Here is a 283,799-nt window from a genome sequence, read left to right on the forward strand (position 1 = left end):
TGCCCTCGCACTCGGCACGTGGAGACGTGTTGTTTTCCGTGACAGCCTCGCAGCCCCCAGGCCGCTCAGTGCCTTTCTGAGGGGACCCCCTTCCCGTATGCAGACAGGAGAGCTTTTTCCCTGTGACTCCCATGTCGGCCGTCACTCAGCGCGTCCCCTGCCCCGGTTTCCCAGGGCTGCCGAAACAAAGGGCCCCAAACGAGGCGGCTTACGGCACAGAAACTTCCCCACCGTCCTGAGGGCAAGGCCAAGGTCAAGGTGTCCGCGGGCAGCTCCTTCTGAAGGATGCAGGGCAGTTCTGTCCCTCCCTCCGCCCCACCTCCCGGTGTTGCCGGGAGCCCTTGGCTTCCTGTGGTGGCAGCACCCCCATCTCTGTCTGTTGTCACCTGTGTCCTCCCTGATTCTGTGTCTTCACATGGCCGACCCTCTCCAGTGTGACCCCCTCTTCGCTAATCATATCGGCAATGACCCTCGTCCACACAAGGTCACATCGAGAGGCACTGGGACTAGGACTTCACCTCGTCCTCTCTGGGGGCACATGCACCCCGGGCAGCCTTCATCGAGTGCTTTCCCAAAGGACACGTCAACCGTGGCTTCCCTGATTCTCATCTAGTCCCGGAGACAACATCCTTAGAACCTGTGCTTGTTGGGGGGGTTTTGATGTTGTTGTTTTAAATATATTTTCATTGATTTCAGAGAGGAAGGGAGAGGGAGAGGGAGAGAGAGAAACATCCATGATGAGAGAGAATCATTGATTGACTACCTCCTGCTCGCCCCCCACTGGGGGTTGAGCCTGAAACCCGGACATGTGCCCTGACCGGAACCGAACCGTGACCTCCTGGTTCATAGGTCGATGCTCAACCACTCGGCCACACCAGTTGGGCAGGTGTGTTTTTTTGTTTGTTTTTTACTTTCCTAATCTTTTTCTTGGGGGCAAGTTTCCAGTCTCCTGTGCCTTGAAAAATGAAATACGACACCGCACGCCGACATAACGGCCGGCCGGCAGGAAAAGCAGCGATGCCCAGGCACCCACGTCGCTCATTAAATGAAACCCAATCGTTCATTTTTACATGTCGACCGGCTGCCTCTTTAATGGGTCCTGAGGAAACCGGGGGACTTGGACTGCAAGGGATGATGTCTCCCGGGAAACGGTGTAGGGTTTTAATGGCTGTGGTAACTGAGCCCGCAGTTCCCGCTGAATCAAGGGCCCGCTCCATCCCGCTGAATTGCGAATGGCCCCCGAGCATGTAACCGCATCCCCCGCTTTCATGCGCATTCACCTGGCTTGTCCCCAAACCAGGGTTTGTTATGAAAGATGGATTTTTCTTTACTCGTCCAAAACAGAGGGCCAACTTTTAACCTATAAATTGTCGTGCGTATAAGATTTGGGCAAGATCTTTCCCATCCGTTCTCCTGAACGACACGAGTGACCCCAACCACCAGTCAGTGATAAGTTAGTCATGTAGGTGCTCTGTCTCGGCCTCTCTGACAGGGGCTACATGACTAACTTCTCACGGCTCCTCCGTGCCCCGTGTGGATGGCAGAAAGGTCCTCTTCCGTTCAAAACACAGACGCCTGCCCGTCGGGAAAGTAACCCAGGGAAAGTTGCAGAAAGTTTGGGATATGCACGAAGGAAACTTCACTTTCAGAGCCGGAACGCCCACGGGACGGCCCATCCTAAAGGAATAGGAAATGGGTTTCACTTACTCGCAGTTCACACGCACCTGCGTGAGGACAGGGGCTGGGATAGCGCCTCGGGAGTGAGATTCTGGGAGAGAGAGTCGCTTTGTGCGTCATTCAGAACCACAGTGTCGTGTCATGAAACACGGCGTGTACTTAGGAGTGACTGGTTGGAGCCAGTTCATTCCGATAGAGCATGGAAGTAACGTTCTTTCCCCTGTCGGGTGGTTCTGCTCATGTGTCTCCTTTAGGTGAGTCCAAACCTCCCTTGAGGCTACTCGTGGTCCTCAGATTCCCGCGTTTAGAAAAGACCTAATGAGCCATGGAGAGCCCGTCCGGGTGGGGCGGGGAGGGGACGTGTGAGGCCAAGAGTGCTCCGAGCCAGACATGTTCTTAAATTGCTGAACGTCAAAGTGCAGGCAACGCCGTGTTCTTGCAAGGCCCGAGGACCACGTCCCTCTAAGACAGCCCTTCACTGTCCCGATCAACCTCCAGGAAACAGCATTCCGGCTGTCCCCGCACGGACCCACGGCCACGCCGGGATCGGGGGCAGGCGTGGTGTGAGGACCCGGTCCCCAATGGCCCTCAACCCGCTCCCACTGCTAGGCCAAGCTGAAACGAGGTGTGAGTGGCCAAGTCAGCCACGCTTCACCCAGACAGGAGGGCCCGGGGGTTCTTGAAACTTCCAAGGCGCCTGGCTGTGCCCTGTGTCCCCTGGGTGACGTGCCTGCTCCGGCCCGGGTCTGATCCCGCCTTCAGGTGCGGGTGGGAGAGAGCAGGGAGCCATGTGCCCCGAGGAAGGCCCTATCGTAAAAGGGTGAGGGGCCCTGGACAGTAAGAAAGCAGGAGCAGGGCCGGGCAGGCCGCACGCCTGTCCCTGGTCCCGGCCCGGCTGCCCCACGGGCTGCTGCTGAGATGATGCCGGGTTGGGAGGCAGGCGAGCCAGGCAGGGGCTGGAGCTCACCAATGGCGGGGCAGGGGCGGGTTTGGGTTTTAATTCTTGCCTTTGAACAACAGGGGGAGGAGCAAGGCAGAGCTCACAAAGCCGGTGGGTCTGGGCACAGCAGCTGTGGCCATTTCCCCGGCCGCCCCGCAGGTGTTCACGTTACTTTACGGCCTCTTTCGGGGGCAAATCGGAGCATCCTGCCGGCCCTCCTATGGGAGGCCGTTCACCCCCGAAAAGTCAAACTGTCTCTCTTCTTAGCAACCCTCTCACCCTCGCCCCGTTAACCCTCAGTGGGCTTGCGGGGTCAAATCCACTGGCCACGGCGATCCGACTTCAAGTCGTCCTTTGGGGAAGTCGGGGAGGGTGTCTCCGGTCAAATAAGTTCAGAAAATGCCACGCAGGAGGCTTTCCTGGGGGGTTCAGCTGCACAGTCTGGGCGGTGAGACCGGCTTTTCTCCAGACTCCCCCTCCCCCCCCCCCGCCCCCGCCTTCCTGCCCCGCCCCCAGGGCCCCCGCAGGCTCAGCCTCCAGCAGCAGCGGGTGGCAACTCTGCCCAGAACCCCTCAGGCCCCACGCCCCACGCTGCCCACCAGGATCCTGCTTTGGGACCCACCACGTACTCCTGGAAAGTCTGGTCTCCTTACAGCCGCCCACCCTCTCGGAACCTGGTTTCTGGAACCGGGTTTGTCTTGGACCCTCGCCTCTCTAGCCAGGGCTTCCATGAGCACGCGCCCATACACACACACACACACACACACACACACACACACGTGTCTGCAGGCAAAGGGGAGCCCCCAGGAAAAGCCAGACCCCCGACGAGGCCGAGGAGCCAATGTGTGCACTGCCTGCCCCTCCCGCGAGGCCACGCTGGGGCGCCTTCCGCCCAGAGATGAGTTTTATGTGGTTTCCAACTCGATTCATTCATTCGAAGTTGTTTTTCCATCCAATGGCTCCAGAGTGTTTGCTGGGAAGCTGACTCATGACCTGATGCCAGGAGCAGCCGCGGGGAACTCCTGGGGAAGAGGCGGGGACGGGTGGTGGCTGGGAGGGGGCTCATTAACACTCACTTCTTAAATCAGCGAGGCCTTCTAGCTGATTTAGAAACAGCCCCTCCTGGTTCCTGAATAGCAGTCCTCGCCCCCCGTAAATACACAGACTCCCATAACCCGTCCCCTCCCTAGACTCACGGGGTCAAGCAGGCTCCGTGTTGAGGCCGAACCCCTGAGCATCCGTGCACTTAATGAGGTTGACTTTGACAAGCAAGGGCTGCGAGAAGCCGCAGCATGTCCTGGACGGGGGACGGCCTGTGTGGCCATCGGCCAGAGACAACCAGGCGGGTCTCAGAGGCGTCCTGAGGACTCCGCAGCCTCCGGGCTCCCAGGGAACCAGCCGTCCTGACTTGCCTGGGACTGTCCTGCTTTCCGTGCTGCAAGCCCCCTGCCCGGGCCACCTCTCAGGCCCAGCCCCAGAGCGGCTGTCACCTCCCCGCGGAACCCACAGTGGGCCGAGGCCGTCTGAGAAGTTCCCGGGGAGGAGAACACACTGATGACACCTAGACCCCACCCGGCCTCCCCTGACGTCAGGCCTGCTGAGTGGAGGAAAACAGCATCACGGACGGTACTAGCAGGCCGGGCCTAGAATGGCCATCCCTTGCAGCCGGTTTCCCTGTGTAAAACCAACGGCAGCTGCTTCGCTGGGTTGCTGCGGGGAATGAGTGAGCCGGCAGCCGTGCCCGAGCTGGCAGGAGCCAGGCCCTTGAATGGGCACCGTGGGTGTCGGCTCTGTTGGTGCCAGGGCATCAGGCAGGTTGGGCACAGCTCTGCCCGCACATCAGAGCCCCTCCTCTGTGGGTCCCACTCCTCCCCGCTGTGACCGAGGACCGCAGAGGGATTGGGGGGCTCCCAGCCCTGACCCAGCACCCACACGGAGCGCGCCCGCCGAGTGGAGGGAAGACTTCCTAAAGAAAGCAGCCTTACAAGGAGAAGCGTGGGGCCAATCAGCAGACCGTTTGTGTGAGAAAACCGGGTCCTGAGCAAACGGTCATTTACAACGTTAGAAATAGCCGCCTCCTGGTTCCTGAAGTAGCAGTCATCGCTCCCCATTAATACCCAGACTCCCATAAACCAGGCCTCCTCCCTAGACTGGGGGCGGGGGTAGCCCCACCCCCCACCAGACCACAGCCGAGCTCTGGGCACCTCGTCACTTTGTTGTTACCTGGCTTGTTTGTTCGAGCCTCGGTCAGGGCACATGCCCAGGTTGTGGACCCGATCCCCAGTTGGGGGCATGCAAGAGGCAGCCAATCAATAATTCTCTCTCATCATTGATATTTCTATCTCTCTCTCTCCTTTCCTCTCTGAAATCAGTAAAAATGCATTTAAAAAAATCTATCCTATATAATAAATGCATAGTATGCAAATTGTCCCCTCAACCAGGAGTTCATCTGGGAGTTCGACCAGGGGGCAGAGCTGGCCAGGGGAAGAGAGGGAGTACCTGGCCGGGAGCCGCTAGGGACCCTATCAGTGCATGAATTTCGTGCACTGGGCCTCTAGTCCTATATAATAAAAGGCTATTATGCAAATTATCTCCTTGACCGGGAGTTTGACCACAGGGCAGGCCGGCCAGACCCCACCTGTGCACAAATTCCTGCACCGGGCCTCTAGTCTACATATATAAAAGGCTAAGTGACCATCCGATCATCTGACCAGCCAGTACATATGACACACACTGACCACCAGGGGGCAGGAGCTGCCGAGCTGCAGTGACTTGGCAGCGGCGGTTCTCAGGTGACACACCCCGAAACCAGAGAGGAGGGAGCCCAATATTAAAATATTTCTTCTAATTAATTTCCTTCGTGCCCGAATCTGTGCACCGGGCCACTAGTAAATAAATAAAATATATTGTCATGCCAACTGCCTATGGAAACTCAGCTTCCGAGGCAGAAATACATGCACCAAGATGACATTTAACCGTTTCCTCTCTCTCCTACCCTCTGCTCCCTTAGGACCCCTGTGGGCGCGTGAGTGAGCGCAGACCCTGCCCGGCGGGGCCATGGCGAGCATGGCCGTGCAGCTGCTGGGCTTCCTGCTCAGCTTCCTGGGCATGGTGGGCACGCTCATCACCACCATCCTGCCGCACTGGCGCCGGACAGCACACGTGGGCACCAACATCCTGACGGCCGTGTCCTACCTGAAGGGGCTGTGGATGGAGTGCGTGTGGCACAGCACGGGCATCTACCAGTGCCAGGTCTACCGCTCGCTGCTGGCGCTGCCCCAGGACCTGCAGGCGGCCCGCGCGCTCATGGTCATCTCCTGCCTGCTGGCGGGCGCGGCCTGCGCCTGCGCCGTGGTGGGCCTGAAGTGCACGCGCTGCGCCAAGGGCACGCCGACCAAGGCCACGTGCGCCGTGCTGGGCGGCGCGCTCTTCATCCTGGCCGGCCTGCTCTGCATGGTGGCCGTGGCCTGGACCACCCACGACGTGGTGCAGAACTTCTACAACCCGCTGCTGCCCAGCAGCATGAAGTTCGAGATCGGGCAGGCCCTGTACCTCGGCTTCATCTCCTCGTCCCTGGCGCTCATCGGCGGCACCCTGCTCTGCCTGTCCTGCCTGGACGCGGCCCCCTCCAGGCCCTACCCGGCCCCGCCCCGGGCCGCCACCGCCACCGCGCCCTCCTACCGGCCGCCCGCCGCCTACAAGGACAACCGGGCGCCCTCGGTCACCTCGGCCTCGCACAGCGGGTACCGGCTCAACGACTACGTGTGAGACCCCAGGGCCTGCGCCTCCCTGAGCCCAGGGGGCCCGGCACCCAGGACCCGGGCGCTAAGTTCACGTCTGGGCTGTTCCTGTGCCCAAAGGCAGCATGTGGGCGTGATGGGCTGGGAACCAGGGAGGAGGGAAGTGAGAGGAGAAACGCTCTTATACCAAAGACTACAGAGGTCCTTCTGGCTTTGTATTTATTCCATGTATTTATGTGGGTGACGGGAAAGCAGCCGAGGCAAGAGCACCGTGGGGCTTGGTCCGTGGATTTGTCTGCAGGACGGGAATAAACCTGTTGGCTGTGGTTGTTTCTGAAACGCAGTCTCCGCTTCTGTTCGCAGAGGCGCTGGGAGCGGGCGCACTGTGGGGCTCCGCCTCGGAAAGCCCGGGAATCGCCCAGGAGAGGGCAGGGCCACGCCTGGCGGGAGAATCACAGGAGCCCGGGCTCGTCTTCATCCAAAACATGCCCGGCCAGTGTGGCTCAGTGGCTGAGCATCAACCCATGCGCCAAGAGGTCAGGGCACAGGCCCGGGTTCGGGCTCGGTCCCCAGCTGGGGGCATGAGGGAGGTAGCCGATCCATGTTGTTTTTCTCTCATGGATATTTCTCTCTCTCTCTCCCTCTCCCTCTTCTCTCTCTAAAATCAATAGAAAACATTAATTTAAAAAAAAAAATGCTCGAGCAACACTCATCCCAACAGGTGCCGAGTCCTGGCTTAGCCCGTGGCCGCAGGCAGCGCGGGCTTCCTGGGGTAGAGACATGTGCCCTAAGTCACCAAGTAAAGACAGTCCCCTAGCAGCGGGCCCTCCAGGCCAGAGGCAGGTCAGAGGGGGGATGAGCCGTGCAGGTGGCCTGGCCCCCGGGGCTCTGGCGAGGAGCTGTGAAGAGCGCTCGCACTCCCAGGCCCCACAGCGTGTCACGGGCTGCCCGTCAGCGCAGGTACCAGGGCTGCTGACTGTCCCGTTAGCAGGAGGACCCCTGGGAGGGCAGGTCTGGCTGCTTTAAGACCTGAGGTTGCCTGCTGGCCATGACCTAGCTCACGTGTCAGAGCTGTAAATGCTCTCACACACACACACATTCACACACTCTCATGCTCACACACACACACTCCTCTTATGCACACACACACTCACACACACACACACACTCTCTCTCATGCGCGCACACACATGCTCACGTGCCCATGATGTGCCCTGAGGGTGCATGTATGTGCTCTGCAGCTTCACCCAGGAAAGCTCAGCTCCTTCCTGAAGACGGAAGAAACCTGGGCCCGTCACTGATCAGCAGGGCCCCTCCCCTCCTGTGCCTGGTGAACAGCGATCAACCTGGAGAGCTGCTGCTGGGCACAGGCAGTCGGACCACCTGGCTGCCCTGGGGGAAAGGAGTGACAGGTCCCCCAGCAGCTCCCTGTGGCCAGGGGGACCCTGGGCTGGGTGTCAGCCGGGAGCCTCCGCTGTCACTGCGTGGTCAGAGGAGGGCGAGGGCCTGGAGGGGACCTGCTCAACCAAGGCCAAGAGCCAAGGCCAACCACAGCACCTTCTTCTGCAGGGAACACCGATTGTAGACATGTGACCAGAAGTGGCAGTGCTCTGTGCGTGGCGGCCACGGGGGGGGGGGGAGCAAACAGAGGAAGCCCCGGAGGAATGACAAGTAAATCAGCTTTAACTACGATTCTAGGATTTAAAAAAGCTGCCCGTGCCCCACATTTCCTATGGTTTCCTAACCCGTTTCTCACCTTAGAGGAGAACTGAGTGTGTGAGTGTGAGTGTGTATGTATGTGAGTGTGTGTGAATGTGTATGTGTGTGTGTGTGTGTATGTGTGTGTGAGAGAGAGAGAGACTGAAATCTGAGGTCCTATATATTTGAAGCCATTTCTTGATTCAAAAAGCACAAAGCCAATTACTGGGCAACTATCCAAAGGAAAACACAGCCATTTCATTCTAGTAAATGATTTTAAAATACTACCAACTTGCTTTTGCAGGTGTGTGGGGCAGGGGAAGGGCATTAGCAAACAGCCCATTTCCTGCCCAGGGAAAGGCCCGATGAGGTCGCCCCATAAATCTGGAGGGGCCCAGCCCCCGGGGAGATCACCGTGTCCTCCTCACCCCGCTGGCTCTGCATCTTTGCCCCAGGAAAGCTCAGCACAGCACACACTTCCATTCCTTCCTTCCAGCTCCCCCGCTGCCACCCCTGCGGGGTAAATGATTGACAGCTGGAGCTCTCCGCCCACCAGGCAGCCCACCAGTTCCTGCACACACCCCTCCCACCCCACCCCCAGCATCCACTGCTGCCTTTTGTCAGTCATCCCAGGCGTTTGTCCAAAATAAAGCATTTGCCTGCGTTTCCCATCCAGCATAACCAACAGCGAGAAGGCAGGACTCAAGGCCAGGAAAGCAGCAGGGTTTGGGCCGAGTGGCTTGGACAGGTGTCTGGGGAAGCTGGAGCCTGCCTTGGTCGGAGCACACCTGGGACCTTGCTGGGCACGGACAGACAGACAGACAGACGGAGGGGAGGCGGCAGGCAGCCGGCCCCAGGACAGGGAAGAGGTGGTGGGGATGGGAGCGCAGGGCCACACCTGGGATCCTAGAACCCGGACAGGACCTGGTCCCAGCCCTCCCCTCAGATGACCCTCAGAGGGAGGGCTCACCTCCTTTCCATCCCTCGCTCCACAGACTCTTCTGCTAGGAAATTCAACATTCACATCTGAGCTTCTCCGTAACGCCAAGCAGGAGAATGTCGACGGCTTCGTTTCCCTAAAATCAAATCTGGTGCCCTCGCGGTGTTGCTCGGGGGATAGAGCGTCTGGAGGGTTCTGGGTTAGATTCTGGTCAAGGTTACGTACCTTGATTGCAGGCTCCATCCCCAGGCCTGGTGAGGGGGCATACGGGAAGCAACCAATCAATGTGTCTCTCACATCGATGTTTCTCTCTCTCTGTCACTCCGCCTCCCTTCCACTCTCTCTCTCAAAATCAGTGGGAAAATATCCTCAGGTGAAGATTAACCAAAAAATTTAAATAAAATAGAATCTGGTGCTGATTGAAACCACAATGAGATACCGACACGTGTCCACTAAGATGGCTAAAATGTGAAAGACTGACAGTATCAAGTGCTGACAAGGAGGTGAGGCAACTACAACTATTGCTTCCAGGAAGAAGGGTGTGAATTGGTGCCATCATGTTGGTAACGGGGCGGGTGCTGGGGGCGGCTGGGTGCTGGGAAAGTTCCCTCTCTCGACTTGGGTGGTAGTTACACAGCTCTATCCAGTCTATAATCGTTTATCCCGACAGACACTAAGAACTGGGGTATTTGGTGTTTTCCTTATGTCACCCTTTACAAGTGTCTCTTCCCCCCTAGATTGTGAACCTTCCTGTCCTAGTCACTTCATTCCCATGGCCTTGCACTCAGCAGCTCACCCAAGTGGCCTGTGGTTTACAGAAGACACCACCACGAAATCCCTTCAGACATGCAACTCCTCACGTACTGTACATATGACTTAGTTTATGGAGTTTAACCCAGGAGCACACAACTCCCCAGGACCACAGCTGCGTGGAAAAGCCAGGCCTCCTGGCACCCTGGGTCCCCACTATGGGAAACAGGCCGGGCCTTGGCGAAAGCTGAAAGGGAGGCGACAGTGCAGGGCGGGCATTCCGTCCGGTGCAGAGCCCACCCCTGCTCCCGAGTGCAGGTTCACCTCGGTTCACCAGGAAAGTCAGTGACAGAGAGAAACATTCCCCAGGGGCCCACGTGTGGCAGGGTTATGGTCAGTGCTCTCGTTGTCCTTCGCTAGGTGTTGATATGAAGGAGGGGAAGAGAGCAACGGGGAGGCCAGACATGTGGGCACGGCCATCGGGGCAGCTTCACCAGGAAGCTGTACCTTCACTCTCCCAGGAACCACCGTCTGCTCCCTGCAGATCCTTGGGGGGAGGAACCGGACAAAGGGGAAGATGGGTGCACGCGCAGTGAAGTTGGGGTGATGTAGGGAAGGTGCGTCCTGTCCATCTAGCCTGGAACAAAGGTAACTGGCCCGAGGGTGGAGCCAATAACACCCATGGAAATGTGGGAACACATCCTCCCAGACAAAGGGGTTTTCACTCTCTGGTTCCTCTTCCTTGACTCCTGCTTCCTTGCCCCCGCCATGCAGACGCCACACGCAAAGGTCTGCGCTGGGGACACAGCCAAGCCAGCCAGGCGCCGCTCGGACTGCGCACACACGGAGCGGGGGAGACACGGCTGGACTCCTTCCCAGGCGGGCGGAGGGAGAGGGGACCTGGGAAACTCAGGGGCTTAACTCCACAGAAACTTCCCACGACACCTCGTCCTCCTGTGGAGGCATCCAGAAATTCCCACTCCAGTGGCACCGCAAGCCCACTTCCACCTGCAGCAGGTGGGGACACGGAGGACACCCCACCGATGACAAATTCGGGGTCCTCGGGAAGACGCTCTGACCTAGGAACCTGGGCTCCACAGTGTCTGCACCCCCACATAAACGACAGAGTTCAGGAAACCGGGCGATTGGATGCATCTTTCTGCTGCCTTGTTATTTGCACGATTACTTGGCTGCTGCAAAAAATGGCTCATACAGAACCCCTCTGACAAAGCCCTCAGTAGACACTGTTCCATTTTCTTCCTTCATTTACAATTGCTAAGGAGAGCCCTAGCCGGTGTGGCTCAGTGGATAGAGCGTCCGCCTGCGGACCAAAGGGTCCCAGGATTGATTTCGGTCAAAACCACATACTTGGTTGCAGGCTCCTCCCCGGCCGGGGCCCTGGTCAGGGCGCGTGCAAGAAGCAACCGATGGATGTGTTTCTCTTCACATCGATATTTCTCTCCGTCTTTGTCTCTCTCTAAAAAACAATGGGAAAATATCCTTGGGTGGGGATTTAAAAAAATAAATAAAATTGCTAAGGAGAAATCCAATGCTAGACTGATTTTTCTTTAGTAGATATCTTTATTTCTACCATATTCCCATCAACCTTGACTGTCAATCATTTCACTCAGAATTTATTGTTCTTTTTTTTGTCCTAAATAATGAAGGCCTCTTGCCCTGGCCGGGTAGCTCCGTTGGCGAGAGCATCGTCCCAATACCCCAAATGGTGGTTTCTATTCCCAATCAGGGCTCATACAAGAAGCCACCAATGAACGTGTAAGTGGGTGGAACAACAAGTCAATGTAAAAATATTTTTTTAAGTAATTCTAGGTGTGGAAAGAGCAGAGCGCCTGAAGAATGGCTTCTCTGTGTATAACACATCCAACAGCAACTTGGGCTTACTCCTCATGGGTGGCAGAATGCTATGGCCTTCCTGTGACATTACGCCCTATACAAAAAATAAATAAATAATGAAGGACTTTTTTGATGTATACATTTATGTCTTCCTTCATTTTAGGAAATCCTGGGTTTTTGTTATGCCTTTTCATAATTTTTCTATTCAATGTGTTTTATAATATTTTTGTAAGAGAACAAAATTAGGGGTGAACCCGATACTCGGCTGGTCCGTCCTCCCTACTGGTCATTGCTTTTCCTCCGTTGGAAATGCTTGTTATCTCAGTCACAGTGACGCTTTCACAGCTGTGTGCGTGAGTGTGTGCGTGAGTGTGTGTGTGGGGTCTTAACAGTAAGACCCCAACTCCTTCGCTCAGTCCCTATCAAGTCAGACGCGAAAGCAGGAAAGAGATGCAGGATGAGCAAGGCTGACCTCACACATGCACACCTAATGCCGTGTTCTGAACAGAAAGAGAAAACACAGGGCAGGGTCTTTTCAAAAACAAGGAGGACTTGCACAGTTTCATAACATATTAGATCACAAAGCAAACCCCAATAAATCTCAGGAACTGAAATAGAAACCACCTTCTAAAGCTACAATAAAACTAAAAATAATAAAGTCAAAGCAAACAAAAAAATTAATACCCAACCCGTCGGAAATGAAAAAAAGCAACCTCTGTTTTTTCTTGTTTCAAAGAGGAAATCAAACTAGAACAGCAGTGGACCTAGGAAATTACAATAATGAGGATATTATATATCAGACCCTGTGGGGTAGGGTCACAGCTGAAGGCAAAGTAATAGTCATATCCTTAAACGCGGTCGCAAACACGAACCGAGCATCGAAGGGGAAACGTAGAAAAACTAACGCAAAACCTAAAGAAAACAAGGTGGGAGCCCTGGCCGGTTTCTCAGTGGTTAGAGCATCTGGTCAAGGACATGTACCTGCCCCTGAAATCAATAAAAATATATTTAAAATTTTTTTTAAATCCTAGACTAGATGAAATCACCAGGCAAGGAAAGGAAGAAAGTCCAGGGCAGCGACCTGGGTCCGGGAGGGAAGAGCAGAGAGATGCACAGAGCAAGCAGAGGGCAGACAGGAGCCTCGGGGTCCTGGGGCCGAGGGAGAGGGTTCCGGGAGGGAGTGCCGGGCAGGGGCAGGTTCGATCCCCGGGCCCAGCCAGGGCATGTGCAGGAGGCAACCAATAGATGTGTCTCTCTCACATCGATGTGTCTCTCTCTCTACCTCTACCTCTCCCCCTCCCTCCCTTCCATTCTCTCTAAAAAATCAACAGAAACAAATATCCTTGGGTGAAGATTAACAAAAAGCAGGAGGGCGGGTAGGGAGACAGAAGAATTGACAACAAACTCAAGATTTAGTTTGTTTTTGAAAAACAAAGTAGAAAGCCCACAAAATAACTTGATTACTTTTTAAAGAAAAGGGTGAGCACCAATCTGTGAACCGTGAGATCAGTTCGATTCCCGGTCAGGGCACAGGCCCGGATTGCGGGCTCCATCCCCCGTGTGGGCCGTGCAGGAGGCAGCCGGTCCATGATTCTCATCACTGATGTTTCTATCTCTCTCTCCCTCTCCCTTCCTCTCTGAAATCAATAAAAAATATATTTTAAAAAGAAGGAACGGAAGAAAGGAAGGGAAGGGGTGGGAGACCACAAATACATGCGGTCGGGGTTACGGGAAATCATTATAAAGCGATAGGGACTTTTGGGAAAGTCTGTTACCAAAACTGATGGAAGACAAGCTGGAAAGGCTACCTCAGTAATTTGGGTAAAAACCGCCCATGATGTCAATGAACGACCCCCCAGGGAACCTCAGAAAAAAGCAGTGACCCACGTGGGCATCTTGAGGGACCTGGTTAAATAAGGCACTAGATCCATGGACGGCGGCTGCTAAAAGCTCTCACGGGGCCAGAGCACGTACCCTAGGCGGCCAGTTCTAACCCGCTGCTCAGCCTCCTGGCCCCACCTTATTCGCCGGCTCAGCAGCCAGGTCACCTGCCGGGCACTCCCTCCCGGAACCCTCTCCCTCGGCCCCAGGACCCCGAGGCTCCTGTCTGCCTGCTGCTTGCTTTGTGCATCTCTACTCTTCCCTCCCCGACCCAGGTCACTGCCCTGGACTTTCTCCCTTTCCTTGCCTGGTGATTTCATCTAGTCTAGGATTTAAAAATTTTTTTTTAAATGTATTTTTATTGATTTCAGAGAAGGGAGAGGGAGAGATAGAAACATTAATGATGAGAGTAAATCATTGATCAGCTGCCTCCTACACACCCCACCCTGGGGATTGAGCCTGCAAATTGGGCATGTGCCCTGACCAAGAATCGATCCGTGACCTCCTGGTTCATAGGTCAATGATCAGCCACTGAGCCATGCTGGCCGGGCCCGGAAGTAATTCTTGCTTCTCTCTCCTTACAATGATTATTCAGTAAAACACTGGGAAGACGATACTAGCTGTGTGTTTGTTATTCTTTCTACTCTTTTTTCTAACTAGCAGATCTCCAGTTTGTTTAGGGGTAGCAAGGTGTTCAGATATTTCTAGTTCCTAGCCTCTCCTACAGCTAGATTTGAGCCTGGGGGGAGTTGCTAAGGCTTCCAGGAAGTTGTTTTAGCTGATTTTTTTAAATCAATACCTGGAACACAGGTGTAATGCTGGAGGTGCGCAGCCACCTTGTGAACACGAGGCAGCATCCATGAAGTAGCTGACTTTTATGTTTAAACCTTCAACTATCTGGTACTCACGTCAATATACATAGTGAGGTGTCCTCTCTTTGAGCCACAATTGGAAGTTTACTCGATCAGTTATCACTTGTTCAGAAGACCGATATTGGAAGATCAGGTTACTTCCTGCACCCCATGTCTGGCTTCTGCCCCCCAAATAGGAAATTAGCTGTAAACAGACTTATAGATGTGTTCAAAGGTCACCAAGCCGGGGGATCCCCTCCTGGGTCCTTAATCTGCCCGAGCTTGGGTCTGCCAGGGAGTGATTTTGACATGAAAAGGGAAAATCCCTAAATCTAAGAGCTGTTCCAACCCCAGGCTGGAACACGGGAGCCATCACAGACGTGGGCACGAGAAACCGCTGCTGTGACATCATAATGCACACGGCACCTCCTGAGGCCGCTGCGGTTTCACGGCTCAACGTCCTTGTGAACAGGACCCCCGTAACCACCCCCACTGAGCAATCACGCTCTGGGGGGCGGGGAGTGGTAGGGGTCTCCGTCAGCCCTTTGCACTTGTTACCAGGCAACAAACCTTTCAAACAGGCACTGATTGACACGCGCCGGTCGCCGCCTTCGGCTCCTGCATTTCCAGTTACTTCCTCTCGCTGCCCTGCGTTTTATTTCAAAAACACTGTTTCTCCACAGGGACTCAGCAAGGCCATGGAGGCTGAGTGTGTGGCAGGACATGGGACATGCTGGATGGGGAGGAAATGTACTTTCAGGGGGTCGAGCAAGCAACCCTCCTCCGAGGTGCTTTTGAATTTGGGAAACAGCCTGAGCTTTTGGGGCCAGAGGACTAGCATCGAGCAGCCGGGCGCTGAGCCTGGAAGGTGTTGGGGAGCCGCGGAGGCCCCGCAGGGAGAGCCCTGTCCCCTCTCGCTGGGACTCGGACCCTCGAACCCCTGCCCTGAGCCATGGCATCTGCTTGACACGGACTCTCCCGGGATGAACGGAGCGGGTGCCAGTGAAACCCCCGGTGCCTCATCCTTATGTCCAGGCACCGAGAAAATGGCCCATCCGCTCCCGGCTCCGGCACGCGGCCAGCGCCCCCCAGTCTGCGTGAGCTGTGGGGCGGGGAGCCCCCGAAGCAGCGTCTGTGCCCGGGAGGCTCAGCCTCTGCCGGCAGGTCCCGAGTCCCTGGCCGAACCTGCGACAGCAGCTCGTGGCTCAGGGGGACTCAGACACGGGCTCAGATTTCCTCCAAGGAGGGCGCTCAACAGAGCAGCTCTGACTCCCGGCCAACTCTCAACACGGCGGCTCCAACCCCTTTCATTTCATCTGGGGGGCCAGGGGAAGGGGGTGCCGGGAGCAGCTCCACGGGCCCCGTGAGATGCCATCTCTCTGAGGGTGGGAGAGGTTCAAGCCCAGAATCCCCGGGGGTGCGGACAGATCCACCGGCCGATGTTGGGGAGAAGCAGAGCTGCGGCCCCCAAACCTGTGAGGCCCGCAGGGGAACCTCAGACATCTCCTTGTTTTGAATGCGTGTAGCCTCACCTTAGGCTAAGGGGCCCTCAAATGAGAACTGCCCCAGCCTGGTCGGCGGGGCTCAGGGGTTGAGCATCGACCTATGAACCAAGAGGTCACAGTTCCACTCCCGGTCAGGGCTCATGCCAAGGTTGTGGGCTCGATCCCCAGTGTGGGGCGTGCAGGAGGCAGCCAATCAATGATTCTCTCACCATTGGTGTTTCTATTTCTCTCTCCCTCTCCCTTCCTCTCTGAAATCGATAAAAATATATTTTTTAAGAAATGAGAACTTCCCCAAGCCAACTACTGCTCCTGCCTCAACATTAGTGCCAACAGGCACCTGAGCAGCCCCAGGCGCAGGGATGGGTAATGGGCGGGAGGGTGGTGAGGGGTGTGGATGGTGGACGATGGGTAGCTAGTGGTAAGTGGATGGAGCCTGGAGGGGAAGATGGATGACGGGTCAGCAAGCACACGACAGCGACCCAGACAAGCAAAGGCCACGCGGGCGGGTGGCAGAGCATGTGGGTGCCCCGGCCTCACCCCCACACCCCGGCTCATAGTCCATTTCCCCCCAGCGCCGTCTGGGTCTTGCCTTTTGCACAGGCCGCCGGGCTGTTTCTTCGTCTGCGTCATCCCCCAGGAAGCAGGAGCCCCGCGAGGCCGAGGCTCTGGCCTTCAGAGTGAAAATCAGCAGTGACTCACACGCAGCCTGGACAGCCCAGGGCGGGGCTGTGGTCTGGCGACTCACAGGAGGCCCTGCTCTCCCTGCAGCGCGTTCAGCCTGCAAGAGAAAGCCCCGGACGGAGGGGGGGTGGGATCATCTGAAATGCTGGAAAGGGGGTGCAGGCCACGTGGTGTGGCTCAGGGGACACACAGAGCTGGGGTGATGCCACTGCTGGGAGAACTGGCCGCCTCGGTTATGTGGCAATGGAGGAGACATCCCCGCCAAGTGGTGAGCCCGGGTCACTGGAGGAGTTCCAGCGGAGGTGGAGGGAGAGGAAGCAGCGGTGCAAGGTGTCCCTGCATGAGGAGGGGGTGGGTTATAGGGCAGAACTGTGGGTGCAGGGAAGGAACCCGGCCCTGGGGCTGTTTTCCTGGAAGCAAATCCGGCATCTGCCCTTGCACACGAGCGTGGCCCTCGGTCCCCCCTTCTGGGTTACGGGAAATGGGGCAGACATGAGCCACCCGCCGGCCTGGCTGCTTCCTGCTCTGAGGCCCAGATCCGAGGACCCTCCCAACCGTGATGCCAGGTCTCCCACCAAGAGTCCAGCCACCACAGCTGCTACAGCAACGAGTCGGAATCCTGCAGCTGCCGTCTGGTTTCCAGTCTGAGATATAGCTGACATAATGGTGCTCACTCATCGTATGACATACTGATCTGCGGATGTAGATCTGCGGAACAACGCCCACCATCAGTTTAGTAACTGTGTGCGGATGGGTGTTAACTTTGGTTTTGTGATGAGAACTTTTAAGATCTACTCTCTTAGCAACGTTCAAATACACAGCTCAGTAGTTAACCATAGTCACCAAGCTGTACACCACACCCCAGACTTAGCTTAAACTGGACGTTTCTTCCTTCTGACCTCCTTACTGTAGTTGTCATTTTAAATATATATATATTTCAATTGATTTCAGAAAGTGAGAGGGATAGGAACATCAATAAGAATCATGGATCGGCTGCCTCCTGCACACCCCACGCTGGGGATCGAGTCCGCAACCCGGGCATGTGCCCTGAACGGGAATTGAACTGTGACCTGCTTGCTCATAGGTCGATGCTCAACCCCTGAGCCACACCGGCCAGGCTGCATTGTCATCTTAATCTCAAATCACTCACATGTGCCCACCCCTCTCTTCCAGTGCCAGCGTTCTGGCCCAGGCCCACCCTAGCCTCGACTATTGCAGGAGCCCTTCACTGCCATTTCTCCCACAACCCACCCTCCACGCTGCGGCCCAGTGGCCCACATAGGCCAGCCAACCGCTGCATGTCACCCCACTGCACCGTCGTATTGTCATTCAGTCCACCTGCTGGTAGATACTTAGATGATTTGCAGTCTTGTTTTCCATCTCAAAATATTGCAGCAAACCTGAGTGCATGTATCTTTGTATGGTCATGAGGCAGTGGATATATTTGTTGCTAATTAATTTAAAAATTAATAAAGGAGGTTAGCTTCTTCAAACTCATACCTTTGACTACACTGAGCATAGACACCTTTCACTCATAGCTACATGTATGTGATGTTCTCTGGAGTGCTCTGATTCAGAATATGATGTGGATTCATAACTCATCGGGACGACAAAATAGCATTTAATAACTGGAGGGGGTTAATAGGGGGGAAAGGGACATATGTAATACTTTCAACAATAAAAATTCTTTTTAAAAATTTCAAAATAAATAGCATTTAATTATATAGAAAGGAATAAACAGAAAAATGTATTGCAAATAGATAAGATACTTTTGTAACAATGGGGTTTAAAATCCTATCATTAAAAATACATGAACTTGCCGTAACCGGTTTGGCTCAGTGGATAGAGCGTCGGCCTGCGGACTGAGGGGTCCCAGGTTCAATTCCGGTCAAGGGCATGTGCCTTGGTTGCGGGCACATCCCCAGTGGGGGGTGTGCAGGAGGCAGCTGATCGATGTTTCTCTCATCGATGTTTCTAACTATCTCTCTCCCTTCCTCTCTGTAAAAAAATCAATAAAATATATTTTAAAAATAAATAAATAAATAAAAAATACATGAACTTAGTTTTAATAAGTTCGACAGTGGAAGGGTTAGCACTGTCTCCCCCTAGTGGCATGCTCGAGTACTCACTCCACTAGGAACAAATTCATCACTTCCCTGTAACAATGTGGAACCAGCCGTGGGACTGGCTCCCAAAAGACAGCATCGACCCCTTCCTATAACTTCAGGTGGGAGCAGAGTGACAGTGCAGCGGGCGGCAAGGTTTTCTTCAAGATCCTGCCTCTCTTGGGCAGATTACAGATACTTTTCATGAAATTAGTAGACCCAGAGCACAGCCTGTCAGATGCATCCTCCAGATTTGACGTCTCGCCAACCAGTTCAGCGCTGACTGCCCCTGAGTGTCCATTAAGTGCATGGCCTGGCTGGTGTCTCCCTCGCCCATAGCTGGTTACGGGGCCTGGACAGAGCCCAGATGGGAGCTGGGGTTTGTTTGTTTTTTGTAAACCCCCACCGGTGAGGGGTGCTGCGGCTGGGAGGGAAGAGGGGTTGTGGGGGAAGGGCAGGCCTGGAGGCTGACCCAGCGACTTCCCCGCTGAACACGCAGTTCTCAGACCTGCCGAGGGCGGAGGGACCCCACCCCGAGTTATTCCAGACGTGTTACGGCCCGGAAATGCCTTTCCCAGCGCACGTTCTGTGGGAGACAGCGCGTCGTTCTGAGTGTTAAGGGGAGGGTGGGCCCTGGCCTGCACGGGAAGGTCACGGTCCTATTCCTGGTCAGGGCACATGCTGGGCTGTGAAGTGAGTGCTCGCAGCAGCCGGTCGATGTTTCTCTCTCACATTGATGTTTCTCTCCCCGTCGCTTCCTCGCTCTAAAATCAATTTTTAATATTTTAAAAAAAGAAGAGATGATGGTATCGACCCCACATCATTACTGAGCATTTGTTTCCACAGCTCTTAAAGGGACGATACTGCTGCTTCACGGGCCTCTCAGAGCCAAAACTTGGGGGGAAATAGGGCTTTACAGGGGACCCCGTGAGCACCCTCTGCTGCCCATGTCAGTGCTGACGCAGGTAGGACTGCCCTCCAGGTGTGGCCACCAGGGGCTGCGGCCAGCGGCCATGGCCACGGCCATGCTGGCCGAGGCTGACAGGGACACAGACCCCCTCGGAGGAGGAGGTGCTGAGCGGCCTGCAGAGCCTTCAAACCCAGGACGCCCTACTGCTGGGCAGATCCTGTGGGGACAGCGCCATCTAGCGGCCACAAGAGTGCAGAGGCGCGTGTGTACACGTGTGTGCATGTGTGTATATGTGCGTGCGTGTGCACGGAGGGAAGTGGATCTGGCTTACCCACAACCATTTAGCCTCTCTCATCTCTGTCCTGTGAAAGGAGCAAAGTCCAAGTGTTTGGAGCTTAAACGACCTTCAGATGAAGTGATTTGTCCAAGGTCTGTCTGTCTCTAAGACACAGACAGACAGACAGACACACACATGCACCAGGTGAGAGTGAGCAGACCGAAACACAGCAAAGTAACAGAGGGGAGCTGCGGGAGCCCTGGGGGACCCCAGGCTCGAGGGTGGGCGCCATGCTCCCCCGCTTAAAGTTTTCTACCCAAACAGGACCAGCACTGTTTGGGTAGAAAGGGCCCACGCACTGGTCACAGCAGATGTGCTTTCAAGGGGGCGGGGGGGGGGGGGGGGGCCACGAGGGGGGGGCGCCCTGACCTCCGCTGAGGTGCCAGTCCTCGTGGACCCCTGCTGGAGGCCCTTCCTGGTGGCCCAGGCCCGGTCACCCCCTGGGACCCCACCCTGTGGGGGCCGTGTGTACAGCAGCTTCACCCTGGCTGCCCCCAGAGCCCCACGGCTTTCCTCCTTCAGACACAGGCGGGGGGGGGGGGGGGGGGGGGCCGGCCCTGGCCCCCACGTCACACTCCCAGGCTCCAGGGACACAGTTGGGTCCTCCGAGACGTCTGCCCAACCGCACCTGCTCCTGGCCACCTAGCAGCAGGGACTCCACCTGCGGAAGGGCCGCCGGAGACCAGCCACACTGCGCCAGACGACCAACCCCGTCCGGCCAGACCCGCCCTGAGTCCTACCCACGCGGCCCGGAGGGCACGGCGAGGCCGCAGCGGGCCCTGTGCCGAAGGCTCCCAGGGACCAGCGGTGGGGACAGGCGGTGGGGGCGGACACGGTCCCGCCTGGGCTTTGCCTGAGACACAGTCATTCTCGTCCCAGGTGGCCGTGAGCAGCAAGGAGTCCCACCTACAAACAGGTCCATGGCTGCAGGTGCCCCCACCCTCCATTCCTGCTGCAGAGACAGACGTGAGGATCGCATGTGCTCCCCCACGGGGGTGCCCCCGAGAACACGGGACCCACCGTGGGTCCTGTCGGCCCAGGGGCGTCCCTCCAGCCACGGGACCCTGAAAGCAACCTTTCCCCTGAAGACCGGGCAGCACACCCGCCTGTCACCCCTTCAGCCTGGAGCCCGGGACAAGCTCTCCCGTCCCATCCGTCCGAGGAAGCAGAGCAGCAGAAAGCTTTCCGGACAGAGCATCTCCACGGAGGCCTCCCCTCTCCCATCCCCACGGAGGCCTCCCCTCTCCCCATCCCCACGGAGGCCTCCCCTCTCCCCATCCCCACGGAGGCCTCCCCTCTCCCATCCCCACGGAGGCCTCCCCTCTCCCATCCCCACGGAGGCCTCCCCTCTCCCCATCCCCACAGAGGCCTCCCCTCTCCCCATCCCCAGCAGCGGCTGCGCGTCAGTGTCCCGGGAGGGGCTGGGAAGAACCCAGGTATCAACTCTTCGAGGGACCTCAATGTGCAGCTAAGCTTGAGAACCACTGGTCAAAACAGACATGACTAGCCCAGCCGGCGTGGCTCAGATATTTTTTCCATTTATTTTTAGAGAGAGTGGAAGGGAGGAAGGAGGAAGAGAGAGAGGAAGGGCAGGAGGAAGAGAGAGAGAGAGAGAATCATCAATGTGGGAGGCACATCAATTGGTTGCCTCCCGCATGTGCTCGGACCAGAGCTGGGAACTGAGCCTGCGACCCACTGGTCCACGGGCCGGCACTCTAACCCCATCCCCACAAGCCCACCAGCCGGGCCCAATTCTTTTCTTTGCTGCTGCTGACTTGAGTTAAAGAGCCTCTCCTAGTCCTTGTCCAAGACTGGTGGGCAGCTCCTGGCCCCTCACCCACATTCACGCTGCGGTCACCCGAGGAGAAGGCAGCCCTGGGGGCAGCACCCTCATCTGCGTGCCTCGCGTTCATCACGCCAAAGTGACAGGTATCAGGCCCTGCCAGACTTTCCCGGTGACAGCTCTTCTCAGCGCCAGCTCCTCAGCGGGGTGCCACCTGCCAACGCGGGCCGCCGCTGGGCACCCACCCCGTGCCTCCTGCAGCCACAACCCCACTTCACAGTCTTCCCAGCAGAAACAGAGACCTGTCACCCCCATCCCACCCCACCCCTCCCCCTCCCACCCTCACCCTGGACGGAGAAAGCAGAGGCACAGGCGTAAATAACCAAGTTACTTTTTCTTCTTTGAAAAATCAACCTAAAAAGTTAACCTATTTGGATACAAAATTGTATCTCAAGTAAAATCTCACCTCTCTCCTTAAAAAGAATAAAACAGTCTTTATGCCAAAGCAGGGGGTGTGAGGACGAAGCTCCCTACCCCCAACTGCTCTTCCCCTTCACACCGGTTCACTGTTTAGAACGAGCATCATTACCTTTACAATCAGAACGCAAATAGAACAAACAAAAGTTAACCCACTGTGTACAAGGGAAATCTAATAACCATTCGAACACCCGGCATTCACTGGCCCCGTGAGGGTCTCACTCCCGCAGGGTTTCAGGGAGGAGCGACCGGTGTTCACACCGGACAATGTTGGATGGGTCCAGCTCCGGAAACGCGTCAGGGGAGGGCTGGCCCGGTGACATGTCCGAGTCTCAGGGAAACTCACTCGAAGGCAGAAGCAGACCCTTCGCTGGGGGACGCCGGCCGCGTGCAACTTGGTCCAGGAATCGGATTGGGGGCCCGCCAGGCTCCTCTGACGCCCCGGCCTGGGGTCATCGGCCCTTCCCTGAGCGCTGGGAGTCCCCAGCCGTGCAGCCTTCAAGCACAAGCCAGGTCTCCCCCCGGCTCCCGCCCCTGGGCGCCGCCTCTGTCCTCCGCAGGCCTCGGCCGCTTCCGCTCCGGGGGGCTGACCTGCACGTCTCCAGGCGGCTCTGAAACGTTCACCGACAAGGCTGCCAAGTAAGCAAGACTTAAGTTAAGAGCTGATGCTACACAACACATCCTGGCCCTGGCTGTTCTGGCTCAATGGACAGAGCGTCAGCCTGCGGACTGAAGGGTCCCGGGTTCGATTCCGGTCAAGGGCACATGCCCGAGTTGCAGGCTTGGTCCCCAGTGTGGAGCGTGCAGAAGGCAACTGATCGATGCTTCTCTCTCATCATTGATGTTTCTATCTTTCTCTCCCTCTCCCTCCCTCTCTGAAATCAATAAAAATATATATGTTTTAAAATTCTGTGCCCAGACAAGGAGTAAACTGCCTGGCGGGTCCTATGTGCCTAGAATGGAGAGTCTACACCATTGAGTGATTCTCAACCCCAGGGACACTGTGCCTCCCAGGACAGCGGGCGAGCTGGTGACAGGTTAGAACGTCAGGAGTGGGGGATGGGAACATCTGGGGGTGCTAAAGAACGCCCTGCCACACAGGACAGCCCCACCACCAAGCCTGACCTGCCCAGCGTGTGAGCAGCACCGAGGCTGAGAGGCACCCCAACACCCCTGCTGGCAGCACCCAGCCCCCTGTGCTCCCGGGCAAGTGGGCTCCCCCGAGAATAAACAAGCCAGTGAGTCTGCAGGGGGGGCCAGGTCAGGTGCATCCTCGCTTTCACAGAACCGACGTAAAATTAGCGGACTTTCATTTCCAAAAGAACAAAAGGGAAGATATTCTGCCCTCGAGGACATGGAACCAGAACCAGATCCCTCACCTGGCTGGACCTCCGTGGGCGGGGCGGAAACCACACCGCCTGGCGCAGAATTCGGGGCGTCCGTCTTCAAGGGCATCACGGTCACTCTCCTGATGAGAAGGGAAGGGCGCATGGTGAATCCGTGTGGCAGGAACTGTGTCTGACACCACATCCCAAAACCACCCAGAGGAGGCGCCTGAGGTAGCAGCTGCTCATCTCACAAGGCGTTACATGCACCGAGACGCACCCGCGGGCGTCGTGACCAAGGATCACGCTCGGTCACGTGACGTCACCACCGTGCTGACGTCACCACAGCCCTGACGCCAGCTTACCTCTCAGCCGGCCACCAGTGTGGGCCCAGCCCTGCTCAGAAGGCTTCCCCTACAGGCCGTTCTTTCTAAAAGCCACAACCTTAATGTCCAACAACTATTCCTTTTTCAAAATTAACAACTGCAAGAAGCTTGCAAGACACTAAGCAGGGAAAACTTAAATACCCAAAATATTTCACAGACACCTTCCCCTCTGCCCCGGAAACACACAGAAGAGAAACCAAGCATCGCTGGTCTGCAGAGACCCAACTCGGGGCCGGACACCCCCAACTCCCACAGTGGACCCGCCGGCAAGAGTGAGCAGTGCTTCCAGCACCTTCTGTCACCTCCGCCCCCCCGCCCGGCGGCCCCCAGGCAGTCTGTCTGGCCGGGAGGTGGGGCACCGGTGAGCAGGCAGCAGATGAAGCCGGGAGGTAACTTCCCCGACATCCAGGGAAGAAACCGGGCAGCACAGCTGCTGGGGGCTGGAGGCTGGGGGTTAGGGGGTGAGCGAGGTCCTCTCTGCAGCGGCGGCGGGACCTCGGGCACCTCTGCGGCTGCCTGATGGGGCACACACCACTGCGCCACCGGGATGCCCTGCCGGCCGACAGACTCCCAGCTCACCAGGCACCGTTTGCTGGCGGCAAGATGCCTCAAGGCGCCCACCACCGCGCAGTGCCCGCCACTGTGCTGGGCCAGAGGGGCTTACACCTCACAGGGAACAGCAGAAACAAAACCCCGGCCCGAATGTGAGTGTGACAGAGGGAAGGGCTGATGGAGGATGCGAGTGTCCCAGGGAGCAGTGTTGGGGCGTCCGGAGGAAGGTGGGTCAGAGGCCCCAGGCCGAGTGTGCTCTGGGGACCCAGCTTTCCGGGTCGGGCTGGAGAGGAAGGCACCGGGAAGGCGCGGACAGTCCCGGCCTGCGGGTGGAGCCACACCTGTGCAACAGGTAGGAAGTGGGAACCCCGCAGGAGTGTGAGCCAGGAGGCGGCTCGGAGTGAGGTTAAGAAACCTATGGAGCCCTGGCTGGTGTTGCTCAGTGGCTAGAGCATCGGCCCTTGGGCTGAAGGGTCCTGGCACATGCCCAGTCAGGGCACATGCCCAGCTTGTGTGCTCGATCCCCAATAGGGAGTGTGCAGGAGGCAGCCGATCAATGATTCCCTCCCATCACTGATGTTTCTCTCTCTCTCCCTCTCCCTTCCTCTCTGAAACCAATAAAAACATTTTAAAGAAAGAAAACTCTGGAGCAGCAGAGTCGTGCTGATGGGGGAGGGCGGGGCGGGACGACCGTCGGCATCTCCATCCGGTCCTTACCGGGGTGTCTTGCTCCAGGCCTGCAGGGTGTGCAGGGTGACCCTCCGTGGCGGGGGCGCTTTCGGGGTCTGACTGCTGGGCGGGCTCTTCTCCTCCGAGGGCCTGGGCGCCGCGCCCCTGGCGGTGGCAGCCGTGGAGGGCGAGTCCTTGGGCGCTGGGGCTGCGGACGGCTTCCCCGGAGCGGGTGCTGGGCAGGGGCTGCCGGGGTCTGGGATTCTGCTGGCGGGGGTGCCCTCCCCCAGCCTGGGTCCCGGCGAGGACTCCTGTTGGGTCTGATGCTTGGTTTTCTTCGCCGTCTCAGGAGTTCTCGTGCTCAGATCCAGCTTCTCTTTGAAAGGTGCTCCAAGCTCACCCTTCTCAAACGTCACGAAGGAGCAGTAGCCATCGGTGGAGGAAATGGCCAGGAAGGCCCCATCACTGGACCTTTGTCCCCAGAGCAGGAGAAAAGGGTTAATTTTACCAAGTCTGTGGCCCTCGTCCCGCTCTCACTGTAGTTAGAAACGGAGTCAGGCCAGGTCTGCAGGGAACACGCGGCCAAGACCCCGTCTGTGCGCTGCCACGCCCCCTTCCAGGCCCGGCCTGGCCCGGCCGCTCACCAGGAGATGTCGCTCAGGGTGTGGTAGTGGATGTTGGACACGTAGCCGAAAGGGAAGAGCTGCTGAGTGTCGTAGAAGAGCACGGAATCCTCAGAAGCCACAGCGAACACCACGCGGTAGGGCAGGCGCACCAGCGGCCCCTGGGCCGGCCCGTCTGCAGGACACAGGGCAGGAAGGACAGTGACACCAGCACCAGCAAGGCTCCCGCAGGAACCACCAACTCCCGCCACGAGCCCTCTCCCCGGGACATATGGGATGTAATTCCTCTAATGACGTGCAAAGGGATTTAAGTCTTCCTATTATTTTATATATGAACTAGAGGCCCGGTGCACAAACTCGTGCAGGGGTGGTGGAGGAGGGGAGAGGGACCGTGGGAGGTTGGCCGGCTGCTGGCCAAGGGAGGTTGGCTGTGGAAGCGCACTGACCACCAGGGGGCAGCTCCTGCATTGAGTGCCTGCCACCTGGTGGTCAGTGCACGTCATAGCGACCAGTCATTGCAGTCATTCAGCGGTAACGGTCGTTTAGGCTTTTATATATATAGATGCAGGAATGAACGAGAACTATGCGTGAACCAATGACACATGACAGGATCCAAGAATCCCGGGCACCGATGTACAAAAGGAAGAGAATTTCTGATAAGGAAATACAGGGTCACATGGAAACATTGTATCAAGTGATGTTTTCATGCTCTTTCCAGTTCATTATATTCATTCGCATAAGAGTTTAGAGAGTGAAAAACAGCTCCTGCTTCCAGCCTTGGAGCAACAGGGCCCCAATTTAGCCTCTGACTTCTTAAGACACTGACTGCCCAGCAGCAATGAAGGCCAGCAACCCCCGAGCGGTGGGGAGCAAAGGCGTGAAGTGCTGCCGCAGCCTCAGCTCACCGCCTGGTCTCCAGGCCCAGCAGAGGGAAGGGACCCGGCAATGCCCGCACGTGCCCTGAACTGCGGGGCCAGAGCAGGACTCCAGGCTGCAGCAGAGACCTGCGGGGTTGTCGTCTGAGCTGAACACTGGCCAGTGCACGTGGTTAGGGAAGCAACCCGAGGCCCAAGGAAGAACAGGAAATAGATGCCCAGCCACTGGTTGAGCGTCAACCCAGGAACCAAGAGGTCATGGTCAATTCCTAGTCAGGGCACGTGCCTGGGTTGCGGGCTTGATCCCCAATAGGGGGCGTGCAGGAGGCAACCAATCAATCATTCTCTCTCATCATTGATGTTTCTCTCTCCCTCTCTCTGATATCAATACATACATATATATATTTTTTAATTGCTCTAAGCAAAGACAGTGGGATACACAGTTTGGTAACATTAGTCTCTGTTCCAACTCCTCCGAGTAACTAAACTGAGCCAAACCCACATGCCCACGTTTCCCCGAGGTCCCTGAGATAAAATCCAAACCCCACCCACCCTGGTGACGGGCCCGACGGGAGACACCGCTGGGTTCTGATGTACCTGTTTCCGCCTCCGGCCTCAACTCAAAGTAGACAGGGCAGCAGCGGACAGCAAGCGTGGCTTTTCCGGGACACGGGAGATGCGCCACAGGCCTGGAGGTGAATCATGGGTTAGAGAGACCATTGCTCAACAAAAGCAGAGAGAGGGCCAACGTCCCCGACAGTCCTAAAGGCACTCACCTTTTCAGATTCTTCCTGGAGAAGAGGTACGTGGTGTTGGTTACATTTTCGCCAGACTCCACACATCCGGCTGGGAGGCAGGGGAGGCACTGTTATTAAACTGTCCACCAGCAAACCCAAGGCAACCAATTCTGGTTGAAAGTCATTTTCCCGAGATGCACTCCCTGGACAGTGTGTACGATTGGGACAAATACAAACCTTCCACACACCTGGGCTCAGCCTCACACTGGCTCCACCCACCTTCCTCTCACCTGAGGGCACAGCCGCCCGGAGCCACACCCAGGCCAGGGCAGGAAGAACATAAAGCTCTGTGCCTGCATCCCCACCTCCGCTGCCGTCCAGTCCGAGGGCTGACACTGGCCTCTTCCCGTCTGCCTGACGGAGCCAGGAGCTACCAGGAGACAGCCCTCTGCCGAAACCCCAGCCCTGCAGAGCTGACCCGCTCTGGCCGCCCCACTGACGTCTCCACTCCACCCTCCCCAGGCCGCACTTGGCACAGCCAGACCCGGCAAGAGCGACCTGCAGGCACGGCTGCTCTTGGACACGTCTCCTTGTCTTCTCCTGCTGCACGTGCACGCGCACACACACACACACACACACTCACACATTCTCTCACATGTAACCACTGCGCATCCACCAGGAGGGCAGCAGCATCTCGCCCCATCCTTCCATCCCCAGGATCCACTCTGACAAACACCTCGCCAGCCCTGCATTCCCTCCAGGCTCACGTAACCGTGACAACCATATATACACACATGGTGGGCTTTAGTTTACTTTATAAAATGGGGTGTTATTTAGACTTTTCCTTATTTTGCTTTTCTTAGTCAACTACTCATGAAAGAGATCTTGCACAGCAACCAACGCTTTCTTTTTCCCCCTCTCCCACCCTCCTTGGGTTCCCTCCTCTTATATTTTACTCCAATTTTCGCCTTATTCTAACCCACACCTTCTATGTGACACTGGCACTCCCGGAGACGACACGCGGGCCGGCCCTGCATCCGCCCCGCGAGCCCGGCTCCACGCACCTGGGGTGAGCAGCAGGGAGCCGTCGGGAGTGAAGCTCAGTCGCCGGAAGAACGACTTCATGCTGTCGTCGTGAAACATCCGGTAACTTCTGGCCTGAGGCACAAAGTGTCAGCGTCACCCCAGCCTCCCAGAAAGGCTCGCCGTTTCCTCCCGTGCGACCATTTATTATGACGATCATCAATAGAACCGAAACAACATATCACCAATCCAATGCTCCCGTGGGACTGCGAGAGTAATCAGCCACGAACGGATCACCCTTTTGTTCAGGAAAGCTGGTGTGTGCATGTGTGCACAAGGGTGTGTGTGCACATGTGTGTGTGCATGTGTGTGCACATGTGTGTGAGTAACTGGTTTGTGTGGGGATGAGACTGGGAAAAAGCAAGAGGATGACCGAGCCCTCAGCTTGCTGTCCGTGTGTAACTGAGAATTTCCACCTGAATAAATGCTTTTTTAAAAGACTGTAGTGATCATTAAACTGGCTACCAGATCTTTCCGAACCACCCTTCTCGAGCTCCCTGTGGAAGTGCTGCGTGCGCCCCCACTTCAGGAACATCGGGACGTTAGTTCCAGGAACCCGGGGAAGCATTACCCCTCGCTTCCCAAAGCACGTGACCACCCGCACCGCAGGCAACGGCCCACGCGGCCTTCACCTGCCCCCTAGGCCTGGACGGCGCCCGGTCCCCGTTTTGTGCCAATAACCGATTCGCTGGCTATCTTTTGCTGAAGCACCTGCTTCCGCAGCCTCCATTCCTGCAGGACTAGGACCTCTTTTCATTCACCAGTTCTTCCTAAGGTTGAAATCCCTCCTGTTCCTGAGCCGCCCGATGACCGGTCCCTGCTCTCTGCACCCGGATCCTCCATCTTCCTGCCAAGATACCGTCTGCACTGCCTGCTGCCGGGCCAGCCGCCCCGACCCACCTGCCTCCGCACCTCATGCCGGGATCCTCCAACCAGCGTGCCCCACCCACGCCACACCGCGGAATCCACACCGCGGAATCCACACCGCGGAATCCACACCTCGAATCCACACCGCGGAATCCACACCGCGGAATCCACACCTCGAATCCGGAGGCCTGCCCGCCTCTGGCTGGGTTAGCCCAGCTCTGGGGCGGAGGCCAGGCCCCGTGGTTTTTAATGCTTTCCTGGTGACTCCACGGGCAGCCTGGTTGGAAATCACTAGCCCCCATCATCGGCTCCCCTGGCCCCAGACAGGCCAGCCCTCCACGCTAGCTGGGCCCCGACTGCCCGAGGGGAACCCCCACTGGGTTCAGGTGTCGCTGAGACTGATTTAGCTGCAAGGCACGGAGGAGCTCAGACTTGCCTCCGCTCCACTGCATCGCGGCTGCCACGCAAAGCCCGGGCATCTCCTACCTACCTCTCCCTCGGCGCCCGCGCCCGCCAGCATCTTCGAGACATTGAAAGCCACGCGCTTCTTCTGTGTGTTGTACACCCTCAGCGTCCTAAAGGGAAAGGAAAGTCCGGTCTCGCTCTTCTGGCCCATGAACTGTGTCTCACACAGAAACACTGTCACCCACACGGAGGGGGGCCTAGGCAATCTGTGGCCTGCGAAGCCGTTCACGGTGACGTCCCCTTGACCGAGCCCTTGCGAGAGGAGCAGGTGTCAGCAGCCTGACGCTGTCACTGACGCGGTGCAGACAGGGCATCATTTCATTTCTCACGGAAGGTCCCGGCTTCCCCGGGAAGACCTTCCCTCGGCCGGGCCTCGTTTCCCAGGCCTGGCCCCTTGGCCCAGCGTCAACTTGTACGGCCGTGGGGTTTATTTTCCCGGAACAGCCTGGTTCTCAGGGATAGGCAAGAGGAAGAAAAGCACCACGGGCCAATCTGCAGGCTGGTAACTCAGAGGATCCCACTGGCTAACCAGCGCCTCCTGCCGGCCGGAGCCCAGACAGAGCGGGAAACCGGTGACACCTGCAACATAACAGCAGATTCCAGGGAAACACACACCAGCTCCCCACTTACTCTCATTCCCGGCACCTGAAAAGAGACCTGCTACGATGAAAAGTAGTCGGTAAATATTGAAAAGGGCCATTTTGACTGATGAGTAATATGCCTGGCACTCCTGATTTAAAAAAAAAATTCTTTGTTCCAAGGACACAACTCAATGTGATTCACCAGTAAACACGGCAGTAGGTCCTCCTTTCGGAAGGGACAAGAGAGCTTACTTTTATGTTAAACAGTCTCCTTAAAATCACTGCAGTGGCAACAAAAGGAAACCAATATCCAGCCCTACCATTGGTACCTCTGCTAAGTCATCTATAGTCATAAAAGGGTAATATGCTAATTATACCGGACGTCCTTCCCGACAAAGCCACGGTGGTGGGGGCCAAGGCAGAGGCATTTAGGGGCGATCAGCCAGCAGGGAAGAGCAGTTAGGAGCGATCAGGCAGAGGCAGGTGAGCAGTTAGGAGCCAGCGGTCCTGGATTGCAAGAGGGATCCCGGATTGGAGGGGGTGCAGGCCCGGCTGAGGGACCCGTCACCCTGTGCATGAATTTCGTGCACTGGGCCTCTAGTCTACATATATAAAAGCCTAAGCGACCGGCTGACCAGCCGGCAGCTATGACATGCACTGACCACCAGGGGGCAGATGCTCAACACAGGAGCAGAAACCACAGGCATGGAAACATGGAACAGACTGATGAATCTCAGAGGGAAATGGGGAGAGGGTAGGGCAGGAAGAGATTAACCAAAGATCTTATACGCATACTAGAGACCCGGTGCACTGATTTGTGCACTGGTGGGGTCCCTCAGCCTGGCCTGTGGGGATCGGGCCAAAACTGGCTCTTCGACATCCCCCGTGGGGTCCCAGATTGCGAGAGGGTGCAGGCTAGGCTGAGGGACCCCACCTCCAGTAGTTATTATAAAAGACCTTTTCTTTAAAAGTTGCCCATGAAATTCAGATCTAATTCCAAGCTCTTTCTGCATTCATTCACCTAATCCTGGCCGGCGTGGCTCAGTGGTTGAGCGTCGACCTATGACATCTACCCATTCCACAGACTTACTAGGTACTAACTTCGTGTAAGGCACTTGCCCTGATCAGTTTCCAATGTTTCTTATGTCGAAAGAATAACAAAACAAATTCTTTCTATGAAATTGAGACTCAAAGAACCAAAGCTAGAGCCATGGCTTCTATTGGCTAAGTTGTGATAAAATACCTCTGCAGAAATTTTTAAGTAAACAGATATAAAGACAATTCATCCAATACTCACGTACCGATCACAGCTCAGGGTCGCAATATATTGGCCCAAAGGATCCCAGGTAACTCCTTGTACATAACTTTTATGTTCATTAAAAATCGAGATCTTCTGTCCTACGAGAGAAGCACACAACAGCATGACCAAAACCTACTCCCGCACCAGCGTGGACACTGCAGCTTCAGTGTCATTGTCCTGACACTGTTCTGCCTTCAGCAGGCGGCAGGGGGACTGCCCCAAACACTGGGTCAGACTCGGGCCACACAGGTCCTGCACAGCCCCATCCGCAGGCGCTCAGAGCCGGTGGGACCAAGCAGGGCGAAGGGGCCGGTGAAGGGAAAGGAGGTGGTCTAAGCAGACGCACAGGAGAGGGAGCAATGGCAGTAGCTGCGGACTGCCAGGGGGAAGGTAAAGGGCCAAACTGACAAGATGAGGAGGAAGGGGGGTGGGCGACAGGAACCCTGGACAAGGAAAAGGCCCCGGGCACTCACGGTGCGGCTAAGAGGAGCACCAAGAGGGGGTGACCTGGTGGTAAGGATGGAACTGAGGGGGCTTTTTGGCGGTTTGTTTGTTGGTTAATCCTCACCCAAGGATATTTTCCCACTGATTTTTTACAGAGAATGGAAGAGGGGGAGAGACAGACAGAAACACTGATGTGAGAGAGACATCCACCAGTTCCCTCCCACACGTGCCCCCACTGGGGCTGGGGATCGAGCCTGCAACCCAGATACGTGCCCTTGACTGGAATCGAACCCGAGACCCTTCAGTCGGCAGGCCGATGCTCTAACCACTGAGAAACTGGCTAGGGCAAAGCTGAGGTTTTGAAAAGACCATGGGGAGTGCCCCTGGTTAGGAGGTGAGGGTAGACCAGGTGAGAGACGAGGGCCTTAACCTGAGCAGCACTCGCAGGGATGGACAGGGACTGGGGGTGGGAGGGAGAAGGAAAACCAGAAGACGACCTGAATGAAGAGAGAGGAAGTCATGAAGCCTTGGCCATGCTAGGAGCACCAGGACCCAGTTCTCTGAGGCGCCTTCCCTGCTCACTCCCTCCACCTTTCTCACCTCATCCCCCCAGCCCTCTGCCATTCACCCCCCAGCCCTCTGCCATTCACCCCCAGCCCTCTGCCATTCACCCCCCCAGCCCTCTGCCATTCACCCCCCAGCCCTCTGCCATTCCCCCCCAGCCCTCTGCCATTCACCCCCCAGCCCTCTGCCATTCACCCCCCAGCCCTCTGCCATCCACCCAGCCCTCTGCCATGCCCCAGCTGTCATTCACCCAGCCCTCTGCCATCCCCCCAGCCTTCTGCTATTCACCCAGCCCTCTGCCATCCCCCCAGCCCTGTCATTCACCCAGCCCTCTGCCATTCACCCAGCCCCCTGCCATGCCCCCAGCTGTCATTCACCCAGCCCTCTGCCATGCCCCCAGCCCTCTTTGCTGCGGTGTCCCCTCCCCACCACCCACAAAGCTGGCCCCCACAGCTGCCAGCGCCAACCCGTGTAAATGTGCATGCTTCAGGCTAACTCCCCCGCTCCTCCTTCCTTAAACTGTCCAGACAGTCTGCTGAGATGACGGGGGAAGCCGGGGTGACAAAGGGGGAGCAAGGAGACCTGTAGGGTTTGGGGAGAACAGGAGCGGAATCCGACTCCCACGTGGGGCCATGAACACCCCCCCTGAGGCTGGTGAGGATGACTGGGGAGTGGCCCAGTCTGCAGGGTGGCGGGTGTTACACCAGCTGCGCTCGGCCTGGGACTGGGACCTGAGACTGTCACCCCGATCCGGCCTGGGGTCTGTCTAGGTGGGAAGGATGGAAGGAAAGGGCCGAGGGAAGTGAGTGTTGATGAACGGCCCCCGGGGGAGCACGGGGCCGGGGTTACCAGGCCAGGAAACAGGGCTCAGCCCGAGGCTCCGGGAAGAAGAAAAGGTGTTGGGGACTGAAGGAGACGGCTGTGATGGGAGAGTGGGCCCTGGGCTTCGGATGTCAGCGGCAGAGCAGCTAAAAGACTTGCGACTGACGGGATGTGACAGCTGGGACCACGTGCTCTCGGGAAGACAGGACTCAGACTACAGAGGGGCCAAGGCGCTGGGCGGCAGCAGGAATCAGCACATAAGGAATTTCTTAAATAAAAATGCACCGACTTGCGGCCGGCGAGGATCAGTGGGTGAGCTTGACCTGTGAACCAGGAGGTCAACGGTTTGATTCCTGGTCAGGGCACAGGCCCAGGTTGCAGGCTCAATCCCCAGTGTGGGGTGTGCAGGAGGCAGCCGATCAATGATACTCTCTCATATTGATGTTTCAATCTCTCCCTCTCCCTCTCCCTTCCTCTCTGAAATCAATAAAAATAAAATTTTTAAAAATAGTGACTTTAAATAAGTTGCCTATGTTACATATTAAAAAAACACACCTTGCCCTAACTGATTTGGCTCAGTGGATGGAGCGTCAGCCTGCGGACTGAGGTGTCCCAAGTTTGATTCCGGTCAAGGGCATGTACCTTAGTTGTAGGCACATCCCCAGTTGGAGGTGTGCAGGAGGCAGCTGATCGATGTTTCTCTCTCATCAATGTTTCTAACTCTCTATCCCTCTCCCTTCCTCTCTGTAAAAAATCAATAAAATATATTTTTTTAAAAACACACCTTTCTCAAACTGATTGTCAAACTGCAGTGGGAAGGCCAGAGAGAGTTGGGGGGCAGGAGGGAGGGGAGTAAGAGATCAACCGAAGGACTTGTATGCATGCATATAAGCATAACTAATGGACATAAGACACTGGGGGGTAAGGGAGGGTAGGGGTTTGTCAAGGGCGGGGGGGAAAAAAGGACACTTATGTAATACCCTTTGTAATACTTTAAGCGAAAAATTAAAAAAAAAACAAAAAAAAAAAACACACCTTTACCCACACAAGACAGAGGTCTGAGACGTGACCTTGATTCCCACACTTCCTGCTAAGCCTGCTCCCCAGCCCCCCTCAACCCCCACCTCCACGCCTACTCCCGTGGTCCAGCTCAGGAAATGGCTCCAATATTCACCTGGTTGTCAAAAAGCTCGGAGTTACAGCCAATGCATCAAACCCTGTCAGCTCTTTCTACAAAGTATGTCCCAACCCAACCCTGCCACCCCCCTTCCATCACTAGCACCCAGCCTAGCACTGTCACCCCCTGAATCACTCCTGCACCACTGACGGCGTCCCTCGCTCCCACCTGTGTCCTCCTAGGACCGATTTGCCACATGCCACCTGGAGGCGTCTTTTTAAAATCCCCTTATTCTCCTGCTTAAAACCCTTCGGCACCATGGGTCACAGAAGGCTGTGGCCGGGCCCCTCCCTGCTCCATCTTCAGTCCCCCCAGCCCACCCTACCCCACCCCACCCCACCCCCGCCTCCTATACAGTCCATTTCCTCCACACACAGGGCCTCTGCACTTGCTGTTCCCACAGCTGGAATGCTCTTCCCAAAATAACGCACAGCGCTTGCTCCCCAAATTCATTCAAGCCTCTGTTCAAACCCCACGTGCTGAGCCTTCCCGAATGACCTACCCTCCCCGACCCTACAACGCCTCTACTACCTGACACCCCAGTAGGAGGCTGCCACCTTGTTCATGACTCTCCCAGCACTTGCGACAGTGCCCAGGATGCTGGCACGTTCCAGGTCATTACCGGGGCGCTGGCAGGACCGTCCAGGACAAGGGTCAGATTTGGGGATGAGAAGAAGTGACACTTGTCCTCCATTAGAAAGAGCGTGATGGAGACGGGATGATCGAGCGAGGCAAGCTAGAGGATGGGGTAGCTGACAGCACCCAGATAAAAGAGCAGCTGGTGCAGAGGGGATGGAAGGGGACTGTGGCGGCAGGACGCCCCGGGCACCGGGGCTGCGGGAGAATCACCAGCCTGCACGACGGGAAAGGGAGGGAGAGGCTGGGAGAAAACATCACGCCTGAGTGAAGGACTGCAGGGCTAGGTATCAGCCGCTACTGCGCTGTGGGTTTCATTGCTCTTTATATTCCTACTAGAGACCCGGTGCATGAAATTCGTGCATAGGCGGGTGGGGGGATCCTCTCAGCCCGGCCTGCACCCTCTCCAATCCAGGATCCCTCTCGCAATCCGGAACCACTGGCTCCTAACCACTCACCTGCCCGCCTGCCTGATCCCCCTAACCCTCTGCCGGCCTGATGCCCCTAACTGCTCTCCCCTGCCAGCCTGACCCCCCTAACTGCCTAACTGCTCTCTCCTCTTGGCCTGATCCCCCTAACTGCCTAACTGCTCTCCCCTCCTGGCCTGATCCCCCTAACTGCCTAACTGCTCTCCCCTCATGGCCTGATCCCCCTAACTGCCTAACTGCTCTCCCCTCCTGCCTGATCCCCCTAACTGCCTAACTGCTCTCCCCTCCTGCCTGACCCCCCTAACTGCCTAACTGCTCTCCCCTCCTGCCCGATCCCCCTAACTGCCTAACTGCCACCTTCTCCCGCGGCCTCTGCAAAAGGAACCATGGCGCTGGACCAGGCCTTGGCCCTCACAGCCAGCGCAGCCTTGGCCCGATCTAAGTGCCCTCTGCCCTTGCAGCTGCTGTGGCTTTGTCTGGAAGGACGTCCTCCCTAATTAGCGTATTACCCTTTTATTAGTATAAATAACTGCCGGAAGCCAGTTTCAGCAGGTCATAATTGCAAGAGTTTCATCAAAAGGTTGATGGAACTTGGAGACTTAACAAGGGGTGAGTCACATATGTTGTCACCTGTTGGGAATGGCTGAAGGCATTTCCCCAAACCTGAAAAGGATGATTGCTTGGCTGCCAGACAGCTCAGGGCATCTTAATCTACATGTTATTGCCTCCTACTGGCCAAACACCTGAACAGCCGTAGGCTAATTCTTCCATTCTGACAATGGACTCTGTATGAAACCCTGACTCTTTGAGTGTATATCCCTCCTCGCCTCAGGACAAATTGTGTTAATAAAAAGCATGGGGTCCTGAGACAAGAACTTAGATCTTAGTTTCCTTTAAACTAGGCTCCTCTGACCCCCAAATGCCTTTCAAAATTATACTTCGTCTCTGGACTCCTATTTAATCTACGCACAGCCTTCTCCAGATTCCTGAACCCTTCTTGATGCAGGGACAAGAACCCCAGCAGATAACTTCTCACGTGTCTACTGCATCCCCAACTAGAGAACAGGTTCTTTCAAAGCAGTGAGGGCCTGGCTGGCATGGCTCAGTGGTTGAGCATCAACCCTTGCACCAAGTTTGATTCCCGGTCAGGGCACAGGCCCGGGTTGCAGGCTCGATCCCCAGTGTGGGGCGTGCAGGAGGCAGCTGACCAGTGATTCTCTCTCATCATTGATGTTTCTATCTCTCTCTCCCTTCCTCTCTGAAATCAATAAAAACACTTTTTAAAAAAAAAAAAAGGCAGCAAGGTGCCTTCACCTCCTGAAATGGAACCTTGGTCCTGCCTACCAACATGGAGCAGGGAATGCCCCTGAATGGAGACTTCCCCAGATCTAAGCGCCACGAAGGCAGGGGTCAGCCTGTCCCTCCACGGCTGCCTCCCGGGCACGGGGCACCCACCTTGCTCAGCACCAGGGACTCAGGACACCACCCTAAGCCCAGGCTTCCTGCCTGGGACCCTCAAACTGAGCTGGATACACGGCACCTGGGCTAATCCCTAACCTGTTGTACCCAACTCGTTTTCGCTCCTTAAAGAAACAAACGCTTCTGATGCCTTTAAAGATAAAGCAGGTTAGGCTTTGTAGACACGTAGGATGTTCCTCCCCGGATAATTACAAAAGCGTATCAGCTACCTTTACTGACGTCCCAGATGATGGCCGTGTTGTCCACAGAGGCGGAAGCCATCAAATTGCCATCGGTGGCCCAGCAGATATCGTACACATCCTCTAGGTGGCCCCTGGAATCCAGAGGGGGGCGGGGGAAAGGAGAGAAAGAGGACAAGAAGTTTAAAGGCAGACCCAGGCACCACCCGTTAGAATGGGATGTTAGAAACTGCCGCTGGGACTATCTGAGCTACAGCCACGACCGACCACATCCAGGGATATCTGTCTTTAAAACTGATTCGATTTTACTTGTTAGCAGAAACTCAGGAAATCCATTTTAATCATGCCTTTCTCTTTTAAAACCATTCTCTTATTTCTGTCTTGCATACGGAAAAGTTTCAAGGGAGATACAGAAGTCAGAGTGCGTTGTCAGCTGAATGCAGCCCTCGGGGAGGACGAGCCCCGCCCCCGTCACCTCAGCGTCTTCACCACCGTCCAGTTCTCCTTGTTCAGCTCCGCCTCGTCCTCGTCCTGAAAGGCCACCTGCTCGGGCTCCTTGCTGTCGTTCACCTTCCACAGCAGGATGACCGCATCTGGCGGGATTAACGGGGACAAGCCTGCTTTACCGCTCGCCCTTCGCTCCCGGGCTTTAGGCTATTAAATAACAGGTACCTTGTTCAGCTACGGCCACGAGCATTTACTTCTAAGAACGCTGAGGGGAAAACAAGTTTGCCTTCTGAGCTAAAACCCCAAGATCAAACTCATACCAGATCAGAGCTAGACAAGTCGCCTTCAACAGAAGGGTCCCCTGGCGGGACAATCACCACTGCAGAGCGACCAACAAACCAAAAGGCAGAGCCGAGAAACAACCGAGTAAAAAGAAACCCGCGCTGGTGGGATAGCTCCGTTGGTTACGGCGTCCCCCCATATGCAAGGTTGCAGGTCCCATCCCCAGTCAGGCACACACGGGTATGCATCCAACAATAGATCATCAATAAGAGGAACAACAAATGTCTCTCTCTCTCTCTCGTCAATAAATAAAAATTTTAACTAAATTAAAAGGAAAAAACAACAACAACCAACAACGAAGAGCCACCAACACCAGGGATGGCAAATGTTTCCTAGCTGTGCAACCTTCAGCAAGTCACCTGAGGCCTCAATGCCCCACTTGTAAACTGGGGGCAATAGCCCCAGCAGCAACATAACCCACAGCCAAAGGTAGAATTGCACGGCCCCGCGAGGAATCGGGCTCCCTTCTCTCTAGTTTTGGGGTGCGTCACCCAAGAACCACCGCTGCCAAGTCACTGCAGCTTGGCAGCTCCTGTGTTGAGTGTCTGCCCCCTGGTGGTCAGTGCGTGTCATAGCGACTGGTCGACCAGTTCACCATTTGGTCGCTGGGCTTTTATTATATAGGATGGAGTCATTTTAACCAAACTGTTAAAATCATTCACATTATGAAGGTTGAGGCCAGAGGAAAGATTCCATTCTTGTTCTAACTGGCCTGGGAACTTAAACTTTCTGAGCTTCCCGGTCCAGATCCAGGGCCCAGATATGCCCCTGGACAGACACCAGGCCTCCAGATAACCCTGACTGCCCTCTGAAGGACTCCGTATCCAGCACCTGACACCCGTTACCCAGACCACCAGACGGGGTCAAACCCCTGGTGCCCACCCTCAAGCCCACCTGGCATCCATCATCCTCCCCGACACCTGACTGATGACCGTCCTGGACGAATCCCAGAGCTAAGAATGCAGGACTGACAATTCTCAAGAATGTACTTTTGACCATAAGAAAAATTCAACTTTTCTTTCCTTTATGGAGCACTTCTGGGTTTTTGCCTGTGTTCCCAGGGGGTAAACTGTAAGACCCTTGAATAAGTCTCTCTCCTTTTTTACTAGCCAAAGCCTCCAGACTCTTCTTCAGGTCATGTGACAAGTTTTATGCCAAGAAGCACAAGCAGAAAATGTAAATCAACCTACTTCCACGAAACAAACATACATTAGAGGGCCATGTGAACGATACCCCCTAAGCCAGTGGTTCTCAACCTTCCCAATGCCGCGACCCTTTAATACAGTTCCTCATGTTGTGGTGACCCGCAATTTCATTGTTACAAATTGAACATAATTAAAGCATAGTGATGAATCACAAAAACAATAATGTAATTATATATGTGTTTTCCGATGGTCTTGGGCGACCCCTGTGAAAGGGTCGTTTGACCCCCCAAAGGGGCCGCGACCCACAGGTTGAGAACCGCTGCCCTAAGCCAATTAATTAACTAATTATACAGAAACATGGGACAGACTGTGATCACTTATACACTCTACACTAACAGTTAAGCCAGGCCAGCACAGGGCCGGGAGACCCCGTCAGAACGGGAAACACCTCCTACTGTCCCCACGCCAGCCCAGAGGGAGCACGTGGGCAAGGAGGCATTTCCAAGTAGGTCTTCTCAGTTTCCGTTTGCTGCCCCCCATCTGCTCGTGCGCCCCAGAACATAAACGAAAGATGGGCGGGTCCAGCGACCTCTAACATAAACAAGCCTTACTTGGCTCACGCCTCAGGGTTTACCATGAGACACATGGATACGTGGCCTCTGAAGAACCTTGAAGTACTACACTCACCGTCTCCTCCGGATGCTAAAATCTCCCCGTTGGGAGAGAAGCGCACGACATTGACGGCTTTGGTGTGGCGGGCCAGATTGGACAAAAATTCAACGATGGCCTTTCCATCCGGTCCTTTTTCCACCTTCCAGACCTGTGGACACCAAAACACGCGGCCAGAGCAACACAGAGTGAGCACCTGCCCTGCTCCGCGCACTAAAATAACACTCTGCTTATGTTCAGGAAGACGATGTAGCTTTTCTTTTGAAACATAAAAGGAAGGAACTTGTGTCTGAGCCATAAACCCACAGTCCCATTGCTGACTGTCCTCCCTCCGGCCTCGTTCTAGTCCAGACTGTTCCCCGATGGGGACCCAGCTCGGGTTCTAAAAGCACAGGGACCAAGTCCCCTTAATCTGACCCCAGGACAAAGCGGCTTCTTTCGGTTTCACTGTTCCCTCCGGGCCCTGAGAGCGTCCCTCTGGACTAGATGAGGAAGTAGCTGGAGTTGGCCGGCATCAGCTTTCAATGTAAGCCTGGAGGACGCTGCCTCAGCGGGGCTCCCTGTGCTTGCCACTCCCGCCCGACTCACCCTCACGGCGGTGTCCACGCCCGCGGACGCCAGCCTGTGGACCCTGCCGGCCGCGCCGTGCTGGAAGTCCAGGCTGTACACCGGCTCCTTGTTGTGCCAGGCGATCTCGCAAGTGATGACCTTCATCCTCCCGAGTCGTGGGCAGCGTTCCTGTTCCAAAGACAGAGGAAAGCTGAAAACCGGTGGTCATGAACTGAAGAGTAGAGCTGGGAATCGGAGCACTTATTATGAGCCAGGAGTCCGAACCACTGAAAATGCACGCTGGCAGCTCAGGTTGCTGCAGCACCGTCCTGATGCACCAAGGTGGCCCGCGGGGTCACAGGTCAGGGCACATCCAAGACGCAACCAATAATGGTTAAAACAAGTGGAACAAATCATGTTTCTCCCTCGGTCTCTCTCTTCCTCTCAAATCAATCAACACTTTTTTTTTTAATGCACGCTGTACTGGAAAACATGCGAATATGTCCTGACACAACACCTTGCAAGTTGCACCTAAAGTGCTCTGTTGAGCCCTAGCCGGTTTGGCTCAGTGGATAGAGTGTCGGCCTGCGGACGGAAGGGTCCAGGTTCGATTCCAGTCAAGGGCACATGCCTGGGTTGGGGGCTCCATGCCCAGCAAGGGGCGTGCAGGAGGCAGCCGATCCGTGATTCTCTCTCATCACTGATGTTTCTCTCTCTCTTCCTCTTTGAAATCAATAAAAATATATTTTTTAAAATGCTCTGTTGAGCCCTGGCTGTTAGGTTTGTTCCCCTGCTACTTGGAAAAGCAAAATGGAACACGCAGGCAGAGAAAATCAGGAGGCCCGCGGGCTGTGCCCCCGCCCCCGCTTAGTGGCGATGGGGCGCAGAGAGGGAGCCAGAGGGGCCAGCGAGGGAACCCCGCTTCCCAGGAGCCTAGCCGCCTGGTGAAGGGAGCCCCCAGGAGGAGGGGACTATCCGGGAGAGGGGGCTGCAAAAGTTAGGGGCCGGGGCCAAGAGGGAACCCTGCTCCCAGGGACGGGGCCTTCCCGGCCAGGGGACCCCCACCCCAGGCCGCACGCCCGGGTAGCCGAGACCTGGCCCGGAGGGGAGGAGACCGCGCGGGGCCGGGGCCGGGGCCTGGGCGGGAACCGGCCGCCCGAACGCGCGCCGCTCCGGAGGCATCCCTGACCCCGCCGCCGGCCCTCAGCGGGAGCCTCTCGCCCCTGCCCGGCCTGCCCGGCCCGGTTCAGAGACCCCCGGGGACGCGGGAGCCCGCAGCGCGGAGAACTCACCTACAGGGACCCGGTCATCCAGCGGCTCCAGCGCGCGCTCCGCTTCCCGCGCGCCACAGGCCCCGCCCCGTGGGAGGGGCTACAGGGCGCCCCGCCCCCGGGTGCCGAGCGTGGGGGCCCTGCGCTGCGGAGGCGTCCAATCAGGGCCAGCTCCTGCCGGCTCCGCGGAGCGCTCCCGCGGCGGGAGGATGGGTGAGTCGTCATTCATTCGTTCATCACTTCTTCCCGGGTGGGTTCATTCTTCTAGCAACCATCCCAGCACATGGGCCACGCTGGGCCGCATGCTGACGCCGAGGCCTACCCTCGGGAAACGCTCAGGCGGTTAGAGGAGGAAAGAGCGGCCCTGCAGGACCGGACCTCCGAGACCCGCCCAAGACTCCCGTCTTTCCCTGGGGCAGCGGGCTTTTGAGCTGTAACCTGTCTCGGGCCCTGTCTCGGTCTCTAGAATTTCAATCAATAAAAGACTGTCCTCGACCTTCTGTAGTCATGTACGCAAGGAATTATAAAAGGTGAAGTGGCCCTAGCCGGTTTGGTTCAGTGGGTAGAGCGTCGGCCCGCGGACTGAAGGGTCCTGGGTTCGATTCCGGTCCAAGGGCACATGCAGGGGTTTTGGGCTCGACCCCCAGTAGGGGTCGTGCAGGAGGCAGCCCTTCAATGAGTCTCTCTCATTGATGTTTCTATCTCCCTCTGCCTTCCTCTCTGAGATAAATTTAAATAGATAAGTGAACGAAACCACGTGCTCTTACAGTCCCAAGGACAAGGTTATTTCGGATGTGAAGGCTCCAAGGAAGTCTGAAGAGAAGGGGCATTTAAAGGCTTCAGGTGGTAGAGTTTGGGGTAAGCAGCTGGGAAGTGAGGACTCGCGCTAAAGAATATCAGAGGCAACAGAGCAGAGTGGGCGCAGTGGGACCTGTGATGGGAAAGGATGGATGGGCAATGGCCTGGAAGTTTTGCAGGCCAAGGGATTTTGCAAAAGGAATGCTACCCTGTGCAGCCTGGAAGAAAGCCTCCCCCAGGTGACTCTCCCATCCCCACATCCCCTCCTCTTTCTCCCTGGATGTCATGGCACTGATATCAACCAGGTCTCTTTATCCTTTTGCAAACAAATATTGAGGTTTGTTCTTTATATATTGGCTTCTAAAAGATTTGGGACTTACACTCTGGACATACTTGAAAAAGTGTGTGTGGTGTCTATTAATTCCCACAATAACCTTTTTTATAATGTCTTGCAATGGACAAGAAATAAATGAGCGTTAGGAGCATATTTGTTAGAATTTGATACAAATATGTATCTAATGTAAAGATAAAAACTTAAATATAAACTGAACGCATTTATATGTGTGCAACTAATATTTTCTGGAAGGACATACAAAACACAATGGGAGGTGGTGAGGAAGTCTTTCCACTCTACCATTCTGTTCCAGTTCCAACTGTTCCCCCTGCCCCTCCTCACACATCCCAGTGAGAAAGTGGCCACGCTGGTCCTGAGTTTGTTTCAGGAACCACCCGAGTTCAACGTTTGCAAGTGGTCCAGTCAGGTACAAATGAATGGTTCTTGGCTCTGATGGCTTACTGGGAGGCCTTAAAAACTAATACTGATATCCGGTCCAATCCCGAAGTCTCTGACTTAACATGGGGTGCAGCCTGGTCCGGGAGTCTACAGGGTTCCCCAGGTGATTCTAATAGGCCGCTGGGGGTGCGAACCACCAGTATACACCATCTTCATCACTCCTCAGTGACGACTAATGACCTAATGGGCTGTGTGACAGCAAGAATCAAGCATCTGGACCATGTGCCGTCGTCAGCAGCCTCTGCACGTCAGGAACGTGGGGCCCAGGTGATGGACATCTATAGGACATGCCACTCCAGCCTGCTGTGTCAACTCATAGCTTTCACTCATTTTGTCACCTTAGCTGACTAAAGTGGGTCTTTGTTGGCATCGTGGACTATCTTCTCATGCTGTTTTAAATTAGTATAAGCAACACTGCCCTGCTACACTAGCCTTTTACAAATGTAATTTAACAAAAAAGGTAGGTGACTCTACCTAAATGGGACATATGCCATGAGAGTCCGTGTTGCTCTCGGTCAAACTCGTTAGCCTCTTTCTCTTCAATGAGGCAGCCAGGCAGCGTCCCCAACGCAGAGATGCAGATCTTTGTGAAGACCCTGATTGGTGAGGCCACTGTCCTTGAGGTCAAGCCCAGTGACATCACTGAGAATGTGCTCCATGCCAAGGGCATCCCTCTGACCGGGAGCGTCTGATTCTTGTGGGCAAACAGCTGGAGGACGGCCGGACTCTCTGATTACAACACTCACAGAGCCCACCCTGCACTTGGTGCCTCGTCTGCGGGCGCCGGCATCAGAGCCTCCCTCCACTAGCTCGTGCAGAAGTACAACTGCAACAAAACGATCAGCAAGTGTTCCGCCCACCTGAACCCCCTGCTGTCAACCGCCTCCAGAAGTGCGGCCACACCAACCACCTGCACCCCAGAAGGCTGAGTAAGGCCCCTCCACCACCTCCTCAGCCCACAGGCGGCCTTCTGCCTGAATCCTGTGACCCTGAGGCCTCACTAAAGTCGCTCTTTTGTTGATTGATTGGAGCAGTTAAAAAAAAAATCTGTTAGCCATATTTTCAAAAGAACCCTATCTTAGCAGTATTTTCTTAAAAGGTGAAAAATATACCAATACTTCCCCATTAAAAGCCAAATAATATCCATAAAATATATTTTTGCAAGAATATAGCTTACCAAAAGGAAGGAAAAAATAGCAAATTCCAGAAAGAATGGCTACATAAATATTCACAAACTTAGACTGCTGTCATTTAAAGTTTCTCCAGACTGAATGGTTTAGACACAGAAAGCGCTTCTTCTCGAGTGTAACTATAAGCACTCATGCTCACACTCCCTCAACAGGAGCTCAGGCTCAGAGTCTAAGGAAACAGTCCGGGTCTTCTAAATAGAACTGTAGTAAAATGTGCTCAACTTTAGGATCCTTAATGAACACAATTTTAGTTTTCAAAATATAATTTGAATACAGAATTCTTTAAAAGTAATATCTGAAGAGTTAGCCATCATATATATTTTTATTTTATTATAAGAACTTTTTAAGTTTGGGGCAGATACAATTGTGACAGAAAACCAGCTTCATACCAAAAATACACTTTCAATTACTTTATCAAGCAAATAAAACAATCTTAATTTATTTGCTTTTTCTAGAACTTAATGTACAGTAAAAATTTTATATTCTATGTGACAGATATGTAATTAAACATACAAAAAAAGAACATGTATTGAACGTTCAGAAAAAGTAAAAATAAATAGCAATGATAAAACTTTGGAAAAAATAATGCACATTTTAGTTGTGGGAAATTAATTATATATACACAATTAAACTTAATAAAAAGTCATCTCTTTAAAATTGCACAAAACAAGGGACCAAGAAAAGCATTAATTTTAATGGCATGTGATACCATAATCATAGGGCAATTTGTTGCTTAACTCCAGGACATAAAACACTTAGGTTTGTAATACAATGAAAGGTATGCAGTATTGTTTGAGAAAGATTGTCTTCCCCAACTCACTTAACCTGTAGTGATCCTATAAAAAAGGGTGCACAGGAAATTTCATTAAAAGAAATATTAGCAATTATTGTGCCCACTCCATGCTAAGCAGCCAAAAATGGGCTTAAAAGTAAACATGGTCACACAGTTAATATACTTGATAATTTTTTATACTAAAGATTATTTCTTTGTTGTATAAAAACACTTTAACGATGATTGGCAATCTCAGCATGAAAATATCCCGGCAAAGTGGATGGAGACAGTTTCTGCTTACCTTATTTTCATGAAAAAAATATTTCAGGAGATAAGCATTTATAGAAAAGGAAAGTTAATGCTCAATTCACTTACAACTTATCAGGAGTATTAATCCATTTTTTACAAATGCCTATTTAAACTTCTCTGTAAGAAAATGAAAGGTAGCATTTCCATTTGCATTTATGTATGGCACAGCCCTCACTTAGTTCAGATAAAAATACACTTTAGGAAACCAGAAAAGATTGCACAAAGGTTAGGGGCAACCTGAAAACCTCTTGGTGAAAAACACTTATGTCCGTTAGGGCAATAAAAAAATATGTGCAGACTTAATTACAAATATTTACATTTTAAAACAGAAACATGAGTTAGCTATTCAGCTGCTCAATATCAATGATTCACAGGCATTTCAAACGGTGTGATAGTGTGTCCACATGTTTGTGGCCACATTTGAATGCATAGGATAGAGTAAAGATTATGGTTCTTCAGTCTGTCACCTATTATATCTATAAAACAAAATTATTTACATTTTGAAAGCTGTACAACCAAAAGGACTGAGCAAATAGTTTTATTATATCGAATAATATAGACTTTAAGAACTACTGATTTCACTCATTTGTTCGACAACTTGTCCTAAAATTTCATCAACGACATCAACATCATAATTCACTTGCTGAAGATCGAGGTCAGGTACAATCATGGCCAGCAGTTGTCCCACATTAACTCGGAGAGATCGCAGTTTGAAGCTGCAAATACAAATATTACATTTATTTAAAGAAACAATTATTACATTTATTAGATGAACACTGCAATAAAATTTAACAGCTATGTAGGGCTTAATATTTTAGGGGAAATTAATCTGCTAATTTAATCACTCATAACGCAATGTAATAATTACGTATCTATTGGCGGTCAGTAGTGTTTCATAACACTAGCGGCTCTTTGGCTCCAACTTTTACAATTTTGACTTGAGACTGGAGAAAACATGGACTGGTAAAATATATAACTTATCACCTAGAAAACAGTGACATACAGTAAGAATCCTGGTTGGTCTAAGGTAAGAGTGCATCTCTGACTTTCAGCTGCCTTTGAAGAAAGTAGACAGAACTGTTCCCTAACACATGTTCTATGACATTATCATCGCTGTGTAAGAGGACAAAGAAATGATTCTGTGGTCAAAGACACTCATAAAACATTGGGTTAATTAATGTTAAACAAGACTTTTTAAAATGCAAGACTTCATGCTGAAGATCACGGACTAGCATTTTTTAAATGCATTTACAGGAAACCAATGTCTCTCTCACTTCGATGTCTCTCTCTTTCACTCTCCCCCCGTCCCTTCCCTTCCACTCTCTCTACAAGCAATGGAAAAAAATATCCCCAGGTGAGGCTTACAAAATAAATAAATAAAACATCATGAGTCACTCAAAGGTTAGTGTGCCAGAGGCATCTGGGATCCTGCTTCCGTGTGCAGTTTATCACACTGCGCTGCGGCCAACCACCTGCACTTCCACCAGCACCATGGATGCTGCTGGCCTGAGAAACACCAGTGGAGAGTTTTCCCCTGAACCCTTTCCCTCCAATGCTTATGTGCAGCACTCTATTGCTTCTATTTCCATGAACACACTTAGTGAAGTTCTTCAAAAACTTAAGCTAGAAAACAAACTAGTAATATAATTGATGGTCAAGTGAGGGTAGTAGATTCTTTCTCAACGGTACCTTTTAGCTCTGAAGTCCTATCATATTAGCCCTTACTGTCTTATTTATGAATGGTATACCATCACACAGCACCAACACTGGCCCTCTCCCACCCCCCCACCTAGCTTCTCCACTCTCAAAAACAAAACAAATCGAAACGGAAACCCAGTTCCATTTTATACCTGACTGAGATGGGGTGGGGGTAATCATTCATTTGCTGTTTTCTGATTTTCACAGAACTTCTTTCTAATAATCACCTGTGCTATGGCAATTTTTAATAACGGTGGCATTTCCTAAAAGTTAAGATGGGGGAAGGCACATAGTAGTAAAATGAGGATGGCAGACCATAAAGAAATGGTGCCAAATACAAAAGTCAAAGAAATCAAACATTCCAAACCACCCTGACCAATCAGGAGCTAGTCCTTCGGAACTCCTATTTCACTTAAGTTGAACCTAAACTGTTCATCTCTGAAGGGAAGGGTGATAACATGCACTCCTTTCCTCTCTCATCTATCACCATGCTCGGATCACAGCAGTCAATAGCTGCTTAGAGTAGCTGTTAGATGTGTGACAGCAAATTAGTATCTCGCTAACCAGAACTGCAGCGCAGCAAAGTGCCTCAACTGAAATTACCTTTCCCCATCAGCATAATTTACAGACTCCTCAATGTTACTTGAAGTTGAAACATCTGTTCCTCTTTGTTGACTTGCAGATTTTAATTGTTCAATTTCAGTTTTCAGTTCTTCACACTGTGAACGAATTTGTGATTTCTCTATTTGCAGTAATTCAACCTGACAAGAAAATTGAATTTACTATAAAATTTAGAAATACTGGTATCAAAGCACAAATTTAAGCTAAGAAATGTAGAAAACCTGCTTGATGAAAATTACCACCAAAAAAATTAGACAAAACCCCCAACAGCTTTCAGTGTTTCATTTCATTTTTCCACCTTTTTACATTGAAAGGGAACAAAATGTCCATTACAACTTACTAAAAACATATATGCTTCCTAAAAACTCAGAAACCAAGATTAAAATGCCTAGGTGGCCCTAGCCGGTTTGGCTCACTGGATAGAGCGTCGGCCTGCAGACTCAAGGGTCCCAGGTTCGATTCCAGTCAAGGGCATGTACCTTGGTTGCGGGCACATCCCCAGTGGGGAGTGTGCAAGAGGCAGCTGATCGATGTTTCTCTCTCATCGATGTTTCTAACTCTCTATCCCTCTCCCTTCCTCTCTGTAAAAAAATCAATAAAATATATTTAAAAAATAAAAAAATAAAAAAAATGCCTAGGTGATGTTGATGTCACAGAGGCTTCTGTTCGGGCACACTCCCCACTCTAAGTTATAGCACGAAGCTTAGACTGACTTTGATCGATGATGTCATCTAGCTCCTAAACCAGTAACACAAAGACGAAAGTCTGACTGAGCAGTTATGTCAGCAGTATCTCCAGGAACGGGCAGTACTGTTGTTTCCAAACTTTATTTAGCAGAGAAAAACCCTCCTTTCAAACACCACGTAAATATGATACATAAAACAGATTTTCTTTAAAAAGGAGCTACCAAATTTGACCTGGGGGCAGTGCAGAGGCCACTACTTAGCTCCTGATATTAAAATCTCCTTTTCCCTCAGTAAAGAACCCCAAACAGACTGCAGGTCCAAGGCACCCATTAGCCAGGTAACTTACATCCCAACAGATGGAATATACACCTTTCAGCAACAGCCTCCTCCTCTTTCCTTCTGCTTGGAATGTTAGCTACATGATGGCTGGGCCTGAAAAGCCAGCTCAGACCACAACTGCACGCTGTGAAGCAAAGGAACCCAGCAATGTCCTGTGCACTACAGGACATTACCAGACCGGTCACCACCGCTGAGTCCCAGCAGTGCCCATCTATCTCCAGACAGTTTAAGAACCCAAACTACCCCACACATTTCCATATGCCCCAGGCCTAATCCTCAGTGGAGAACCAGGACAGTGACATGCAATGAGTGGAAATTCATACTAAGCGATGTGTTCCAATCCGGCAGCTGGCAGTGGTCTCAGGCCGAGATGGCCCTGGATTCCCATGACCACCAGGAAGCCGATAGAACTCACCTCACTTTTATACTGGTCCCTCTCAACAGTGCATTTGTCCAGCTGTCTAAACACATCATCGAGCTGCATGACCATTTCGTCCATCTCACTTTTACTCTCACTATTGGAACACTGACTGCATTCGTGCTTCACATGCTGCGAAGCACTGCACTGTTTCTTCAGCCTTTCTATTTCATCCAGAGCTTGCCGGTACTGAGATGCCACGTGGTCTAGACTTTCAGATTTGCCATTAATGCTTTCAAGTAAATACACTGCATCGGTTTCGGTAGATTGATGGCAGGTTTCCTTCTTCACGTATTTGTCATTCATTTCCAGTATCCTCTGTTGTAACTGCCTGATTTGGTCAGTAAACATATGACATTGTCTTTTATAATCTTCTTTTTCTTGGGTAACTAGAAGCAGCTCATTTCTCAGTTCATTTACCCGGCACCCAGCATCACCCACAGCTTTATCAAAGGTCTCCTGCATTTCCTGTGGCTTCCCTTCACAGGATGGCAGTGGAGCTGTATCGTTTCTTGTATTGATGTCATCTTCAATCGTTTCTTCCTTTTTAACCACCACACCTGGGACTTCAGTCTGGGTGGCCACAGCAGTTGCCTGATCACACCTGGATGGCAAGGTGCCTGTTGAACTAGTCTGGTCACAAGGTTCACTGTCACCCATAGGCTCGTCCTGAAGCATGTCACCCATACTTTGCTCGATGTGACTCTGTTCTGGTTTCATTTCAACATTCTGATGATCTATTGCAGGCTTGGGAGTACTGTTCTCTTCTAAGATGATGACATCTTCATCATCCTCTCTAGAAGCTGGATTTTCAAATGCTTGATTACTCAATCTCGGAGTCTTTGCATTCAAAATTGAGGAACGAATAGGAAGTCTCCGTTTCATGCTGGAAAAGATTTTACATGCAAATTAAGTTATGAAATATAGATATGAACAAAATAGATGGCTTTGAATTACTCTACCTTAAAATTTGATGAAACACTCATGCTTATTTTTTAAAGCAGTGATATATTATTCCACAGTACTACCCAATGAGTTAATGGAGTACAGAACATGTTCTCCCTCTACACCTGAGAAAACACTGCTGAGATGTCTTTAAAGTATCAGATCTTTATACTGCCAACATCTCTTCACTTGCTGTCCTCTGGGCATTTCAAGGTACCCATGTCCAACTCAGAATGCACCACCCACCACAGATCTGCCCTTTGTATTCTAGAGCTCAGTGAGTGGCACTGCTCTGCCCATCATGACCTGTATCAACACTCAGTGATCAAGTGAGCCACTAAGTAAACCAGTATGCCCTATCCTTTCATATAAAACAATATTCCCTCATTAAAAATTGCCTCATTTTCTTCATTTCCTTAGCTTTCTCTGAATTTATCACCAATTGATTACTTTTTGTGCCACTTAAAGGGATATTTGTACTAGTTTCCTGTTTGAGCCTTCTGTGTCAGACCTCAGGTTTCCTTGATTTAAGAAAGATTTTCTGCCCAGCCAGGTGGCTCAGTTGGTTGGAACATCATCCCATGCACCAAAAGGTTCGATTCCTAGTCAGGGCACGTACCTAGGTGGCAGATACGATCCCGGTAGGGGTGCATACGGGAGGCAAAGGCTCGATGTTTCTTTCTGACATCAATATTTCTATCTCTTCCCCCTCTCCCTCTCTCACAGAAATAAAAAGTAAAGTATCCTAAGAGGATTAAATACAAAGAAAGAACTTCCTTTCTTGGCTTACTCTCTATCCAAGGGGTACAAACTCTAATAAAATCTTGAGAAAGCACACACAGGACATAAAAAATGTAAAATTTTGCATCATGATGATGTATTTACTTCTTGTGTTTACTGGCTTGGTAAACTCAGGTTGGAAGTTACTTTCTCAAAACTTTAGATGCATCACCGATTTCCATCTACCACTCAGTGTGTCTGCCTGTCTCACCCTGCCTTTTCGAACTTTGTTCCTCTTAACAGCAGCTCTGTTCCTACGTGTCTAAAACTCCATGACATGCCCTAGCCGGTCTGGCTCAGTGGATAGAGCGTCGGCCTGCAGAATAAGGAGTCCCAGGTTCGATTTTGGCCAAGGGCACATGCCCGGGTTTATGGGTTCGATCCCCAGTAGGAGGCCTGCAGGAGGCAGCCGATCAATGATTCTCTCTCATCACTGATGATTCTATCTCTCCCTCTCCCTTCCTCTCTGAACTCAATAAAGAAATATATTTAAAAACAAAAAAACTCCATGATGCTACTTGGAATGGTGCTTTCCCAGACATTATGCTGTGTATATAGTGGAATGAAGTCTTTCTTCCATTATTTCCTCCCCTTTGTTTTCAGATTCCCTACTCAGATGTTGACCTTCCCATCTTTTTCTACCTTCCAACTGCTCATCTTTCCATTCTAAGAGGCTTATTTGTCCAACATCTACCCACCTCCCAGTAATGTCACATGGTTTCTTCACTCCCTTCCTTTCAGTTTGTACATGGCAATCCTTGCCCATCTTTCTATTGCAGAGTGAGGGCTGGGCTTGTGATTCAAGAGCACTCAACACTCCGCATCCAGAGCTTTTATCCTGGGAACCCAGCGAGGGGAGGAAGGGAGAGGGAATTCTCACCACTCAGTATTCAAACTTGCGCTTACTCCTGTGTGCAAAACAGTGGCGCACTGACATCTTCAGCAGAAAACACTGCTCCAGAAGGTCACCTTCCCACCTCCTGACACAACGAGAGCAAACAAGCCTCCTGTTCTCGGCCTAGTTTGCACCTTCAGAAGAACCAGTGTTTCCAAGTTCTGAGTCTGTCCAGAGGTCTCCGGAGTTAACCAGTTGATAGGGCATTGCCCCATTATTTTTCTTACTAGGCTTATTCCTAATCTGTCATTGTCAAGACGTACTTTGTCATTGCCACAGACTTTGACTCTATGAATGTGAGGAATATAGACTAAAATTAATGAAAATTTTCTCTCTATTCTTTGCTTCCATTTTAATGATAGTCACTTTTAAAAATAAATTCCATCAATTTTTCTCTGTAAACTACAGATTTTTCTTTTTCTTACTTTGTCTGGAACCATCTTTATGAAGAAAAACCAAGAATACAAAGGAGACTGGTTTTAAAAAATTCACACAAGTTTTTTTTTAATTATATTTTATTGAATTTTTTTACAGAGAGGAAGGGAGAGGGATATAGAGTTAGAAACATCAATGGGAGAGAAACATCAATGGGAGAGAAACATCCATCAGCTGCCTCCTGGACACCCCCTACTGGGGATGTGCCCCCAACCAAGGTACATGCCCTTGACCAGAATCAAACCTGGGACCCTTCAGTCCGCAGGCCGACACTCCATCCACTGAGCCAAACCAGCCAGGGCTTCACACAAGTTTTTAGTTAAGTAGCAGTCCAGCCCCCAAAGAAGTCCCCTAAATGTGGGCTTTAGGGCAAACCGTTTAGAGCATGTCCTCCATGTACATATGCAGAAAGGCAGCTATTTCTACTCTTTCCTAAGGTCACAAATCCCTTGGAGAATTTAATGAAGGTCACAAAACCTCTGGGAAAATCTGGCTTCATTATCTCGGAGAACCTTGTTCCAATGCTTCTCTTTCAACAATAAACATCAGGTCTGATCCACCAGTTCACTCACCTCACCTGATCTTTTCTCACCTGTTCATTCTATCCCCTCTGAATGGGCTCTGTGCACAGTCCTGCTTTCAGGAACCAACCGAAGTGAAGTACAACCTCATCCCGAAGCCTTCCCGGGCCATTCCAGTCAAGAGCTGGAACTAACTGTTCGATCCACTATCACTCATCCCTTTCTTTCCCTTCCTCCTCCAACCACTCATCCAAAATATAGTGTCACGGGCTATGCTAAAAATGTATAGGTCACACTTGACATTATAATATTACTAGAGGCCTGGTGCATGGATTCGTGCACAGGTGGGTTGGGGTCCGGCCGGCCCGCCCAGATCAGGGCTGATGGGGCCATTGCACCTGATGGGGTGGGGAGGGGACGATCGGGGGCGGGGCAGGCCAGGGTAGGAGCTGCAGGCGGTTGGCTGGCCAGCCCCGCCCCCTGGTTGAACTCCAGGTAAAGGGGACAATTTGCATATTAGCCCTCTATTATACTGAATACTGTTAATTATTTTATTTTTTTCCTTTACTTAGATACTGATAATCCTAAAAGCAGAAACCACCCCGGCCAGTGTGGCTCATTTGGTTGGAGCATCGCCCCTTACAACAAAAATTTGCAGGTTCAATTCCCAGTCAGGGCAAGTAAGGGAGGCAACCAATTGATGTTTCTCTCTCACATCAATGTTTCCAACCCCCCTTTCTCTCTCAAAAGAAAAAAAAAAAATCAATAAAAACATCCTCAGGTAAGGAGTAAAAAAAGAAAAAGCAGAAAATTTCATGCTATAGAAAATCTCAAAGAGGTGACAATTTGATCAAATTCCACAATAACCGAAACCGGTTTGGCTCAGTGGATAGAGCACCGGCCTGCGGACTGAAGGGTCCCGGGTTCGATTCCGGTCAAGGGCATATACCTGGGTTGCGGGCACATCCCCAGTAGGAGATGTGCAGGAGGCAGCTGATCAATGTTTCTCTCATCGATGTTTCTAACTCTCTCTCTTTCTTCCTCTCTGTAAAAAATCAATAAAATATATTTTTTAAAAAAAACACATTCCACAATAAATACAATTAATATTTTTAATTGATTTAAATAGGTAGTATAAGCGGGATGGGATAAGTACGTGTAGACACTATAAGCAGTCACTTGTCCTGTAGACTTTTTACATGCACCTAAACTACAATTTCATAGACGTGCCTACAAGTGCCCAGGAAAGGCTCTGTTTAACTGTCTCCCGCAATGGAAAGCACATTTTTGCCACTGACCTGTTGCTCTCAGGCTCGGACTGGGGTGAACCCCTGTTGTTTACAAGTCGTGCTGCGTAAGTGTTTGCTGCTTCTGAAAGATGCCCTCTTGGAACAGTGTCCTTCACGGGAGAAATACTTTGCAAAGGGATTGTTGAAAACAACAGTTCAGTATTAATCTGTTGGAGGGGAAAAAAAATTCTTAAAGGAATTTTTTTAATGTGCAAGGCCCAAAACAATACATTATTTTCCCTTTTCCCTTACTCAGAAGATGCTGAGAACTATCCCACCCTGTAACTTCCTTGTGCTACACGAGGGAGCAAAACACAATAGGCCAATGAGCCCCATCCATCCTGCGAGTGAGCTAAGAATGGTTTTACGTTTTTTAAGGTATGAACAAAACAAATGAAAACTATGCAACAGAGACTATATGTAGTCCACAAAGCCCAAAACATTTACTGTCAGGCCTTTTACAGAGAAGATTTCTTGGCCCTATACTATATATAGAACTTACCGAGATACAATAACTTTTTTCTAAGAGAAATAAGTTAAAAATAGTCATAAAGATACTGCCTTTAAAAACAAGTAAGCCCACTATTCTTACCCCCCCCCCCAGTTCTGTTCTCACCCCCAAATCCTAAGCTTTATACAAGAAAACATTTCAACATAATTATATGCAAACACACACATCTGCAGCAGACCAAAACTTCCCACACAAGTAGGACCCCCTCGTCACATACTCAGAACAGGCTCCTCAGCACCAGTGAGCAATCAGAAAGAAAGAAAGGGGCAGGGAGAGTGGTCAGCAAAGAGGAAGAGAACCCCACAGCTTCGGTCCAGGTTAGCACTGGAACTTAGCTCCTGGGTGTTCCTGCCTACTTCTCCTTGACTGCCTAGCAACAGGGTTCTAAAAAGAATGTCTGCCTTTCCGCAGAAGATGCCCAACTAAATAATAAAACTGAACAGCTCAGCTCAGCCAGTGTGGCTCAGTGGTTGAGCATCAACCCAAGAGGTCGCCAATTCCTGGTCAAGGCACATGCCCGGGTTTCGGGATCAATCCCCAGTAGGAGGCATGCAGGATGCAGTCAAGTGATCGTTCCATCAATGTTTGTCTCTTATTGGTGATGTTTCAATCTCCCTTTCCCTTCCTCTCTTTTAAAAAAAAAAAAAATTTTTTTTGTGGGGGGGAACAGTTTGATGATGTTGGATTAAGAAGTCAGGGTTAGAAAGAGGGCAAGGAGGGGTACAAGAAAAGAGAAATATGTGAACTAAAAGAACAAGATCACTTCCATTTGTATGCAACTCCTAAGCTTTAAAAATATCTGTGCCCCAGCTGGTTTGCCTCAGTGGTTAGAGAGTCAGCCCTCGGACTGAAGGGTCTCGGGTTCGATTCCCTGTCAAGAGCCTGGTTTAAGGTCTGTGAGGCAACCAATTGATGTTTCTATCCCACCTCCCCCGTACCCCTCGGGGAACTACTGTAAAAAAAAAAAATCAATGGGAAAAATATTCTCATGTGAGGATTAACAACAACAACAAAAATTTTTGTTAAATTAATCCCTACCCAATATAAGACACAGCTATAAAATGGGAGGCTTCATTACCTGAGGGAGCCTTTCCAGTTGTCTGATCCTGTATTTGTCCTTGTCTCTTAAAAAAAAAAAAAAAGATGAAAAACGTATTTAAATCTACTTCGCCATTATTGTTCAATTCTGTCTTGCAAAGAGACTTGCCATCTCACTCCCAAGTCCCTGGGATGTGCACACTAGAATCAGTGGTGCGTTAGGCAGGGAATACCTTCCACCCATCAAGCCCCTGGGCCTCAGCTTGCCCTCCCCACTGTTTACAGGCCTCGGAATGGGAATACCACACAGGCCTCCACTGGTCTGTCTACCTCCGTCCTGCTGGATTTAAACAGTGCACCATAAATCAAAACTTCCAGAAAGTTCTTAGTGAACTCTGCCTTCTGTGTGCAGCACATTAGTCTAAGTTCACCAAGGCTGACCGACATCACTCGTTACCTAGCGTCCTAGCCCACCTCCATTTCCACATGCCCCCTCACACATTTCCTCTAGTTAAGTCGACAAATCATTGTGCCCTGTACATTCTCATCCTACCTTCAAGGCCTCTTACAAAAATGTCCTTCAAGAATTTTCCTGATCCATGTTGCCCTCTCCATCCTGGGGCCAGAAGTGATCTTCCTTATGGCCTTCCCAACAGGACTAGATCGTGCCTTGCATGGTACTTGTTATCTTCTAAGTGGTAATATTCACATCTCACCTTCCCTGTTAGACTACAAGCTCATAAAGGGTAGTATGCACTTACAATGCATCTGTGCGTGGCCCCAAAAGACAAACTATTCTGTATGCTATCTTGTACATAGGGCAGCAATAAACAGGAATGATAAAAAGAGCGGGTATCCACAGCATAAACTTTTTTTAAAAAGCACTTGCTGTTATGTACCCCACAACAAAATCATTCCTTGGGTCATAATCAATTAACCCCTGAACAAGGGTCTGAGCTGTGCAGCTACTCCTAAACACGGACTTTTTCTCAATAAACACAGTCAGATCTCTGTATCCCTGGGTGTCGAATCTGCAGATTCAACCAACCACGTGCACAGAGGACCACTTAAGTTGTAGGCAGATTTTTGACAGCAGGAGTAAAGTGCGGGGGGCGGGGGGGGGAGGAGTGTGTTGGTCGGTGCCCCTAACCCCCACTGCTGTTCAAATAAGCAAATACTGCAGACACATCACTGTTGAGTGAAGTTTTGGGCATTAATTCTTTTCCCACTGCAAATCAGTGCCACTCTCACCTCTTTTTGTAGGTTTTTTCATAAGTCGGATGCACCAAATCCTCATCTTCAGGTTCTTCTGGAACATCACAGTTTCTAGTCAGAAAAATCACAGTGAAGAACAGGTCAGCAGTGCCCAGTCATACACCTTGAACAGTATTTCCTCCTTTCCAAAACGGACACTCCCAACTATCTGGTACCTGAACTGTGGGTCAGGGTTATTGGAGCAATACCATTTTTCTGGGAGGTGATCTATCCCATCTGGTAACTTTCGCCACTTTAGACAGGAATCACATTGAACCCATGTCTGATCAGGACGTTTCCTATAATAAAAAAACAAAATATTAGCATGGAAACATGGATGCTAAATACACTTCCATTAGCTTATCTGTATCATTTCCATTATAAAATGCCTCTATTATTTAATTCTATCCCTGAAAATTCATGACATCTATTATTGTGTACACCAAGTTAAACCAAAACAATTTTGATTACCTTCAAAAGGTTAAAAATGACAGGCCAATTTAAGCAAAATGACTTAAATGTATTATTTAATACCATACTATTAAACTTGCTCCATGATAATAAAACTCAAACTCAAAATATTTCAAATATCTTGCTCTGAAATTTATAGCTAGTACCTGCAATGTCAAATCTAGTATATTTATTAGCAAAATAAATCACCAGGTACAGAAAACAGACAAGTTGTATTACTACAGTTTAAGCAATTTTTTATAATTGTATTTCATTTTTATCCTCTATTATAGCACATCTCTGAACAACTTAAAATTTATATATTCTTTCAGTTTATAAAGTACTTCCTTACTTTTATCACTTAAAAATTACACTGATCCTGTAAAAAATTGATATAGACTCATTTAACATATGAAGACTTCACCTTAATGCCTGTAACTTTTTAAATGTAGTTTTAAAAAAATGCATTTACACAGTCATATGAGACTTCAAACAGTCCAGAAGTTTGCGAAGAAAATATAAACCAATTTCAGGGGGTGACATTATTGCATGTTATAGAGACACACACAAAATAAATGGGAAATTAATACACCGAGTTGTATCTTTGTTTTTTTATTATACATCTTGAACATCTTCCCATCGGTACACACAGTACACAGCAGTACTCAATCACAGCATTATTACTATATGCTCAGTGTGTTTCTGAGCGTTTATCAGGCATCTTATCTTTCAACTAGAGGCCTGGTGCACAAAAATTTGTGCACTTGGGGGGGGGGCGTCCCTCAGCCCGGCCTATGCCCTCTCGCAGTCTGGGACTCCTCGGGGGATGTCCACCTGCTGGCTTTAGGCCCGCTCCCTGGGGGGATTGGGCCTAAGCTGGCAGTCAGACATCCTCTGGCAGCCCAGGATCGCTCGGGGGATGTCCACTTGCCAGTGGGGAACAGGCCTAAGCTGCAGTCAGACATCCTTAGCGCTGCTGAGGAGATGGGAGAGGCTCCCGCCACCACTGCTGTGCTGGCAGCCATCAGCCTGGCTTGTGGCTGAGCAGAGCTCTCCCTGTGGGAGTGCACTGACCACTAGGGGGCAGCTCCTGCATTGAGCATCTACCCCCTGGTGGTCACGGTGTGCCACAGTGACTAGTCATTCCCCGTCGTTCTGCTGTTAGGGTCAATTTGCATATTACCCTTTTAATATATAGGATTCTTACAAATTGAAGCTTATAAGAGGCTAAGAAATTCAACGTCACTTGATTACTTAAGCAGCAAAACTAGACTGCAAACTGAAGTCTGGTTTATGAGATGATAACACAACACAAGGGTAAAAACTGTTTCATCCATCTTTTGTGACTACCTATAAATGTATATATTCATTAATTCACTATTCTAAAATGTTTTATTTATTTTTAGAAAGAAAGAGAGGGAGAAAGGGTGGGAGGGAAACATGTCATTGTTCCACTTATTTCTGCATTCACTGGTTGCCCCTTGAATGTGCCCTGACTGGGGAGCGAACCCAAAACCTTGTCATACAGGGACAGAGCTCTAACCAGCTGAGCTTACCTGCCCAGGGCCTATCATCAAGTCATTTTATGGTATGCTCATCTGAATTGAAGAATTTAGTCCTTACTTTGGGTTAGAGTCAACTATAAACACTGTACAATCACTGTACCCTCCAATATCACATCTTGATAGTAGAGAGGGTGAACTTTTTTAATGCACACTTACTGTATATCTTCAACCGGCAAATTTAGAGGATATTCTGCATTTTTCTTCACTTTCATTTCATTCCAATAATCATTCAGTTTATCTCCCAGTGCTAGTATTGTAAGCCTGAAAAGTAAATTATGAAACCAATTTAAGAAAAAAATAATAATTAAGATTAAATCTTTGTCAAACACAGAGAAAGCACAACCTAGCAATGATCAGGTGAACACTGGTGGGGGGGTGGGTAGGGAGTAAGGACGAAGGACTCCTAAAAGTACAGTTAATAAAAAACACTCAACGTAACAGCAATTTTGTAGAAAGAACTTTTTAAAGTTACTAGTGCAGAGCGAGGGTCCTCTAGGAAGGAAGACACACTGTAATACGTTGGGTCTCCTGTTGTGAAAGAATGTGGCCAATCATGGGGAGAACCACTGAATTTCAACTCCAACCGTCCAAGCTTCAATTCAAATCAAACTCACACTTTTGGTGTATGAAAGTATGCAATCATTCCCAGGAAGTCTATTTCAAATAGACTCTGTCCCACAATTAAAGACTTGCACTTCTCCCACAGTAAGATGTCTTTTCTTAATTGAGTTTATTGGTGTGACATTGGTTAATAAAATTACATAGGTTGCAGGTGTACAATTGTATAATACAGTGGTTCTCAACCTGTGGGTCGTGACTCCTGAAAATACATCCTGCATTTCAGATATTTACATTACGATTCATAACAGTAGAAAAATTAGTTATGAAGTAGCAAGCAACGAAAATAATTTTATGGCTGGGGGTCACCACAACATGAGGAACTGTATTAAAGGGTCGCAGCATTAGGAAGGTGGAGAACCACTGGTATAATACATCATGTGTTTATTGCACTGTGTGTTCACCACCCCAAGCCCCTTAATAAGATGTTAAAATCAATGGGACCTACTGAAATAAATAAGACTAAAGGCACAATTCTTCCTCGTCTCTTTTTCTCATCACCTCTACTCCTCAGTCCATGAGACTGCACCCATTTCTGTTGAGAATATACCCAGGAGAGGAACAGCAGGGTCATGGGGTGGGCATTTACTTGACAGCCTATTAGTTTTCAAAAACGATCAACCAACAGTTTTACATCCCGCAGCAATGTTCAATGAGAACTCCAACTGGCCTACAATTGCCAACATTTGCTGCGTTTTCTTCACTGTAAATATTTATCCACTTTTCCCATTATGATGGAAGCTTTTCGTATCTTGTTTAAAAAACCTGCCTAACTAAAGATTATAAAAGTATGCTTGTTTCCATTTTGGTTTTGCCGTTCTCATTTAGGTCTACAATCCATCTAAGAACTGGCCTTCTGCTTCATTTGAGAGGCAGGAGTTAAAGTTCATTTTATCTGTACAGACAGCAAACTGACCTGGTCTCTTTTGGAAAGATGATCATTCTTACTACACTTGAATGCAACCTTTGCCACAGCAGATGACCATATGTATGAGAGTGGGGGTTGTTTTTTGACTTCTCTACTCCATTTCACTGGACTATCTACCCTTTCATTAACACCCGCTTTCTTACCTACTATGGCTTTCTAAGTGTTATTTCTTAGTGTGAGTCTTCTTGCTTTGTTGTTCTTTAATGACTGTCTTAACTGTTTTCAGTCTTCTAATGGTCAACTTAAAGTTTAGATTAAGCCTATCAACATATCAACACCCACACACACCTACTGGTTTTTTTGGTTCTTTTTAAAACTGAAATTGCATTTAATTATTTTGGAGAAAAACTGACATTTCATAATACCCAGTGTTCCAATTCTTGAACGTAGTATACCTACTTATTTAGGTCTTAAATTTCACTCCACAATGTTTTGTGGTTTTCAGTATGTCGAGGTCTTTGTGTATTTGATTTCCTCTAAAGTACCTGTTTTTATGATGATCTTGATTTTTTTTTAAATATCATGTTGTTTATCTGTTGTTGCTAGTACACAATGATTTCTGAATACTTCTTTCCCAGCAACTTTAGAATACATATCACTTGTTCCTTTATTAATTCCAATTACAGATAATTTTGGACTTTCTACATATTATCATCTGCAAAAAAGTTTTATTTATTCTTTCCCAACCCTTCTAACTTTCATTTCTTTTTCTTGCCTTACTGAACGGGTTATTTCCTCCAGAACAATTGTACATAACTGATGTCTTTATCTCACTCTCACTCCGGGGGGGTTGGGGGGGTAGCTATTGATTATTCACCACTAGAAATGGCTGCTCATTCTGTAAATATTGTGTACTATTATTTGTAAATAACTACTGTTACTATGCCCTTTCTGTTAATGGTTTTGTAAATGTTCATTTTTCTAAATCACAAATGGGTGTGGTTTTATCAATTGATTTTTCTGTACCTATGAAAATAGCTATCGGAGTTTTCTTTTTTAGCACCAGTGTGATGAGTAACATTGAATTCTGAATATTAAAAACCACCCATGGCATCTTGCAATACATCCACTTGGGTTAAATGTATCATACTTTTTACGTTTCAGCGGATGGGATTTGTTATTATTTTAAGATTTTTATATCTTGACTAGAGGCCCGGTGCACAAAAATTTGTGCACTGGGGGGTGGGGGGGGAGATCCCCTCAGCCCAGCCTGCGCCCATTCGCAGTCCAGGACCCCTTGGGGGATATCCACCTGTCGACTTAGGACCACTCCCGGGGGGATCAGGCCTAAGCTTGCAGTCAGACATCCTTCTGGCAGCCAGGGAGCTCTCAGGGGATGTCTGACTAAAGGCTTAGGCCCCCAAGGGATCGGGTCTAAACCATTAGTTGGACATTCTTGGTGCTGCCATAGAGGTGGGAGAGGCTTCTGCCACCACTACTGCGCTGGCCAGCCATGAGCCAGCTTCTGGCTGAGTGGCAGTCCCCATATGGAAGTGCACTGACCACCAGGGGGCAGCTTCTGCATTGAACGTCTGCCCCCTGGTGGCCAGTGCGCATCATAGCAACTGGTCATTCTACCGTTCAGTTAATGTGCATATTAGCCTTTTATTATTATTACTAGAGGCCCGGTGCACAAAAATTTGTGCACTCAGGGCGGGGGGAGGGGGTCCCCCAGCCTGGCCTGTGCCCTCTTGCAGTCTGGGACCCCTCAGGAGATAACAACCTGCTGGCTTAGGCCTGCTCCCGGGTGGCAGAGGGCAGGCCCAATCCCTAGGTGCAGCCCCTGGTCAGGCTCAGAGCAGGGCAGATTGGGGAGTTGGGACGCCGCCCCGTCATACACAGAGCAGGGCGGATCGGGAGGTTGCGATGCCACCCTCAGTCACGCTCAGGGTAGGGCCGATTGGGGGGTTGGGGCACCGCCCCCTGTCACACTCAAGGCAGGGTCAATGGGGAGGTATCTGCGCCACCCCCTGTCACGCACAGAGCAGGGTCGATCAGGGGGTTGGGGCGCTGCACCCTGACACACTCAGGGCAGGGCCAATGGGGAGGTTATGGCTCTACCCTGTCACACACAGAGCAAGGCCCGTGGAGGGGGGTTGGGGCGCCACCCTCTATCACCCACAGAGCAGGGCCGATCAGGGGGTTGGGGAGCTCCCCCGTCATGCACAGAGCAGGGCCCATCAGGGGGTTGAGGAGCTCCCCCCTGTCATGCACAGAGCAGGGCCGATCAGGGGGTTGAGGAGCTCCCCCCTGTCACCCACAGAGTAGGGCCGATAGGGGAGTTGGGGCACCACCCCGTCACACACAGAGCAGGGCGGATCAGGGGGTTGAGGCGCTGCACCCTGTCACACTCAGGGAAGGGCCAATGGGGAGGTTATGGCTCTACCCTGTCACACACAGAGCAAGGCCCGTGGAGGGGGGTTGGGGCGCCGCACCGTCACACACAGAGCAGGGCCGATCAGGGGGTTGGTGCGCCGCACCCTGTCAAACACAGAGCCGCGGGGCAATCAGGGGATTGGGGAGCTCCCCCCTATCAGGCACAGAGCAGGGCTGATCAGGGGGTTGGGGCTCCTTCCCCTGTCATGAACAGAGCAGGGAGGATAGGGAGGTTGTGGCCCCGCCCCCATCACACACAGAGCCGCAGGGCGATCAGGGGGTTGGGGAGCTCCCCACTATCAGGCACAGAGCAGGGCTGATCAGGGGGTTGGGGCACCTTCCCCTGTCACACACAGAGCAGGGCAGATAGGGAGGTTCTGGCCCCGCCCCCAGTCACACACAGAGCCACAGGGCGATCAGGGGGCTGGGGAGCTCCCCCGTTACACACAGAGCCACAGGGCGATCAGGGGTTTGGGGAGCTCCCCCATCAGGCACAGAGCAGGGCTGATCAGGGGGTTGGGACGCCTTCCCATCACGAACAGAGCAGGGCAGATAGGGAGGTTGTGGCCCCGCCCCCTGTCACACACAGAGCCGCAGGGCGATCAGGGGGTTTGGGCGCTGCCCCGTCACGCTGATCCCGGTGCCGGGAGGCCTCGCAGCTCCGCTGATCCGGTGCTGGGAGGCATATTAACCTTTTACTATATAGGATAGAGGCCTGGTGCACGGGTGGGGGCAGGCTGGTTTGCCCTGAAGGGTGTCCTGGATCAGGGTGGGGGTCCCCACTGGGGTGCCTGGCCAGTCTGGCTGAGGGGCTGAGGGCCGTTTTCAGGCTGGCGGGTGACTGAAGCTCCCAACAGCTCCTTTTTTTCTTTTTTCTTTTTCTATTCTGGGCCAGCTTTAGCTGAGGCCTTGCTGCTGAAAACATTGATACAATGTTGTGGTCGGGCTGGCTGAAAGCCTGTTTCTGGGATTTTGTTTAGCTTCTATATTTGCAACATAGTTGCTTAGAGTTGCAGCTGAGAGGCCGGCAACTCAGGTGGGGAACGTTGGATTTCGCCATCACTGGAACAAGCAAGCCTCCCTGTTCTCTTCAGTGCATGGCTGCCGGCCGCCATCTTGGCTGACAGTTAATTTGCATAAGGATATGCTGATTAGCCAATGGGAAGGGTAGCAGAGTGACACCAATTTCCATGTTTCTCGTTTATTAGTGTAGATTATATAGAATGTCCCTATTTCCCCCCTTTTGCCCCCTCTACCCAGCTCTTGCCTCCCAATTCTCTCTGACCATCACCATACTGTTGTCTGTATCCATGGTTTGTGCATATATTTTCTTTGGCTAATCCCTTCTTTAAATTCACTCCTTTAAATTTTTATTTTCAGATAAGTGCTTATAACTGCACTTAGAATTAAGATATTTTTTTAATTGAACCCTTGTAAATTTTAGCACAATTTAATAAGTTATCCTAGAAGCAATTAGGAGATTTTTCATGTAAGGCAGATACATTTCAATTAATATGTTATTAATTTTTAATTTTTTAATATTTTAATTTGAAATAACCTCATACATGTAAAAAAAACTATAAAATACTACAGCATATTATACGTACCCCTCACCCAATTTCTTAGCTGTTAATAATTTAAACATAACTATTATACAACTAACAAAATTTGGAATATATTTTTCTTATAATCTCTTTAATATAACTTAATCCATTTACTTTGTTTTTGTTAATCTTCACCCAAGGATATTTTTCCATTGAATTTCAGAGAGAGTGAAGGGAAAGGGAGAGACACATTGATTGGTTGCCTCCTGCATATGCTCTGATAGGGACTGGGGATCAAGCCAGCAACTGAGGTAAATGCCCTTGACTGGAATCGAACCTGGGAACCTTCAGTCCACGGGCTAATGCTCTATCCACTAAGCAAAACAGGCTGCAGCTTAATTCATTTACTTTTAATCTATATGTCTTTATATTTAAAGTAGGTTTTGTTTTTGATTCACCCTCATAATCTGTCTTTTAATTGGTGCATTTATGCCACTGACTTTCAGAATGCTTACTAATAGAGTTACTACCATATCAGGTGGCTTCTGGGGCTTTTGGGGTCACACACAGGGGCCTGGATGGCGGCTCGTGCTGGCGGCTTGCGCTGTCCCGCCCTGCCTGCAGTATGAAAATTAGCCGCCATCTTTGTTGGTGGTTAATTTGCATATCGTGCTGATTAGCCAATGAGAGGTGTAGCGAAGGTACAGTCAATTACCATGTTTGTCTATTATTAGATAGGATAAGGAAAGACTGACATCAATTTCTTCTCTTGTAACATATTCATAAGTTCACTACCAAAGTTATGCAAGTTTATAAAGGACTGGGTGCCCCTTTCCTAAATCTTTGAATTTACTATGTAAAAACTTTTCTAAAAATTGATTTAATTTCACAGGAATATGTTCATATCATCTAAAATGATGGAACATTATGCTATCCCCTTCATAAAGCTGTTTGTGTCTGTAGACCTACAGTATTGTCCTCTATTCCATTTCTGATACTGACAATTGCTGTTTTCTCCTTTACTTCCTTAATCCCTTAATCTTACCAGATACTCACAGACTATTAATCTTATCAAAGAACACACTTTGAGCTTTTTTATTATGTCATTATCAGTTTATGGTCCCTCAGCTCAAAGCCAGTCTTTCCTGCTCAGTTCTATGCCGCCAGAGCTCGGTCCTGTGAGCGTGTGCCCTTTGCCAGCTGGAGCCATGTTACCTGGGCTAGCGGGCAAGGGGCCTGCCAGGTGCAGCAGCTTCCAGAGCTCCAGTGCTCACCTGGCTGGACCCAGCAGCCTCGAGGGAAGCTCCGGTGTGCCCTGACTTCGCTCTGCCCTGGGCAGACCAGACCTAGCAGGCCCGGGTTCCAGCAGAGTCAGATCTTCACAAACCGGCTCCAGCCCACCACAGCCCTGGTGACAGCAGGCCCAGGACAGGCTAGCACTGGTCAAGCAGGCGGCTGGTTGCGATGTTTTTCATGACCTCTACAGAGAGATCAGAACCTCTGGCTTCAGGGGATGGGGGCCTTCTCCTAGTTCCTTGACTGTTTCCTCTTTTTCAACCTAGAGGCTTTCAGCTCCTCTTTTTTATCTTTTACCCCTTATAGAAATCACCTTCTACTGTTCTAGATGTGGACTAAAAAAAGAGGCTACATCCTAAACCTGAGAAGCTCAGGGGAGGCCTGCATGGCAGCCTTATAAAATCACACACCAAAAGTAACCACACAGGAAGGTCTGAAATTAAAAAGGCCCAACTAAAAACTAGTCATGGTGGGTAGTCATGTCCTAGGCCAGTACCTTCCTTGACAAAGGTCAATCTTTACCCTTAATGGAGCCTGTCTAGTCTGTTAGTAAATAGGATAACATACCTTTGGAATGGCAAGTAATTTCCTACTTTCTGGACCCCTCAGGGCACTATCACTGCACCAGAGCAGAGACCACAGAGCCCTCCTTGTTACTGTTATAGTGTTAATTGTTGACTGTTACCTATCCTGCACCCACAAAGGTAAATGAATCAAGTCCATTCCTTCTACCTGTTATCCATCCCAGACATTCCCCGCCTCCCCTGTGCTTTCTCCAGTCTCCTCAGAGTGCAATGTACAAAATAAGGTACAAAACTGCCCTTCTCTGCAGCATTTTCTCAATCCTGAGATTTTGCTTCCTGGTAATTGTCCACAGTTGGCTCAAATAAACTTACCAAAATTCTCTTTAGGTTTGAACTTGTCTTACGTTGACATAGTTAACAATTCCTTGTATTAAGTTATCCCTGTTCACATAACAGGGTTAGCTGTCTCAGGATTGAACTCTGAGTGATATATTTATTTTCTATATTATCTGTGGTTCTTAATTCACTGATTTTACTGTTACCTTTATTATTTCCTTCCATTTTCTGTTTTATTTTTTTTTCTTTATTTGAGGGGAGGGCCAATGGTATTTGTCTTTGCCACAATATTTACATGACATTTGTATTCTACTCCAGAACATATGCTTATGAGGACAGTTTGTGCTGCCCTACTTTACAACTAACATTAATGGCCACATTTTCTGGGACTCTCAGTAATATTTCATTAGTAAAGATGGGAGAATATATTTCTATTTCTAGGACACAATTTCTAGGAAGAAAGACGACGGTTAAATGTGTCTTCTGTGCAACCTTTCACCTTCCCATTTCCTTAATGTCCCACAATGTAAAAACATCCATAGACAAAAAAAATCCTTAGAAAAAGTTATGAAAGCATTTCCAAAATACAATATAAAAAGGCAAAAAGTTAAATAGGTAACACACCTGTACTCATTAGTATAGTCGAAATCTTGCTTATTATGAGTTGGCTTTAGGAAATTACATTCTATAATTCCCACTACTCCAACACCCATGTTGTTTGCCTGGAAAAGAAAATGAAATTGGAGTTTTAAGCATAAGACATGATGGCCAATATAATTACCCTCCATAAAGATTTATAATTTGTACCAAATATTTTCCTATATTTTATCTCATGAAATTTAGCCTGAAAAACATTGTCTGGTAGGTAATTCACTTTTCTGGGAGTTAATTCCTATGTACATTAGAGCCTTCCTCCAAAACCACATCCACTGTTGTCAAGTATTCATTTAGACAAGTATTATCATCCCCAGTTTTATACAAAGGAAAAAAGACCTCCTCTGCTGGGATGCAACTGCTTAGACAGTAGAAACCACAACTAAGTCATTTCTATATCCACAGCCTAAGCAAAGGCTCCGGCACTCAATATTCCATATGTTTATTTAAAGTTAGCATTTTAAAAATTAAAAAGTCATTTATCCAAAATTACACATGCAGTTGATAATGGCAATGGAATGAAAATCTACATCAGTAAAAATTATTTTTTAATTTTTACTCTAACTAAAACACTGAACTCAAAGCACAGGTCATATTCTGATTATCAAGTATATTTTGTTCATGATTGTAGTTTACTTCTTTTTTTAATACATATTTATTGATTTCAGAGAGGGAGGGAGAGAGAAACATCAATGATGAAAGAGAATCATTGATTGGCTGCCTTCTGCATAACCCCCCACTAGGGATCGAGCCCGCAACCCGGGCATGTGTCCTGACAGGGAATTGAACCGTGACCTCCTGGTTCATAGGTCAATGCTCAACCACTGAGCGATGCCAGTCAGGCATGATTGTAGTTTACTTCCAAGTTGACTTACAAAGTGAAAGAAAATATAATTTACAAAATGAAAATTTTCATAAATAAGGGTGGTACAAAAGTAGGTTTATAGTTGTTAGTATGAGAAACAGAATTTTTTATATTATTTATGAATTACTTATGACTTACTGTATTATTTTCCTGATGAACAACTGTACACCTAGTATTACCCCACCCTGTAGATGAAGCCATATAAATCTAAGCATAATCCTACTCCATGAAGAACCATCAGTGGTCCTACTCTCACACACTTGTAAACCACAGTACCCTTCAATCTGCAGTTCATTTCACCTTCGTTCCAGCCTCAATTTCCTCTCTCCCCCATTACTCTATTTCCCACTTATCATCTAATTCAGGCACAGCAAATTACTCCCTTAGTGATGGCATCGTCTCAGAACCTTTTTTTCCTTCCTTTGAAGGTACTTTCTCTGCTTGGAAAGCTGCTGCCAGACTTCCAACACAGGAGTCAACTGAGACTCATGTCAACCACCACTTTTCCAAGAAGCCTTCTCTGATTTCCATGTCTGATCATCTCTCTACGCTGAGATCCAACATGGGAAATCATACTGCTATCTGACACCTACTTAATCATGTTTCCTAAATCCACAGAATGCAAATACTAGGTCCAATCCATCATCTGGTAAAAAAAAAAAAAAAAAAAAAAATTAAAAGTTGGTTGTAGCCCTAACCCAGTGGTTTCTCTTCTGACCCTTTAAATACAGTTCCTCATGTTGTGACCCAACCATAAAATTATTTTCGTTGCTACTTCATAACTGTAATGTTGCTACTGTTATGAATCATAATATAAATATCTGATATGCAGGATGGTCTAAGGCGACCCCTGTGAAAGGGTCATTCGACCCCCAAAGGGGTTTCGACCCACAGGTTGAGAACCGCTGTCTTAACCGGTTTGGCTCAGTGGATAGAGCATCGGCCTGCAGACTGAAGGGTCCCAGGTTCGATTCCGGTCAAGGGCATGTACCTTGGTTCCAGGCACATCCCCAGTAGGGGGTGTGCAGGAGGCAGCTGATCGATGTTTCTCTCTCATCGATGTTTCTAACTCTCTATCCCTCTCTCTAAAAAAAAAAAAAAAAAATCAATAAAATATTTTTTTTTTAAAAAGAAATAAAATAAAAGATGGTTGTAAAGCTTATTTTGTACAGGGTCAAGCATAATCAGAAATTACACATATGCAAATTTAACTGGGTGGGAAAAGGGCTATGTCTCTTAAGTCAAATTCGTAAGTGGTAAATGATAAAAAGAATTTACATTCTGTGGCAAATACAATTATTTCTTTTGAATCCCAAAGCACTTGGTAACTAAGGCCTATTACCAAAAATGCATTTCCAATTACCAGTAAAATTCAGAAACTTGGTAGATATAAAGAGCCGGACATTCATTTACTTTTATAAAAAGTCTGAGCTTGTGCCATGTAAAATATGTAATACAGAGACACACCCGTTGAATAACATTCAAGTTAAACCCTTACTATCATACTATGTAGAGTTCACATAATTTTACAAAGAATTCAGAATGAAATAGGAGAAACTGAAAATGAAAGTCATAGAATTAGAAAATAAAACATGTCTAGGCTTAAAACCTTTAAAAAAAATGATTTTCCGAATTGATCACTGAAGTCACACACACACCAAAAACAACAACACACCTTTCTGTGAAAACAGGTAAAGGATAAACAGAACGACATGGGACAATGTCCATCGCCCTAAACTGAACTCTACAATGGCTACGGCTTAGGAGGAAGGCTCTATTTTATTTAGGAACTAACTCCAAAAAAGTAAATCACCTACCAGATACTGATTTTCAGGCTATTGAGTCAGCACTAGTTAAAAGCAACCAATTTCATTCCAGCAGGAAGTAAGCAGGGATCCAGATCCAAATGCATCAAAAGATCTGCATGGTTAGGTCTAGGGCATGTTACTTAGCCCGTTTCCTCATCTGTAAAACAGAGACATAATATTCTGTCCCCCTCATAACATTACTCAGGATCAAATCAGAAATTAATATCACAGTATTCTAAGTTCAAAAGCCATACCAACACTATTAAAACACTGACATTTAAAAGTCATTAGGCAAAAAGTTTACAATTTCACATCTGACCCAATAACAAGTTATCCTAAGTTTTATGAAAGACATTTCCTGCTTACCTTTAACTGATATCCAACTTTTTCATAAGCTTTGATGAGTCTGTTTTTATGATACATCATTATCCCATAATGTTCTTTATTTTTGCAGTTGAATCCAAAAGTAATTTTCACTGTTTTCGTCTTAAATGTTAAGGAAAATTCTGAATACACCACCTTCCTCCCTTCGAGTCATCCTTTCTATTTCATTAATTATTGAGTCCCAAAGTACAAAAAAAAGGGCACAGTTAGACAAGTTCAGAATCAGTATCAGGAGAAGAGGAGGAAAAGTGGTAGGGGAGTACACAACTAATACAGCTCAATACGACATCATAAAAAGGAAAACAAAGGATACTAGAAATTTTGGTCGATAAACATCATGTTCAATGTAAGCAAGACTCTTCGAAACTAGTTGTGTCTTCACTTTCTGTCCACGTAAGATGATCTGCATTCTTGGCTTTAGATATAATATACTGCAGTAAGCCTGAAAAGACACCAAACACTATGTTTTTTTTGAAATAATTATCTATAGATTTCTTCAACACGACTTACACATGCATTTAAAAAGAAGCTGCCACCTTACTTCCTAAAGGACCATTAACTCTTTAGGTAAAATAATATGCACTATATATACTTTTCACTAAAAATACTCAGTATATTATAGTCGGTAAAAATGATTTGCAGAAAACAATCTATTGACCTATGTTGATATGTTAAGTGAAAAAGTTACAAAACAGGATGTATGGTATGATCTCACATCAATTTTTAAAAATGTATACATGTACATTTTCTGACTCTTCTGTCAACTACATATATGGCTAAAATTTTAAAAACAACAAGTTTTATTTAGACAAAATAAACATAACAGTTCCAAGTTTGAAAAGGAAAAATCCTATATAATAAAAGCCTAATATGCAAATCAACCGCACAACAGAAAGACGATCACTATGATGCACACTGACCACCAGGGGGCAGACGCTCAACTCAGGAGCTGCCGCTAGCCCACAGGCCCCAGGCCAGCCAAGGTGGGTGCCAGCAGGGGGCCCTCCCATCCCCCCACAGATCAGCCCAGATCACCGGCCAGGCAACCTACCCATGCACGAATATCGTGCATTGGGCCTCTAGTTGTAAATAATAAACCAACACACAGAATAGGCAAGCATAGTACTTTTTCGAAAGTGAATTGTAGCCCCAGCTGGTCTGGCTCAGTGGATAGAGTGTCAGCCTGCAGACTGAAGGGTTATGGGTTCAATTCCAGTCAAGGGCACATGCCCAGATTGTGGGCTCAACCCCCAGTAGGGGGCATGCAGGAGGCAGCCAAACAATGATTCTCTCTCATTGATGTTTCTATCTCTCTCTGTCTCTCCCTCCCTCTCCCTGAAATCAATAAAAGTATATTTAAAAAATAAAAATAAAAAATAAAGTGGGCTGTAACAATCAGTAGTCATCTAAATGCGTTCTAAATTCTTAATGCATAAAAGTTTATTTTAGAACCTTGACAAGTTTTGCATCCTAAAAATGTTTAAAATATGCTCTTGTGTGTCTGCCTCCAAGGTACCAGAAATCTCCAAAAGAAATGAAGTCAAGGACAGACCAAAGGTTCAATGTAAAACTAAAATTTGAACTTTTTCTTACTCTTTTTACAATTTGATTTTTAGAGAGGGACAAAGAAAAAGAGAGAGACTTCAATGTGAGAGAGATACACCAATCAGTTGCCTCTCATACTCTCCCCGACTAGGGATCAAACCTGCACCTAGGTATGTGTCCTGACCAGGAATGGGATGGTGAATAGTGCACAGAATGCCACTCCAACTGAGCCACACCAGTCAGGGGTTACTTTTTTCCCGTCTCCTGATTTCAAAATTAGTGGTGTTCTGTCATTTATAAAATTCATTAATGATATTTTAAAACATTGTACTCATGATAGACTAAAACCACACCATCTGCTCTGGCTGCCTCTAGACCAGGGGTGGGCAAACTTTTTGACTCGAGGGCCACAATGGGTTCTTAAACTGGACCGGAGGGCCGGAACAAAAGCATGGATGGAGTGTTTGTGTGAACTAATATAAATTCAAAGGAAACATCATTACATAAAAGGGTATGGTCTTTTTTTTTTTTTTTTAGTTTTATTCATTTCAAACGGGCCGGATCCGTAGTTTGCCCATGGCTGCTCTAGACACTTCACATTTTAGCAAGATTTTCTTAACCAGTAGGAGATACTTCAAGAATACATTGTGGTATATAAAATAATAGTAATAGCTGCACTTTTAATTAACAAAAAGCTATATGGTAAACTTGTAAACGTCTGTGGGGAGCCGATATAGGGTTTCGGCTCCCCACAAACATCCAATGGATCGATCCTTCAGCTTGGAGTTATGGAATCATTGCAGCACAATAAAGGAAACAGTTTGATGTATCTTATTACAGTGACTAAGAAACTTTAACTTATTGTATCAATATACTAGAAGCCCGGTGCACAAAATTTGTGCACGGGTAGGATCCCTAAGACTGGCCAGCAATCAGGGCCAATCTTCGGGGCAAACGATGGGTCGATCAGGGGGTTCCCTCTGGCACCCACCTGGGCTGGCCTGGCGCTGCCCACTCATCAGCTCTCCCCCCCCCCAGACCCCCGCCAGTCACCTCCCTCTGCAGGGCGACCAGTGAGGCGATCAGAGGGCCCCTGCTGGCACCCGCCTTAGCCAGGCTGAGGGCAGCTCCTGCATTGAGCGTCCTGCCCCTGGTGGTCAGTGTGCGTCATAGCGGCCGGTCGTTCCGCCAGTCTGTCAATTTGCATATTAGGCTTTTATTATATAGGATTGTTATACTAAGATATTAATTTCCTCAATTTCAAAAACATAACCATTTCTCAGATCATTTTTCAGATATATTTATCACAAAATTATATTAATGTACATTATCTCTATACATAATTTATTGTTTTGAGATGTGTGTGTAGTCTAGAGTATTTTAAATTTTAAAAAAATGAAACTCTGAATTTTGTATTTTTGATTGATCAATCAATATGGCCATTATAGGATACTAGAGGCCCACTGCACAAAAATTTGTGCACGGGGCGGTCCCCTCAGCCAGGCCTGTGCCCTCTCGCCGTCTGGGACCCCTCGGAGGAAGACCACCTGCTGGCTTAGGCCTGCTCCCTGGGGGGATTGAGCCTAAGCTGGCAATCAGACATCCCTCTGGCAGCCAGGCAGCCCTCGGGGGATGTCCACTTGCCAGCGGGGAGCAGACCTAAGCTGCAGTCTGACATCCTTAGCGCTGCTGAGGAGGCAGGAGAGGCTCCCACCACCACCGCTGTACTGGCAGCTGTCAGCCTGGCTTGTGGCTGAGCAGAGCTCCCCCACGTGGGAGCGCACTGACCACCAGAGGGCAGCTCCTGCATTTAGCGTCTGCCCCCTGGTGGTCAGTGTGTGTCATAGTGACCAGTCATTCCCAGTTGTTCTGCTGTTAGGGTCAGTTTGCATATTACCCTTTTACTATATAGGATAGAGGCCTGGTGCACGGGTGGGGGCCGGCTGGTTTGCCCTGAAGGGTGTCCTGGATCAGGGTGGGGGTCCCACTTGGGTGCCTGGTCAGCCTGGGTGAAGGGCTGATGGCTGTCTGCAGCTGGTCACACCCACTTCAGGGTGGGGGTCCCCACTGAGGTGCCTGGCCAGCCTGGATGAGGGGCTGATGGCTGTTTTCAGGCTGGCCACACCCTCTTTAGGGTGGGAGTCCCCACTGGGGTGCCTGGCCAGTCTGGGTGAGGGGCTGAGGGCCGTTTTCAGGCTGGCCAGTGACTGAAGCTCCCAGCCTTTCCTTTTTTTCTTTTTATTCTGGGGTTTGTTTAGCTTCTATAATTGAAACTATGTTGCCGTCACTGGAGCTAAGAGCCCTCTCCAGCTTCGTGGCCACGGCCGGCTGAAAGCAGGTGTCTGGGGTTTGTTTAGCTTCTATAATTGAAACTTAGTTGCTTTCAGAGCTCAGAGCCGGGCCGCGGCAGGCGGGGAACCTTGGCTTCCTCCATCACTGGAGCAAGCAAGCCTCCTGCTTGCTTCAGCTGCGTGGCTGCCAGCAGCCATCTTGGTTGGCGGTTAATTTGCATATTGCCCTGATTAGCCTATGGGAAGTGTAGCGAAGGGACGGTCAATTACCCTTTTGTCTTTTATTAGATAGGATACTTATTCCATTATATCCAATTTGAATAATTTAACTATATAGTGAGAGACTGACAAACATTGTTAGACCTGATGACTTCACAATTAAAAATTATTTATAAGCAAATAAAACCACCAGTGCTCATGCTGGCACATGTCTCAGATATTGCATTCAGAGATCAATGGTAGCATTTATAACAAGTGCACAACATATCTTCCACTATTTGATGCTTTTCTCACTTCTACAGGGCCTGGATACATACCCTCAGGGAATAGTCGCTTTCTGGGGCAATTTGGTCCATCCTCTCTTGTTTCTTGTACCCTTTCTTTCCTGTTATCTCATCTAAATCTTCTGGAATTCTGATGTCATATTTATCCTTCTCAAAATCAAACTCTGTTGCACTTTTATAGCTGTAAAATTAATTTTTTGAAGGAACAAAATTTTAACTTCATAACAAGATAAGCAAGGAAATACTACTACTTAACAAAACAAAACACCTATATACACAGTAGGCACTATAGTGGTGGGGGGGGGGGGGGGAAGCAAGAAATAAAATGAAAGAAAAGGAATCTAAGAAAATGAAAAAATAAATAAATAAAACCTTTATTCACACACATTGCTAGTGGGAAGGTCAAATGGTGGAACTACTTTGAAAAACATTCTGGCCGTTTCCTAAAAAACTAAACGTGCAACTCCCTATGACCCATCAATTACACACTGCTGGTCATTCACTGTAGAAAACGCAGACTATATTCCCACAAAAATCTGTCCAGGAATGTCTAGAGCAGTGGTTCTCAACCTTCTGGCCCTTTAAATACAGTTCCTCATGTTGTGACCCAACCATAAAATTATTTTCGTTGCTACTTCATAACTGTAAAGTTGCTACTGTTATGAATCTTAATGTAAATATCTGAAATGCAGGATGGTCTTAGGCAACCCCTGTGAAAGGGTCGTTCAACCCCCAAAGGGGTCACGACCCACAGGTTGAGAACCTCTGGTCTAGAGCTTATCTGTAATGGCCAACAACTGTAAACAACCCAGATGGCCTTCAACGGGTGCCTGGTTAGACACCCTGTGCTCCCTCCACACGGGCTACTACTCAGCAAGAAAAAGGAAGCAAACTACTGCCGCACAAGAACCTGCATGAATCTCCAGATTTATGCTGAATGAAAGAAGTCAATGGTTTCACACTATGATTCCTTTTATCAACATGCTTGAAATGACAAAGTGATAGAAATGGAGAATTAGAGGTCATCGAGGATGAAGGAGAGAAAGGCTGTGGACATAACAGGGCAACTTGAGGAACCCCTGTAGTAATAAAAATATCCTGTATAATGCCTGTAACAGTGTCTACAGTTTTGCGAGATGTTCCCATTGGGGGAAACTAGGTAAGTGATGCATGAGATCTGTCATTATTCTTATAATTGAACATGAATTGCAATCATCTTAAAATAAAAGAGTTTAAAATGAAAAAAAAAATGGGGAAGTACAGGGAAGCAAAAATAAGAAAAAAGAAAAGAAAAAGGGAATACAGGAGGTCAGAAAAGCACAAGATTTAATGTATTTTTAGTTCACCATTATTTGTGCTTTATTCCTCTGGTTCAATATGTGTTAGATATCTCAATATTACACATTCATCCTAACTTTTAAAAACTTTTATTTGCAAAGGTTCTTATTCTCATTACAAGGACAAAAAACTACAATTTCAGCAACCCAAGTCTCATCAATATTTTTTCTCACCAGATGCTAAGTCATGCTTAGCTTTAAGTAATGGATCAAATGGACAAAGATTTCTCTTTTAATAGCTGGGTTTCTATTGTCTCATTTATTTGTTTGTTTTGAGGAGAGGGTGAATAACAGTAAGAATGGAGTGCTATAGAGACTAAACCTCAAGGCTAGGAAATTTATTTTTAATATGAAACTATTCCAAATTGAAGCTAAAGTGGCCTCAATAAAACACCCTTGGAAAAGAAATCATGAACTGAACCAAAAAATAAGCCCCTTCCAATGCACTTCTACTCTGTACAATCCAGGGATGAATGTCATACAATCACTCCTGCACACGCTTTACCTCCTCGATGGTTAACAACTTGCAGTGGTCTATACTTACCTCCTAAGGTTCCAAATGATGATCCTCGTCCCCTTCTTCCCTATGATAGCATCCAGTTCTGCTAGTAAACTCTGCTCCGTGGGAAACAGAGAATGCTTCAGAATTGCAGCCAGGCTTGCCTCTGATTCCACTAAATTAATCATCTGTCGTATATCCTAAGTTAAAGACCAATAACATATTTTCCACAAGTACAATATGAAAACCAACTCAAACAACAGAAAAACTACTTCCTAAATTATTTCCTAAGTTTTAAAGTGGCAGTCTAATTTCAAATGAATACCCAGGATGAAGTATGAGCAAGTTTATTACCCCTAACTAATGTAATGGTTCCAATATTTGAAATGTGGTTATACAGAGGATATTTTCTTAAAGATATCTTATTTGTCATGGTAATTAGTGAAATTTTCAAGCCAGACCACAAGTCTCATTAGAGCACAGTAAGACTGAAATAAAGAGGAAGGCTACAGAAGCTCAACATGAAATGCAACTGCCTAACAGCTAAGGACTTCCATAGCAAAATTCCCGCAGAGAACAGAGGGACAACACTGAGCCACAGACATAAGGTAGAGGCAGGAACAGGAATAGGAACTAGAATGGAAGAAAATGGAGGAAGGCAAAAGGATAGAATGGTTCACATTATTTCTTCAGAGTTTCTACATCGCTTCTATTTCAAAATCGAAAGGATATGGTGTTGGTTGAAGGCCACTATTGGAACAACAACATGTTCTGCTTGTATGGCTTCCAAGTAGGTCTGAGACAAGAGGCCCACACTCATGGTTTCTCCATTTTTGGTAAAAACAATTGCATCTTTACCCAAACGCATAGAACCTGACTTGAAACCATTCCCATACAATCCAACTGGGACATGACCATTCACGGTGACTTTGTCACTGAAGCCAAAGCTAAAAAGGAAAGAAAGATTTTAAAAATAAATATGTATAATCTTCATGTTTTTAATTCAAAACTATAATAGGTAAAGAGCCTAGTTTTGTATGCTGGCCTCATCCTTTCTAGATCTATAATCTTGGGCAAGTAACTGCTAATCTGCCTTGGCATGTTTTCCGATCTCTGAAATGAAGGAAACGCAGTCTACATCATAGGGGTGTTTAAGGATCACACAAGCCAAACAGGAGCGTGTGTCCTGGCACATGCTGGCAAATGGCCAAGTTATAATTCGGGTCCCTGGGCCCTTTAAATTGCACCCCCTGAAATCTCTCCTGTAGGTGTGGTTGATTCTCCTGTTCTCACCAAGCCTTGGTAGTATGGTTACTGATGGGGTGGCCTTGACTTTTTGGCAGCATAAGGAGTATTTGAGGAACAGTAAGACCTCTACCACCAAATTCTCCCTCTACCCTGCACCTGTGCTAAGTATTTTCGTTTCCATTTCAGGCACATTTGGCTTCATACTGACATCCAATACTGTGACCCTAGAACCCAAAGTCCATGAGTCTTTTATGCTGCTTCCTCATCCTCTAAAGGATCCCTTTAAAATTACCATCCCCTCCCAAAGTGGTAAGTTTCATTGGAAATACTGGTTAAAACTAATTTACACTAAAGTATAAATAACTGACACCAATGTGCTATAGCTCTATAAATGGTGGAATTCTAGATTAAGTCGGACATGAGGGGAATGATGAGAAGAATGGTAGGGATTGCCTAATAACCTAGCAGTAGAAATGAAGGAAAACTTAGGAGAATAGAGCACACTGCGAGTTCTTAAAAAACAAAAACTATGGGCAAGAATACAATACATGAAACCCTTGAACTAGATAAAAGCAGTAATTTTAAGAAGTGTAACACTTTCACATACCTTAGCATTTTATGTAATTTATCTGAAGTCATACCATTCCCATTATCAGTGAATGTCAAGCATATGTGCTTATTTATCACTGTTTTGTCAATCCATATCTGTTTAGCATTCACATCAGGATCGTATGCATTATCTGATAAACAAAATTTGAGAAATTTTGTGTTTACATTCTTAAAAACACAACTAGTTCAGAACAATCTTTTAACAAGCAACAGAATAACATATTTTAAGGACATTTAAAAAGTTGAAATGTTAAGAACTTGTGAGATTTAAAAACATAAAACTACAACATTGTACCCTGCTATGTATCGCTCATGGCTATTACAGAATTAACTCTTTCTAATGCCCTACATTCAGAGAGCAAGTGGTTATACAATGTGTCACAGTAGGAATCACTTCCCACGGAGATAATCAAGGGAAGGCCTTCTGCCCAAAGACCAGCCTGGCCATATATCACAGGGAAGCTAAGAGCTGGTGTCAGCTAGCACTAGAGCGGATGTGGAAGGGACACATTTTCTGCTAAGCACAGATGAAGGTTTACCTTCTGCCGCGTTCTTCAAATTGTGTCTCTTTTCAATAGTTAAAAAGAAAACCACAGGGCCCAAATGGTGTTCCTTTTGCTAAAAAACTATGATACCAGACCTAGCTGGTTTTGCTCAGTAGTTAGAGCGTCGGCCTATGACTGAAGGGTTTTGGGTTAAATTCCAGACAAGGGCACATATCTCTGTTGCAGGCTTGATCCCCCTCTCTCACATTGAAGTTTCTCTCTCTCTGTCTCTCCCCAACCCTTCCACTCTCTCTAAAAATCACTGGGAAAAATATCCTTCCCAACTATTAAAAACATATTACTTTTTTTTATAGATCTAGTTATTTTAAAATCAGAACAAAAATATTTTCAACATAAATGCTTTATGAACTTAGTGAATTAAAATACTTTCACAATAGTATAGGAAAGTTGAACAGTGATTAATTTGACTAATCTGACATCCATTTGAGTAACTGTCATGCTAGGTAACTTTTACCCATAGTGATATTATTCAAGATACATTTGTTTTTTTTAATAAAGCACACTTATATAATATTTTTCAATGAAAAGTTTTTTTAAAACTTCAATTGCAAGTAATAGGTTACATATGAAAATTTTACATACCTATTAATTCAGCAACTGCACTGAATGGCCAAGTGTGACTAGTAGAATTGGTATGTAAAAACTTCGGGCAGAGCTGGAAAAAACCCATGAGTCATGTAAATTAATTCAGGTCTTACTTTTAGGAACAGAAACTGAGAGAAAAATTCTGAGATTCTAAATAAAATACAGTGAGCAAGAGAGTGAAAGTAACCAGTCAGGACCTGCGGACCAACTCACAACAGACAGCTCGCATTCGAATCAACTTCTACAGTGACCGCCAGACCCCACAGCATTCGAATGCATGACCTTTCAGGACCGTTTCCCACAACCAATCGCAAGTGGTCAGCATCTCTTCCTTACAGCTGTGCACGCCCCGGGGACTGGCCCCACCTTTCCCACCCCACCCTTTTATCTGTAGCCAATGTAAATTCTTTCAAACAACTTGCATCTCTCTTTCCCAAAACATAGCGCCCATCACCTCCAGGACTGTGACATGTCCGCCTTCTCCACCTGGCCTGCTGCTGGTGATTTAGACTTCCTGCCCCAGGACCTGGACCTTTTCTGGCTGGCATTTGGCTCAATAAACCCTTTCTTTCAGAAAAGCTTTCGGCCATGAGAATTTTTTGTTTGTTTAACAAAACCAGTGTAATTTTCTGTCCTTTCATTAAACACTGAGTCCCAGTAAAAATAACTTAGCTGCTTCTTTCAGGATATACCTGAAAAATATTACCTAGAAGATAAGATTCCTGGAAGATAAGTCTGTTAATCATCAAGTTTACTCATCAAGACTTTTCTTCAAAACCCTTGCCCTCTAATATCCACCAATCCAAAGTCATGACATCATAAATTGCCTAATCCCAAAGTTACCAACCTTGCAACTACATAAAACTACAACATTGTACCCTGCTATATATCGCTCATGGCTATTACAGAATTAACTCTTTCTGATGCCCTCCATTCAGAGAGCAAGTGGAATCACTTCCTACAGAGATAATCAAGGGAAGGCCTTCTGCCCAAAGACCAGCCTGGCCATATATCACAGGGAAGCTAAGAGCTGGTGTCAGCTAGCACTCGAGCGGATATGGAATCAAAATCACCCAGCCAAGGCTCCCTAATCTCGCTACTGTGACACAACTAAGGCTGTGTCAACGGGGTGTTTTCTACTTAGGGCCCTTAGGCCTAATAAACTTAGCTTTGCTTTTTAATCAACAGCTTTTCTGGTGGTCTCTTGAAAAGTCATCATAGTACTATGGCAGTAGTGTACCAGGTACAACTATAAACCCTTTAAACAATGTTCAAATGCAACAAACCTTCTTGACTTCCAATGATTTTATGTTTGACTTAATTCACATTAGTAAAGTATGAAAGAATATGCCAATCAACCTCACGAATAGGGATCTCTACATGGCTGAGTAATGTAAATATCAAATGTATAAACACACACAAATGGCTTTAAAAGGCTGAGGCTTGAATACTTCAACATGGAGAGATTTTTCATGCAAGGAGGACTTTATGCATTCATTGTGAACAGATTCTATCATATTTAAGTGAAAAAAGAAGGCACTTTAAGTGTTTCCTATGAAGAGGCCTAGAAATGTGATTCGATTATAAATTAAATCGGCCATAAGGTGTCAGAGAGAGGTCTGCCTTTCTCTGTCCACACTAGGTTTTGGATAATCCCCAAGAACTTGTCCAGCATTAGGTTGAAGTACACATGTGAGAAATGGTATTCCAGCTGGAGGCTATGTAATTTGGATTTGCTGCAGCATGCATCCATGCAATGAGGGATATAAGCAATCAGACTTTCGAAAGCACACATCACAGAGAGCCCTTCATGAAAATCAATGTCCAGACTTTCATCTTGCACAAGAAGCCTCTTCTCCAATTAACCTACCTGAGAATGCGCCAGCACTCATAGTCCCCCGCTTCTTGCTCAATTGTCATTCTACAATTTATTATTTTTCAATGGCATATTGCTCCACCTTTCTACATCTTACTATGGGACATGGCATTAGGGTATAAAACCTTTAGCTTCCAAAGAAGAAACTGATTAATCAACTACCATGAACCCTTAGGGTTTGCCTCTATTTCATGCATTTCTGTCAGGTATGAAATCTGGAGTTAGCAATGTGGTATTTGGGCCCATGTTGCAATACTTTGATTTTATATGTATGGCATAGTGGGGCGGTAGGAATGTCAAATTTCATTTAAGGACTTCATCGTATACACAGGCTCCAAACTGACACAGTACAAATTGTTACTGAGAAGAGTCCCAGGAGAGCAAAGCAAAGAAAGCATCAGTGAGAAACAATGAATGTTAAATACTTGGTTTTGGGTAGTGAAACACAGCAATTGTTTTCAACTATTTTTGATACTAACTGGAAAGAAAACCACTTGAACAGCCAAAGCCGCAGTGTAACACACACACACACACACACACACACACAAGCAGACCATGATGTGGAATGTATTAAGTGTATGATCCTGGACAGTAAACTTAACCTCTGTGCCTCAAGTTGTAAGAATGAGGTTAACAGTACCAGCTTACAAGATTGTTAAGAAGAATTAAATAACTTACTATTTGTAAATGCTTAGAATATATGGAACATAAGCATTATAAGTGTTTTTAAAAATGTATTCCTTTAAGCCCTGACCAGTTTGGCTCAGTGGATAGAGAGTCGGCCCTTGGATTTAAGGGTCCCAGGTTCAATTCCCGGTCAGGGCACATGCCCAGGTTGTGGGCTCGATCCCCAGTAGGAGGCGTGCAGGAGGCACCCGATCCATGATTCTCTCTCATCATGGATGTTTCTCTCTCCCTCTCCCTTCCTCTCTGAAATTAAAAAAAAAAAAAAAAAGTGTTGGAGACCGGGTGTAAGCTGACACGGTCCTTGCACCTGAAGGGGCTAGCAAGGCTGAGACCCTTACCCACACAGTTTTCCCAGACTTGTTTGGATGGCGGTTATCAGTAGAATGAGAGCAACCTTTGTAGAATGAGAACAGCCTTTCAATGGCTTATCAAGAAGTCTGTAACTATTTACTGAGATATGCTGTACCGAGAACTTGTCCTTCTGCTCTATCTCTCCCTTAGAGATTAAGAGGAACAAAGAATACATTCCTCTTGACAGACCTCCTATTCAGTGTTTTGTGTATAAAAGGCATTGCATGGTTAATAAACTTACTGCAGTTCCTCGATTGACCTGCTGTCCTCCCGATCCCGCTCTCCTGTCTTTCTTTCTTTTCTCAATTCCCACCTCCCTACCTCAGCCGGGTTCAACCTATCAGGCTGGCTCTGACAAAAAAGTATTCCTTTAAAGGCACCAATAATTTGTAAAAATAAGGAAAATCCTCAAGGATCTCAAGTAAAGAAGATAAGATTAAGAACAAAACTAAGATTTTAAAATGGGGATGCACTGCAGGTTAGATTGGGGTGCTTAAGGAAACACAGGGTTTCGGTTTTAATGGCAACTCTGGGGTAGATTTGGCAGAAGAGAAGCACACACTGAGCCGACCACCCCCTCAATAAAAGGAGACAGGAAGGAGGGAATCTGCCTAATGCAAAGTTTGTCTGTTTTGGTCTGGACTCCAGGTATTAAAAAAACAAGTATTAACATGAAGATGTGCAAAAAGAGGCAGGCCTTCTTCACCTGCGTGCCTGGTTGTAGAGCAGCCCAGCTTACAAAACCTGCAGAATTACTTTGCAGACATGGCCCCAACCAGGCAGCACAGGATCCCCCAGGTCGTTATTTGGGGAATATTTGGTACAACATCTAAAATAACACTTCAATCCATCAGGAGAAAATGGGACGCCCACCCCTCTAAGTACTAGGTAAAAGACATCACTCTACAACATAGATATCCCTTCAGATCACTAGACATTTAAAAAGTAAATTCCAAAAAAGGCGTGCACACACGCACACATAAATGAGATGCTATGAAGACCACAGATTTCTTTTTAAATCAATAGTCACAAACTATTGAAAGAGAAACATCATTGATCAGCTGACTCCTGCACTCCCCCTATTGGAAGATCAAGCCAGCAACCCGGGCATTCGCCCTGACTGGAAATTGAACCGATGAACTCTTGGTACATGGGGCAATGCTCAACCTCTGAGCAACATCAGCTGGGCTAAATAATTTAAATATAAAACTTTTAAACATAAAAACCTGAACACACAGAGAGTATTTACCTCTTCTCTGTCCTGAATCTGCTCTCTAATGAAGGCGAAAAAAGACATAAACCCAGAAGAACAAAATGAATTAAGAGTAGACAAAAGTCAGTAGTTTGGAAATTAGAAATCTTAACTGACTTAATAACCTGGAAAGAGAAAAATCTGAAGCAGGAGATAAGAAACCCAAAAAGAAGAAGGCCAGGAACCTTGAAAGAACCTTAGGAATTAGACTTTGCTGCCTTCAGAATCAAAGGTACTAGAGCAGCGGTTCTCAACCTGGGTGTCGTGACCCCTATGGGGGTCGATGACCCTTTCACAGGGGTCACCTAAGACCATGGGAAAACACATATTGAATATATAATTACATATTGTTTTTGTGATTGATCACTATGCTTTAATTATGTTCAATTTGTAACAATGAAAATACATCCTCTACAGATTCTGCCCCCACTCGCTTTACTAGGTGTTTGGTGTTTGTATTTTTTGGTTTACCTATGGGTTCTGTGCTGTTTTCTCCATATACATATATACATATATATTTTTTGTTGTTGTTGTTCCTTTTTCTTTTCTCTCCTATCTTTTTTTCTTTTTTTTCCCTCTCTCTCTTAGATATCATTTGTACTCTCTTTTCTCTCCCCTAATTCTCTTTTCCCAGGTAGTCACTTACATAGGGGTTATCGGTGTCATAAGTACATTCATGCTTTGTTCCCCTTGAGTCATGTCTTGTTAAGGTGAATTTCATCCTGTCTGGTTAAAGTGCTAGAGAGCAAGCCAAATAACCAGACACCTGGAGAGGAGGAACAGCAACGCATGCAGCTCACTCCCGTCCAAAGAGCAGCCGCCGTACAAGCAGCACACCGCCACTCGAGGAGCAGCAGACTTGCAATCAACCTGTCCAAGTCCAAGGAGCAGTAGCCCCACAAGCAGCCCACCACATCAGAGGAACAACAGCAGCATGCAGCCAGCCCCCATCCAAGGAACAGCAGCCACGTGAGCAGTCCGCCCCAGTTCAAGGAGTAGCAGCTGCATGTGTAGCCCGCCCCCATCCAAGGAACAGCAGCCTTGTGATCAGCACACCCTCTGTCTGAGGAACAGCAGCTGTGTGAGAAGCCTGCCCCCACCAGCCAAAAGAGCCACCATGGCTGTGAACAGCACCCACCAGAGGAGCTGCTGCCAACTGAGGAGCAACTGCTACCACCACCGCCCGAGGAGCAACCACAGTCCAAGGAGCCACAGCCACCCAAGGAGCAGCCCCTGAACGACTCAACATCTAGATCTGTCGGTGAGATCAAACATGGGTAGACAAAGAAAGCCCAAAGGAAAGAAGAGGAGGACTCACCAGAAAAACAGCTAAGTGAAACAGAAGCATGCAACATGTCAGAAAAAGAATTCAGATTAAGGGTCCTAGAGTGCATAAACCGGATGGAGGAAAAAAATCAACAACTTATGTAAGGGATGAAAAAAATCAATAACTTATGTAAGAACCAAGAAGAAATGAAGATGATATAGCTGCAATAAAAAACACCATTGAAAGTTTCAACAGTAGACTAGGAGGAACGGAGGACCGAATTAGCGAATTAGAAGACAGGGAAATAAAACACACGCAAACTGAACTGCAATTGGAGAAAAAAATTAAAAGATAGGAGGAGAGTCTAAGGGAGCTATGGGACAACATGAAACAAAACAACATACGAATAATAGGGGCGCCAGAACAACAGAATGAGGAACAAGGGTTAGAAAACCTATTGGAAGAAATAATATCAGAAAACTTCCCTGAGGTGGGGAAGAAAAAAGTCACAAAAGCACAGAGAATCCCAAACAAGGTGAATCCAAAAAGACCCACGTCAATACACATCATAATTACCATGGCAAATGTCCAGGAAAGAGAGAATTTTAAAGGCTGCAAGAGAGAGACGGAAAGTTTCATTCAAGGGATCTCCCATTAGATTATCAAATGATTTCTCAACAGAAACACATCAGGCCAGAAAAGAATGGACAGAAATTTACAAAGTGATGCAAAGCAAAGGACTGAATCCAAAAATACTCTATCCAGCAAGGCTATCATTCAAAATTGAAGGGGAAATAAGAAACTTCACAGACAAAAAAAGGTTAAGGGAGTTTATTACCACCAAGCCAGCAATGCAAGAAATGCTAAAGGGACTGGTGTAAAAAGAAAAAATAAAAAGCTAAGAAAGATGCCGAAACCAGTTTGGCTCACTGGATAGAGCGTCGGCCTACGAACTGAAAGGTCCCAGGTTCGATTCCAGTCACAGGCATGTACCTGGGTTGCTGGCACATCCCCGGTGGGAGATGTGCAGGAGGCAACTGATCGATGTTTCTCTCTCATCCATGTTTCTAACTCTCTATCTCTCTCCCTTCCTCTCTGTAAAAAAATCAATAAAATATTTTTTTTTTAAAAAAAAGCTAAGAAAGAAAACAGGCAAAAGAAAAAGAAATGGCTACAAACAAGTACCTTTCAATAATAACTTTAAACGTAAATGGACTAAATGCTCCAATCAAAAGACAATGAGTGCCCGAAACCGGTTTGGCTCAGTGGATAGAGCGTCGGCCTGAGGACTGAAAGGTCCCAGGTTCGATTCTGGTCAAGGGCATGTATCTGGGTTGCGGGCACATCCCCAGTAGGAGATGTGCAGGAGGCAGCTGACCGATGTTTCTCTCTCATCGATGTTTCTAACTCTCTATCTCTCTCCCTTCCTCTCTGTAAAAAAAATCAATAAAATATTTTTAATAAGATATTTGTAGCCGAAACCGGTTTGGCTCAGTGGATAGAGCGTCAGCCTGCGGACTGAGAGGTCCCGGGTTCGATTCCGGTCAAGGGCATGTACCTGGGTTGAGGGCACATCCCCCGTGGAAGATGTGCAGGAGGCAGCTGATCGATGGTTCTCTCTCATCGATGTTTCTAGCTCTCTGTCTCTCTCCCTTCCTCTCTGTGAAAAATCAATAAAATATTTAAAAAAAAAAAAAAAAAGATATTTGTAGTGGGAGGAATCGAAGATGGCGGCATAGGTAAACACCGGAGACTGCCGCCATAAACAACCACTTCAAAAATACAACTAAAAGTTGGAATGTACATCAACCAGAACCACAGGAAGGCTGGCTGAGGAGAGACTCTTCAACTAGAAGCAAAAACAACAGCATTCCGACGCACAGAGGAGGCGCACTGTGGAAAATTTAAAGGTACGGTGGTGCGGTGGTGAGGTGGTACGTGCGCAAAGCGGGCTGGTGGCTGAGGGCGCGGTTGTCGTTTTCACTCAGGAGTGAGTCTCAGACTCTGGGCTACAGATCCGGGCAAGTCTCTAGGGACCCAGACTCAAACGGGAGAAGCGGGACTGTCTGGCTACGGCCCCTCCGAGGTTTGCAGCGGTTGCTGGGAAAGGACTGAGAGCGGCCATAGCTGCTCCCTCCCCCCACCCTGTTGAGCCCGCCCCGCCCAAACCCTGCGCACAGCCAATTGCCAATCGCCTCAGGCAAAGGCTGGACTAGCGCCTCCCCAGAAGACAGACGCTTTCCAAACAGCTGATTCCTACAGCCAGTCGGCCTGGTGGTCAAATCCCTCTAGTGTTAACTACAACAATTAAGGCTTGGCTAGAACAAGACTGCGCACAGAGACCACAAGGGGGTGCACCAAGAAAGCATAAAAGATGCGGAGACAAAAAAACATGACAGAAATGGAGGATATGGAGCTAAGAATCGCAATTTTGAGGGCTTGCCATAAATTTGTGCAGAGCCTCATGAAAACTAATGAGACCCTCGATGCTACGATAAAGAAATTAGAAAGTAAGCATACACGGACTGAAATAAAGAATATTATACCCAATAGCAGACCAGAGGAGCACAAGAATCAAACCAAAGATTCGACAAAAAACACCCAATTGGAAAAGCAAAATGAAAAAAGAATCCGAAAGTGTGAAGATAGTGTAAGGAGCCTCTGGGACAGCTTTAAGCGGACTAATATCAGAATTATTGGAGTGCCAGAAGATGAGAGACAGCAAAATATTGAAAACCTATTTCAAGAAATAATGGCAGAAAACTTCCCCCATCTGGAGAAAGAAATGGACTTACAGGTCCAAGAAGCGCAGAGAACCCCAAACAAAAGGAATCCAAAGAGGACCACACCAAGACACATCATCATTAAAATGCCAAGAGCAAAAGACAAAGAGAAAATCTTAAAAGCAACAAGAGAAAGAGGCTCAATTACCTACAAGGGAATACCCATACGACTGTCAGCTGATTTCTCAACAGAAACTTTGCAGGCCAGAAGGGAATGGCAAGAAATTTTCAAAGTGCTGAATACCAAGAACCTACAACCAAGATTACTTTATCCAGCAAAGCTATCATTCAGAATTGAAGGTCAGATAAAGAGCTTCACAGATAAGGAAAAGCTAAAGGAGTTCATCACCGCCAAACCAGTATTATATGAAATGCTGAAAGGTATCCTTTAAGAAGAGGAAGAAGAAGAAAAAGGTAAAGATACAAATTATGAACAACAAACATGCATCTATCAACAAATGAATCTAAGAATCAAGTGAATAAATAACCTGATGTACAGAATGAACTGGTGATTATAATAGAATCAGGGACATAGAAAGGGAATAGACTGACTATTCTTGGGGGGAAAAGGGGTGTGGGAGATGCGGGAAGTGACTGGACTAAAATCATGCACCTATGGATGAACACAGTGGGTGGGGAGTGAGGGTGGAGGGTGGGGTGGGAGCTGGAAGGAGGGGAGTTATGAGGGGAAAAAAGAGGAACAAATATAATAATCTGAACAATAAAGATTTAAAAAAATAAAAAAAAAAGATATTTGTATATATTTACCTTTCTAATCTTCCTCTTGGAAATTACCAATTTAAAAAAAAAGACATCGAGTGGCTGGATGGATAAAACAACATGACCCATATATTTTGCTGTCTACAAGAGACCCACCTCAGAATAAGGGACTCACACAGACTGAAAGAGAAGGGATGGAAAATATCTTTCAGACAAATGGAAATGAAAAAAAAAGCTGGGGTAGCACTACTTATATCAGACAAAATAGACATCAAAGTGAAGGCCATAACAAGAGATAAGGAAGGCCACTTCATAATACTTAAGGGATCGATACAACAAGAAGATATAACCCTGATAAACATATATGCACCCAATGCAGGAGCACCCAAATACAAAAAAAAACTCCTGGAAGTTATCAAGCGAGAGATCGACAACAATACAATCAGAGTAGGGGACTTTAATACACCACTGACATCACTGGATAAGTCCTCTAGACAAACAATCAGCAAAGAAACAGCAATCCTAAATGACTCACTAGATCAGATGGACTTAATTGACATCTTCAGAACATTTCACCCCAAAGCCACGACATATACATTCTTCTCAAGTGCACATGGGACATTTTCAAAAATAGACCACATATTGGGTCAAAAGCAAAGTCTCCCCAAATTCAAGAAGATTGAAATCATACCAAGCATCTTCTCAGATCACAATGGCATAATATTAGAAATAAACTATAATAAAAACAACCCAAAATACTCAAACACTTGGAAGCTGAACAGCATGTTATTAAATATTGATTGGGTTACCAATGAGATCAAAGAAGAAATTAAAAACATCCTGAAAACTAATGACAATGAAAACACAACAATCCAAAACCTATGGGACACAATGAAAGCAGTCCTGAGAGGGAAGTTTATAGCTCTACAGGCCTATCTCAAAAAACAAGAAAAAATGGTAGTAAATCATCTAACTCTACATCTCAAAGAATTAGAAAGAGAGCAACAAGAAAAGCCCAGAGTGAGCAGAAGGAAGGAGATAATAAAGATCAGAGCAGAAATAAATGACATAGAGACCAGAAGAACAATATATAAAATCAACGAAACCAAGAGCTGGCTCTTTGAAAGGATAAACAAGATTGACGAACCTCTAGCCAGGCTCACCAAGAAGCAAAGAGAGAGGACCCAAATAAACAAAATCAGAAATGATAGAGGTGAAATAACAACAGACCCCACAGAAATACAAATGATTGTTAAAAATACTATGGAAAACTCTACTCCAACAAACTAGACAACCTGGAGGAAATGGACATATTCCTAGAAAAATACAACATTCCAAAACTCAATCAGGAAGAATCTAAAAATCTCAATGGGCCAATAACTATGGAAGAAATTGAAGCAGTCATCAAAAGGCTTTCAGCAAACAAAAGCCCAGGGCCAGGCGGCTTCACAGGGGAGTTTTACCAAACATTCAAGTAAGAACTAAAACCTATCCTCCTCAGACTACTACAAAAAATTCAAGAGGATGGAACACTTCCAAGCTCATTCTATGAAGCCAGCATCACCCTAATACCAAAACCTGGGAAAGACAACAGAATGAAAGAGAATTACAGGCCAATATTCCTCATGAACATAGATGCCAAAATCCTCAACAAAATCTTAGCAAATCGGATCCAGTAGTACATCAGAAAGTTCATACACCATGACCAAGTAGGATTTATCCCAGGGATGCAAGGATGGTACAATATCCGCAAATCAGTAAACATGATACATCACATAAACAAATTGAAAGAAAAAAACCACATGGTCATATCAATTGATGCAGAAAAAGCATTTGACAAAATCCAATACCCATTTCTGATAAAAACTCTCAGCAAGGTGGGAATAGAAGGATCATACCTCAACATAATAAAAGCCATATATGACAAGCCCACAGCCAACATACTCAATGGACAAAAACTAAAACCATTTCCCCTAAGAACAGGAACAAGACAGGGATGCCCACTCTCACCACTCCTGTTCGACATAGTACTGGAAGTATTAGCCATTGCAATTAGACAAGAAGAAATAAAAGGCATCCAAATTGGAAAAGAAGAAGTAAAACTGTCCTTATTCACAGATGACAAGATATTATACATAAAAAACCCTAAAGAATCCATCAAAAAACTATTAGAATTAATAAATGAATTTGGCAATGTAGCAGGATACAAAATTAATGCCAAGAAATCTATGGCATTTCTATACACCAATAGTGAACTTACAGAAAGAGAGACTAAAAAAGCAATCCCATTTACCATCACACCAAAAAAATTAAGCTACCTAGGAATAAACTTAACTAAAGAGGTAAAAGACCTCTACTCAAAAAACTACAGGATGTTGAAAAAAGAGATAGAGGAAGACATAAACAGATAGAAGAACATACCATGTTCTTGGATTGGTAGAATCAACCTCATTAAAATGTCCATACTACCCAAAGCAATATATAAATTCAACGCACTTCCCATTAAAATGCCAATGGCATATTTCACAGATCTAGAACGAACTCTCCAAAAATTCATCTGGAATAAAAAAAGACCTGGAATAGCTGCAGCAATAATGAGAAAGAAGAACAAAGTAGGTAGGATCTCAATACCAGATATCAAGCTGTATTACAAAGCCACTGTTCTCAAAACTGCCTGGTACTGGCACAAGAACAGACATATAGATCAATGGAATAGGATAGAGAGCCCAGAAATCAACCCGAACCAATATGCTCAATTAATATTTGACAAAGGAGGCAAGAACATACAATGGAGTCACGATAGTCTCTTCAATAAATGGTGTTGGGAAAATTTGACAGATACATGCAAAAAAATGAAACTAGACCACCAACTTACACCATACACAAGAATAAACTCAAAATGGATAAAGGACTTAAATGTAAGACGGGAAACCATAAAAATACTAGAGGAATCCAAAGGCAACAAAATCTCAGACATATGCTGAAGCAATTTCTTCACCGATACAGCTCCTAGGGCATTGGAAACTAAAGAGAAGGTAAACAAATGGGACTACATCAAAATAAAAAGCTTCTGCCGAAACCGGTTTGGCTCAGTGGATAGAGCGTCGGCCTGCGGACTGAAAGATCCCAGGTTCGATTCCGGTCAAGGGCATGTACCTTGGTTGCGGGCACATCCCTGGTAGGAGATGTGCAGGAGGCAGCTGATCGATGTTTCTCTCTCATCGATGTTTCTAACTCTCTATCTCTCTCCCTTCCTCTCTGTAAAAAATCAATAAAATATATTTTTTTAAAAAATTTAAAAAAAAAAGCTTCTGTACAGCAAAAGAAACCATCAACAAAATAACAAGAAATCCCACTGCGTGGGAGAACATATTTGCCAATGTTATCACCGATAAGGGTTTAATCTCCAACATTTATAGGGAACTCAAGCAATTTAACAAAAGGAAGATAAATAATCCAATCAAAAAATGGGCAAAGAATCTAAATAGACACTTTTCAAAAGAGGACATTCAGAAAGCCAAGAGACATATGAAAACATGCTCAAAGTCACTAATCATCCGAGCAATGCAAATCAAAACAACAATGAGGTACCATCTCACACCTGTCAGACTGGCTATCATCAACAAATCAACAAACAACAAGTGCTGGAGAGGATGTGGAGAAAAAGGAACACTCGTGCACTGCTGGTGGGAATGCAGACTGGTGCAGCCACTATGGAAGATAGCATGGAGTTTCTTCAAAAAGTTAAAAATGGAACTCCCATTTGACCCAGTAATCCCACTTCTAGGAATATATCCCAAGAAATCAGAAACACCAATCAGAAAGGATGTACGCACCCCTAAGTTCATAGCAGCACAATTCACCATAGCTAAGATCTGGAAACAGTCTAAGTGCCCATCAGTAGATGAATGGATTAGAAAACTGTGGTACATCTACACGATGGAATACTATGCTGCTGTAAAAAAGAAGTAATTCTTGCCCTGACTGGTTTGGCTCAGTGGATAGAGCGTAGGCCTGCGGACTCAAAGGTCCCGGGTTCAATTCCAGTCAAGGGCATGTACCTTGGTTGCAGGCACATCCCCAGTGGGGGTTGTGCAGGAGGCAACTGATCGATGTTTCTAACTCTCTATCCCTTTCCCTTCCTCTCTGTAAAAAATCAATAAAATATATTTTTTTAAATATATTTGCGACAGCATGGATGGAACTGGAGAGCATTATGCTAAGTGAAATAAGCCAGTCAATGAAAGAAAAATACCACATGATCTCACTCATTTATGGATAATTAAGACCATTATAAACTGATGAGCAAAAACAGATACAGAGGCAAAGCAACATCGAACAGACTGTCAAACTACAGGGGGAAGGCTGGGAAGGGGTGGGGGTAGGGGGGAGGGTAAGAGATCAACTGAAGGACTTGTATGCATGCATAGGAGCATAACCAATGGACACAAGTCACTGGGGGACATGGAGGCTATGGGAGGGTCAAGGGGAGAAAAAAAAAGGAGACATATATAATACTCTTGGTAATACTTTAAGCAATAAAACAATAAAAAAGAAAATACATCCTGCATATCAGATATTTACATTATAATTCATAACAGTAACAAAATTAAAGTTATGAAGTAGCGATGAAAATAATTTTATGGTTGGGGTCACCACAACATGAGGAACTGTATTAAAGGGTCATGGCATTAGGAAGGTTGAGAACCACTGTACTAGAGGCTATCTGAAAACAAGATAGGTTGAAAGTCTTCACAAGAATCAGTTAAGATTCCATGAGATCCTTCTTGCACCCTGAGCAGCCCTGCAACTACCCTAGGCAACCCTGTAAAAGACTGGAGTGTGTCCTCTGGAGAAATTGATGATGGCAGGCTCAGGCACAACTCAAAACAGATGTTAAGAGCAAGTCAGCAAAAAGTCCAAAAATAAACCTTCTCATATATATATAGTCAAATGATTTTCCTAAAAATTTTAATGACCATTTCACTGGGGGAGGAAAAAGAAATCTTTTCAACCAATATAGGTGGGAAGCTGAATATCCACACGCAAAAGAATGAAGTTATTCTTACCCTTCCTTACACCAGTGATGGCAAACCTTTTGAGCTCGGAGTGTCAGCATTTTGAAAAACCCTAACTTAACTCTGGTGCCATGTCACATATAGAAATTTTTTTATATTTGCAACCATAGTAAAACAAAGACTTATATTTTTGATATTTAAATGCCATTTAACAAAGAAAAATCAACCAAAAAAATGAGATCGCGTGTCACCTCTGACACGCGTGTCATAGGTTCACCATCACTGCCTTACACCATATACAAAAGTTAACTCAAAATTGATCAAAGACCTAAACATCAGAGTTTAAATTATAAAACTTAGAAGGAACAGGGGGAAAGTTTCATGACAATGGATTTGGCAATGATTTCTTGGATATAACACCAAAGCACAGGAGGCAAGTGGGAAAAATAAATTAGACTGTACTCATGTATGAAACAGGAATTTTAGGGGAATATATGCAGGCTTAGGGTATTTTTAGAATTGGGGTCCATGGAAAAATCATAGGGCTACAGACTGGGCGAAGGTATATTTCCATAACACAAGGAAGCCCGGTGTAGTTAATTTCCATAAGACAAGGAAGCAGCAACAGGTACATCTCCATAACACAAGAAAGCAACAGTTGCATTTACTAGTACATAAGACAAAGAAGCTGGAAGTAGCCTAAAAGGTCTCTATTTACAAAATAAAGAAGGAAGAAAGCCCAGAAAGAAAAGAACAATGAGGGAGGAGGGCATCACTGTCCCAAGTGGTTGACCTTTGGGTTCAGGAGTTGCTATAGTGACCAAACCAAAAAGGGGGATAGGGGCCAATCAGAGGAGATATCAGGACACAGAAACTACAGCCTTTATAAACCATGGAAACAGGAAGTCGGTGAGACCCTTTTCCCCCTCCCCACGTGGGAGTCCATTCTGTGGGACTCTTTCCCTCTCCCCACTTGGGAATCTGTACTTGTTCTTCAGTACTTGTGCAAAGTCTCCACCTTTGCTATACTACTCTCTATCCGTGGATTCATTCTTGGACTCTGGTGAACAGAGAATCTGAGTTCCAGTCCAAAAGTTCCGTTTCATGTATATCAAAGGACAAAATCAACAGTGAAAAAACAACCTAAAGAATGGGATAAAACATCTGGGCTGTTTGCTGACTTGCTCAAGTATCTAATAAGGGATTAAAATCCAGAATACATGAAGAACTACTTCTCAAAAACAAAACTAACAAACTAATTTAAAAAAACAAAGAAAGGACTTGGATGACTACTTCTCCAAAGATGGGATACAAATGGCCACTAACCACATGTGGAAAGATGCTCACAGCACACTAATCACTTGGGAAATGGAAAGTGAAAACACAAAAGTAAAAAACTAAGTACTCTTAACAAACACAACAAAATCAGAAAATAAGTGCTGCAGAGGATGTGGAGAAACAAACTCCTGTGCACTCTTTGAGGGAACATAAAATGGTGCAGCCACTATGGAGGGTCCTCAAAAAATTGAATATAGGATTACCATTTAATCCAGCAATTCCATTTTTGAGAATATATTGAAAAGTACTGAAAGCAGAGTCTTAAAAAGATATTTGTACACCCATGTTCATAGCAGCACTATTCACAATAGCTGAGTTAAATAAGCCCATCACAAAAAGTCAAATACTTATGATTCCATTTATATGAGGTTCCTAAAGTAGTCAAATTCACAGCAAGTAGAATGGTGGTTGTCAGGGGCTGAGGAAAAGGGGAACAGAGAGTCATTTTGTAGCAGATAGAGGTCAATTTTTGCAAGATAGAGAGAATTTTGGAGACTGGTTGCACAATAATGTGAATGTACTTAACACTACTGAACTGTACACTTAAAAATGGTTAAGATGGCAAATTTTGTTATGTGTATTTTACCACAATAGTAAACATATAAAAACCAAGCCAGCAAAATGAACAATGTGGTAGGTACTTCTATCTCTTTTCCCCTGCTTAGCTTCCAGGAAGGCTGGCCGTCAGGAGCAGGAGACTAAATGTAAAGGTCCTCTCCAGAAAACAGAATGACTTCTAAAAGTTCTACTTGCTTCTTTTACAGTTGTGCTTTCTGGATAATATGATTTTGTTATTGTTTTCACTTTTTAAAAATTATTGTAAAAAAATTTTTTTATTTTAAACATACTTATTGTATAGTCTAACATTTCCATTTTGTAGCGTCTATAGATACTGACATAGAGTGCCCCCAACAAAAAATTAGCTCCTTCCTTTCTGATCACCCAACACTGAAGTCCACCAAAGGGCTAGCTCTACTCAGGTATGACCATTTTTCAGTCCCTTTTGTTAGTATCTCACTTAGAAATATAAGCAGAAGGCTAATCACCAGCAGACATTAGAAATATTTTCTTGATGGCAGCTTAGGTAAATGCCGGTACTCACCATCTCCCACAACCACATCAAAAGTACAACTGAAATACAGAACAACCAGCATTCAGAACTGCCTGAAAGCTGGCTAAATGGAAGTCTTACAACTACAGAAGTAAAGAAGAAGGTACAGTGAGGCCTTGACTTACGAGTTTAATTCGTTCCGTGACAGAGCTCGTAACTCAAATTACTCCTATGTCAAATCGCTTAAAGAGAACGAGTGAGACACGTGATGCTGGACTGATGTTGTGGCGTTCACTGTGACATTGGCTGTGCCAACTAGCGGTGGGGTATCTGAAGCTGGCTCGTAACCCGAATTTTAGCTCGCAACTCAAAGCAAAAAATTGGCCGAGAGACGGCTCGTATCTCGAAAAACTTGCTAGTGGGGACACTGTTAAGTCAAGGCCTCACTGTATATCGAGACTGGTAGGAGGGGCAAAGGCATGGAACTGGCTGGTCTGACACCCATGTGTCATTTTTTTAATTGGGAGGGATATCTCTGCTTCGGAGTACCCCCTTTCCCTGCCCATGAAGCACATGGGGTCCCAGCCCCACACCAGTCCCCCAGCCTTCCGAGCTGGGAAAAGAAGTCCCCCTAACTTCGGGCTGTAAAAACTAGTGGTGATTGTGACTGAGTGACAGGGGCTGCTGGAGACCCAGGTGTTCCTCTTAAAGGTCTGATGCATGAACTTACACGAACTCACTACCTCTGAGCTCCAGAATTGGGACAGTGGCTTGAAAGGAATCAGGACATTCAGGGAGGAACTGGATTGTCTAGCATCACGGTAAGAACTCAGGGGCAGCTTTCTTACAGACAGGGATGACTGTTCCTATGCTAAAACCTACTCCTTTGCACAGCTGACCGGCAGCCATACCTGAATCCCCATTAGCCTGGATCACACTATTCACTCTGCTCTAGTGATTCCCTGAGACCCCACCCCATCCAATATGCAGCCCCATCCAAGGCGACTATAGCAGCTTTTCCCTATGAAAGCCCTGTCCTACCTCAGGCTTCAGACTGCTAAAATCTCTCAAACAAACAGCATGCCCCAAACGTATCAATGATAGACTCAAGACCCAGCACTAGCACCAGCCTGCCTTTCCTGGGCACTTAACAAGCCTAATACAAGTAGCAGCCTCTGCAGACCTCTCTGTAGCTCCTGTTGGGTGGCCCCAGGCAGTGGCTGACTTTGCACCTGCCGGGAGGCCCCAAGAGCCAGTGCACCTAATGGACAGCTTCAGACCATAGCAGATTACCACTCTACACATCCACAAGCAACACACTCAAGGGGCAGATTCAGTGAGCACCAAAGACCCACTGAAGCAAGGCCTGCTGCTCCACTTGGTTGTCTCCTGCAGAGCTGCTCTTCCATTGTAGTCCCATCTGGTCCTCATAGCCAATTGGCCAGGAGGTCAATTCCTCCCAAAGAGGCCAACAGCAATCAAGGCTCAGCACACAGCCCACACAGGGGCACACCTCAAGTGCCCAGCTCAAGTGACTGGGGAGGCTGAGCTACTGGGCCCTACAAGACACCTACTACACAAGGCCACTCTACCAACTCAAGAAGACATAGCAGCTCTTCTTAATACATAGAAGCACACATAGGGAAGCAGCCAAAATGTGCAAAGAAACATGTCATAAATGAAAAAAATGGAAACAAGCAAACTACTGGATACAGAATTAAAACAATGGCCAGGTTGCTCAAGGATCTTAATAAGAGCTTCAAGGAACTTAGGAAGACTATCAAGGATCTTAGTGATAATGTCAAAGACATAAAAAAGGACCAGTCAGAAATTAAGCACACACTAACTGAAATAAAGAATAATTTACAAAAAAAAACCAAGATGGCAGCATAGGTAAACACCGGAGATTGCTGCCTTGCACAACCACTTCAAAAATACAACTAAAAGACGGAACGGACATCATCCAGAACCACAGGAAGGCTAGCTGAGTGGAAATTCTACAACTAGAAGGAAAGAGAAAAGCATAGGAGACTCAGAGGAAGTGTGGTGCGAAAGTAAAGTACAGAGGTATGGAGGTGCACGCAGAGAGGGCTGGCGGCTGAGGACACGGTTGTCTTTTTCAATCGGGAGGGAGTCTCAAGCTCTGAGCTCCAGTTCCAGGCGAGTCTCTGGGAACCCAGACTCATACGGGAGAAACTGGACTGTCTGGCATCAGTCGGAACTCAAGGGCAGCTTCCTCTCAGAGGTGTTTGCAGCGATTGCCCGGACACTGAGAAGCAGGGCCTTTGAGGGCAGGACTGAGAGCAGCCATAACTGCTTGCTCCCCCTTGTTGATCCCCTGGGACCCCGCCCAAGCCGTGCAGGGAAGCTTTTGCATATGAAAGGCCTGGTCCTTTGCAATCTGATAATTACCTAACAAACTGCAGCTGGCCCAAGGCCCCAGGGCAACTTGCATTGCATCACAGCTGGCTTCTGCTGGGTAGCCTCAGGCAAAGGCTAGATTAGCACCTCCTTAGAGATCCAGGAGCCAGTGTGCCCGGTGGTCAGAGTGGGACCATCCAGATTACAACTCCTCGGATCCATAAAGGACACACTCAGGGGGCAGACTCAGTGACCACCAAAGCCCCACTGAAGCAAGTCTTGCCCCGGAGGGGTGTCTCCAGCACAGTTCTCCCACTGCAGACACAGCTGATTCTCACAGCCAACTGGCCAGAAGGTCAATCCCTCCCAGTATTACCTACAACAATCAAGGCTTTTTTTTTTTTTTTAAATATATTTTATTGATTTTTTTTACAGACAGGAAGGGAGAGAGAGAGAGATCTAGAAACATCGATGAGAGAGAGAAACATCGATCAGCCGCCTCCTGCACACCCCCCACTGGGGATGTGCCCACAACCCAGGTACATGCCCTTGACCGGAATCGAACCCGGGACCCTTGAGTCCGCAGGCCAACGCTCCATCCACTGAGCCAAACCGGTTTTGGCAACAATCAAGACTTAACTACAACAAGACTGTGCACAAAGCCCACAAGGGGGTGCACCAAGAGTGTCTACCTCAGGTAATTGGGGGGGCTGAGCCACTGGGCCCTATAGGACACCTAGCACAGAAAGCCACTCTATCGACACAGCGAAGTATAAAAAAATGCGGAGACAATTAACAGGACACAAATGACAGAAATGGAGGAAAGCAAACTATTGGATATAGAGTTCAAAACCACACTTTGAAAGGTTTTCCAAGAATTTTCTAGAAACCGCCGATAAACTTAATGAGACCCTCAAGAAATCTAATGATACCCTCAAGGTTGTGATAAAGGACCAACTAGAAATTAAGCATACACTGACTGAAATACAGAATATTATACAGACTCCCAACAGCAGACTAGAGGATCGCAAGAATCAAGTCAAAGATTTGAAATATGAAGAAGCAAAAAACACCCAACCAAAAAAGCAAAATGAAAAAAGAATCCAAAAATATGAAGATAGTGTAAGGAGCCTCTGGGACAGCTTCAAGCGTCCCAACATCCGAATTATAAGGGTGCCAGAAGAAGAAAGAGAGAGCAAGATATTGAAAACCTATTTGAAGAAATAATGACAGAAAACTTCCCCTACCTGGTGAAAGAAATAGACTTACAAGTCCAGGAAGCACAGAGAACCCCAAACAAAAGGAATCCAAAGAGGACCACACCAAGACACAGCCTAATTAAAATGCCAAGAGCAAAAGACAAAGAGAGAATCTTAAAAGCAGCAAGAGAAAAGACAGTCAGTTACCTACAAGGGAGTACCCATACAACTGTCAGCTGATTTCTCAACAGAAACTTTGCAGGCCAGAAGGGAGTGGCAAGAAATATTCAAAGTGATGAATAGCAAGAACTTACAACCAAGAGTACTTTATCCAGCAAAGCTATCATTCAGAATTGAAGGTCAGATAAAGAGCTTCACAGATAAGGAGAAGCTAAAGGAGTTCATCACCACCAAACCAGTATTATATGAAATGCTGAAAGGTATCCTTTAAGAAGAGGAAGAAGAAGAAAAAGGTAAAGATACAAACTATGAATAACAAATACACATCAACAAGTAAATCTAAAAATCAAGTGAATAAATAATCTGATGAACAGAATAAACTGGTGATTATAATAGAATCAGGGGAATAGAAAGGGAGTAGACTTACTATTCTTGGCGGGGGGAGGGGTGTGGAGGATGCAGGAAGAGACTGAACAAAAATCGTGCACCTATGGATGAGGACAGTGGGGCGGGTGAGGGCGAAGGGTGGGGTGGGAACCAGGTGGAGGGAGCTATGGGGGGAAAAGAGGAACAACTGTAATAATCTGAATAAAGATTTAATTTTTTAAAAAAATGAATAATTTACATAGATTCAACAGTAAAGGATTTCGAGAATCAAACCAACAAATATAAGCAAGCAAAAAATAATCCAGCCCTAGCTGGTTTGGCTCAGTGGACAGAGCATCGACCTACGGACTGAAGGGTCCCAGGTTTGATTCCCACCAGGGGCAAGTGCCTGGGTTGCGGGCTAGATCCCCAGTAGGGGGCATGCAGAAGGCAGCCAATCAATGATTCTCTCTCATCACTGATATTTCCATCTCTCTCTCCCTTCCTCTCTAAAACCAATAAAATATATTTTAAAAAGAAAAGAAAAAAGAATCCAAAAATTTGAAGGTATTATAAGGAGCCTCTGTAACAACTTTAAGTGTAACAACATTCATATTATGGGAGTGCCAGAAGGAGAAGAGAAAGATATTGAAGACTTATTTGAAGAAATAATGACAGAAAACTTCCCCTACCTGGTGGAGGAAGAAAAAGAAATATGAACAAAATTACAATAAATACGTATCAACAATTCAATCTAAAAATCAAAATAAATGAAAAAATAAACTGATGAATAAAATAGAACCAGAAGCATGGAAACATGGAACAGATTGATGAATCTTGGAGGGAGGGCAGGGAGAAATTAACCAAAGCACTTATATGCATACTAGAGGCCCGGTGTGCAAATTTGTGCATGGGTGGGGTCCCTTGGGATGGCCTGCTGGGATCGGACCCCCGCTTGCACCCACCTTGGCCTGGCACCACCCACTCACCTGCTCCACCATCCCACCACGGTCCCACTCTCATTGGGGCCCATTGGGGCCAGCAGTGCCTCGACTGCCACCCGCTACCAGCGTCTTGTCACTAATGCCCACCATGCTTTGCAAAGCCTCCCTGGTGGTCAGCACACGTCATAGCAAGCGGTTGAACTCCCAGTCAAATGACCGCCCAAGGCAGTGGTTCCCAAACTTATTTGGCCTACCACCCCCTTTCCAGAAAAAATATTACTCAGCCCCTGGAAATTAATTTTTTTAAAATTTTAATAGCAGTTACTCATCACCCCCAAATGCACCTGTGGCCATCACCGCCCCCCTGGATCGCAGCAGCGCCCACAGGGGGGCGGTAGCGCCCACTTTGGGAATCACTGGCTCAAGGGGACAATTTGCATATTAGGCTTTTATTATACAGAATATGCATTACCTATGGACACAGTCAATAGGGTGGTAAATGCCTGGGGTGGGGCAGGAACAAGGTGGAAGGAAGCAATGAAAGGAATAAAGGGAGACATCTGTAAAATTCTCAACAATAAAGTTGTTTTTTTTAACCTCAAAAACATTTTTTTTTTCTTCCCATGCACTCTGCTCTTAGGAAACTTGTTTTTGGAAGGATGGATTGGCTCCACCACTACCAGTAACAAAATAGCAAATACTGCCCCCTGGTTGGCATGGCTCAGTGGTTGAACATCAACCTATAAACCATGAGTCAAATTCAATACCCAGTCAGGGCACATGCCCAGGTTGCAGGCTCGATCCCCAGTGTGGGGTGTGCAGGAGGGAGCCAATCAATGATTCTCTCTCATCATTGATGTTTCTAGCTCTCTCTCCCTCTCCTTTCCTCTTTAAAAATCAATAAAAAATATGTATTAAAATTTCAAAAAGCAATACTGTCTGAGTACAGCATGCACATGCCCTTTATATACATTTACTCACTTAATTTTCTTTTTTTTTTCTTTTTTTAGAGGGAGAAAAAGAGATAGAAACATGTGGCATTAACATGAATCAGCTGCCTCCTGCACCCGCCCTGCTGGGGATTGAGCCCAAAACCCAGGCATGTGCCCCAACTGGGAACTGAACCTGGGATCTCTTGGTCCAGGGGACAACACTCAACCACTGAGCCACACCGGCCTGGCAGCTCACATAATTTTTAAAATGACACTACGAGGAGGGTAAGATTATTTTTCCCACACTTCAGACTGGAAACTCAAGCACAAAGAGGTTAACTGACGTAACTTGCCCAAGGTCATTTTCCAGTTGTCAGTCAGGATTTGGACTCAGGCAGGTGGCTCCAGAGCCCCTTGCTCTCTGTCACTCAGATACTGTGCTCACCAAGGGAGAAAACCTCAAAAAAGGAATATGGAGGAGGCAGACACAACAAAAAGGGGAAGGAAATTTCTAGAAGAATGGTAAAGGAAAGTCCCCAAATCACAGCTGAACCAATAAAACTGACAAAATATTGGGGTGCTTTGAACACACCTAGAAGAGATTTCCCAGTTCTCTGAAAGTTTGAATGAAAAAGTGATTGATCAATCCATACAGAGAAAACTAAGCAAACAAAATACAAATCAATTATTAACTTCAGGGAAAACAAAAAAGCTGTACAAGCTGTACAACAAAGAAAGCACGACCCTATTTCTGGCTGATTCATTAGTGAATAATAATAAGAGTGATAAATCATACAGTATCTCAACCAAAAAAAGAGACATATGAGCACTGTAAGGATGGGAGATGAAAAGTGTGTCAACTAAATACACAGCAGGATTTCTGGAAAACAAAAAAATGGAATAAGCATTTTACTTAGAAATATGGAAGCAAAAGGCAAATATTTCAGTAAGTTCTTATCACTCCACATTCCATTCCAGGATCTCCTAAATTACTAAGTGATTTTTTTAAAAATCTGAATACATTATGGTTCACCCTTTGTGCCTCAGGGTTTCTGACATGTTCCGAGACCCTCTCCTAATGGAAGCCTTTGAGAGCTAGACATAAATGAATGAAGATGGCTATATGCCAATGAGACTTGCGAATGGAAACTGAAATGTCTATTTCACGCAACTTTTATATAATATGAAATATTCTTTTTTTATTATTTTATTTTTTGGTAACCATTTAAGAATCACTCTTCGCTCTTGGGCCACACAAAAACAGGTGGCAGGCTGGATTTGGCCCATGAGCTGTAGTTTGCCAATTCCTGTCCTAAAGCAACAAGGCGGGTGGAGGCAGTCCAGAAGCTGCAGATGGGAGATTTCCATCAATGAGGCTCCAAACAGCCCATATTACACACAAAAGAGAGATTTAGCACGTGGACAACTGCTTCGCCCAGACAGCCAGCAACAATAGGGGCCTCTGAAGACGGTTTTGACCCGTATCTTTGCTTTCTTCCTTACCTCAATCTTGAAGGGCAGACACAGCTACACGGGAGGGGAGGAGAGAACCCAAGTGCACACACGGGAAAAACCAGCTCGCTCGCTGCTTTCCCCCATCACAGGTTTCTAGGCCTGAATTTGGCTCCATTTGTTAAGAGGGTGGGGTGGGGTGGGACAATTCACTGAGTCACAGATGTTAAACCAGATGAGATCAGACTTTATACACTACCTGAGGCTAACTGCAAAGCAGTCGAATCTGCCCAGATTCACCCAGGTGTGGGATGAACAACTAGCAAATAAAGTTCAAAGCCAATAGGAAGAAAGAATAAAGTTCCTCTCTACATGCGCACTAGTCAGTGCTAGCGCATACGATAAGCCAGTTATGTAACCAAAGGACCTTTATTCAGAACATGTAAAGAATGCTTTGGAATCAATAGATTAACTCTCCCAAAAAATAAAAATAAAAATAAAAAAAGAAAGAAATGAAAAAGGAAACAGGACAACGGGCAAAGGAAAGTTCTTTTTCAAAAGCAACCAAAAAGTGAAACATGAAAACTTTCCACTTCACCAGCAGTCAAGGAAATGCAAAGATGCCGCTTCCCCGGTGGCCGGGCGATGCCAGGGGCCGCTCAGAAGGTGCGGAGAGGGAGGCGCGGGGCCATGGCTGCGGCCGCGCGAGCCCTGCAGGACAGGGGCCGGGGCAGCCATCGTCCGGCCGCCCACCGCCTCTTAGCAGGAGGCCCGGGTCGGCGTAATAAACACCCCCAACTTTTGGGGGGGAGGGGGGGGAATAAGCAGGTAGGAAAGCCACGCCCACATTTTAGGAAGTGAAATTTCAATTCACAGTGAGACCGCTCCCTGCGATCTTGACTCCCAGACGCAGAAAACGCTGCAGGGTTTCAAGAGCCCAAAACAGACCCGCCGCAGGGGCCGGGGCCGGGGCCGGGGCAGGAGGAGGAGGAGGAGCGGCGGGATGACCTAGGGCCTCGGCCCCGGGGCTTCCCAGCAGCGGGGAAGCGAGGAATCCCACCGCGTCGGGAAGACTCGCTCCAGCGCTGACAGGAGGTCAAGGCCGCCGGCGTTTCTGGCCGCAGCCCGCCGTCCCCGTCCCCCACCCCCAGGGCCCGCGGGCCGCCGGCCGGGCAGGGTCGGGGGCCCCGCGATCCCGGGCGGGCGAGTCGGCCGCCGAGGCCTCGCCGTTGGACACAGCGGCCAGCCCGCCAGGGCCGGGCCGGGAGGAGGGGCCGCGGCCGGGCCCGCCCAGAGCCTCGGGCGCAAAACAGAAACCTAACCCGGCGGACGCGGGACGCAGCCCGGGACGCAGCCCGGGACGCGCCCGCCCGGCCCTGCCCGCCGCCGAGCGCTCCGCCGGCGGGACCGAGACGCCGGCCCCGTCCCCCGACCCTGGCGCGGCCCCAGCCGCCGGGCCGACGAGTCGCCACCGCCCACTGCGGCCCCCCCTCGCCCGCCCGCCTGCCCGCCCTCCTGGGACGCGGCCGCTCCACCCCTCGCGCTGCTCACCGCGCTGAGGCGGATCCCGCTGGGACACGGCGCCGCCATCTTGAGCTGCACAGCCTGGGCCGGCCTCCGCCGCAGCGCGACTGGGAGGGAAGCCGCGGAGACGGCGGTGGGCGCGCGGGTCCGCCCACTTCCGGGGCGGGGCGGAGATCGTCCCGCCCACGCACTTCCGCCCGCGGGCACCGGCGCGCTGGGTGCGGGAAAGAGGAACTGGCGGGCAGGGGAAGGCCGGCGGGCGAGGTCCGCGCTCTGGGCTCGGAGCCCGCGGCGGGCGCCGAGGAGTCGCCGCGTTACCCGGACCTGGAGGCTGGAGGGGCCTGAGCTTGAAGCCCGGCGCGATGGGCGCTGGTGGCCCACGGGGATGCACCCAAGACCTTGACCCGCCAGACCCGAATTGCACTGAGAGAGCCATCCGTGCCCACCAGTGTCCACGTAACTTGAAGGCTTAGTAACGAAATGAAGACTTTGCACCTTTTTGGGTTCACCCTGAGAATAACCATCCTTCACCCTGATAAGTCCTTTCCTGCGTGCACGTGTATTTTTTTTAAATATATTTTATTGACTTTTTATGGAGAGGAAGGGAGAGGGATAGAGAGAAACATGATGAGAGAGAAACATCGATCAGCTGCCTCCTGTACACCCTCTACTGAGGATGTGCCCGCAACCAAGGTACATGCCCTTGACGGGAATCGAACCTGGGACCCTTCAGTCCGCAGGCCAACTCTATCCACTGAGCCAAACCGGTTAGGGCCGTGCACGCGTATTGAGTGTGTCACAGGACAGCCCCGTGTGAGGGGTTGTGGTCTCCTCCCCCACTCTAGTCAACCTCATAAGAAAGATTTCAGAGGAGAGACAAACAGAAGCGTAGAAGCAAAGCAAGCAACTTTATTAAAAACTAGAGGCCCGGTGCACGAAATTCGTGTACTGGTAGGGTCCCTAGGGGCTGGACCCACCCCCTGGTGGAACTCCTGGTCCAGGGGACAATTTGCATACCACGCTTTTATTATATAGGGTACACTTGGCATATAGCACAAGCAGGCAACTCAACTACCTGAGCTCACACCTGGTGGAGGTTCAAGGGGTTTCATACCTGTCTCCCTATAGGTTTCAAAGTTTCCCTGCCTGACATCTTGAGTAGCAGACTAGGTTTCAAAGCTCCCTTCTACACTGTTGTGGCTTATCTTGGCATGTTTGTACATACAACTGGTCATCATGTCTGGCAAGTCCTAAGGCAGCTGACATCTCTGCTGAGTGGGTGAGATAAAACTCCCCCTTCGTTCCCCTTTCCCCCCTTTCCTGCCCTAACATCCCCCAAGTGATCTGTCCTTGGGCTTAGCTGGCACAACTGGTACGAATGGGGTCTTCATTCTCTCTTTTCCCAGCCCAGGGTGACTAAGCCATGTGTTCTCTGGTCAGCGAGGAGAGGTATTAACCATTTGCTCTCATGTGTCCTGATTTGGGGAAGGCAAGGTCTTGGGATTCGCAAGCTGGCTGCAAATTGCCCAAACTGTATGGCCTTGTTTAATTTTCTCGTCTCAGTTTCCCCATCCTACTTGCCCAGGAATTTTCCTAACTTCTTACTATCCTGCCTCAAGTGCTTTTACTCAAGCACACTTATTTGGTGTCAACTTTGAGGCTTGTAAGGACTAAAACATTTTTTAATTAATGAATAAACAAATGAATGAGGAAGTGTTAAAAAAACTAAAACACTGTGTCCTGTTGTCACCCTGACCACTGAGATTTGGGTAAATGACATAATGTGAATCATCTAAGTAAGAGTGCTAGTTAATCCTATTTGAAATGCTCTGGATTCAGTACTTTATCGGGTTTCCTCTAGCTTTAAGATTGTGAGCCAGGTCCTGGCCAGTGTGGCGCAGATGGTTGGGCGTCATCCCATGCACTGAAGGGTTGTCAGTTCAATTCCTGTTCAGGGCACCAGATTGTGGGCTTGATTCCCAGTGGGGCGGAGGGGGGGGGGGGGGCGCAGGCAGCCCATTGATGTTTCTCTCTCTCCCTGTCCCCTCCTCTCTGTTTAAAACTCAATTTTAAAATCTTAGAAATTTAAAAAAAAAGGAACTAGGAGGCAGGATAGTAAGAAGCCAGGAAAATCTTTGGTCAGTGGAATGGGGAACTGAGACAGATGGCGGGACAAACTGGCCTCAGCTGCCCCTGGACACACCTGCCTCCTTCCCCACTGAATGAGCACCCCTTTAAGCATTAAGCCCTCGGGACCCTGAGGTTTTTCTAATCAGCATCACATACTCTTAGGAACAAAGATTCAGGTCTGTTGGCCACAGAGACAGAGTTTTGGTCAAACTAGAGATAACATCTAGGCCTCAGTCATGTTTCAGCTCCAGGCCCAGAAAAGCTGCAAAACCAGATGAAAGCAACACCATGGCTGGCATCGGGACCAGATGCAATGACTACTGGCCCCTACCCTGGCACCATGACCCTGAGAGGACACACTTGGAAAGCTGATGAATATTCTATTAAGATCTTCCCCTAGGGCCGAAACCGGTTTGGCTCAGTGGATAGAGCAGCGCTGGCCCGCAGACTGAAGGGTCCAGAGTTTGATTCCGGTCAAGGGCAGGGACCTCGGTTGCAGGCAGTGTCTCTCTCACGTCGATATTTCTGTCTCTCCTTGTCCCTTCCACTCTTTCTAAAAAAGAAAAAAAAATCATGAAAAAACATTGGGTGAGAATTAACAACAACAACAAATTTTTTAAAAGATCCTCCCCTGAGGCCTCCCCTAAAATTCCTGCCTTTAGAAAACATAGAATCCTTAAGACAACGGGACCAGGGCATGCGTGCACTCCCTCTCCCTCTCCCTCCCTCCCTTCCTCCCTTCCTCCCTTCCTCTTCCTCTCCCTCTCTCTTCCTCTCCCTCTCTCCCTCCCTCCCTTCCTCTTTCTCTCCCTCTCTCTTCCTCTCTCTCTCTCTCTCTCTCTCTCTCTCTCCTGCCCCTCCCCCCACCTTCTTTCTCTCCTTAGGCCCTTATCTTTTCTTTCCCCAGGGGCCCTTTTTGAGTTGGTAACTAGTTCCTGAGTCTAGCAGCCCAGTTACCTCCCTTTGCATGGGTGACTTTCTTCCTGAAGGGCCGAGGCAGCCACACCTAGGCTCACTCCCCTTGGTGTGACCTTAAGCCCTTCCTTTGCGTCCCTGTCCCCAGCTTGAGTGAACCCACTCTCAAAATCACCAGGACTAGCCTCGTGAAATCTTTCCTGCACGAAGTCCAGAACCAAGAGCCCACAACACCGCTAACAATTGCACAAGTTCGTGTGAGACTAGTGCCTGTCCTGACTGGCAAGGTCAGGCGCTAAGGGTGCAGTGGTGACTGGAACAGAGAAGTTGCATGACCTCAAGGTTGTGTCTATTAAATAAGTTGTGCCCCACTAGTGAGATGTGAAATTAATTTGGTGAGTCTCAACTAGAACTTTGTAAGAAACAAAACAGAATTTTAATTTAATCGTAGAGTGTAGTGTCTCCCCAGGCCCTAATCCAGCGTCTTCACTAATTAGCTATGTGATGTTCAATAAATTAATTTGCTTTCGACATGAGATGAGATGAGCCTAGATCCGTGGTCGGCAAACTGTGGCGCTCGAGCCACATGCAGCTCTTTGGCCCCTTGAGTGTGGCTCTTCCTAAGCCTTAGGAGTACCCTAATTAAGTTAATAACAATGTACCTACCTATATAGTTTAAGTTTAAAAAATTTGGCTCTCAAAAGAAATTTCAATCGTTGTACTGTCGATATTTGGCTCTGTTGACTAATGAGTTTGCCGACCACTGGCCTAGATCATCCAGGTGGGCTCCAGATGCAAGCACAAGGCTAAGACAGAGGCAGAGAGAACTGGACCCAGAAGACTGTTGACCCCTGAAGGAGAATGCAAATTGAAGACGCTGTGCTGCCAGCTTTGGGAACCGAGAAGGAGCCCTGAGCCAACGATGCAGCTCTAGACACTAGGAAAGGCAAGAACACCTCATCCCAGGGCCTTCGAACTTACAAAGGGAGCGAAACCCTGCAGACACCTGTTTTCAACCAAGTGACTCTCACTTCAGGCATCTGGCCTCCGGTACTAAAGAGAATATATTCCAGTCGTTTTAAGCCTCTATGTGTTTGGTCATTTGTTAGAGGAGCAACAGGAAGAGACAATATTTCATTTGTACACAAGCAAATCCTTACCTATACATACAAACTCTTGCTCCCCACGCCCCTTTTAAAAAAAATTTTTTTTGAGGAAACAGCCCACCTCCAGCTCCCACGCGCACTAGAGTGGTATGATTAAATACTCGTGGGTTGATTGAGTAATCGCGGGGTGCGATTAAGTAATTAAACTGAGGAGCCTCTGGGCCAGGTAACCACCCTTGAGGCTTTGGCAGAAGCAGCTGGGCCAGAGCCTCTGCTCCTGCCCAGGGATGAAGCCGGCAGCCTGGGCTCCTCGCAAGGCCAGGCTCCCCCCCCCCCCCCGCGCCCCCCCCCCCCCGCCTGCCCCCGCCAGGCTGCTGTCGTTGCCATGACAGGGGCACAGCGCCCGCCCTGCCTCACCTGAGCTCAATCCCTGATGGTCGTGACGCCGTTGCCCCATTTTGCCTCCATTAAAAATGTCTGTGTATTTCCAACCCTCAGCCACCGGCTTCCCCCGGCGGAGGCAGCCTGCGCCCTGGGCGAGGTCACCCCAAGGAGACCAGGGGCCTGCGGCTGCGACCAAGGTGGTGGTGAGCACAGGGGCGGAGGTTGGGGCCACACGAAGGCTCCAGGGTCTTCACGGCCGGGCAGGCCGCCCACGGGGCCCGCTCAGAGGAGAGGGACGCCGGCCTGGGCGGGGAGGGGCCGGTGCCGAGACGGCGCCCCTGGGATCGCCCTGGCTCAGCCTGACTCGCTCCGGCTGGCACCGGCCAAGCCCCCTGGGCCGCCGCTCAGCCCCCAAACAGGAGCAGATGAGCCGCCCTCAGCGGGTCTCCCCGTGCTGTGCGCCTCCTCCTCCTCCAGAGGGAACCCCCGAGGCGGATGGAGGGGAGGGCGGTGCGCGATGTGGACTCACTAGGCGCCTCCCAAAGCCGGTGCTGGGTGTTGGACGAGAGGTCCGGCTCGTTCTTCCAAGAGCACACAGTCCAGTGGCTCTTCGTTCCCAACAACAGGAATGCAACTGAGACTAACAGACTCCATTTCTCCCCCACAGATGGGCACACCGTCCGCAGGCCAGCGGCACTGGGCAGGGCCTGGGAGCAGGTGCTGCACCTCGAGGTGGGTGTGGAAGCGGCAGCATCGGGGAGGGATCTGTCTTATCCCCACAGGTAGGGAGACACAGGGACCTGGGCCGCAGCCCCAGCTCCGCAACTGGGTCACACCGGCCACCTGCACAGCGACCTACATATATAGGGTGTCCCAAAATTTTGGGACACCCTATACCAGTGATGGCGAACCTATGACACGCGTGTCAGAGGTGACACGCGAACTCATTTTTTTGGTTGATTTTTCTTTGTTAAATGGCATTTAAATATATAAAATAAATATCAAAAATATAAGTCTTTGTTTTACTATGGTTGCAAATATCAAAAAATTTCTATATGTGACACGGCACCAGAGTTAAGTTAGGGTTTTTCAAAATGCTGACACGCCGAGTTCAAAAGGTTCGCCATCACTGCCCTATACCATGGCTCCTGGGGCAGAGCCCGCAGGGCAGAGGGTGGGAGGGCCTGGGTTATTGTGCCCCGGCTGCTGGGACACCAGGCAGCTCTGAGCGAGAGCAAGAGCGAGAGCGAGCTGCGTGCTGCTGTGAAGGTCTTCAGAGCATGAGGCCAAGTGAGAAGCAAAATACAGACCTGCAGGGGTGGGGGAGGTATGTGTCAGCATGTGCTTTTATTTACATAAACAAACAAAAATGATACAGCTGATGAGGGAATGGGTGTGGCAGACATCTTTAAGATCATGCTGAGCTTTAAACTTCAAGCTATCACCGGCCGGCTGGTGTGGCTCAGTGGATTGAGCATCGATCTGTGAACCAAGAGGTCTGGGGTTTGATTCCCAGTCGGAGCACATGCCTGGGTTGTGGGCTTGATCCCCAGTAGGGGGTGTGCAGGAGGCAGCTGATCAATGAGTCTCATCATTGCTGTTTCTATCTCTCTCTCCCTCTCCTTTCCTCTCTGAAATCAATAATATATATATATATATATGTATATAAAAGAAAATAATAAAAATCAAACACAATGTGAAATTGTTACCAAATTTAAGGGGTTTGCTTGGGGGGATCTATTAAAAAAGGAGACAGGGTTGTGAATAGGTAGTTTTATTTTCTTGTAGGAAGTAAAGGAGACGGAGGATTCACACCCAAAGCTGTGTCTCCCTGAAGGAGGCTTAGCCGTTGCTTCTGTACACTATTTGGTCGCTTCCACAAACCTATCGTTAGTCTTCTCTTACGTTGAACAGTGTATCTCGGAGAGCCTTCCACAAAGAGCTTCCTCACATTGCATTATGTGGATGTCATTTACTTAGTCAATCTCCTCCTGTGGACACAGGGCGCCTCCAACGTTTTCTCTTATCAATAATGCTACGAGGAGTGACTGGTGCATAAGTCATTTTGCACATATGTATGTGTGGGGACCCTGTCTAGAGTGCAAAGGATGTTCAAGGCCACTTCGAGGGTGGGAATCCTAATCAGGAGTGTTCAAGGCTAAGACGCTATCGTCAGGTGCAAGAAGCAAGGACACGCTATCTTACTGCATGCACACTGCGCCCGCGCGCCCTGCTATAACCCACAAGACAGAGGCCACTATTCGGCAAGAAGCCTCTTTTGTCTAAGTTAGTATTAAAGCACTAGAGGCGAGATGCATGAAATGGGTGCAAGGGGCTTGCCGCCCCCCCCCCCCCCGCCCCCGCCTTCACGGCCACTGTCTCTGCCTCGGCCCCTGCCCCCGAGGCTTTGTCCAGGTCAACCAGAAGGATGTCCGGTCTAATTAGCATATTATACTTTTATTATTATAGATAGAGACCCATTGCTCAAATTTGTGCATGGATGGGGTCCCTTGGCCTGGCTGGCGATTGAGGTCCATCTGGGGGGGCCGCCAGCCAAGGGGAGGGACCCCGGGAAGTTGGCCGGCCAGCCCCCCAATCAGGGCCTATGCGGGGGGAGGGGCTGGCTGGCAGGGGGGAGGGACCGTGGAATGTTGGCTGGCCAGTCAGGGGGGCCGGCCAGGCAGGGAGGAAGAGCCATGGGAGATTAGCCGGCTGGGTGGAGGGGCCACGGGAGTTTGGCTGTGGGAAAGCACTGACCACCAGGGGGCAGCTTCTGAGTTGAGCGTCTGCCCCTTGGTAGTCAGTGCGTATCATAGCGACTGGTCAATCAGTCGTTCTGGTCCTTCGGTTGTAATGGTCACTTAAGCTTTTATAGATAGATGATAGATAGATAGATAGATAGATAGATAGATAGATAGATAGATAGATAGATGTTACTGACCAGCAGTCAGCTTGCTCAGAGGTGGCTGCTTAGTGAGGCTGTAGCTCCTATGATGCCCCCGTAGGGCTCCCACGTTGGCGGCTAACTGCTACTTTGCCGGAAAGATGTATTGTTACCCAGCCGGTACCGCTACTGGATGGGGCTTTCCTTTGAAGAACTGCTTTGTCTAATAGCTCCTGTCGCAGCAATGGCTACATGGCCATTGGCTCCTACAATAAAGACTCTCTTATATACCCACAACTTCTCAGGGCTTCTCCGTGGAATACCTGGCATCCCAGGAGATCCAGGCCCTGGCACAGGGGCTCAGACCCGACAGTATGTATATCAGATTAACTCCTGGAAGTAGAATTGTTGGGTCAAAAGATATATCCATTCATAGTTCTGATAGTAATTGCCAAATTTCCTCCACATAGCTGGCACCAATTTATATTCCCTGTAGCAATGTAGGAGGGATCCTGTTTTCTCCTATGACTGATATATGCTGAAATAGTCAGTGGATAATAATAGCTCAGAGCAATTTTATTTTTTTTAATTTTTTAAAAATATATTTTTATTGATTTCAGAGAGGAAGGAAGAGGGAGAGAGAGAGATAGAAACATCCATGGTGAGAGAGAATCATGGATCGGCTGCCTCCTGCAAGTCCCCCACTGGGGATCGAGCCCACAACCCAGGCATGTGCCTTAGACCGGAATCGAACCTGGGACCTTCCAGTTCGCAGGCTGACGCTCTATCCACTGAGCCAAACCGGCTAGGGCACAATTTTAATTTTTATCATCATGTTGTAAGGTTGGGCATCTTTTTACATGTGTACTCCCTGTACATATCTTTTGTCCCTTTCTTTTTCAGTTTTTTTCTTTCGATAGGAGTTAAGTATTGGAGAAACTAGCCCTTGATGATACGAATCTCAAGTATTTTTTCTCAGTTTTCCATTTGTCTTTTACTTTGCTTGTGAATGATTTTTGTTATGCAGAATTTTTAAAAGAACATTTTACATACTCAAAATTATAAAACTTTCTCTTATGGCTTCTGGAATTAATACTTATGTATGAAAGATCGTCATTCTTTGCTTATATAAATATCTTCTCTTGATTCCTTCCAGTATTTTCATAGTGTTTTCATGGTTTTGATCTTAGATCTGTTTGGAATTTATTTTGGTGACAGATGTGAGGTATGACTCTAACTTTTTTCCCTTTCCTTACCCGGTTATCCCAACATTATTTATCGAATAAGCCGCTTCTCTTCCCCCTTTGGGTTGAAAGTGTCCCTCTTACTGCACACTACCTTGCTCTGTCCCTTTATGTCCACGGGTGGACTTTCTGTTTAGCCGCATTGGCCTCCTCTCTGTTCCTGTACCGACACCAATTATTTCAGCTTCATACTATGTTTAAAGATCTGCTCAGGCGACTTCTCTTCGTTACTTTTCTCTTTTAGAAAGTTTCTGGCTACTTTTGCCTATTGTTCCTTGTACACTTTTAAATGAGTTTATGCTGTTCAAAAATTCCAAATGTTATTTCTTGGGGGATTCCCTTAAATTTATAGAGTAACTTAGAATTTACAACGTCTGATACTTAATTGTCCTTTTCCAGATCTAATAAACATTTCCTTTTAGCTACACGGCTTTACTCCTTTGATAGTGTTGTCTTCAAGGATCTTCTTTTTCTTAAATAAATATGTTTTTGTAAAAAAACTGATTTGAGAAAGAGAGGAAGGTAAAGAGAAAGAAAGAGAGAGGGGGAGAAATATCAATGTGCTAGAGAAACATTCATCAGTTGCCTCCTGTACTCGCCCAACCAGGATCAAACCACAGCCTGGGGAGGCGCCCTGGCCTGCCCTGACCGGAATCGAACCGGTGACATGTGATGCCCAGGATGACGCTCAACCAACTGAGCCACTGAATTGCAGAGAGTAGCTGGGAGAAGGCACTGTCTTCCATCAGAGCATGCCATTCCGATGGCACAGAATTCTGTCCGGTCTCCCAGGTCCTTGTTTAAAACTCCATCAACTGAAAAAAGAAAAAAAAGAATAAATGAAAAAAAAAACCTCCATCAACTATTTCCACAAACCTGGTCAAATTCTCCTCCCAATTCAACTGGGCAGAACATGCAGGTCCTGGGAGACAGGGCCTGTCCTCCTCCACAACACGCCCCACACGCCCCCCCTCTTGCTGTGGCCCTCAGCGAGGTGACTGTGCGGGAAGTCAGGAGGGCGGGTCGTCTCCGAAACTGTCCTCCGGGCATTACCCATGGCTGACCTCTCGGGTTTCCTGTCTGACTTCCTCGCACTGGGGCTGAGAACAGGGCTCGGGAGTGAGATGATAGGTTTCAATTCCTGGCTCTGCTGGCTCGGTCCGCACCTCCTGAGGGTGGGGTCGGAAAGAAACCCAGGCACGTGACGCAGCAGCGCAGAGTGGGAACCCTGAGAGCACCCAGTGACAGGCACCCTTCCCACCACACCCGGCTGCACCCCTGCGCCACCTGCAGCTGTTACAACAGCAGTGTCGTCGGCTGGGGCCGCCCGTGGCGATGCCCGTCCTGACGCACTGCGGGCCCTCAGGGCAGCAGCCTTTGGGTTGCTGGGTGGCCATTGGCGCCCACCCCCTGGGAGGAGCCGAGTGGAGCTGTCATCTCCAAGGCGGGTGCGGAGGGCCCTGGGGCGGGGGGGGGGGGGGGGGGGGGGAGGGGCGGGAGGAGGAAGAGGATATAAGAGCTGCAAATTTCGTTTTCCTCATAGCTTCCTCCATTTCCTCTTATGACATACACAATACAGTTTGTCTTCAGGTAAAAATACCAATTTCCTCTTTTATCACATATACAATGTATGTTGGGACTCAGGTAAGTTATCATAACACGTAGGCTTATGGATACTGGGGGTGGGCGCAGGCTTCATTTTTACTGATGGGTGCATGATCAAAACCGTTTGTATAGCCCTGGCCAGTGTGCTCAGGGGTCAGAGCATCGCCCGAGGGTTCGATTCCCGGTCGGGGGCCTGTACCTGGGTTGCAGATTCAATCCCTGACCCCGGTATGGGCATGTTCAGGAGGCAACCAATCAATGTGTCTCTCTCACATCTCTCTCTCTCTTTCTCTCTTCCCCCTTTCACTCTCTCTAAAAAAATCAATGGAAAAATATCCTAAGATTAGGATTAACTACAACGAAAACAAAACAGGTTTATATAGATCACAGGGGTGGCAGAGATGGTGGTTGCTACAACTTGAAGAGGTAGTTTCCATTGATATTCCCACTTTACAGATGAGAAAACAGACACAAAGTATGTTCCCAGACTAGTATGTGGGGAAGCTGAGTGTCAAACCCAGGCCAGTTGGCGTTGGAGCCTATATCCTCAACTACTGTAATACACACTGAGAAAAGAGGAGGTTGAATATACACTGCATTTGTAAGACTTTTTCTTTCATTAAATATATATTTTTATTGATTTCAGAGAGGGGGAAAGAGATACAGACATCACAGATGAGAGAGAATCATTGATCGGCTGCCTCCTGCACACCCCCTACTGGGGATTGAGCCTGCAGCCCCGGCATGTGCCCTTGGCTGGAATCCAACCAGGGACCCTTCAGTCTGCAGGCTGACACTATCCACTGAGCCAAACCGGCCAGGGCTGTAAGACTTTTTTTAAAAAATGTTTTATTGATTTTTTACAGAGAGTAAGGGAGAGGGACAGAAAGTTAGAAACATCGATCAGTTGCCTCCTGCATACCCACTACTGGGGATGTGCCTACAACCAAGGTACATGCCCTTGACCAGAATCGAACCTGGGACCCTTCAGTCTGCAGGCCGACGCTCTATCCACTGAGCCAAACCCGTTAGGGCCGCATGTGATTTTTAACACCTGTTTGTGTAACTATCACTAGAAACCCGGTGCACGAATTCGTGCATGGGTGGGGTCCCTGGGGTGGCCTGTGGGGATAGGACCCAGCTCGAACCCCCAGTCTCAGCCCCAGTCTTGAAGCCCTGGAGCCCTGCCTGGCACCCCATCTTGGCCTGGTGCGGCCTGCTTTCCTGCTCCACCATCCCACCGTGGTCCCGCTTTCCTCAGGGCCCATAGGGGCCGGCAGCAGCTCCACTGCCATCCGCTGCCAGCGCCGCATTGCCAAGGCCCACCATGTTCCACGCCACCCCCTGGTGGTCAGTGCACGTCATAGCGAGCGGTCAAACTCCCTGTCTCCCAGTCGAATTCCTGGTAGAAAGACTGCCCGAGGGGACAATTTGCATATTAGGCTTTTATTATATAGGATGATATCTAGCGGCACCTTTGGGTGCTTATTTCTAGCTCTTATTTGGGGAACCCACGTGGCTCTGGGCTCCCCAGATCCTCTGTTGGGACTAATGACACAAAGTGCTGCCCTGCACACAAACTAGGAAGTAGCGGGATGTTAGGAGAAACTGACCCATCATTCGTCAGGCCCCAGCCCGTCTGCGGAGAGGACGTCTGCAAGCACTGTCAGGACAGGACAGCAGGCGTCACCAGGCCATGGAAGGGACTGCACGCTGCGGCTGAGGCGGGCGCAACACAGGCAGGTCTGGGAGGCCAGCCGCAGTGGAGGGGCGCCCAGCCAGGACTCCACCGGGGGTGGTTGGCAGAAGACCAACCTAAGGGTTAGACAGGCTTGGAGACAGTGGGGTGACATGCTGCCAGGCTGGGGACCCGTGCCTGGGGAGGGATCACTTTAATGAGCAGCGATGTGTGCACAGGGGCAGAGGTCCCGGAAGGAGCGAGGGGGAGGGAAGAGTCCGAGAGGGAGCTTCCCTAGAGCTGTTTGGGGCACCAGAGGCTCCGAGAGCACGCTGATTGGCCTACGTTAACTGGAACATGCTGGCAAGGTCACAGTGGAACATACCTACGGTGACAGCTGTGAGAGCTGAAAACTAGGCATTTCTTACGCAGCTGAACGGTGCAAACACGTGATTTTAATGGGCAGGAGTTAAATACACTCAGATGGCCTCTTCAAGCACCCACTGCTGAATGGGCAATTACTGTTTTCAGAAAATACATTTTAGTTCTAAAATGTGGTACTAAAATAGACACTTTAAAGGAATGTGTGTGAAAGGTTAAAAATAATATTCAACCAGTTAGTTTTTAGAGAAACAGACTAGGCAGACCCATGTGTCTACGTCGACAAAGAGAACGACTCTTCATACTTTACTTCAACTTACAGATTTTGTGCAATCGTTAGATGATATATTAACTTTATTTTCTTTACATAAATTGAGGAAGAAACATATAATTCAATCCACATATATTACAAGGCCTCTGGGGAAGTGTGACTGGTTGCTCAGCAGGAAAGGACCTGAAGTCCATGTCCCAGTGGAACTAGTGTGTGCAAAGCCTGCCTGGCCGCTCCCTGTGCAGAATCCACTTTCGCTGAAGACTCAGTAAAGGGACGAAACCAGCTGTCTCGGAGGCTAACATTCCAGACGCTCCAGAAAATCGCACTCCACACACCCCTCCAGCTGTTTCAAGACCCTCGGGCTGTCCATGACAGGGCCCTCCCCGAGGGGAGGACCTCGGGTGTCCGCGGGCGGCTTGCTTTGGGCTTTAAAAGCACAGTTTAGCGTCTTGAAGAACGGCATCAGCTGCCGCAGGCTGGACACCGAGTGCTGGCGCAGAAGAGGGAATCCACTCTGCATGGTGATCTCATCAGAGCTGCTGATTTCCTGGCAAAAACGAGCACAAAACAAAAAGACCATACAAACGACACGTCTCAGCTAAGGGCTAGAGATCCAAGTGAAGTGCATGCGGGCGGCCAGGCCCAAGAGACGGTTCTTCAGGCACCTCATGTCAGCTCTAAGGACAGCGGCAGAACCGCAAAGGCTAGGTCTTCAAGCGACCTTTCCCACCAGATTTCACCCAAAGCCCATCCCTTGGGAGGCCCCTGCCCTCCTCTGAGCAATAAACTGCGTTGACATGACTGTGTTAGCCAGGGAGCCTTGCCTCTTAGCAGCTGGGATGGGAGAGTGACATATAAATGAAAAACTAAAGATGGGATTTGTAACCATCTCCAAGTTTTAATACTCAGGTAAATTTTGAAAATGATTCCAAGTGACTGAAATCAGGTGGCGTACTGACATACTTCCCTTAGCCTTCTCCCGTCTTCCGTGAGTAGACATTTTGGAAAGGAAAACACCTACCCCATATTTTAACTTTAGAAGTTCTAGAATCCTCACGGTGTGGGGCGTGCATTCCTGCTGACCCTCCTCCAGCTCTGCCGGGAGGGCGGGGCCCTCTGTGTCCACCTCGGGAACAAACGCCCACCGGTACCTGCAGGGAGAATGCGAGGTCAGCACGCTGCTCAGAGCCTCTTCAGTGTTACTGCGCTAAAATCCTCGTACCACACAGTTCACCCGGGCAAAGCGTGCAGCTCAATGGCTTCTAGTATATTGCAGAATTGTACATCCATCCCCATAATCAATCTTAGACTATTTTCATTACCCGAAAAGAATTCCTGCTCATCCCCCTCTCAGTCCCCTGCACCCCCTTCCATCTAGGCAACCACTCATCTAGTTTCTATTCCGCAGTTTCTTATTCTGGGCATTTCCTACCAATGGAATTACAGAACACGGGTCCGTGTGGCTGGCTTCGTTCCCTCACACGTGTTGTGGAGGCCCCTGCATGGTGGCGGGTGCCAGTGCTCCCTTCGTATTTACCACGGAACGACCCCGCTGCACGACAGACCTCATGTTACTCTCCACTCAGCACCTGATGGGCAGCGGGGCCGTCTCCTTTCTTTGCCTGTTAGGAATAATGCTGCTCTGCATATTCATGTACATCAGCACCCACTTTTTAAAAAGTCTTTCTTTTTAAGAACAGTTTTAGGTTCACGGCAAAGCTGAACAGAAAGGACAGAGTTGCCAAGCACCCCCTGCCCCCCAGGCATGGCCTCCCCACTATCACATCCCCCACCGGAGCGGTGCACAGGCATCATCACTACCCTGGGTCATGGTTCACCATGGGCTCCCTCTCGCTGCTGCTAGGCATCCTGTGGGTCTAGAGCAGCGGTTCTCAATCTGTGGGTCGCGACCCCTTTAGGGGTGGAACGACCCTTTCACAGGGGTCGCCTAAGACCATTAGAAAACACATATTTTTGATGGTCTTAGGAACCGAGACACCGCTCTATCCATCTCCAGGCGGGCCCGCCCACATGCAGATACGCCCACATATGAGTACCCGGCGGATTAAAGGGTCGGGGCATTAGGAAGGTTGAGAACCACTGGTAGACTAATACACAGTGACACGTGCCGTTGTTATAGTGAAAGCAGTTTTAGGGGTAAAGTAGGCAGGTTTAGGGAGCTTCAGGAATGAAAAAGGTCCATGGGAAGGAATGAGACTTGAAGGCGCCAGGGTGTTATCTTATTGCACAGAGGACAGAGGAATGCCACAGGCAAACAGAAATACTTCTGGCCTAAGCAACGAAGACACCATAACCCGAGGACAGACAGGGTAACTGGCCTGAGCATTGAAGTGACCATAAGTCAGGCCAAAAGCAGCCCTGACTGAGGAGCGGGGAGGCTGTAAGATTCAGCTTCTCTGCCAGCACAGCTGGGAGAGCTATAAGATCAATCAACAGTGACCCCAACCGACCAGGTAACCACACGAGGAAAAGTGCAGGTGTTCGCGTCGTGGAAGCTGAGCACAGGGCTAAGGTCCCACGATAGAAAAGGGGCTCTCCAGCCTGTTTAATGCCTCAAGAGAGAGCGGCGGTCATCCTTCTCAGGGGCCCCTCTGTCCGTCCAGAGGGACAGAGTCTGAGGCTTAGAATTTACTAATTTATTTATAAATATATTTTTATTGATTTTAGAGAGGAAGGGAGAGGGAGAGAGATAGAAACATCAATGATGAGAGAGCATCATTGATCATCTTCTGCCTCCTGCACACCCCCTACTGGAAATGGAGCCCACAACTGGGCATGTGCCCTTGACCAGAATCAAACCTGGGACCCTTCAATCCGCAGGCTGATGCTCTATCCACTGAGCCAAACCAGCTAGAGCTAGGCTTAGAATTCAGAATTAAGGTTTTTGAGGAAGTATCTGCTTGCAATACAGTTTCTGGACTTTTCACCTATCACCTTTGGTCTGTGGCTTCATTCTTCTAAAGCAATCACTCTGCTCAATAAAACCACCCACTCAATAGCACACTCAGCAGTTTCACTGCCCGAAGAAGCCCGTGCTCTGCCTCCCTCCCCGACCCCGGGCACCTCTGATCTTTCTACTCTCTTCCTGGTTTTGCCTTTTAAGGGATGTTATGCAGTTGGGATCACACAGCATGTAACCTTTTCACATCGGCTTCTTTCATGTGGTAACAAGCATTTAAGGACACACGTTTAACCACAAACGTTCCCACATGATTACCCTCCTTAGTGGAATGGAATGAGAGGAGTGGTGTCTGGCACAAAACTAAATGATGAGCAGCTGTGTGAAGCCCACAGGAAATGTGAGCCAAGAGGGGCAGTGTGAACTGGAGATGTTATGTCCCAATCTATATATACAAATCTCTATATATAAAAGGCTAATATGCTAAGTGTCCCTCCACCTGCCTGACCAGTCACTATGATGCGCACTGAACACCAGGGGGCAGATGCTCAACGCAGCAGCTGCCGTGACACACACAGAGAAATGGCACCACTGACCTGGTGCCCACAAAGCAACACTCGGCTTCCCCAAGTGGGACACAGGCCCCGCCACCACCCCAGAGCGACAGCCCACCAAATCGCAGCCAACACTGCTGAGACCCCATGGCGCAAAATGCGGTCCACAGCCCAGCCCAGCACGAAATGGTTGCTGTGGGCGCCAGGTAATGATGTCACGTAGCAACACCTGGCTTCCTCTCCCTAGCAACTAGTCTCCTTGGAGTTTCTTCAGCCCAGGAACATGACTTGCTTTATAGTCAGGTGCAAACATTTTACACCTTAACCAAATGTCTGTGAAGCATTTTCCCGTGTCTCATCTCATTTGATCCTCACAGAAGTCCCGGAGTAGGTAGATAGGAGACTCAGTGGAATCCTATTTTCTTTTCATTAGCCGGAAAATAGAGATTTAGAAAGCTTAGAAACTTGACCCGACTGAAAAGAAGAAAGAAATGGTGGACCTTGAAAATGACTTCAGGTTTTTTCACTGCACAGAATATAGTCAAACACTGCTGCAGTTAAATATTTTACCCTTTGTTCTTCCTGTGTGATCTACAATAATAATCTGCTTCGTGTTGATATTTACTGCTGTGTTGCTGACAATTACCTGAAAGAGAAGTTGGGGTGCTTCACTGGGCTGGGAAAAGTTTAGCTAAATCAGAAAGCAGGTCTAATTAAGCAAGTTTATTCTATATCTCTAAAAAGCGAAGTTGACTTGCGCATGCACAATACACATAAAGCTCTTGCTGGCGCCAATCACATGCGTGTTTTCATCTGTCATTGTTGATCGTGAATTTGGTTGACACTTCTATTATAGAGAAAGGGCGAATAACGATATTAAAATATTTCTTCTAATTAATTTCCTTTCAATGTGCACGAATCCGTGCACCGGGCCACTAGTTATTTAATGAAAAACAAAGACAACAAACAAATCTACACAAATGCAGTGAGGACCACCAGCGCGTAACTCTTGTTTTATAAGCATTTAGTAGCAAAAAGCACTTAAACACACACACACACACACACACACACACACACACCCATAACACACTACTGTGAGCCAAATTCACAAAACCACTGTGTCAGTAATCTGAACCTCAGTGTGCCGAGTGGGCTCATTGGCCACCAGTAAGTGTACTGTGGCTTCTCACATGCTGTACAGGAAAGGCCCTCCTACTTCTAAGAGGACACGAGGTCTTATAGGACTTACGTCTGAAATAAGGGCATCTGGTCAGGTGGAAAAGAAAGTGCCGTGTCCAGGAATTTGCAAGCTGATAAATAGAAGATGAGTTCGCTCTGGGGCATTTCCCCCATTGAGGGCCCATTTCCGTCAGGAACTGAAACTTTTGTTTTGTTGATTTTATTGCTGTTTCTATAAATGTGCAGAAAAAGAAACTCGTTAGAAGCTCATTCGAATCTGCTGCAGTCCCTTTGTGGATGCAGCTACAACAGTGAAGTGCTGGGCCTCTCTGACTTTATTCAAGCAGCTTTGTTCGCATGGCCTTCAGGCAAATAGCTTTTTGCATACAGACACGGGAATCATTAGAGGAATTCTGCTTGTGGCTTGAGTTTTACAAAAATGGCCCTTACCAGAAACTGCCTCTCCCAGGAGATAAGGAAAGTATGTATTGTTTATCAAAGATCTGCAGGAACTTCTGGTCTATAGACTAAGCACAACCTCTCCCCACCTATGCCTGCAGTTGTCAATCACTTCTGCCCCTCCCACCTGTCCACCGCTTGACATAAAAGAAGCCTGAATTCTGCACTTTCTTAAGATGAATTTGAAGTACAGTGGGGCCTTGACTTACGAGTTTAATTTGTTCCGTGACAGAGCTCGTAACTCAAATTACTCGTATGTCAAATTACTCTGATGTTCGCTGCGCCAACTAGCGGTGGGGTATCTGAAGCTGGCTCATAACCCGAATTTTAGCTCGCAACTCAAAGCAAAAAATCAGCCAAGAGACGGCTCGTATCTCGAAAAACTCATTAGTTGGGACACTCGTAAGTCAAGGCCCCACTGTACCATTAAGTCCCATCTTCTAGGTTGGTGCCTTCTTTTTTTTTTTTTTTTTTTAATTAAATCTTTATTGTTCAGATTATTACATTTGTTCCTCTTTTTTCCCCCCATAACTCCCCTCCTTCCAGCTCCCACCCCACCCTCCACCCTCACTCCCCACCCACTGTGTTCATCCATAGGTGCATGATTTTTGTCCAGTCACTTCCCGCATCTCCCACACCCCTTTTCCCCCCAAGAATAGTCAGTCTATTCCCTTTCTATGTCCCTGATTATATTATAATCACCAGTTCATTCTGTACATCAGGTTATTTATTCACTTGATTCTTAGATTCATTTGTTGATAGATGCATGTTTGTTGTTCATAATTTGTATCTTTACCTTTTTCTTCTTCTTCCTCTTCTTAAAGGATACCTTTCAGCATTTCATATAATACTGGTTTGGCGGTGATGAACTCCTTTAGCTTTTCCTTATCTGTGAAGCTCTTTATCTGACCTTCAATTCTGAATGATAGCTTTGCTGGATAAAGTAATCTTGGTTGTAGGTTCTTGGTATTCAGCACTTTGAATATTTCTTGCCATTCCCTTCTGGCCTGCAAAGTTTCTGTTGAGAAATCAGCTGACAGTCGTATGGGTATTCCCTTGTAGGTAATTGAGCCTCTTTCTCTTGCTGCTTTTAAGATTTTCTCTTTGTCTTTTGCTCTTGGCATTTTAATGATGATGTGTCTTGGTGTGGTCCTCTTTGGATTCCTTTTGTTTGGGGTTCTCTGCGCTTCTTGGACCTGTAAGTCCATTTCTTTCTCCAGGTGGGGGAAGTTTTCTGCCATTATTTCTTGAAATAGGTTTTCAATATCTTGCTGTCTCTCATCTTCTGGCACTCCAATGACTCTGATATTAGACCGCTTAAAGCTGTCCCAGAGGCTCCTTACACTATCTTCACACTTTCGGATTCTTTTTTCATTTTGCTTTTCCAATTGGGTGTTTTTTGTCGAATCTTTGGTTTGATTATTGTACTCCTCTGGTCTGCTATTGGGTATAATATTCTTTATTTCAGTCCGTGTATGCTTACTTTCTAATTTCTTTATCGTAGCATTGAGGGTCTCATTAGTTTTCGTGAGGCTCTGCACAAATTTATGGCAAGCCCTCAAAATTGCGATTCTTAGCTCCATATCCTCCATTTCTGTCATGTTTTTTTGTCTCCGCATCTTTTATGCTTTCTTGGTGCACCCCCTTGTGGTCTCTGTGTGCAGTCTTGTTCTAGCCAAGCCTTAATTGTTGTAGTTAACACTAGAGGGATTTGACCCCCTGGCCGACTGGCTATAGGAATCAGCTGTATGGAAAACGTCTGCCTTCTGGGGAGGCGCTAATCCAGCCTTTGCCTGAGGCGATCGGCAAATGGCTGTGCGCAGAGTTTGGGCGGGGTGGGATCAACAGGGTGGGCGGAGGGAGCAGTTATGGCCACGCTCAGTCCCGTTCCCAGAGGCTCTGCTTCTCAGAACCCCGGCAGCCGCTGCAAACCTCGGAGAGAAAGCTGCCCTCAGGTTCCAACTGATGCCGGATAATCCCGCTTCTCCCGTTTGAGTCTGGGTCCCTAGAGACTCGCCCGGATCTGGAGCCCAGAGTCTGAGACTCACTCCCGACAGAAAACGACAACCGCGCCCTCAGCCACCAGCCCGCTTTGCGCGCGCACCTCAGTACCTTTGTATTTTCCATACTGCGCCGCCTCTGAGCCTCGATTTGCTGTTCTCTTTCCTTCTAGTTGTAGAGTCTCTCTTCAGCCAGCCTTCCTGTGGTTCTGGGTGATGTCCGTTCAGTCTTTTAGTTGTATTTTTGAAATGGTTGTTTGCGGCAGCGGTCTCCGGTGTTTACCTACGCCGCCATCTTCTATAGTCCTCGGTGCCTTCTTGATTAATAATCTTTCCTTACTCCAAACTCTGATGTTTTGAGCTTTGGCCTTACGAACTTAGGACTGGTATCATAATGCCCATAAAAAGGGTTTTTCCTTTTAAGAAATTATCAAAATAGCTGGTCCCTTCTTAAGAACTTCAAGAAAGTGGTACTTAGCATGATGTTAGGTAACCCTACATCACAGAGTGACGTCCACTAACCTTCACGCATGTGCACAGACCCTTCCTTACCTCAATGATTCCTCATCCTCTTTCAGATCGTCCTCGAGCTGTATGAATGCCTGAATCTTGAAAATAAAATGTGAATTCAAGTTACTATTCGAGAGAGATTAAACCTAGTTTAATGTCTAAAATTCGTATGTCCATAAAAAGTAGCAAATAGAGCAACAAAACAAAACAAAACAAAAACAATCAACAAAATGAAAAGATACCGCAGCTGTTAAAGAGAAAACCACAGGACCAAAATGGCATCACTTGTGCTGAAGCCTGTGGCACCGAACTTAGATTTAATACCAGGAGTAGCTGGGGTGGCAACCTCTTCCAAAAACACAATCCTAATCAGCCAGTCTGGAATTTTCTGGTCAACACCAATGAGGTCATCTGTCACAAGGGCCCTCACATTTCCCAAAAGAGCAAGCAATCTGCTTGATAAAGCGCCTCCCACGCTGTGTCCTGGAATCCTTTCTCTTTCCTAAGAGTCTCCTTGCCCCGCCCTGCCCGTATCTTCTGCACTAAGTTTCTAAAGATCGGGTGGTCCAGCTCTTCTGGCTGCAGGAGGAAGGCACCCTGACAGAGATTCCCCTGCGGAGGGGAGCTTCTACTCGGTTTTCAGAGCTTCTCCCATGTCTGCTGTGTCTTAGTGAACAAGCCTAAAATAATACTGATGCCAAAAAGGTACATGTTGGGGTAACAAATTCTGTTCCCCTATAACAACATAATGCCTCCCATTAACACTGCTGTATGGTTTATATGAAAGCTGTTGAGAGAGGAAATTCTAAGAGTTCTCATCACAAGGAAAAACTCTCTCCTTTATGTATCTATATGAGGTAACAAAAGCAACTGAACTTCGGTGGCAATCATTTCTCAACACATATAAATCAGATTACTATGCTGTACACCTTAAACTTATGTACTGCTGTATGCCCCTTATAGCTCAATAAAACTGGAAAACCCAGCATGTTCCCCCTCCCCGAGCATGCCCACACCTTTCTTCCCTCTCAGGATCCATGTCCCAGATTCTAGGGGACCCCGTGAGACTGGCAACCAGGGGAGCAATGGGCGGTGGCAGCTCATTCTGGGCTCAACCCCAAACCTGTCTTCAAGGCCCCCTTTTCTCTGACTTTCCAGTGAGCCAGAGCAGCCCCGCCTCGGCCCTCCTGTTGCTTCTTCTATCCTAGGCCCCTCCTTGTTTTACTGTCCCAGCTTTAATAAACACACCCTCAAAAAAACCAAACAAACCCCCAAACTCTTATGCTGTTTGTACAGTAACGTGCTGCACAGGCTTGTGGCCTAGGAGCAGACCACACCGGACAGCGAGGTGTGCAGCAGGTGTGCCATCTAGGTCTGTAAGAGCCTCTATGTCCACACGACCACGAACTCGCCTAACGACTCACTTCGCAGAACGCATCCCCACTGTCAAGTAGCGCATGACTGTATATGAGAAAGCATTTGTGAAAGCTCCAACTTCTCTTGCAAGGGTAAGAATTTGTACTTACTAATTCAGAGACCATTATTGGCCACAGGGAAGTCAAATGCTGGGGAGATATTCTTAGCAGCAAAACTCTGAAAAAAAGAAACATCTGAGCAGCAACTAGGGGTGTCTGTCCAACTCTGAGATTGTCTGTCAGGCGTTCTAGGGAAAGAAGATTTTCAAGATGTCACACAAATATGCAGTTTGGAGTTTCTCAGCAGACAAAAAAGAGAAATGGAATTGTCAATGCTTCAACATTTCCCAACCACCCAGGTAAGAAGCGGGTGCTGGGGAGATGTCTGTGCCCTGGTCTACCCGGCCTCCTCGTCTTTGGCCTTTGCTGAAGGAAGGGGTTCCCGTGGCTCTCATTCCCCTGCCACAGTGGAGGAGAAAGGCATGAACTTTTGGCTCAAGCCGGAAAGCCACTGGCTGACCAATGACCACCTATATTTTCCCCTAAGAGTATGAAATATGGGGCACAGAAACCAGAGACGGGCCTTGGTGAGGGAGGGACCATAGACCATACAGGCTGGTTGGGAGGTGACACTGTATTTTGGTGGTGAGAAGTAGGAAGTGGAACGAGTGAATAAAATAGATTTGTTCATGACAACGATTTTAATTCCTGCAGGGGAAAAAAGTGCTGTGAGTTCAACTAGCCCCTAATAGTCTTTCCCACTTGTCTACTGGAATAATTGTTGTACAACGTGATTTTCCCCGTAATTTAAGGTTTCTTAGGAACATAAACTGCCACAGCAAACAGCTGAGCTACGGTCCTGCTGGTGCGATTCCTGCAGTGACACCCTTCTCTGTATCTGATCTTGCTCGCTGGTGTTTTTTTGTCGCCTTTGCAAGCACAAAGGATCATGCACAGCTCAGACACCTGCCAAGCACGCTGGCATTTAAACGAGCTTTTCTGCTTCTGGTTCTGGACAAGATGGAATAAGTATATTACGTTCTATTTCTCTAACGGAAATTTTAAAAAACTACCCTTGAACAACATACATAAACCAACCAGCAGAAAACTGAAAGGTGAGGGATAGGGGGCAGGACTGGCTAGGAACCTGGGGACTCAAGGAATGACCTGGAGGAGGTGAGGTCCGTGGGGTTAAACTTTATTTTTTTAAGCTTCATTCCGGCCTGGGCAGATGCCAGTCTCTGAACACGGGCACCCTGATGTGGGCGCAGAGCTGATCCGTGCAGGACCCTGAGGAAGGGATGGGAAGTGCGCCGTGCACCTGGGCAGCCAACTCACACAGCTTAAAGGGAACAGTGTCGCCTCCAGATCTTCCCGGTCCCCAACCAGGGCCTCTGTGGGGGTGGCTTCTTACCTTGTATCAGGGGAAGGTACAGGTGGTACTGGTCGAGTTCGCCACTGAAGACAGCAAAAGCCTGGCGCTTTAGCAGCATGGCTTTCTGCTCAAAACTTGGGAACAGTTTTAAGGAACTGCTCTGCATGCCTAGAATAAACACAGGACGTAAGTCCCATTTAGTGAGAAATGATAGGAAATTCATACTAGTGCAATTCTTAGCTTCCTTGGTGAAAAACCATGATCTTGATTAAGTAAAGGCATGTGGTAATCACTTGCATATTTATTTGTAAAAATACTTATTTCTTTAGGAAAAAACAGGTTTTTATTGATTTCAGAGAGAGGAAGGGAGCGGGAGATAGAAACATCGATGAGAAACAACACATGCCTGGGTTGATGGCATGTGCCCTGACTGGGAATTGAACCAGTGACCTCCTGGCACATGGGCATATGCTCAACCAATTGAGCCACCCTGGCTGGGCCAAAAACTTATGTCTTTAATGAGACTAGTGATAAGGGATTAGAACAGTGGTTCTCAACCTTCTGGCCCTTTAAATACAGTTCCTCATGTTGTGATCCCACCATAAAATTATTTTCGTTGCTACTGCATAACTGTAATGTTGCTACTTTTATAAATCGTAATGTAAATATCTGATATGAAGGATGGTCTTAGGCGACCCCTGTGAAAGGGTCGTTCAACCGCCAAAGGGGTCTCGACCCACAGAACCGCTGGATTAGAAGATACTCTTCTAATAAATTACAGTAAACTTATAATGACTCTGTAATGTATTTCTCCACAATAAAGTTGCAAAAGAGCTTTGCTAAGGAATGTTGCCAACACCGGGAGCTGGGAAGGCTCCCTCGTCTAGTCCTGACGTACTGCACTCATCACACCGCAGTTTGTGGCTCAGGTGGTGCCATGAAGGTGCAAGTGGGGCTCTGATCTACGTGGGCAAAGCTGATGACAGTGGCATTGGTCCCTCAAAGTGTGACTTACATGCAAGTAACAGAGAACTCACTCATTAAATCTTTAAACATTGTTTTCTCATGAGTCAGAAGATGGTCAACAATGGACTTCCAACTGGATATTTAAAAAAAGCAAAATTAGTTAAATATGCAAAGATGACAGTCTGACTAAAAGCATCAAGAAAAGACCATGCCCCTTTAAGATCTATTAAAAACCACATTCTGAAAAGTTAGTGAAAGGAGTAGTTTTTATATGAGGGAGAGCTAAGCAAGAGCTTTTCATTTATAAGCGTGACAGGGAATAACTAACGGGATGAGTAACAGGAGTGGCGAGTAACTCCCAGTTCCCACAACAGAAAACATAAACTGTCAGGTACTCTGGCTTTTCCCAGGTTGCCCTTAAATACGTTCACACTTGTGTTGATGGGAAGAACGGGGAACAGTGAAGACAAATACGTGTCTTCCAGGGGGCTCCCCAAAGGGCAACAGGGTTATAGGGTGCAAGCCACTGCTCTGGTGGTGGCAGGGCAAACTCCCAGGCCACACAAAGAAAGCTGACCAATCTCCGCCCTCCTCCTCCGTTAATAAAGACACGCTCAGCCACGCCAGGAGGACATCACTGAGTGGTTTTGTGACCTCCGAGAAAAAGGCGCGGGAAGTTCACCTCGCAGGTGGATCTCCACGGACCTCAGCTGTCCGCGCAGGGCCGGGCACTGCAAGGTCAGTGAGGACTCGTCAGTGTGAGTGGGGAAGGGCAAGGACGGGCAGTGCCCAATAGTCTGTGATTACAAGACAAAGCAGCCCAGGACCAAGAACCGCTGGGACCCCATAGTAAGGCTTCAGAGTAATACTATCTCTTCACTGAAATTCTTTTAATAAAAAAAGCACCTTCGTATTTTTAAAAAACTTAATTCCTGCCCCAGGAATACCCAGTGAGACGGGTTTGTGACAGATGTCCCAGTATTGGGGCTGATGCTAATTCTGCTGCTGTTTCGGGTGTGGAATGATTTATGAGACGACTTCCCAGGTGGGGACTGAGGACACGGGATAGGACAGCCTTCCTTACTGCGCACAAGACGTGTCCATCTGGAAGAACGCGGGGTCCAGGAACAAGTCCAGCACTTCTTTCTTCCAGGCCCGCTTCGTGTAGGCGTAGCCGCTCAGAGAGCTCAGCAGCTGGGCGCCCGCCCGGAAGCTGGGCATGTTGTAGGCACTAAATGGGGGCGGCAGGGGAGGGGTCAAGGTCAGAGGCTGCCCAGGAAAGCCACCGGCTACATTTCCCATAACCTGCTGTCCTGCACAGATGGAGGGTACAACGCAGGCACGCCACCTGTGGTTGCGCAGGTACGGGAACACGTAGTAGAGCAGGCGGGAGACCAGCGGCACGGCTTTCTCCTTCTCGTCGCTGCGGTAGACCATGTCCAGGAGAGACGCCAGAACCTGCAGCGGGGGTGCGAGACCAGAGAAATCTTCTGAACCAAGGGAGGGAAAGAAGGTAGTCCTCAAGGTGTGAACAGCCTAACACAGTGATGGCGAACCTATGACATGCGTGTCAGAGGTGACACGCGAACTCATTTTTTGGTTGATTTTTCTTTGTTAAATGGCATTTAAATATATAAAATAAATATCAAAAATATAAATCTTTGTTTTACTATGGTTGCAAATATCAAAAAATTTCTATATGTGACACGGCACCAGAGTTAAGTTAGGGTTTTTCAAAATGCTGACATGCCAAGAGCTCAAAAGGTTCGCCATCTCTGGCCTAACAGGAACCTCCCAGTGGAGCTGGAGGCCGAGACCAACGAGCCCACCTGGGATGCGCAGCCCACACACCCTGGCACCTGAGAAGACATCTTCCCAAAGGTTCAGGACGCAATCACTTCCGTAGGGATGACGGTCAGGCATGTGCTTACCTCCGCCAGCAGAGAGAGGGCCTGCACGCTGTACACCGAGGGGGCGGACGCGGACACCATGGCCGAAACAGCGGCAGCAGCATCTGCTAACAAAGGAGCATCTGTGTGTAACCATGATGGATAGGTTGCCACTGAGCACTCATGAACGGGAGTCATGGGCCCCCAGATTTCACACTGATTATGTACAGGGATGTAACGTAGGTATTCTTCTCTGTCAACACGCTCCATTTCAGCACCAAACCATCTGTATATTTTGATCAAATACATTAGCACTGACTGTCTTCCTCCCCATGTCCAGTCTCGGCATCATTCTTGGAACTTCAACCTTCCTTTGGATGATCTACTGAACACCCTGGCCTCTGAGCCCTTGACATTTTCTCTTCTAAAAATCTTTTACTCTGCTCAGCCAGCCACTGTCACTTTTACTCTGCTCAGCCAGCCACCATACCCTTGGCCTCACAATTTCCAAAAACTCCATTTCCAGCATCTTGATAGGACCATTTTGTTTGTTTGTTTGTTTTTGTTAATCCTCACCTGAGGATATTTTTCCCATTGATTTTTTTTAGAGTGGGAGAGAGAGAAACATCGATGTGAGACACATAGACTGACTGCCTCTTGTATGTGCCCTGACTGGGCCAGGGATCGAACCTACAATCCAGGTACATGCCCTTGATTGGAAATCAAACCCACAGCCCTTTGGTGGGAGAGCCGACGCACTCACCACTAAGCCACACAGGCCAGATCGAACTGTGTCTTTATCTTTCCTGCTCACATACTCCTGGAACCCTGCTCTGGCAAATCCTGAATCCGTGTACAGGCCTCCAACCCCTGAGTCTACCACCCTAACTACCCAGCAACTCCTCCAGGTCTTCACTGCTCTACCTCCCCCACTACGCCCCATGGTCTAGCGTCAACCCCGCAAACATCCTTAACTCTCTTGCTTCTCTCCCTCCTAAGTTCCCACCTGGAGAAACGCAGTGCCGGCCAGGTAGCCTAGGTAGTTCTGTGTAGCTAAATGCTCTGAAACGATCCTGCTTTATTTCATGGGCATGAAACTCAAGAGACCCGATGCTACCAGGTAATCCCGCCACATGCTCTGTGACACAATTCTTCCACATGCTCCCCCATAGCCCTCACCACCCTCCCTCCTCAGCTGACAACCTCCCTTCATACATCAGTGAAAAAACACCTATGTTGAGTCAATCTTTGATTATCATCTTCCGCGCCCCACACGAGTGCAGGCCCGCCCACTTTGTTTGCTGTGGTGCCAGTGTCCAGGACACAGCGCGTGGCCATACCAGTCACGTGCCTACACATGAGGACCTGCACGCCCACGGCACGCACAAAATCTTCCAGAGAAAATCACGCCACTTCGAAGCCCCAGTCTGTTTCCTGAGTTACAGGGCTGATGTGTAAACTGGGTTTGCATCCAAGCACTCCGATTTCTGGTACTCTATACTTTGCAGATTAAGTCTTACTGAGAAGCTCCAGGTTCACCTCGAGCTTTAGAAAACTGATTTCTAAAATACATAAATAAAAAAAATCTGGCAATTACTACAGCACTGTCTTGAGGTTAAAGTTCATTATTGCACCAAAGCCAGGCCCAATCCAGCCACTGGACACAGCTGAGTGGTGGAGACGCAGGTCAATCTCTAACCTTACACGCGGCAGAAACCTGAGGACAAATCAGCCAGGGGATGCACGGGCTCTTTTCCTAGAGAAGAGCCACCAGCACCGCCGCGAAGGCACGATTGCTGGTTTACATCAGCCAGTGATGGGATCCTAGGTACAGTATCTCGTGCAAACCACTAAATAGCTGTCAGACGAATATGGCAGGACAGATGGGCGGTGGCATCACTGTGTCCAGCACACGCCCTCCCTCCTCCTGGGAGCAGAACCTGCTTTCGGGCGGGAGCCCAGTTCTCGAGGTGCCGTGCACCAACCCCCCCTCCGCGCCCCGCCCTGTCAGCCTCACAGGACTTGACTAACCTCATCTGGGCACCGTGCCTGCCGTGCCTAAAACAGGTATCAAACCCGGCTTTTCACTTGAGGCAAACAGTTTTGTGTGGTTTTTGGATTTCTGATAAGTATACTTGTCTAGTGGTCTTTAGGGCCTTGGCAATTGACAAGCTGCACTACTGCATTTAATTCAGACTCTTCTAGAATGTCTGGCTGACCGGTGGGCCTGCAGCAGACGATGAGTCTCCCGACCATTTTCCTAGGCGGCTTTAAGTAGTAATAGGCTGGGTGTGCCTAGTCTATGTGACCTCCCTTTTCAAGTCTTCACATGCAGGCAATGATGAGAGGCAAGGGTGTGTAAGCCAGAAATGAAATACACAATGTCAACTGCCTGACAACAGTTTGCTGGTTTACTGTTTCCACAGTCCCTCCCAGGCCCCCCCCCCCCCCCGCCCGCCAAAAAAAAAAACAACCCTCCACATACATTCTCCTATATTTTCTATCCCACAAAGATTTCTATCACTGAGTCTTGGGAAGATCCTTCCTGGACCCCACGCAGACTCAGTGGGGGGTTGACAGTCATCGGGACACTGTTAGTGGCATCTGCTGTTTGTTACACATCCGACTTGTGCTGTGAGGAGTGAAAGCAGAGTTTACTTTTAAGGAAAAACTACACCCGCCAGCGGGCAGCAGGCACCACTTTCTGACCTTCTACACCTACCGCACACATCCTCCTCGGCGTCCGAGTCTTCCAGGGAGACCTGAGGCTGCGCCTTCACCTCCAGGTTTCTGCTCAGCCAGCTGGTTTGTTCTAGGGAAGAGCCAGCAATGTTCGCCACGGCGTCCAGGATTTTTTGAGTGACTTCCTGGGAGGAATCGGGAGACAGAGGAAAGGAAGTTCGTTATGAAAAAGAATCTAAGAGCCCGAAAGAGCATTATCCAATAGAAATACAATGCAGCCACCACTGTGAGCGCGTGGGTAAGATTACATTTTCAGGAGTCAAAAGGGAGTTGAAAGAAACAAGTTGGTAATGCTGAACCCAACATGTCCAAAACCTTACCAACATGTAATCAGTACAGAAATTATTGATGACAGTTTGCATTCTTTTTGGGACTGTCTTTGACAGCGTTGTGATTTTACACTGACAGCACATTCAACTCAGAGGGACCACCTCTCAAGGGCTCAAAAGCCACACGTGGCAGTGACTACTGCACTGGCCGACGGAGCTAAAACAGTGTAAACAGGATGGCGTAGCTGCACAGAGCATCCAGCGGATTGCTTTTCATTAGAACCATGGGTTCTTGCTAGAGATGCACCTTTCAACAATAACACAAGGAACAAGATTAAAGAAGTGGACTCGACGGGGGTGGGAGGAGGAGGCATCCATCCAGGTCAGGAGTACGGTCAGTGAAGCACCTGCTCAGGTAGCTGGGCTAACGGGACAGGACCCTGTCAGGTTTCTCTCTCGGGCCAGCGTCACCGAGCGTCGCCAGTGAAGTGCGGCTGTGGGTCCTTGATACCTGAGGACTGCACAGCCCTGACGCCACTGTGAGCCCGGCAGTTGTGTTTGCATGAAGGGAGAGCACGCCTGCCTGCCTGCCTGCCAGGGGGGCGAGGAGGGTGCACGAGGCCAAAGCTCTGAAGGGGGAGGGTCAGGGGCCTCCACACTCATGATGATGCTTCTCCACAGGTGGAAGCCAGAGCCACCTGGGCCTCCTACCGATGCTTTACTGCACCTTAGACGGCAGCGGTTCAGAACTCGGGCCTGGAGAAACCTTTCACACATGCCTGGGATCCGAACCATCAGCAAGAACAGCACCAAAGCCGGAAACATACATCCCAGCTGCCCTGGCCGGGGAGCTCAGTTGGTTAGAGTGTCCTCAGGGATGCCAAGGTTGTGGGGTGCATCCCCAGTCAGGGCACGTACAAGAATCAACCAATGAATCCATCAATAACTGGAACAACAAACTAGTGCTTCTGTTTCTTTTTCTTTTTCTCTCTCAAATCAATAGATAAAAATTAAAAGACCAAAAAAACAAACAAAACCCACATATACCCTAGCTTACATCAAAGCCTTTGACTAAAAAAGCCTTTTTTTTTTTTGGAATAGTATTTTTTAATATATTTTATTGATTTTTTACAGAGAGGAAGGGAGAGGGATAGAGAGTTAGAAACATCGATGAGAGAGAACCATCGATCAGCTGCCTCCTGCACATCTCCTACTGGGGATGTGCCCGCAACCAAGGTACATGCCCTTGACCGGAATCGAACCTGGGACCTTCCAGTCCACAGGCCGACACTCTATCCACTGAGCCAAACCGGTTTCGGCATAAAAAAGCCTTTTAAAAGTATACTGGCACTAGCTGGGTTGACTCAGTGGCTAGAGTGCCGGCCTACAAACTGAAGGGTCCCGGGTTCGATTCTGGTCAAGGGCACGTACCTCAGTTGCAGGCTCCTGGCCATAGCTGGGGGCATGTGGGAGGCAACCAATCGATGTCTCTCACATTGGTGTTTCTCTGTCTCTCCCTCTCCCATCCACTCTCTCTAAAAATCAATGGAAAAAATATCCTCAAGTGAGGATTAACAGTCCCTATACTGGCTGAAAAATAGCGATTTTCTAACTCCATCATTATGTCTGTTTATAGTTGCATTGAACTCTAAAGAGATTTTCCTTCTCCTCTGGGTGAGTTTTACCTTTAATTTTCAGCATTTTGAAATTCCCTGTGATTATGTATAGCTTTAACTGGGTTTGGGGGTTGGAGGAGAGAAAGTGTTTAAGGAAGAAAATCCATGCAGAGATAGACTTTTTATTGCAATCATGCCTCAGGCGAGTTCCACTTGCACCTGCGCAGTGAGAGAGGGCAGCTCGTCAAACTGATTGTCGGACTGCAGTGGGAAGGCCAGGGAGGGTTGGGGGACAGGAGGGAGGGGAGTAAGAGATCAACCAAAGGACTTGTATGCACCCATATAACCATAACTAATGGACATAAGACACTGGGGGGTAAGGGAGGGCAGGGGCTTGTCAAGGGCGGGGGGGAAAAAAGGACACTTATGTAATACCCTTTGTAATACTTTAAGCGAAAAATAAAAAAATAAAAAAAATAAAAAAATAAAAAAAAAGAGAGAGGGCAGCTTGCACTGTCCCCGGCAGGTGCTCACGCTGAACCCGGAACCTCCACAGGGAGGTCAAGCCCTCTGAAGGCAAAAGGAGGAAGTGAGGCCTGAGCAGAGGTGCAGATCCAGGTCGGATTCTGCCCAGTGCTGATTATCTACAACACAACCCTCAGAAGAGGCACAGCCCTTGGGGAAGGTAGCAACCCGCCACTTTCCACACAGACCTGCAGGTCCCTCTGATCCTTCTTGCTCTCCAGGCTGGGCGTGCGCGTCACAAAGTCGTTGAGCATGCTGTGGGGAGACAGTCAGCGTCAGGCCGGGAATGTGCGGGCATCACCCTCCCAGCAGAACCCGCGGGGATGTGAAGGCTGGACACGCACCTGAGGAGCAGGAAGTACCCCGGGGGGGCCAGGTTCAGCTGCGCGGACTCCCTCAGCACACCCAGCAGCGAGGGGAAGTTCTCCTGCAAGGCTGTCGCTGGGAGCCTACGTCCAAACAGGAAAGAAACCAGCCATGAGCAAGTCAAAACCAAACGCTCTCACAGCAGACTTTCGGTCCAGACGGTCGGAAAGCGGGGGGAAGGAAGCATAGCTGACTGATCTGTTCATTCTTTTTTCGGTTACAACAGACACATGCGCCAGGCCTCACCTAAGGCTTTGCTGGCAGCGTGTTCAGCACACAGCACACGGGTTTTATAATGTCAGCTGAGATCTTGCAGGAGGAAGAGGAGGGCCCAGGGCACTCCCATGCCTCGGGAAGGAGTCAGGACCCCACCGAGGCATTTCCTGCGCTAAGTAAGGCTCCGGGTCGTGAAGCCGAGAGGCGCAGGTGTTATCTGCAAGCTCTGCAGGAGGAGAAGGGGGTTGTGGGGCTGCACTACCTTTGGATGAAAACATAGCAGAACTGCAGCACAGGGACGTCCACGAGCGGCGACTTCTGAAAAGTAAAGCAAAACCCGTTACCCAAGTCGGTGGGAAGGGAATTCAAACAGAGAAGTGGACTCTGCGTCCTAAGGAAGAAGGGGTGAGCCAGAGTCTTTAAATAGAGTAACAGCTGTGAAAGCATCCCCCACGTGCAACACAAATAAAGGCATCCCACGAGGCCCTAACCACCAGTGCCGCTAGCACACTTGCAGGGAGTCCCTCTCTGTGACCTGCTTTCTGTTCAGCTCTTACCAAGCACGGGGGAAAGTGGACATTACCACTGACCCTCCCCAAACAGAGAGCTGGGGGCCAGGGCCGACCCTTCTGAAAACCTGGGACTAGCGACCGACAAGGGAAATGAAAACTTCTCATTCTCAGCTCCAGGAACCCCCTCAGAGTCAGCCCAGGCAACTTTCCCAAATCTCAAGTGGCTGGAGTCACTCAGGCAGTGGTTTCCTCCGGGCTTGGGAAGAGCTCTGTGTAGAAATTATAGAGTTGAGCTAATTAACCGACTAACCACAAAACGGTAAGTTTGTCATTTGAGCAGCCAAAAACCAGCCAGGCAGTTACAATCTAGTGCTGTTGTTTTTTTAGCCTGGAGGCAGAAGTTGCAAAAACTTGCAGAAATTCAAGTAACGCGAGGGCAGCACACCTACGCATGCCTACTCCGTCTGTACACAGGCTGTCGCGGAGCCCACAGGGCAGCCCACCTGTGACGCCGTCCATAGGACGGCCCGCCAGCGCGGAAGGTCTACTCCAGATGCCGAGACCCGCTCAGTCACCATGCAAATCCAGCAGGAACCCATGGCCCTCCACCACTGCACTCCTCCAGGCCAAGTTACTCCACATTTATGAGCCACAGGGAAAGGGAACAAGACGCCAGACACTCATGGGAGCCCGCCGACCGCCGACAGACGAGCGCCGTGGAGTCCCCACGGCCAGCACTTGCTCACCATCCCGAGTGATGACCTTAATATCTAAAGGCAATATTCCTTGCTCTAACCGGTTTGGCTCAGTGGATAGAGCATTGGCCTGTGGACTCAAGGGTCCCGGGTTCGATTCTGGTCAGGGGCATGTACCTTGGTTGCGGGCACATCCCCAGTGGGGAGTGTGCACGAGGCAGCTGATTGATGTTTCTCTCTCATCGATGTTTTTAACTCTCTATCTCTCTCCCTTCCTCTGTAAAAAATCAATAAAATATATTAAAAAAGGAAAAACCAAAATGGCGGCATAGGTAAACACCGGAGATTGCTGCCTCGCACAACCACTTCAAGAATACAACTAATGCCGAACCGGTTTGGCTCAGTGGATAGAGTGTCGGCTTGAGGACTGAAAGGTCCCAGGTTCGATTCCGGTCAAGGGCATGTACCTGGGTTTCGGGCACATCCCCAGTAGGAGATGTGCAGGAGGCAGCTAATCGATGTTTCTAGCTCTCTATCTCTCTCCCTTCCTCTCTGTAAAAAATCAATAAAATATATTTTTAAAAAAACCAAAAAACAAGAATACAACTAAAAGATGGAACGGATGCCGAAACTGGTTTGGCTCAGTGGATAGAGCGTCAGCCTGCGGACTGAAGGGTCCCAGGTTCGATACCGGTCAGGGGCATGTACCTTGGTTGTGGGCACATCCCCAGTAGGAGATGTGCAGGAGGCAGCTGATTGATGTTTCTCTCTCATTGATGTTTCTAACTCTCTATCTCTCTCCCTTCCTCTCTGTAAAAAATCAATATAATATATTAAAAAAAAAAAAAAGACGGAACGGACATCATCCAGAACCACAGGAAGGCTGGCTGAGTGGAAATTCTACAACTAGAAGGAAAGAGAAAAGTATACCGAGACTCAGAGGAGGCGCAGTGCAGAAGTACAGAGGTACGGAGGCGCATACGGAGAGGGCTGGCGGCTGAGGACACAGTTGTCTTTTTCAATCGGGAGGGAGTCTCAAGCTCTGAGCTCCAGTTCTGGGCGAGTCTCTAGGGACCCAGACTCATACGGGAGAAACTGGACTGTCTGGCATCGGTGGGCTTTCTCTCAGAGGTGTTTGCAGCGATTGCCGGGACACTGAGAAGCGGGGCCTCTGAGGGCAGCCATAGCTGCTTGCTCAGCTCTGTTGATCCCCTGGAACCCTGCCCCGCCCAAGCCGCAAGTCACGCATGGAGGCTTTTGCATATGAAAGGTCTGGCCCTTTGCAATCTGAAAATTACCTAACAAATTGCAGCTGGCCCAAGGCCCCTGGCATTGCTTCACACCTGGCTCCTGCTGGATAGCCTCAGGCAAAGGCTAGATTAGCACCTCCTTAGAGATCCAGGAGCCAGTGTGCCCGGTGGTCAGAGTGGGACCATCCAGATTGCAGCTCCTCGGATCCATAAAGGACACACTCAGGGGGCAGACTCAGTGAGCACCAAAGCCCCACTGAAGCAAGTCTTGCCCCGGAGGGGTGTCTCCTGCACAGAAGTTCTCCCACTACAGACACAGCTGATTCTCACAGCCAATTGGCCTGGAGGTCAATTCCTCCCAGTGATACCTACAACAATCAAGGCTTAACTACAACAAGACTGTGCACAAAGCCCACAAGGGGGTGCACCAAGAGTGTCCACCTCAGGTAATTGGGGAGGCTGAGCCACTGGGCCCTATAAGACACCTAGCACAGAAAGCCACTCTATCAACACAGGGAAGCAGCCAAAATGCAGAGACAAAGAAACAGGACACAAATGACAGAAATGGAGGAAAGCAAACTATTGGATATAGAGTTCAAAACCACACTTTTAAGGTTTTTCAAGAACTTTCTAGAAACCGCCGACAAATTTAGTAAGACCCTCAAAAAGACAGGTGAGACCGCCGATAAATGTAGTGAGATCCTCAAGAAATCTAGTGAGACCATCGAGGGTATGAAAAAGGACCAACTAGAAATTAAGCATACACTGACTGAAATAAAGGATATTATGCAGAGTTCCTACAGCAGACTAGAGGATCGCAAGAATCAAGTCAAAGATTTGAAATACGAAGAAGCAAAAAACACACAACCAGGAAAGCAAAACGAAAAAAGAATCCAAAAATATGAAGATAGTGTAAGGAGCCTCTGGGACAGCTTCAAGCGTACCAACATCCGAATTATAGGGGTGCCAGAAGAAGAGAGAGAGCAAGATATTGAAAACCTATTTGAAGAAATAATGACAGAAAACTTCCCCTACCTGGTGAAAGAAATAGACTTACAAGTCCAGGAAGCGCAGAGAACCCCAAACAAAAGGAATCCAAAGAGGACCACACCAAGACACATCATAATTAAAATGCCAAGAGCAAAAGACAAAGAGAGAATCTTAAAAGCAGCAAGAGAAAAGACAGTCAGTTACCTACAAGGGAGTACCCATATGACTGTCAGCTGATTTCTCAACAGAAACTTTGCAGGCCAGAAGGGAGTGACAAGAAATATTCAAAGTGATGAATGCCAAGAACCTATAACCAAGAGTACTTTATCCAGCAAAGCTATCATTCAGAATTGAAGGTCAGATAAAGAGCTTCACAGATAAGGAGAAGCTAAAGGAGTTCATCACCACCAAACCAGTATTATATGAAATGCTGAAAGGTATCCTTTAAGAGGAAGAAGAAGAAAAAGGTAAATATACAAATTATGAACAACAAATACACATCTATCAACAAGTAAATCTAAAAATCAAGTGAATAAATAATCTGATGAACAGAATAAACTGGTGATTGTAATAGAATCAGGGGCATAGAAAGGGAGTGGACTAACTATTCTTGGGGGGAAAGGGGTGGGGGGATGTGGGAAGAGACTGGACAAAAATCGTGCACCTATGGATGAGGACAGTGGGGGGGGGGGGGGCGGTGAGGGCAGAGGGTGGGGTGGGAACCGGGTGGAGGGGAGCTATGGGGGGAAAAAAGAGAAACAACTGTAATAATCTGAACAATAAAGATTTAATTATTTTTTAAAAAAGGAAAAAAATATATTAAAAAAAATAAAGGCAATATTCCTTTTTTTTCTTATAAAAATGTCTATTGTGGTAAATATACATAAAATTTACCATCTTTGCTATATTTTTTTTTTTTTGCTTTTTAAAAAAAATATATATTTTATTGATTTTTTTACAGAGAGGAAGGGAGAGGGATAGAGAGTTAGAAACATCAATCAGCTGCCTCCTGCACACCCCCCTACTGGGGATGTGCCCACAACCAAGTTACATGCCCTTGACTGGAATCGAACCTGGGACCCTTCAGTCCTCAGGTTGACATTCTATCCACTGAGCCAAACCGTTAGGGCTATCTTTGCCATAAGTGTACACACAGTTCAGTGGTTTCAGTATGTACACATTTTGGGGCAACCATCACCACCATCTATCCGGAACTATTTCATCTTCCCGAAATGGAACAACAACCAGGTTACCTTTGCACAAATCAGAACTGAGTTCAGCTCTCTCACCTATCACTGTGGTTACTGAATAAAATCGGTCTTCACCACCTTTAACTAGTGTCTGGCTTTATCTGTGATGCGCTTCAGGCTGCAAATTCCTTGAAGCAGGTGCCACTGCCTCTTAGGAAAGGTGTCCTTTTGTACGCAGGTGCCTGCCTGGAACCAGGCCTGGGCAGGCGCCTGCAGCAGGGAGCAAGGACGGGAGATGGTCCCTGGCCGTGTTCCGTCTCCCACCTTCACACAGCACACCGAAGCCTACGGGGCACAGCTCATCCATCTCCCCAAAGCCCAGTGAGAGCACCTCCATTTTACACCCCCAATTCCTAGCTGCTCTTGCGACCTGTTTTCCTCCCAAATACATTTATAAGACACGGCATTAGGAGAATGGCCCGAGTTCATGGGGAGGCCCCCCAGGTTCCTGACCTGGTCCCCCCGGATCTGTGGCCTCCTCACCACCTCCTTCACCAGGTGCAGCACCGTGTCTGTCTGCAGGGTGCTGAGTGCACACATCAGGTCGACGAGGGTGAGCTGGAACGCGCTTGCCACAGGGACTATCTGGCAAGAAAAAAACAGAGGAGACAAAAGTAAGAGTGATGCACTAAGTATTCTATAAGAGTTGGCCTGGAGAAAGAGATTTCTTTTAATCTTTTAAGTATTTAAAGGAAAACTGGGTAAGGACTATTGGTGGGAATAAAGAGAGAGTTAAGCATTTAATCACAACGTAACCAGTATCTGATACAAATTAGGACCAAAAGGTGAATTTGATGACAGGGGAGTGAGACTGGTACGTTCAAGCTTAGAAAGCATTTTAGAACAGAAACACATAATGTGAAGGAAACAGGCTAGCATAACGCCCCAGACAGCCCGGCCGGTGTTGTTCAGTGGTTGAGTCGATCCAGGCAGCAAGAGGTCACCTGATTGATTCCCAGTCAAGGCACATGCCCGGGTTGCAGGCTCCATCCCCAGCAGGGGGTGTGAAGGAGTTGGCCAATAGATGTTGATGTTTCTCTCTCATCGATGTTTCTATCTCTCTCCCTCTCCTTCCTTTCTCTCTAAAAATCAATTTTAAAAAACATATATTTTTTAAAAAAAGACATGGCCCTCTAGATCCAAAGGCAGGAAGAAAACCCGATAAATCAGGTTCCACTGTTGGCCTTGGCAGGAAGCCCTGATGTGGGAAGTGCATGATGATGCTAGAAGTCTGCACTCCATGGTCATGTGCACTTGGAAGTGTCAGGTTAATCACCAGGGAAGGACCACACAGGTGCAAAGCTGTGTGCCTGTGCTGGGCCGCCAGCCACTCTCGCCTCCCCAGGGAGCAGGAGCCCATGCTGGGCACTGAGAGAATGTCCGGGATGGGAAGACCCTCTGAGGGAGGGACAAGGTAGGACCCTGGATGGTGAAGAGCTGGAGAGAAGGAAGAGGGCTGCTGGTTTCGCAGAGACAAGTAAACCGAGCCCTGGAGGATCTCCGATGGACCAGTCAGCAGGTAAAGAATGGATGACATGCAAACTCCAGTTTGGGCCCAGGAATGTGATGATGTAGATCTTGCTTACCACCACGGACAAGTATCATTTCCATAAACTAAAAAGCCTGACATTAGGTATGGACTCGGGCAGGAAGGACGTGTCACTGGGGAATGCTGACAGTGGGGAGGCCGCCTATGGGAGGGGAGTATATGGGAACTCTCTGTACCTTCCTCTCATTTTGTTGTGAATCTAAAACTGCCCTAAAATAAAATCTTTAAAAAAGTGATTTAGTCCTGGCTGAATAGTTCAGTTGGTCAGAGTGTTGCCCCAATAGGTCACGATTGCAGGTTTGATCTCTGGTCAAGGCACATACAAGAATCAACCAATGAATGCATGAATAAGTAGAAAAACAAATTGATGTTTCTCTCTCTCAAAATCAATCAATTAAAAAATTTTTTTTAGTGATTTGACAAAAAAGCTGTAAGATGCTATCACAACCAGGCAAGGGCGGCAGGGGTCTTCACAGTAGGACGCTGGCCCTTCCTTAGCCAGGTGGTGGGCTCATGGCAGGTGCTTATTCTCTGAAATGTACGTCACGGACACTGCTCCATGCATGCTGGTAGGTACTGAATTGAAACGGTGAAACAGCAGTCCTACACACTCACTACAGAGAGAGCAGGGCAAGCTGGGAGGGCCCCGCCCCAGCCGCCCAGCACACAGCTGTACTGAGACTCCGCTGCACTGTCTCTTGCATTTAAAAGGGTGAAACTGCTTCAGGATTTTCCCATGTCGGCCTCTGATGTCATCTTGGATGACACACGACTTGGTATTTGTCAGGGGAGCTCAGCGAAGGCTTTGACTTGTCAGCTCACCTTCACCTTACTGTGCCGCTTCACTCTCCTCCTGCTCCACACCGCCGCCACGGCGGCCGTCAGCTGCACCCCGAGGTGGGCCGTCAAGGGGTTCAAGAAGTCTAAAATCTTTTGGCGGATGATCTGAAAAATGGGAAAATAAAAAACCCGTCATGGCAGAGTGGTGTCAGGGCCCTGTTGTTCCTGATACTTGACCAGCACGGCCGTAAACCCTGGAGCAGGGCCGTGCTGGTGGGGTCAGCGCCCCCAGCACCGTGGGGACAGGAATCCGAGCTCTTGGGGGGCCTGGATGTGCAGTGGCTGCAGATGTGGGTGGGCAGACAGAGGCCTGGCTGAGCGGAGCAGGGAGAGACTAGGAGGCGAGGACCGCCACCCACAGCCATGAGCAGGGCGGGGGCTGGAAGGAAGCCACCCCGTGCTTTGCAGAGAGTGACAAAGGGGAGACCAGGCAGTGGAGGGAGCCCTGTCCCCATCCGAACCCCCAGCCTCTGCCCATCTTACATCCATGAGGAAAGATATTTTCATTTTCTAGAAACAGGTACCCCTGAAATAATTTTATTACTTAATCAACTTAAAATAAGCTCGCGGCAGGGCCCTGGACATCACTCACCCCTCTCCTTTCATGACATGGATTTTTGGGGGTGTGCGGGAGGCAACCAAATGATGTGTCTCTCTCTCATATCGATATTTCTCTCTCTCTCCCTCTCTCTCTCTCTCTCAAAATCAATGGAAAAATACCCTCGGGTGAGGATTAACAAAACAAAAAGAAAAATTACTCAAAACAAACAAACTGGAGATTTCTACTCCCAACTTCCTTTTAACGTGGGTTTCACGGAGCACGTATGTTTGATTATTTGTGTATGTATCCCATGTGTCTTTATTTTTGTGGGGACAACAAAGACGGAGCAAATAACAAAACGGCGGAGGAAGCTCTCACCTTGGTGGTTCTGAAGTAAACGGAAGAGGACCCCTTCGTGGCTCCCAGGAGGTCCACGGGCCTCTTCTGTGCCTCCTCCCTCCTGAGCACGTCCCAGAGCAGGGCCATGGTGTTCACGACGCGAGGCAGCTCCTCCAGAATGGCGTTCTTGGCGTTTTTCAGGCTGGTGGGGTCACTCACAGCCGCGGCCTGAAAGTGGAAATGAGCGCGGGAGGCTTGGCTGCACTGGAGCAGCGCTCCCTCTCCGCGGGGCCGGGCCGGGGCCGGGGGTCCCAGGGCAGCAGCCGCTTCCGAGCAGGTCCCCGGTGCGCTGGTCTGGAAGGACGCTCCCCGGTGCCTCTGACCCAGGGCCTCCTTTGGAAGGGGCGTGCATCTGAGAGGCACGTTACAGACGCTCTCCATCATTCAACCCCAGCCCTGGCTGCATTCTCAAACTCAATGCCCGACAGGGCAGAGTAGTAACAGCTCAGCTGTGTCCCAACACAGATTTCATGAACACCACAGGGCGAGTAAAAGGCTCGTGGAAAAAAGTGAATATAAGCCTAAAACGGAGCAAGTGGCTTTACATTTTATCTCGACTGACTTTCCGGATGAAACAATGGGCCAGGATGGAAGGAGTGGCCAGAACAAAACCACAAACACACACGTGCACACACGCTTGCATTATTGACATAGATTTGCATACACATTTGCATTACTTGCATACAAACGTTTCTTATTGGAAACAGCCATAACCCAGACAAAACAATATTATGAAAATTGCCTCCAACTCAGAAAAAACAACAACTTACCTTTTTATTTTGGTTGGGTTGTTCCAAAAGACAGAAATGACTGATGGTTGTCAGACCTTCCAGAAGAGTGAGTGGGTAATCTGGAGCGATGTTTTCCCTCTTGGCGGTGATGCTTTGGTGGAGAAACGAGAAGGTGGTTTTGAGGATTTTTAAGAATGAGGCTCTAAAGATGTTTAATCCTACACACAAACATAGGAACCAGAGAGCTATCGCTCTCTTAAACAAACTTGGACTCGAGTAATGAAATATTGTTACAATATTGGTAGCATCTTTTGTGCTATTTTAGACTCATGCAGTCACTTTGAAAAATGTTTTTAGATGTTTCAGAATTTCTTTGAAGGTGATTCCATTTTTATTTGTTTTGCAAAACTAACAGAGTGTGACTGACTTGTCCTGCAACACCGAGCCCGCCTGGGTAGCCGGGTGGAATTAAAAACAGAGGATCTGGCCTGGACAGTGTTGCTCAGTGGTTGAGCATTGACCTACGCACCAGGAGGTCACCAGTTTGATACGTGGTCAGGGCACATGCCTAGGTTGTAGGCTCGAACCCCAGTGGGGGGGGGGGGGGTGCAGGAGGCAGCCTATCAATGCTGATGCATCGATGTTTCTATCTCTCTCCCTCTTCCTTCCTCTAAAAAAATCAACAAAAAGATATTTTTAAAAAATAGCTGAACTGGACATTTAGTTCCTTGTCACCCTCCTGACAATGCTAAACAGGCTTCTGATTCAAAGCACCCTCCAGATGGCTTCTCCGACAAATCAGCCACTCATTGCAAACCTGTCACTAATGCGGTTACAATCCATCCAGGGGTCGCCATACCTGACAGAGAGCTTCACTGATTCGCTTTCATACTGTTTGACCAGCTCGTCCAAGTTTTTGCAAATCTGGACAATGAAGGGTGTCACTGTCCAGCCCAGGGACTTTCCGAAGTACGGCAAGGACTGCGTGACCAAGCTCACCCAGGCCGGGTGCATGCCGTAGCCGTAGGCCGGCTGCAGGCCCCTCACCACGGCAGACACCAGCAGCCCCTGGGAGGTGAGGGGGTGTGGCTGCACGTACTGCATGGCGCTGATGGCCTGCTGGAAGTCCAGGGCCCGCCGCCACTCCCGCGACAGGTCTGGCTGGTGCTCAGCCTCCTCGTGGACCTGGCCCAGGTGATGCTCCAAGACGACCAGCACCTGCAGGAGCTTCAGCAGCTCGATCTGCAGGGGGTGCTCACTCCAGATCTGGTCCTGGCCCAAGTTGATGAGCTGCTCCTCGAAGAGGCAGTCTTCCCGCGGGGCCCGGCCTCGCTCCGCGGTGGCCAGGCTGTAGCGCTTCTGGCTCGTGTACATGGAGGCCGACAGGGACAGCAGGACGAACTCCTGCACCTTGCACCTCTGCAGCAGGCTGCGGATGAACTCCACGCTCTTCCCTTCCGCGCACTTGGCCACAGCGACCAGCTGCGTCATGATCCTAATCAAAACCTCCACGCTTTTGACCTGGACGTCCCGGTTGCCAAGCAGGTCTCGGTGGGAGATCTTTAGGTAACAAGGGTAGTAGCTGCGCAGGAAACTCAGGCACAGGTAGGTGAGGAGCTCGATCAGCAGGGAGTGGGGGCACACGTTGGGGGACTGGGTCTGGAGTTTGCCATAGAAGCTTTGGCCCACGAGGGCCTCCTGGTGGCGTGCCAGGAGGTTGGAGATGAGGTTGAGGTGCGCGGTGGAGCTGGTGTCCATGCTGGTCCTGGACACGGCCTCGATGAACTCCTTGGGGTTGGTTTTGAGCACGGCCTCCAACACGGAGAAGGCGTAGAGGACTCGCCGGGAGTCGTAGGGCTGCAGGTAGAGCAGGATGTGCTTGAACAAGGCCTCGATCATCTCCTGCCGCTCCCGCTGCTGCTTCAGCAGCCGGGACGCGGTGAGGGCCTGGAGCTCCGCGTCGGCCTCCTCGTCACTGGAGAAGGACTCCGAGGCCTGGGTCCTGTCCGAGTCCACACGCGCCAAGCTTAGCCTGGCACTGGACTTGAAACTCTCCGCCAGGAAGGCTGTGGGCCGGGGGTAAGCCCTGCCGCCCGTGGAGATGGGCGCACAGCAGCCCTCTTCGTTGCTCAGCTCCTGCGGGTCGTGGGAGGGGGAAGACAAGGAGGACGTGTTCTCGCTGTCCGTGTGGGCGGAGCTCGTGTCTGCGGACTCAGTGTGCTCGCTACTGTCGGGAGCCTCTCGGGCCGTTCTGTCCAGAAGGTCCGTGTAGTAGGGAAGATCTTCCTCGCTCAGCTGGCTTCCCGGTGAGCACTTCTCTGGCTCCTTCTCCACCTCGGCCCAGATGGCCTCGCGGTCCACGGTGGTGAACTGGTTCAGAGGCACGCCTTCCTCCGAGCTGCCCTCGGGCACGCCACATGCCTCTTTGGAAGAGGTTTTCTTCCTGTTAAACCAACGATGCAAGTCTTCTGAAAATCACAAGATGACAAGCAACTTCAGAACAGAAGAGTGAGCTATGATATGTTCATTCTAGAGCTGTGGTTCTCAACCTTCCTAATGCCGAGACCCTTTAACACAGTTCCTCATGTTGTGGTGACCCCCAATTTCATTGTTACAAATTGAACATAATTAAAGCATAGTGATTAATCACAAAAACAATATGTAATTATATATGTGTTTTCCGATGGTCTTAGGAGACCCCTGTGAAAGGGTCGTTCGACCACCAAAGGGGTCGCGACCCACAGGTTGAGAACCGCTGTTCTAGAGTGATCTTTGTCTTAAAGCCAGACAGGTTACTATTAATAAAATTGCCCCCCCAAAATAAATTAAATAAAAAATAAAATTCCCCCATGAAACTAAAGCACCAGAGTCTAGATTACATGATGGACAAAAGGCAGACAAGTAAAGTGAACAGGTCTTTTAAACTGTTCAAGCAATGAGCCTGGCTGGTGTGGCTCAGTAGTTGAGCATCAACATATGAACCAGGAGGATCCATTCCCCGTCAGGGCACATGCCTGGGTTGCAGGCCTGATCCCCACACGTTTACAAAGTACCTTCACACCGTCTGAATCTGACAAAATCACAAAGTGGGTCTAAGTGCCTTAACTGTCACGGCAGCAGGATCCATCGCCCTTCCCACCCTCCCTGGCCCGGGCACCCTGGGGACACAGAGCTGGCCCGGCTGCCCGGCATGGGGAGCTCACCCGCCGAGTTCTCCTGCTTGAGGCAGTGAATGGAAGTCCGCTGGGTTTTGGGCTGGAGCAGCAGCAGTAGCAAGGGCTCGAGGATGCGTGCCACGTCCCCGAGAGATAGTGCCCGCACCAGCCAGCCCTGGGCCGCCGCACCGATGGCACCGTCCGTGCAGGTCAGGCTGTCCAGCACCACGAACAGGGACCTGCGGGTGGAAGTGCATCATGAGGTCAGCGTGCAGCACCATGGGCGGGACACCCCCAGGGAGCTCACCCACGCTGGGCTGTGGGCCCCAGCAAACGAGGACCTGGGATTTAAACCCTGGATTCATGCTAGAATCAGGATGGGAGCTTTTAAAGTCCAGATCCCCAGGCCTGGCCAGTGTGGCTCAGTGGTTAAGCATTGACCTAGGAACCAGGAGGTCACAGTTCAACTCCCAGTCAGGGCACATGCCCAGGTTTCGGGCTCGATCCCCAGTAGGGGAGTGCAGGGGGCAGCCAATCAATGACTCTCTCTCATCACTGATGTTTCTATCTTTCTCTCCTTCTCCCTTCCTCTCAGAAATCAATAAAAATATATTAAAAATAAACAAACAAATAAACGAAGTCCTGATCTCCAGGCCTTGGCCCAATCGGTTAAATCAGACCAGGGGATGGGCCCAGGCAGTGCAATGAGCTGTCAGTAAGGCTGTATCTGACCCCACACCTAGAGTTTTGGAAACAGGGAGGGGTTTTTAGAAAACAATGTGGATTATAATGTACCTGCAATCAATTCACATCTTAAGCCAGTTGATGACTTTACAAGTATATACACCCAGTGTGGCCACCACTCCAATCGAGAACTAGACCTTCTCCATTTCCCTACTCCTCCCCCATGGGGCACGCTCTGACAGCCCCCACAGTGACTCGAGGCACCGGAGTCTCCTTCCTCCTCAACCACAGCTGGGAAATCCCCACCACGTATCTATTCACGTGTGTCCAGCCTGAAGCCACTTAGGGGATCCTGAGAGCGGCTGCTGTGCATCAGGAATGTGAGGTCCGGTGGTCCGAGTCACGCATCCCTTCCCCAGCCCAGCACGCTGACCGGGAACCCTGCAAAGTGCCTTCTGCCTGCGGTCAATGATAAGGAAGACAGCCTCACCTGTCGAAGGAGCGGTTGTGCGACGTCACTCGGCTGCCCTGGATCTCCCGCGTCAGGTGCCAGAGGACGGAAAATCTGAACAGAGCCTCCAATCTGGTTCCCTTGATTAGGAAATAAACGGACATGAGGAGCCTGGTTTCCTAGCAGGACACTGTTCTTAGTCTCATGAAACCCAATTGAGAAGCAAAGGACAGCTCAGGAGCAGGACGGCAGTGCCGCAGGGGCAGGAAGTCCCTGCCTGGTGCCCGCCCTGCGCCTCTCCTCGCTCCCTGTAACACGACGCGCTGTCAGTAAAGCACACAGTCCAGCGCGGCACTCGCCTCTGCCCAGGGCCACAGGGAGGCTGTGGTGGCAGGGAAACAGGAGAGTGGGGCTCATGCCCTTCCCTGGGAAGTGACAGGCCCATGGCTCAGAGCACAGGACACCACTGCACTGCGAGGACAGCCAGGGCTGCGGGGCCGACGCCTCCTCTCGACAGCCTCCTGTGCCAGCACTTCCAGCAGCGCAGGCACCTACAGGCCCACAGGCACCTACATGTCCGCAAACACCAAGGCAGTCTGGGCAGATTTCCCTGGGGAGCCCTGAGGTGGACACAACCATGTTTTGGGGACTCCAAAGGCGACAGCTCGTGCGGAGGGAGGCCTTCTAGTCCCGACATCCCTAGCACTTCTGCTCACTAACCAGTATGCCCACCGGCCCCAGAATGACCCCTGCTGGATCCATGCAGTCTGCCCTGGGCCCGTGAGTGACAGGCTGCCCAGCAGTGGGACCCTCGCAGGATGGAGGCTGGGGCTGCAGACTCGCCTTGTCGGGGTCCAGGAGGGCGTGGCAGATGATGTCCTCGCAGATGCTGGCCGTCGGGGCCAGGCAGTGCAGCCGGTAGAACAGCTCCACGCAGGTGACGTGGTGCTCCCGGGTCTCCTGGTTCAGCTGGTTCCACAGCACACGAGCCACCCTCTGGGACAAAGGGGACATGGGGTGAAACAGGTGTGAACAAGTCCAGTCCTGGTACCAAGGTCCTGGCTTCTACCTACATTTGCTATGTGAGAATCCTTAACAGCAAAGAAACATCGTCAATGAACAAAACAAATCCAACCAGGAAGCCCAGCAGAAGGCATCCTGCACAGGCCACGATGCAGGCCACACGTGGAGCTTGCCACCAGCTGAGACCCTCAGCTTCCGAGAGGGGTCAGCCGGAGGCATGCACCTACAGGTCAATGAGCACAAACCAAGCCTGCCCGGCGCCGGCGCTGGGGCTCCAGAGACACGCCCTCGGCCACCGCTGTGAGGGCCACCCAGCACCCCCCACCCAGGGTGCGCTCTGATCGGCTTTCGGCTTCACTGCCACAAACCTGCCTGTTCCCACTGCTGCGGACAGAGCCGCGGCTGATGCCTGGCTCACTGCCAGGACCCAAATTGCATCCCACGTGAGTCCTCCGTCTCCCAGCCCTGACCTCAGCTCCGTACACAAGCGGGGCCAGGGGCCAGCTGCAGCTCCTCCCCGAGTCCAGGGAGCACCCGCCCCAATGGGGTGCGGCTCCAAAGCAGGTGGGTCCCCACTTCCGGGAGGAGGCTATCTGAAGGCATTCTTCCAGGTCATGGAGAGGACGTCTCCTAGATTATGGTGTTTTAGGGACAACTCAGAGAAAAGAACGTTTTTGGTCCATCTGTTTCCAAGTGACAAAGCCATCTTCTCTGCACAGAGCACACTGGCCACTGCCCCGCTCAGTGCCTTGCCCAGGACTTATTTCTGACCTACGGGAGTGTGGTTTCCCATGATCAAGTTACAGCTAAACTGCTGGTACTGGAAACTCACTCCAGGGCCAGACCCTGTGCCAGGAGCCCACGGCGGGCACAGTCCTAATCTGGTGTCACCAGAGCGGCCACAGCCCTGGGGACAGCTTTCTGCACATGGTCCGAGAGGAGGACCCAGGACCGCCCACCGCTCTCTGGCGGGAAATACCTGATAGAAGTCCGTTTTCTCGGCGATGACCTTCAGGATTCCTGGCGCGATGGGAGGCACCGTCACCATCTGCAGCTTGCCGAAAAACGGGCTGTACCCAGAGCTTTTATAGCGCCTCATCTTGTCCTCGATGACAAGAGCGAGGGACTGGGAGTGGTTTATCACTTCCAGCAGCGTGGAGATGGCCACGTTCTGGAGGTAGCAGTCGGTCCCACAGCAGCAAATGGTCATGAGGGATCTCAGCCACGCGGGAAAACTGGACTCGCCGGCCCCTGGAAGGAAGCCAACCACAGGGTGGGAACAAGCAAAAGCACCCGAGAACGGTGCTCGGACGCACAGCCTCTAACACCCTGCGATCGGGAGGCCTCCTGGCCTCCGGTGGTGACCTGGCTGCAAGCAGCACTCAGGCCAGAGGGTGAGAGACCGCGCCTGCTTTCACACGCTTGTCAAATTGTTTGCCCTCAACCTCAGGGCTTTGAGATGATTCAAAATGTCTGTTTTCTTTTAAAGACTTAGATACAGTGAAATTCTTGCTTAATTTACATGAAGTAAAATTTACACGTTTGGGTTCAAGTTGTTTTCCCAGGGCTCTCCTGGTGGCAGGGCACATGGCATTGCCTTGAAAAGGGCAGAAACAGATGGAGGGACCAATTCTCCATCCAGGTCTGTGCCACTGGTGGCTGGCGCCAGGAGACCAAGGGTGCGGAAGTTAAGGTAATAACTTAGACAGAGAGCCCTGCCCTATATTCATTCCCACCACCTAGTCACTCTTTGTTCCCCATCTTCCCCTCTATCCCTCTCCCCCACCCCCTTTGTTTAAAGTACTCTCTGCCCGCTGTGGACGGAGTGAGACCTGTCCAGACTCATGTGGAGGCCCAGCCCCTGGTGGGATGGTCTGGAGGTGGAGCCTTGGGAGGTCCCTGGGTTTGGATGAGGGCCTGAGTTCAGGGCCTTCAGATGGGACATCAGAGCCCCCCCAGGATGTGAGCCCGAGTGAGACGGTGGCTGTCTGTCACCAGGGGGCGACATCACCAGGAACCGACTATGCTGACACCCTCATTTCGGACTTCCAGCCCCAGAACTGTGAGAAGATCAAGTTCCAGTGTTTAAGCTGCTCAGTCCATGGTATTTCGTTAGGGCGCCTGAGCCCAGACACTGCCTGCTATGGGTTGAACTGTGCCCCCAAATATTCGATATTGAAGTCCTAACCCATTATATAATTAGTACAGTGGGATCACAGCAGCCTGGCCCCAACCCAATGAAACAGGTGTCCTTAAAAGGGAGACCTGAACACAGGCAGGCACACGGGGAGAACGATGTGGAGACTGGAGCTACAACGAGCACGGCAGAAGCGAGGGGAGACGGGAGCACGGCCTTCCCCAGAGCGCCAGCGCCGGGGCAGCACGGCCCCGCCCACACCCGGAGCTCAGACTCTGGCCTCAGGACTGGAGAGAACACGTTTCTGTTGCTTAAGCTGCTTGTTTGTGGCACTTTTTCGTGGCGGCCCTTGCAGACGAATGCATAAATCTTTAACACCAGCTCTCATGAAATAGTCTACTGGCCATCAAACACCTTTTATGTTCCAGCCCTGCACAGACAACTAATTACAAACTCCGGGAGGAAGCGAGTGTGGCCTAGTTCCTCCCTGGACATGATCCCTGCTCCTCTGAGACATCAACCGCCTAAGTACCACGATCCCCAAGAGGGGCCACCTCGGGCCACCCGCTCACCGGGGGGCTGGAAGAGCGTCTCCCAGAGCCGCTCCGTCTCCTCCTCAGACAGGTAGATGGGGAAGGTGGCGCAGTCCAGCAGCAGGTGGCAGGCGGCGGCAAAGGCCTCCCTGCAGGCCTCGCTGGAGCCGCCCAGGTCAGGGACCACCTGGTTCACAGCCCAGTCTCCCTTTGTCTGGCCAGGGCTGCTGGGCAAAGGTGATGGCGGCTCCACATTTTTGGTCTTAAATGGAGACCCTCGAACTGTGAACCAGTCTGAGAGCATCTGCTTAAACTGGGGCACGCTGATGGGCCTGGCGTCCCACGAGTTCTTCCTGCCGCGAGGGCTGGGCTCTGGGCCCCGCGGCTCGCCCCCGTCCCGCTGGCCTGTGGGCTCCGCGGCCCTGCTTTCCTCTCCTGACGCCGTCAGCTGGACCCCAAAGATGTTCTTGTGCGCAAAGTTGTCAATCAGCTCTTGGAGGCAAAAGAACGTCCTCTGCATACTCCCGCCCGTCTTCCAGACGTCTTCTCTTTCCGGGGAGACTCTGGGGACCCGCAGGTGCTCCGAGAGCTCGGGCGACGACGCACTGAGCCCGATCCCGCTGTCCTCAGACTTCAGGGCTGGAAACGAAGCATCTTCATCACCTGCGATTACAGCCTTTGTGTCTAAAATTAGGTCACTGTTTCCACCTGTTACTGGACTCTGCAAAAAATGGAAGTTTATAATGTGCATCTTGTAAGACCAGGGGGTTCGACTATCAGCCGAATCAGGCAAACCGTAAATGTACTCTTCCTGGTTTTAAAATCAGAATTCTCTACACCAAGAGGACCCCTGTGCACCGTGTATAACACAGTGAAGACGGCACACAGGCCGGGCAGAGGCGCCGGCCCCAGGAGGGGCAGACAGACCGCCATGCTCTCCGGGTTATTTATTTAGATTCTTCAGCATTAAAAGAAAAAACGTAGTTAATGCCCCAACCGGTTTGGCTCAGTGGATAGAGCATCGGCCTGCGGACTGAAGGGTCCCAGATTTGATTCCGGTCAAGGGCATGTACCTTGGTTGCGGGCACATCCCCAGTAAGAGGTGTGCAGGAGGCAGCCGACAATGTTTCTCTCTCATCGATGTTTCTAACTCTCTATCCCTCTCCCTTCCTCTCTGTAAAAAAAAAATCAATAAAATATATTTTTAAAAAAACATAGTTAAAAACAGTTTGACAGATTTAAAAATATGAATGATGAAATTGGGCTGAGGGCAAAATAAAGACATAAAGAAATAAAATAAGAAGAGAAAGCTAGAATAAAGTTTTCATACACACATACACATAACACATATAAACATATCCACACATATGTATGTGTATAGTAAGTCCTCACTTAATGTCAATAGATTTTGCAACTTTAAACAAAATGACGTAAAAAGAAAGCGATTTATCAGAGACTAACTGATATAAACAGGAGTCAAGTTCCCATGGCACCTCATTGTTATAACAAAATGATGCCGTTCAAAGACCTGCTGTGTTTGTGTGGCTTTTCCAGAAGAATGAAACATCAACCTTCAATGAACCAACCTCTTTTCTTATACTGTTACTTAGGTAATACTACATTAAGTTTAAAATTCCTCAGCATATAACCTATGGTGCTTTCTAGGGAAGACTGAAATTTGTAGACTGCACATACTTAAATTTATATCTTCAGTCATTTTTAGAACATTTTTCTCCAACAGATAGAGCAGAGGCTCTGCGCCAGTTTAAGGTGATGATCTGCAATAACTTTTGGGGAAAATAAGGACTAACTTTGCAACCGAGGCAGCAGTCGGTAACTGGTCTGTGGACTGAGACTCCAGTCCCTCACACAGCTCATCCTGAGGGCAAGGGGAGGGGGTTACCATCCATGCTAAGAACTTTCACAGAGTGAGGATTTGAGAAGCGTATTTTAGATGTTACTTATAGATCGTCCAGTCCTCACACCTATGCTAACCGACCCTGAATTACTTTCTGCTCCCAGGAAGGCGCAAGCTCCTTTCGACTCAGAGGACCACTTTGGCCACTTCTGGCACGTACCGAGTTTCCGCTCATGGCCTCTGCATCCAGGTAGGAAGGCGGCATCTGGACCTTGCTGAGCACCTTGAAACACGTCTTCAGGGCGAGCGTGAGCTCGGGCAAGCTCAAAGCCTCCACGTTCTCGGCCAGAGGCTGCACCAGGCAGGCGAGCACCTGCGGGAGGTACTGGGTCTGCACCTCAGAGTACAGTTCCTGGGAAGCAGACACGGGGAATGAACGTGGTTTGGCTTAAGTCAAGGAAAAAATGCACCTCATGACGCTTCTTAGTTCCGTTTTTTTTAGAGCATAAGGAAGCTTCATGTTAACTCCCAAACCAGGAAACAAAACGAAGTTTCTCTCTGGTCTGGACAAATCATGGACTCGGTCTCCTCCTTTCAAGTGGCTTTCCCCTTTCTAGCAGGAAACCACTGCCACATTTATTTCGACATCGAGGCAACTAGCTTCCTTGGGGAAACTGGCCAACTACAGACGTTTAAGTAGGAAATCATTCACTCCCACTAAATACAGCATGACGCCCAGCTCACCATCGCTTACATGACGTCAGCTCAGCCCCCTTAAAGCTGGCTCCAACATTACAACCCCTTTAAAATAAGACATAAAATGTAGCAGGTTTGTTAAACAGGCCAATAAGACTAATGAAAATGTCATAGAACTCTGGCCGGTGCGGCTCAGTGGTTGGAGCATCATCCCCTACAACAAAGGGTGGCGGGTTCTACTCCCAGTCAGGGCATATACCCAGGTGGCAGGTTTGATCCCTGGTCGGGGTGTGTGCAGGAGGCAACTGATCGATGTTTCTCTTACATCGATGTTTCTCTTTCTCTCCCTTCCTCTCTCCAAAAATCAATGTAAGAAATAAAAATAAAAATGTAACAGCAAGCGCTGAGCCATCCCTCCCCAGCAAAGGCCTTACCAGGGGAATGACGTCCAGCAGGAACACGAGGAGGGTGCAGAGCTCCGAGACCGTGGGGGCAGGGCTGACGCTCTTCTCCACAGTGGGCCTCGGCTTCGCTGGTCTACGAAAGTCCCAGGAGAGAAAAACAGATCAAGTCTTTCTCCTACAACAATTTCAAACATTTCTCTTATTTTCAATAAAACTACTTATTCTATTTCAAACATAATGAAATGTAGTTTCTATAGTGCCAATCCTTAAGCTTTGGTGCCTAAAACTTCCTAACACAGAGAAGTATCGAGAAGAGTCTTGAGCCCTAGCTGGTTTGGGTCAGTGGATAGAGCATCAGCCCTTGAACTGAAGGGTCCTGGGGTTGATTCTGGTCAAGGTCATATACCTCGGGTGCAGGCTCGATCCTCGACCCTGATCAGGGCACACGCAGGAGGCAACCAATCGATGTGTCTTCTCTCTCACATCGATGTCTCTCCCCCTCCCTTCCACTCTCTCCAAAAATCAATAAAAAAATATCCTTGGGTGAGGATTAACAATAAAAAATAAAAATAAATAAGTGTCTTGAATCTGCTTGTCTCCAAAATGGGTTCATGTTGATGTGAGTGTCATCAGTTCGGATAAGGGTGGTTCCTACCCACATGGGATCCACACCCAGAGATCTGGGACGCTGTCAACAGCAACCATTCCAGGCTCCCAGCCCAGCCCAAAGGCCTGCTCCAGGGGAGGAGCCTGGCTAGAGCCCGGCGCAGGCTGGACACCTGTCCACTCGCTACTCCCCGGAGGTCACCACCACCCGAGATTCTGAGCTGGTGTAATTCACCAGATTCAGAGTGACATGAAGCTGACTACAGTAGCTGAAAAATGAATGATTTTATCTGACCAGTTAGACACTGATTTCAGTAGGGACTTAAGGAGACTGATGTTCAAACACTGAGTCCAGTCACAGAGCCACAAAGTCAAACTTCCTTCACAGATTAAGCCTCCAGAGGGCTGTGCGAGGAAAGCGGATTTATCAGAGCAACTAGGAAATGCACGGGGGGCGGGAGGGAGGATTGAGGGGGGTTTCTATACTTCGACTTTAATAAATGAAGAGGCTCCAGAATTGTGTGGCAAAGATGAAGGGAACCTTCTTCTTCTTTTTTTTTGTTTTTTAATATATTTTATTGATTTTTTATAGAGAGGAAGGGAGAGGGATAGAGAGTTAGAAACATCGATGAGAGAGAAACATCGATCAGCTGCCTCCTGCACACTCCCCACTGGGGATGTGCCTGCAACCAAGGTACACGCCCTTGACCGGAATCGAACCTGGGACCCTTGAGTCCGCAGGCCAACGCTCTATCCACTGAGCCAAACTGGTCAGGGCGCAGGGAACCTTCTTAATGGCAATGCCTTTTATTCTATTATAATCTTAAGTGAATTCTTTCCAATCGTGTACTCAGCAGAAACCATCCAACTTCAGCCCATTACATGTAATATGAGCACAATAAGCAGCTATGAAATCATGAAACCCTCTGCTCCTTCCGGAATGCTCATTATCCTGAACTGGACACTCACCTAAAGCAATCCTCAAAACACCTCGTCATGTAGTCCCAGAGAAAGTCTGTGCTGAGGGAAGCGATCAGCAAATTCACCGTTTTAACAATCTCAGAGGCATTTCTGTTTTCTTTTATCGTACTGTAAAGGGAGAGGGATACTTGTAAATATATCTATGACAAGAACACCACGTCTGGAAAACAAATTCACTTTAGCATTCACAACTTATTTCTAGAGACTGACAAACATGGTTTAAGATAAATGCTACTCACTGTTCTTCTATAGGAAAGAGCATGTACAATGCCACCCTAAACACTCACTATGTCGGCACATTCTCTTAGAAACAAGCTTAAGAGCTTTCGTAAAAAAAAAAAAAAAAAGGGATGTAGAAAAGCAGTTTTAGTCCCACTGTAGGCAATTAGACACTCTACTGTTGAAATAACATGGCACAATCACACAGGGGGGACATCTGGCTGACACTTACATGTGCATCTTCTGACTCAGAAATTGACTCTAGGGATTTACCCCACACAAAGATTTGCACACGGGATACACTGCAAGGTCATTAAAAATACTGAAAAGCACCTCAGTGGTTGATCATTGGCCTAGGAACCAGGAGATCACGGTTCGATATCTTTGAGTACTGTTATATTCTACAATGGGCATGTACCGTTTTCATATTCAGAAAAACAATAAACTACTCGGGGAAAAATAAAGCAAATGCTAAAAATTCTTGGTACACTGACAATTAAAAAACCAGAAAAATCTTCCAATCGATTTAAATTTTCAATATACCCAGTGCCAATTCAGGCAGAAGGAAATTATATCAAGAATAAAGTAACAAGAGGTTGAATTATCTTAAAAAGAACAAAAACAGAAGAAAAAAAAGAAGAAAAACAGAACATAGGGCTGATAGATAACTAGACACTTCAGGTCAACATGTCTGCTGTCTCCCAAATCCTCCCCTCTCCCCGCCCTCAGGGTCCTGGAGCACGTAGCCTGGGAAGCCCGTACCTTGACCCCCAAAACTCCTCATCTCCTGGAGACTCATGTCCCCTGCTCCCCTTCATGGCCTCCCCTTATCAGCCTCCCCCCTGTAAGTCACTGCTGGGTCACCTAGATTCGCCTGCCTCCATTGACCGCTCTTCATACTTGACCAATAAATACGGTCTGTGCTTCCCAGGCTCGGGCAGGGACAAGATGAAACCCCCTTTAGACTCCTCCCGAATTCAGGTCAGTCACTTCACATGGACCGACTCATCGTTTCGATGACCCAGGCTGCGTCTCCTGTCCCAGATGTGCACAATGTATGGTAAACAACAGAAGTGAAATCATGGCATTTGGGAGGGAGGAGGAGGGTGAAGTAGGAGGCCCAGCCCAGACCTGGTCAGCAGACTCCCGCTCTGCGTGTAGCTAAGCTGGAGCTCGGAGCCCAGCGCGTCTCTGCAGTAGGAATAAAAGGCCCGGATGACTTCGAGGAACAAATCCCCAACCACCTGAGGCCCTGCAATGAAAAGGAAAATGGCCAGAGAAAGGTTAACAACCCATTTGTAAGTCAGTAAATGACACACATGAAACGTACAGAGCAAGCATGTCAAACTCGTGGCATGCGGCTCGGCCGTGAGTCTGACATGCTTGGTACAGAGTAATTCTACATACAGATGATTTATACCGTCTAAAATGCTCAGAAACTTAAAGTGTAGCAATGACAGCGTTAGCTGGGGATGAGCACCCCTGAAAATGGCCAATATTTTTGTAGAGCTTACTGCGTGCTGGACACTGCTCTAAGCCTTTTACGTCTATTAACTTATTGAATCCTCACAGCAGCCGCATGACCAGGTGCTAAGTTGATGTCCTGATTACAGGTAAGAGGACGGAGGCGGAGTTCAGGTAACATCAAGCCAGATTCTGCTGGGTGGAGTAGGGTGCATGCATAATGTTTTGTTTTGTTTTCCTTGTCCTGAGCTCTCTTGTATTTTTAAAAATTTTTACTGAATTTATTTGGTGACATTGGTTAAGTATGCGCAATGTTTTATTTAAAAAAAAAAACATTTTTTTTAATTGATTTCAGAGAAGGAGAGGAAGAGAGAGAAATACCAATTGAGAGAATCATTGATGGGCTGCCTCCTGCATGTGCCCTACTGGGGATCGAGCGCGCAACCCAGTCATGTGCCCTGACTGGAAAAGAACCCTGACCTCGTGGTTCATAGGTCGATGCTCAACCACTGAGCCCTGCTGGCCAGCCCCTTTCTTGAAAATAAAACCGAAGCTCATCTGAAGTCTGACGTTTGATGAAGACGTGTTCTTACAAAGTCGAAACTGAGTGCTCGGCAGGCACCCACGCGGCCAAGCAAACAGGAGCTCAAAGGCTCTTCCTGACACAAATGTTCAAACCTCCGTGTGAAGCTTTTAAGTGGTGCCCAGACAGGATACCGGAACCCCATAACACGAGTAACGTACTTCAAGATTCTGAAATTCCAAAGGTTAACTTCTATTTGAAGGGAGTGCTGACTTCCTCTCGCCGTGTTTAATTCCCGTTTCTAACAGTACCTATTTCCGGCTTGTCCAGCAGGCTGGTGAGGATGCGGAAGGGCCTCAGGTACGCGGCGTGGCGTTCCTCTGCATCCGTGTCTGAGAACTCCTGGTGCAGCAGCTCAGCCAGACCCTGTGTTTTTTAAAGCCACATGTGAGGATACTGTATACCGTGGCGCAGGACATGACTGGCGGTTCTCTGGGACAGAAAGGAAACCGGGTGTGCAGCACCGAGGACACAAATGCTCCCGACCGGGTGCCAGCAACATGCCCGACGCCTACTCTGAGGTCCCGCAGAGAAATATTCTGAAGCGCATGATCAGGAATGGGGGTCGACTTCCCAGAAATGCTCCTTTACCTCAACTAGAAGGTCCTTGGAATATTTTTCAAAAAAATATGAGGACTGGTCTTGGTAAGAACTTGAGGTTTTGGATTCTGGCATGACGGTATTTCCTTTGATGTCTGAACCTGTGAAGAAACAAGCGTCATGAGCTGTGAAGAGATCTGCACACAAAGAGCATCAGCATGTGCAAAGGTCTCATGCTACGATATTTCTAAAGATAAAATTCCTCCGACAGGACACAAACCAGATCCCCAAGACAAGGCACACGACCGCCCTCCCGACGGTGGAGAGCTAAGGGTCGGACAGACAGAATTACATCTCAATGGGCATCAATTCGATTTGTCCCACGAATTCAGCCCAATTGTGTTTGACAGGAGTGATTACCAGGGTCTAATGGAGTAAGTATCATTTTTTAAAACCAGTGTTTATTTGGACAGCATCACGTGACATCAAGGCATTCTCATCTGTGTGTCCTTCTGAACCCTGGGCAGGTCTGGGAGGTCCGCAGAGCGAGGAGCAGCGTCCTCGCGGGATAATCAAAGAACCTGAGGCTCCTGGGGCTGCGGCAGGACACAGCAGGACCAGCCTCACTAGAGGGAGGGATGCACTGAACAAAACCATCCTTTTGATAAAAATGCTTAAAGATTCACAGTGAAATCCTTCACAAGCTTCCACGCAATGACTTCTGAGACTTTCACAACCAGGGGGGAGGGAAGGAAGGGTCAGGCTTTCTGACTGTGGTGTGGTAAGGTCTATGTGTTGGGGGTTAATAACTACTCTGTATGATACCATGTTGGTGGATACATGTCATCAGATATTTGTCCAAACCCACCGCATGTACTACACCAAAATCGAGCCCTAATGGGTGCTACGGACTCTGGGAGATGACACATGCCACCAAAGGCTCATCAACGGTGACAGATGTACCTCCCTGGGGGCACGCTGACGATGGGGAGGTGGTGCCTGGGTGGGAACAGGGGGTGTATGGGAAGCCTCTGTCCCTTCCTCCTAATTTTGCTGGGAGCCTAAAACTGCTCAAGAAAAATGAAGTCTTTAAAATTATGAGAGTCTCAGCCTGTGACTTCCTGGAGCCCATCCCTGTGAACTGCCGGCAACAGTCAAGGGCTCCTTTCCTACAGCTCACAGGCTGCGAGGCACAGCAGCACCGCCCTGGGTGCGCACGCGCTCTGCTATCCAGGCGTCTCCCGAACATCTCAGGCCACACGCACTCCCATCTGCGCGGAACCGCCTTTCACACGCAGTCCACGTCTGTGGGTTTTCTCATAGCCTCGCCCTGAGGAACTTCTCCATAGCAACTGGCCTCTACTTGGATAAGGTTTAGCAGCAGTTTTCGTGGTGTCCCAAGCTTTTTAAAGTGGAATTCGGTTCGCATTTTTAAAATCTCATGTGTTATCTCCCTGTTTTTAAAGTAATAGCTGCCAACCAGGCAGAGTGCGGTGGGGACGGCAGGACCCAGGCGACCAGGGCCACAGGCAGCGGGTTATGTCTCCGCACGGGAGGCCGCCCGGGAGGTTTCCCTGTACTTCCGGTTGCTGTGTGCGTCGCAGTACCTAGCAGCCACGCGTACAGCCGTCTGTTTAGAGACATGTCTCTCCGCAGCAGGGTCTGGGCGGCGGCGGCCAAGACGCGCACGACATCGGGTCTGAGCAGGGGGATGGCTCTCTCCTCGGAATCCTAGCAGGACAGGGAGACGGTCAGGTCAGTGACTGACCTCCTGGCACGCGGCCCTTCCTCACTGGTCTCCAGAGCTTCCTCCAAAAAGGCAGTTCTCCAGGAGCCCGGGGACAGCAGCTGCTACGTGATCAGCATCCTCACAAATGTGAACAAGGACCTTTCAGAGGCTGAGAGCCAATGGCGATCACGGAGCAGCTGCTCACCTTCCGAGACCAACACTGAGGTCGACCCCGCTCACCGCCTCCTCGGAAATACCAGGGACCCCTCCCTCATGACACTGACTCACCAGACAGGTGTACAGCGGGAAGAAGAAGAGAACGATTTCCAGAGTATTTCTTTGCACCAGAACATTGGAGTCCAGCAGTGACGCGCACAAAGCCTTCACCTACAAACGACACAGACACAGGCGTTTCGTTCCCAGGATGTTTATTGTCAGTTGCAGGCTACTCTTTGGCCACAGAAAGGAAAGTAACTTTCCCGGGAACTCGAAGCTGCCCTGTTAAAGCATGAGGGGCAGAACAACAGGTGTAGACATGGGAAGCCTGGGTTCAAGCTCTAGACGCTGGGGGCTGTGAGGTCGGGAGGCCGGTCAACTGCAGCCCTCGCCTGCTCGTCTCAGAGCCAGAGGGCTTTGGATCCATGGTCAGGTTCTGAGACCTCGAATTCTATGATTCCAGAAAGGAATGTTTAGGTTCCAACAGACACTTTTGGCTCAACTCAAACTCCAACGACATTGTGTCCAATGGACTCCACACCCATTCAGTACCTGTTCTGAGCGTCTTTTCTGAGCACAGAAGGTATAGCATAGTTGCAGAGTGGATGATCAGAGTATAAGACAACTGTCAATAAAAAGCTAGGAGAATTCAGCAGAAGAGGGGGAGAGACCTTTATTCTGGAAAAACCAGGAAGCTTTGTGGGAAAGCTCACGGAAGCTCCCAGGACAGGAAGCATTTCCATGGAGACCCCTGGAGAAGAGGGGCGGGCAGCGAGTGCAGGAGGGGACCCCGGGAGCAAACACAGCATCCCACCCAGTTTCCAGGCCGGGCGGGGTGGTGGCTCTGGGAGTGGGGGTGCCGGAAGGGGAGAGTGAGGTATTTGGTGGGTTGGGAGCAGACTGTTAAGAACACTCTAGAGTTTAGACTTTAGGCAACAGAAGCCAGATATTTTTCACACAGTGTAGACATGAGCAAAGCTAAGCAAACCTCTTAGTGATGGAAAGGGAGGGGAAGGGTAGGGAATGGGAAGGAGAAACACCAGTTAGAAGTTATGCTGTGGTCCGGAAGCAAGACTGCGGAAGTTGGAGCAGGACCGCGAACATGGAGAGAGACAGACAGAAGTGGTACCAATGGGCAGGAGAGACCGGACGTATTTATGAGGCTCTCTGGGTGCTAAGCACAGTGCAGAGCGTGTCACCAGTCTCTTCACTGAACCCTCAGAGGGCCCGTGAGGAAGACCTATTATCCCCAGGCTGCAAAGAGGAAGGGACTCGGTAAGTCAGTCACACCAAGGTGCTGCCTTTCTCACAGCTGAATTCCATTTCCAACGTTTTTCAGTTCCAAGCGTGGAGGCACCACTAGGTGGCGCTAGACAGCAGGCCATTAAACACTCAGGTGCGTTTGGGAAGAGGCCAAGCCCTGGGAAGTTCCTGTGTTTTAAGGTCACGAGAAGGCATGTCCCAGCCAGGGAAGAGAGCTGTCCTCGAAGGGGAGGGGATGGGCACCAGAGGAACCCCCACAGTCTAGGTTAGAGAGCAGCCAGAGATGTGGCTGGGGTGGGACCCAGGCGGTGGCCAGAGGAGGAGCCTCCCGGTGGGCAGTGGGCAGCGGGCAGTGGGACGCAGGCAGAGGAGCGAGCAGGGTTTTATAAAGCGGCAGAGTCTGTGCAAGGCTCTCGGGAACTTCACCGCTAACAATCTACTGAAGAGCAGGGCCTCCTGCAGGGCCCCTCGCCTAAGAGCAACACGCGTCTGAATATACACACTGCAATGCATGTGTTAAAAACAAGCACCGCCATCCTGGGGTTCCTTGCACCTGAGGACACCCCCACCTCGTCTGGCTCAGCTGCTCATCCTTATACACACTCGGACTCCACTGACGTCCCTCTGTGGCCCCAGTGACAGCCCGGGACTGCGTGCCCAGCGGCCACCACCCTCAGGGAGAAGCCAGCACCCACCGTGAGCTGGTGATCCGTCCCCAGCATGTGCTTCTGCTCCTTGCCCGGCGAGTCCCTGCTGATGTGGCCCACCACAAAGAGCGAGGCGGGCAGGCGGATGGCCGGGCTGGCCAGCACACTCCCCCAGAGGGCAGCATAGAACACCTCTTTGCCGACCACCAGGGACAGTCGCAGGAGCAGAGCGTCTGTTCTGTGGACAAGAGATCACAGAGTTTCAGGGCTCCTTCCCCACGTGCCCACGTCTCACTGTGCTGCGCCAGGAAGAGCCCGGCTCGCTCTCCCTGGCCATGGAAATCACTATTCTGAGCTGCTGCTCTCTCGTCTTTCTGTGTTTGTTCACCTGCCACTGTCACTGCTAAAACACACACTTCCTGGGAGATACAGCTTCCTGGCCTACAGGCAGCATGACAGGCCATGTTGCCACAGCACCCAGGTCACTGCAGCACCAGGGTCAAGGTCACTGCAGCACCCAGGTCACCGCAGCACCAGGGCCAAGGTCATTGCAACACCAGGTCAAGGTCACCGCAGCACTAGGTCACCGCAGCTATGCAGCTACTGCACAGGATCTTAACAAAGGAATCTGGCCAGGAGCAGTGTGCAGGCATCGGGGGTTAGAAAGCCAGCGTGAACACTACGGCCTAACACTGGCCCAAACTCCCATTCCTCCGGTTCTCTAACCAGCACAAACCAGCAACACGACACGGTGGGTCACCCGCCTGCCTGAGCCCTTGCATTTCCGCCAACATGACACCGTGACCCACCACACCCCGCTCACGTCCGTGCACAGTGCTTGCTGGTGGTGTCGGCTCAATTCCGGAGAACGCTGAAGAAAAAGCTGCCAAACTTTCTCAAACAGACGGGATACAGTGATAAAAACATCTTGTGCGATCGCCTCAATTACTGTACCCAGACGTCCGGTCAGAGATTCTAGAACCTGCGCCCAGCATCTCCCTCAGAGAGCTGGCACTGAACTCCGGGGGCTGCAGACACTGGGCCTGGCTCCCTGTCCCAGCCCATCTACCCAGTGACCCATGCAGCTTTACTCGCTCTGGGTTCAATGTCAAGAAACCACAGTGTTAGGAAAAAATAGTGAACACACAGAAACACCCCAACTATTGACACCCTTCTATCATTCACTCTGACAGACTTTTAAATGCAGGCCATTTTGGGAACTGGTGTTCCTATGTCAGATAATGGAAAAAGCACTTGCACACACATAGACATACATTCACCTGGTTGGTCAACATGAATGAGCCAGAACCTCTAGGAAGAGCCTGGGGTCTAGGAATCAAGAGACAGAGTCTGGTAAAGGTCCTCTCGCTGACCCCTCTGTCACCTTGACCTTTCACCTCACCATGGGCAGCCACCGGGCATGATGGTCAGGCTTTGAAATGGCAGGGAGCCAGACTGCCTCCTAAGGCAGCGGATCCAAGTGACCCCACCCACAGTACACGTGATTCTCCCCCAGAACGGAGAGCTGCACCCGCCCACTCCATGTGACAGCTGGAAACGGTCAGGCTACATTCCTGGTGGGCTGTCAAATCCCACACTGATCCTGGTGACTCAAATCACCCTTGGGCACTAGCACCCGCCCTCACGTCGTTGATCACTTGGTTCCCTTGGCTAGCAGACCCTGTATCGATTCCTTGATTCCACCCCTGCACGCCCCGCCCCCGCCCCTCGCCAGGGCAGCCCCAACACCAAGGCAAAGGTGGGGTGAGTAGGGACTGGCGTGGAATGAGTGGTGGGTGTGTAATCACATGACAACTGTTGCAGCCAGAGGTTTCTAGGCCTCCCGGTCGGGCTGCACGTGGGCCCTGAAAGCGATCACATGAGCAGAGGCTGACTGCTCTATTCATGTGGGAAAGCCTCCCATCAGTTCCCCAGAGAAGCAGGACACCGTGCACACTCCGCAGTCTGATGGGTGTCTGCTCTCTCCCGCCGAAGCAGGGATGGAACCGCCTGCCGTGTCAGCTTCACAAATTTCTCCAAGTGCTGCTGAAAGCGTCCAGCCAGCCTGCTAAGCATCACCTTTTCACGCCCTGCCCAGCAAGGAGACCTGGCCTGGCTTTCTTATTGGCAAGCAGCCTAGTGTGCAGGAAGGACTCGGATCTGCCATTCGTGGGTCAGAACCCCATCACTGTCACTCGGACTGAGAGAGCCGGAAACCTTTCCTTCCTCCCCACCCATAAAAGGAGGTGTTCCCAGGAGAACACGGTACTTGGTCAAGCAGAGACCAGACCAGATATGTGCACGGTTGGCCCCACTTCCACACCTGGCCCTGCTCCGTGCATCTCTGCACTTTCCCCCAGATTCTCCCACAAGACGCCAACGGCTTGGCCCACGACAGCCTGGACGGGCGGAGCCGCGGTGCGCTGAGACCCACCTGTCGTAGATCTCCGAGCCCTCCTCCAGGCCGGGCAGCAGGCCGATGACGAAGGCCTGGAGACTGGGCAGGAGCAGCCTCTGCAGTGGCAGGAAGTACTTCTCATACAGGCCCAGCAGCACGGGCCGCACCGACATGGCCGCGTGCGCCAGGAGCGGGAACAGCCCACAGCTTGGGGGAGAAGAGGCGAGAGGGTGAGACCCCCTCAGGAGTTCCAGATGGGCCCGCCGGCATCCAAGCTGGAGATGCAGACCCCTGTCTGTCCTGAGATGTCAGGACGCACTGCCAGCACCGAGGGGGCCACGGGCCAGCACGCACCCACACCCTTAGAGAGACGCCTGGAGGACGGGCTCCGGGAGGTGAGCCGCCGTCTCCTGGTGACCGCTGCACACCCCCGAGCTCTGCAGTTTGTCACTCACTGATCTTGTGAAGGGAACAGGGTCACCTGGATAAGGGGGCCTGGGGAAGCCGGCGTACCTGTACAGGAACAAATCCTTGGCCAGCCATTTGGTGCCCACAATTTTAAAGATGATCTCATAGGTTTCCAGGGCCTTCAGGTGCACCCCACTGGGCAGGGCAGGGTGCAGGCACTGAGCCAGTCTCTTGCTGATGAGGAGCCGTCGTGGCAACAGGGAATACTTCAGGTTGCTCTGAAGAGCCTGGAAAACAAGAGAAACGCACGAGGAAGAAGGTGATGATGACCATGGCAGACACCAGCAGGCCCAGGTGGCTGTGAGAGACGAGACAGAACAGGAGAACAGAGCGACTGGACGAGGGCCTGGGGCACCAGCCAGACTCCAGCACACAATGCCGGGGACGCCCCCAATGCTGGGACGAGGCAGGCTCCGGACTCGAGAGCCAGGGAAAGCTGTCTCCCTCCAAGTGACTCACTGTCAGGCCACACGTGAGCACCTGTGCACGGTGAGGCGTGTGCTTCCCTGGGAAGGCCGCGTCTACACAGAGCAGGCACACGCATTCCACGTGGGGCGAGGCCACCTCCGTCCCTGGGAAGACTGCTCCCTGGATGCCCCTGGCCCTCTGTCTGGGGAGAGGCGGGGTCTGAACTGCCCCCCACAGCCAGGTGGTGCCGGAAGAGATGGGTGGGGACCCTCTCGGCTGTGTCTCCTGGCACCTTCCCCAGTCAGTCCTCAGCTGGGACACAGGGCCCTGCTGGCTCCAGGGCTGCGTGTCCCCAAGCAGGACCCAGGCCCTGTCTGTGCTAATGTATGCCTGGTGTGTGCTTACGGGGTGTGAGCGGTCAACGCCGACCATCCGGGCGCCAAGCACCATGGCTGGGTGGGTCCTCGTGACTCAGGCTTAAAATACTGCGTGTCTGTCACTATGGCGGACATACTCACACAAATATTTACTGAAGGCCGACAGGGTGAAGTCCACACTCCTTAAACCAGCCACTCGAAGGCCTCCACAGCACGCCTCCTGCCGCTTCAGCTTCACACCCTAACAACACAGCCCCTGCGGCCTCAGCTGACCCTCGCTGGCCCTCTGCCCGAAAGGCCTTCCTTCCCACCCCCTGCTGATTTCCTCACGCGAAACCAGCTTGGCGCCCCTCGTGGAGGCAGAATGGTCCCCTCCCACATTCAGTTTCTCCTCCACTGGGTTCCACGTGCACGCCTGCCACCGACTTACAATGCTGTTCCAGCAATTGCCTGCCTAATGGTCTGACTTAGGCGGCCGGCCACTCAGAGGGAGCAGGTCTGTCTCCCTCTCTGCTGTCTTCAGCCCTCTGTGCCTAAGCACAGTAGGCTGCCTGGAGGAAGTGGCAGACTCGGGCAATGCCAACTGCACTCTGCCCGTGAGTCAGAGCCGCTGGCCCCGGACCATCTTAGGACACAACAGTTTTATAAACAAACAAAAAGATCCCACTTCTAAAATAAATACTGAGGCTTCACAGGAGGTAAAGGGATGAGAAGGAAAAGGGTATTTTTCATCAGAAGCCTATAGTCTAAACTCTCAAGTTCAATAAAACTACATTTTTTTTTTTAAAAACCAGTCACCTGGTGCACAGATTCGTGCACACTGAAAGGAAATTAGAAGGTGGCCGGTGGGGCGAGACTGGGCCAGATGGGCTGGACACGCCCTGGAGCCAACCTCCCACAGTCTCTCCCCAGCCGGCTGCACCTGGGGTGATGCCGTGGCTCAAAGGGTGTCTGCAGAGTGAGCTGCAGGGGGTTCCTCTGGCAGGTGGGATCCCTTGGCCTGGCGTGCGGGTATCGGGCTGAAACCAGCTCTCAGACATCCCCCAAGGGGTCCCAGAGTGCGAGAGGGCACTCTGCAAAGTTGCTGTCATACAGGGTGTGAAACACAAATCCAAGTGTGCAGTAAACCAGACTCGGGGCCGACAGTGCCCCAGCAGCAACATAACCCACGGCCAAAGGTAGAATTGCACGGCCCCGCGAGGAATCAAGCTCCCTTCTCTCTAGTTTTGGGGTGCGTCACCCAAGAACCACCACTGCCAAGTCACTGCAGCTTGGCAGCTCCTGCGTTGAGTGTCTGCCCCCTAGTGGTCAGTGTGTGTCATAGCTACCGGTTGGACAAACACTTAGCATGTTAGCCTTTTATATACATAAATAGATAAGCTATTGTAGCTGAGTTGGTTGATCATCATCCTGTGCAATGAAAGGTTGCCAGTTCAATTCCTGGTTAGAGAATATGCCAGTTTCAGGCTCAATCCCAGATAGGGGGCTTGCAGGATCTATGTTCCATTCTCACATCGATGTTTCTCTCTCTCTCTCCCTTCTTTCCTCTCTCTCTAAAAATCAATAACAAATCCTTAAAAAATAGATAAACTAGAGATTTACCTTGAAACATTATTTTTCAGAGTCTAATATCTTAAAACAAAGGTAAAGCCAACAGAATATTTACATGTGCTTATATCCAAAGAATCCCCAAAAACAAACAATGGAGGGAGGAGGTGATGGAAACGCATGCTGTTGCCTTTGCCTCCCACATGCTCCCCTTCCAGGGCCGGGGATAGAGCCTGCAAACTGGGCACGTGCCCTGATGGCGAATCGAACCCCTAACCTCTCGGTTCATGGGATGACTCCCAACCAACTGAGCCACACAAGCCAGGGTCCAAATCTGACCTTTGCTCTGTGAGTTCTAAGGTCACCTGAGGTGCAAAGGAGACACCCAAGTGTCTGTTTGCCTTGGGCTGTGCCCACCGTTAGGTCTCATTTCTCTGCCCTCCTGAGCCTAGACGAGGCAGCTAGACTCACGCTGGCCAGTGAGGTGAGCGGGGTCACTCGTGGCACTTCCGGCACAGGCTTTAGAAGTCATATTGAATGAAAAATTTTCGCATCGTAGGACCGGAGTCGGAATCTCCAGGTGGAAATGCTCTCCGTGCAGAAGACTCGGAGTGCTCCTGGCCCTGGACTCCCCAGGCTGCGTTCCTGCTCCCAGTGACAGCACACGGAGGAAACAGGGTTGCGGCCCCCCTGAAAACACGTTCTGTGTGAGCAGCACTAAGCAGCATCGCCAAAACATGCTTGATGCAGAATACACCCAACTCTGGGTGTCATTAAGGAAAGGTGCTTTCTCCTGATAACCCTGTGCAGCTTGGGGCGGGGCCAGTGAGGGAGAACCAGCTGCTCCGACTGAATTTTCCTTCTCTCCCCCTCCAGCTGTTGCAGAGGTTCCCTCTCCCCCCTCCAGCTGTTGCAGCAGTTCCCTCTCTCCCCTCCAGCTGTTGTAGAGGTTCCCTCTCCCCCCTCCAGCTGTTGCAGCAGTTCCCTCTCTCCCCTCCAGCTGTTGTAGAGGTTCCCTCTCCCCCCGCCAGCTGTTGCAGCAGTTCCCTCTCTCCCCTCCAGCTGTTGTAGAGGTTCCCTCTCCCCCTGCCAGCTGTTGCAGCAGTTCCCTCTCTCCCCTCCAGCTGTTGTAGAGGTTCCCTCTCCCCCTGCCAGCTGTTGCAGCAGTTCCCTCTCTCCCCTCCAGCTGCTGTAGAGGTTCCCTCTCCCCCTGCCAGCTGTTGCAGCAGTTCCCTCTCTCCCCTCCAGCTGTTGCAGAGGTTCCCTCTCCCCCTGCCAGCTGTTGCAGCCCTGACCCTGCCTTTCTCCTTCCAGGCTCTGTCCCCTCACTTTGCTGGGAGGACCCTCTCCAGGGAGAAAGGCATAGAGCAGGGGTCCTCAAACTGCGGCCCATGGGCCACATGCGGCCCGCCGAAAACATTTATCTAGCCCGCCGGGTGTTTTTGCTGCCACTGCCTGTCCTGCTTAGCAGCCGACTCGTGCCAGGCCCACAGTGCGCATGTGTGGAATGTCTGCGGGACAGTGAACTGGCCCCCTGTTTAAAAAGTTTGAGGACCTCTGGCGTAGAGCATGGTTCCATTGTTGGGGGAAGTTCCATTGTTTGGGTTGTGTTTTTCAGGAAACCAAAAACCCAGTGACTGGTCACTGAAAAATGATGCATATTAAAAACATTTTTTGAGACATGTTCTTCTACAACTATAGAATAAATATCTCAGGAAAACAAATTAATTGGGAAGGAAAAAAGGGTCATGTTTCCAAAATCACTTTTTAAACATCTAAACAGAAAGGAGAAACTATAATCAAACAGGAAATTAAACTTCCTTGTTTCTTTCGCTCATGGACTATACTAGTTTAAAAGTATTACTTGAGCTATCGTTAAGGCATAATTGCAATATTTTTAACCTCACCTGATTCACGGGCTCAGCAAAACAAAATAATAAAACACAAAATAAAAGTTTGAAAAAATAGGCTTGACCCACACCCGAGCTTCATTAACAGAGACCAGGAAGTGTCTTACTGGCTCCACCCAGATAGCGTCTGTCATGTTGATTTACTGTGACACAGTCTGACCCTCTCTGGGACTCGTAGCCGGTCCAGAACGGTCGTGGGAGAAACACCATAAAAACCCCAAAGGGTAGACCATGGGCTCAAAAAGTAATTCAATTCACTTAAAATGATTCAAAAGCTGATTCAGTAAGTTTTACGTTGTGCATATTTTACCTAAAATGGTTAAGATGATAAACTGTATGTGTATTTTATCACAATTTTTAAAATGTTAAAGGTAGTTTCACAACATGGGCGGGGGACTGTGTGTGATTCTAAACTGTGTTAGCCTGTGAAATGAAATGGCAAATGTTCCCTTTCCCCATTGAGAGCCAAGCACCGAGTGAGGCTGACTCAGAGCGCCAGGTGCTCGTCGCCAGTTAAAAGCATCTCCATCAAGCAAATGGCAAAACACCGCCTGGCTTCCTTCTGGAAGTCGGCCAGCTTTATAAGGATGCTCGTTTCCTGCCGCGAAAACAACGCAGTACGTGAGTAAGACGGGCCAGGTGGCAGCGGCTGGAACGCTCATTAAGCATTTGCCACAGGCCACCAGCAGTGCTCACGCTTCCAGAAAGAAGGGCAACAGAACAGGACTGGCCAGGGCCTCCCACATGAAAGGAGGCCAAACACCGGCGCTGAGTGTGTCCTGGCCACCTTGCCAGGCTGGGTGAAGTGGGGAGTGACAGCTGGAGAAAAAGGCACAACACGGGCGGGGACTCATAGGCAGCCAGTGAGGTCAGCTCTTGTTTAACTGGGGGACTGACAGTGTTCAACTCCTCTGTAAACGAGGAGCTTCCTCCTCAGAAGCGTCACCGTCACCGTCACTGCACTGCAGCAGGGCCCCCGTTCATCAACTCAGCAGGTTCCGACAGCCACCCCCAGATCCCAGGGGCACGAAAGCCCCAGCAGCAGCTCAGACAGCTGCATCAGAATACACCGTTTCCTTTTAAAAACTCTTCTGAATCCACTTTACCTTGTCGCAGTGAATATTGACTTGCACTTTCTGGACAAATACCAGGCCAGGCCGCAGAGGCGGGCACAGTGGTGGTGGACGTGCAGCTGGTACTAAGCATCTGGATGTACCACCTGCTGGAGCTCCGGGCCTGGCAGCGCACACTCACTTGGAGCAGTTCAGCTGCTGGCTCGGCTGTGGAAGGGGCGCTCTGCTGGTCTCACTCGGAGGAAAAACCCAGAAAGGCAATACCAGGGACATGATGGGGGACATGATGCGGGACACGGGGCCCACCTCTCATCAGCTGTGCAGCCCGTCACAGCGACCTGACCACCCGGCTTCGCACACAGAAAGAGTGCCGTCACCTACCATCGGCAGGTTGTGGGAGTGTCATTCTGTCTGCACTTGCCGAGCGTGTCAGGGTTAACACTGAACACTCGCACACACATACACACACGACAGGAGCGCCATGGCCCCCCAACCTCCTGGTTAAGATGACCGGGGAAGCGACACGCTGTCTCACAGACCACCTACAGCACGGGTTCCAATTCTGCTCTTTATTCTGTCCCTCCGGAATTTACTACAGCAGGCAGACTATAAAAGCCACTCACCCTCACCACGGTCACCCATGTTCCCCGCCTTCCTATGAAGAAACAGACGGCTGGTGGCACGCTTTCCATGTCCCCAGACTTACATTTCACTCATTTCTCAGCTGCTCAGCACTCCCTGACATCCACACCCTCACCCCTGACCCCCATGTGGGCCTCCCAGCGGCCCTGGCTCAGCTGAAATACTGCCCATGGAGCTGGGAGGCCTCAAGCAAGTCTGAGCTTCAGTGTCTTCATCAGCCTCTTGACCTGACCCTTGTAGACTACAGCACTGTTTCTATTTGCATTTAAAGATGTCTTACTTATTCATCACTGATTTACTCACTGAATTTCTGTGCTCATGCAGGAGTCCAAGAAATCTAACCATCACTACTAGTAAAGCCTTAAGAAAATTCTTTATTCACATCAACTCCTAGCAAGTGTCCTTTTTAGTTTTCAGGTGTCCCTTTTATTTATTTTTTCAGGTGGCCTTGAATGCAGAGGCAATCACTAAGGCTTGCTCCCTCCAGCGCCTTCTCAAACCCCCTGTCCAGTAACTGATCTGGTGCTGACACTGCCCGCTGCCATCCGGACACTCCCAGGCTCGGGCTGACCCCCAGGCATCAGCCTGAGGGGTTCTCCTACCAGGTGAGGCAGCAATCACCTTGCTCCAAACCTTCCTGGAAGCTCCATGGCTTCCTGCCCTCCCAGAACAAAACCCGAGACCGGCCCCGGTACCTCCTCCCTCCACTCCTGCCACCTCTCAGCCAGCCACGCCCTCCCCCACTGCACCTTGGACCCAGGCCCAGGCCCCAGATGGCCTCCCCAGCAGCTCCCTCACTGCATCCAGGCCTCTGCTCAAACCTCAAATGTCACGTTATCAGCCATCTCTGTCTAACCTGGCACCCATCCTCCGCCCTTCCTGGTTTTCTTTCCTCTTAGCACTGAGCACATTTCTGTTTGCTGTCCGCCTCCTGCCACCACCGCCCTGCACCCTGACAGTAGGAACCCCGGTTGACTGCTGTGTCCCCAGCACCCAGGTGTTCATGCCTCAGTCCTGTTCCTGTATCAGTTTGCCAGGCCTGCTGTAACAAAGCACCACACAGCACGCACAGCAACAGAAATGTGCCCTCACAGCCTGCAGGGCCGAAGTCCAAGGTCCCGGGGTGGGCAGGGCTGGCTCCTCCCGAGGCTGCGGGAGGCCCTGCTCCAGGGGCCTCTCTCACTCTGGAGTCAGCTGACAATCTCTGGTTCCTTGGCTCATCGTTGCATCACCCAGCCTCTGCCCTCATCCTCACATGGTGCCTTCCCCACATGCATGTCTGAGTCCAGATTTCCCCTTTTTACAAGGACACCAATCACACTGGATCAGGATCCACCCTAAATGACTTCATTTTCACTCGATGTCCTCTGTAAAGGCCCCATCTCCAAATGAGGCCACCTTCTGAGGTGCTGGGCGTTAGGACCTCAGATTTTTTTTTTTTTGAGGATATAATTCAACCCATAAAAATCACAGCCACATGACATTGGGCACGTGAATTTTCACCAGTAAAACAGGGCTAATAATTGCAGCCACCTCGCTGGGATGATGGAGACAGTGCCCCTCACACAAAGAGGTGAACCCTGTTCCTTCTGTGAGCCTCGCAGGCACAGGCATGAAAGAAGCTCAGGCGCTGGGCTCTGCAGCCAGGCAGCCAGGGTCTGAGTCCTCCCTCTGCCACTTGCTGCCCATGACCTTCACAAGTTGCTTAGACTGAGACCAATGTCAAGACAGGCTGTGAGGATTACACAGTGACGCATGGCAGGTCCTCAGCACACAGTACGCTCTCTAGGAGTGTCGCCTGTCACAGGCAGGGCTGAGGTAGGGACAGTGTCACCCTCGTCCCACCGATACCTTGTAAATTTTTCACGGGGGCTGTTCCCACTCACTGCCTAATCACAGCAGCAGGACAGGAAGCTCCAGCAAAGAGGACACAGTAGTGGGATTAGAGAACTGGGTACCAACCAGGACAAAAACTGGTATTTCTAAACTTTTATCCAATACGACTCATATCCAAATGCCTACACACATCTACCTGATGACACTAACCCATCCCAAAGCGACCCCGTCTCCCTGCCCACCCACGGAGCCAGCTCCTCCGCTCTCCCCGCCCCATTCTTGCCTCACATCTTTGCGTCTCCTCAAGCTGAAGACCCGGGAGAAAGCCTGGGAGTCGTGCTTGGCTCCTCTTTTTCTTACACCCCACATCTTATCCACAAGGAGTCCTGTTAGCTATTCCCACGAAGTCTGTTTGGAATCCACACCTGCCCCTCAGCACCACCTCCTTACGGGAACAGCTCTGCAGTGTCCCTATCTCTGCCTCTCCGACCCCTCCCGTCTCCTGACCCATCCTGTTTCCTGCCCCAGAGAGCAGCTGGAAGTGGTTCCAGCAAACCAGGCGGGAAGCCAGGCCATGCCCTCTGCTCAGCTCCCAGGGCTCCCTGAGGACTCGGTGGCCACTGTCAGGCTCGCTTTAAAGGACCTACAAGACCAGGAGCCCTCCCGACCCCTTGCCACTGTGGCCTCATCTCCTATGCTCTCCCCATTCCTCGCTTGCTCCGTAGCCTCACTGGCCTCAGACATGGCACAGCCTCGGAACTTGGTCAAATGGCACCTTCTCGGCAAGGCCTTCCTCGATGAACCCATTTAATATTGTGCCATCCCCCCAACACTTACTGTCTCCTCCCTCCTTACCATTCCCACAATACTCATCCAGCTAAGATCCCAGGTATTTTGTTTATCGCCCAGCTTCCCCTTTGTTCTCTGCTGCACCCTGATACCTAGAACAGTACTGGCATGTTGTAGGTGCTCAAATACCTATTGAATGAATGAATGAATGGCCAATGCTTGAAAAGCTCCTTAAAGAAAGGTTGTAACAGCCCTAACCGGTTTGGCTCAGTGGATAGAGCATCGGCCTGTGGACTGAAGGGTCCCAGGTTCAATTCCGGTCAAGGGCATGTACCTTGGTTGCGGGCACATCCCCAGTAGGGGGTGTGCAGGAGGCAGCTGATCAATGTTTCTCTTTCATCAATGTTTCTAACTATCCCTCTCCTTTCCTCTCTGTAAAAAATCAATAAAATATATTTTTAAAAAAAGAAAGGTTGTAACTGTACTTGATAACCTGCATTTAAATTCCACTCCTAGGTATATGCCCTAAAGAAGGGAGGACAGGTGCTCAAACAAAATTTGTACACAAATGTTCATCGCAGCAAAATAGCCCCAAGGTGGGAACCTAAAGGTCACCAACGGATGAATGGATACACAAAATGTGGTCTATCCTTACCATGGAATATTATTTGGTCATGAAAAGGAATACAATACTGATACATCTCACAACTTGGATGAACCCTGAACACATGCTAACTGCAAGAAGCCAGACACAAAAGGCCACCTATTGTCTCATTCCGTCTGTGTCCATAGACACAGAAAGCATCTCAGTGGGGTGGGGTCGGGGCAGGGCTGGGAAGGATTTCAGCTGGGGATGGTGGAAATGTTCTGGAACTAGACAGTGGTGATTCACCACATCGTGAATGTACTGAAATCCCTTTAACAATACAGTCTAAAATGGTTAATGGTAAATTTTATGTTAGGTGAATTTTACCTCAACATAAAAATAATGAACACACACCCTCCAAAAATAAGTATGCTATCTTTAGATTGCAGGAGAGTCGAGAACTAAAACGTCGAAACATCTGGAAGAACCTGCATACACCTAAATCCTACCCCAGTGCCTCTCCCTTCCCGACAGAGGAAGCCACCTCCAGGCACGACAGCGAGTGTGGTGTCAGCCTGGGAATTCCTGAGCCAGAGCTCTCAACCCGACTCCCAGGCTCTTACTTGCTCTTTTCTGACATCTGTGCACCCAGCCAGCGCCCAGCCGTGACGGCCACAGGTTGTAAATATACTTTGCAGGACACACACAGCTTCTGGGCACAACCTGTGATCACTGCCTATCTGCGCGTGCCCGACAGCCTGGGGGAGTGGGGGGAGCTGCTTTCTGGTAGCCGAGTGGACTGCTGCCAGGCACTGCACCAGGGTCAGCCTGCTGGCATCCCTCACCCTGCCCTATACCTTGAAGAGGTAGATGGAGAAATCCTTTCTCTTGAGTGAGGTTTGTCAGAGTCCCCAGTGTCTGCGACCTGGGGACTGGAGAGCTGCAGAGTAGGGAGGGGCACCCCCAACTCCCACATAGCACTGGGCTCAAAAGGCAGGTATCCCAGCCAGGAGTTCCGGCCCCACAGCCACGGAGCCCAGATAGCCTCCACCTACGGTCACACGGTCCTCTGAGCGCTTGGCCATTACTGTGCCATCCTCCTGAGCAGCATGGGAAAATACAACGGTCCCATCACAGCACACAAGGTCAAGCCCGCACGTGACCAGTTTGGGTCTTCCTAGGCCTGACCTCTTCTCCTCATCCAAACACACACACAATTTCCGGGTAGATTTCATTATTTATTTCATCCTTTACTCTTCCAGGGGTTATCAATCAGCAGAAAAATGGTCAAGAGTAAACCAAAGCCTGACTGGTGTGGCTCAGTGGTTGAGTGTTGACCTATGAACCAGGAGGTCACGGTTCGATTCCCAGTCAGGGCACATGCCCAAGTTTGGGCTTGGTCCCCAATGGGGGGTATGCACGAGGCAGCCATTCTCTGTCATCATTGATGTTCCTATCTCTTGCCCTCTCCCTTCCTCTATGAAATCAAGAAAAATATTTATTTAAAAGTAAACCTAAGAAGAAAAAGCCATATCAATCCTAAGCAGTACAAAGAGAACAATCCATCTTTGAGGAATTGATTGGGCAATTTCATTGTTGAGAAAAGACTGGCTATTCTACTAATGTCCACACTAATGCTATGCTCAGGGAAAAAGCTGGAAGGAGGGATGTGCACTGACTGGTTAACAGTGGTGTAAGAGTAAGACAGTCCCTTAGAAAAGTAAAAGGACAGCAGTGTCCCGCCTCCACGCAATCCAAACGCACTCCGCCCACATACCTTGTTGAGCTTGCCCAGTGAAGAGATGAGATCCGCCCATTCACTGGAGGACTCAAAATTTCTTAAAGCCTTTTCAATCCCTGAAGAGTAATTTTTGTATCGGTAGTCATGTAATAGTTCCTGCTCTTCTGGATCCATCTTACATTCTCACAGCAGAGAAAGTATCTAAAAGAGAATCAAAAATAAACAAATGAGGCAGCTATTCAAGGATACACATCATACCTAGCCCAGAGCTACTGAGGACAGGTGTCCGTCCACCAACTCCCGGGGTAGGTGATCCAATTCAAATATTTAGCAAGGCTTCAGGGCCAGGCACTATGGTAGATAAAAGATAAACAGTTCCGGCCTCCTGGATTCTGAGCGGGACAAAGGGACGGAGCAGGCAGAAGCAAAATGCCAGAGTTTTACTTCATTGACAAAATAATTCTAGGAGGGAAACTTACAAATCGGATGATACATATTGTTCCCGATGGATAACTGTGAATGCAGATGGCCCCTCCGATTGCAGGGCATTTATAAAACCCGAGGAAACAAGCTTTTTGGCAGTCCAACCCTCTACAACTAGACTAGGACAGAAAATTGGAAATATTCTTGAAGAAAATCTGGTGGGGGAAAAATGTTAAAAAAACATGAGATGTAAGAGCGTAGTGTCTGACAGCCTGTCCAGTTACTAAGCTCCAATCACCCACCAGGTGCTGCCCTGACAGCTTTAGGCCAGAGTGTAGAGTCTGGATGTAGGGTGATTACACCAGGGCCCAAGCAACCCTCATTTTATTCTTCTTGCCCTTGAATATTCCTGTGGTTAGAGACATTCATTATATATGAACCCCTGCAGCTATTACAAAGCCCAAGATGTAGCCGATCTATTCCCAACTCCAACAGCAACCACTTCCCTTTATTTTTATCCCCAATGTGACGAAGGGAAACGAAGAACGGAATGCTGCACTGACCTGACTTTGTATAAGCACCCCTCACTTATACGATGTAAAGTATACAATACACATACGTGCTTATGTCGTTCTGTTCTTACCCATTTAAAAATCTGATAGCATGTACTGCTGATCTATGAAGTGTTCTGTTTACGACTTCAGGGGCTCATAGGTACGAAAGGACACCCTCCCTCCCGTGTCCCCCGCCAGGTCCAAACCCAGGGCCGGGGCAGCTCTGTGTATTTGTCTGTTCTGTAGGCTTACACATCCAGAATCCTGTAAGGTTCCAGGCTGCCTTCAATATGTACATTTTGAAATAAAAATATTTCCTATTAAAAATATCTGAAAGTCAACCCATCAGTCTATTCAAACAAATTAGAACTCTGGGAAGTACTCAACAAGATATGGAAAGGTTGGCATTCCTGGCACCAAGCCTTGGGTCCTCTTTCTTTCTCTCTTTATCTTCAGTGATCTCTCCATTCCTATAACTTACGAATATGATCTTCATGCCAATGACCCCTGGATTTATAACACCTGCCCAAACCTCCCCTCAGATGTCCTGATTCATGTAAATGTCCACTGGACCCCTCCACCTGGAAGTAGCACAGGTGTCTCCAACTTAGTGCATCCCAAACCAGACGCTCAAGCGTCCCTCAGCAAAATGTGGCCTCGCCGCCTTCATTTACTGGCCCCGGTGAAGGGCCATATCTCCGAATGGGCAATGAGAAGGAACAAAGTACTGGCACGGGCTGCAGGAAGGATGAACTTGGGAAATACTCGCTTAGGGGAAGAAGCCGGTCACAAAAGGCCACATACGATTCCATTTGTGTTAAATGCCCAGAATAGCTGAATCTATACAGTCGGCAAGTAGATTGGTGGTTGCCGAGGGTGGGGAGAAGGAACAGGGAGTAACTGCAAATAGGCACCAGGGATCTTTTTAGGGAAGTGGAAATGTGCTAAAATTGGATTATGACGATGGCTGCACAACTTTGCAAATTTACTAAAAATCCCTGAATTGAATACTCGAATGAATGTTATGCTATACCTCAATAAGGCTGTTTTCTAAAAACTTGATTCTATCTGCTCAGCATGCTCCTTCCTCAGAAAGTGGCTCCCCATCCACGGAACCTTTGACATCATTCCCGACTCTTCCTTCTCTTCACCTGCCACACTCAACGCCCGTCCAGTTGGCTCTTCTCCCCAAACACCTGTGGACTCGCTCTCTTTCTATTGCACCTCTGTGCACACACCTCTCTCTTGCAAGCCTGCAGAGGCCTCTGAATGCTTCCCCTTCACTCTGGCCCCCTCCAATGCACTTTCACACAGGGCTCCAAGAATCCTCTTCATGTGAATTAAAACGTGTCCCCATCACATTTAAACTCTTCCCATTAAACTTACAATAAATCCGAACTCCTCCCCACTCACCGCGTGGCCTATAAGGCTCCACCTACCTCTCTCTTCAAGGCACTCTGCTTATCCTAAGACTGACCCGCACAGGGGTCCTTGAAGTCCACAGGAATGGGCGGTTAGTTAGCAGGAAGAGAGCCTTGTCAGCGATCAGGTGTGTGCTCAGGGCAAGGAGGGTGTGGGCCAGGTAAGGGCAGGTAACTGGAGCAGTTCAATGTTATGGTTGGCTATATGAAGAAAGAACTAGTCAGCGTAACTAACAGCACAGGTGAGAAGTTTGGAAATAGTCATTCAAGCAAGCTCCTTTATTTCAAAATCTGGGGCATTCAATATTATGCATTAAGGAAGTCTTCTGGGTGGGCTTGGTAAATCCATCATTTATGCATGCATTTCTCTCATGTAACACACAAGAGTCCTGGGACCTGGGTACCATGGGCCTCCAGACGAGGATGCTGGGAATCAAGTCCTCCAGAAAACGGCCCCGGTCACCGGGCAAGCAACTGGCAGCATCAGGATCCCAGCTCAGGCCAGCTCAAAGCCACAGAGCCGAGCCTTCACTTCGTTATGCTACAGGTAAAAGGAAGAGTTCAGCCCTTAAAGTAGCCCTTTTGATAATGATCTTGCAATCTATCCTGAATAACTTTTCTGTGCAAGACTCGCCAGCTCATAAAACTGATAAGAGTTCTACAGCCCACTAACAAATAAACAAAAGGCTTGTCACTTACACAAGTGTATCTCACCAGATGTATCTGCCTGAAAATCTAAAATGTCAGCAGAGAATCTCTCACCTTACACATGCTTAATTTATTTAAAAAAAAAAAAAACACAAAAACAAATTCGCCCAGCTGGTGTAGCTGGTGGTTGAGCATTGAATAAACCAAAAGGTCACTGGTTCCATTTTGGGTCGGGGAACATCCCGAGTAGGGCAAGTGTGAGAGGCAGCCAATTGCTGTTTCTCCCTCATCCATGTTTCTGTCTGTCCCTCTCCCTTCCTCGCTAAAAATCAATAAAGACGTTTTAAAAAAACAAAAAACAAATTCAAGTGACAAATCTACTGCCCGATCCAAAAGAAGTTCACTGTAAAGATGTTTACAGGAAGGCACATTTCCGAGTTAGATGAAAACTGAAAAAGGACAGCCACGCTCCCAAGAGCAAGAACACTTATCAACAGATATCGACCCTCCGTCTATAGCGCAAAACACCCATGGGCGATGGGTTCATTGGTTAGGCAACTCTAGGGCACTTTTTTTTTTTAAATGTCAGAGTGGTAATGAAATTGTGGAAAGCTTTAAGACACTCGTGGGAGCAGGCGGGGATGGGGGAGGGAGGCCTCCATCTCCTTACCAAAACCATCCCACGAAGGTTTTCCTGCGTGTGCGGCAGCTGCCCCGGGTTCGGGGAAGGCCCGCGGGCACAGCCTCCATGAGCAGCTGCACCGCGAGCGGGAAGGGGCCCGCACGCCAGCGAGCGCGGCAACCCTGCCAGGCGCAGGGGCCAGGCGGGCGGAGCGCGCTGCGGCTCGGACCCTCCTCTGCGGACAGCCGGGGGCCTCGGTCCTCCCTCCACAGGGAAGCCCTCGCTCCGTAAAGGTCTCGGTCCCTGGAGCTTCCTCCCGGACAGGACCGCACCGCAAGCAAAGGTACCGCTGCGCCGCCGCCAGCAGGCCGGGGTGGGGCTGATGGCCGTGACCCCCTGACCTCCACCTGCCAACCCGAGGCCGCGCCGGCCCGACCAGGGCGTGGCCGCACTTCCGGCACCGCGGGAGCTGCGGGCCTAGGGAGGGGCGCTGCCCAGCCTCCCGGGCTGCCCCTCGGGGGTCGCGCGCCGGAGCTCACGCGTAGCCTCGTGGGAGCCGCCCCCGCACTGCAGCAGCGCGGGCCCGGGTCGCGCCCTGGGGACCATCTCCACTGCAGAGCCGCCCCCTCGGCGCAGCCTGGACCCTGCGCGCCGGGGATGGACGCCCGCGCCGCCTCGCCGCTCGCGGGGCCGCGGGAGACGCCGGGCTTCCCTAATCCCACAGGGCGGCCGAGGGCGCAGGCCCGACTTACCACAACGGCAGCGGCCTTTGTCGGGGACGCGCCCACAGACGGCACGGAGGGGCCGGCCGGGCCGGGGCAGGAAGAGCGGGCGGCACCGGCGGCGCAGCCCGGAGTCCGGACCGCGGAGGAAGCGCCGCGCCCGAGCCAGTGCAGCTGCGGATCCAGGGAGAGGAGCCGGGCCCGGAGGCGGAACCTCGGCGCGCGGGGGCGGAGCAGGAGGCGGTCCTCTGTGCGTGGGGCGGGGCCAAGGGCTCTAGGGGGCGGGGCCAAGGGCTCGCTTTATGGGACGGGACGAGTAGGCGGACTCTCGGCGCGCGGGGGCGGGTCCATGGGCGGTCCGCTGTGCGTGGGGTGGGGCCAATGGCTGGCTCTAGGGGGCGGGGCCAAGGGCTGGCTCTAGAGCGGGACAGGTGGGCGGGCCCTCGGCGCGCAGAGGCGGGGACTAGGGCGGGCCCTGTCCGTGGGGCAGGACCGTGGGCGTATCCTGGACGCTTGGGGCGGGGCCGGGAGGCGGGCCCTTGACCTGGGGACGGATCAGGAGGCGGCACCTCGCCTGGAGGAGGGGCTGGGAGCGGGTTCTCAGGTGAGTGGGCGGGACCTGCGCGCAGCTTCCCCGCGGGCTCTGGGCGTACATCACCGGGGGCCACTAGCTCGCGCCCTCGCTGTGAGACTGTCCCCTAAGACCTCACCCAAGTGGGCAGGGTGGCTCCGCCTCTCACCCGGAGTTCCCCTGACCCACCCAGCAAAAGGGGACGTCGGTCACTGGATCAGCCGGCCTGAGGAGGGGTTTGGAGTTGCAGATCGGAGAACCGTGGGATTTAGAAAGCTGGGACCCATGGCTCACCCCATCCTTCCCGTCACCCAAGCCCTCGGGAGGAGGTGGGCCGCAGGAGGCTCGGGCACTCTGGTTATGGTGCCTCCTCCCCACACGCCGCACCTTTCCACCCTTGGCATCAGCGAAGTGGAGAAATTAATTCATGAGATGAGCTTCCTTCCGTGCACTCTGGCTGAGAAATGGGGCTTCTCGTCAACTCTAAAGAGCATTAATATTTACAGATAAACTGTAACCCCTTCCTGTCATTCTCACGAGCCTTCGGACCTGGCCGGTTCAGACCCGCCCAGCCTGGCCTGACAGCTGCAGGGCGAGAGGCACCGTGAAGGATGTGGTTCTCCTGAGCACCCGTTGCACCAGCTGGGAAGCAGTGCCAGCCAACCCAAGCAGTGCCACCTGTTGACGGAGGTGGTAATTTTGTAGAGGCCTCTACCCATTTAACCCCTTAAGATCCCTTGGGAATTTTCAGATCTAGTCCAGGGCTCCTGAAGGCAAGGCAATCATGAAAGTGTTGTTTTTTGGGTGGTGGGGATGGGGGTGGGACTGGGAGGACCATGGACACTATAAATTGTACAGAACCTGCCGAAACCGGTTTGGCTCAGTGGATAGAGCGTCGTCCTGCGGACTGAAAGGTCCCAGGTTCAATTCCGGTCAAGGGCATGTACCTGGGTTGTGGGCACATCCCCAGTAGGAGATGTGCAGGAGGCAGCTGATCGATGTTTCTCTCTCATCGATGTTTCTGGCTCTCTATCTCTCTCCCTTCCTCTCTGTAAAAAATCAATAAAATATATTTTTAAAAAAAATTGTACAGAACCTTTTGAATAGATGTATGTTTCTGGAGAAAGAGTATATAGTTTGTCTCAGATTCCCAAGGGGATCTATCACTCTCTCAAATCACCAAGAATCCTCCTATGTAATAAAAGGCTAATATGCAAATTGTCCCCTCAGGAGTTCCACCGACTGGGAGTTCAACTGCTCACTATGACGTGTGCTGACCACCAGAGGACGGCACAGAACAAAGGAAAGCCCCAATTGGCCCTGATCACCAGCCAGGTCTAGGGATCCTACCTGTGCACAAATTTCATGCACCGGGCCTCTAGTCTATATACATAAAAGGCTAAGTGACCATCTGTCCGACTGGTAGCTATGACATGCACTGACCACCAGGGGGCAGATGCTCAACACAGGTGCTGCCAAGACGCACACTGGCCATTTAAAAATAAATGGCACCATGGACCTGGCGCTGACAAACCAATACTTGGTTCCCCCAAGTGGGACACAGGCCCCGCCACCACCCCAGAGCAACACCCCACCAAATCACAGCCAACGCTGACAAGACCCCATGGCACAAAATGAGGCGCCCTGCCCAGCCCAGAAATGGTTGCTATGGGCACTGGGTAATGATGTCACATAGCAACACCCAGCTTCCTCTCCCTAGTGCAGTGGTTCTCAACCTTGGCTGCACATTAGAATCACCTGGGAATCTTTTTAAAATCCTGATTTCTGGGCCTCATCCTCCAGAAATTCTGTTTCTTTGTTACTAATGTTGTGGCCCCACCCCATAACAAAGAAACAGAATTTCCAGAGGATGAGGCCCAGAAATCAGGATTTTAAAAAGATTCCCAGGTGATTCTAATGTGCAGCCAAGGTTGAGAACCACTGCCCTCATGACTAGCCTCCTTTGAGTTTCTTCAGCCCAGGAACCTGACTTGCTTTATAGCCAGGTGCAAACATTTTACACTTTAACCAAATGTTTGTGAAGTGTTTTCTGTGCCTCATCTCATTTGATACTCACAGAAATCCCAGAGTAGGTAGGTAGGAGACTCGGTAGAATCCTATTTTCTTTTCATTAGCAATACACATATAGTGATATTAAAATATTTCTTCTAATTAATTTCCTTTCAATGTGCATGGAACCGTGCACCAGGACACTAGTATCTTAATAGTTGGGGATGCTGGATGTCTGGCCTAGCCATTTCCACCTCCATTTGGCACATACCAAGTGCCCCCAATATACAGCCTCTAATGGTCAATTTTGGGAATGGTCTTAAAGTAGAAGCAGAGGGAAACTAAAGTAGTGATCATTTACCAAGAAAAAAAATTACTTTCATGAAAATTGATGTTCTAATGAAGATATAAACTTCGTTTTTACAAAAACAGTGTTGACAAATGGTGAGATTTTTCAAATCCTAGCCTCACTCCACTCGGCATTGAACTAATAAGAGATGAAAACTGCTGATACTCACCATTTAAAAAGAGAGAGAACCAGTCTATTTGTGTTAAAAACACCAGGCGCAACTTTGTTCTAATAAATTCATGTAAAGTAATACACATGACATAGTGTATTTATGTCACCTACCTCCAAAGAACTCCAGGTGTGTGGGAAGTTAATTTAAATTAACTTTGACCAATTCAAGTAGTAGTTATACTTGGATTTTCAACTGTGTGGGAGGTTCTCTCTCTCCCTCTCCCTCTTTGAAGTCAATAGAAATATATTTTAAAAAATGAAAGCAGTGAATGTGGAGCTGCCTGTAGTCGGAGAGTACAGAGCCCGCAGGGGAGGCATCTGAAGAATCACCTGGGCTATAGGCCTGAGGGGAGGGGAGCGGTTAAGGAGAAGACATCTGCATATGTTGGAGCAAAGAGATGGTCTGGACACAGAACAAGACGAAAAAAGTGGCAGGACAACCTTGCAAACAACCTGGGGAGAACATAGAACGCAAAGCCTAAAAGAAAAGCCCATTATGGAGGAAATCACATCCCCCCCAAAAAATAAATAAATGGAAGACATTCTCCTCGCGTCCTTCAAGCTGCATCTATGACTTAAATATAAGAACCAATGAAAATGCACTCAAATGAGCCTGGCCAGAGCGGCTCAGTGGTTGAGCATCAACCTATGAACCAGAAGGTTGAAGTTCGATTTCTGGTCAGGGTACATGCCAGGGTTGTGGGTTTGCTCCCCAGAGCGGGGTGTGTGGCATGCAGGAGGCAGCCGATCAATGATCCTCTCTCATGACTGATGTTTCTATCTCTCCCTCTCCCTTCCTTTCTAAAGTTAATAAAATATGATTTTTATAAAATGTACTCAATGTAAATAGAACAATGGGATACAAGGCAGAGGCAGAGGTGCAGAGCTAAGGAAACAGGCTAAGTCATCACCCTCCACAGTCAACAGCCCAGAAGCAGCAGAGGGCAGCTGGGAAACCCCCATCGTCTGAAACCTCCTAGACCAGCAGCTCTCAATGTGCCACAGCAGGCCCAGCAGCCCCTGGGAACTTGTGAGAAGCGCCCATTCTTGGGCCCCAGCAGTGGCGTAACATGCCCCCCAGCCGGTTCTGACATTTGACAACCTCTAACATTTGACAACCACACGACTAGGTTCTTCCTCGCAGGCTCGAGTGTGGGTGTAACAAAGTCACTCGGCTTGAGTTCAGAACTAGACATCTTCCCACGGGGAGACCGCAATCCACAGAGGACAGAAACACACCAGACTCCAGCACCGGAATCCCTTCACCGGCCCCTCATTTATTTAGCACTACAGCAAGCACTATAGAAGGCATTCATCCAGTCCTGGACCACTTTGTCCCGGACTAGCTGGCCCTGAGGCTCAGTGGCATCCGGAGGCAGGAGGGCCAAGTAGACCGGGGTCTCTGCCCCCTCCTCCACAGTCCTGGAGCCGAAATCCCCAGCCATGTCTGTCTTCACCCACCCAGGGCAGCACGCATTGAGCAGAATCCTGTCGGCTTTCCTCTTCTCATCCAATTGCCGGGCCAGGATTCTGGATAAGACCGTGACCCCCAACTTAGACACCCCGTAGGCCGAGTTGGGCCAGCCCTCGCTCTCATGCACTCCATTTTTCGCATCCTCCACAAACTTCTTCATGAGGTCCACCAGGTCCCCCTCTGTGAGGTCCTTGCAGCGAAACATCTCCTGCAGGGGCCAGTAGCACTGCTCCAGGGCGCGGGAGCCCAGCAGACTGCTGATGTTCACCACTCTGCCTGGAACGACAGCGAAAACATGGAAGCAGGTCACACAGACGGCTGCTGGCTGGCTCTGCCACGAGGGACTGTGATTGAATCCTGGTGCAGGTTTAATTGCTGATGAAAAGACACGACTCTAGCCCAGCCCGTGTGGGCCAGTGGTTGAGCATTGACCTATGAACTAGGATGTCCTGGTTTGATTCCCCCTCAGGGACATGCCTGGGTTTTGGGCTCGAGCCCCAGTGTAGGGTGTGCAGGAGGCAGCCGATTGATGATTCTCTTTCATCATTGATGTTTCTATCTCTCTCTCCCTCTCCCTTCCTCTCTGAAATATACATATATATATATATATATAAAACATATTATATATATGGAAATGGAAGATAGAAAAGAAAATCAAGTTATGGGAGCTACCCTATGCCTCTGATGAAAATACAAAACCTGCCAAAACCGGTTTGGCTCAGTGGATGGAGCGTCGGCCTGCGGACTCAAGGGTCCCGGATTCGATTCCGGTCAAGGGCATGTACCTGGGTTGCGGGCACATCCCCAGTGGGGGATGTGCAGGAGGCAGCTGATCGATGTTTCTAACTCTCTATCTCTCTCCCTTCCTCTCTGTAAAAAATCAATAAAATCTATTAAAAAAAGAAAATACAAAACCTAAGAGGAAGAAGTGTCCTCTTTTAATCCTCTCCGAGGATATGTTTGTGGGTTTTTCGGGGGGAGAGAAAGAAATAGAGAAACAGTCAATGTGAGAGAGAAACATCAATTGGTTGCCTCCTGCTCGAGTCCCAACCAAGGTTGGAACCCGAGATCCTCCAGTGCACAGGATGCTGCTCCAAGCAACTGAGCCGCGCCAGCCAGGGCAAAAGTGTCCTCTTTGATCTAAGGACACATTCTGGGAGAGGCCAAGGGGTGACAGTCTCAAAAGCCAGATGAGTGCCATCAGTCCTGAGAAGGGCTGCAGCCATGCCTCCCCAACCCCCTCCGCTGAGGTCCAGGCGGCCTCACTGGTCCAGAAACACTCTTCTAGAAAGAGTGGGCAAGTTGCTCCCCCTAGTGGCTGGACACTTGCTTAACCTATTTACTCAGAATCTCAAATAAGCAAGCGGAATAACTCTTTAAAGTGATATAACCTGGCTGGAGAGGCTCCGTGATTGGGCATCTACCTATGAACCAGGAGGTCCTGGTTTGACTTCCTGTCAGGGCACATGCCCAGGTTGCAGGCTCCATCCTTTGTCGGGGGGTGGGGGGGGCGTGCAGGAGGCAACCAATCAATGATTCTCTCTCATCATGAATGTTTCTCTCTCTCCCTTCCTCTCTGAAATCAATAAAAATATATTTTTTAAAAATTAAAGTGATATATAAACCTAAAAAAGAGTGGCTTTTAAATCAGGGAGCTAGTAATTCCCTACAAATCAAGAAGCACTGAACGCTCAGCATTTTGCCCTCCAGCGACTCACCTGTCCTGGGTTGATCCCTGAGCCCCACCCTCACTCCAGCCTTCTTTTCTCTTTCAAAGGGCTTGGTTTGCGATCACTTGGCAGCTGCAATCCTTACTTCACGAGAACTAATTACCCTGATTTGATTGAGGGGTGTAGTCAGGAGACCTGGGTACTGTTTCCAGCTCTGTCACCGCCTGGCTGTGTTCACTTCTCCGGGCCTCGGTTTCCTTCTCTGAAAGTGCAGGTGTAGGAAGTAAGGCTTCTCCAGCACCTTGCAGCTTTCAAATTCTATGATTCTAAGAGCCACAGGGAATAGACATCCTGGTACTTGGTGAGAGACACCCTTGCAGTGAAATGCTACGCAGCAGTAAGAAAGGATAGGAAAGCTCGGTCCTGGTCTGGAAAGAGCCCCAGGTAGAGTGAACGAAAGAAACAAGGTGGCAAGCAGTATGCTTAACATCTCCCTTTGTGTAAAAAAGGGAGCAAAAAAATGCATTTAGATTTGCTTACATATGAATGTAAAACTCCACCCACTTGGCCCTGGGCACTCACCAACTCCATGAACCAGGACCCAGGGCTTCCTTCTGCCCTAACTGCCAGGACCTGCAGCTCTACCTGCGGATTTCCCAGGATCCCACCCCGCGAAGAAGCCAATAAAGAGAATTACCTGTGGGGGCTGGAGACAGGGGTTGGGCAAGCTGGGGTGGGGGCGGATGGCAATACAGGTGCAACTCTCTCAGGCAACTTTTTAGATTTTAAGGTTTTTGCACTAGAGATCATCGTTATTCAACATGTTAAATTTTTAAAAGCGCATTTCTAATGAGAATCACAGTGTTGCTTTTTCTTAGACTCACAGTTGACTTATTGGGAAACAAACTCCTCAGGGGAGCAAGCCTCCCCCGACTCCCGTCCACCCCCCACCCCTGAGCACGGTTGTAATAGAAGCTTGTGATTCTTTGTTAGTGACAGTCTCCCCCACTGGACTCGGTGCTCCCAGGGCACGACTGTCCTGGCCCATGGTGCACACATCACCAGAGTAATGACTGGGTTCCAGGAGGCACTCAACACATATTTGTGCAAGAAACAATTAAAGTTATTTATTGAATGCTTTGGAGTGTGGGCAAGATATTTCCTAGTAAAGAAAATGTTCTTGTGGGTGTTCTGAATCAGCGAGACCAAGCTTGGTGCAAGAAGAAGGGAATACAGGGAAAGTCATATAATGCTAGGGCGGACACCACCCCCAACCCCAGGGGAGCTGGGTGTGGCCCCTTCACCTTGGGGAGCTGGAGGAGGACTCCTCGAGGTTGCAAAAAGGCAAAAGGACTTTTAAGACTTGCAACACCTATTGTTCTAGGATTGAGTTCATGTCCTGGGAGAATCAAGAGCATCACCATGTGGCATACATCCCTTTTAAAGCTAAAGCTAAAATGTTTGGGTGAGGACCAGACACAGCACCATAAAAAATGATGCCTGGCCCTAGCCGGCTTGGCTCAGTGGATAGAGCGTCGGCCTGCAGACTGAAGGGTCCTGGGTTTAATTCCTGGTCAGGGCGCATGCCCCGGTTGTGAGCTCAGTCCCTGGTGAGGGGCGTGCAGCCCGTCAATGACTCTCTCTCATCATTGATGTTTCTCTCTCTCTCCACCTCTCCCTTCCTCTCTGAAATCTATCTATCTATCTATCTATTTTTTAAAATAATGCCATTTTCTATGTTTCCCCCTCAGAGAACAGCACCCCTGGGTGGCCCCTTTGGGAAGCAGAGGCCCTGGCTCACTCCGTGCTGAGTGATGCAACGTGACAATCCACACGCTGGACTCACCATGAGGCTTTATTATGGGCAGTAATTCGTTGCAGACGTTTCTCGTGGCAAAAAAGTTTGTCTTCAGAGTTACCTCAGCTTGAACGTCAAAGGGCGTCGGATCATTAACTTTGAAAAAGAGAAGGAAACAAAGACAGAGTCAGGCAAAGTGGACCTGACCTCTAATTAAAGGGGGGAAAGCTCACTTTACAGTTTTTAAACCACTAGGTCAGTGGTTCCCAAACTTCACCTGCGAACCTGAATCACCCGCAGGGCCAGTTAGAACACAGCTCTCTGGGCCCCGCCCCGAGAGTTGGATGGAGAAGGCCTGGGGTGGGGCGCCAGCATTTGCACTTCCAACGAGTTCCCAGGGGACGCTGCAGCGGCTGGGCTGCGGGGCGAGCCTGGCTTTGACCTTTGCTTCTCGGACTTGGACGGGCAGAGGGGCCCCTGGTGAGTCTGTTAAGGTGCGGGTTCTGATTCAGCAGGTGTGGGGCAAAGCCTTGAGCTCTGCGATTGCAGCGGGCGCCCAGGGTCGCAGGTGCTGAGTCCGCCGCCCACACATGGAGGGGCAAGGCCGGCAGCGCAGGCCAGTGTCCCCCCACCTGCAGTTCAGGGACGGGCACTTATCCACCAGTCCCTCAGCCACTGGGGAAGGGGTGTCAGCCACCCACCTGCCTGCGCTCCCGGAAAGCCCGCACACTGAGCGGCAGGTGCGGGTGCACAGCAATCGGGAGCGTCCACCGCCAAGGGGATGAGATTCGCGCTGCACAATAGCTCGCTTTACTCGGTTCTGCCTCTAGGTTTCTCTTCTCCACTAGGTTGCGAGTGAGGCTGGCCTGTTACTTCTTTCTACCCGCAGCATTTAGCTCAATAACTTCCTTAATCGAGCCATAGGGTCAGTCATCGCTTTAACCCCCTATCCCGCAAAGTACCAAAGATGCTACTCAAAACCACCCAGTGCGTCCGGTAACCAACACAAGTTCCCCGGGGGAGGGAACAGGCTCGCTTCCTTTAAGCCCGAGCCTATCAAAGCTCTCCATTAAACAAAGTCTCCGGTCCACCACGGTGCCAGGGCTCGTCGGGTCTCAGAGACTCATTTCCTGTCCCGAGCAGATGTCTCCTGGCGTCTGTGAATGCGCCCTTTCAAGAAAGCGAAAGCCCCAAGCGAGCTGGGAGACCCTACGCAGAGAAGACGTTTCTTGCCTTAGACAGAAAGCTGATGAGCTAAGCAGGGCGTGGCCCCCTCCCAGGAGTTTACTTGCAAACAGGGGCGGCTGATAGTTCGGCTAGGGCCCTGGGCTGCGCACAGGCGCGCACAGGCCTGCGGGCGGGCGGGGCGCGCGGTGACAGCACCCCGGGCCCACTTGGAGCTGAGGGAACCGCTCCCGCAATCCGGGAAGCGAGAGCCCTCCACGGGGACGCACGCTGCCTTTCCCGATCGCTCAGGCGGGTGGGTGCGAGCGCCTGCGGCTCCCCGTCCCACACCCTCGGGGCACCCAGACCCTCCCTCTCCAGCACCTACCCTTGAAGGCGATGCCCGCGTTGTTGACCAGCACGTTGAGCCCCCCGTACTCCTTGCGCAGGAAGTCGCGCAGGGCGCGGATGCTCTGCAGGTCGTCGATGTCCAGCTGGTGGAAGCGCGGGCTCAGGCCCTCGGCCTGCAGCTGCTGCACGGCCGCCCGGCCCCGCGCCTCGTCCCGCGCCGTGAGCACCACGTCCCCCGAGAACTGGCGGCACAGGTCCCGCGTGATGGCGAAGCCGATGCCCTTGTTGGCTCCGGTCACGAGCGCCACGCGGCTGCAGGACGACATGGCCGGGTGGGGGACGCGCGGGGGACGTGCACGGAGAGCGGATCGGACTAGAGGCCCACCTCGGAGACCCGGCCGCAGTCAGAGAAACCGCGCAGGACTGAGTTCTGGGATTCCGTGCGGCGACTTTGAGGAACGAGGCCCGGCCTCGGTCCCTCCCTCCAAGGAGGGGCCTTCTGTTCCCGAAGCTTGAGGAACGCCCCATTCCCGGCCCGCCCCCTCCCCGCGCGGCGTCGGGGCGGCTGTCGTTCTCCCAACGCAAAACCAGACAGTGATGTGTGGATTGGGTCCAGGGGCGCATGGCAGTTGGATAGACGAAACTCTTTTAGGAGAACCCCACACGGAGAGAAAGAAGTGCGGACTGATTTTCTTGGGTCTGCGCCCATCATCCCCTGTAAAAGGAGGATGTTTGCTTTTTCCTTAATATGCAATGAAATTTTAGACTCGCAACTGCTTCTGAGGGCGTTGCTTGCTTAAGGGAAACTCCAAAGAGAATTAGGGCAAAGCGGTCCTATGAGTAGAAGCACAGGTGTGCGCAGGTACATCCCTGTGTGATTCCCAGTGGGCCCCCGGCGGGAGGGATGTTTATGAAGCTCTGACTGTGTGCCAAGCCTTTTACTGGGATGTTTTCACCCCCCGCGGCAGCGAAGTGTCTGCATTTTAGGTTTGTCCAAGGTGACATACATCATTTTTTCTCCAGTGAAACCTGTGTACCCACAAAGCTCAACTGAAAAGAAATCCCAAAGGTGTGCCAAGGTGTGGACGGGCGATTAGAACCCCCCCACCCACCTTCTTTAGTGTAATCTGAGTGTTTGATCCCAGGGCGTTTCTTGGCGACTTGTGGGCTTATGGAGAGTTTCAATCTCATCGTGACTCAGCTTTTCCCTAGCAGAGCTGTCTGAGCTGCCGGCGCTTCTGACTCCACCTTCTCCATCAAGTAACAGGTGAGGTCAGGAAGGTGTGCACCTGCTATGTGCGGTCCCTTATTGTGGCTCAACCAATATACCCACCACCCCACTCAGCTGCAGATTATTTGGAACCCTATTAAAGATATAGGGCTAGCCAGCCGGTGTGACTCAGTGGTTGAGCTTGGACCTATGAACCAGGAAGTCACGGTTCGATTCCCAGTCAGGGCACATGTCAAGGTTGTGGGCTTGACCCTCAGTGTGGGGTGTGCAGGAGGCAGCTGATCAATTATTTTTTCTCATCATTGATGTTGCTATCTCTCTTCCTCTCCCTTCCTCTCTGAAATCAATAATAATAGATATGGGGCTATTTAGATTTTGTTTCTTGTGGACGCTTAATTCGTGTTTTCAAAAAAATTAATACATTTCATCTAAGTTGTTGCCCTGGGTATCCATTGGCTTCCTTTGTTTTTCTGTAAATGAACAGTTCTACACCCATAGGCTTGGTTAGTCACTTGGCATGGATATTTCACCGTCGCTGGCGCCTAAGGGAGCATCGCGGTGTCTTTGTGGGTGTGAGCCACTCTGTGTAGCTCAATGCTCGTCCTCAAAGCATCCCCACATTTAGCCCATTTTTTAAAAGTCATTTTTAATTTTTCTTTCTTTTTTTAAAAAAATATATTTTTATTGATTTTTTACAGAGAGGAAGGGAGAAGTATAGAGAGTTAGAAACATCAATGAGAGAAACATTGATCAGCTGCCTCCTGCACACTCCCTACTGGAGATGTGCCCGCAACCAGGATACATGCCCTTGACTGGAATCGAACCTGGGACCCTTCAGTCTGCAGGCCGACGCTCTATCCACTGAGCCAAACCAGTCAGGGCACATTTTTAATTTTTCAATGATAGTTGACATGCCATATTATATTACTTTCAGGTACGCCCCAGTGATTAGACATTATACAACTTACTAACTGATCATCCCAAGTAATCTCATACCCATCGGACACCACACCTAGTTATTACAATACTAGAGGCCCACTGCACAAAATTAGTGCACTTGGGAGGGGGGCATCCCTCAGCCCGGCCTGCGCCCTCTCACAGTCCAGGAGCCCTCGGGGGGGGTGTCCGACTGCTGGCTTAGGCTCACTCCCTACCACCGCTGCTGCTCGGCTTCTGGCTGAGCGGTGCTCCCCCTGTGGGAGTGCACTGACCACCAGGGGGCAGTTCCTGCATTGAGCGTCTCTGCCCCTTGGTGGTCAGTGCATGTCATAGCGACCGGTCATTCCGTTTGGTCAATTTGCATATTAGCCTTTTATTATATAGGATTATTGGCTATCTTCTGGGCGTAGGGAATATAGTCAATGCATTGAGAGGTCACCCATGCACCAAGAGGTCACCAATTCCTTCTAAATCCCTTTACCTTTTTCACCCATCCCCTCAACCTCCCTCTCATTAGGCAACCATCAAAATGTTTAGCCCATGTTTTTGCCCTGTGTTTTACAAGGAAGTCCCCAAAAAGCTAAGAACAGGCCAGAATCCAGGATAAGGAGGCAAAGCAGGTGAGAGAGCCAGACCAAAGAAAAAGAATGTATTTAGGAGCCATGCAGTTAGGAAAGGCTGTGTTAAACATCCGATAACCTAACACGACCGACTGTTACTTACAGGTAGACTTTTGGTAGAGTGCAGGTGATATTTTGGGAGTTGGCTGGGCTTCGAGTCAGATGGATAAAGTGGGATTCACTATTTACCCATCTAGGATGTGAACGGCAGGCCCCTGGTTGGTGTTTTGGCACTGCCTATGTGGTTGTCAGGAACTGGTGTAGGTTTTAGGTGGGGAGGGGACACCTGTATTCTGGAACCACCAAGGTTTCGAGGGAGCTGTGTCCTGAAGGAAACCAGAAGCCCAGCATGTCTATTGCCTTTTTGCATCGACAATGGCCTATTGTTGGAATGTCAAAGTAACTTTCTTTCTTTCTGGACCCTTCAAAGGACAGGCACCGCTCTGCAGAGGCCACAAACCCCCTCATTGTTAGCGAGCTAATTGTTGACTGTTAGCTATTCTGCACCCACCTACGTTAAAGAAGTGCGTGTCTATCATTTTACTTTTATCCAATCCCAGAGGTTTCCCCCACCTCCCTAATCTATCACCAGCGGATTCTGTATAACCCACTTAGGTCTCCGCTTTTGGTTCTAACGTATAAAACCAGATAAAAAACTGCCCTTCTCAGGAGCACTATCCCAACCCTTGAGATTCTGCTTCCCAGCATTTGTCGACAGTTTGGCTCAAATAAACTCACAAAAATTCTTCACAGGTTTGAACGTTTCTCACGTGAACAATACATATATTTGGGTAGAAATGATGTGACCGTGTGCATGTCCTTTTGGTCAGTTCAGGACAGATAGCACAATGCGGCCCACGGAGCGGGCTGTGAGGGGAGCTCACCATGGTTCCACCTTTTTCTCCATAACAAACTGTCCGTGAGGCCCCTCAGCATCTGAGGGCAAAAGGGCCAGGAACACAGGGGTCTCCGCTCCCTCTTCTGGGCTTTTGGTGGCTTTAGGTCCGGCCATGTCGGTTCTCACCCACCCTGGGCAGCAGGCATTCAGGAGGATCTTGTCCCCGCTCCTGTGCGCACTCAGGTTCCTGGCGTGGATCCTGGACAGGACGGTGACGCCGATTTTCGTGACGCCGTACGCAGTGTTGGGCCAGCCCTCCCTCTGGTGCACCCCGTTCCGCGTATCTTCCACGAACTTGTTCATGAGCCCCACCAGCTCCTCCTCGCTGATGGTGTCGCTTCTGAACTTCTGCTGCAGCTCCGGGCTGCAGTTTTTCAGAGCTCTGAGACTCACCATGCTGGACACATTCACCACTCTGCCTGAAATGCAAAGGAGGTTGTTATGTAGAAAGGCAGGCACGAGCATACGGGCGCCAAATCTGCTGCGATTCTGGGCCAGGAATTTCCATCTGAGAAATTTCCAGTGTGCCATGAGCACTGATGAAGACTGCCTGTATGATGAAGGCCAGAGACAGCCTAGAAGCCTGTCATACCCAGCATGTCTCAGATGATATCAGAGAAACTTTAAATGTGGAGGGTGGTGCCCAGAAGTTTCATGAGAACGTGAAGATGGTTTTCGCCGGAACATGATAAGGGAACACAGGAGGTGCTCATTGCATTCAGCAGATAGCCTCTTTCCCCCAAGACTATCTCCGGGAACTCGTGAGGATCTTACGGTCACTTGTGCAGGGCTCTATGAACAGTATCTATTGACCAACAAAAAGCAGTTCTAAGGTGAACAGACAACACCTGGTTTGGAAGGCTGCTGCTCTGATCACGGAAGATAAAAACAAATTAGTTTGCCCTAGCCCAGTGGTCGGCAAACTGCGGCTCGAGAGCCACACTCGGCTCTTTGGCCCCTTGAGTGAGGCTCTTCCACAAAATACCACATGCAGGCGCGCACGTACAATGCGATTGAAACTTCGTGGCCCATGCACAGAAGTCAGTATTTTGTGGAAGAGCCACACTCAAGGGGCCAAAGAGCCGAGTGTGGCTCGCGAGCCGCAGTTTGCTGACCACCGCCCTAGCCGATTTGGCTCCGTAGATAGAGCAGTCGGCTTGCAGACTGAAGGGTCCTGGGTTTGATTCCAGTCAAGGGCATGGTCAAGGGCAGTGCCGTACCTTGGTTGTAGGCTCCTCCCTGGCCAAGGCCCTGGTCGGGGTGCGTGCAGGAGGCAACCAATCGATGTGTCTCTCTCACATTGACATTTCTCTCTTTCCCTCTCTCTTCCAATATCTCTAAAAATCAATGGAAAAATAATCTTCAGTGATGATAGAAACCTCCCCCCCGGCCCCCACACAAATTAGTTCAGTGGGCTAATTACCAGGACAGTGTTACAAGCTGTCCAAAACCCAGATGGGGAGAACACTAGCCTGTCTTCTCCCGTGTGGGTTTTGGGCAGCGGGGAGCAGTGGAGGGAGCGGAGGTGAGCAGCTGCAGTGACGCAGAGGTGGGATCATTGTGGACACGTGACTCCTGCACCCTCTGAGCCACAACATGCTGGGACCATTCTGCCTGGCAGCGAGGGAGCAGAGACTGCAGGTGGTTATGGGAGAGCCTGTGCGAGGGGAAGGCCCTGCATGAAGCTGGCAAGTCAGGTTGCAGGCAGTGGCCGGAGGAGATGAGCGCTCTCTACTGGACCAGAAGATACGGCACCAATTTGGACTGACACGCTTTACCTGCAGACCAAGCAACACAGGTGGACAGCCCACTGGTTCTGGGCCTGTGTGACCCTACCCTCCAGGAACAGCAGTGGACTGGAGGGAGGCATGTGTTAGACTAGTCCAGCAGGCTGTCAGAAGCAGCACGTGGCTGAAGTTCATGTCCCTCTGGAAAGTGAAAAAGTTGGGGTAAAACTCAAGATAACTGGGGAGAAGGAATGACGGCAGAGGGCAAAGGAATGAATAAAATGGGTCCAACAAAGAGAAGTCCAATAAGACACTGGTGCCTCCAGACACGATCTCGTCTCTTGGCTCCACGGTACGGGGAGCTAGAAAGGGCGAAGCCAGGTGTTGCCAAGACCACCCCCGCTCTGGGGACTGACAGCTGGAAGGGGGCTGGCACAGCTGAGCGGCATGGCTCTGGGAGGCACGTTCCCAGGACACGCTGATGCACTGAACCGACCGTCAGTGACTGAGTGGGACGCGGGGAACGTGCCAGCGCCCTTGATTCTTACTGGTCAGGTCCATGTACAACTGCACTGTGACACGGGGTAACACTGGCCTGGTTGGCCATGTTCAGTGACCATGTGTGAGTGAGTTACGTGATGACACTGCTACCAGTAACCACGTGTATTGGGAGACTGAGTTAGTCTGCTCAGGATGGAATACAGGTGGAAAGCGACTAGCCTGAGGGAGAGCTGGGTTTAGTGAGCCACCAGCGAATTTCTGTACTGTGAAACTCAGGAAACAAGGAAGCGTGACACGCCGGCAGCTCTAATTCCACGGCGGCCTACAGAGGCAAACCAAAATCTAAAACTGTAAATGCCTCAAGTGTGGCGGGCCGGCACGGCCATGGCAGACTCAGCCCCTTATGTGCCGCACCAGCTCAGCCAGGTTCGGTGAGCCCAAGTGGGGGCGGGGAAGGATTGAAAAAAGACAAGAGAAGAAAGCTGGGTCTCGGTGGGATGCTGCCCTCTCGCATGGAGAGCGCCACGGAGCTGAGTCTTTATTTTACAGCAGATTCCACGAGGCAAAGGGCGTGGTTAAGATGTTTACAACATTCTCCTGGGTTTCGATCCTACTCAATTACATGCACCTGAACTCTATCAAGCCTATGTCACTCAGGCACGTAGGGCCACCTGTTCAGACGATAGGGTCAAGCTCACAACTACAGCTGTTGGCTATAACTGTGCTGGCAGGGCTCTGCCCTCCAAGCTGGGACTTGCACGTGGCCATGACAGAACTGTGCCCTCTCATTAGTCCGAGGCTTGAATCTGTCCAAAGCGGGTCTTTGAGCCCCTCTCCACACTCAAGGTTACAAAACCAAAACCTAAGGACCACCAATCAAAAACAGACACCTAGGCTTACAGCTATAGCCAAGTGATAATTTCCTTATTTTGCTTCTGCCTTTTCTCTGTGATGGTCTCTCCCCAACACCTGTGGACAGAGCATCCCTAAGCACTTCCGGTTTGCTGTTTCCCAATTCAAATAATTTTTTTTCTCAAAGAAACTCTTAATTTCTTGATATGCCTCGGTTGATCTCTTAAGAAAACGAAATAGTTCTGCAAAAATAGTTGTATGCTGGGTAAAGTGCAAATGGCAAGGGTTTGGCGCTTTGCCCAGAGCTGCTGGGATAATCTTTAAACCTTGGACTGTCCTGCCTGATAAGACTGTTCTTGTTTACTTGGGGGTTTAGGTTCAGGCTACACAATGGATGTCAACAGTATGGTTATGGTGAGGCTACCTGGTATCAAATGGATCCCTGGGGGAGGTGCTGGAGAGGAAGGTCAGCCAAGAGAACAGCCCTCAGCAGACACACCTGAAACAAGGTGGGTGAGCTTCCCTGGACGGCAGTGCTCCCTGTTACTGCCACACACACAGCTGCTGTCTGCAGGACACCATGCGAGGACAACTGGAAGCTCCCTGCCCAGACTTCCCTGGCCTCTGGCCCCTGAGGGCACCCCCACGGTTGATCTGCATCTCTCTCCCTTTCCTCTACTGCTGAGCACTGCGGTTCTGAGTATAATGGCTTCCCTGAGTTCCGAGTCCTTGCAGTGATTCTTGAACCTGAAGGTGGTCTTGGGGAACTGCTAAACTTGTTAAAACCAAGTGATGTTTTTCAGATATGCATGGTTGGTTTAGCATCTCCAAACCAATGAGTGCAACGCCCTGTATCAGTAGAGTACAAAGAAAGGCCCCTGTGATCAGATGTAGAAGAGTTCAGGGGCTTAATGAATTGGAGGTAGGAAAGGTCACTCAGGAAGGGAGAAGAAGGAGGGAGGAGGGAAAGGGAGGAGAGAGGAGAGAGGAGGGAGGATCTGGCCTAGGATCCTCAGGGGACTCCAACGGTTGTGAAGGGCACGAGCAATGACTGGCCTCTCTGAGGAGACTTCTCAACAGAGAGCTGAAGGATAAGCAAGAGTTGGTTGTGGAGAGACCAGGGCAGCCGTGGGCAAACCATGGCCCGCGGGCCGGATCCGGCCCATTTGAAATGAATAAAACTAAAAAAAAAAAAAAAAGACTGTACCCTTTTATGTAATGATATTTACTTTGAATTTATATTAGTTCACACAAACACTCCATCCATGCTTTTGTTCCGGCCCTCCGGTCCAGTTTAAGAACCCATTGTGGCCCTCGAGTCAAAAAGTTTGCCCACCCCTGGACCAGGGGGACAGACAGCAAACATAGCCCAGTCCTAAGGCTGAAGGCACCTGGCCTGGTGAGACACCAGGAGGCAGTGCAGCTAAGCAGGAGCAGGGAGGGGCCTGGAGATGACCCCAGGGGAGGGCAGGACTGGGTGCTGCCACAAACAAGGCAGCCAGGGCTCCTAGACTCACCTTGGGGTTTTATGAGAGGCAGCAGCTCCGTGCAGACGTCTCGGGTACCAAAAAAGTTTGTTTTCATCGTCACTTCTGCTTGAATATGAAACGGTGTGGGATCATTCACTTTCAGGAGAGAAGGAGAGTATAGTTAATAAATAGTAGCCATGTGGCAACTTTCCATAGAATGACATAAAATGTGAATTTTGGGTAGAATTGGTCAGCGCCCATGCAATGACCATTTCCTTGTTCCCTGATGTTCTATAGTGTCTGAGATGGTGCCATTCCCGGAGGCTGGTGAAGGTGCACAGTGGGATCTCTGAACCTGTTTGTGCAATGTTCTTGTTTACTTAGAAATCCATTCAACACTCACTCAAATGCCCTCAAGCCTAAACTGGAAGAAACTGAAAACTTGCATCTGAGCCAAGAACACAAAGGTCCTTGGGCCAGAAAGCGCTCCAGTTTGTCTCGCACTTTGATCTTGCTGCACCCCTGACCCCAGCCTCTCCTACTTCCCTCGGGAGCCATCCTGCACCCCTACGTGCGAGGAGCCCCATTGTACCGATACTCCGACAAACCAGCCACCCTGGCTGCAGGTGCTGGGTGACCCCCCCTGCGACCACCCAGCATTTTACCCTTGAAGGCGATGCCCGCGTTGTTGACCAGCACGTCCAGGCCCCCGTACTCCTTGCGCAGGAAGTCGCGCAGGGCGCGGATGCTCTGCAGGTCGTCGATGTCCAGCTGGTGGAAGCGCGGGCTCAGGCCCTCGGCCTGCAGCTGCTGCACGGCCGCCCGGCCCCGCGCCGGGTCCCGCGCCGTGAGCACCACGTCCCCCGAGAACTGGCGGCACAGGTCCCGCGTGATGGCGAAGCCGATGCCCTTGTTGGCCCCGGTCACGAGCGCCACGCGGCTGCAGGACGACATGGCCGGGCAGGAGGCTCGAGAAGCACTTGCGTGGAGAGCGGAGCGGGCTGTGGACGCCTAACGGCTGCGACCAGGGCCCGGGAGGCTCCCAGCGTCTGCAGAGCGCACGCTGCGCACCGGCTGGAACCTCTAGTCCTGTCGCCCAGCGCGCAGGCGCAAGCCCCGCCCCTAGGGGCGTGGACCCTTCCGGTCCCGCCTGGCCCTCCACCTGGCAGGTTTACAGATGGGCGGGCCCAAGGCAAAGGCCTTTGGCTGCTGGCCACGCCTGTCAGCAGAGAATCATTTTGATTGGTCGTCTGACTACCTTTAAACTGAGCCCTTAGCCTTGGTTCTCCAGGGCTTTCCCTGGTGTTTTAAATAATACAGCCCAAAACAAGTCTTTGGGACTGGAATTGTGGAATCAGCTGAGAGAACCGACAGGGGCTCACGTGAGTGTTGATTTGTCCCCGAAGTGTGTGAAAGCAAAGGTCCGGGCTCATCCCTGGCTGGTCTTCACCTCGCAGTGGCCCCCACACTCCTTGCACAGGAATCCAGCGGTTCTCAACCTGTGGGTCGCGACCACTTTGGCAGTCGAATGAACCTATCACAGGGGTCGCCTAAGACCATCCTGCATATGACATATTTACATTACGATTCATAACAGTAGCAACATTACAGTTATGAAGTGGCAACAAAAATAATTTTATGGTTGGGTCACAACATGAGAAACTGTATTTAAAGGGCCAGCAGGTTGAGAACCACTTGAACAGAGAGCAGACAGCGTGTGGGTCACAGGGCATAGAAGGTGTTGTCGCCCTCTGTGGTGTCCCAGACAATCTGAGAAGCAGCATAGAGTTCTGTGCTCCAGGGCTGTGACTTCTATCCTCTGTCCCTCCCTTCACCGAGGGGATGAATGTTCCAGGTTTACTAAGGACCCCGTTCTGGGTCTGCCCCTTCCTGTGATGTAAGTTCGGCCCAAGCAGGACACGCACCACCCTCTTTTGATCTCGGCTCTGAGCCCAGCAGTGGACAGGGTGGAGGGCTGTGCTTCCCCCCCAAGCACAGGGGTTGGTGATGGGAATCAAGGGCTTTAGTTGAACTAAAGGAACTACTTCAGGAGAAGCCCAGAAGGTGAAGTAGGTGCAGGAGTCATTGCTTTGGACCCAGGCCCATCCTTCACTGCAGAAAGGCAATGTCTGCTCTTTCTAAAATGCAATGAAGTATTTGCACAGGGCAACTGCCTCTGAGGACACAGATGCCCTTCCTTCCTTAAGAGAAACCAACGCAGAGTTAAATAGACCCTGTGATTGCCTTCAGTGTGGGACCCCCAAGTGGGAGGCAGCATTTATGAAGCTCTTTCTGGGGGCCAAGCTGGTGATGGCATGTGTATTTCATGGTTACATAATCCTGTTTGCTTAAGGTGCCTACGGTAGGTTTCCTCCTTGGTCACAGTTAACAGAGAGAGATGTAAAACCCTGCCCTGCTCACTGGTTAGAACCTGTGGCTGCCTTCATGCTACCACAGCAGAGCAGAGTACTCCCAAGAGACTGTGGCTGCAAAGCTGGAAACATTAACTCTCTGGCTCCATCAAGAATGTATGTGAGCCCCTCAGTCACACTGTCCCTTTCTTGACCTACCTCTAGGTCTATCCGATTTGTGAGCAGGTGCAGCATGCAAGTGATCTGCAGGTTGTAGAAAGAACCATTTACCACCTGCTAATGTTCAGTCATTACTCTCACCCACTCCACTTTCTCTCCCCATGTCACCGGAGAAATCACAGACTCAGAATTAGTAGCCAATTAAAACTGAATACTCTATAAAGGGGCTAATATATGAGGAAAAGGGGCCACATGCTAACCTGACTAGCTCAGAGTACACCTGTGTGGCAGCCTTGCAAATGCAGAAAGCAAAAGTAACCACAGTGGTGTCTGAAATTAAACCTTTTAATTAAAAAAATTGTTTTAATTAATTTCAGAGAGGAAGGGAGAGAGAGAGAGATAGAAACATCAATGAGAGAGAATAATTGATGAGCTGCCTCCTTCACGCCCCCTACTGGGGATGAAGCCTGCAACCTGGGCCTGTGCCCTGACCAGGAATCTAAAAAGTGACCTTCTGGTTCATCGGCTGAAGGTCAAATGCAAAACCACACAGGCTGGGCTGAAATAAAAACTTTTAAAACTAAAAAGCAGTTTATGGTGGGTAATCATGTCCTAGGCCGACACCTTCCCTGACAAAGGTCAATCTTCACCATAATGGGTCCTCTCTATTGTCTTTTAGCATCTACAGTAACATATCACTGGAATGTCAAAGTCATTTTCCTTTTTTTTTTTTTTTTGGACCCCTTAAAGGTCAGGCACAGTTTGTGGAGGCCACAAATCCCCTCATTATAACTGAGTTACTTACTGACAGTTAACTATCCTGCAGCCACCTCAGTAAAGGCAGTATTTGTCTATCATTTCACTTTTCACCCAATCCCAGTGGCCTCCGCCCCCTCCCCTTACCCCCACTTTGCTTTCTCCTGCCTCCCTAATCTATCACCAATGGGTTTCATGGAACCCACTTGTTAGGATGGAAAAAGGCCTTTCTTTTTCTTTGCTGTAGCCTTCCACAATTTATGAGAAGCTCCTGATAATTAAAACCCAAGACTGTTAGCTCCTCTGGTTCCAACAGCCCCTCTGTTCAAACTTACAGACAAGATCAGTGAGTCTGAAGGCTTCCTATTTCCTCCCGCTGGTTTACAACTCATGATAAGACACCTGCCTAGGACTTCTGCCTGGACTATCTCCTGAGGAAATAACAGATCACGCCCTGCTATGGGCTCCATTGCACCTAGCAACAGCAGCAGCCCTCAGGTCCCCCTCTCTTCCCTGCCCAAGGCTTTAAAAGTGCAGTTTTGTTGTTCATTGCCCTTGCATTGGTTAGCAATGCACTGGTGCTGTCCCTCTGGGAAGTGAAATAAACTCTCTCTCTGTATCTATCCCTTCTCACAGTTGTGAATTCTTTTCACAATGCAAGTCACCTAGTCACGGGCCCAAGAACCCTACCAGCACTTACGTCTCCTCTTTTGATTGTAATGTATCAAACAAGGAACAAATCCACTGTTCTCCAGAGCATGATCTCAATCCGTTGAGATAATGCTTCCCAGCATTTGTTGACACTTTGGCTCAAAAGAACTCATAAAAATTCTCAGGTTTGAATGTTTCAAAGGTTAACAATATACTATATTTGGATAGAAATTATTTGACAGTGTACGTGTCCTTTTGGTCTATTCAGAACAGATAACATAATAGGGCCCATAGAGAGGAGCTCACCATTTTACAACTTTTTTCTCCGTAACTAACTGTCCGTGAGGCCCCTCAGCATCTGAGGGCAAAAGGGCCAGGAACACAGGTGTCTCCGCTCCCTCTTCTGGGCTTTTGGGGGCTTGGGGTCCAGTCAGGTCGGTTCTCACCCAGCCTGGGCAGCAGGCATTCAGGAGGATCTTGTCCCCGCTCCTGTGCGCACTCAGGTTCCTGGCGTGGATCCTGGACAGGACGGTGACGCCGATTTTCGTGACGCCGTACGTGCTGTTGGGCCAGCCCTCCCTCTGGTGCACCCCGTTCCGAGTATCTTCCACAAACTTGTTCATGAGCCCCACCAGCTCCTCCTCGCTGATGGTGTCGCTTCTGAACTTCTGCTGCAGCTCCGGGCTGCAGTTTTTCAGAGCTCTGAGACTCTCCATGCTGGACACATTCACCACTCTGCCTGAAATGCAAAGGAGGTTGTTATGTAGAAAGGCGGGCACGAGCATACGGGTGCCAAATCTGCTGGGATTCTGGGCCAGGAAATTTCCATGAGCACTAATGAAGACTTGTCATACCCAGTATATATCAGATGATGTCAGAGAAATGTGTTTTTTTAAAACATATTTTTATTACTTTCATAGAGGAAGGGAGAGGGAGAGAAACATCAATGAGAAAGGATCACTGATTGGCTGCCTCCTGCATGCCCCACACTGGGATGGAGCCCACAAATGCGGCATTGGCCCTGACTGGGAATCGAATCATGACTTCCTGATTCATAGGCCGACCCTCAACCACTGAGCCAAGCTGGCCGGGCTCAATTTATCTCTTAAAATTAAATAGTTCTGCAAAAACAGTTGTATGCCAGCTAAAGGGTAAATCAGTTGTTCAAAGGAGGACAAAATCTTGGTATGTCGTGGCTTTATCGGATGGACTATCTGTTCCTTTCCATCTCTCCTTAGGCCACACTGGCTCCTCCAAATGGCAGGCATACTTCTAGTCCTGTGTCTGTATCTGTGATATAAATTCTATATAAAGTGTATCCGCTCAGTGATCCTATGGCTGGAAAGGAGCAGGGAATTGGGGTGGGGGGGCGGGGGGGGCGGGGGGGGGGGGCGAGGCTGTGAAAATAAAGGATTAAACTTGGCCGGAGCAAGGTTTGGCCTTTGCCCAGGGCTACTGGGGTAATCTTTAAACTGTTGTACTGTTCATCCTGATAAGATTGTGCTATTACCTTGAGGGTTTAGGGTCAGGCCACACAATGGATGTTAACAATATGGTTATGGTGAGGCTACCTGGTATCAAATGGATCCCTGGGGAGGTGCTGGGAGGAAGGTCAGCCAAGGGAACAGCGGGCCATGTCCATGAGGCCAGCCCTCAGCAGACACACCTGACACAAGGTGGCTGAGCTTCCTGGACGGCAGTGCTCCCTGTTACTGCCACACACACAGCTGCTGTCTGCAGGACTCCATGCGAGGACAGCTGGAAGCTCCCTGCTCGGGCTTCCCTGGCCCCTGGACCCTGAGAGCTCCCCCACGGTCGATTTGCATCACTCTCCCTTTCCTCTACTGCTGAGCACTGCGGTTCTGAGTATAATGGCTTCCCTGAGTTCCGAGTCCTTGCAGGGATTCTTGAACCTGAGGGTGGTCTTGGGGAACTGCTAAACTTGTGAAAACCAAGTGATGACTATCTCAGACATGCATGGTTGGTTTAGCATCTCGGAACCAATAGGTGCAGCGCACTGTATCAGTAGAGTACAAAGAAAGGCCTGTGTGATCAGATGTAGAAGAGTTCAGGGGCCTAATGAATTGGAGGTAGGAAAGGTCACTCAGGAAGGGAGGAGAGAGGAGAGGGGAGGGAGGAGGGAGGAGGGAGGATCTGGCCTGGGATCCTCAGGGGACTCCAATGGTTGTGAGGGGCAGGAGCAATGACTGGCCTCTCTGAGGAGACTTCTCAGCAAAGAGCTGAAGGATAAGCAAGAGCCGCTTGTGCAGAGACCAGGGGGGCAGACAGCAAACATAGCCCAGTCCTGAGGCTGAAGGGCACCTGGCCTGGTGAGACACCAGGGGGCAGTGCAGCTGACCAGGGAGCAGGAGCAGGGAGGGGCCCGGAGATGACACCAGGGAAGGGCAGGACTGGGTGCTTCCACAAACAAGGCAGCCAGGGCTCCTACACTCACCTTGGGGTTTCACGAGAGGCAGCAGCTCCGTGGAGACGTCTCGGGTACCAAAAAAGTTTGTTTTCATCGTCACTTCTGCTTTAATGTGAAACGGTGTGGGATCATTCACTTTCAGGAGAGAAGAGTATAGTTAATAAATAGTAGCCATGTGGTAACTTTCCATAGAATGACATAAATGTGAATTTTTTGTATAATTGGTTCCTAGTAATAACACTGTGCAATCACCATTTCCTTGTTTCCTGATGTTCTATACTGATGTTCCGAACATAGTGTCTGAGATGGTGCCATGCCCGGAGGCTGGTGAAGGGTGCACTATGGGGTCTCTGTGAACTTGTTTGTGCAAAATTCACCCCGTTGCCCTCAAGGTTAAACCAGGAGAAACTGTGACAACCTAGAAAAGACTCGCAGGCATCGGGGCCAAGAACACAAAGGTGTCTGGGCCAGAAGGCTCTCCAGCTTCTCTTGCAGTTTGATCTAGTGGCACCCCTACCCCCAGCCTCTCCTGCTTCCCTCGGGAGCCATTCTGCACCCATACACGCGAGGAGCCCCATTGTACCGATACTCCGACATACCAGCCACCCTGGCTGCAGGTGCTGGGGTGAGCCCTCCTGGGGCCACACATCCTTTTACCCTTGAAGGCGATGCCCGCGTTGTTGACCAGCACGTCCAGGCCCCCGTACTCCTTGCGCAGGAAGTCGCGCAGGGCGCGGATGCTCTGCAGGTCGTCGATGTCCAGCTGGTGGAAGCGCGGGCTCAGGCCCTCGGCCTGCAGCTGCTGCACGGCCGCCCGGCCCCGCGCCGGGTCCCGCGCCGTGAGCACCACGTCCCCCGAGAACTGGCGGCACAGGTCCCGCGTGATGGCGAAGCCGATGCCCTTGTTGGCCCCGGTCACGAGCGCCACGCGGCTGCAGGACGACATGGCCGGGCAGGAGGCTCGAGAAGCACTTGCGTGGAGAGCGGAGTTGGCCGTGGACGCCCAATGGCTGTGACCAGGGCTCCCGTGAGGCTCCGAGCGCCTCTGAGTGCGACTGCACCGGGCATGGTGCGCACTTGCTGGAACTAGACCTGTCGCCCAGCGCGCAGGCGCAAGCCCCGCCCCTGGGGCGTGGCCCCTTCCGGCTCCGCCCGGCCCAAGGTGCTGGGAATGCGAACCAGGGCCACCTGGCAGGTTTACAGATGGGCGGGCCCAAGGCGAAGGCCTTTGGCTGCTGCCGACGTCTGTCAACAGAGAATCATTTTGATTGGTCGTCTGACAGCCTTTAAACTGAGCCCTTATCCTTGGTTCTCCGTGGGTTTTCACCTGGTGTTTTAAAAAATACAGCCCCCAAAACAAGTCTTTGGGACTGGAATTGTGGAATCAGCTGAGAGAACGCGACAAGGACTCACGTGAGTGTTGATTTGTCCCCGAAGTGTGTGAAAGCAAAGCTCCGGGCTCATCCCTGGCTGGTCTTCACCTCGCAGTGGCCCCCACACTCCTTGCACAGGAACCATGTAGATGCTCTACAGGTCATGGATGTCCAGATGGTGGAAGCAGGGCCCTAGCCCTCGGCCTGTGCAGTTGCTACACAGCTGCCCAACCCCGCACCGAGTCCCGTGCAGTGAGCGCCGCTTCCCCAAGAACCGCCTGCACAGGTCCGGTGTGATGGCGAAGCGGGTGCCCTTACTGGCCAGTCTCCAGGGCCACAGGTGTTAAGACGCCATATCTGGCAGGGGTCCTGGGGGCACTTGACCAGAGAGCAGACAGCGCTGTGGGTCACAGGGGTTAGGAGGTGTTGTCCCGCTCTGTGGTGTCCCAGACAATCTGAGAAGCAGCAAAAACTGAGTTCTGTGCTCCAGGTCTGCGACTTCTATCCTCTGTCCCTCCCTCCACCGGGGCAGGGGGCGGGTGGGGGGGAGGCTGAATATTCCAGGTTTACTAAGGCCCCCGTTCCGGGTCTGCCCCTTCCTGTGTTGTAAGTTCGGCCCAAGCAGGACACGCACCACCCTCTTTTGATCCCAGCTCTGAGCCCAGCAGTGGACAGGGTGGAGGGCTGTGCTTCCCCCCCAAGCACAGGGGTTGGTGATGGGAATCAAGGGCTTTAGTTGAACTAAAGGAACTACTTCAGGAGAAGCCCAGAAGGTGAAGTAGGTGCAGGAGTCATTGCTTTGGACCCAGGCCCATCCTTCACTGCAGAAAGGCAATGTCTGCTCTTTCTAAAATGCAATGAAGTATTTGCACAGGGCAACTGCCTCTGAGGACACAGATCCCCTTCCTTCCTTAAGGGAAACCAACGCAGAGTTAAATAGGCCCTGTGAATGCATTCAGTGTGGGACCCCCAAGTGGGAGGCAGCATTTATGAAGGTCTTTCGGGGGCCAAGCTGGTGATGGCATGTGTATTTCATGGTTACATAATCCTGTTTGCTTAAGGTGCCTACGGTAGGTTTCCTCCTTGGTCACAGTTAACAGAGAGAGATGTAAAACCCTGCCCTGCTCACTGGTTAGAACCTGTGGCTGCCTTCATGCTACCACAGCAGAGCAGAGTACTCCCAAGAGACTGTGGCTGCAAAGCTGGAAACATTTACTCTCTGGCTATTTCTGGAATGATTTTCGGCCTCTCAGTCACATTGTCCCTTCCTTGGCCTAACTAAATGTCTATCTGATTTCTGAGCGGGTGCAGCTTACAAATGATCTGCAGGATGGATCTGTAGCAAGACCCATTATTCATCTGCTGATGATCAGTCATTACTCTCACCCACTGTCCTCTTTCTCCCCGTGTCACAGGAGAAATCACAGACTCAGACTTAGCAGCCAATTCAAACTGAATACTTCATAAAGGGGCTAATATATGAGGAAAAGGGCCCACATGCTAACCTGACTAGCTCAGGGTAGGTCTGTGTGGCAGCCTTGCCAACGCAGAAAGCGAAAGTAACCACAATGGTGTCTGAAATTAAAACTTTTAATTATTATTTATTTAAAAATATATATTTTAGTGATTTTTTTACAGAAAGGAAGGGAGAGGGATAGAGAGTTAGAAACATCAATGTTAAGAGAGAATCATTGATTGGCTGTCTCCTGCACTCCCACTCCTGGGGATGGAGCCTGCAACCTGGACATGTGCCCTGACCAGGAATTGAAACAGTGACCTTCTGGTTCATAGGCTGAAGGTCAAATGCTGAACCACACAGGCTGGGCTGAAATTAAAACTTTTAAAACTAAAAAGCAGTTTATGGTGGGTAATCATGTCCTAGGCCGACACCTTCCCTGACAAAGGTCAATCTTCACTATAATGGGTCCTCTCTATTGTCTTTTTGCATCTACAATAACATATCACTGGAATGGCAAAGTCATTTTCCTTTTTTTTTTTTTTTTTTGGACCCCTCAAAGGTCAGGCACAGTTTGTGGAGGCCACAAATCCCCTCATTATAACTGAGTTACTTACTGCAGCCACCTCAGTAAAGGCAGTATGTGTCTATCACTTTACTTTTTATCCAATCCGAGTGGCCTCTTCCCCCTCCTCCCACCCCCCACCCCCCACTTTGCTTTCTCCTGCTTCCCTCATCTATCACCAATGGATTTCATGGAACCCACTTGTTAGGATGGAAAAGGGCCTTTCTTTTTCTTTGCTGTAGCCTTCCACAATTTATGAGAAGCACCTGATAATTAAATCCCAAGACTGTTAGCTCCTCTGGTTCAAACAGTCCCTCTGTTCAAACTTACAGACAAGATAAGTGACTTCCTCCCCGCTGGTTTACAACTCATGATAAGACACCTGCCTAGGACTTCTGCCTGGACTATGTCTTGAGGAAATAATAGACATCCCCTTGCTGTCGGCTCCATTGCACCTAGCAACAGCAGCAGCCCCCAGGTGCCCCTCCCATCCCTGTCCCAGGCTTGAAAAGAGTTTTGTTGTTCTTTGGCCTTGCATTGGTTAGCAATGCACTGGGGCTTTCCCTCTGGGAAGTGAAATAAACTCTCTCTCTCTCCCTATCTCTTCTCACAGTTGTGAATTCTTTCACAGCTCAAGTCACCTAGTCATGGGCCCAAGAACCCTATAGCACTTATGTCTCCTCTTTTGATTGTAATGTATGAAACAAGTGCAAAACCGCCATTCTCGAGAGCATTATCTCCCAAAAATTCTTCACAGGTGTGAACGTTTCTCACGTGAACAATACATATATTTGGGTAGAAATGATGTGACGGTGTGCATGTCCTTTTGGTCAGTTCAGGACAGATAGCACAATGGGGCCCACGGAGGGGGCTGTGAGGGGAGCTCACCATTGTTCAACTTTTTTTTCAAAAAGAAACTGTCCGTGAGGCCCCTCAGCATCTGAGGGCAAAAGGGCCAGGAACACAGGTGTCTCCGCTCCCTCTTCTGGGCTTTTGGGGGCTTGGGGTCCAGTCAGGTCGGTTCTCACCCAGCCTGGGCAGCAGGCATTCAGGAGGATCTTGTCCCCGCTCCTGTGCGCACTCAGGTTCCTGGCGTGGATCCGGGACAGGACGGTGACGCCGATTTTTGAGACTCCATAGGTTCTGTTGGACCAGCCCTCCCTGTGGTACACCCCGTTTCGTGCATCTTCCACGAACTTGTTCATGAGCCCCACCAGCTCCTCCTCGCTGATGGTGTCGCTTCTGAACTTCTGCTGCAGCTCCGGGCTGCAGTTTTTCAGAGCTCTGAGACTCTCCATGCTGGACACATTCACCACTCTGCCTGAAATGCAAAGGAGGTTGTTATGTAGAAACGCAGGCACGAGCATACGGGCGCCAAATCTGCTGGAATTCTGGACCAGGAATTTCCATCTGAGAAATTTCCAGTGTGCCATGAGCACTGAGGAAGACTGCCTGTATGATGAAGGCCAGAGACAGCCTAGAAGCCTGTCATACCCAGCAAGTCTCAGAGGACATCAGAGAAATGTTTTTTTAAAATATACTTTTATTGATTTCAGAGAGGAAGGGAGATAGATAGGAACATCAATGATGAGAGAGAATCACTGTTCAGCTGCGTCCTGCCTGCCCCACACTGGGGGTGGGGCCGGTAACCTAGGCATAGGCCCTAACTTGGAATCAAACTGTGACCTCCTGGCTCAAAGGTGGACGCTCAACCAATTAGCCAGTAGGCCAGGCTCAGTTTATCTCTTAATACTAAATAGCTCTGCAAAAGCAGTTGTATGCCAGCTAAAGGGACAAAATCTTGAATGTGAATGTCATGACTTCACAGGATGGACTATCTGTTCCTTTCCATGTCTCCTTAGCCCACACTGGCTCCTCCCAATGGCAGGCATACTTCCGGCCCTGTGTGTACCTGTCATATAAACTCTATATAAAGTTTATACGTTCAGTGATCCTTTGGCTGGAACGGAGCAGGGAAGAGGGGGCGGGGGGTGAGGCTGTGAAAATAAAGGATTAAGCTTGGCCAGAGCAAGGTTTGTCCTTGGCCCAGGGCTGCTGGGGTAATCTTTAAACTGTTGGACTGTTCATCTTAAGATTGTCCTGTTACCTTGGGGGTTTAGGGTCAGGCTACACCAGGGGTGGGCAAACTTTTTGACTCGAGGGCCACAATGGGTTCTTAAACTGGACCGGAGGGCCGGAACAAAAGCATGGATGGAGTGTTTGTGTGAACTAATATAAATTCAAAGTAAACATCATTACATAAAAGGGTATGGTCTTTTTTTTTTTTTTTTTAGTTTTATTCATTTCAAACAAGCCGGATCCGGCCGTAGTTTGCCCACGGTTGGGCTACACAGTGGATGTTAACAATAAGATTATGGTGAGGCTACCTGGTATCAAATGGATCCCTGGGGAGAGGTGCTGGAGAGGAAGGTCAGCCAAGAGAACAGTGGGCCATGTCTGAGGTCAGCCCTCAGCAGACACACCTGACACAAGGTGGCTGAGCTTCCTGGACGGCAGTGCTCCCTGTTACTGCCACACACACAGCTGCTGTCTGCAGGACTCCATGCGACAGGACAGCCGGAAGCTCCCTGCCTGGGCTTCCCTGGCCCTTGAGAGCGCCCCCATGGTCGATCTGCATCACTCTCCCTTTCCTCTACTGCTGAGCACTGCGGTTCTGGGTATAATGGCTTCCCTGAGTTCCGAGTCCTTGCAGGGATTCTTGAACCTGAGGGTGGTCTTGGGGAACTGCTAAACTTGTTAAAAGCAAGTGATGTTTATCTCAGATATGCATGGTTGGTTTAGCATCTCGGAACCAATGAGTGCAACGCCCTGTATCAGTAGAGTACAAAGAAAGGCCTGTGTGATCAGATGCAGAAGAGTTCAGGGGCTTAATGAATTGAATCGGGAGGAGGGAGGAGGAGGAGGGAGGAGAGAGGATCTGGCCTGGGATCCTCAGGGGACTCCAATGGTTGTGAGGGGCATGAGCAATGACTGGCCTCTCTGAGGAGACTTCTCAACAAAGAGCTGAAGGATAAGCAAGAGCCGCTTGTGCAGAGACCAGGGGGGCAGACAGCAAACATAGCCCAGTCCTGAGGCTGAAGGGCACCTGGCCTGGTGAGACACCAGGGGGCAGTGCAGCTGAGCAGGAGCAGGGAGGGGCCTGGAGATGACCCCATGGGAGGGCGGGACTGGGTGCTGCCACAAACAAGGCAGCCAGGGCTCCTAGACTCACCTTGGGGTTTTATGAGAGGCAGCAGCTCCGTGGAGACGTCTCGGGTACCAAAAAAGTTTGTTTTCATCGTCACTTCTGCTTTAATGTGAAACGGTGTGGGATCATTCACTTTCAGGAGAGAAGGAGGGTGTAGTTAATAAATAGTAGCCATGTGGTACCATTCCATAGTATGACATAAAATGTGAATTTTGGCCTGGCCTGTGTGGCTCAGTGGTTGAGCGTCAACCTATTAACCAGGAGAAGTCAGGATTCGAATCCCGGTCAGGACACATGCCCGGGTTGTGGGCTTGTTCCCAAGTGGGGGACTTGCAGGAGGCAGCCAATCAATGATTCTCTCACATCATTGATGTTTCTATCTCTCTGTCCCTCTTCTTCCTCTCCCTCCCTCTCTGAAATCAATAAAAATATATTGAAAAAAATAATAAAAACGAAATGTGAATTTTATGTAGAATTGGCACCCATGCAATGACCATTTCCTTGTTCCCTGATGTTCTATAGTGTCTGAGATGGTGCCATTCCCGGAGGCTGGTGAAGGGTGCACTGTGGGATCTCCGAACCTGTTTGTGCAATGTTCTTGTTTACTTAGATATCCATTCAACACTCACTCAAATGCCCTCAAGCCTAAACCGGCAGAAACGGTGACAACCGAGAGAAGACTCCCAGGAACAACAAGGTCCTTGGGCCACAAAGCGCTCCAGCTTCTCTTGCACTATGATCTAGTCGCAGCGGTTCTCAACCTGTGGGTCACGACCCCTTTGGGGGTCCAACGACCCTTTCACAGGGGTCGCCTAAGACCATCAGAAAACATATATAATTACATTGTTTTTGTGATTCATCACTATGCTTTACTTATGTTCAATTTGTAACAATGAAATTGGGGGTCACCACAACATGAGGAACTGTATTAAAGGGTCGCGGCGTTAGGAAGGTTGAGAACCACTGAGTGGCACCGTGCCCACTGCCTCTCCTACTCCCCTCGGGAGCCATCCTGCACCCCATACACGCGAGGAGCCCCATTGTACCGATTCCCTGACATACCAGCCACCCTGGCTGGAGGTGCTGGGGTGTCCCCCCTCCCCCGCTGCAACCACCCAGCCTTTTACCCGTGAAACCAATAGCTGCGTTGTTGACCAGCACGTCCAGGCCCCCGTACTCCTTGCGCAGGAAGTCGCGCAGGGCGCGGATGCTCTGCAGGTCCTGGATGTCCAGCTGGTGGAAGCGCGGGCTCAGGCCCTCGGCCTGCAGCTGCTGCACGGCCGCCCGGCCCCGCGCCGTGTCCCGCGCCGTGAGCACCACGTCCCCCGAGAACTGGCGGCACAGGTCCCGCGCGATGGCTAAGCCGATGCCCTTGTTGGCCCCGGTCACGAGCGCCACGCGGCTGCAGGACGACATGGCCGGGCAGGAGGCTCGAGAAGCACTTGCGTGGAGAGCGGAGCGGGCTGTGGACGCCCAACGGCTGAGGCCAGGGCCCGGGAGGCTCCGAGCATCAGCGCACGTGCTGGACTGGGCGCCAAGGCGCCTCTTGCCCAGTGCGCAGGCGCAGGCGCAGGCACAGGGGCAGGTGCAGTCCCCGCCCCCTCTGGGCGTGGCCCAGGGACCCTCCCACGGGTGCTTGTTAGGTAAACAAGGGCTGCCTGCAGGGTGACAGGTGGGCTGGCCTAAGTCTAAGGCCACTGTCCGCTGGCTCAGCCCGCTGGGCAGTAGAGAATCATTTTTTTAAAAAAATATTTTATTGATTTTTTACAGAGAGGAAGGGAGAGAGATAGAGAGTTAGAAACACTGATGAGAGAGAAACATCGATCAGCTGCCTCCTGCACACCTCCTACTGGGGATGTGCCCGCAACCCAGGTACATGCCCTTGACCGGAATCGAACCTGGGACCCTTCAGTCCGCAGGCCGATGCTCTATCCACTGAGCCAAACCGGTTTCGGCCAGTAGAGAATCATTTTGATTGGTTGTGTGGCTACCTTTAAACTGAACCCTATCCTTGGTTCTCCAAGGGCTTTTCCTGGGATTCCCCTAACCAAGCTTTAGGAAATGGAACATTTGTACAGACTGCCCTCCTTCCCGGCCCCCTAGCCCCCTGCCCCCCTGTATTTTCTAAAATATATTTTTATTGAAATCAGAGAAGAAGGGAGAGGGAGAGCTAGAAACATCAATGATGAGAGAGAATCATTGATTGGTTGCCTCCTGCATGCCCCCCACTGGTGATCGAGCCGTAACCTGGCCATGTCCTTGACTGGAATTGAACCTGGGACCCTTCAGTCCGCAGGCCAGTGCTCTACCCACTGAGCAAAACTGGCTAGGACTCCCCCCATATTTTAAAAAATATAGCTTGAAAACAGAAGTCTTTGGAACTGGAATTGTGGAATAAGCTGTGTGAACATGACAAGCGCTCACGCGCGTGTTGATTTGTCCTCTAAGTGTGTGAAAGCAAAGCTCTGGCTCATCCCTGGGTGGTTCTGACATGACAGTGGGCAGCTATTCATGTGAATCATCGCAGGGTTACCACCTCTCTAGACCAGCGATTTTCAACCAGTTTTCCACAGTGTGAGACATTTTAAAACATGCAATACCTATTTATTCAGGGGCTCTGACCTCTTTTCCCTTAGGTTGTCAAATTTAAAAAGCCTAAATACAAGCGTGTCAAACTCAAAGGGTAACACGGGCCATATAAACAAGGTTTAGGTTTATGAGGGCCGCAAAAAAACAAGCGCCTCAATTTTCATAGAAACGTCGGTTTATTTCGATAGAGACATGCTGAATACAAAGGGACGAAGTAGATGAGTAGTTGTTAATGAGCATTTGTTGTGCCGCGTGCGGCCCGTGGGCCACAGCTTGGCATGCTTGGCCTAAACAAGAGCTGCCCCGTGTTGGTGAATCAAAATTATGCTATTGTTTTTGTCAGATCGGCAAAAAATACATATATTTTCGGTGTGTTGCAGAATTTTAGTAATTAGTTTGTGTCCATGAAATGAAAAAAGTTGAAAAAGGTGCCCTAGCCCTAGCCAGTTTGCGTAGTGACTAGAGCATCAGACCGCAGACTGAAGGGTCCCAGGTTCTATTCTGGTCAAAGGCATATGCCCAGGTTGTGGGCTTAGTCCCCAGTGGGGGGCGTGCAGGGTGCAGCCAATAGATTCTCTCTCATCATTGATGTTTCTATCTCTCTCTCCCTCTCCCTTCCTCTCTGAAATCAATAAAAATATATTTTAAAAAATCGGTGCCTTAGTTACTTTCAAGGTCATTTAGTTACCTGTATGCAGATGCTCCAGTGTAGAGGTACCAGGTAGCTTGGTAGCCCTTCCTCATACTCACAATAACTCGTCAGGATGCATCCTCAGAAAGTGGATCCTCAGGAAGTCCATAAATTAGTTGTGATGGAAATGAATTTTCTTCCTATTTAGTACTTACAGCAGAGGAATAGGGCAGTATAAAGCCAAGTTTCATGTCTGTGCTGTCCCTTATGGAAGCTACTAAGCCACAGGTGGCCATTGAAATGTTATTTTAATCACAATGATACAGTTTACATTCAGATCTTCAGTTGCCCTAGCCACATTTCCAGCGCTCAATAGTGTGGCACATGTGTTAGTGGCCGCTGTGTGGGACAGTGCAGACATATGCTATTACCAGCACAGCAGCAAGTTCTGCGGGGAAGCAAGCTTTAGGTAGAATTCAATTATATTGCAGTTTCAAAGTAGGTTTGGCAAAAAAACAAAACTCACGATCAGGGAAAGACCTTTACTTTTTTTCACTGAAACTTTTGTGGTGATAATTGTAGGTTCATGGGCAGTAGTAACAAATAATACAGACATTCCTTATTTTCATTGAGGATAACTTAAGAGCTTTGTTTTGGATTTTCTCCCTTATCCAAATACTAGTGGCCTGGTGCATGGATTCATGCACAGTGAAAGGAAATTAATTAGAATAAATATTTTAATATGAATATCAACAAAAACAACCAAATTCATGATGGACAATGACAGATCAAAACACGCGTGCGATTGGCACCAGCGAGAGCTTTATATGTATGGTGCATGGGTGAGTCAATGTTTATTTTTAAATTGCCAGTGTGTGTCATATATACCAGTCAGTGGGTTGGTCAGATGGTTGGACGGATGTATGGTCGGTCATTTAGCCTTTTATATAGACTTGGTCTGTCACTTGCTGGACTCTTTCCACACCACTGTTTACTTTCTTCTATAGTTGGGGTGAGCCAGTGTTAGAAGGAAGGAAGGAAGGGGGGATGGGTCAAATTTACTAAGAGGGCCACTCAGCGATAGCACATGGTGTGTAGGGAACTTTGGTGAGAGGCCTGCTGTTTCAAAAGGCGTATTCTAAGAGGGCATGAATCATGATTTTCAGCCTGATTTGTTTATCATTTTGGTACTGGTAGCAACACAAGAACTGACAGGTCAGTAGGGCAAGATCCTCCAGAAAATACAATATATAAAACATCATGTAGTAATGAGAATGTAGCATAGGATGTAAGTGGCGTTAAGAATTAATGGGAGAAAGGAAGAATTATTCCAAAAATGGTACTGGGGAAAGGGAATAATGATTGGCAAGGAAAAAAAAAGATATGTACAACAAACATCAATTAATTTTCTAAAGAGAGAAAAAGTATTTTCTCACTTTCTAAATTAGTTTTATTTATAACACCACAAAACAAGTATGAGAAAACTCAAGTAAAATGTATATTTTTCCATATGGGAAAAGAACTTTGTAAGCCTGGGAGCAGGAAGAATCACAAAGGGAAGTACTGACAGATTGGACTATGGGAACCTTTTTGAAAATGTACTCTGAAAAGTATGCTAATGTAAAGCCAGCGAATTAAGCTCTATTTGGATGATTTTGAATCTTTTTTTGCTGTGTCAAATTTGTGTCTTGATCCAGGTGGCGTGTTTGAGCCCCTCCCACTCCCCATACATAGCACCTTGTCTGGGTTCTGAACATCCCCGATTTCTGTTATTACTGCTGTTGGCCAGTTGGTGACCCTTAAGTTGTGAGAGTCAAGTCTGAGATCATCCTGGCTGCTATATGGAAAAAGAATTTTATCCCATCCCATCTGTTAACTTGTGGAATGAACTCCCATCTTTACCACCCACTGGTCAGAAGTAGTTATTTCATTTGTCCTAAAGTACACAGTTCCATGGTGTCTGGATGTTGGGAAACAGTATCCTATATAATAAAAGAGTAATATGCAAATTGACCCTAATGGTGGAATGACCAGAATGACTGCTCACCAGTCTCTATGAGGTGCACTGACCACCTCTTGGTCCCTTTTCCCAGCTGGCAGGCTCTGATCACCCAATGGTGAACAGGGAACTGGGGGTCGGTGGTTGCGGGGGGTGGGGCTGGCTGCGGGCAGTGGGGAAGATGGCCCTGATTGCAGGCCAGGTCTAGGGACCGTACCATGCACGAATTACATTGTTATATAAATTATTATGCTCCCAGGGTCTTTCCTTGCCCGTGCTTATTTACTCTCATAAAACTCAGCTTGACCCTGGCTTTGCTTCTTACCCTGCTTGTTTGGGGTGGTCAGTAAGTATTCCTACAGGGTACAGCATGGACTTTGAGTTGGGGAATCAATTTGTGGCTGAGCTGTTTGGTAGATAACTAATTACAAACAATTGACTTGATTCTGTCAAAGATAAAGCTGGATACTCAAGGGGTAAGGCAGATTTGAACCAGTAATATACTATTGCAATAGGGAAGAGGGTCCAGCATGAACTGAACTCAAAGGGGCATTTTATTTTTTATTTTATTTTTTATTTTTTTAAAATATATTTTATTGATTTTTTACAGAGAGGAAGGGAGAGAGATAGAGAGCTAGAAACATCAATGAGAGAGAAACATCGACCAGCTGCCTCCTGCACATCTCCCACTGGGGATGTGCCCGCAACCCAGGTACATGCCCTTGACCGGAATCGAACCTGGGACCCTTCAGTCCGCAGGCCGATGCTCTATCCACTGAGCCAAACCGGTTCCGGCTCAACGGGGCATTTTAAAGGGAAAGTGAGGGAGTGGGGTGGGGGACCAGTGGGGCTTGAGTCAGGGAAGTGAAACATTCCTATCAATGTAAACGCTGATTATGGCAGCTGTGTGGTACACAGAGACTGGGAGACAGAGGCTCTATCCTTTCTGATAATTACATTTCAAAGGAATGGCTTTGAGGTCCTTGAGAAAGACACTCCTGAGTTGTAGGAGGTATATAATATCACCCACGCACTGAAGGAGGATTCTCACAGTATGAGCTTTTTTAGTCAATGCTCTAGGAAGGGTGGTAAAGGGCCCGCCATCAAGTGTTACCTAGAACAAAGAGTAAATTCCTCTGGCCGCTTTGAGCTCCTTAAGGGGAGCAGGCCATTCTGGGGAAGTAGCCTGGAGCTGTTAGGAACAATGTTAGTGTTTGCTTAAGTCTTTAATGTGGAAGGGGTGGAGTCCATGAAATCACTCGTGCTCAGTCTGCAGATTGTGTAAGTGAAGGTTGAGGACCCATTGAGATGAAGGCTTAGTTTGGTCAAGGAAAAGGGGAGATACATTATCTCCCTTCCTCATAAAAAATAAAAACAAAAAACCAAAACCAAAATGTTTTGTTTGCTCCTTTTCTTCCTGTCTTGAATGTATTGTGTGAGTGTGTGATGACTGGAGCTGCAGCAACTATCTTGAGACCACGAGGAAGCAAACTAAAAGGTCAATAGCCAGCTCCCTAAGAAGGGTATTGTGTGGAAAGTTAGAAAAAGCCTTGATTTTTGATGACATCACTGACTCTTGGGTCCAAATCTGGGACCATCAATTTCCAGCCCGCCCCCTCCTATCCTTTTCAGTAAACTTTAAATTTTAGAATAGATTTATTGAAAAGTTGGAAATGTGGTACAGAGAATGCCGATATATCCCTCATCAAATTTCCCCAACTATTAACCATCTTACTATGATGGCTCATTTGTCACAAGTCAGAAACTACCATTGGAACAGTAGTAACAACTGAGTTCCATGCTTTATTTGAATTTTACTAGTTTCCCCCCTAATGCCCTTTTTCTATTTCAGGATTCCCTACAGAATATCACATTGCATTATCTGTCTTCTCACCTTAGTTTCCTCTGGTCTATGACAGATTCTCAGTTTACTGGTGTTTCGTGACCTCTGACACAGTTTAGGAGTACTGTTCAGGTGTTTTGGGGGTTGTCTGATGTTCTTCTCAAGGAAGAACGCGGTTATAGGATTTGGGGGAGGAAGACCACAGGGGTGAAGTGCCCTCCCTACACCCTGGCATGCTATCACCATAATTCATCACTATGTTAACCCTCAGCACCTCACCAGGCATGGCCTGCCAGGTTTCTCCAGTGTACACTTACTTTTCCCTGCTCTCCATACTGCACTGTACACTTGGAAGCAAGTCACTAAGCCTATCCCACAATCCAGTGGCAATTGAGCTCCACCTCCGTACAGGGAGGAGTCATTATTTAAAACAGCGGTTCTCAACCTGTGGGTCGAGACCCTTCTGGGGGTCGAACGACCCTTTCACAGGGGTCACCTAAGGCCATCGGAAAACACATATATAATTACATTTTGTTTTTGTGATTAATCACTATGCTTTAATTATGTTCAATTTGTAACAATGAAAGTACATTCTGTATATCAGATATTTACATTACGATTCATAACAGTAGTAAAATTACAGTTATGAAGTAGCAACGAAAATAATTTTATGGTTGGGGGTCACCACAACATGAGGAACTGTATTAAAGGGTCACAACATTAAGAAGGTTGAGAACCACTGACTTAAAAGATATGGACTTCTGCAAGGTTGATCCTGGGAGAGCTAGGCCAGGGAGGGTGAAGTGGGGCGGGGCACGACGGGCGGGGCGGGGCGGGGCTAGCCGAGCAAAGGGGCGGGGCACGCAGAGGCGGGGCTAGCCGAGCAAAGGGGCGGGGCACGCAGAGGCGGGCCGCGTCGGCGGGATCGGGGTCGGAGGGAAACTCGGGCGGCCTGGGCTCGCAGTTCCGGGGTCGCGGCGTAGGCGGAGCAAAAGGCGGGTTGGGTGCCGGCCCTGAGGGTCAGGCCTGGGACGCGTGTGTAGAGAGTCCCTCCCCTCCGCTGGTCGGGCTTCAGAGCGCTGGCTCCGCGCCGCGGGCCCCTGAGTTTCCCTGTCCGCGACTCCGGGTCGGGGGACTGACCCCGTCGGGTGCGGGCGTCCTCGGCGCTGCCCGGACACACTGCGCATGCCCCCGGCGGAAACCCGCGGCGGGGAGGGGCTCCGCCCGGCGGCTTCGGTTAGTGAGGACGCAGGGCGGCCAGCCTCGCCCTCCGCGGAGGCTCGAGTCTCGTCTTAACTCGCGCTCACCTTGCGGTTTGGGTCTCCACGTGCCCTGGGACAGCCGCCCCGCCGCCGTCACCTCGGAGACCTGCCCCGGCGCCAGGTGAGCCGGAAGCACTTCCGGGCCGGGGCCTCCGGTTGCCCGGGTAACCGGAGCAGCTCGCGCTGGAGCTCTGCTAATATTTTAGTTTTTTGATGTAAAAAGAACGGAGGTCGCATCGCGTACTCCGCTAGGCCCGGAAGTCGCTCCTCTGGCGAATGTAGGTCCGCGAGGCGCAGGGCCGCGGGGTGGGCGCTGCAGGCGGGACGGGGAGCGCGTGCCGTGCCCGGGCCGGCGGCCGCCCTGGCTCCACGTGCAGAGCTCGCGCGCCCACGGGCACCCGCGCGCGGCCGGGCACTCGCCCAGGGACCCGGCTCGCCACCCTTCGGTGGGTGAAGCAGGGAGCCTTCCAGGGCCGAGGCGGGTGGTAACGGTGCCTGGTCCCCTGTCTTGTTACCCACGCCTGCCCGGTGTCGGTGGTAGATTTAAAAGCAGCTGTTGGTCAGAGTGCGCGCATAAAATCCCAGCTCTCCCCGGTACCGTCACCTCGGCATTCATGCACGTGTAAGTCACTATAGGAGCATATAAAAGTCACAGTAAGCGCCGCCTCCCCTTGCGCATAATTGGCTATCTTTCCTTAAATCTCCTGGTTTTATAAACATACATAATGTTTATAAATAAGACCTAAAAGGGGTCATTGATGTTTCTGTCTCGATCCCTCTCCCTTCCTCTCTGAAATCAATAAAAATATATTAAAAAAAAAGGGGTCATTGAGTTTGAAATGTTCTGAAACTTTGTTTTTTCCCCCCTTGGACATTTTTACACCTTAGCATATATTTTTTCCCCCTGTTGGAGGCTACATAATATTCCATTATCTGAATCCTGCTGTTTTTTTAATTCTCACCTGAGGATATTTTTATTTTAAATATTAAAAAAAATTGATTTCAGAGATGGAGAGGAATTGAGAAAAACATTGATGAGAAAGAACATAGGTCGGCTGCCTCCTGCACATTCCCTACTGGGGATCAGCCTGCAATCCGGTATGTGCCCTGCCCAGGAATCAAACCGAGGTCTCCTGGGTGCATTGGTCCACGCTCAACCACTGAGCCACACCAGCTGGGATTTCTAAAAAAAATTTTTAGAGAGGAAGGGAGAGAGAAACATTGATGTGAAAGAGGAACATCTATCAGTTGCCTCCCGTAGGTGACTACTGTATAAATTTATATACACACATTTATTTTTTTTAAAAAAGGAACTGTTGCCCTAACTGGTTTGGCTCAGTGGATAGAGCGCCAGCCTGCGGACTGAAAGGTCCCAGGTTCGATTCCGGTCAAGGGCATGTACCTTGGTTGCGGGCACATCCCCAGTAGGAGATGTGCAGGAGGCAGCTGATCGATGTTTCTCTCTCATAGATGTTCCTAATTCTCTATCCCTCTCCCTTTCTCCCTGTAAAAAATCAATAAAATATATTTCAAAAAAAAAAAAAAAAAAGAAACTGTTTTAGAGGGACCAGTAAAATGTGCATTCCATTACTGCACAAGGGATCATGATTTAGCTCTCAGTATAAAAGTTCTATAACTAAAAACACTTTAGAGAAGAGGTTTACCAAATAATATGTTTGTCTATTTAAATCTTTAAAGGTACCAAGAACAGTGATTATCATACACTGGGAGAAAAAGCAAAGGAAGTGCTTTTTATTTTCGACTGGGCACCTAAACGGAAACTGCAGTTGTAGTATGAAGAAAGTCAGAGGAAGAACAAGCCGGATCAGAAGACGGAAACTCTGCAGAAGTTCTCCATCAAGGGGAGGTACAGTGTTTACTTGTTTTGGTGCCAGTGACATAAAAAGAATCTTGTTGCTTGATATTAACAGACGCATATAGCTTTTCTCAAGGGCACATGGGCAATGTTCACAGAGAATATTTCTTAAATAATTCTCTTTGTAATTGTGCCATTGTATTCTTTTTAACCCTTGTGGGAATATAAACATATTTCTCATTCCTTCAACTGTGTCTTTTCTGGGGATGACTCCCAGGTTTCTGTTTCTAGCCCTGCCCTCTCTCCTGTCCTCTAATCACCTGCAAGGTATCAATGTTTGGTTATAAACTCCTCATTTTGAGTTCACTGTAACCCAGTTTGAAGACAGGCTGCATGTGAAAGTGCCTGGCCAACTGGGAGGTACCACATTGATAATGGTCAAGTTTACCAGTTGCTTCTCCTGCCTTTTTGAGACGATCATATGTTTTTTCTTTTTAGTTTACATTATTTGTACATTTTCAAATTCATTTATTTTTATGATAACACTGAGACAATTCATCAGAGGTTTTCTTTTTAAATGGTAGTCTGATTTTATAGTGATCTTAATCACCATTTTTTCCTCCATTGATTAGTGAATGAGAGCTACAAGCCTGAATTTATAGCGCTTAAGAAGTGGTTGAAAGCTAGGAAGTTTGAAGATACAAATTTAATACCTGCTTGTTTTCCAGGTGAGTCTGGCTTTCAGTTCTCATGACCTTTGTCACATGAGACATGGGCACAGGTGACAGGAAAGCAGGGGTGAACCTTGCTGTATTATCTTGGGGAGCGTATCTCGTATTATGTCAGGCTTCCTGCCTTGTAGCTGTAATTCTCTTTTAAAAAATATATTTTTATTGATTTCAGAGAGGAAGGGAGAAGGAGAGATAGAGAGAAACATCAGTGGTAAGAAAGAATCATTGATCGACTGCCGTCTTCATGCCCCACCCTGGGGGTTGAGCCCACAACCCAGGCATGTGCCCTGACCGGGAATCAAACCCTCACCTCCTGGTTCATAGGTCGATGCCCAACCACTGAGCCATGCTGGCCAGGCTGTAGCTGTAATATTTGAGAAGGTGGATTAACATGCTTTACCTTGTTCTAGAAGTAAATGAAGTGGCTTGTGGGAAGAAATGCCGAAATAGTGAAATAAAATTCAAAATTACAAAAGGGGGATGAGAATAGAAAAATAAGGCGAAGGCAGGAATAAGGATAATCCATAAAAATTGCGGTTATAGAATCTTGCGCCCTCTCAGAGGCGAGCCACCAACCTGATGTTCCTTTCCAGCAGTGTAGACAGGTTATATGGCCAGTGACCCGGGTCTTAGTGTTACTGTCCATCAGCAGAAGCGCAGACGTTCCTGGAACTTAGTCTGTAACAAGCTTTACTTTTATACGGTCCTGGTGGCCACTTCCCCCCTCGCCTTAGTAAGTGTAGCTTGCTGGGCTCTGTTTTCTGAACTTGAACACCATGTGTAGAAATACCGGTAAAGCATCTTCCAGGTTTATCCCGTATGCCAAGTTCTGTTCATATACAGGGGTGGACGGAAGTCGGTTTACAGTTGTGAGTACTCAAAACACACAGCTTATTCTTGTATTGTAATGCATTAATTATTGTATTACTTATTTGTATTTCAACTGTAAGCCTACTTCTGCCTACCCCTGTATCTGGTTGGAGATACATTTCTGCTTAAATTATCATACAATTCTAAAGGAGACCCCAGCGGAGGAGGTCAGCTGAAGGGTTCCTGAGAGACCCGGAAGCAGATCGGTAGAAGGTGTCTGGTCTGTAGGTCTTGATTCTGAAGCTCACTTTGCCCTTCGAGGATTACAAACCCAAGGGGAGGTCAGCGCATTTACATTTTCCAGAGCAGCTCCTTGATCCTCCGGGACTCAGGGTACAAGACACCCCGCTTTGAAGTTCATGCACATCTTCTATTCAGAGTGTCTCTGAGGCCTGGGAGCTGCAGTAGATTCACCCTCTCCTGTCTGCGTTCCCAGGTACCGGGAGAGGGCTGATGAGCAAGACGTCCCTGCAGGTGAGCACCTCCCTTGTCCTTGAGACCCAGTGCAGATGTCGCTGCTTTGTTTTGGGGGTTAAACCAAGTGGGTTAAAAATATGCTCGGCACACAGGCATGTTGTACTTACAGATAAGTTTCAGTGCAACTCTGCCAGTGAGAGTTGCTTGCCGCATATCGGAGACAAACCCAAGGTGCAGGGCTTGCACAGAGCAGCTTATTGTGCTGTCACCTGAACACGCCTGGCCAGGCGACCTGGCTGGTGTGGTGTCCCGTGGCCGTCAGAGGCCCAGGACTTAGCAGCTCTCTACCCACGTCCTTAGAGGGAGCTGCCACCCTCAGGTCCAGCGTGTAGCTCCTGGAGCTGGAGCAGCGGGACCCAGCAAGGGGTGAGCAAGGGCAGCTTCTCCCGTCCAGGAAAGGGGACCCATGAACCAGCCTCCTCTCCGTGGCCAGCGACCAGGTGCGCAGCCCCAGCAGCGGGAGGCGACACCTGTCGGCAGTGCCCTTGGGGCGGGTGGGGGTGGTGAGGAGGAGAGAGGCTGTTGGGTAGGCAGCCAGCAGTCTGCCACAGCAGATTTTATAAACCAGATCATGTGCTAACCGTGCACGGGAGGGAGCCGCTCTCATCTGAGAGTGCGCGTAGCAGAGGGAGGAGGCCTCCGGGCCTGTCCCAGGCGCCAGCCTGCTGTGGCACCAGCGGGACAAGGCTCCGGACCCCGTGGGCTGCCGTCTCCTCCTGGAAAACCAGGAGGTGAATGGCATCGCCATGCCATCTGATCTCCAAGGCCCATTTATGCCATTTAAAGGACAGAATACAGTTTTCTGTAAAGCTACCAGGTAGTTCCTTAATTTATTTTTATTTAACATTATTTCAGTTTCTTAATTTAATTTATATAAACCCCAGCCTTTTACATACTAGTATGTTTAGCGTAAAGAATGGTAACTTTTAGTGTTGTAATTCTATTATGCTGTTTTAATTTTTAAATTACTTTATAATTTTTAGTTGTGGCAAAATATATACTAGTATAAAATAAAACTTACCATTTTAACCACTTTAAGTGTGCAGCTTATTAGCATTAAGCACATGTACATTGCTGTGTAATGTTTTTTTTTTTTTTAAATATATTTTATTGATTTTTTACAGAGAGGAAGGGAGATAGAGAGTCAGAAACATCGATCAGCCGCCTCCTGCACATCCCCTACGGGAGGTGTGCCCGCAACCCAGGTACATGCCCTTGACCGGAATCGAACCCGGGACCCTTCAGTCCGCAGGCCAACGCTCTATCCACTGAGCCAAACCGGTTTTGGCATGTTTTTGTTTTTTGAACAGAGGTGTAATTGACCTCATTCTGTAGCAGCATTTGGAGAGGAGACATATACCTCTCATGCATATAGCAGTGACTGTAGGTTATTTTTTTAAATAGGTTTTTATTTATATTAAAGAGAGAAGAAGGGAGAGGGAGAAAGATAGAAACATTGATGAGAGAGAAACATGGCTCGGCTGCCTCCTGCACGCCCCCTACTGGGATTTGAGCCTGCAACCTGGGCATGTGCCCCGACCAGGAATCAAACCTTGACCTCCTAGTGGTTCATAGGTCGATGCTCAACCATGGAGCCACGCCGGCTGGGCTGCACAGCTTTAAGTGTTCAGTTTGATGAGTTTTGATGATGAAGAGATTTACCCCAAGGACCATATAGATCATTTTATCAAGTGGTTTTAAAAAAAATCCTCACCTGAGGATATGTTTTTATTGATTTGAGAGAGAGAGAGAGAGAGAGATCGATCCACACGAGAGAGAAACATTGGTAGGTTGTCTCCGTTACCCGCCCTGAGTGGAGATCAAACCTGAAACCTAGGTATGTACCCTGACCGGGAATCGAGCCGCAACCTTTTGTTGAACAGGACGATTTTCTAACCAACTGAGCCACCGGGTGGATTTTTTAAAAACCATAAAGTCACGGATGTCGGGGCAGGAAGAGGTGGTAGTGGTGATCTAGTCTAATCTCGATTTACAGATGAGGCAACTGGCAGTGGCACCCAGCTGATTTTTGGCTGAAATTCGTAACTGAGATGCCAGTTACGACAGCAGGACCTTACGCCTGGCTTGTCGGCGACTTACTTGTTTCTGGGGTCCGTTACTTGCACCTTAATTTTCCTTTCTCTGTTCCCGTCTCCGTGTGAAGAGCTGTACTTCTGCAGGTGCTAAGACGAGCCCCTTGTGCTGGTGGGCTGCCCTTGCTTTAGCTGGTGGACACAGGCTGGAGGGAGGGTGGGCCATTTCTAGGACAGCCGCTGGATACATGGGGTTGCACCAGATGGGTTTTTGTGTGTGAGTGTGTGGGGTTCTGTCTGTTTCCTGAAGGCAGCACAACTTCCTGGCCTAAGAAAGCGAAGGAACAATTTGATTTGAGTTGTCAGTGTTTCCACTTTCCTTTCTGGTGAAAAGTTGACAGTCACATAATTGACCTTTAATTCCTGTTGGGGTCGTAGTACCTGCGCTGGAGCGGCCTTGCCTACCTCCGCTGACTCAGGGCCTTGGCAGTTAGTCGGTGGTGGTCTCTGTGGTTGGGCTCTTCTGGGTTCTTAGTAGATGAAACCGAGGACTTGAAAAGACTCGCACTCACAGGCCCTTCCCAAAGCACGGGCGTTCTAAACTCTGCTTTCTTTTTCGGGAAGGAGGGACAGGTGATTATTTCGTTGCCTGAGAGTTGCCTGCTCACCACGGACACAGTGATTAGGAGCTACTTAGGGGCGTACATTGCTAAGTAAGTGACCGCACACATGCTACCTGGGGCACCGCTTCTCCTTAAAGTCTGTACCATCGGCAGGTATGTCACCTGAGGCAGAGTTCAGGAGGACCCAGCCCCTTGCATAGCTGATACCTGCAATGGTGCAACAGGGCTACTCTGGTCTGTGAAGTTTGTTTTAATTCATGGCAAACTGGGAGGTGGGTTCAAGTCCTGATCTATCCCAGAAACTGCACATGAAATGGGATAATAAAGGAAGTCAGGGCTGAGTGCCTTGCTCACAGTAGCTTGTTCTCCATCGTAGTGGAGCGTGACAGATGTCAATTTCTCTTTTATTTTTACCCTCATTGTACTTGCTTGAATTTTCTTTCAACTCTGAAGAGCTGTTGACATTAGGAAAGAGTTAGTCTTATTTAGCATAGGAGAGAGGGCGCCAGCCTTGAAGGGGAGAACTAATTTCCAGCTCATGTTCTCCTGGGCCTCTGTTCGGGGCCCTGTCTGAGGACAGTGCGTGAGAGCCTCAGCAGAAGGGTTTCTAAATTATGAGGTTTGAAAGATTGAATTGTGTCTTAACCCAGGGTAAATTCTGAATGTGTCCCCCCCACCCCCTGCTAGCTTTTAAAAAAGTTAATGTATTTTTATTGATTTCAGAGAGGAAGGGAGAGGGAGAGGTAGATAGAAACATCACTGATGAGTCATCAATCCGCTGCCTTCAGCCCGCCCCCTACTGGGGATCGAGTCTGCAACCGGGGCATGTGTCCTGCCTGGAACTGAACCTACGTCTTGGTTCATAGATCGACACTCAACCACTGAGCCACACTGGCTGGGCCCCACTTGCTTTTGTAAGAGGACTGATATATCTTTATTGGCGTGAGTGGAGGCAAGGATGCTCTTAGTATTAATATTTTCCATATCATTCTGAAATTTTGAGTAGAATATACAGTAATATAGGAATCTAGACGTTGAAGGATTAATGTAAACTTTTCTTAATACATTCATGCAGCATGAGATTTTTTACTGTGAACAGATAAAAATACTGCAGTGTATAATTTGCAATAGCGATGGTAATTTAGGATTAAAATAGAAATGCCTACATGTACCAGTGGATGTACTAGGTTCTTTCCATCGGTTTCCCCCAAGTGCTCTAGTTATCCCAGTGAAGCCAGTGGACTGCCAGCAAAAGCTTAAAGCTGGACAACCAAGTTGGAAGCAGAGAGGGCGTTTGCAGAAAGGAATCTTGTGAACAAAGCTGGGACTCGGGTTAGTGAGTCTGCTCTTGTGTGGCGTGACCTGCTCAGAGCACTTGTGTTGGGTGCTCTCTGGAGAGGAAGCTTTGAGGAAGGAAGACCCTCCCATGGCCATGAAATAAGCTGGGCCAGTGCTGACCGCCCCGTCCCTCTGGGAGCAGAACTAACCACTAGAGCAGTGGTTCTCAACCTTCTGTCCCTTTCAATACAGTTCCTCATGTTGTGACCCAACCATAAAATTATTTTCGTTGCTACTTCATAACTGTAATGTTGCTACTGTTATGAATCATAATGTAAATATCTGATATGCAGGATGGTCTTAGGCGATCCCTGTGAAAGGGTCGTTGGACCCCCAAAGGGGTCGCGACCCACAGGTTGAGAACCGTTGCACTAGAGTGTCTGTATCTTCCAATAAGAGTAACTTCTTTACTCTGGCTTTTAATTTGAAAAGGTGGCAGCCTCCCCCGTCTCCTCTGCTGGCTCTGTGCACCTTTCTAGTTGCAGAAAAGCATGCTGGGGACCGGTCCCCCTGGAAGCCCTACCTGGAGGTTTTACCGAAGGCCTACACCTGCCCTGTGTGTTTGGAGCCGGAAGTGGTGGCTCTTCTCCCCAGACCTTTGGAAGCGAAGGCCAGAGAGCAGAGGGCGCGCGTGCGCGAGCTGTTCACTTCCTCCCGAGGCTTCTTCTCCTCCCTGCAGCCTCTGCTCTCTGAGGCCGCGGCGAGCGTCTTCAGCTACAGGGCCTTCCTGTGGGCCTGGTGCACAGTCAACACCAGAGCCGTGTACATGAAGCGGGGCCGGAGGCAGGGCCTGTCCGCGGAGCCAGACACCTGCGCGCTCGCCCCGTACCTGGATCTGCTGAACCACAGCCCGGCCGTCCAGGTGAGAGGCTGCCGAGGGGACACCCGTTCTGTTTCCACAGGGAGGACAGCGACTTTAGAACCTGTGACCTAGAATAGGGAGTGGGCCCACAGGGAAGGTGTGCTGGCTCTAGGTAACTGCCTGCCGCCAGGTATCTCCTGTCTGCTCCCGACCCCATGTCCCTCCAGGCCCACAGAGCCCAGAGCTATACCCCCCGCCCCTGCCCCCCGGTCTTAACCCGCAGCCTGCCCCTCCCTCGCCCACCTCGCCCACCTGTGGTGCACGGTCTTCCTCCTTCCAGAACTGGCCCAGGTGTCTGGCTTGCGTTCCTGTCCCGACCCCTTTTATACTTGGGGGCGTCGCTGTCCGCTTTGATCTTTGCTGTGATCTCTGGTTAATGTACTGCCCCCCTCTCTGAGCTCTGCAGTCTTAGAGGACGGGACTTTGCTTTGTTCCTCTTTGTAATCCCAGTGCTCAGCGCAGGGCCTGGCACGTAGTAGACCTTTATTAAAAAACACACAAAACAAGCAAACAAACAAAACTTTATGGAGTGGGGAAAGGAGTCCGGAAGTCATTGGAGAACCCTGCTGTGGGAGAGTCAGATCCCTTGCCCTCTGCCCTCTCCCCTGTGGCACAGGAAGGAGACGGTTCTGTCTGCAGGGCCTGCTGGGGAAGGGCCTGCCTGAGGGCAGAGATGTCTGTAGTCGGCTCACCCACAGCCAACCCCCCCAGGGTCCACTTGCAGGCACACTGGCTGGGACCCCTGCTCGCTGACCTCTTCACACCCGGCCGCCCGGGGAAGACCCGTGCCACCCGGTTAGCCACCTGGTTCGCCCACTGCCATTGGGAGGGAGCGTGGGGAGGCCTTGCCGTGCCTCCAAGGCCAGGACACTCCTTGCCTGTCTGCTTGTCACTTCCTTAGGAGGATGCGTTTCTGACAACACTGAGTGTGGGAGGCCGAGCCTGGAAGGGTGTCTGTGGTTGATGTTGATGAAAAGAGTCAGGCTCACAGTACAATAGGATGCTGGACACAGGGACTCTGCCCCATTGGGGTGGCTTTATTTTTATTGGGCTGTTAATGCATTTACGCCCCCAGGACCAGTGATTTTACAGTTGAGTGTGGGTACCGCCTACTGCTGCCGGGGGCATGTGGCTCAGGGCCCCGGTGGGCTGAACATTTCCTCTCTGGCCCTCTATGGAAGAAGTTGCCGGCCGGGTCTAAAGTGCGTTGCAGCTGGCTTTTGGCATGAGACTCCAAACCATGGCCTTAATCTATTGTTGATGCTGCCAGGTGGGAATTTCAGCCTGCTCCTCCTCCTCCTCGCTTCCTGGGGCTCGCTGGGCTTGCTGCTAAGGAAGGGGCCTCAGTGCCTGCACCCCCTCCTTTCTGTGGGGAGCAGGTAGGTCTTCTTGTTCTTTTCCTCTCTACCCATCAGCTCACAAAACCGTCACAAAATCCATACGACAGTGTCAGCCAGTGTCATGCTCAAAGGCCTTATTGTAAGACCTGAAATTCCGCGTGAGCCTCGACACCTTTGGGCTCACGAGGCCCCAGAGGCCTGGCGGGCAGCTCCTCTGCTCGCACCTCGTAGTCCCCGACCTGGTGCGGAAGGCTTCCCGGCTGGTTGCTCTGTCAGCCAGACTAGCTGCCCCCCACCTGGTCCCCACCCTAACAGGTTCACCTCCCCGCCAGCCCTGGAAGTTATTCCAACAAGTAACTCACATCTTCCCCGGGGAACCAGTGACCTCTTGTTACTACAAAGCCTGCTTCCTGTGGCCCCTGCTGGTGGCTGCCCGCATACGAGTACAGCCTGGGGGTCGGCCGCCTGTCCGTCCCCCTCCTCCCTCCCTGGGCTGTCTGTGTGACATATCCATTGTCAGGTGTTATCCATTGTCAAGTGTTTGCCATCCCCAGGACCCAGGGGTGGGACTCCCTCGCCAGTGGGGCGAATGGAGGCGAACTAGGGGCTGCCCTGGGAACCTTCATGTTCCCACGTGTGGTTACATTCAGCGATGAGTGTTTCAAAGGGGCATCGGGCTTAAATAAACATAATAACTTAGTCGTTTTAGTTTTGGGTTTTGCTTTAAAAAACTAACGATTTTCCTTTCTAGGTGAAAGCAGCATTTAATGAGGAAACCCGCTGTTATGAAATCAGGACAGGCTCGGGCTGCAGACGGCACGAGGAGGTGTTCATCTGCTATGGCCCCCACGACAGCCGGCGGCTGCTGCTGGAGTACGGGTTTGTTCCCCGCGGGAACCCCCACGCGTGTGTCCCCGTCTCACAAGGTCGGATGAACTTCGGTTCCTATCACTAAGATGGTATACACTTCCCCATCTGGGGGTGAGGTTCTTTTAAGTTTTGATAAAAATGGCAATCCTTTTTTTTCCTTCTAAATATTTTTATTGATATCAGAGAGGAAGGGAGAGGGAGAGAGATAGAAACATCAGTGATGAGAGAGATTCACTGATCGGCTGCCTCTTGCACGCCCCCCAGTGGGGATCGAGCCCGCAACCCAGGCTTGTGCCCTGACAGGGAATTGAACTGTGACCTCCTGGGTCATAGGTTGACACTCAACCACTGAGCCATGCCGGCCGGGCAGCAATCCTTAAAATGTATATTGTTTATTTTCTCCGAGGTAGGGCTCTGGCTCGCCTCACTCTGGCTGACCATGTAATTGCGATAATGAAGTAAAAACAACGAAGCTTTGACCGACATTGAGGATGAGAAGAGCCGAGAAGAGTTTATTGTGTTCGGTCAGACAGGAATGGAGGACCAGGAAGCCTGCTAAGGAAATGCATATTTAATAGATGGAAAGAAATGGAGATCTCTGTACTGAGACGTTTCACTGTCACTAAAGATGGAACAGGATTAGAAAGCCACACACATAAACATTCAGCACTGCTGTGTGTGAAGCACTGCTCATCACAGAGACGTACGCCAGTCTTTGTTCCGGGGCGCGGTGCGTGATGAAGTCCTGGGTTACGCTCTTTTGTGGCCATTAAGTAGCCCTCATCCTTGGTGTTATCTTTCTAAGATCAGGATTTAGCTAGTAAATTTATGCAGTGGCCCAGCTGGCGTGGCTCAGTGGTTGAGTGTTGACCGACCTATGAACCCGGAGGTCACCGTTCAATTTCCGGTTAGGGAACATGCCTGGGTTGCGGGCTCCATCCCCAGTAGCGGGTGTGCAGGAGGCAGCTGATCAGTGAGTCTCTCTCATCATTGATGTTTCTCTCTCTCTCCCTCCCTTCCTCTCTGAAATCAATAAAAATATATTTAAAAAAACTTATGCTGTGAATATTCCCAACATAGTGGGAAACAGTACGTGGAAGCCTGGTCCCTTCTGAGGCGGCAGGGACTGTCTCCAGGCGTGCGGAGCACACAGTCACCGCGTGTATAATTGAGGTGGTTTTAATACAAGTTCTAGCAGAAATAGAAACGTGGTCGAGGTTCTGCTACTCCATCCTATGGGCGGAATAATGCTGTTCTTTATGAAATAAAATAGAAATGCACAAGCGGGCCTTGCTGGTGTCTCAGAAAAGGGGCTTTGAGATTAGCCTCGTGTTATCAGAATAACTTTAACATGATGACCATGAAATGCTGACTTGTGATCAACATTTATGTATTAGTGATTATTGCATTTAAAAATAAAGACAAATACCAAGAGAAAATTTAAAAATACAGAAGTCCCTCATGACTCTGCTGCCCAAGCGGCTCAGCCACTGTTTGCATCCTCACTTTCAGTTGTGCAGACAGTTGTGAATCTGCGTTTAGAAACTCCGCGCCTCGTGTTGGTGCAGAGCCCGCCCGGGAGGTGGGCTTCTGAGCAGGCCCGCTGCGGGCGGTCGTCGGGACTGGGCTTGTTGGCCCGTGTGCCGAGTGGGAGCGTGAGCTGGGTTGCGGGTGTTTGGTCCCTGCCTCGTGGAGTTGTTGTGGCTTTTCTGGAGCTGATGACGATCTCATTGTGTGGGCCTTGACGAATAGACCTCTTTTTTGTATGAATTAGGTAAAACTATTTCCATATGGCTTGATTGCAATGGGAAGGAAAGTAAGCTGAGAAGGAAAGGTTTATACTTTTGTCTGAATTACATCCTAAATCTCAGTCTGATTTTTTTTATGTAGATGTGCTTGTTAAATATCTTCCATCAACAGATAAGCAGATGAACAAAAAGATTTCCATTTTAAAGGATCATGACTTTATAGAGTAAGTGTTCTTCTCTCTCAGAATTGTTCCATTGGAAATTGTGATGAGAAAATGGAGGTTAGGGTTCTGTAGGGATGAGACACCTTCTGACTCTCACCAGCTGGCAGGTAGGTGTTTATCGAGCACTTACTCTGTGCAGTGAGTGGTGCTTGGTGTCATGGGCACATGGGAGTGTAAGATACTTCCCCAGAAAGCTTTTCAGGGATGGAGAGGCCAGCTTGGACAGGAAATCATGGTGCCAGAAGGGAGCCTGGATGAGTTGGTTGTGGCCCAGGTTGCGTTGGTCTCTGAATGTGATATGGTGGGTGGCATCGGCTGGTGGAGGCCAGGCTGGCCCTCCCCGACCACGGCGTGGGCTCTGGGCATGGGGGTGGCTGGTGACTTCACAACCAAGGGGAGAAGAGGGTCAGGGCTCTCCCTTCGGTGATGAAGTGCAGTTGTGAGTGACCCAGCTCCGTCCCAGGCCGGTCGCGCTGTGGTGCTGCCGCTAGTTTAACCCCCACACCCCCCAGAGGTGTCAGCCTCCGTCTCCCTGTGACGCCGTGCCTGCCGCTGGACCTCCTCCAGCTCCAGCTTCTGACCCAAGTGCATTGGAAAATGGCTTGCATTTTTTTTTTTTTTTTAACATGAGAGATTTTCCTGTTACTCAGGCTTTATCATTAGGTATTTGAAGATTACTTTCCTTTTGTCTTTCTGACCAAGGCCGCAGGCTCCATAACGTTTAGTGGCCGCTTTAGAGAAACTGCTTTAGCCCTGGTCCCGACGTACTAGTGACAGCTTGTCCTGTCCCCCCTCGCAGAAACCTGACGTTCGGATGGGACGGGCCGTCCTGGAGGCTGCTCACGGCCCTGAAGCTGCTGTGTCTGGAGGCTGGAGAGTTGTGAGTGCACGTGGGCGGTCAGGCTGTAGCTCTGGGATGCCATCGTGGGCGTGGGCCGCGTGCTCTTGATGCCACTCACCCGCCCGCTGGGTGTTTCTCTTCTTAGTTTTCCGGGTTCTGTTTGAGCATCACAGTCAGAGCGTGTGGTTTGGAGAACTTCTAGTTTCTCCTCAGAGGTTCCCCCTGGGACCTAGAGCTCCTTGTTCAGAAGTGTGGGCACAGGCACTGCCCAGAGGGGAGTCTGGTTTTCCCGGAGCCAACAGAGCTCCTGCCCCCCCCCCCCCCCCCGTTCTGCCCCAGGGGCAGATCCAGGGAGAGGCCTGGGCGTTTTCATGGGGAGGCGGCAGGGGCTGGTGTAACATGGGTCCTGGTCAGGCTTTTGGTCCCCGCCCGCCCCCCCCCCCGCCCCCCCCCCCCCCCCCCCCCCCCCCCCCGTGGAAAGGACCGAGGGCTCCCGTGGTGTGTGCTGTGCTGCCCTGCCCGGAGCTCCTGCAGCCGGTGCTGGTCTGGTCAGAGCCAGAGCAGAGAAGCCGAGTGCAGGGAGGACTTCCTGAAGGGTGAAGCGTCCCTGAGTGGTTGGGAGGGTTACGTGAAATAGCTCAGTGCCCAGAAGTGGTGGCGCTGGCTCAGTGGGGCCTCTGATGTTTTGGTTCTGCATTTCTTTTTTTAAAAATTATTTTATTGATTTTTTACAGAGAGGAAGGGAGAGGGATAGAGAGTTAGAAACATCGATGAGAGAGATCAATCAGCTGCCTCCTGTGCACCTCCTACTGGGGATGTGCCCGCAACCAAGGTACGTGCCCTTGACCAGAATCGAACCTGGGACCCTTCAGTTCGAAGGTCAATGCTCTATCCACTGAGCCAAACCGGTTAGGGCTGGTTCTGCATTTCTAAGCGCCTTCTGTTTACTTGTACTCGGATGTTGCCGCAGGCCCAGTCACCGTGCCTTTCGCCCTCCAAGCCACTTCCTCTGCAGATTCTGCCCGCCCAGCATCTGTTCCTCCACCCTCCCTCCCATTAGTGCTTCTTCCAGCGTATGGGGTGGCGCTGCCACCTTCGGCTCAGGATCCTGCTGTGGCTCCCTCTTTTAAAAAAAAAAATGTTCTTACTGATTTCAGAGAGAGGAGGGGAGGGAGAGAGACAGAAACATAAACGATAAGAGAGACTCACCGATCTGCTGCCTCCTGGACTCCCGCACGCCCCTCACTGGGGATCAAGCCCACTACCCCGGGCATGTGCCCTGACTGGGAATCGAACCGTGACCTCCTTGGTTCATGGGTTGACGCTCACCCACGGAGCCACGCCAGCCGGGCTGCTCTTGCTCCCTCTTGCCCACCCTCAGACGTGTATCCTACCTGCCGGCCCACTGCGCCCGGCCCAGGGTCGCGTGGTAATGAGAGTGCCAGGCCCGCTTCCTGTTCTCGCCGGGGCTTCTTGTGAACCTCGTCCGTTTCAGCACAGGAGGAGCACGGGCGGGAGCGTGGGGAGTCCCTGTGGGGGGTTTATGAGAGGAATTCACTGTGGGACGGGCTTTGTGATGCTTCCGGAAACAGGAGAGGGCTGTGTGTGTTGTTTAGGTGTAAAAGTCGTCTTTATTTTTTGAGACCCTGCTGAAATGATCTTATAAACATTTTGGTTCTAGTCCTCGCTGGAAAAAAGTCCTTCTTGGGGAGAGAATTTCAGATACAAATGAGAAGACGAGTTTGGACGTCGCCCAGAAAATATGCCGTTATTTCACAGAGGAGGCTAGTGCTATGCTTCAGAAGGTATGTTTCTATAATTTTGCATCTTTTTTTTAATGTATTTTTTTTATTGATTTCAGAGAGGAAGGGAGAGGAAGAGAGAGGTAGAAACATCAATGATGAGAGGGAATCATTGACTGGCTGCCTCCTGCTCGTTGGACCAAGCCCGCACCCCAGGCATGTGCCCTTGACCGGAATTGAACCCTTCCATCCGCAGGCTAATGCTCTCTCTGCTGAGCCAAACCTGCTAGGGCTTGCATCTTTTTCTTAAAGAAGTGTTTTGATTAAGAAGTGACTTGTTTTGGGCATGTTGGATAGAGATGGTACACCTTCTTTGAGTGTTGCTTAATGTGATCCCTGTGAAAGGGTCGTTCGACCCCCAAAGGGGTCTCGACTCACAGGATGAGAACCACTGCCTTAAATGCATGAACATTGATGTAATCTGTTTTTGACTGTTAACATTCTGTCTGCACCTTTTAATAGGTAAAATTATCGCATGAATTCTTGGTAATAGATTTTTAAGTACTCTTTTCCTTTTATTTTTATTTAGTAACTATTTTAATTAAATGAGAAAACAGCTGTCTAGTCGGTTTTGCTCAGTGGATAGAGTGTTGGCCTGTGAACTCGAGGGTCCTGGGTTCGATTCTGGTCAGGGCACATGCCTGGGTTGCCGGCTTGATCCCCAGTGTGGGGCGTGTAAGGGGCAGCCAGTCAGTGATTCTCTCTCATCATTGATGTTTCTATGTCTCTCCCCCTCTCTCTTCCTCTCTGAAATCAATAAAAAATAAATAAATAAAATAAAGAACAGCTCATTTGAATAAAAACATAACTGGGTTTTAAAATATTTTAATGAGCTTTGAAGGCAACATTGTGCTAGGTGGAATAAACCCGAATGCAGAAGACAAATTGTGCGGCTCCCCCTCTGGGAGGATCTGGGACAGGCAAGGGCATAGAAACCGACGGTGGAGGATGCCAGGGCCGGGGAGGTTGTGTTTAATGGGGACAGTGTCCGGTGATGATTACATAACATTGTGGACATTCTAAATACCACTGTCTGTACATTTAAAAGTGCTCAAAATGGTAAATGTTATGTATGTTTTATTATATTAAAAAGTTTAAAAATAACTTCCAGGTTTCTCACATGAAAGATAAAGAAATGACGTTGATACACCAGCTCACTTTGGTGGAAACGTTGTGGACAGAAGAGCTGAAGATCCTCCGGGCATCTGCCGAGACCCTGAGCGGTTTGCAGGCCGCTGTTCGTGACTCACCCACGTGCCTCCGATCGCCTCCCCTGCTGGGTGTCGCCCCCTCTGCGGGGTGTGACGCCTGAAACACTGTACACTAAGGTTCGTTTTACCCCGAATCCTTTCTAGGTCTTGGCTCTGGATCTATACTGTTCACAGCGTTTTCACGCCTGTTAACATTAAGGACAAGGGTGCGGGTGTCAGAGCAGAAATCATTCCACAGAAGCCAAGAGCTGCTGCTTAGAAACACTGGACATTGTCGAAGCACAAGACGATGCGGTGTTCCCTTCCGGAGCCTCTGGGCGCAGGACGAGCTGCTTCCACTTCTCCCAGCTGAACATTCCGGGTCTCCAAGGGCCACAGCGACCGGGGTTGTGGGAGGCAGGAGAGGGAGTACTGCCAGTCGCCGCCCGTTGTCTTTAAATGCTGCAGCCCATGCTGCGTACAGGTTAATCCCAAGCTCAAGTGCACGAGTCCTCGGCTCAGCCGGTCAGTGCCACGTGAGCGGCAGAACACACGGTGCTCAGCACTCGGTGCTTGTCACGGCCTCCTGTGAGAACAAGCCCCACTGGCCCTTCACAAGGGCTGGGCTGGTGTCTGAGGAGCAGAGCTGAGCCGGGCTCGGCAGTGAGCTGGAGACGCTTCCCTCTTCGTCCACTGGGTGGCGCGAGAGGACCGCCGAGCCGGAAGGCTGGCTCCTCAAAAGCAGGCAGTTGTGTTCAGGTGGGAGTGGGATCTGGACAAAGCAAAGCGACTCTGTGCTCCTGGGACAGAACGCTGGTGTCCCTGCTCTCCTGGGGGCCTTGGCCTCCTTGGGTGAGAACAGGCAGCTACACAGCAGTTCAGGGCGAAGGGGCCTGGCCAGGTGTGGGGCTCAGAGGTGAGGGTGGGGAGGGCAGGTTATAAGATGCAGGACTGCCTGTCTGCCTACGACAGGCCATAGGAAATATCAGTATGTGGCCCTTTTTCTTGAGCAGAAGAGAATGTCTCATCGCAGGGAGCAGGTTTTAGTTCCATGTCTTGGAGAGCAGGCAGGCAGGTCCTGGCCAGGCAAACAGGAAGGCTCCCTTCCAAGGGTGTAACCTGAGCCCCCACCCAGAAGGGGGTCTGCTCCTGTGACGGCTTCTGCCAGGTGTGTCTGGAGCCGGGAAGGAGCCTTCCTCTGACGGGCTGGCCGTCCGTCCTCAAAGGCGTGCGTTTGACGTGAGGACAGAGCCTCAAGGTCGCGTGGAGTATGCCCGGTGTCCTTGGACTCCTGCGTCCATGTTGACTGACAGGCTCCGATCCCAACCGGCTGGTGACAGGCGTGAGGTGGCCCCGCACATCACTCGTTTGAAATGATCTCTTGGGTCTGCTGGGCCGCCCCAGGGCCCCGTTGTCTGTCCTCAGGTGGAGACTCGCTCGCCTTGCAGGTCCTTGGACCCTCCGCGCCACCTCTCCGTGATGCACATCCCGGCCCCGCCTCGAGCGGGCGGCATTCCATGCAGAGTGCCTGCAGGGCCTGGCGAGCCCCTGCTGCAGGTTTGAAGGTTCCCCTGGAACTGGATGCGGAGAGAGACCCACACGTGGCCGTCAGTCTGATCGGAGTTGCCTGACGGTGGCGGCTGTTTGTCTGGAAGCGATCTTGCTGAGGAGGTCAGGTGGGGATCAGGCGCTGTTTCTGATGTGGTTTAATGTGCAGGCGAGGCTGGAGCCATGGCTCACGTGGGCTCGACAGAAACTGTGAGAGGAAGGATTCTGTCTCCGTTCGGGGCCAGGAGCAGGGTCCCGGCAGGGCCGCAGGAGCCCATCTTCCTCCTTTATAATCTGTGGTGGCAGGAGCCCCGGGGCTCACCTGCAACCCGCTCCCCACGGTGGTCTGCAGCCAGCAGCGCCCGCGCCCTGGGAGCTCGCCTGTTAGAAAGGAGACTCACACCCTGGCCTGCCGCGTCCGAGTCTGCGCAGTGACCAGTGACGGACGTCAGAAACGCTGCCCACGAGTCAGATCCGCCGCCTCGGGCCAGCTCTCCGGCATCTCCAGGGCCCGCGTGGGGGCGGGGCCAGCTCGGTGCCAGGCTGTGCCATCCGTGCATGGAGTCCTCCTTGCCGGGCACCGTTCTCTTGATGGATGGGGAAAGCCCGGGGAAAGCCAGCTCGGGCCAGGGGGCGAAGTCCCTGCCGCAGACAGCAGAGCCCGGGCCGAGCGCGGATGGGGCCAGGGGCTGTGCCGAAGCATCTCTGCGCAGACACCTTTGCAGCAGACGTTTCCGCGCAGACATTTCTGCCTCATAACTAATGGGCTGTGAGGCGTTTCTGCCATAAGAGAGAGAATGACTGCCGGCAGGTTTGTTGTTTGGCTTTATTTCTCTATTGACGAAGCAGTCAGGTGCCGTAAAAATAAAAATAACTGGTGGCGATTTGCTTTTCTTGTTTTGCTCCATTTCTCCTTGGATGAGGTTCTCACAGTCGCTCCTGTTTTAGGTTAGGTCGCGTGTAGCTCTCAGCCAGCCCTTAGCATCGTTGGTACTTCTCCCCGATGACCATGACTTCCCCAGGAGTTGGGTTCTCATCCTGCAAGAGGACACGGGGAGGGGAAAGCAAGGCCAGGCCCCCGAGGGCAGAGCCAGGCCCACGGCTCCCACGGAAGGAGAAAGTGCTTCGGCGCCGTCCACAGAACAGAGTCTGCTGTTTGTGCGGCGTTGCCATGACTACAGTTTAAATGTAGTGACATAGTCTGCATCTCACAGGAAACTTTTGAATTTTGTTTTTCACCTTTTCACGTTTCATTATGCCCTTCCAAATGTCCCTCTTTATTTATTTGTTTATTTATTTATTATTTTATTTTATTTTTTTTTTTAATTGCTTAAAGTATTACAAAGAGTATTACCTATGTCTCCTTTTTCCCCCCGCCCTTGACAATCCCCTGGCCTCCCCTACCCCCCAGTGTCTATGTCCCTCTTTTATTTATTTTTTTTATTTTTTAAAAAATATATTTTATTGATTTTTCACAGAGATGAAGGGAGAGAGATGGAGAGTTAGAAACATCGATGAGAGAGAAACATCGATCAGCTGCCTCTTGCACATCCCCCACCGGGGATGTGCCCGCAACCCAGGTACATGCCCTTGACCGGAATCGAACCTGGGACCTCTCAGTCCGCAGGCTGACGCTCTATCCACTGAGCCAAACCAGTTTCGGCTATGTGTCCCTCTTTTATATATCGTGATTTTACCCTTTTAATGGTAAAAGGTAACTAGTTATGTGGCGAGGATGTTTGCTGCAGGGATGCTGTGGCCACGGTATGGGCCAGAGCATGTGGTGGGACGGACTTCTCCCGGCCCGTTTCTGGCTGCCTGGGGTTCTGGGACAGGAAGGCCTAGCGGAGGAGGACACTCGGGGGGCTGGGGCGTGGGGAGGACCGGCAGTGCCCTCTGCGCTGGCTGTGCCTGTTCTGTCCTGTGCTTCGGTCCCCGCATGCTGCAGGCTCGCAGGTGGATGGAGCCGGTGGGGCTGCCGGCAGTCTGGGGTCTGGGGGTGATTTCACGGCATTGTTGGCGCCCATTAGTTCAGATTTGTGCAGAATGACGGAGCAGCCCCCGGTGCCCTTCCTTTCTTTATTGCATGTTTTCTTTGTGAGGGGAATAAAGAGCCGACTGCCTTTTAAGGGACAGGAACACTGAGTTTTGTCTTCCCATCCCATTACTGTCAAACAAGTCACCTGAGAACTCAGGTCACATGGTCCGGCTTGCAGGAGCGCGGCGCTCCCGAGAGGACGGCTCACAGGGGTTCTCAGCAGACCGAGAAGAATGCCTTTTATCATGTTCTGCTTTCTACCTCCCACTGTTTTATTTCCCTTCCAGCATCACTCAGGCCCAAATGGTATTTGTCAGGAGTAATTGGCGAGCGCCGGAGGCTGTGTTCAGTCTGCTTGAATGGGAAATCTCAAAGCGGTTGTCATGTTGAAAGAAAATACTACATTTGATCTTTTTTTATGATTTCTGCAGACATGGTGCGTGTCTGCATTTTTAGCCTCACGGCCCCTGTACATTTGGGGGAAACGCCCTGCAGGAAGTAGCACTTCGCAGTTCATTCACCTTCTGCAGAGAAGTAACCCCCGCACATGGGGAGTCACTGAGAAACCAGATTTATTTCCATTAGGGGCTCAGGAGCCGCTGGGCGCAGGTTGCTGGACCCCCACTCCGGACGTAGGGCTTCGCGTCTCGTGTCCGTTCCTGCGAGGATGTTTATTCTTCTGGGTGAAACGGTGCCTGAGGGCGGTGGCGGCCATCCTCCAGCCTCTCGCTGCCCCTTTCCGGGCAGGACGTCGGGCCCGCGGGGAGACTCCTGGTCAGAGAGCAGAGCGGCGAGACCGAGAGTGAGGCCGGGCATGCAGACGGCCTCTCAGACGGTCCCCAGCACGGGACACAGTGCGGAGGCTTTCCAGGGGCACACAGCCCCGCCGAAGGCCCCTTCCTCCGTGTTCCCCCGTGTGTCCACACACACCCTGAGGAGTGCCCTCGCCGCCACAGGCCGCAGAGCCGGGGGACGGACGCCCCACCTCTCGTCTAGAGCGCTGGGCTGCTGAGTCATGAGTCATGAGTCACCACGGTGTTGTAGAAAACTCTAGATTGGGGGTCAGCAAACTGTAGCCACTCCCTGTATTTATAAATCAAGTTTTTTAAAAATGGGAACTTTTTTTATTGTGGTAAAATATGCATAACATAAAATTTGCCATTTAAACCATTTTAAATGTACAATTCAGTGGCATTGAGTATCATGTTGTGTAACCATCACCATTTCCAAAACTCTTCCATGGCCCCAAACAGAAATTCTTTACCCATTAAATGGTAACTCCTCAGCCCCCTCTCCCCCAGTACCCGCTAACCTCTAATCTATTTTGTCTCTGTAACTTGTCTGTTCTCAATATTTCATGTAAGTGGAATCATGTAACATGTGCCCTTTTGTGTCTGGTCTGTTTCACTTAGCACAGCTTCTGCGGTCCAGTCATGTAGCAGGTGCCAGGACTCCCTTTCTTATGGCTAATGCTCCACTGTATGTAAGGGCCACATTTCTTTTTTCTTCTTAAATATATATTTTTATTGATTTCAGAGAGGAAGAGAGAGGGAGAGAGAGAGAGAGAGACATCAATGATGAGAGAGAATCATTGATCGGCTGCCTCCTGCACGCCGCCCCCTGGGATTGAGCCTGCAACCTGGACATGTCCCCTTGGCTGGAATCGAACTTGGGACCCTTCAGTCCTCAGTCTGACATTCTATCCACTGAGCCAAACCAGCTAGGGCCACATTTCTTTCTTTTTTTAAAAATATATTTTATTGGTTTTTCACAGAGAGGAAGGGAAAGGGATAGAGAGTCAGAAACATCGATGAGAGAGAAACATCGATCAGCTGCCTCCTGCACATCTACTGGGGATGTGCCCACAACCCAGGTACATGCCCTTGACCAGAATCGAACCCGGGACCCTTCAGTCTGCAGGCCGACGCTCTATCCACTGAGCCACACCGGTCAGGCCACACATTTCTTTTTTGAGGGGGACATTTTCCTCTAGCCTCTTGGGTTCAGTGGCTGGGGCCTGTGAATTAAACTGACAAAAGATAGATCAACAGGAGTAAAGATTTATTTTGCGTGCACATAGGGGCTACACAGAAAAGCAACGAAAAAGCCAAGAAGTAGTTAGGCTTAAGAGCTTATGTACCATTTTACAAAAGGGCAGTAAGTTGTAGAGAAGTGACTAGACAAAGGAAGAGAGATTTGGGCTTCCCAGGGGAAGGTAAATTGTGGGAAGCTAATGGAGGATAAGGGCTGTTTAGTAAGGTTCGTTATGCCGACTCCAGTTGGCAGGCCCCGTGATAGGAGTCCGGTGATTCAGACTTGTCTCCTCCTGGCATGAGGGGCGGGGGTTGGGGGTGGGGGTGGGGGGAACCTTTCCAAATGGAAACCTATGCTCGGGTTTTTGGCCGAAAGGAGGGTGGAGAGTTCCTCCTGCACCTGCGGTTTCTCAGGCGCCTTCAGCGGAGGAGCCCGTACGCCAACGTGGCCCCTTTTGGGGCAGCCTTTTCTGACCCCGTTCACACGGTTCAGCCCAGTGCAGCACGTAAGGGATGACACGCACATCCAAGCTGTAGAGATGTGTGTGCATCTGGCACAACGACAGCCCGGCGTGGACTCAGAGTTTCAGAAAATATCAACAAATGTCGGGAAACGAGGCAAATGACACTGTGCTTTTTTTGGGTGATTTTTATAAAACAGCCACGTGTTGGGTAAAGCAGCCATGAAAGATCTCAGCAACCCGTCACTCTATAGGCAAAAACATCATGTTGCTGATGTAATTGTTGAGAGTTACTTTTTCAGTGTATTTTAAGGAATAGGTTATATTTAAAAGGGGTGTTGGTTTTGTTCTGTATCCCAAGGATAACGAAGCAAGCATGCACTATAATAAATACATTTAAATAAACATGATTTTTGCTAAAAATCACAACAAATGGAATTCACTGATTTTCGAATGTTCCGGTGGGAGAGGTGAGGCCCTGACCGCACAGGTGCTGGCTCTCAGCTGACAGGGACACAGCAGATCCAAGCGACCGGACCCCCTGGGATGCGTGCCTGAGAGTTAACTGGAAAGCGGAAGTTAGTGCTGCTGGTTGCACGTCTCCCCGCGTGCTAACTGCTCGGAGGAGGACGTGGCGGCGTTCTCGTCCACATGAACGCACGCGCCGCTCACGCATCCTTTGCTTATCTTTGCTGCCTGTCTTACTGAAAATGTACTCCCAGCCCTGGCCGGTGTGCTCAGTGGTCAGTGTCGGCCTGCACAGCGGAGCGTCGCAGGTTAGATTCCTGGTCGAGGGCTCGTACCCCCACCCCCAGTTGGGGATGCAGGTCCCACCCCCACCCCCAGTTGGGGTGCATGTGGGAGGCACTCAGGCATGTGTCTCTCTCATCAATATTTCTCTCTCTCGGCCCCCTCCCCCCTCTCTCTCACTCTCTCAAAATCAATGGAAAAAATATCCTCACTCCTTGGGTGAGGATTAAAAAAGAAAAAGAAAATGTATCCCGAGTGAAATTCAGAAAAAACAGAAACTGCAGAACCACACCTCCCAGCAGTACAGCCACAGCAAGGGCCTTCGGTTGCCTGTGGTGGGACCTTCTCCTTCCCTCTGGCCCACGGTGTCCTCTCCTTTTTCTAAATCGAGGAAGTGCATCTGAAACGACACTATTCCAGGGATGACATTGGACGGACCCTAAGTTATCGGGAGAGTAATTAAACTTCATGTCAGCGCTGTTCCACTTTTATTAACTGTGCACACCCGGTGCTGGCCGGGAGAGCGTGAGTGTTGGTCTCAGGCAAGCGGACTTCCCGGCTGGAGCACGCGGGGCTTCCCCAGCAGCGCAGGGCAGCTTTCTGGGAAGAGACGGCCGAGCAGGGCAGAGGGCGCTTCATGTGCAAGTTCTCGGTCCCCAGGCTGCCCGAACAGCCAAGTCCTCAAGGGGTCACATTTTTGCCGCTTGCATGAAAAGTGGGTACAATAAGGGTGCACCTTGCTAACAAGTTGATGTCAGCCTGCAGGCTGTCTGGGCTCAATCTTCTGGAAGAAAGAACCGTGGATGGGGCGGCTCAAACAGCAAGCGTTTATGTCTCGGTGCCGAAGGTCTCGGAAGGTCAGGATCGGTGAGCCGGCAGATTCTCTGTCGGTGAGGGCTCTCTTCCCGGTGTGCGGGTGGCCGCCTTCTTGCTGGGCCCTGACGTGGTGGGGGACAGAGAGAAAGCTCTGGTTTCTTTTTTTCCAAGGCACTAATCCCATCTGGGGGCCCCACCCTCATGACCTCTAACCCTAATTGCCTCCCAAAGGTCCCACCTCCCAGCAGACCCTTCACGTTGATGATTCGGTCTTTACCTTAAGGATTTTGGGGTGACTGACACAAACATTGAGTTCCTAGCAGGAACCCGAGCGAGGAACTCAGTTAAAACCTGCAGGACTCCTGGCCCAGAGAAACTGAAACAGTACATTTGTGTGGCCAGAAGCCACTGAGTTTGTGGTAATTTATGCAGCAACAGAAAATTAATGGAGGTAACATTTCAAAGACCACTCCTTTATATTAGCAAAAAAGCATGTTAATGATCAACATACAGTAAATTGTGAAAAGTAATGCTTGATAGTTCAGGAAATTGCATAGATTAAATGCCCCCGGAAATGGCTTTTTCTTTTTTTGTTCATTAAACATCGTCACTCCTGCTGGGACCCCATGGCTGAGGGGCTGGACGGGGGAGAGAGGAGAGGGTGCTCTTGTATCTTTCCCGAGAACTGGCCAGGTGTGGTCCGCCCTTGGGTGGCCCGTGCACCTTGTCCTGGCCCTGGGACAACCTTGGCCAGCGGAAGCCACGGTCCGTCCTGGCTGGTACCTGTTCTGGGGTTTCTGCCTTGGAGAGGGAATCTCTAGGCCAGGGCATCCGACTTACAGAGAGCGATGGGTGGGAAAGACGGCCTAAAATACATGGGCCACGTCGGGTCGAATTTCTTTTCTCTAGAGCATGAGACAATTATTTTTTGAAACCTTGGTACTTAGTAAAAATTGTCTGGGTGAATCCTGCTCACCAGGCACCACCACCTGGCCTCCCCCTTCTCTGGGCGCCAGCATAGCTGTTGGTGTGGCACTGGGTCCTGTCCCAACTCTGTGTTTACAAAGGGATTAAGAGAGGGAGAGGGAGAGAGAAACATCAATGGTGAGAGAGAATCATGGATCAGCTGCCTCCTGCACGCCCCACACTGGGGATGGAGCCTGCAGACATGTGCCCTGACTGGGAAGCACACTGTGACCTCTGGGTTCATAGGTCAACACCCCACCACTGAGCCATGCCAGCCAGGCAAAGTGCTTTCTAAAGGAAAAGTGATGATCAAATCTGTTGGCCTTTTATCACCCTTACTTTGGGAGTGTTTTGGATTTTTAAAAATGTTACAGCGTTTTCTTTTCTTTGGCTTTGATGAGGTCAAAGGTAGTTGCATGCTTTTCTAGCTTGCGAGGCAACAGAAAAGCAGACTGAGAAGTACCTTAATTGTTGTTGTTGGATCCACAATGAAAATGAGAAATCAGATGGAGGGCTGTTTTATTTTTTTTGGCAAATTAAAAAAAATGTCCAGTCATTTGTACAAATGGTTTAAAAGCCTTGAGATTTTAGGAATGTGTATTTGCAATTATTCTCCTTTAATAATTAATTACTAATATGTTTTAATCACTGAGAACATTGTTTTGATCATTAAGAATTTACAATGTAAAGATTATTTCAAGGTCAAATTTCAAATGTTAATCACTGTAATCTAATGCATGTAAATCTCTGCTGAATTCAGTTTAAAAATAAAAAGTAAATGACTAATTCGAGCTAGCACACTTACTGGAAATCGCCTTTTATTATTCTCTGCTGTGGTTCAAGGTCGTTTCTTTAATCAAACCTCAGCGCTTGATGCAGAGTCCTGAGGAGAGGAGCCATTCCTCCCCCTCCTTCCCTGAGATACAGCTCCCCCAGGAGCCTCCCAACTTGCCTTTTCTCTTCGTTGTTCTCCACTCGTCTTTAATTATTGCTGCTGCTCTGATGCTTCTCCCTCCCTCCCTCCCTCCTCTCTCTCTCTCTCTCTCTCTCTCTCTCTCTCTCTCTATATATATATATATACTTCTATTGATTTTAGAGAGGAAGGGAGAAGGAGAGAGAGATAGGAACATCAATAATGAGAGAGAATCATGGACCAGCTGCCTCCTGCACACCCCACACTGGAGATCAAGCCTGCAACCTGGGCCTGTGCCCTGACCGGGAATCAAACCGTGACCTCCTGGTTCCTAGGTCAACACTTAACCACTGAGCCATGCTGCCTGGTCTTCCTCTTTCTTTCCCTCCCTCCTTCTGTCCCTCCTTCTGTCCCTCCTCCCCTCCCTCCCTCGCTCCCTTCCTTCTTAGTTTTGAGGGCAGATTGTGTCCCAGGCACAAGACAAAAGCCAGGAGCACTTTTCAGAGCTTTGAGATGGAAGCTTCATAGCGTGCTTTCCTCCTGCTTCAATGGGCACCTGGGCCTTTTGCTTCACTGGATTGTGGTGGGGCCGTGAGGGGTGCGGATTACAAGCCTGGGTCCTACCTGGGCTCGGGTCCTGATCCGCCCCCAGTCCTGTGAGTGTGCAAAGTTCCTATCTTCCCTGCCTCCCCCTCCTCGTCTGTAGGGGGAGCAGAGCCCTGCCCTGAGGCTGCTGTGAAGGCGCTGGGGGTCGGTGCACCCTGGCTGGCTGCTGGGCAGGGCCGTCAGTTCAGCTTGCTGTAGAGAACGGAATGCCTTCATGTTGGCCCCGAGAGCTGTCCTTCCCCTGAGCTCACCCCACACGTTTCTGGGTAAAATCTGGCTTTTAGCTCTGTCCAGTTTAAACCTTCATCTCATCCAATTTAATTTAGAATTCAATTTCATCCACGCAATTGAATTTCAGTGGCTGCTTCAGGCAGCAGCCTAAAGAGAAGCATCCAGTAGCCTCCCTTCTCTTTCCCTAACAGAGTTTTGGGCGGGAGGGGTGTGTTTGCACGTCCACCTCCCGGCTGGTTCTGTTGTCCGTAGCCTTGAACTTGCGGCTTGGTGTGGGCTCAGGCAGCACCTCTGGGGCTGTGCTGTCGCCCTTGGTAACCACACTGCTGGGGCGTTGCCCCTGGTGGCTGTCAGCTCGGGTCCTTGCCCTGCGGGACCCAGTGTTCCAGGACCTCGATCTTTGAGGCCTGGTTCTGAATGGCCACGCTCTGCTGCTATGTGTTGTAGGGGTGCGGGCCTGGACTGGGACACGGCAGCCTGCGGTAGCTCTTCACAGCCTGACACACAGGGGGCCAGACTCCGTCCTGTTGCCTCACAGGACAAGCAGTACCCTGTTGGTGTGTTATCGTAGACCGCGTGTTTGTGCGCCCCCCAAAGTCACAGTGTTGAAACCTCACACCCCAGGGTGGTGGTTGTGGGGCCTGAGAGAAGTGGTTGGGTTCAGATTAGGTCATGGAGTGGAGCCCCTGTGATGGGCTTAGTGCTCTTGTGAGCAGGAGAGACCTACCTGCTCTCTCTCGCTCTCTCTCTCTTCCCCCCAAACCCCCACCATGTGAGGATTCAACAAGAGAAGATGGATGTGCCCTGGGCGGGTGGCTTAGCTGCTTGGAGCATCATCCATGCACCCAAAGGTTGGGGGTTTGATTCCTGGTCAGGGCACATACCTAGGTTGCGGGTTCTGTCCTCAGTCTGGGCAAGAACCAGAGGCAACCGATGGATGGTTCTCTCTCAACTTGATGTTTCTCGCTCTCTCCCTAAAATCAAGAACATCTATCCTTGGGCGAGGAATGCAGAGAGAAGGTGGTTGTCTGCAAACCAGGAGGAGAGGCCTCAGTAGAACCTGGCCACGCGGATTCTGACCACGGACTTTCTGGATCCTGCGGCTTTCTCCCTGTATGCTGTGAGTAGCATCCGTGTACATGTAAAAAGTTGGGCCTGCTGGTGTGGCTCAGTGGTTGAGCATCGACCTGTGAACCAGAAAGTCACAGTTTAATTCCCAGTTGGGGCACATGCCCAGGTTGCGGGCTCCATCCCAGTGAGGGCGTGCAGGAGGCAGCTGATCCATGATTCTCTCTCATCATTGATGTTTCTATCTCTCTCTCCCTCTTGTCTCTGAAATCAATAAAAATATATTTAAAAAAATTAAAAACCATAAGGTGATACTTTTTTGTTGTTGTTAATCCTCATCTGAGGATATTTTTTCCATTGGTTTCTAGAGGGAGTAGAAGGGAGGGAGAGAGAGAAACATCAATATGAGAGAGAGTCACTGATTGTTTGCCTCCAACAATGTGCCTGATCTGGGCTGGGGATTGAACCTGCAACCCAGGTACGTGCCCTTGCCTGGCAATCAAACCCGAGACCCTTTGGTGCTCGGGCCAACGCTCCAGCCATTGAGCCACACTGGCCAGGGCAAAGTGATTTTTTTATTTTTTTAATTTTTTACAGAGAGGAAGGGAGAGGGATAGAGAGTTAGAAACATCGATGAGAGAGAAACATCGATCAGCTGCCTCCTGCACACTCCCTACTGGGGATGTGCCCGCAACCAAGGTACATGCCCTTGATCGGAATCGAACCTGGGACCCTTGAGTCCACAGGCCAACGCTCTATCCACTGAGCCAAACTGGTTAGGGCCCAAGTGATATTTTAAAAAAAATTAAAAAAAATATTTTTTATAAATTCTTGTTGTTGAAAATTTTACGTATGTCTCCTCCACCTTGACCTCTCCCTGCCCACTCCCTCCCCCCAGCACATGGCCCCACCCCCTTACTGTCTGTGTCCAAGGTCATGCTCATAGGCATGCATACAAGTCCTTTGGTTGGTCTCTTACCGCCTCCTACCCTCCCTGCCTTCCCTCTGAGGTTTGATGGTCTGTTCAATGCTTCTAAAGAAGAAAAGAAATTGTTAACGTAAAAAAACCATTGAAATCTGTAAAGAATTTTTGTGAGTTTATTTGAGCCAAACTGTCGATTTATGCCGGGAAGCAGAACCTCAATGAATTGAGATAATGCTCTGGAGAATGGAGGGTTACATCTGTATTTATACATTGCAATCAAAGGAAGGGACGTAGGTGTGTTACATGAAATCCATTGGTGATAGATTAAGGAGGAGGGATAAAGCAAAGGCGGGGGGGCTTCTGGGATTGGGTAAAAAGTGAAATGATGGACACCTGCTTCTCTTACACAGATGGGTACAGGATAGCTTAACGTAATTAACAGTTGACAATTAACTTGATAACAATGACAGTGAGGGAATGTCCTGGTGCCATTTGCTGTGCCCTGAGGGGTCGGGTGGTAAAAAGGAAGTTACAAGTTACCCAGACATCTCACAGATACGTTATCATAGAGGCAAAAGGACAAATGGGCTCAGTAAAGATCTCAGTTGATCTTTGTCAGGGAAAATACTGGCCTAGGACATGACTACCCACTATAACCTGTTGGTAGTTAAATATTTAATTTTCAGACCATCTTTTGTGGTTACTTTAGGTCTCTGAGTTTGCAAGGCCGCCGTGCAGGCCTCCCCTGAGCTTGTCAGGTTAGCACAGTGACGGCGAACCTATGACACGCGTGTCAGAGGTGACACGCGAACTCATTTTTTTGGTTGATTTTTCTTTGTTAAGTGGCATTTAAATATATAAAATAAATATCAAAAATATAAGTCTTTGTTTTACTATGGTTGCAAAGATCAAAAAATTTCTCTATGTGACACGGCACCAGAGTTAAGTTAGGGTTTTTCAAAATGCTGACATGCCGAGCTCAAAAGGCTTGCCATCACTGGGTTAGCATGTGGCCCCTTTTGTCCACAAAATGATACATTATTATGGAAACATGTTATTTGGTTTAGAAACATGAGCGTGTCTGTGGCAGCTGTGACGGGAGCAGCCCAGGTCAGTTTCCGGGGTACCAGCTGTTTATGGAAACGTCCGGCAGTGCCCCACCCCCGCCACCCCTGCGCCTCTCCGCGGCCTCAGGGCACCTAGCAGCGAGCCTGGCAGCCCTGCCCCAGTGAAGGGGCACCGCTGCCCCCCCTTCCTCCCTGCCCGCCCTGGGAGGAGCCCTGGAGGCTGAGCACCCGCCCCCCTCAGGCAGTGTGGCTAGACTGTCTTCCCCCAGGTGCCCACTGGCTCCCCACACCCCACAGTCGGCCCTTCCCCTGCAGCGCCTCCATCCTGGTCCTGGTCCCCAAACAACGGCCCCTGATATTTAAGAAGCGCACGCATTTCTCGGTTACTTTCACTCGCAATTTTGAGGCTTTTTCCTCCCCCACATCTCCCTGGGCTAGAACCTGATCTTAGTCAAAACATGCTTTTAAGAGGCGGGGACCCAAGTGGGACGAGGCGTGCTCTTCTGGAAATGGCCGTGATTTCGCCGGCGGAGCTTTGAAGGGAAACCGGAGCCGGCCCGGGCGGTGAGGGAGGCTCGGCCCAGAGCCGCTCAGAGGACGCAGGGGTTCGGTTTCAGACGATCAAAACAGCCCTGTGCTCTTCTTGGGGTGATGTTGACATCTAAGTAAGAGTTCTGGCATTTCTTTCCGAGGGGGGAGCAGTAACCTTGACCTGGTGGAGGCACGGTGCGGGGCCGGGGGCCTCCTGGTCGGGGACGGGGCTGGGCAGGGGCCCGGGGGGTGTGCAGCGGGCAGGGACCTGGTATTTAGAGGAAACAGCAGCCATGGCCGTGGCTGGGGCGGGGCGGGGGGCGGGGGGTGCGAGGTGGGGTGGCTGATGCCTTGGCCGGTTCCTCTCATTAGAGTGAAGCTCAGCCCAGCCTGGCCGCGTGGCTCAGTGGTTGAGCATCAACCCAGGAACCAGGAGGTCACTGGTTCGATTCCGGTCAGGGCAGCTTGATCCCCAGTCGGGGGCGTGCAGGAGACAGCCCATTGGTGATGTTCCTCTCTCATCGGTGTTTCTATCTCTATCCCTTTCCCTTCCTCTCTCTCTAAAAATCAGTGAAAACATATTAAAAACCGAAGAAGTGAAGCCCACTCCTCGCTGTTGTAAAATGGTTCCTAGGCAGGGCTCTGGGGTAGGCAGGGCTGTGGGTAGGTTCGGGCCACTTCTTGCTCATGCTCCCAGCGTGGGGAGGAGGTAAGCCCTGACTCCTTTACCAGCTGAGAGACAGGGTTTCACGGAATCCCTCGCCTCTGGCTCGCTCAGTGGGCCCGGCAGGGAGCTCATGGACAGCGTGGACTGGAGGAGGGTGCGGGATCCCGGGGGAAGCCAGGAACAGGGGTGGGGCGTGAGGCCCGGAAGACAGTGGGCGGCCTCCAGTGTAACCCGCTGCATCCTCACCCGAGGTCCCGCCCTAGGGAAAGGCCTGGTGCCGACTCGACCGGTAACAGCACCCTCACCTCGGTCTAGCCTGGGATTAGCCAAACATACGTTTTCTTTCTATTTATTTATTACTATTTTTAGTGGTTTTTTTGTAGCCTTTTGGATTTTCTGCATTGAAAACCATCAAAACTGGACTAAAGAAAGTTTGACTCCTTCTACCTCAGTCTTTATAAGTTTAGTTTTTGTTCTTGTCCTACTTGGTCGTCTAGAACTGCACGATCTAACACGTAGCCACGGACCACGTGTGGCAGTGGAGCACTGAAAGTGGCTAGTCTGCGTGCAGGTGGCTGGAAGAACAGCGTGCTTAAATAATGTCAGACTACCTCAGAAACGTAAGCACCAAAGACTAACTTCTACATAGATTGTATGTTGAAATGATGTTAATAGACTGATTTGAACAAAATATATATTTTTAAAAATTGGTGTTACCTGTTTCTTTTTATTTTTTACTAGAGGCCTGATGCACGGAATTCGTGCAAGGGGCTCGGCCCCTGCTGCCACGCCAGCTGCCTCTGCCTCAGTTCCCGCATGCCACAACTTTGTCTGGAAGGTCGTCCGGAAGGACATCCAGTCTAATTAGCATATTATGCTTTTATTATTATAGATTATTATTTTTTTTAACGATTCTTTATTGTTGAAAGTATTACATATATTCCCTCGCACCTGCCTTTTCAGTCCTTGGCTGATACTCTCCCAGCCCTGGAATACTCACGCCACCCCTGCTCACGCGGGATGGTTTAATGACCCAGCCGCGGACGATGAGGGACTGCTGAGTGCAGAAGGTTTTAGTTCCTGATGTGAGAAATGGTCACGGCAAGGCAGTGTGTGGTTGGGCTAACGGAGGAGGCCACACCGCGAGCAGGAGGGACACAGGTGTCAGGAGGCAGGATTGTGAACCGCTGGTGTTTTGCTGTGTCACCTGGTGGGAGGGCAGCAAGGAGGGGGCTGCCTCTGAGGAGGGGTGGGCAAAGGTACCCGCCTCTCCCTCTCCGGAGGGGTGGCCCTGGCGGCTGCAGGCTGCACCTGGCTGACTCCGGCACCTGGGGACGGGGCTGAGGGGCAGCAACGCCATTGGAGTCACCTCCCCCCATTCCCCCCCCCCCCCCCACTCTGCTTAGGATCCACCTGGAATGTGTGGGCGGGCACCCAGAGTTGGCGTGGTCCTGGGGCAAATGCGTGTGCAGAAAATTCCTGAAATACGAAATGCTTAATTTATGATGGACACATCATTTCACCAGAAATCAGGACAACAGGTTATGAAACGGGGTGTGAGGTCCCCCCACGGTTCTTAGAAGGCTTGCTCTTGGCTATTTAAAAAGCTGTGACCACGACAAGAATAATTACCCTGAACATGCACATATCACTCCCTTTCCATGGAACTGCGTCGGCCTGTGTCCTCCCAGTGACTCTCATCAAGTCATCCTCGTGTTCAAGGGCAACTCCGGAGCTTCTGAGAGAGAGAGGCACACAGTAGGCACTCAGCTTTCTGAATCAAACAAACAAACCCCCATATTATTATTTATTATTTTTTTTATTGTTGACACTATTGCAGATGCCCTCATTCCCCCGCTTTGCCCACCTCCGCCCAGCCTTGCCCCCTGCCTGCCCTTGGCCCTTACACACTGTTGTCTGTGTCCATGGGCCGTGCATGTATGTTCTTTTTCTTTTTTTTAAATATATTTTTATTGATTTCAGAGAGGAAAGGAGAGGGAGAGAGAGATAGAAACATCAATGATGAGAGAGAATCATTGATCGGCTGCCTCCTGCACGCCCCCCCACCCGGGATCGAGCCCACAACCTGGGCATGTGCCCTTGACCGGAATCGAACCTGGGACCTTTCAGTCCGCAGGCCGACGCTTTATCCACTGAGCCAAACCGGCCAGGGCATGTGTGTTCTTCAGCGGGTCCCTTCCCCTTCCTTTCTCCAGTCCCCGACCGCTCCTCTCGGACAGCTGTCAGTCTGCCCTGTGTCCAGGCCTCTGCCAAAGCCCTGTTTCTGTTTAGACTCCATGCTTCTCCCTTTCTTGGCGTGGAGTCCGTGCGACAGCACTTCCTGTGATGGCGGAAACGCCTCCTGTCTGTGCCGGCCAGTGTGGTGGCCCAGACCACACGCGGAGCTGAGACCCGGCGTGTGTGGTCAGCGTGATGGAGGAGCTGCATTCACTCGAATGAAGGGAAAGTAACCCTCAGTGGTTAGGGGGGACCGTACGGGACAGCGAGGCGTTCTGTAGCTTCTGTCTGTAACTTCTGTTGCTGGCGTTAAGACAGCGTCGGTGATGTCTGGTTGTGTCTTATCACAGTTTGAATTACCGTCTGCTTTCCCTCTCACATTTCCCACTTCAGAAGGTTGGAGGCTGAAAGAGGCCGGCTGGCGTCACCTTTTTAAAAAATATATATATATTTTAAATATTTTATTGATTTTTTGCAGAGAGGAAGGGAGAGGGATAGAGACTTAGAAACATCGATGAGAGAGAAGCATTGATCAGCTGCCTCCTGCACACCCCCTACTGGGGATGTGCCTGCAACCAAGGTACATGCCCTTGACCGGAATCAAACCTGGGACTCTTCAGTCTGCAGGCCGATGCTCTATCCACTGAGCCAAACTGGTTAGGGCTGGCGTCTCCTTTTAATCAGATTCGATGTTGTTTGGACGGGACCCTCAGCCTCAGCCTGGACCTTCGGCCTGAGCCTGGACAGGACCCTCGGCCTCAGCCTGGACCCTTGACCTCAGCCTGGACAGGACCCTTGGCCTCAGCCTGGCGTGTGCTGCAGGGGGCTCTGTAGTTGAGTGTGTGAGTTGTGCCTTTTTGTGCTTCGGTGGCCGGAACCACTGCATGCTGAGGGCGGCCTCGGTCACCTGGGAGCAAGGTTACTTTTCACTGGTGGGAGGCCCGAACCACAGCCACGTTGAGATGAAGGAGGGGGAGAGAGGGAGCCAGCAGACCCGGGCTTCCTCGTGCTCAAAACAGACTCAGCATCCTATGCCTTCCTTTCCTTCCCGGACCCAACGCAGATGCTCTGGGTCTCGCTGCTGTGAAGGGTGCTGGGCGTGGGGAGTGGGTGCCGGGCGTGGGGAGTGGGTGCCGGGCGTGGGGAGCGGGTGCTGGGCGTGGGGAGCAGCATATTCACTGCCTGTTTGGTTCCTGCAGCTGCCCCAGGGTTTTAAATTACCTGGAGTGGCCCTTCCCACGCGAGCTGATTGATGGCTCTGTGTTCCTGCAGGGGGGTCGTGGGGGGCCCGGAGGACGGCCTCCAGTCTTCCTGTCTCAAGTTCAAGGTGCTGGACCCAGCGCTGGGGGTCTGGAGACACAACTAAATGCTTTGGTTCAGCGGCCTCCACCTGCAGCCCGGGTCACGTCCAGGTGAGCTGCTGCCTCTAAAGTCCTTTGATGTTTGGACTGGAGCAGCTGTCGCATCTGAGGCCTGACCGACCCATTCAAGTGACAGCTGGGCCCTCGGTTTATAATTCTCTCATCTCACATTTCCGGGTGGATTTCTCTCCGGAGACAGTGTTTTATGAATCACCTTTGAAATGAGAACGTATCAGCGCAGGGACTGTTCTCTGAATTGTCAGAGGAGGAAGAAATGCCACTCCTGACGTGTGTGTCCATCGTCCTGGGCCGGCGCGGGGATGGAGAGAAGGCTCACAGCCCCCTCTGGGCGGAGCTTTACTGATTCCCCCCAAGAACAGCACGACAGCTCTCACCCGCCCCTTTCCTCTCCGCTGCGCAGCGGGCGGCCCCACTGTCACTGCTGGTCTACATCGCCTGAGTCTCAGTTTCCTCGTCTGCAAAATGGGTGTAACAGCTCCGGGTTGTGAGAGTTCGAGTGCCTGTATACAAAAGTCCCTTATTGACCCTCTAATGCTGTACACGTGGACGTGGCTTTTCTGCTACAAAACCCGAGAGAGGGTGGGCACTGCCCCTCTCGGACTCCCCGCCTGGCATTCGATGTGTTGAATGTGCGGCTGTATGGAAACTCTGACAGCGAAGATCCTGTCTCCTCCTCTGCTCTCTTCCCTCTGCCCACCGTGGCCAGGAAGTCATGAAACCGGCTTCACTTCTTTCCTCTTCCCGGGCAGCCGGCCTCCCTGTGGGGAGAGGCTGGCCAAGGTGTACCCGTGGACTTCTGCTCTCCCGGCCTCTTAAACTGGGTGGCGTGAAGGTGAGGCCTGGAGCCTGCGGGTGCTGGGCAGCTGGACCCATGGAGGCTGCTGTGGGTGCTAAGGTGGGGATGTTTTTGTCTTAGGGAACAGTCCTAGGAGGACAAAGAGCCCCAGAGAGTGGGCTCAGCCCAGGGCTGGTTGGGAGGCGGGTGAACTCTCCCTCCATGAACGCCCGACCGTCCTGGTCCTGACCCCACTGTGGCCGTCCTGACCCCACTCTGCCCAGTCCTGACCCCACTGTGCCCAGTCCTGACCCCGCTGTGCCCGTCCTGAGCCCACTGTACCTGGTCCTGGCCCTTCTGTGCCCATTCTGACCCCACTGTGCCCGTCCTGACCCCACTCTGCCCAGTCCTGACCCCACTGTGCCCATCCTGACCCCACTGTGTCCGTCCTGACCCCACTGTGTCCGTCCTGACCCCACTCTGCCCAGTCCTGACCATGCTGTGCCCATCCTGACCCCACTGTGTCCGTCCTGACCCCACTGTGCCCAGTCCTGACCCCGCTGTGCCCAGTTCTGACACTCCCTGCTAGTTCAGCAAGGCCACATGTTCCCAGGCCCACAGGGAGGTGACTTCATAGCGGTCAGTGAGGTGTTGAAAATTTGAATCTTGTTGTGCGATTCAGCCAGGAGTGTCAAACGTTCCCAGTGGCTTTGCGGGGAGCTGGGAGGGGGAAAGGTTATCCAAATACTGGGACCTGGGAAGTCTTTCTGTTGGTTGCAGTGCACTTTGTTCAGTTTTCTGAGCTCTGGCAGCTGGCGGTGGCCCAGTTCTCTGTAACACGAGGCAGCCACAGCTGTGGCTGAACAACACAGATGTGCGTGGTGCCCGCTGGGGCCTGGACACACGTGTTCTGGGTGTGATCTCCAGGGACTGCCCGGCTCGCCACACGGCGTCTCTCCCTGGCCCTGGATTTCCCGACAGCTCGCCTAGGAAATGATGGTGTGACAGCGTCTCGGCGGCCTCTGTGTAGGGCAGGCGGAGGGGTAAGTTCTATGAAAACGGCCGTCACACTGGCAGTGCGGCGGGCGGCCCGGAGGGAGCTGCTGTGTAACGTGACCTGCTCTGTCAAGGGCGGGAGGGAAGCAGGAGTGCGCTCCTCGCAATTACTGGGTTGTCCGGGTGCCAGGCTATTGGAAGCAGAGCTGGCAGAGCCGGGAAAACACGGTGAGATCAGGAGGCCACGACTGCCATCGTGGGCGTGAGAAGACCCCAGGGGAAGTCCCCTGTGTCGGTGGCATCCAAGACTTCGCAAAATCACCGGTTCACAGGAGGTGGCAGAGCAGTGCACAGGGCGGACCCCGTCCCTTCAGCCGGTGACACCTCGCCTGCCTGCGTGATGACAAAGCCGGGGCAGAAACGGCGACAGCGCGGTGACCGAGTCTCAGCCATCGCAGGGATGGCAGCCACGTGGAGCCCTGTTACCTGCCCGTTGGTGTCCTGGGCATCAGGGAGGCACACGAGTCAACCCTGGTCCCCGGCGGGAGCTGTGGCATCAGCAGGGAGGCCGCCGCTGCAGGAAACGCGGCGCAGGTATCACTCCCGCGGTGGTGATGAGGGCGACGGTGTGGGCATCTACCAAGAGGAAAGCCAGCTTCCTGAGAACACTGTGCCCGTCCTGGCCCCGCTGTGCCTGTCCTGGCCCCGCTGTGCCTGTCCTGGCCCCACTGTGTCCGTCCTGGCCCCACTGTGCCCGTCCTGGCCCCGCTGTGCCCGTCCTGGCCCCGCTGTGCCCGTCCTGGCCCCGCTGTGTCCGTCCTGGCCCCGCTGTGCCCGTCCTGACCCCACTGTGCCCGTCCTGACCCTGCTGTGCCCGTCCTGGCCCCTCTGTGCCTGTCCTGGCCCCGCCGTGCCTGTGACAGGTTCCCATGACGTTTGTCACTTACTTTAAGGCAGTGGTTCTCAACCTTCTGATCCTTTTTTAAAAAAAAATATATATTTTATTGGTTTTTCACAGAGAGGAAGGGAGAGGGATAGAGAGCTAGAAACATCGATGAGAAAGAAACATCAATCAGCTGCCTCCTGCACACTCCCCACTGGGGATGTGCCCGCAACCAAGGTACATGCCCTTGACCGGAATCGAACCTGGGACCCTTGAGTCCGCAGGCCGATGCTCTATCCACTGAATCAAACCGGTTAGGGCTCTTCTGGCCCTTTAAATACAGTTCCTCATGTTGTGGTGACCCCCAACTATAAAATTATTTTCGTTGCTACTTCATAACTGTAATGTTGCTACTGTTATGAATCGTAATGTAAATATCTGATATGCAGGATGGCCTTAGGCGACCCCTGTGAAAGGGTCGTTCGACCGCCAAAGGGATCGCGACCCACAGGTTGAGAACCGCTGCTTTAAGGGTTTCTGGGTCCACAGCAGCCGCCGCTTTAACGTTTCCTCCTAGTGCTGCGTTCGCCCCGAGGCCTTTGGCGAGCTTGGTAAGGAAATGTCCCCGCCACCTGTGGCCTGTGGAATCGGCGCGTCCTAGAATGCATGGGCCTCGGGCCTGTGGCCGCCAACGGGGGGTTATGAGGGTGTCTGCACATATTTGGCTGCAGAAAGGGAGTCAGTTCTCAGCAGTCGGCTCCTTGTGTCACCAGCGATTAGGGGTGGTGACCCCAAGGCAGACACCTGCCCAGGGGAGGGGTTCCCAACGGCTGGCCGCATTCCATGAGGTCCCCAAAACTTCTTCTTTTTAAAAAAATATTTTTTATATGTTTTTGTTGATTTCAGAGAGAGGAAGGGAGAGGGAGAGCTAGATAGGAACATCAATGATGAGAGAAAATCATTGATGGACTGCCTTCTGCATGCCCCCTACTGGGGATTGAGCCGAAACCTGGGCCTGTGCTCTGACCAGAATTGAACCGTGACCTCTTGGTTCATGGGTCAATGCCTAACCACTGAGCTACACCAGCCAGGCTCTTCTTTTTTAATCCTCGACCCACAATATGTTTTTTATTGATTTTTAGAGAGAGAGAGGAGAGAGAGAGACACACACACACACACACACACACACACACACATTGATGTGAGAGAGAAACATCTATGGATTGCCTCGTCTACACACCCCAACCTGAAATCAAACCCACAACCTTTTGGTGTACAGGAAGATGCTCCAACCCACTGAGCCACCCGCCCAGGGCCCAAACATCTTCGCGACTGTAGAGCCCGCTGCCTCTGGTGCCAGCGGGCAGCGTTGGCAAGCCACGCAGAGTTCAGATGCACAAGGTTCATGCTGTGGCTCAGCCTGTGATCTGATTAGGAACCTTGTGGTTTGAGTGGCGAGAGGAACAATGAGACCTATGTTCTCCGTTGAGCACAAGGAGTGGTATCCGGGCAACTCAAGCTGAATTCACACAAGAAGAGTCCCTCCGCACCTACTTGGTAAACTTGGCGAAGGCGGCGGAAATAATACCTGGATGAATACCTCTGGTCACGTGGGACTTCTTCTTTGTACCAACATTTGCCGTAGGAGGTCCTCGCGTCTCCTGGCTTCTGCCGAGCAAACAGTGCTTTAGAGAGAAACAAAGGTTTGCCGGGAACGGAGCGAGGCGTGGCCCGGGCAGCTGTGGGCAGCGGGCACCCCTCCGTTAGACGGCAACTCCCTTTTTGTTAGGTGCCATCTCGACTCAGGATGCCTGTCCCAGGGGCACCTGACATTGAGAAGCGCTGACTTTGCTCGGCCGGTGTGGTTCAGTGGTTGAGCATCGACCTATGAAGCAGGAGGTCACGGTTTGAATCCTCGTCAGGGCACAGGCCCGGGTTGCCAGCTTGATCCCCAGTGGGGGGCGTGCAGGAGGCAGCCGATCCATGATTCTGTCTCATTATTGATGTTTCTATCTCTCTTTCCCTCTCCCTTCCTCTCTGAACGCAATAAAAATATATTAAAAAATAAAATATTTCTGAGAATGAAGGGTGTGGACAATGTTACTTCTCAGGAAAACTGAAATAAAGTCAGGAGTTGCTCAAGCTTCGTGGTTCCACAGGGAATCGGTGCTTTTTCCAAAATCCGGTCTCACCCAGCCGTCGATCTGGGGCACCGACAGGTGCCTGACTCAGTGGGGGCCCATGGGCTCTCTTCAGAGCACCCCCTGCAAAGCCCCCGGGGCTCCCGGCGTTTGGGGGCCATTAACTCGCCGCCAGAGGGAGAAGGCACTTCGTCCGTCCGCGCTCCGCCTGGTGTTGGCTTTGTTCAAACAGGTCTGGGAACTCCTCGTCCGGGACTGTGTGGTTGGCATCTTTCTGGACGCAGAAAAGAGAGCAGCTGAGAAGGCTTGCGTGTGAGCGTTTTGTGGGGTGCAGTGCCTGTTACCACACATCCGGCGCTTCCTGGCTCCTGCAATGTCTAAAGGGTGATGTATCTCTTAACCTCGAAGAGGCTGGTATTGACATGTGAATTTGATTTTTGTTTTCTTAAGGTAAATTTTGGTTTCTTATTTCTTTTAAAAATATATTTTTATTGATTTCAGAGAGGAAGAGAGAAGGAGAGAGAGAAACAACAATGGTGAGAGAGAATCATTGACCGGCTGCCTCCTGTACGCCCCACACTGGGGATTGAGCCCGTAGCCGGGGCATGTGCCCCGACTGGGAATCGAGCTGTGACCTCCTGGCTCATAGGCTGACGCTCAGCCACTGAGCCACGCCGGCCGGGCCAGAAAATTCACAGGAGGCGGCCAGGAGTGTGAGCCAGAGAGATGGGTGATGATGAGGGAGGCAGGGCCCCGGGCTGCCTCCTGCAGGGCCTGACTTCTCTGCCTTTATAGGACTCCACAGGCCAGATGCCTTTCTGTTGAAGCCAAACTGAGCCTTATACACAAGTAAACGCTGTGACCTGCAGGCTGGGAAGGGGAGGTGTGCCTCCATGGCGCGTGCGGACACTGAAGTTCACTAGGGAACACGGTCAGCGCGTGATGAGGAGAGGGGCGCATCCTCCCAGGGCCTCGGCCGCAGTGGCTTGTCACGCAGCTCCTGTGCCTTGCGCCCATGACGTCCACCCACGGAGCGGGGCCCACAGACAAGCACGCTTTCTCTGCTGCCTGCGGGTCAGCGTTCTTCTGGTTACCACCGGAATCATTCAAGCTGAAGTGAATCTATAATAATAAAAGCGTAATATGCCAATTAGACCAGACGTCCTTCCGGACGAAGCCCGGTGCTGCGAGGGAAGCCCAGGTCCCGGGTGTCAGAGGGAAGCCGGTGCCGGCAGCCGGGGGAAGGAAGGTCTACTTTCGCACGAATTTTGTGCATTGGGGCCCATAGTCATCAAATATTTGCCTTTGCAGAAGGGAGCTTCCAACTCATTGTCTGTTGGTTGTACCTGCTTATGTCTTTCTTCCTCCTGGTCATTTGCAAGTAGAGGCTGAACCCTGGGTTGAGAACCTCTCTCTCTCTCCCCCCCCCCCCCCCACCCCCCTAGTTAGCTGAGGTTGGGAGGTAGAATGCTGAGTAGACAGAAATTCATTCTGGCCTCAGGGCTCTGTAGGAAGGTACTTCTGACCTCCAGCCACACACAGCATGTTGGTGACTTGACCTGGATTTGATTTCGCGCGAGCTGTCACTTGACGCGCCTGGGAGCAGGGAGGGCACCCCGCAGAGGATGTATTCTCGTTGGCGGACGGAAGCAGAATCAGTAACAGACGGTTACCCCAACTATGCGTGCTCGTGCCAGCAACCCGTGTGTCCCTTTAATGTTTGTGTACAGGGGGCATGTTGAGCGTCCGTGGGTACACGATTCGTCATGACTTTCGGATTTGGTTATAAAGTATCACCGAACGGGCGAACATGATTTGTATGCAAAAAGGGGTCAGATATTCCTATACTTTTAAGGCACGTGCATTACAAAGAAGTGGTTGGGATAAAATATAACATTGTTCTCTGATAAAAAAGTAATGCAAACTTGCCAGTTGGCGTGGCTCAGGGGTTGAGCGTCGACCTATGAACCAGGAGGTCATGGTTTGATTCCCGGTCAGGGCACAGGCCCAGGATGTGGGCTCGATCTGCAGTGTGGGGTGTGCAGGAGGCAGCCAGTCAGTGATTCTCTCTTGATCAGTTGCCTCCTGCCTGCCCCCTACCATGACCTCCTGGTTCATAGGTCGACGCTCAGCCACTGAGCCTCGCTGGCCAGGCAGTGAAACCAATTTTTAAATTAAACACTTTGGAAATATTTACTCATCTTTTTAATAGAAAGGGTTGAGATTTTTCCCGGCAAGGCCACCCTGTGTTCAGGGCCCACAGCAGACGGGAAAGCCCACACACTCTCACATTCTCTGCTTTTCCTGGCTCCCCCAGCCCATCGCTGCTGCTTTTCCTGAACGTACAGAACGAGGCACTGACGTTTCCTTTCCCTTACTGCATTCGTGGGATAATCTAATGTTTCTAGCCTTTGCTTTCAAAATAAGCAGCATGGCCTGCATTTCTAATTCACCAAAACCCTCAATAAGATAAACTCGACGCCCAGTGGCCTCTCCGCAGATGAGTCTTATGGGACCTGGTGGTTTGAATTGCCATGGGTCCTCCCCGGGGGAAGGTGCCGCGCCCCCCCCCCCCCCCCCCCCACGATGGCTCACGGACTGCTCCAGTCTCCCTGCACAGGCACATCAAAGTGTTTTCCTTCCGTTGTGATGGAGAAGATGCGCACGGTGGTGTGATTTGCAATGTGCTATTCTACATGTGCAATGTGTTACGATACAAATACAAATAAATACAGTCCACAACCTCCACATGTTGGTATTTCTTAGTGGAGGTAGGTAGTCAAGTCTCTCTCTCTCTCTCTCACACACAGGCACACTCCCTTCCATTGTTAGCAGAGAGAAATTTCTGTGTACAAGTTTTTCATAGTGCAATGAAGACCCGAATTCAGAATTTTGTGGCTTTATATTTGCTTTTTTGAGTTTGAGTCTGATATGTGAACTAATTTTTGTAAAGAATGTTATGAAAAGGATATTAAAAAAATCTGTATTAGGACAAAAATTCATTGGAACTCACTTGAAAGGTGCTCTTTCTATACTGCTCAGCCCCCCTGGGGTCAGAGAGGGAGTTTGGGGAAATTGTTACAAAAATCAAAGGAAGCAAGCAGCCTGTTGCAAGTATTGTGAATTTGGAATTACTGACAGGCATTATTTTATTTCTATTGCTTTTGGAAAATCATCTTACAACAGGAAAGCACATAATTTGCTTTACCATTGAGGGGCTTTCTGTTTTAAATGTGGGACTTTATTTTGTCTTTTATAATTAAAGACAACAGGAGAAAGACATTTTCCAATGAGATATTTACAAATTATGTGAAGTTCTGATACAAATATGACACAAATTATGGAACTTCTTCCTTTTTTTCTTATTCCTTGGTGCCCAGGACACACGAGGTGTTCAAACAAGGACAGTTGTAGCTTGGCCGTGTGGCTCCGTGGTTGAGCATTGACCTGTAAACCAGGAGGTCACGGTTCAATTCCCAGTCAGGGCACATGCCCGGGTGGCAGGCTCCATCCCCAGTGTGGGGTGTGCAGGAGGCAGCCAGCCGATGATTCTCTCTCTCTCTCTCTCTCTCTCTCTCTCCCTCCCTCTCTCTGAAATCAATAAACACAAATATATTAAAAAGTACAGTTGTAGGTGGGTGACAAGCGCCCCCCATGTAGCCCGCACGTTCCCTGTTTTTCACTCAGCTGGCCACTAGGGGTCGCTCTGTATCCACGCTACCGCCGCAAACAGGCAGGGGCATTGATGGTGCCGATCTGCCTGCACATGGGGTGGGAAGCGCTGCTGGAACAGCTGGTCCCTGGGCACCAGCTTCAAGTACCTGGACCACTTGTGTGCCCGGCGGCGTGCACCAGACCAAGCCGCGATGTTCACGGCAAGGCGTTGGCAAGAGACACAGAGGGCCTGTTCTCCTTCCTCCAGAACTAGAGATGTCTTCTTCCCGGCCCCGGAAATGCTAGGATCATGTTATCCTCAGCGGATGTTTAACTTAGGCCGCAGACTTTAGTTATTTGTGTGATCCTCTCCCTCCTTCCCATCCCTCCCTTTTCTCCCCTCCCCCACTCCCTTTCTCTTCCCACTCCCTCCCTCCCCCACTCTCTCCCCATCCCCCTTGCCCTCCCCCTCCCCTTCCCCCACCCCACCCCCTTTCTCTTCCCACTCCCTCCCCTCCCCCACTCTTTCTCCTTCCCACTTCCCCTCCCACACTCCCCCCTCCCTCCCTCCCTCCCTCTCCCACTCTCTCCCCAGCTCCCCCTCCCCTCCCCCCTCCCCCTCGAGTGCCTATATGTGTGTGTGTGTGTGTGTGTGTGTGTGTTTGGCTGGTGGCTGCATGGAGCTGGGTCAGCTCTGTGGGTGGGGTGTGGGGGGTGGGACGGCAGTGACCTCCCCTCGGGGACAGAGTGGCTGGGACCTCGGTGACCTGCCTGGGTCGATGTTGGCGCTTTTGCTTCCCTTCCTGTTCCGTCCGGAATGAATCACATTTGAAACGATTTCCGAGCTTTAGTGACTGCACCGACAAACACACACTTTTCATGACTGTTCACAGTCAGTGGCCGTAAGCGGCTCTTTCCATTTTACTTGAACAATTAGTACAGTTATTTCCATGCTCTAGCGTCGCGCCCAGTCCCCACACTTAGTTTTATGAAAACGGACGCTGCCTGGTAGGTGAGAACGTCTTTCCCAACATCTGGAGCGCCCGCGCCCATCAGGGGATAATGAGACCACGGTGGGAAGTGGGGGCGGGGGCAAGAGGCTGCTGGAACCTGTCTTTAGTTGACCTCCGCCTCCCGGCTCGCCCCAGACCGTGCTGCTCACAGGGCGCCTCCACGCTGAGTTCTTGGCTCATATTCTATAACGTTTCTCTGAAACGGGACAGCGGCGCAGTCTGTCTGCAGCACAGATTCCCAATTGCAGGAGACTATTCGCCACGGGCGGGTCTGCCCTCTTTGTCCTTTGATGGTAGAGAGAGCCGCTCCCCAGCAGCGGGGGTTCAAGCCCCACGTCCACCGCTGCTCTCCAGGCGGTGGGCGGCCACCTGCTGCCGAGAAGCCGCTTGAAGGGGAACTGGCCTGACTTCGCTTTGAGCCAGAGCCGCTGCGTGGATGCTGCCGCGTGGATGCAGCGTGAGTCACGGTTTCTCACCCGGCCCGTCCTCTCTGCGCACCGCCTCTGAAACTGCGGCCTTTCCCCACGGGGGCCAGGCAGGGCCCTCCCGAAATCCAGACGTGTTTTCCCACAGACGCCAGATTTCCCAGGGCTGCTGGTTCCGCCCCCCGCACCTCCCCCACATCCACACATCCCGTGCGCAGGAGCCTGTCTGTCTGGGTCATCGTCCCTTGCAGTGTTTAGGGGAGCAGACATGATGTTAGCCAGACCCGGGCACGGATGAGGTCACGTCGCGAGGTTCGTGCTGCTGTTGTTTTCTCTCAGGGACATCAGGACCGGAAGCAGGTGGGTGGCTCTGAGAGCATTTCAAGGTCCCTGCCACGTCTTACCTCCCACGATGGTTCGGAAATCACCAGGGAAACGAGGACACGGGAGGTGGCAGGCCCACGGGTCTCGTGGTTCGGAGCCACGCGGGATCCGTGGCACTGTTGTCAGCGTGCTCTGGAAACTGTCGTCGCTTTCCAAAAAGTGGGTTTTATATTTTAGAGCAGTGTTTGTGCGCAGCGAGGTGGAGCAGAAGATCCAGAGATTCCCCGCGTCCCTCCTGGCCCCTCACAGGCATAGCCTCCCCCGCCATCGACCCCCCTCCTCCCCCCCCGAGCGGTGCGTTTGTTGCAGCCGCTAAACCTGCATCGACATCATCACCACCCAAAGCTGACCTAGGCATACACGGGCCAATCGCTGGCAACATGGCAGCCCTGCATTTCAGATGGCAGAGCAACCAGACAGAAAGACCCTGGGACTTCGATGCTGTGGAATGCCGTGCTAGCCTCCCCACATGTATGACAGGCCCTTCTGTGACAGAAACACCCTCTGTCAGTGTGAGGCCCCGTTCCTCGGGCCTTGGTTATCAGGGCTCACTCCGGGGAGTGTGCAGTCCGTGGGTTGCAGTGGTTCTCAACCTTCCTAATGCCGCGACCCTTTCATACGGTTCCTCATGTTGTGGTGACCCCCAATTTCATTGTTACAAATTGAACATAATTAAAGCATAGTGATGAATCACAAAAACAATATGTAATTATATATGTGTTTTTCAATGGTCTTAGGCAACCCCTGTAAAAGGGTCGTTCGACCCCCGAAGGGGTCGCGACCCACAGGTTGAGAACCGCTGGTTTAGACGCCTGTGTAATGACATGGACCCACCATTGTGGTATCACACAGAGCAGCGTCCCTGTGTGCTGTTGGTTTTTAAAGTGTATGTTGCCGATGTGTAGGTTGATTTTTTTCAAGGTCCCACTTGAGAAGATGAATGGCTGAATTCTATTTTTCTGCTAAGATTTTAGCTGGAGAATATTTTCCATGAATGTCCCGGGAACAGTTGGTGTCTGTTCTCTGACAGAGGGTCCCGTGACCACGTCTGGTGCCGTGGGACGCCACACTAGCCTCCTACCTGTGTGATCGGGCCCTTCTGTGAAAGGAACACACTTCTGTCAGTGTGAGGCCCTTCCTCGGGCCTTCGCTATCGCAGCCACGCCAGTAGCCTAACTGACCCAGGGACCAGGCTCTGCTATCAGGGCGGGCCGAGGGGACACCGAGGAACTCTTGAAGTGAAATTGTATAGAGCTACCGTCTCGGTTTCTGTAAGTGGCCTGAATGCAGAAAGGGAACGTTCGGTGGCTTAAACATCTCATTCACACGTGTTGAGGAAAGACAAGACCCCCGCACTGAAGTTCCTTCAGGGCACAGTGAGAAGGCACAGATCCTGCTCACGATTTTAGCCCACGTGCGCGGAGCAGTAGGACCGAGTTCTCTGAGCCAGACCAGGGCCGGGCCCTGGACAGGGACCCAAAGGCTTTAACATAATCAACACCTATTTCCCCGATTCCTTCTTCATATCTTTGTAAAACAAATCCTGGCATCGCACACTTCCCTTGACCAACTCGCGACCTCTATGCACACAGTGGGCACAGGTAAACACACGAGTACATATTTAGATGTGAGTTAGGCGTAAAAGAGCCTTTTCGTCCTAAATAAGGGACAGGAAAACCTCACCTCATTACCAGATGTGAAACTTTAGATCTGAGCAGACAGAAAGAACCGTGTAGAAATGTGCTAAGCTGCCAGCTAGTTAACAAGATGTCACTTGGCGAGGGAATTTCCATAATTAATGAACCAGTTCAATTCGTGCTGCCACTTGGCTGTGATTAATATGTCGTGGAGCGAGGCGTGTTCCCCCCGGGACTCTCCCCAGCGGGTCTGGGAAGCCCTGTGTCTGCAGCCTGTGCTGTGTGGGTCACAGCGCCGGCATTCGGGGAGCAGCCTCGAACGCAGCGACGAGGCCCCAGGCCCTGCACCAGCCACTGCACAACCCGGGTGCTCACCCGAACCCACAGACATAAAGTCCACAGCCGAGCTATGGGGGAAGAGAGGGCACCACTCACTGTGCGTTTTATAGAGGCTTAGCAGGAGACTTCATATAATTACACTTCCATCCCTAACTCCGCCATGGATTTGGCAGAGGGAATGAAGTGACTTTATCACCGTCTTCAAACCACCTGATGAAATTTGCTTCCTTGCAAATGCAGTTTATGGGGTGAATTATTTGTATGACAAGTGGTATCTGTGTCCAATGGGTACATTTTTCTGTTTAATTACAATAAAACATATAAAACACTTTCCTGCCAAAAGCAAGTAAAAGGTGTTAAGTATTATGTCTCTTCATTCTCTCTCCTTATCTCCCTCTCCTCTTCTCTCCCTCATTTTTCCTTCCTTCCCTCCCTCCCTCGCTTCCTCCCCCTCTTTCCTCTCTCCTCCCTCCCTCCTCCCTCCCTCCTCCCTCCCTCTCCCTCCCGCACCTTCCTCCCTCTCTCTCCTCCTTCCCCCTTCCCTTCCTCCTCCCTTCCCTCCCTCCCTCCCCCTCCCTCCCCCTCCCTCCCCCTCTCCCACCTCCTTCCCTCCCTCCTCTCTTGCTCCCTTCATCCCTTTCTCCCTCCCTCCCTCCCTCTCCTTTCCCCTCACCCTGTTCTTTGGATATGGGGATGGGGAGCCTCCATGAACAAGTGAATGGTCTAGTAAGTGAGAATTTATTTAAAATAAGTTAGCTAGCCAGCCCAGCAGGTGTGGGTCAATGGTTGAGAGTTGACCTATGAACCAGGAGGTCACATGTCCGGGTTGTGGGCTTGATCCCCAGTGTGGGGCGAGCAGGAGGCAGCCAATCAGTGATTCTCTCTGATCATTGATGTTTCTCTCTCTCTCTCTCTCTCTCTCTCTCTCTCTCTCTCTCCCTTCCTCTCTGAAATCAATAAAAATATATTTAAAAACATTTTTTCAAAGATCCCATTGCCTTGGGCGCTTCCGGTGGTCCAAGCATCAAGAAAATGGAGATTTGAGGAAACAGACATAAGCCGTTGGCCCCACTTGGGGGCCGGCAGTGCTTTAGGGGACAGCCACGCCCGAGGAGGAGAAGAGCTGGGTGGTAGTGGCACCTCGATGAATAGGCCTGGATCACTTTCTTTTCTGAATCATTCTTATCTCTGCATGGGAGTCTGAGGAGTGTGTCTGGAGGGCATGTTCCTCCATGGGTGGAGGTGACTTCACAGAACGGCAATTACTGTCACTCACAGGCCCAGTCACATCGGCTGCGCCTCCTGAGCGAGCGCGTGGGATGAGTGGGAGCGGCCGAGACCACACTGCGAGGCCAGGAGGCCTCTTTGATCTTCACCCCAGACAGCGATTCAGCAGGAGAGCCGCAGGCTGGCGTTTTTATTGCTGTGGGACCGGCTTTCCTGACTTGGGCTGCCAAGAGGAAGCGGGGATGATCCTCAGCTCACCTGCATGTCAGGCCACGCAGCAGCGACAGAGGGCCGTGTTTTGGTGAAACAGAAACGGTCTGAATATTTAATAAAGGCAGGTCCCTGGTGATTTAAGGTTTTTGATGACGTGGCCCGTGGCAGCTCATGTAAGATGGGATGCTTGCCAGCAGCCCGCGCCTGGTCCTGGCTGTTTGCTTTGGATCCTTGGGGTGAGCTGCAGGCATTCGATCATTTTTGTTAAACTCGGACCGTGCTCACCTGCAGGTTGCCCCGGAAGCGTCCGCTGTCACCTCCGGGGAGAGAACAGCCATGCGTCCCTCGGAAGTGCTTCCGGCTCGTCGGGCCGGCCATTGGAACGCCAGGCGGCTGTTTCTGCAGAGAGTGGTCCAAAGAGGAAAGTGGGCAGCAGCTCATGTCCTTGGTCAAGCGTCCCATGACAGCCATCCTGACTGGGCCGGGCGCTGCAGATGACGCTGCGCCATGGGAAAGGGCGTAGGAGCTGCAGGGGGCCCTGTCTGGAGGTCTCCTCTGTCAGGCACCCCATTCAGCCGATCAGGATTTACTGGTTTCAGCCCGGCCGGCGTGGCTCAGTGCTTGAGCATTGACCTATGAACCAGGAGGTCACGGTGTGATTTCCAGTCAGGGCACAGGCCCAGGTTGCCGGCTCCATCCCCAGTGTGGGGCGTGCAGGAGGCAGCTGATCAGTGATTCTCTCTCATCACTGAGGTTCTATCTCTCTCTTCTCCCTTCTTCTCTGAAAGCAATAATATATATGAATTTACTGGTTTCGGAATCATGGTTAGTTCTTGAGCTAAATGCGTTATGCTCCCTCAGACTGGACAGGACATAGGGGGTCATGACAGCCTGTGATGGGGATGTTCAGCAAGTCCCAATGGGCTCTCCATAGTGAGCACGGAGGGAATGAGGAGCTGAGCTCTCTGCTTGTGGCTGCTGGTTTCCGGGCAGACACCCTTCCCTGGGGTCCGCAGGAGCCGTCTTCCTCGCTGGCGTGTCTGCCCGGCTCACCGCTGGGAGTGGCCGCGGCCATAGGAGGGGCCGTGCTCAGAAGCACAGCCCACGTGACGTGTCAGGCAGATCAAAGCCGGGCTTGCAGGCCTGACTGCAGGGGAAGTGGGTAGGAATTAGTAAGAGGATGTGGAATGGGTCATGTTGACTGAAAGAGCCCAGAACCTTGGCGAAAGGCTCACGGAGGCTGCCAGGGTGGGAAGGGCGGCTGTGCCGAGCCTGAGCTGTGCAGAGGGAGCGCCCAGGTGCCGGTGCCTGGGGGGTGGGGGGGCAAGGTTCAGGCGCACCCAGGCCCCAGCACCCAGTACAGCAGCCTCTCCAGCCCCAGCCATGGCTCTGGGTTGTTTTTACACGGAGCCTGCAGGGGGACGTACAAAAGCTTGGAATGACGTGTAATTCCCAGAGCCGAGCTGTGTTTCTCATCAGCCACTTCCGGCTCCCCATTGCTCCCTGTCAACATGCTGTGCTTCTCGACCTCGGATCAAAGGCGCCTTTCCCTGCACTCGGTCACTTTTCTTCCCCTGCGTGCGGTCCAACGCCGCACGAAACGAAGTGTATCCTGCTTCTCTGCCTCAGCTGGGCCGCTGCGCACCTCGGGGAGCTTGGTGGGGGAGTGGAGTGTGAGGGGCTGGGACAGACCGTGGATGCTGGAAGGAGAAGATTAGGGGGAGACCTGTCTCAGCAGGGACCCGTGCTGCCCTCAGCAAGTCTCCGCTCCCAGGACCGAGAGCACAGGAGTCTGCAAGCAGCCGTGTGTGTGTGTGTGTGTGTGTGTGCGCGCGCGCGCGCATGCATGTGCACGCATCTATTCTTGGGAGTTGGCACACACATCATGGAACCGCTAAAGACATTTTCCACTGATTGGTTGGGAGACCTGTGAGCGTATAAATGGCCTCACTGAGGTTGTTTTTTTTTTTCAGCCCTCATCCAAGGATATTTTTCATTGATTTTTAGAGAGAGTGGAAGAGAGGGGGAGAGACAGAGAAACGTCGATGTGAGAGATACACATTGATTGGTTGCCTCCTGCATGCACCCCGACCAGGCCCAGGCTGGGCTGGGCTGGTCCGGGGAGGAGCCTGCAACTGAGGTACGTGCCTTTGCCTTGACTGGAATTGAACCTGGGACCCTCTGGTCCGTAGAAAGATGCTCTATCCCCTGAGCCACACTGGCCAGGGTGGGCCTCACTGAGATTTTAAGCCGTTTTCCCACGGGGGTGATGACGTGTGGTCCTCTTTGCAATCCTCATAAGTATCTCGGGACAGGACGTCCCCGTCAGGAGCAGATTCCATGGGTCTGAACCAGGGGACGCACAGGTGGTTTCTCTCTGAGTGACTCTGACCTCGCTCTTTGCCCCTTCAGTCCTCGCCCAGCTCCCACCGACTCCTCCACACAGACCAGCGCCGTGGACACCAGGACGACCGGGAGGCGTGGGCATCGACCTCGCTGGTTCACCGTGGGTGGGTTAGAGCGCAGTTCCCAGCTCGGAGCAGACTCCATCTTCAGGGGCAATCGTGTGCATTAGGAATGGCCTGCAGTAAACATGACAGATGTGAAGACAATAAGCAACTATGGGCACGGGGCACATGGTGTTTGCCAATTCCTCTGTACTTTCAACACACACATGTCAGCGGAGGGACCAGCCGTGTGATGTGGAGAACAGTGAGAAATGATGAAGGCGAATGTAGGCGGCGGTTTACGGTCTTCGTAAGAAATAGCCACAGCCCGTGTGTCAGTGTTTATGCCGCCACATCATACTGAATAGCAGCTCCCCAAGCTCCCAAGTTCAGTGGCTGAAAACCACAATGAAAACCACAGTGAATGGCGGCTGCTCCTGTGTCTGTGGGCGTGGCGGGTGCCCAGGGCGGTCCTGCTCCGGGACCTCCCCCCGATGGCCCGCCCCCCCCCCCCCCCCCGGGGGTTGGAGGTCCCATGAGGCCAGCTGAGCATGTTCTCCCGGCGATGGTGGCAGCGGTGCAGGGGGAATGGAGGCGATCGCTGTGACTGAGGCGGGGAAAGGGCACACTTTCCTCCCGCCACACGCCACGGCCACGGCCACAGCCACGGCCACGGCGAGTCACATGGCTGAGCCCAAGCCCCTTGGGCAAGAGAACACAGTCTGGTCACGACAAGGCTGGGCAAGGGCGTGGATGTGGAAAGGGGCTGAGATTTGGCCAATCTTAACATATAGAGACTACATTCTGCATGTAAGAGCCTATCTCTGTAAATTAGTTTGTAATAATGTGATGTGTTTATTCTATCATGTACTACGTATGCTACATGAACTATACATAGTACATGATATAATACATATGATGCCGGTATATGGCTCTATAGCACATACAAATATGTGACCCCACTGAGGATGCGCAGACCTGGGGCTCTCCGAGTTCTTGGTGGCTCCCCCACTCTGATATGGTTGGGCCTTTGTAGCCGCTCTGTTCTGTGATGATCTCCCTTGGAAAAGAAATAATACCCCAAACTTTAAAAATATATGTATTTTTATTGATTTCAGAGAGGTAGGGAGGGGGGAGAGAGAGACACACATCAATGATGAGAGAGAATCATGGATTGGCTGCCTCCTGCACGCCCCACACTGGGGATTGAGCCTACAACCAGGGCCTGTGCCCTGACCAGGAATAGAACCGTGACCTCCTAGTTCATAGGTCGATGCTCAACCACTGAGCCACACTGGCCGGGCGATAATACCCCAAACTTTCCATCTGCGGTTTTGTTTCTGAGTCGCTGGCCGTGGGGCTGGGGGCACAGTGGTGCTCAGGGGCCATCCTGCGTGTGGGGCGGTGGAGCCAGCCTGCATGTGAGCCAGAGACAGAGTCTCCATGGAGACATTTAGAAGGAAGAACATTTTGTGTCCAGGTAGGAAACAGCACTCCATGTGGGCCAGCGCCTCTGCCCCTCCCACTGAGGCTGCCCAGCGGACATGGGTGTGTGCACCCTCCTTCCTTAGACGCCGTGCTGCCGGCGGGCCACGGGATGCCACGGGTGCACCGCCACGGGATGCCACGTGCACACCACCATGGGATGCCATGGGGTGCACCGCCACGGGATGCCACGGGAGCACCGCCACAGGATGCCGCCGGGCGCACCATCACGGGATGCTGCCGGGCACACCGCCATGGGATGCCACGGGCGCACTGCCACGGGATGCCGTGGGGAGCACCGTGAAACAGCTGTGGCAGCCAACGCCGCCTGCTTCCTTGGCATCAGCTGGGCAGCGTCCTGGTCACGTAGGCAAACACCCCACTTTACAGCAGCTTGTTGGCTCGGAGTAACACGTGAACGAAGAGGCACTTTTCTGAGCACGGGGAGCACTTCCTAGTCGGTAGACAAGCACCAGGAGGCGGCGATGGGCGAGGCGGGCTGATGGCTGGCGGTTTCAGAAGGCGAGGGGCCCCTTCGGAGGAGATGCCCCTGCGTGGAGCTCACGTGACGGGGAGCAATGGTCATGCAAAGACCTGGGAGGAGGTTCCCAAGGAGGGAGGCGCGGGGTGAACGTCCCAGGGGAGTTGCCATCCACCCAAAGCCCCGCCTCCTGCTCCGACGTGCACCTGTATTCTCTGTGTCTTGGAGGGAAGCCTCTTTCAAAATCCTCCTGGAGCCCTGAGTGTGGCAGGAGGGCTACTTCCAACGGGACTGGTTATTTATTTATTTTTAAAACAGACTTTACTTTTAAGAGCAGTTTTGGTCATAGACAAATCGAGCAGGAGGTACAGAGATTTCCCCCACGCCCCTGCCCCCCATGGGCAGCCCCCCCCAGAGCCCACACTGTACCCTGGGGTTCCCTCTTGGAGTGTATATTCCCCAGATTCGGACAAATTCTAATGGACACACAGAGTTCCACAGCCCTAACACCCCACCGACTGGTTATTTCCAGGGACAACGAAGCCCCACGAATGGCATTTCCACGGCAGAAGGAGAACAAAGGAGAGCAGCCAGGCAGCTTTTAAAATTCTTTCTTTAAGACCGTGAAGGTCTCTGACTCGTGGACGGAGGGTTTTATTACCGGGCGTTTGTATCATAAACATGATTCCCAGACAAGCAGGAAAGTCCCGGCGTTCTGAGTCACGGTGTCTGAATAGATGTTTTGTAAGGCCAGTCGTTCGCTTTGACAAATAAAGCATTGATGAGCTGAGCAGTTGCTCCAGATGGAGAGGGAACGTTTTAAAAGGCGCACTTGGCCTTGAGGAGACAGCCCTGTGGTTTATAACATCCCCCACCCTCCTTCAATCTGTAGTCACATCACAGAAAATCTCTCTGTTTGGCCACACGTCTCCATCCATGTCCTGCGTAAGGGAGACCCGTATCTGCAAAGAACAACACAGTGAAATACAGTTTCAGCCCTGGCTGGTGTGGTTCAGTGGATAGAGCGTCGGTCTGCGGACCAAGAGGTTCAGTTCTGGTCAAGGGCACACACCTTGGTTGCAGGTTCCCAGGCCCTGGTCAGGGCTCGTGCTGGAGGCAACCCATCGAAGTGTTTCTCTCACATCGATGTTTCTCTCTGTCTTTCCTTCTCTCTTTCACTCTCTAAAAATCAATGGAAAAATATCCTCTGGTGAGGACTAACTAACTAACTAACTACAGTTTCACGTGGAAGAGAATAAGCAGCAGAGATACGCTAGTTACCGGCTCTCGGTGTGTGGGACCCAGGGCCGAGCGCTGTCTTCTCACGATGGGAAGTGTAGGAAGCGCAGGAGGATTCTGTGGCTGAAATGCCATTTTGTCAGGAGTCAGAGGGGCGGTGCCGTGTTGATGCGGGGCTGCCGGTGACACAGCGGGGCTGCTCCAGCACAGCCGAACACCGCAGTCGCAGAAAGGTGTAGAAGTAGGACCGGGGAGCATTCAGAGAAGGGCCCAGAGTCAGGTCTGGAGGCGCAGGCTCCGATCGATGTTTCTGGGAACGAAACGCCCCAGGAGGGCGCGGCCTGGCCAGCACAGGGGACGGGGACACCAGTCGTCCCCCAGAATGTTCCAAGGGGAGGGGATTCAACACGGAGAGAATAATGTCGCTTGAGACGAGAGCTGGCGTTGGGTTGGGGACGCGATGGGTGGACGTTAGAGGACAGGTGAGCCTCCGTGTGGAAATAAGACCACAGCTTTTCCAGTGGAAACACCCACCGAGCTGCCTCCGCTGAGGCCATCGCGGGGGAGGTGGGCATGTGGGCTGGTAGGAGCCAGAGCAGAGGGGCCCGAGGGGCGGACAGAGCCGACTCCATCTGACGAGCGAAGCCTCCCTCTTGGTTGAACCTGGACCCGTTGCCCGATGGTCCCCAAGACTGAGGAGTGACCAGGAGAAAGGGGGGGTTGTAACCACGCAGAAACCTCATTTTCTCTAATCTGGTCTTTTCTTTTGACTTCTTCCCCTTTGACTCAAACTGGCCTCACCCCGCGCCCTGACTCAGCCCTCCCTCCCGTTAGTCACTCCGCCTTCGGGACAACGAGGTGCCTTCTGGGCATGCAGTGCTCTTAGAAACGAGGTCCAGGTCTGTTGGCTCCTGGGACAGAGTTTTCACTCAAACTCAACATAGCATCTCAGCCTCAGTTGTGTTTTAGCTCCTGGAAAGCAGAACGGTCCCACAGAACAAACACTCGCAAAATTGGACAGAAACCCTCCATGGCTGCCATTGGGCCCAGATGCAATGATCCCCCCCCCCCGCCCCCCGCCAGCACTAACCAATCAGTAGAGGCCAGGGCCCTGACTCTATTAATCACCATGATTAAAGACCCCCCCCGCCCCCCATAATCCATCTCCTGGAAGACATCGGGACCAGGGTTTTGAGCATGAGCTACTTGTGACTCCAGGCATGGCACCGTGTCCTTAATAAGTCCTTGCTTTCTTGGCTAAAAAAAAAAAAAAAAAAAAAAAAAAAAAGAATACGTAGGTCATGGACTTAAATACCTTTATTCTGCACTCTCTATCCTAAACTTTCAATTTTCTTTTTTTTAAAAAATATATTTTTTATTGATTTCAGAGAGGAAGAAAGAGGGAGAGAGAGATAGAAACATCAATGATGGGAGAGAATCAAGGATCAGCTGCCTCCTGCACACCCCACACCGGAGATGGAGCCCTGCAACCTGGGCAAGTGCCCTGACCAGGAATGGAACTGTGACCTCCTGGTTCACAGGTCAACGCTCAACCACTGAGCCACACCAGCCGGGCAACTTTTCATTTTCTTTACCTTCCACACAGATTACTCTCTGACTCAAACTGTGCATTTGGGTAAGAAAGTCCACTGTGAGAACCCGTGTCGTCAGATTGGGGATCTGGCTGTCTGTCAGCCGTGGGCACAGCTCCCGCAGCTGCCGGAGTCTCCACGTCCTCTTCTGCGGTTCGATGGCGTCGAATCACTCTCCACCCTGGAGTCTGTGGCTCCCGGAGTGGGTCTGAAGCTCACCTCTTTCTCCCCTGATGCAGGTCCCCCAGAACACCAGTCCTGACCGACAGGCCCCCCGACTCCGGCTGGAACACTCCCGGCGACGAGTCAATCAGTTCCGTGGAGTCAGCGCCTTGGTGGATTTTCCATCCCTCTCCAAGGTCATGGCGGCACAATGTCATCACTTGGTGCCTTTGTCACAACCGTTATTTCCCGGGACCCACCCTCGGTGCCTATGAATTGTCCCGGGGAGGGTGCTGGCATCAGTATTAGGTAAACCCTTCCTGTGATGGGCAGCCGAGGCCGAGAGCGGCGGCTCTGGTGTTAGAAACGCTCTCTTGTCCTGATGCCACCCAGCGTTCCCGGAGCCACCAGCCAGCCGCGCTCATTCTGGCCTCTGGAGCAGATCCATTTCCTCTCCCACGCGACAGGCCTTCAGACACAGGACTGACCACCTGTCCCTTCCTGTCCCCCAGGGTTTGTCTCCTCCAGGCACAGCCACCCATTTCTCCACAGGTCTCCTGGGATGTGGTTCTGGCCCCCCCCCCCCCCCATCCTGACTGAGCTGTGGTCGGGATGCCGCTGACAGTGTGTCTCTCCACGCCTTTGTTTCTCTCTGAGCTGGCTGTCAACGAAATCCCCTCAATTTTCTCCCGCAAGGAGCTTACGGCTTAGTCGGGGAGACAAGCACGCCAGCCAAGCAAAGCTTCCCCATCCTGTAATTATGAAATTGATTTTTAACGTCCACACGCGGGACTTTTATTTACCCTTACTAAGTTTTATCTTGCTGGGTTGACCTATTTAATTCTGTCCTCCACAAGTACTATTCGGTGCGGTATCTTTATCTCTTTATCCATGTTATTAATAACAGTAACAATAACACCTTTCAGCTCGATTCCCAGGTTTCCGGCTCAATCCCCTGTGGGGGCATGTGAGGGGTGGTTGATCGATGTTCCTCTCTTATATCGGTATCTCTCTCTCTTTCCTCTCCCTTCCTCTCTCTCAAAAATCAATAAAAAATATATAAAAAGGGACTTGAGCTTTGCCTACCTTTTATAAGCATATTGATCCATTTATCTATTCATAGTTTCTACTTCTTCTTGGATCAATTTTCATTAATTCATAATATTTATAGAAAATCATGGCCTTGTTGAGATTGTCAGATTTTTAATACATTATTATTTGCTTTTATTGAATAAAATCTCATATCTAGCATTACGTCCTGTTTCTCATTGCTAGGTTAATTAATATTTGGACTATTGGTTGCAAATCAATTACTTGGAATTAATCTATTTCTCTTTCGCAACCTAAACAAAACTAGGCCCATAGCATGTTTTCACTCCAACCTCTTCCCTCTCCAAATCTGCTACCACCCAAGTTTAGATCTTCTGGGATTTCTAGCTGCAGATTATTAAGATTTTAAAATATATTTCCAAACGATGTTCTATTGGTTTCTCTAGTTACCGTTGATTCTTGGATCCCACGTCTTCCCCTTTTTGAATTAAAATTTATTTTCTTGCTTGATGAAACCTATTAGAAAAGGCCTGTGTGTGACTCCTTGAATGTCTGTGAAAATGCCTGTATTTCGTTTTTCCTCTGAAGTGCTGATTTGGATGGAGTTAGAGTCTAGATCGGAAGTGGTCCCACTCAGAACTTCCATGGTGTTGCTCCATTGTCTCCAGCGTTAAGTGTTGTCAAGGAGAACGCGGATGCTGCTCAGATGCTCATTCGTTTCAGGTTCATTCTCTCAGGAAGCATTTAGGATTTTCACTTCACCCTTGAACTTCTGAATGTTACAACGGTGTGTCACAGGGAGGGTAGGTCTTTTGGCTGCAAAAAGCTTTATTGTTTCATTTGGTCCAATGCATGGGAGAGGGCCTCAAGGGTTAAAAGAATGGCTAGTAAGCCCAGCTGGCGTGGCTCAGTGGTTGAGCATTGACCTATGAACCTGGAGGTCACGGTTCGATTCCCGGTCAGGGCACATGCCTGGGTTGCAGGCTCCATCCCCAGTGTGGGGGGTGCAGGAGGCAGCCGATCAATGATTCTCTCTCATCATTGATGTTTCTATCTCTCCCTCTCCTCTCCTCTCTGAAATCAATATCTATATCTATATCTATATCTATATCTATATCTATATCTATCTATATATATAATGGCTAGTAGTTTCGGGGAGAGGCTCAGGCAAAAGCCAGACACCAGGGGAGGCAGAGGAGCCCCTCAAAGGCCTCTAGGCTCCTGGTTGTCTTGAGGGGGAGCCTTTCGAAGAGATACTCGCCAGCCCAGCCTGGGGGCCGGCCGCCTGTGGAGTGAGGCAGGTGTCGCCCATCTCCTTGATGAGTTCCACCTCCTCACCCGGAAGTGGTTCTGCAGGAAGTCTCGGAGCCGAGGGCCTGGGCGGGAGAACCAGGTCTGCAGCTCCCCGAGGGCCCGGCCAGGTTCCTCTCGAAGGCCGAGGCAGGGGCGGCTTCCCTGGCCCTGCGTTTGCCCATCACCCCGGGGAGGCGTCAGCACGTCCTGGAGAGAACTCGGCCACCGCCGGTGTCGGTGTCGCATCTCAGAGACGCTGGGCGCCCTCGGCTTCTCCGCCAGCTCAGCTCCCGGCAGAAGCGGCCCCGCCCTGGAGCCACACGTCCTGTCCCGGTGGAAACCGAAGCCCAGAGAGAGGTGGGTGTGGGCCCGCAGGTGCCGGGCCAGGCGGGCGCAGCCTCCACCTCGGGGAGTAATTCTGGTGAATTTGGGAGCTCATGGCTGTTCGGCAATAAGGAGTTAATACATTGTTTGCGGGTAGTTTTTATCGCACGCTAACAGGTGGCGCGTGGCGCGGGCCATTTTTCTAATTTTTTTGTGCAAATGGCAACGTTCAGTAAAATTACGATAACTTTAGTTTACGTATTTATACATTACCCGCATTCTACTGCTAGTCTATAAAGAAACGTATTAATACGTGTCCCGCGCTCTACTTACTACCAGTCAACGTAAAACGTATAAATACGTTTCCCGCATACAATGTGTTTTAAGGTAGAAGAGAAACCGGTGTCGGCGGAGGAGGGTGGGAAGGTGGCGACTGGCTAAGAGGCAGGAGGAGGGCCGGGGGCTGGAGGAAGGGGCGTCCCTGGGTCTGAACAGGAGACGGAGCCGGGGCGCCCAGGGCACTGCCTGATGGGTATTTTAATTCCTGTGTTTCTTCCACCTGGCACATTCTCTTTTTGTTTCTTGATGACTTGTTTTTCTCTATGTGTAGGTGTTTTCTACTTCAAGAGTTTTCATTAGCTGGATATTGGCACTTTATATCTTTTAAAAAAATATATTTTTCATTTTTCCCTCTTCATGACATTCTTAGGTAATCCCTTGGCTCAATTCTCCAGGGCAATCAAAAATTTATATGACTTCTCATACGTTCTGACAGACCAGCTGGCTGTTAGCTTGTGAATGTGGTGGCCACACTTATATTCCCAAAGTCCGACATGCACGTTCCTCCTCTCCCACTGGCTTTACAAACCTGCTTCCTTTGCTGTTATTTCTTCTTCGCCGGCACGTTGTGCCACCCCTCCCTTGAGTCGCCGACTCTGTTTTGCCTGCTCATCTTTATTTTGTTGACTCCTCTGTGGTTGCCAGTTCTGGTCGCCGGTGCTCATGCCCAGTGGCGGGGGGTGGGCAGGAGGAGCTGTTGGGAGGGTGATCTGGCTTTTCTCATGCTGCCTCCCAGATCTGTGCCGTGCCCGAGCAGCCTTGCGCTGCGCCCAGGACGCTGGTCTCTGCGTCACTGGGCTCCCCTGGCAACTGCTTTCCTGTTGGCTCAGCCCACGGGAGACTCAGAGGAAATACTGGAGTATTGGTGGCCCCTCGCCCCGCCTGCCCTCTGTCATCCTGGGTTTGGTAGCGGTGGTGTTTTCCTACCTGAAGTCAGAACTCCTGTCAGGACCCTCCTCTCCTGTGGCCGCCTCTCTTCCTGGCTTCTGGTAACTGCTCCCCTCCCCCCTTCAGGACTGGGGGAGGCCAGGGCCTCCCACTCCTGCTAACCTCTGGGAGCTTCATCACCCCTGGGCGTCCCTTCAGCCCTGTCCTCACCTCTGGACACAGTCCATGTGCCTGTCTCTTTGGTGGACCCTTTGAGTGTGCGGTGAGCACCCTGCTGGAGGTGACGACCTCAGCGAGGTGTTTCCTGGTTGTGGCTCCTACTCATCCTCTCAGGGCTTCCTGGGCTACGTATTAGTTGGGGAACCCATGTCCGCTGTAAGAAATACCCCCGAATCTTAGCAGCTCAACAAAGATTTGTTTCTCTTTCTACTGATCTCGGGATCCTAACTCCATCTTGGGGCACATTTATCTTTCCCGGGATCCTCGTAGACTCGATCTTCATTGGACCCGTTACTTTTGAGAGAAGAAAGGATGAAGCTGACGGCACAGGGCATTTCATGGTCAGGCCCGGAGGGGGTACACGCGTTGCCATCCACTGGCTAGAAACTCGTTAGTCATCTCAGCCTGAGTACACAGGAAGCTCACACATATGTGTAGTCTTACTGTGGGCCCAGGAAGAGGAAGGTAGGCTTGTAAGCACCAAGCCTCTTTCTGCCACAGCTCCAGGTGAGTGATGCTTCTGAGGCTTACCTGTCCCAACCATCACTCCAACCTGTGCTCTATGCTGCTGTCAGTCACTCCACTCAGCAGGGAAGGTGGGAGGAGCCCAGAGGCGTGGCTGCTGCACGCACAGTGGCCCAGTTAACCCCCAGTGTTTTTGCCCACATGTCCCTCTTGCCTCTTCCATCCACAGCCTCAGAGTTTGGAGGGTGGTGTGGCCACTCCTCTCGGCAGCAGCCTTCTTCCACCCAAGTGTTGGGTTGTAGTTTTCTCCAACAACTTGATCCTGCTTGATTTTTGACTTTGTTTTTTTTTGCCTCAAAATTTCTGGTTAATATTGGGTACTGTTTCTTGTTTTGCGCAGCTCTTGTGGCTTCAGTATATTTAACGCCACCTCTTCTGTCTTTTCTAAGGATGGGGAGCATGGAAGTGTGCTATTGTGCAGTGTGCAGAGGTTTCTAAAAGAAAAATGAGCCCAGCCGGGTGGTTCAGTGGTTGAGCGTCGACCCATGAACCAGGAGGTCACGGTTTGATTCCCGGTCAGGAATCCCCAGTGTGGGGCATGCAGGAGGCAGCCAATCAATGATACTCTCTCATCATTGATATTTCTCTCTCTTCCTCTCTGAAATCATTATCCTATATAATAAAAGGCTAATATACAAATTGACCGAACAGCAGAACAACCGGTCACCATGACGCGCACTGACCACCAGGGGGCAGATGCTCAATGCAGGAGCTGCCCCCTGGTGGTCAGTTTGCTCCCACAGGGGGAGCGCTGCTCAGCCAGAATCCAGGCTCACAGCTGGGGAGTGCAGCAGAGGTGGCGGGAGCTAAGGACCCCTTGGGGGATGTCTGCCTGCCAGCCTAGGCCCGCTCCCCCGCAGGCAGTCGGACATACCCCCCCGCCCCCCGAGGGGTCCTGGACTGCAAGAGGGTGCAGGCTGGGCTGAGAGACACCCCTCCCCCTCCAGTGCATGATTTCGTACACCAGGCCTCTAGTGTGTATATATATACTGTGTGTGTGTGCATGTGTATATATATATATTTTAAAAAGAAGTCCCCAAACATGGAGAAAGGGTTAATAAGCTAACAACCAGAACCATGGTAAGACGGTCCAATACAGTCTCCAAAGATCTGCATAACCTTCATGTAAATTGGTGCCAGTCCAACCGAGCTGTGGGGCCCAGGCTGACAGCCCAGTTTCCAGAACTGCTTTTTCCATCGACCTCTACGTGGTTGACATTGTGAGAGGAAACGCTTTTCACATTCTGTTTTTAACGATGTCCTAGCCGAGGCTGAGGATGAAATGCTTTGCTGGGGTGTGTTCTGTGATCAAAGATCCCCTTTTCTCACCGCACACGTAATCCGCGAGGTATCTGAAGAATGTGCCACATACATATTCTGGAGAAGTGTGGCCT

At 50.3% G+C, this 283,799-nt stretch overlaps 9 protein-coding genes and 1 non-coding gene across 21 annotated transcripts; 3 read left to right on the forward strand and 7 right to left on the reverse strand.

Annotated features, from left to right (window-relative positions):
* The first annotated feature begins 5,654 nt into the window (after nucleotides 1-5,654).
* Nucleotides 5,655-6,385, forward strand: CLDN14 (claudin 14). The gene has a single exon (XM_070403679.1). The coding sequence runs from the start codon at nucleotides 5,675-5,677 to the stop codon at nucleotides 6,383-6,385; it is 711 nt and encodes a 236-aa protein (XP_070259780.1). The 5' UTR covers nucleotides 5,655-5,674.
* A 5,187-nt stretch (nucleotides 6,386-11,572) lies between these two features.
* Nucleotides 11,573-11,701, forward strand: LOC139004765 (small nucleolar RNA SNORA11). The gene has a single exon (XR_011470582.1). It is a non-coding gene; the product is annotated as a small nucleolar RNA SNORA11 (small nucleolar RNA).
* A 10,330-nt stretch (nucleotides 11,702-22,031) lies between these two features.
* CHAF1B (chromatin assembly factor 1 subunit B) lies at nucleotides 22,032-41,827 on the reverse strand. Its single transcript, XM_070403681.1, has 14 exons — nucleotides 41,766-41,827; nucleotides 40,513-40,662; nucleotides 39,943-40,075; nucleotides 37,797-37,914; nucleotides 37,352-37,455; nucleotides 31,594-31,690; nucleotides 29,737-29,821; nucleotides 28,361-28,454; nucleotides 27,336-27,405; nucleotides 27,157-27,248; nucleotides 25,706-25,859; nucleotides 25,110-25,532; nucleotides 23,509-23,597; nucleotides 22,032-22,761 (listed from the first exon to the last, which is right to left on the reverse strand). Exons 2-14 carry the CDS (start codon nucleotides 40,636-40,638, stop codon nucleotides 22,628-22,630), a joined length of 1,719 nt encoding a protein of 572 aa, XP_070259782.1. The 5' UTR covers nucleotides 40,639-40,662; nucleotides 41,766-41,827; the 3' UTR covers nucleotides 22,032-22,627.
* A 3,039-nt stretch (nucleotides 41,828-44,866) lies between these two features.
* Nucleotides 44,867-104,977, reverse strand: MORC3 (MORC family CW-type zinc finger 3). Its single transcript, XM_070407216.1, has 17 exons — nucleotides 104,896-104,977; nucleotides 79,565-79,637; nucleotides 78,415-78,547; nucleotides 77,292-77,506; nucleotides 76,605-76,752; nucleotides 74,757-74,904; nucleotides 70,698-70,826; nucleotides 70,367-70,486; nucleotides 67,298-67,395; nucleotides 59,208-59,312; nucleotides 57,213-57,335; nucleotides 57,034-57,108; nucleotides 55,823-55,868; nucleotides 54,243-54,400; nucleotides 49,366-50,254; nucleotides 47,908-48,065; nucleotides 44,867-46,322 (listed from the first exon to the last, which is right to left on the reverse strand). Exons 1-17 carry the CDS (start codon nucleotides 104,932-104,934, stop codon nucleotides 46,169-46,171), a joined length of 2,811 nt encoding a protein of 936 aa, XP_070263317.1. The 5' UTR covers nucleotides 104,935-104,977; the 3' UTR covers nucleotides 44,867-46,168.
* Nucleotides 104,978-117,082: 12,105 nt separating this feature from the next.
* On the reverse strand, nucleotides 117,083-182,715 carry DOP1B (DOP1 leucine zipper like protein B). Of its 7 annotated transcripts, none has more exons than XM_070407220.1 (38): nucleotides 182,613-182,715; nucleotides 180,609-180,791; nucleotides 178,229-178,393; nucleotides 167,328-167,509; nucleotides 166,851-167,021; nucleotides 164,465-164,654; nucleotides 162,579-162,677; nucleotides 162,169-162,292; nucleotides 160,613-160,722; nucleotides 160,273-160,387; nucleotides 159,106-159,226; nucleotides 157,744-157,863; nucleotides 156,199-156,301; nucleotides 155,289-155,480; nucleotides 153,250-153,931; nucleotides 151,520-151,791; nucleotides 150,361-150,513; nucleotides 149,557-149,657; nucleotides 148,431-148,621; nucleotides 146,087-147,695; nucleotides 145,267-145,378; nucleotides 144,476-144,664; nucleotides 143,539-143,661; nucleotides 141,621-141,752; nucleotides 136,733-136,788; nucleotides 136,233-136,337; nucleotides 136,077-136,143; nucleotides 133,459-133,603; nucleotides 130,779-130,861; nucleotides 130,196-130,305; nucleotides 129,932-130,078; nucleotides 128,919-128,980; nucleotides 127,921-128,049; nucleotides 126,618-126,754; nucleotides 125,134-125,189; nucleotides 122,193-122,354; nucleotides 118,491-118,620; nucleotides 117,083-118,016 (listed from the first exon to the last, which is right to left on the reverse strand). In XM_070407220.1, exons 3-38 carry the CDS (start codon nucleotides 178,364-178,366, stop codon nucleotides 117,765-117,767), a joined length of 6,870 nt encoding a protein of 2,289 aa, XP_070263321.1. In that variant the 5' UTR covers nucleotides 178,367-178,393; nucleotides 180,609-180,791; nucleotides 182,613-182,715; the 3' UTR covers nucleotides 117,083-117,764. The 7 variants fall into 7 exon arrangements, 6 of the variants coding, with proteins under 6 accessions (XP_070263321.1, XP_070263318.1, XP_070263319.1 ...); XM_070407217.1 differs by having other exon boundaries at nucleotides 130,779-130,864; XM_070407218.1 differs by lacking the exon at nucleotides 180,609-180,791 and having other exon boundaries at nucleotides 130,779-130,864.
* A 4,225-nt stretch (nucleotides 182,716-186,940) lies between these two features.
* On the reverse strand, nucleotides 186,941-192,610 carry LOC139004306 (carbonyl reductase [NADPH] 3). The gene is made up of 3 exons (XM_070407223.1): nucleotides 192,178-192,610; nucleotides 190,674-190,781; nucleotides 186,941-187,433 (listed from the first exon to the last, which is right to left on the reverse strand). Exons 1-3 carry the CDS (start codon nucleotides 192,464-192,466, stop codon nucleotides 186,961-186,963), a joined length of 870 nt encoding a protein of 289 aa, XP_070263324.1. The 5' UTR covers nucleotides 192,467-192,610; the 3' UTR covers nucleotides 186,941-186,960.
* A 3,071-nt stretch (nucleotides 192,611-195,681) lies between these two features.
* Nucleotides 195,682-201,421, reverse strand: LOC139004307 (carbonyl reductase [NADPH] 1). The gene is made up of 3 exons (XM_070407224.1): nucleotides 201,043-201,421; nucleotides 200,426-200,533; nucleotides 195,682-196,247 (listed from the first exon to the last, which is right to left on the reverse strand). The coding sequence occupies exons 1-3, from the start codon at nucleotides 201,329-201,331 to the stop codon at nucleotides 195,811-195,813; spliced, it is 834 nt and encodes a 277-aa protein (XP_070263325.1). The 5' UTR covers nucleotides 201,332-201,421; the 3' UTR covers nucleotides 195,682-195,810.
* Nucleotides 201,422-204,501: 3,080 nt separating this feature from the next.
* On the reverse strand, nucleotides 204,502-207,844 carry LOC139004308 (carbonyl reductase [NADPH] 1-like). Its single transcript, XM_070407225.1, is given in 4 exon segments — nucleotides 204,502-205,054; nucleotides 206,771-206,878; nucleotides 207,401-207,697; nucleotides 207,700-207,844. Coding segments are annotated over 4 exon segments (954 nt in total). The 5' UTR covers nucleotides 207,812-207,844; the 3' UTR covers nucleotides 204,502-204,617.
* Nucleotides 207,845-211,021: 3,177 nt separating this feature from the next.
* LOC139002346 (carbonyl reductase [NADPH] 1-like) lies at nucleotides 211,022-214,811 on the reverse strand. Its single transcript, XM_070403682.1, has 3 exons — nucleotides 214,473-214,811; nucleotides 213,370-213,477; nucleotides 211,022-211,458 (listed from the first exon to the last, which is right to left on the reverse strand). Exons 1-3 carry the CDS (start codon nucleotides 214,759-214,761, stop codon nucleotides 211,022-211,024), a joined length of 834 nt encoding a protein of 277 aa, XP_070259783.1. The 5' UTR covers nucleotides 214,762-214,811.
* A 6,527-nt stretch (nucleotides 214,812-221,338) lies between these two features.
* SETD4 (SET domain containing 4) lies at nucleotides 221,339-244,345 on the forward strand. Of its 6 annotated transcripts, none has more exons than XM_070407228.1 (12): nucleotides 221,339-221,790; nucleotides 223,368-223,536; nucleotides 224,118-224,213; nucleotides 225,523-225,560; nucleotides 228,221-228,309; nucleotides 229,990-230,419; nucleotides 232,511-232,685; nucleotides 234,520-234,601; nucleotides 235,401-235,481; nucleotides 237,124-237,247; nucleotides 238,356-238,572; nucleotides 242,606-244,345. In XM_070407228.1, exons 2-11 carry the CDS (start codon nucleotides 223,464-223,466, stop codon nucleotides 238,554-238,556), a joined length of 1,389 nt encoding a protein of 462 aa, XP_070263329.1. In that variant the 5' UTR covers nucleotides 221,339-221,790; nucleotides 223,368-223,463; the 3' UTR covers nucleotides 238,557-238,572; nucleotides 242,606-244,345. The 6 variants fall into 6 exon arrangements, 5 of the variants coding, with proteins under 5 accessions (XP_070263329.1, XP_070263328.1, XP_070263327.1 ...); XM_070407227.1 differs by lacking the exon at nucleotides 242,606-244,345 and adding an exon at nucleotides 239,839-240,871; XM_070407226.1 differs by lacking the exon at nucleotides 242,606-244,345 and having other exon boundaries at nucleotides 238,356-240,871.
* The last annotated feature ends 39,454 nt before the right edge of the window (nucleotides 244,346-283,799 follow it).

Source organism: Myotis yumanensis, unplaced genomic scaffold (assembly GCF_028538775.1).
Source record: "Myotis yumanensis isolate MYYU_CA2020_CCGP unplaced genomic scaffold, mMyoYum1.0.hap1 SCAF_2, whole genome shotgun sequence".
Lineage (NCBI taxonomy): Eukaryota > Metazoa > Chordata > Mammalia > Chiroptera > Vespertilionidae > Myotis > Myotis yumanensis.

Coding starts and splice junctions, on each gene's coding strand:
- CLDN14 (XM_070403679.1), top strand. CDS start 5,675: ATGGCGAGCATGGCCGTGCAGCTGCTGGGCTTCCTGCTCAGCTTCCTG.
- CHAF1B (XM_070403681.1), bottom strand. CDS start 40,638: ATGAAGGTCATCACTTGCGAGATCGCCTGGCACAACAAGGAGCCGGTG. Junction 37,456..37,796: donor ACGGTGGTGAAGACGCTGAG/GTGACGGGGGCG, acceptor TCTGGATTCCAG/GGGCCACCTAGAGGATGTGT. Junction 31,691..37,351: donor CATCTGGGACGTCAGTAAAG/GTAGCTGATACG, acceptor CTTCTCTCGTAG/GACAGAAGATCTCGATTTTT.
- MORC3 (XM_070407216.1), bottom strand. CDS start 104,934: ATGGCGGCGCCGTGTCCCAGCGGGATCCGCCTCAGCGCG. Junction 78,548..79,564: donor TGCAGTTGCTGAATTAATAG/GTATGTAAAATT, acceptor TTTGTTTATCAG/ATAATGCATACGATCCTGAT. Junction 77,507..78,414: donor AAATTACATAAAATGCTAAG/GTATGTGAAAGT, acceptor TTTCCTTTTTAG/CTTTGGCTTCAGTGACAAAG.
- DOP1B (XM_070407218.1), bottom strand. CDS start 178,366: ATGGATCCAGAAGAGCAGGAACTATTACATGACTACCGATACAAAAAT. Junction 159,227..160,272: donor GCTGGACAAGCCGGAAATAG/GTACTGTTAGAA, acceptor TTTTCATTGCAG/GGCCTCAGGTGGTTGGGGAT. Junction 141,753..143,538: donor AGCGGCACAGTAAGGTGAAG/GTGAGCTGACAA, acceptor TTTTCTTGCCAG/ATAGTCCCTGTGGCAAGCGC.
- LOC139004306 (XM_070407223.1), bottom strand. CDS start 192,466: ATGTCGTCCTGCAGCCGCGTGGCGCTCGTGACCGGAGCCAACAAGGGC. Junction 190,782..192,177: donor CGCGGGCATCGCCTTCAAGG/GTAGGTGCTGGA, acceptor TCTTTTTCAAAG/TTAATGATCCGACGCCCTTT. Junction 187,434..190,673: donor GCCCATAATAAAGCCTCATG/GTGAGTCCAGCG, acceptor CTGTCGTTCCAG/GCAGAGTGGTGAACATCAGC.
- LOC139004307 (XM_070407224.1), bottom strand. CDS start 201,331: ATGTCGTCCTGCAGCCGCGTGGCGCTCGTGACCGGGGCCAACAAGGGC. Junction 200,534..201,042: donor CGCGGGCATCGCCTTCAAGG/GTAAAATGCTGG, acceptor CTCTCCTGAAAG/TGAATGATCCCACACCGTTT. Junction 196,248..200,425: donor GCCTCTCATAAAACCCCAAG/GTGAGTCTAGGA, acceptor TTTGCATTTCAG/GCAGAGTGGTGAATGTGTCC.
- LOC139002346 (XM_070403682.1), bottom strand. CDS start 214,761: ATGTCGTCCTGCAGCCGCGTGGCGCTCGTGACCGGGGCCAACAAGGGC. Junction 213,478..214,472: donor CGCAGCTATTGGTTTCACGG/GTAAAAGGCTGG, acceptor CTCTCCTGAAAG/TGAATGATCCCACACCGTTT. Junction 211,459..213,369: donor GCCTCTCATAAAACCCCAAG/GTGAGTCTAGGA, acceptor TTTGCATTTCAG/GCAGAGTGGTGAATGTGTCC.
- SETD4 (XM_070407228.1), top strand. CDS start 223,464: ATGAAGAAAGTCAGAGGAAGAACAAGCCGGATCAGAAGACGGAAACTC. Junction 224,214..225,522: donor AATACCTGCTTGTTTTCCAG/GTGAGTCTGGCT, acceptor CTGCGTTCCCAG/GTACCGGGAGAGGGCTGATG. Junction 225,561..228,220: donor TGAGCAAGACGTCCCTGCAG/GTGAGCACCTCC, acceptor TTTTTCGGGAAG/GAGGGACAGGTGATTATTTC.